The 226,102-nt window shown below is 40.6% G+C and overlaps 2 protein-coding genes across 2 annotated transcripts; one reads left to right on the top strand and one right to left on the bottom strand.

The window, feature by feature from the left end:
* Window positions 1-47,627: 47,627 nt before the first annotated feature.
* On the top strand, window positions 47,628-72,050 carry BFSP1 (beaded filament structural protein 1). The gene is made up of 8 exons (XM_064647602.1): window positions 47,628-49,463; window positions 55,998-56,058; window positions 59,441-59,536; window positions 60,318-60,410; window positions 61,105-61,212; window positions 63,307-63,527; window positions 64,831-64,916; window positions 66,050-72,050. The coding sequence occupies exons 1-8, from the start codon at window positions 49,093-49,095 to the stop codon at window positions 66,994-66,996; spliced, it is 1,983 nt and encodes a 660-aa protein (XP_064503672.1). The 5' UTR covers window positions 47,628-49,092; the 3' UTR covers window positions 66,997-72,050.
* On the bottom strand, window positions 70,197-172,828 carry PCSK2 (proprotein convertase subtilisin/kexin type 2). Its single transcript, XM_064647592.1, is given in 13 exon segments — window positions 70,197-73,343; window positions 76,954-77,181; window positions 79,728-79,828; window positions 81,422-81,637; window positions 92,686-92,861; window positions 97,314-97,389; window positions 97,391-97,403; window positions 103,797-103,873; window positions 120,960-120,997; window positions 122,595-122,703; window positions 124,086-124,199; window positions 152,459-152,563; window positions 172,379-172,828. Coding segments are annotated over 13 exon segments (1,926 nt in total). The 5' UTR covers window positions 172,565-172,828; the 3' UTR covers window positions 70,197-72,856.
* Between the last annotated feature and the right edge of the window lie 53,274 nt (window positions 172,829-226,102).

The raw sequence follows: 226,102 nt of genomic DNA, 5'->3' as shown, positions 1-226,102 counted from the left end.
AGCTGCAGCAATCCCCAGTAATGTGAAACTTCATCTTGCATCAGGAAAATGGGATTTTCCAAAAACACTCAGTGTCTAAACTGCTTCTGTTGAAGTTTTGTTAGTGCCATGTGCTTTGAAAATTTACTTGAGGGTTTTATACTTTGGTCATCTTGTCTGGATATGAAATGGGAAAAGAAAATAATAAGCAATGAGCTGCATTGCCAACTCAAATCACTTCAGCAGAAATCTTTAGTATATTTGTCAGAGCCCTTTCTTTAGCAACCTGTAGCAGAGGTTTTTTATTTAAAGAGGACAGAAGAAACTTTTGGCTCCCAAACCTTATGGGTCAGGGGGAAATTTAATTATTATTTCTAGAATAGTTTGTTATACAATTTTTTTAATTGCTCATTCTTATGGGTTCTGTGAGGAGTTGCCCTCTTGACTTCTCAGAGAAGATAAAGAAGTCAGGTAAGATCACCTATTTTCAATTTTCCTAAGTTTGCCTTTCAAACCTCACCCTGCAGCATTCCACCTCATTTCAGGGATGAAATTTAGTTAGATAGAGACACTTGCATACTGAAAATAAAACTATATTTAATAAAAAAAACCCCAAACCCACCAACCTAGAATAAATGTAATAATTATGTATGATGGCTCTTGGCTAAGGCTGGCTTTTTAATGATAGACTAGGCTTTAAAATATTTGAGTTTCTTTTCTTCAATTGTGTGTGAACAGAAATCACCTCCCATGCCACACATACAGGGAAATTCAGGCCTCACAGAATACGGAGGAGTGCAGGAGCTATGAAATCATGAGTTCGAAGTGCTTCTCTCTATTATCTATTTAAGTAAAATTCACTGCTACAGAATATAAGTAAATCTCTCTGCATGGAAAGTAAATCAGGTTATGAACACTTTTGAGGCTGTTTAGACACAGCTCATCTTGGTGATTGCCCAAGTTAAAGAAGTGTGAAAGGATCAACATTTCTCTAAACAAGAGTTAATGTGCAATTCTAGTACTGGTTGCATTTTTTGTCTCTGGAAAGCAGTGAACATCTGGATGGTTTTACCTCCTAAAGTTCTATGTATGGGTGGACATAAAGTTTATATTTGTGCAAGTGGAGGTTTATTCAAGAATATTCCATATCTTCCAGCTAGCTGTGGGATCAGAGGAGATAGTTTTGGATGAATCTTATGTGTATGTACTTGGCACTCTGCCACAAGCAGTGAATGCTGACTAGTGCAGGCAGCTTGCAGCCTGCTCACCACATAGAGCTAATTATTTTCTAGAGCCATCTCTCTGCTGAGGGCTTATATTCAACCTTTAGGAAAGACTAAATCATGGAGCTGTATTTATGGGGAAAAAAAACGCAGCTTCATCCTCTGAAGCTGTTACTTCAGGTAATTCTTTGCTTTTCTCCCCTCAGGAGTTTGTTGCAGACACCGTATTTCTGGTTTTGCACTTTGATATCACGAGTTAATACGCATCTTAAAGCAACTGTGGTGTTTCTCTCTCTCTCTCTATCTTTCTGGCGGTCACCGATAACAAATGCAGAGTATCATCCTGTGCCATATCACCATGCTTCTGTCACTGATAGCTCTGTTTTGGTTTGATTTCTGGTTTCTGTGGTTACCACCTAGTGAAGAAAAACACAGCAGGAACATGAATAACATACAATGATATTATAAAAGCTGTTAACACTGATAATACAATTTATGCTTTTTGGGGTCCTGAAGGTACCCAAAGCATTAATTACCTCAAATGTCCATACCAAATTTAGATTATTTTTTTAAAATTTATTTATTTCCTAATTTTCTGATTATCTTAATTTGTCATCTTCTTTCTCCTGCATTCTGAAAGAGGACCACAGCTGCCTATACCTTTCCTTATCATCACACTGAGCACCAAATCCTGCTGCAGTGTCCCCACCTATAAAAGGAGGAGAATGACCCCAATATAGGAAGTCACAGGAAAATCATAGGAAAAAAACCAACATGTATGAGCTGAGAGCTCCATTAAGATGATGATAGATGATTCTCAAAAATGGAGAAAAAGAAAAGGAAAGAAAATGAAATAATTGGAGCTTGTCTTGTGGTAGGAGGTTTTTTAGAGTGTCATGAAGTGGGTGGAGGATGTCTGTGTGGTCTGCCTTTATTAATCTTGTGGGCTAAACAGAGCTGACAAAAGAGATTTCCTGACAGATATTTTCCATGATATCAGTGTGGTATAGCTAAGAACAACTGAGCTTTTTTAACAGGACAAATATGAGACATTAAGAAATAAAAATTACCAGAAATTGAGCCCTTTTATTCCAAATAAGGAATAACTCTACAGCGATTGATCTGTTTTATCTAAATTGGGCAAACTGATGTTAATAAGCTTAAGTCACATACGTGTTGTAGTTTCATCTAGTGATTTCATTGTGTACAAACTTTTTTCATGCTCAGTAGGCACAAAAAATGAAACTACCTTTAGTATCCTTTTAGGTGAACCTGCTCTAATTCACCAAAATTTATTTTTCAGTGCCTTGACTATTCATTTGACGTGGAGATCTTTCAGCTTTGCCTGCCTGGCTATTTATCAGAAGTGAGGATAAACGTATTTTTTCGCATAAACGAGTCTTTATTGATTTACTGATTGGCTTCTCATTATTTCTAATAATTTGTTCTAATAAATACTTGGCACTTATGCATAGCAACAAGTGAAGAGTAAACAGCAGACTTAGTGCCAGTGAAACAGCACAAGACCTTGGAAATAGTACACAGCCTGATTTCACATCTGCTTTGTGCATACCGCTTTCTTACATTGCTATTTCACCATGTGAGGATGTGTCCACCATCCCAACTTTGACCATTCAGAGACAAATCAGAGGCTTCATCCAAATTCTGCTGCAAACAATATGAATGTCCATTTACTAATTAGATATCTGCTGTATTTGCTGCAGTAAGTTCTGTTTATCTGTGTACTAGTGAACAACTCCATAGGCTGTATCTGTGTTGATCAGTTGAAATTTCACAGCTATCCCCAGAAGTTTTCAGATTTCCAGAGTGAGGAGCTTGAGAAGTCCAACTGCCTTAAAACATGACTGATGTTGTCACCTTGACTGTACATTGTTGTAGCTTAGAGCAAATCTCAGTCACAGAAGGCCTTGTGTCTGCCTTTCCTTGGAAAACAGAAGTGAGAAAGTCACGGAAAACACAACAGTTGTTTATTTTTCTCCCCAGACCACTGAGATCATTTTTGGTCACTGTAAACGGCAGGTTTTGCCAGTGAATGGCATATTTGTCCTGGCTTCATGTGAGAGACAAAGCTCTTCAGGCTGGGCTCATTAAGTTGCAAGCAGGAGGACACTGGTAGTTTTTGAGTGAGTTCAGTGAGAGGGTCTGCAGAGTCATGGCAGCACAATGTAGTGACAGCACAGGATGCAGGAGGTGTAGCCAACAGAGCCTCAAGCCTGCGCAGGTTATCTGTGTGTCTTAGGAGTAGATGTTTCCTTACCTGAGCAGAATTAATAATATTTGAGCAAACACCTGAAAACTTGATAGATTTATCTGTGAACAAGGGCATCTCTTTATCTGTTCAGGGTCCCAAGCCCGCTGCTGTCACCAGTGTCTTGCAGAGCGTGCTGCATATCATCTCTTGGGAGATGGTACTTCATATTTGCTTGCTCTGACCACCTCCTTCTCCCAAGGCATCTGATTTTGGCTGCTATTGGAGGCAGGGAAGTGAGCCAGATGACCATCCTTTGGTTCCTGAGGCAGCAGTGGAGTGATTGCAAGTACTGTTCAGCTTTTCTTTCCTAGAGGAAAAGACTCAGAAGAAATTCGCTGCGGCTGAAGAGCACAAATAGGATAGGCTCCACAGCTCAGGGGATGTGTGAGAGTGTAATTCCATTGTGTGACAGCCCCTGGAGGTATTGGCCACAAAGCTTGGATTTTCCAAATTACATCAGTCTTTCCAGCACAGAGCAGCCGGGGTTGCATCTTAGCTGGTATAATCCCATGTAAGTAGATTGAAAGATGCTTCTGGGAGATCCCAGTCCATACAAAACCACATGGAGCCACTTTTATTATTCACAACTACGCTCTTTTACGGATATGCTGGGACATGACCCTCTATGGAAGAAGTCTCCAACGTCTTACGTCAGTAACTGCTTGTTTGCATCTCTGTTTGCTGTCTGGAAAAGACATTGGGAAAGGGTGGTAACTCATTTAAGAACCTTTATTTAGCAATCTAAAAATTCATTTAAAAGCTAAACTCTTATGAGCCTGCAAACTATGATTTAGATTTATTTTTTTCAGAAACAGCTTATTTAGCATTGCTCTGCAGCATTTTGAGAGAGGTATCCTTTGTGCATTCTGGCCTTCTGGAAATCAGAACAAATACAAAATTCCTCCAAAAGAAACACTGCAGAACATCTGACCTCTCATGCAATGAAATACTAAACAAATGCATTTCAGAAAGGTTTCAATGCCAGATTCTAGTTCTGCTATGTCAGTCTGAGCTATCCATCACTCTGTAGTTACCTACAGGAGGGAAGGAAAGGGCAAACATCTCTCATGTTCAAGGAGTTTCAAGGTTATGCTTGTCTGAACCTTTTCAGTTCCTCCTGTCCGGAAATCTCAATGAACAATCAAGAAAATGCAGGCACCATGATTCAATCTGATTATTTTATTTTTTGTTAAAACAGGGGTATGAAGCTGAAAAATTAGGATGTAGATGAGCTTATTGTATTGCTGCAGAGGAAGCTTGGAGGAGAAGAGAAACTGTACAAAGGAAATGCAGGAAAATGAACTGCTGTTCATGTTTCTTGTAGTGTCTTGCAGCACAGCCCTCTGCTTGATGGGCTGAGTTTGTACTGTCTTTACTCAGTCTCATGCAATGCTAGAAGGGCACTGTTTTCACCATCTTTACCCACCTCAAGAAGGATTCAGTGTGCATCTATCATTATATTATTTACTTAAGAGTGTTCTCAACACTACTACACGAGGTGGAGGGAACTAGGAGTAACAGTGCCCATTACCAAGCTCTCAGTCCTGCTATCCCAATTTTATTGTGGTCATTTGCATGTAATTAATGTTTATTATGCCTTTTAAAAGATCACATTAATCAGCCAGGAAGATTTATGGTATTTTTCACTATCATTACTCTCAACATATACAAATAGTTATTTTAGATATTTGAGGTAGATTTTTTTTCTTGGCAGATCAGTAAGAGAAAAGGCAACACTTCACTGATTAATAGTTTTCCTCCCTCCCTCTGCTTCGCTACTAGTTTAGGAACCTACAGAAACACTTTGCTGAAGATTGTTGTATTTACTGTGATTTCTTTTCTTTATCTTCCTGGGTTCATCAGAAAATTGTGCTGAAAAATATCAGCCACTTGATCCACAATACTACAGCCAGGTTCCTAACCTAGGCAGATGTCTGCTACTGCTGCTTCTTCATCAAATTATTTTATCTCCAATCTTGCTTTAACTCTCAAGAAATTATTTCCTTTTGTATGTGTAGATTGATAAATTCAGGAAATTACTCTCCATGCACATGTTTTCATTCTTGTATAGTTCTCTGTTTCCCTTTTACTAGCTGCTCCGGTCTCAGTCTTCCTTATTTAACATCTTCAGATATTAAAGAGAGAAGAAAGGGAGCTTCTGGCCCTACTGGAGTGCCACATATGGAACAATCTTCTGGGGGGTTCTTTTGGTCACTGAATATTTCCATACTTAAATCACCATTTTGTCTCGGGGATCTCTCCTACAATGTTTAAATTGTAGGCTGCTCACTGTGTTGAAATCTAATGAGTAACATCACTGTGATGTAAAGAAGTGCTGTAATCATGTTTTACAAATGGTGAAATAAAGCTCACACAGACAAACAGCAACAGCTCCAGACCCAGCTCTGCTCAGGAGAGATAAAACAGAAGCTGTTAAATGCCTTGTGGTATTGAAAACTTTGTAGGAAATGCATCTGCTTTTGCTTGGAGGCTCAGCCCTACCAGTATAATTGCTGGATACTTAAGGGAAAAGACCTTTGTAATTCTGCCAATAAGAAAGTGTGCAGGATTTACCAAGAACTATTAAGCAGTAGCAAACCCTGTACTGAGAGGCAGTGATTTGGAATATTCCAATGATGTCAGAGCTGGAGAGGTGTATCCATATGTAGTCACAGGTGTCTGAGCCACTGTCTTTGCCCTCACACAGGTGCTCAGTCCTGGGTGTGCTGTTGATCCTTTGTTGACCCTTTGTTTCACAAATGTCTGGTTCTGCCATGTGTTTTTAGGGCTGGATTTGAAATTTTATTTTTCAGTACAGGGAGGAAGGACATTTTTTATACGTTTATTGAAAGTGGAATCTCTCCAAATTAGACATGAAAGTCAAGGGGAAAAAATCCTTTCCAAATGACTTCAGACTTCTCGAGGTGGAGTTCTCTGTTCCCTCAGTTTAGCAAAACAAGGGCTCTGTGGGTTCTGCAAAATTTCCTCTGAAATCTGTGTTAACTCCTGAGTTAATTAACTCAGAGTTGATTAACATCCCAAGCAACATGTTAACATGGCTGTACAGTTACTGTGGTGCTACAACAACTTGAGCTTATTTCCAGGATGACACTATGGAACACATCCAGTAAGATTATCATAGTCTTAACTCTCTCTTTTAGTTCCTAAATTGATTCTGTTTCCCCTGTTTCTCATTATAAAGTGTATTCTCTGGAGTCTGGAAACCTTTCTTAATTTCTTTCTGAAACCTTCCCAAGGCTTCAGTGGCATGAATACCACAGCTATTGCCTACACACAGGTAATAACTGCCTACTGCAATCTGACAGTCATCTATATATACAAGGGGATCAACAATAGAAAGGGGTTAATGAGGAGAAAAGGTGGAAAATATTGTCATAATTGCTTTGTGCATTATTGCAAACGTTTAAAAAAGTGAGAAAACACAAGGTTTTATTATTTTTGATCTAAAAATACTATATTTAAGGAAAATGAGTATTACTGTGAAATTTTTGTTTATTTAAAAAGTTTAATTATTCTTGAATGCCTTGATGGTAAGTCTTCAGTCAGCTCTGACTATTGATCAAATGGCTGAAAGCCAGGAGTTATTTACTACTCGAGTGTTACTTAGGCTGTAGCACACAATCAAGAGCATTATCCCAATTATGCAGTGATTATTTTGGAAGAAGAATGTGCCATTTGAATCCATAATTAATGCACTTCACCATCTTAACGTTGTGAAGGGGGGCACTGGTGCTGGGTAACTGCAGACTTCTGAGAAACTGCTTTGGGGAGGTTTTCAAAGGTGCCATCATGGAATGGAGGCAGGCGCCTGGCTCCCGTAAGTCGGATGACAAATGGATATCATTCAAGAGTACCTGGTCCTCATTTTCTTCTGGATTGCTGCTTTTTTGCTGAGGACCACCATTGCCACATGGTCTTTCATGTACAAAAGAGGGACATCTCTTGTGTGTAGATGCTTGGAGCTGCTACACTGAATGGATAAAATGCTGAAAAAATACACCTAATTGTGAAAAATACAAACTTTGCCAATCTGAAGCAGAGCAGTGTTATAGCAATGCACTGAGAGCCCAAAGGGAAATTTTTAGTGTTGTATTCAACTTAAGAACTGAAACGATGCTAAGTAATTTAAGCTCTGTAGTCTATAGGTATTTAGTGAGAAGGATAAAGTATCCAGTAGCAATGGGGTAAGGATAAAGTGCCATGTAAAAATATTTTTTGTAAGACATTGGCAACATAATCTCCCAAATCCAAAGACAGAGAATGTGTAAAAGTCAGAGCTTCATCCCAGTTAAATTTTTAGAGATTTCTTGCATTAGGGACACAACTTATTCCTTATATTCCTAGTTGAAGAGATTGTGTTTAGTAACTTCTTTTGGTCATCAGCTTCTTAGCTCTCATGTAGTCTATTCATTGGCTTGTCCAAAGTAGCATATACAGTATTTCTTGAATGCAAGTATAGGTTGCACATCCTGCTTGGTTTCTCAGACACTATTTTATAGTGAAGTACTAAAAATTCAGTGAAGTTTTGTTACCTGTATTTCTCAATAACTGAATTCACAAAAGAATATCAGATACCTCTACTAGTGACACTGTGTAGGAAGTAAATATTGCACCTATTCTAAGCTCTAGAAACAGTTTGTATGGGTTGCAATTTCTCATCTGTTTTTGTTTTATATGCATAAAACAAACCTTGCCTCTGATGACACCCAGACAAAAAAACAAGAGAAAGTATAGCTTGTGTAGATTAAGATGAGGCTTTTCTGTTTATGGACACTGAGAAAAAATTTCAAATACAAAAGCCCATGTAAGACCTGATTTCCTGACCATCACCAAACTCCAATGACATGAGTGGGAGTAGAGTCAAAACTGCTTTACCAGAGTAAAGACACTTTAATTTTCCGTGTATTCAAAAGTTACAAAGAAGGTTTAGGCATTGTCTGGAAAAACAGGACAAATGCTGTGTTGATTTACCATTCTACACCTGTTCATTGGCAACTCTCTATATATTGCATTTGCAAGGCCGAGTTATTACCTATTTCTAACTAAAATATTCATGGAGCATCTGTGAACAGTTTCAGATGTCATTCATTACAGATTCAGGTCATGGTTTGCAGTCTGCATTCATACTTGGTTTGATGCAGAGCAGCAAAACCTCTGCTTTGCAGCTTAAGAGAGAGTAAACCCAGATGCTGTAAACACAGGGGGAGGCTGAGACTCCATCCCCTGTGGAAAAATCCGACTCTCTCTCTGTTCCTGTGTTCTTCCCTCTATTCCCTGCTAGCTCCTCCTTGTACGGCCAAGTATGAACCTAAGGAATCAATGAAGTCTTCCAGGGCAGCAAAGCACAAAAGGGAAAAGTGAAAAAAACCAAACAAACAAACAAACAACAACAACAACAACAAAACAAAAAAACAAACAAAAAAAAAAAAAAAAAAAAACCAAGGAGAAAAACAACTGATACCAGAGGACAACAAATAACAATAATTAAGAGGATACAGAACAGTCTACATCCATATTCACAATTAGAGGGAGAATAACCTCTGAAGACCTTTGGTTTGACACATTTTACCTACTTTCAAGTTATTACCCCTGAGTCTGGAGGTGGGCAGAATAAAATTATACATTTATGCAAAAATTTGCCCCTTAAGGAAAGTGTCCTACTAACTTCTGGTGGTGAGAGTTTGGTTATGCCTCAAAGTGGGAGAATTTATATTTCTTTCTAAACAAAATACATGATTTCACTGATCACCTCCTCTTTTGTGATTATTGACAAAAAGAATGTTTATTTTAAGTGTACATGAAATAAACAGTGGAGGAGGTAAATGAGAGATATCTCCCTGCCCTCCATCATGAAGGACTGGGCAGGAAGAGGGAGTATAGCCACCCTTTACTGCAGGTAGCCATTCCTGCTTCTCCTTCCTGCAGGGTCACTTGCTTAACCTATCCCAGAACTTTTTCTTTAATGAAAAAAATATCAAAAGCCAACTGCTGTGTGCTGTGGAGCAATTGTTATTCGTGTGCAGCTCTCTGCCTGAGGCCATAATTGACATCAATCGGTTTCAGTCGCACTTTCAAATGGGTTTACCATCTGAAGGGACGGGAGCTTGTTCCACTACCAAAACACACTCCCGACTGCCAATCTGCGGAGGGATGTAGTGTAAAATCATGTTTAAATGCCTGTTTCTGAGAGCTGTGAGTGATGTAACAGGGCAGTTATAGCATATTTCTACCTACACTGGTTACTCTGTGTGTATTCACAGTCTTCTCATCAGCTCAGCTTCCTGAAATCGAGATGCGACACCTAAACACAGCCCTCTTAATACATAACTTTTTCTACACTACTAATATTATCCTCCACTACTCCTCCAAAGACAGGATGCCTCTGCTCTTTGTACTACTGTCATGAGCTTTGTGTGTACTGCATCCCTTTGACAGAAACAAAAACAAGTTGCTGGAAAACAACCTGTGGAAAGAAATTAGGAAAAACATTCTTTGTACACACTGGCCAGTGACAAAGTTATTTTTTTCTCATACTAAAGTAGCTCATAGCAGCATGGTTTTACCCTAAATAAACTAATTCCATAAACAAAACATGAAAACATAATACAATCTGCAAAATAAGTAGCTTTTCTACCCAGCTCCCTATTTGCTTAAGAGATGTGCAAAACTTCTACCCAAATTTGCATGATATTGGGAAGTGAGTTTTTTGGGAAGTAGGTCTGAGTAGGACTCAGAACTGCCTCCCCAGGGAGCACTTTATGGACCAAGCGTTATCCCTACAGATACCTCTGTTTTGGAGAGATGCCAACGAGGGGACAGGACCTCCCATCTGGTCCCAGCGCTGCACCTTCACATTCTCCTTTTTGGTTGCTTGAACTCTGAGGCTTCACCTTTGCTCACAGTTTGAGAAATGAAAGGCTGGGTGAGCCTTAAGATTAATGTTTGTAAAGGTGCTGTCAGAGGAGAAGCTGCTGGGAAACAGGCAGCGTGAGGTTTTCTCAAGTTTCTGTTTTTCCAGGATGTGTTTTGTGCATCTTGTGCCTCAGGGTTGATAATCCTGTACTGTTTGTGAGCCCTGAATTCATGGAAAGACTTTTTAAAGTGTATTTTGCAAGAGGCTTATCAGTTAGAAATCATTAAAGAGAAATGAAGGATGCTTTTTGTGATCCTACACCAAATTTTTCACATTTGCTCTTTGTAGCATCAAGTACACTGCTTATCTGAGCCCACAGATGTTACCATCATCTACCTTTTAAATTGCTCAGTGTATTGACTGAGTCAGTGGATCAGAGAGAACAAGTGAAGGGTGTTTTCTGCCTGACTTGAAGCAGAAGTATTTTGGAGGAATTCTCTGTAAGTTTTCTCAGTTCCCTGGGTTTGCCTGGTACTATGTTTAATTATTTGTTACGTGAATAAATCCAAAAAAATATTTCCCTGTAAGAGTTTGCAAACTGTAGCCATCAACAAAAGCTGGGGTTAAAATGGGCTTTAGATATCTGTTCCTTCAAATGAAAACTAATAATTTTTGACTGCTTACCGTTGGGCACAGGTATTTTCACTTCATAGATAAACAAGAAGCAAATAAACTTTAGCTGAGACATCTGAAACACTAATCTTGTAGACAGGTGATCATTCCTCAGACCTCAGAGCATCTATATTGTAGTTGTCTGTTATTATTTATCTTATAGCAGCAGCTAAAAGCCTCCACTGAGATTGGAAGCAAAATTCTGTGCTACAACTCAGTGAGAGGAAGCTCCTGCCCCAAAAGATTTATTACTTCAGCAGAGATGGGTAAATAACACAGCAAATGTGCACGGAGCCTGTGGGGAACATGGAAATATCTCACATCTATTAGTGTGTGCAGAGCTGAGTGCTCTGTGGGAAGAGATTTGGGCCCTTTGATTTCCAGAAAGAGTCAAGAACAACCATCACCTGTCATGGATGGCTAAGGAGAAATGTGACCCTGACATTTTTCTGTGGAAAACAGGAGTTTGGGTGTTAACTCCATAGACATGTTGTGAAAACTGCAACCTGCTGCTATTACTTCAATTTTTTACTTGTGGTCATACTAATTTAAAACCTATATAAAATGGTTTTTTTCTGCTCAGGGGCTGTAATTAGTTTGTATATGCTAACTCTTGAAAGATTACTGTAATGTTTTTCAGATTCACATGGAATATCAGCTCTGTCACACAGCTGCTGGGAACAAGTAACAATATAGGAGCAGGATATACTCATTTTGATTTTTATCTTACCAGAAAAATCCAAGATTTAGCTAACTGGGAGTGAGAGAAACATCACTGACTAATAGTGACTAAGAAAGGTCCAGCATTTGAATCTCATTTACAGGCTATAAATGCTGAATTGCTTTTACCCTGTGCTTGTGGGCACTTAATGCCTGCAAAAGGTTATAGCTCAAGTAAGAAAAAATAGAGTCTTTTTGTGCTGGGAATACACTATAGAAAGCTGTCAGCAAAGGGATGGAATTACAGTGCACGGGAGAAAACATCTTTGAGTAAAAGGTGACATTTCACAAAGAGTGCAACTCAAAGGGTACGAGAACGTTTTCTACAGAATTTCTAATACTGTGAGCCACCTATTGAGTTGTAGAAGGGTCTTGGAAGGACCTGTGCTTCAATAAGTTTGGAGGTCAGAGTGGCTTCTTACACTGGAGGGACAGATGTACAAACTGCACAGTTACCACACGTGCCTCATCCATCGCTGTCCCGCAGCTTGCACGATGTAAATAAGCATTCATAGCCTGTTTCAATGCAATCCATAACAGAGTAACATAATTTATCACTTAGCCCCGAAGTGGATTATAAGCTCTTATACTGTCACTTACTGTAACTCAGTAGCTTCTTAACTACACAAAGATCTGATTGTATAGAAAGGCTTATCCTGCCTGTAACTCCCACAGTAACCTGTCCAGATGTGCCATAACACCACATATGTTATTCAAGAAGATCTAAAAAGGATACAGTTGGGAAAGGCAGGGAGTCAGGGCATGCAGTATCCACACTGGAACAAGTGCTGGAGTCAGATGTAGCCAATTAGGGACTTTTTTTCCCAGTCCTGGTCTCCAAGCGTAACTTGTGATCCTCTGTTGGTGTGTTAGGTTGCCAGGTGATCATTCCTCAGACCTCAGAGCACCTATATTGTATTACACAAGCTGGTGATTTGATACCATGGCAGCTCCACAGTCAGTGGTACCCTACTGGAAGCTAGGAACCTCATGAGGGTATATGCACCATGTGCCTTCACTGTGAAATTCCTGTTTGTACTGTTCTTGGTGAGGGCAGTTTCTTTGAAAGTCAGTGTTGTGGATTTTAGCAGAAGCTAAAGAAGAAGATATTTTTCCCTTCAAGGATAAGTGTTAACTTTTCAAATGGTAATCACCACTGCAGCTGGGACCAGATGAGAAAATGGTAAAGCTGGAAGGAAAGGCATAAATCTAAAATGCATATGAGGATAATTTTCTTTCTTAATAGAGAAATATGTAGAAACATAAGAAGCCATAGAAATGGTTGAAGCTTTCATGTTGAGTAAGAATTAATGTTATCAGACTGACACTGACCAGATTTGAAATGACTGTGTTTTACTAGAGACTATAAAAGCTTTAAATTTGGTGTTTTTTTAATATTGCTTTCATTAGCAAGAACAGCAAACTACAGGACATTTACCTAAAGTCTGTTTCCATGAGAAAACAAGTTTGTTTATTCAGTTTCAAATTTGATGTAGGATGGAAAAATATTTGTGCTCACCTTGTCAACTGTTGATGTGTGTTGCTGAACTGTCTTTCTCTACATACTGTTCTGTTCTGGATAGAGCTCAGTCCCTGCTGGTCAACATATCCTGTTTTAAATAAATTCTGACTACACATGGCAAACCTCTGCACCTTGTGGATCACTCATTGAACAGCGGGAACAAGAGGTTCATTTGTGTATTTTCAAATCCAAATCTACTAAAATGTCTAAGTGCAAACAGTATAATTCATTATATTAATCCACAGTATAATCCATTATATTAATGACTCTACTTGATGGAAAGTTGTGACCCTCTTAGCATGATGACAGCATGATGATTTTCTGATGTGGCTCTTTGCACAGTTCCTGAAGCCCTGCTTTATCTGCAAGGGTATAAAGCGTGCCCGGGGTTTAGGTTCACATCTCTTGACTTTATCTCTCAAACTCACTTTGGATCCTTTGCTTCAGCAGAATCCAAATAAGATCATCTGGCTTCTTTCTTACATGAAAAACTGTTTGCCTATATGAAGTGATCCATCATTTTGTTACCCCATGGTGACCTGACAAGAGGATTAGAGCCAGACAATCCTCATCCATTTATATTTAATTAGAAATAGCCATTAGCAAGTTGGGGACTTTCAATAATTGTGTATTTCCTGCTTGTATTTATTTTCCCTTACCACTGCTTTCCTGTAACTCTTACATTAACCAATAATGATGCACTAATTGATTGTGAGGTTGTAAATAGGTAGTCAGAACTTGTGAGTGCTTTTGATTGCCTCACAAGAACAGCAAAGCTCCTGATAGCTGAGAAACACTTCATAATACCAGATTTTTATATGTTTACTCATACTGAATTACACACTTTTGTTTAGGTCTTTCAAATGGCCTTGATGCACTTTAATAACTATCTTGGAATAAAATATGCCTCCTGAATGCCAGTTATGCTGTCAGAATCCCAGTCTAAGCAGATTATTCAAGACATTTGCACTTTCTGAAAAGTTCATTAAAACATTGAAGTCAATTCTCATAAATTTTAGAATACTTCATTTTTATTTCAGTAAATGCTAAGCACCACAAAGAGGTAAATTGCTGTTAGCAGTTACTCTAACTCAGATTGTCTTGGATCCCCTTCAAAAACCAATTTGCACTCATTTAAAAACAGCGTGATAATGAATTGCATTAATTGTTAATGTTCACTTTCAGTGTCATTACAGAACTCATCCTAAATCCCTCTCACAGGACAACTAACTGGCAGTATGTGCTGAGGAGAGAAATGCAAGAACCCTGAGCCCAATTATTTGTTTGTAATGGCTCAAGCCCCATTACTTACTTAAGAGAGCGATTTTGTTCAAACTCTTGCAGCTCAGTGGCAGAGGTCCCTGGTGGATTATTGTGAGCTGCTCACTTTGCATCAGCAGGATTTGTACAGACCAAGTAGAAGGGCCAAAATGACTTAAGAAGTATCAGCTACCATGTACTGACACTGTTCAGATTACCCAGCTGCCTTTTTAAAAAACACAGAGTGTTTATCAAAAGGTTATGATATGAAACAAAGCAACAGCTAAAATATACCCCTCAAAACTGCATCCTGTAGGAAGTTTAAATTAGAAGTGGTGTTTATTTTCATTCATGGCTGGTTTTAGACTGCCTAGAGATTATTTTGTGTGTAATGTTTTTATTCTTTCTCCTGTCTCTGCGCTATATTTGGGGGGTCCATAAAGTGTATTGAGTTTGTGAGATGAAAAATAACTTTCAAGCTGTAAAGGACCTTTCTTCTCCTGGTGGTCAAGTGTTCATTGATTATTGATTATTGATTGATTGATTGATTAATTCTTTCACTCATTCATTGCATATTGGCTCTAACCACATCCATGAGGGTTATCATGCACACAGACTAAGCATACAGAGTTGAGGAGCAGAAAAGTGTAATTTGAGTATTAAATCATAGGATCAGGATCCACATTCTTGCAGATATTACTGCACCTTCTTAAGCTTTAATTTTTCACATGAAGAATGACAGTGTGTCAAGAATCTTACATCTGGTGCTTTATGAATACAAACCATGTTGATAACTGTTTCCAGGACCAGAGGAAATAGTCCTTTCCATTATAAATCTTTTTGGAAGTGTTGGAATTCACTAGATCAAAATCAGGAACGTTAAAAATATGTTCTGTTTTCGCTAGGTATGTTCCAAAAATATGCTCTGCTGTTTTGATAAAAATTCTAAGGGGAAAAAAATCTTTAAAGCAGATTATAACTATCAAAATCTTTTGCAGTGCTTCTGCTAAGGGGCTGACTTCACTAGTACCCTGGCTGTTTGAATTTGTGTGGTCATCCAAACAAAAAGCCTGGGGAAACCAGTGTAATGTGAATGTGATTGGTTTCCAAAAGCAACTCTTCCCATGTAACTGCCAGATAAAACTTACAGTTCGTCTCTACAAATCAAAGGTCAGTTACTTGGGAGGACAGATAGGTAAGGGAAAAGGCTGAGTGACATTTGGAAAAGGAAGTTGGAGCAGTGAAACAGAGAGGATGAAGGGTGAAAAGCTAAGCTTCTAAGAGAAAAATGAGGAGTGCTGGAGTAGTACAGAACTATCTAGCCAGCAGGTACCTATAAGGCAAGGATTTAAGCCCTTTTGATTAGATGGCAGGGGACAGCTGTACAAAATAAGTAAATAAGGAGAAAAGCATGCAAAAAGTATTGTAATCTCTTCCTTATGGGGGAAACACAAGGCAAATTCACCTGCTGATGAGTGCCAGCTGCCCTAATAGGAGAGGGCAGACAAATTCAGAAAGCTGCCATAGCACACAGGCTGCTCTGCAGGGTTGGCCATCACATACTCTCTCGTTGAAGCTGGTCCATTTTTCAGAATGGAATCAAATATTTGCAAAGCAGGACCACATAATATTTCTTTCATATGGCTGTGCCTTATAACGTACTGGCTTCTATTAGCGCACAAAACCCCCTCTCTTCCCCTGCCCTGAAACCAGTGGCAGTGAAAGAGCAGGGTAGACATGTCTCACTGTCACTCGTTAACAGATTCCTGCTGGTGCCACTGTTGTCATGGTCTATATGCTTGTTTGCAGGCTGCCTAAACAAGTCACAGACTAGATATCAGCTACCAGGTCCTCAGAGTGTTAAATTCTTGCTGTACATCTGATGGCAGATGCTGGTGTAGGTTGCAGCTTATTAAGGGAGTCTCATCAAAGTAGTCATGTTGGAGAAACAAGATATCTGTTCCAGACAACAGCAGTTCACAGGTAGGTGCATCCCTTCAGTCTTTTGAAGCTGCTTTACACCATGTGAAGACCCTGCATATTCTTGATCTGTATAATTATATGTATTTTTAGGTTAAATTTAGAGTCGGGCATGAATTAGCTGAAAGAAGTGGAGCGTGTTCAATAGACGATGCATCAAAACACTGTGAGTGCATTGAAGTGGCTCATATGTGTTACTCAAAGGCATTTCTGTTTCATTTTGGAAAAAGGATACCTGGGTGACTAATGATGAAAGGAGGCAGACTCAGCAACACACAGTGAACACTCTTGCTCTGATGTGTGCTGTAATCAGATTTCAGGTAGGCTGCAACTAACCAGATACCAGAAAGGCTTTTAGTGAAGCTTTGAGTAACACAGAAGCACAGCACCATCAGCAGCACAGTTACATTAGCAAAGAGACTATAAAAAAAGTTCAAAATCATCATTACTTTCTCAGGAAAGGCTGTAAAGGTTACACTCTGCAGTTCTGGCAAGGGCATCCTGTACTCCTTGCAGCCATATTATATGAAAACAAATAAACCAGAAACAAAAACTCAGCCACAAAACATGTACGATCTGCTGCTCCAAAAATTAAATGAATGGTGAATGCTATCCTCCAAGGTAGGAGAGAGTCCACATTTTCCTTTCCAGGGAAGTCAGAATACATTCATTCAAACTGCCTGGAAAAACCTCCAGGCCTTCAAGGATTGCTAATACTTGTTTTAACATTTTCAACAGTTTTAATTGGTGACATGATACAACCAAGGTGTGACTCAGCCAAAAATTTACTGGAGGTGGCGGGAAGTCTCACAAAATACCTGTTCTCGCTGTTTTCTGCCAGCTCTTGGTCTTTGTAGTGGACACAGTAACAGACTATTGCCCAGTGAGTCCTTTTCTTTACCTAAGTTGCTCTCATGGTCGAAGCACTCACAGCCTGTCTCTCTGGAGAACATCAGTAATGCTTTTTCTGTTGACAGAATCTGAGGACAGGAGTAGAACAAAATATGAAGCACATTCATTAAAGCACAGGACACAGATCAATAATTTGGTCTGTGTAATTCAGAGAGCACTTCCCACAGGAAGCTGGTGCCCCCATTCAAGCTTCAGCTTTGGGATGACTCTATTTGTTTTTACACTGCGTGGCTTTACAAATCTGACCTGTGCCACTGGACGACACAGCTGCCCTCACCTCAGTGTTCGTTCTCCAAAAGAACCTGTGGGAGAGCTCCAGTTTGGCTGACTGGTCCTAATGGCAGTGAGCCTGCAGCCTCACAACGCATGGTAAAAAACTCACTTGGAAATAAGAAATTGCAACTTCATTTCCTTCCTCACCGCGAAAAATTGAATTGCACTTGGCTTTCCTCACTCTCTCTCCTTGGATGGCTGCAGCTACTGAAAATACTCTGCCTTAAAAACAGTATCTTCCAGCAGATCAGATAGTATTGCCAAGCAATTATCAAAGAGCGAGCCCTGGGCATAGATAAAACAGCTTAACTTCCCGACTAGCAAGGCAAGCTCCTATGCCTTCAGGTCTGCCTGATACCACTTGCCACATGTTTTGATCATGCAGCTGTGGATTTATAGCTGAAACAACACAACATGACTCTACGACATTAGACCTGTTCATTTAGCACACAAATCCTTCTAAGCACGATGAACTCCTTGTTGAAATCAATAAGCATTTTGACTTAAAAGGCACTAAAAGAGCCTGTCCTGACAGCTTCTCCTAATTTCCTCTATGTACTTCTCTGTACCTATCTGTACCTCTAAGCCCCTTATAAAAGCAAAACAGAACAAAAAATTACTCCTTTGTATTTCTTATTAGCTGGTGTTTCAACTGACACCTGATTTTTCCACTGTCTTTTTAAAATAGCAAATGCAATCTGCCCATGCTGTACATCTTTACAGAAGCCATTCTAGTGTAAGTTATGATATTTAGCCAGGAGCAGATGGGAAAATACTCCTGCTGACAGCTACCACCTTCTACAAACAACAGACCACATATTCTGATCCTATTTATTTGAAATGGCTGAAAATCGGTCCAGTGTTCACTAAGATAAAGGCAATTTTCAGGGAAAGATGAAGAGAAAGCAAGAGTATTACATTATCCTCTGCCTTTCAGATCCCCAGGTATATACTTAATATCAAAGAAATATCAGTATTGTTGTTTAGCACTTACATTATCAAAATGCTTAATATCTGTGTCCGTGGAATAGGACTCGTTGCACCGAATAAGATGACAGTTCTCCTCACAAGACTTCTACAGAGTAGAGAAAAGGCTAGTGAACATAGATCTTTAGGAAGTACTGGGATAATGAGGGGGGAAAAAGGCATATAACAGACTTCTCACAAGCAAAGCCAGACGTATGGAGCTCCTTTTCAACCACCTTGGAAATTAATTTCCCAAAGCTGTAATTTCAAGCCTTATGACTGTTTCACACATCCTCTGAAACACACAATTTGATATGTCTCAATAAAATGGGAAGTTTTAATTCTTTCTTTTTGCACCTGCTTATTAAAATATGAAAGGCTTGCTCATGTAAGTGCTTTCAAAAGCTGCTGGTGTACCTCATGATGGGGAACCAAGCTGTACCCAGACTGTTTCAAGTGTTACCTTCCAATCATATAAAAATTTCCAGAGGGACTCCTTTTGCAGGGACAGATGTTTGAAGCATGACAGTCACTTTTGTCTGTCCAGGATGGATCTATGAGAGGTGTGTTACATGTACTGAATGGTGATAGTAATTTTGTTGACAACGGGGAAGTGAAAGCTTAAAAAGAAAACATTAGTGACAAATGTGTTAGAAATACAAAATACTAGCTGGCTGGTCCTCCCTGGAGGCAAACCTTTTTTTTTTTTTTTTAAATTAAAATATCTTTTTCTTTAGATAGTCTGTTTATCTGTCGTAATTTGATAGTGTATGAAAATGATATCTAAATTTATTTTCCAGAGGATAATTGCCCTGGTATTTAATCTCTGTGTCATCATCTAAATCCTCCCAACCCTTTGCTGTTCTTCTGTTCTCAGGCAGATTCTACATCTCCTAGATGAAGTAATATTTTCCTTCACACAGACAGTCACTTAGTGGCTGTCACCAACACAAAACAGCTGCTTGCATGGGGTGGTAAGCACAGGAAGGAATAGATGCATCAGACTGGCAACAGGGCTTGCAAAGCATGTTGGAAATTCTCCTCCTGGTACCTGGGGACTCTTTTCAGCACACTTCACACACCAGGTAAAAAAAGTATCATCTTTCTTTGTGGCTTTTTTTGATGTTTGGGGAGGTGTTTCTGTGCAATGAATGTCACAGGATCTGCCACAGAGGTCTCAGAGGGCACTCCTGATGCCAACCCTGGCCTCCAGTCCATTCATCTTCATGTCCTCCCACATTAAACTCGCTGTAAGGGAGCAGAATGATTGCAGGCACAGCTCTGGGACACCCAGCAGCTTTGGGAGGGTGCTCATCACCTGCCAGGGTTTGGATTGTGCCAGTTTCTCTCTAGCTCTCAAGGATTACATGTCCAATCAAGCACTGAAGGGGATTAAGATTGCCCCTAACCACCAAAACATGCAAAACTTGCGAAAGATTATGTATGGCACCGGACACCAAAAAGGTTAATTGTCGTGGCTCTAGATGGTGAGCATAAAAAATTAAAAATTGTCTGCTACTACTCTCAGAGGACAGATATAATTGGTGGTGAATAGTGTCAGTAACTGAAGCTATAAGCACACAGGGTAATGTGCTATCACTGCCCTGTGCAGGATTTGCCTTCCCAAATCTTCGTTCGTGAAGCCCAGCCATGATGATTTTGCCATTCCTAAGTCAACATATTTCTCCTCTCACTGCCCCACCGACCCCCGAGTTTTATCAGAGGGAGATTTTGCTAAGATTGTTTTTGAGCCTTTTGCAGTCAGTAGGAGTCTTTTTTTTTTTTTTTTTTTTTTTTTTTTTTTTGGTAGAAGAGATCCATGGATATTGGATTCTGCATTTTGTTGGAGCCTCCTGGGAAATGGCTGTACGTACTTGTCATGGCAGGATGGAGAGATCTTCAGGTCTCATGGCTATTTCAGTAGATTTACATCATGGATTTTTTTTTGTAGCTAAAAGCAATATGAGCATATTTCATAATGATGGGGTTTTATTTCTCTGCAAATGTGTCCTGACCTCTCTCTGTCACTGGTTTTACAGCTTCTGTGCAACACGTTTAGCTGAGGGCAGTTGTCCACAATGCAGAAGATGATTTAGGTGTGTGAGATGTTTTATTTATGTGATGTGCAGAAGGGATCCAGGGATCTCCACAGCTTGGGCTGACTTTCTGATGTCAGGAAAGACGCGAGGATTGGGAAAGGAAACAAACACAATGGGGATATGGGAAAGGAATTGTACACAATTAATTGGAAGCCACATCTCTCTCTCCCTCTCTCCTATTTCTACTGCTGTGGGAATACTTTTGTCCCGTATGTGATGGAGGATGTGTACTCAGAAACTGTTCATTCTGGTCATAGTTTTTATCCCATTTCATAGCAATTCTACCAGGAGCTGCCCTGCGTGCAAGCAGTGAGCTACTCATTTCCTGCTGTAAAACAAAAAGAGTATAAAAATTAATTTCATATTGAGCAAGCCAGTTACTCATCTCTGAGTGGAGTTTCCCTCCTGACTAGCTTCACTGCAGCCTTTGGCCTCCCTTTGTTGCTTTTTCCCAGCTTGTTCCATAGCCAGAGGTAACTGCTCCCTGTCTGCAATGCTGTAGGGAAGCAAACCCCAGCCCAGGGCAGCAGGATGCCACCCTTTGTATCTTGCCAGGGAGTTTCAGCCCTGAAATAGTGGTTTTCATCAAACTAGAGTCTACTTGGAAAGTTCATCCTTTCAGACAAATTGGGGAGCAGGGGGGGCTGCAGTGGCTTAACTTTCCAGACGTGCTCTGGCTGCCTGGGAAAGTGCATGAGCTTGGAAGCCAATGGCCAGGCAGGTACTTACAGGAGCTTAGCTTATTCCTACAGTTTTCAGAATTGCTTCGCTCCCTACAAAAAGCTCAGAGGCCACAAGGTGGAAAAGGTTTTTCGCCCAGAGGGTAGTTGAGCACTGGAACAGGCTGCCCAGGGGAGTGGTCACAGCACAAAGCCTGTCTGAGTTCACAGAAGCATCTGGACAATGCTCTCAGGCACATGGTGGGATTGTTGGAGTTGTCCTATGCAGGCCCAGGAGCTGGACTCAATGATTCTGATGGGTCCCTCCCAACTCAGCATATTCTATAATTCTATGAAATGTTAAAGTCGACCGCCGAGATCTATTAAAATCAATGCCAAAATTTCTGCTGACTTCCCCTGCTCCAGCCAGGGCCTGCACTGACAATTTCAACTGCAGTCTGTTGCATACATTCACTACAGCTTTCTACTGCTCAGCTTTGGTATTGAGAAAGTGTGTGTCTGCTCATTGCAAAAGATTAACAGTATAAACTACTTAAGAAACTCCAGGATGCTGTTGAAACCTTATTTTACTTTGATAACATTTGGTTGTCTCATTCCATGTGTTTTAAAAATCTGAACTTTGACTAAATTTCCTCAAAAAAATTTGTTTTCAGAAATATATGTAGTTGATTGAACATGAACATGGCTTTCACTGAAAGAGAAACTTTGAAGGCTGAAAAATTAAGTCAAGGCAAATTGAGGTGAAAGTACAGTGGTATGTTCAGAGTGCATGGCTGTGCAAGATGAGAGTTTTTTACCCACCCATTTGGAGGATTTTAGTCTACCAGCAAGATTCTACAGAGGTTCATCACAACATGCTTCCTCTGTAAAATGCTCCCCAAAAAACTCTTCCTCCAAAAGCAAGGGTAGTTATAACACAGATTAAAGTTTGTGGATCAGCTTCTGAGTAAGAAGGATGAGGTGTTCCTAGTGGGAACTCTTCTGCTGGCAGTATTGCTATACTTCTGAAAGTGCCTCTAAGCTCCTGACTATCAAAATACTTTATCTGTCATACTCTGAAATTATTTTTGCTGCAAGGAACAGTGATGCTCTGTTATGGCCAGGATAGCAGTGGGCAGAGTGTGTCTGTTAATGAAAAGGCATACCCCGGCACCAATCCAGCACCTCTGATGCATCATGAGCTTGTTAGTCTGCAGTGAGAGCCTTTTGGATCCTAACATAGCCCTGGGAAAAAGGCTCAGACAGCAGCACCTCAGATCCAGAGACATAGCCCAGCCTGACAGTAGCTGGACTTCTCCCAGGAGGTGGCTCAGAGAAAAAAATCCCTAAAGCATTTTACTCTGCACATTATGGATCAGCTGGAGTAAAAAATGCTCAAGGGTAATTCAGGGGTGGCTCATCTTCTGGGAACACCTGGTTTAACCCAGTAACAGTGGTGACACTGAATGACAGCAGCTTTAATGGGAGGCTAGTTCAATTAACACGGCTGCAAGCAGCCAAATAGCAGACAGCTACTCTGCATGGGGGAGGGGGGCGGAGGGGAGGATCGAATTAGGCTAAAACGATGGTAATTAGCAGCTGTCTGGCAGCGAGGCATTTTGTCTGCCCTGCAGTTGAAAGCTCTTTATTACAGATAACCTCCCACTAGAGCCCGGGCAGGGCAACCTGCCTCTCAGAATGCTGGAAGTGGGGAAGCAAGCTGCTGCTTTGCCTTGATGAATGTGCTGCAGAATTGCTAGGTAAATAATATGTTCATTCTTCCTTTTCGCAAGATATATCCTTAAGAATGCAGTTATGAGAAATTCACCCTGGAGCTCTAACATTGAGTTTAGTAGGAAAACAGTATACTTAGTCCTGGGCTAAAAGCAAAAGAAATATCCTTATGAAACATTTGGGAGAATGGTTTAGCCTTTGGTAAAACGGATAAACCACATGAGTATTAGAACTTTGCTTTCTAAACCAACATTTTGTTTGGGATCTTTTAAAATGTCGCTGAAATTATCTAGGTTTAATTCCATCATATGTGGCATTACAAATAATAAATTGATCAATAGAAGCAAATGTATTGATCCTACCCATTAACATAACAGAGTTGCTTTCCACTCCCTGCTTGGTAAAAAAGGACATCCCATACTGTGGGGGCCTGAGGGTGGGCTGAGGACCGCCATGCAGGTATCTTGGGCAGTACTGGTTAGCCTTGACTGCAGGTAGGAATGGACAAGAGGACCCTAAGCTGGGTTTCCTTCTGGGGAAAACAGAGCAAAATCATACTGGAACCAAGCCCAGAGGAAAGAATGGAAAGCAGAAGCTGAGACTTGAGGAGAGGGGACCATAGGAGCTGGTTTGTCTTTGCTGTAGAATCAGTGCCTCCTGCATTCTCTTTCATCAGCCTCAGTTACAGGGAGGATATTTATGAGGGTCTCATTGGCTCCAAAACCTCCTGCCCCTCTCTGTCCATTGCCAACCTTATCACAGCACTTATGAAACTCCAAATAACAGTCATTTCAATGGAAAAATCCTGTAATTTGACAGTCTTGTTCTGAAAAAAAAAAAATCTGTTTTATTAAGAGCCTCAAAAAATATTCAAGAGACAGAGGAGCTAACTAAAACTTTCATTCAAATAAAAGGAAGAGTTCACTGGACAAACCCCAGTGAGGTCTCTCTCCTTGATAGAAGTTGCAGCCTCTTTTATCCCCTTGCCCGAAACTCAGGTCCCTCCCCGTTTCCCCACTGGCTGAGGTACTCCAGGGTTACAGCCTTCCCAACATGCCCACAATGTGTCCTCCATTCCATGGTAACTCAGGGAAGGGTCCCCAGCATTTTCAAGATAGAGGTTACTGATCCTTTGCTGCTGATAAATCCCTTTGTTTCTGGGCAAACTGCACCTCTCTGTAACTGACAACTGAACAACCAGGAACTTGTCACTTCCCACAGCAAATGTAACCACACTACAAATTTTTCAAGAACACCTATTTATTCCTAATAGTCTCATTCTAAGTTGTTGTGTTTGCTTCCACAAACTCTCTTGCCACTTCCATTGCAAAAAAATACTGGTTGTGCTTTCATCCTTGACTCACTGGTGAGAGAAAGAGTGGTCATGGTGCAAAGCCACTCATCTGAGAGTGTATGGAGAATATGAGTCATTTCTCTCCTTCAACACTATTGGGAGACTCTGACTTTCCTGAAGTCAGTGTTCCTTGTTCATTTAGCACAGCGCTTTGGGATCTTTGCTGAGTTTACAACCTGAACCTACCAAGTATCATACAAACACACAGCAGAAGATGGCTGATTCCCTATTTTTGTTAATGTAACTTTTTAAAGGCAGAAGATATGTGTATTTTTAAATCCATCGTGGTATTAAACTCCTTTTATGCAATATGATGGCATGTATGCTAGAAATGAACACTGCTGGGCACTGCTTCCCTCCTGCCAACTGCAGCCAGGTCATTGGTAGAGCAGGAGCTGCTAACTGAGCAGAAGATAGCCCTGAGGGCATTTACCTTTGTTCTCTTATAGCAGTAACGAGAAATTGCCACGAAAAAAGGCAGCTTGAGTCATTCGGCCTCCATGCCAGGGTCAGTCCCTCTCTGAGACTCGCTGTCTATCATGGTGCACACAGCATGTGTCAGTTCTCAAGTGCTTAAGCACACAGTGCTCCAGGAAAAGTCACAAACACTATGTGATCTTTAGGGTGTTAGGAACACGATATGGGGAGCCGGGGTCGAATACGTGGCAGCATTCAGAGTGAGCTGTTTGATTGAGGGAGACAAAAGACAAGGCTTCTTTAATCAAGGGATCTGCCAGAAAGGAAATGCTACTTTTGTGCTGTTGCCATTCTCCTTATTCAGCTCAAGAGTATTGGCTGTTTGTCAATTGTTTTCCCTTCATCTATTAATGTAAAACTTGGCATTAAGCCCAGAGAAGTTTTCCCTTCGCTCTATTTTTCCACACACACAGGAAGGGACATTTAAAGACAGGTTTATGTAAGACACCCACAGCAAAAAAGCAGTATATTGGAACTATGCACACATTATGGAACATCTTCTCTGCAACCATAACTTCTCTCATAACACCTTGTTCCAGGAACAAGATGGTACACTCACTGAGATAAACGAATCAGTGAGGCTGAGGAACTACCTAATGCTCAGCATCACATAGTTGGAAAGCTCAATGGGAAAGCACTGTAAGAGTCACAGTATTTTGTAAGCTAAATAGGAATCCTGTTTATAAATAAAGCAACTTTGCTTCCCAGCGTATAGAGAACTCCGGGTGTCGGCAAAGAGCCGCCACGTTTAAGCAGAGGCCTCATGTGAGTCTGGAGACTGGCTGGGTCCATGCAGTCACTGATGCCACTTGGAGAGGTATTTTTCTGAATTAGCCAGCCAAACACAAAAAGTCACAACCCTGCATCCCAGGTTCAGAGTTAAACCCAAAAAACTCCTGTCACCAGAGCATAGCGTGCTTTTCCCTAACACCAGGGCCAGCTGACAGCCCTTCACCACTGAGTCTCTGCCACCTGTCTATAATTGTACCTGCTGCCTCAGGCTTCCTGGAGCAGCAGCTGCAGGAGCCAGCCAGGGCCCCAAGCTCACCTGTGGCTTCTTTACCCTGAGCAGCCTCACCTGCCATATCCACAGCCTTATTTAGCTCAGCCAAGGGCACCTAGAGCCTTTTTTGAGCTGAGCTGTGCAGGAACTGTTCCAGTCTTGTCTCCTGGATGGATTACAGGCCAGCTGACACTGTAAGTTATTTTTCTTTTCGTTCTTGGGGGCAGAATTTCTTTTTCTTCTGTTCAAGGTTTCTGCATGTCAACATGAAGGTGATCTTTCTGCCTGGTAGTAACTCACTGGTGAACACAGTAAAGCTTCAGCTTGGTAGTGGGGAAAGAAAGGGGCTTGTTTTTTCTGATAAGTCTTCTGCCTGCCTTGTAAGTATTTAATAATGTGCATCAAAGAGAACTGCATAAATGAATGGCTTGTGATTTGTGAGCTGTTATCTTTTGGTAACATATCTGGATTCCCATGGTGATGCTCATAGTGTGTCATTACCCAGATAACTGCCTTGTGATCCAGCATGTTGGGCAACAAACAGCTCAGCTTCAACAACACGGGATTTTAGCACTGGGTTTACTGATAAGCCCTGTTTAATCTTATTTCATTAAAGGAATCTGCACTAACTTTAATTAAGGGGAAATTGGACAACCTGTATAATTTCCAGAGGTCCTTTTGTGTGGGGGTTGTTGATGAGTTTTGTTTTTAGTGTTTGTGACAGAGCAGAATTTTTTTTCTATGCCGTCTCATTGTACCCGTCTGCAAAACAGAGATCTGGTCCCAACTTACACTTAAAGTGAAGCTTAGGTCATTTGCAATTCACTTTTATAGGTAAATGTGCAGCATATAATTATATCTGAACCACACATGCTCTATTCTTCTAAAGTAATAAATAAAATATATGTGTGGTCTGACAGAACTAAAAGATTCAGAATCTGGGGATCTGCAAGTGCTGATCTGCAATGCTTGGAGAAAAGAACTGGTATGAGGCATCTGCAAATTAAAATTCATGTCTTTTTTACAACCTTGAAAAGACGGGGCATGAGAAACAAAGAACAAGTTCTGTCCTTCAAGAAGGAAAAGTTGTTTGTTGGACTCTTGTGTCCAATTATTTCTTAACACAAAGCCTCCTGTGCTTTTCCTTGATCAGTGTCCTTAATTCTGGAGTAACCTACCTTGTTTTGACCTTTAACTCTGTTCCTTTTCTCTCTGTCAGGGTATGATCTCTGAGTGTGAGAGGATGATGTTTGCTCATACTAGGCTGAGCACAGGTAGAGTGAAGTTGAAATGCTGTAGTTATTTGCTATGGGTTAACCGTACTGCAGGTCTGTTGTTACAAGCTTCTCAGGCAATGGCTACATTCAAGGAAATTAAAGTAGTAATTAGTAATGCAATTCTAATGAGGTGGAGAATCTAATATCACATACTTGCATTGGTCTACCTTCTTTCATCCCCTCCTAGAGCTGATTTAAAGATGAAGCGATTGGTGCAACAATGACTTTCTAGTTTATTTCTTAATGCTGTGGTCTATGACAGCTTTTAGTGTTTTCTGAGCTGCATTTTCATGTCAGTATGAAGACTAAAATGAAGTAGTCTACTTATGTCAACCAAAAAGAGCCATGGAGGCTAATGTGAAAAGCACACCCCAATTTTTCTTTTTTTAGAGAAAATGAAAATTTACCAGTAGAGATGTGCTTTTCTATGGCAGTGGTGCACAGGCTGTGTGTGGCTGCTGTCCTAGGAGGAACAGTGGGCAAACCCACAAAATAAAAGGTAGCACCTGGGGAAGGAAGGTGTCCTTCCATCTGAGGTACTCAACTGTGGATCTTGGTGCAGAACTTAAAAACAAACAAATCTCAAAAAAACTCAAACCCTCAGAAGAACCCCACTTATGGGAGGCTTAGTTAAAGGGATTAATTTCTTTTTTTTTTTTTTTTTTTTTTTTTTTTTTTTTTTTTTCTGCTTCTCTTTACTGAAACAGGAGCCAGGTCTAAAAGAGTTAACTGAAATATCTTGGCCTGCTAAGAAACCCCAATACCTGTTTTGCTAGAAGAACACTTTAGGAAGGCCTTACTATAGAAAGGAGTAGTACACACACAGTAATAAATTAGGTAAACTACACATTTGAATAAGATATAGAAGACCCAGAGCCAGGATTTTGCAAGCTTGAAGAATTCAGGTCACCTAATCGAAGAGGTCAAATTGAGGAAGACGTCCGTGGCGACCACAAGAGGGATGAAGGCTTGAGGAGAAGACCCCCACAGTAGAAGACTGCGCATGTCTGGAAAGACTCCGCCCAGAGACTAGCCTACATATTAATATGTATGTTAAATGATGTAACCAGGTATCTAAAGTGTATAAAATAGCTTGCTTTTGCACTTCAAGTTGAGCAAGTTTGTCCAACACAAGCTGGCTTGCTCCCAACGTTGAACAAACAAATACCTTGCTGCTTAAAGAAAAAAAAAGTCTCTAAGCAGTTCTTCATACTGGATTTTTTGGAATCATTACAAATGACCTTGCAGTCACACTTTATGTAGTGGGCAGCATTCGAGAGATGTCTGAATAGTTCAAGATGGTACTGTAGCAACATTAATGAATGATATGAAAATTGGGTTTAGCTAAAAGCAGAATTAAACGGGATTCTGTGCTCACAAATGCTTGATGCAGAAACAAATGCAGACAAGAACAGACCTCTCTGCAGAAGCCACACAAACTGTAATAGGAGCAGTGCTGTCAGGGGAAAGAAAAAATCACAAAATCTGTCAATCACCTAATACAAAGTGACATCTGTTAAGTGAGGAGCCAGACCCTTTGCTGGTGCCAGCCAGCCATGCAACTGGAGAATTGCCTCTGCCAGCATCTTGTCTTTGCTGTACCAGTGATGGGGCTCATGTCCAGAAGCATGAAAACCGAGGAACACGAATCTGGTCAGACAGCTTTAGTGAAGTCATCATGAAACATCAATAAGGCTGCATTGGTCCAGCACAAACCCAGAAATGCCTCCCTCATTAAGGAGCGTATTTTTTTGCCAGTGCCACTGCTGAGGCAAAGCTTTGTTGCATACCTTAGAGAGGAGTACCAAACACGGGGTACATTAGGCTGTATGTAAAACTTTGTCTACCACACAGTGTTGGCACAGTGAGCAATGCACAGTATTAGCAAGGTGAGAGTCAGAGCAATGACATATTAATGAATGTCACTGACAGACACAGGTCTGAAAGCAGCCTCATATCTGACAGTGGGAATGTGTTATTTTGGACCTGCTGGTCTCCTCTAGGAAGGCATGATGAGCAGGAGTCGGCCTGCTGGACTTAGAGACTTATGTAAGCTGGCCTTGGAGCAGCTGCACTTGAGCTTTGTTTGCTTCAGCGTGGGGTGAGTCACCACACATTTGCCCAGATATTGTTTCTTACTCTATATGTGCATGTCCATGCAATGGGTGACTTATAAGTGTTAATAGTTCACTCTCCACCATGTTCTCTCTAAGGAGCAAATTCACTGCAAGGCTTCCTACTGATTTCTTGGCAGTAGAAGAAACAGGCTGTACACAAGGTGATTTAAAATATTGAGCTTTGGAAACTATTAGTGTTTGTAGTTCCTGTTGTAGCAGCACCTGTAGTTCCCACTCCTGTCCTTGAGAAACACTTAACTATAAATAAGCAAACCTACCCCTGGCTGTTTATCCAAATCCTAAGGCTCTTGACTGTTAATATTGCAATAATAAACACGAAGCAGAAATTAAACAGAGACTTTCCAAAGGAGGATAGGGAGTTGTGAAAGCAAATGCTTCTCACAGCTCTTGTCCCCATCAAATATTTGATGAAACAAAAGGGAGAAAAATATAAATCTCAAAGACATTCTGAATGAAATGCATGAATAATTTTGGATGTCATGAAGGGGCATAGTAACCACATGCTGTGAGTGTGGTGTTTTAGCTGAGCACAGGCTGGTGGTGTTGGAATACGTAAAGCAGCAGTTTGGATGTTCAGCAGCAGATGGACATCTGCTCTTAGGCTTCTGACTCTGTAATTAGCAACTTGAATTTTCGGAAGTATTGAATGTCTGACAGCTCCAGCTGACTTCTGCCATAATTATTAGGAGTTCAGTGTTCAAGTTCAGTGCCTTGGAAATATATTTTGTTTAGCACTGTGTTTAGAAATCTAAGTGTTGGCAGCAGTTGGATAAGCACTACCTGACTGGCAGAACTTGTGGGCTGATCCCAAAAACACAGTATCACTATAAGAGCTGGAGGAGGGGATGGTGTGCTGAGTCATGTGGATGCCTGCATAGAAAATGGGTTTTAGTATGAGGGTTTCCCATGATGCTGTGTCACATGTAATTCAAGAAGGCTGCTCTGAGGGGCTTTACCTACTCCTCTTGATTATCTGCTCCTCACAAGAAGCTTTCAGCTTCTGTGCTCCACCTCTGGCTCCTGCAGTGGAGAGAGACAGATAAGGTTGGTAGACCATAAGACTGGTAGTCAGAGAGGCCATAGTATAAATGTCCAAGGCAAGTATTAAGAAGAAAGAATGAGCTGTTGTTAGTTTGGGACAGATTCTTTTTGAGAGAGTCTCCTTTTGGAGAAAGGTTGGTGTCAAAGATACCTGCCAATGCTTCTGCAGAAGAGAAAGAGTAGCCAGTGGCTGGTTTGTCAGCTTTTGCTCATTTATTGGTCTTTTTATGTTCCTGACAAAAAACTCAAATATGGTAAATATCCAAATGAGAAAGGGAAGGCACTGAAAAGAAAAGCAGAGCTTGAGAACTTATTACAGAATATACTTACTGTAGTTTGACTGATAAGATTCCTGTGTTAGATTTGGGGCTGTACTGTGCAGGGTCAGGAGCTGGACTTGATGATCCTTGTTGGTCCCTTCCAGTTTTATCAAATTGGATATTCTATGAAAGTTGCAAGTATTTTGCAGTATAACACTCTAGTTGGTTTTACTTACGGTTTGGTTGAAGTTTATTAGAATTTGGGGTACAATTTGCAGTGTAGAGCTCTAAAATTTGAGCAAAAAAAAAAAATCTAAGTTGTTTGAAGCCAATATTTTCACTGAACTTTCATTTTTTTTAATTTTTTTTTTAATTTTTTTTTACTTTATATAAAATGAAAAGCATTGAAATTTTACAGGCCTTCTCTAGTTGGGAAGCCCCTATGCTGTGCTGGGATAGCTGAGTCGAAAGCTCATGGAGTCCTTGAGCACTTCAAGATCTATTGATGAAAAACAATGGGTTATTACTGAGACAATCTGAGAAGGTGTCTGTCCAACTTAGCTTTTCCTCTGTGTATAGAATTAAATCTATAATGAATTGTAATGCAATTATGAATGGCTTTTGGGTACCTGGCTTGGGACACTGTTAATCAAATTGGAGGTGCAGAGCACTCAGCTGCAACCCAGAGCAATTTGTTGTGCAAGGCAGAGACTGAAATAGTTATCCTTCTGGTGTCTCTGGTGGTGTTGTCTCATCTTATGCACAGTGATGAATGGAATTCTGTAGTGGGTTGGCTTTTGGATTTTTTAGGCCTTCCGTAGCAACAAGGTCAGAAAACTAAGGAAGGATTCCATATCATCCTTTAGCGTAACACAACATGTAAATAGCGCACGATGAGAGAGTGAGCTCTCTTCTGTCTTCTGGTGGCTGAAGGCGACAGGTCTCTCTGCAGAAGGTCTTTGCTTGTATGAGCTGAGGCCTGCCTGCTTAGACCTGCTGTTGTTTCCAGTCCCTCTGGGAGGCACAGGGAGTTGGTTGGTGCTCCGCACAGTTCTGCTGTCTTGTTCAGGGAAATATTTAATTCAGTTTTTTTATTTTTTTGCTAGCTCTCTACTAGTGGTGTATATTTGGAGGGTATTTGTTTTGTTTGTTTGTTTTTTTAGTCCTATTTCCCACTCCCTTTTCCCTTTTTTTTTTTTTTTTTTTTTCCCCTTGGGAGCTCCCTATTGTGTGTACAATATATTCCAATTGTATATATAATTGTAAATATATGTAAATATATATTTTTGATATAATCCCATTTGGTTCGGGCATCTTTCAGTTTTTCTGTGGTTTGGGTTTTTTTTTTTTCCTCGCTTGAAAGAGCAGGAAGGGGAAGGGGACAGCTTAAACTTGGCAAGAGAGCCAGGCCAAACTGATACAAATTCTTAATGTCAACTCACAGAATTTTGAAACAAAGTCTTGGTTTTCTGCACCTCAATGACAAGATGTGAAGCTACAAATTTATTTCTAAATTCTTACTGATATCAAGCATTCCCTAATATCTCCTTGGCATTGTTGTCCCAATTTGGAGAGTGAAATCAACTTGTTGCCTGCAACCCTTTAGAGAGTTATGTTAAGATACAAGATGTCAGTTATGCTTTTCAGCGTGATGTAGGTACCAGTGATTTGGATCTTGAAACTGCAATTCAGTTCACAATTCTGTTGTTCTAGCCAAGGCACTGTAGGTCTCATTGGTTTTGTATGAATATGATTAAAGGCAGTGGAAGCAATTTATTATGAAATGGTATTGTGGAACACATGCAATTTCAAGTGATTTGCATCTCAGTTATCTGGGCTTCTTGAGAAACCACCATTTTAATTATCAGTGTCAACAGATCTTGTAGGAATAAAAAGTAAATTACAAATAGAAAGCATAAATGTAACTGAACTCAGGAGAAAAGACAAAGTAACAAACAGGAGAATATTCTGGATTACTTTGAGAGGGTTGAGGGGAAAACTGACTGAATCTGAAGGCTGGGAAGGAAGGAGGTGAGGTAGGCAGATACCCGAACCCATATCAAGCAATCAGATCCAGATCTGTTATAGATAGGAGCATCTTTTTTTAGAACCAGTCAGTATTTTCTTTTCTACATGTTAATGTCAAATTACTTACAACTTTGAGTATCCCTCCTACTTGCTTTTCTGTCATTGCAGAAGCTGTTTTGAAAGTGTCTTGAAGATGAAGTTATTTCCAGGAGGAATTCTTGTATGATTTTTCTTCAGCAATTCATCATTCTTTTTTGGTATATTCATTGTCAGGAGGAAGAGGATTTTTTTTTTTTTAATTTTTCATTTTTATATACACTAGCAATTTAAGCTATTCTTTCTCATTTTTCTTTTTGGAGGTTTAGTTACTAACTAGCTCCTACCTACTTATGGTGTTTAACCTTTCTAGAACCTTGATGCTCATTACGTGAGATGCATGTCAGGCCAGGCAATAAGCTGCTTGCATTTCATGTGAGTGCTTGAATGTCCTGCCCCTGTTATGGATATCATCCCCAAAGATGGCACGGAGAACACGTATTTCTTTTCTATACAGAAACCATTTTCACATATGGAAACTGTGTGTGGTTCCCCCTTGCTGCTCGGAACGTCTAATGCTCATGCATCATGTCCCCATCTGATGTTTATCTTTTGGAAAAACTGAAGGATATTGCTCATTCCCTGTCATTATCATCAGTCCATTTCTGTAGAACTGTCAACCAGCTAATTATGCCTCATCTCACACTAGGGTAGATGATTATTGCAAACTAAGTGTAGAATCTTTATTTGCACTTCTTTTTTTTTTTAGTCTATTCCTGTAACTTCTCACAATTCTGAATTTTGTCCTAAATGGGCCTGGAGAAGTACATACAAAATGCACATTCAGAATGAGAACACTGAGGAGATTAATCACTGCAGAACAATCCAGTGGAGTCATTGTTAACAGGAAAAAGAGGGTCCAACAGTGAAGCTAAGAATGTCTCAGCAAACCTAATTAACTTGGAGCATGTTTGATGAAATGACATTTCTAAGTAAATAGAATTAAATTAAATAAATGAAATAAATTAAAACCAAATAATTTTAAAAGCAGTGATAAGAGGACACATCATCACAGAAGAAAAATCAAAGCTGCTGTGGTCATCTGCATTTTTAGATGATGCCAATCATCAGGAAACAGAAATAAAGGCTCAGTTGCTAAAGGAACGTGTACTTGGAATGAATCAAGATAGGCTTGAAAATATTTTGGACAAATAGGATTTCTGAGAAACCTACATCTGTTGGCTTTGTTAATGAAGTTTGGAGTCATGGTAACACTTTTCTGCTTCATAAGACTCTGCTTGCAATGGCTTTTCTAATTGCAGTGTGTTCAGCCTTTTCATCAAACAGACATGAGAGGAAGAATGAAACCCCTTTGATGTCCATTCACTGATGGTGGTAGGGATCTGAACTGTGCTAGTCTAAGAGAAACAAGCTATGTCTTTGTCAAACCTTAGACCAAGTAGTAAAAAGTTTTATTCTGAAAGAACAGGATATGAAGCAAACTCACTGATTTTTACCCCTAAAAATATATGTAGGTGATTTCATTTGTGTCTACTGAACCAGTGGTGTAACTTTACTTCACAAAGTTACTATGTTTGATGCAGTGTCCTTGGTTCTTTAGTTGAAAGAGGAGGGGAGAAAACTTCTGACTTATGAAAGGAATCATTATATGAGGTCCTCACTGATATTTATAAGAGAAAAGGAAGGATTAAGCGAGGTGTTTATTGGCTTGCAATTCTGAATTTATGGGGCCAAAGGCTTTTTATTTTTGGTAGCTATTACTTGTTTTCAGTCACTTGAATTTGTTGTGATTTGGGGTCTGTGCCTGGAAAAGAAAGTCATCATTATAGTAGTCATAGAGATTGGTGAAGGAAAAAAAAAAAAAGAAAAAAAATTATTTGTTTTTATGGAAAGGCTGTGAAACAGTTTCTGTTTCACTGTGAAACAGTGAGGAGGGTTTCACGTGTGCCCTCAAAGACAAGCTCCAGACCTAGCCTCCATAGAAGCTTTTGTTTCTCTTTCTTCCTGTCATGGATTGTGAGAGTATAGATGTGGTTGGCAAACACAGCTCCAAATAAAAATCCTTACCTCCGTTTCACCTGAGGGAGCAAAGCACCAAGAGAAGAGAGTTCTCTGCTGTCAAAAATAGATTTCAATAAAGAGATACTTGTGATATCAGAGAGATGCTGCCAAAAGTGAAGGCTTAAATACTGGTATAGTTTTCACAGAAAGCAATAAAAAGTATTTTCTCAACAGGGAGGGGAACAGAAAAATAAGCTCAAGTAATTTCTGCCTCAAACCTTGAGGGCAACATAGTGGCAACCTAAAATTACTTAAAAGCAAATAAAATCTGGTAGCTTTCAGGGCTGTTTACCACAAGGACCAGGTAGGCTCAAGTGCTTGTTGTCCTGCAAGTGATAAAACTTAAGGACTGAAAAGTAGAAGAGGTTTTTGGGGATGCATGTTTAGCACTGCAAATCCCTCTGACTTTTGAAAAGCTGGTTTTCCTCCTATCTGCTCCGAGGTGCTTTTCCCCCTCCCTTTTCCAATGGTATGTGGAAAGATGTGAGTGCACCTGCTCCATTTATGCTATCTGATGCTGAATATTATAAGTACAAAGGGAATAATAAGCAATAGGGAAAGTGATAAACAAACACAGCAACATAAACCAGACAGGCTAGGGATAAAGGGCACAGTATCTGAGACTAAAATACTTCAGCCATTAGTTGATGGCTACTGAAACTAAAAGGCATAGCCTCAAAGGGGTTCATTCTGGACTTCGTAACTGATAGAAGGGAAAGAAGATTACTAGGAACATTATGGGATACTCAAGGGGAAACTCTGGGACTGTGCAAAAACTTTTAAGGAAATCTCCTTGATTTATATATCTGAGCAAAGAGACCCTGCAGATGCTGATGTCATCAATAACATTATATATCTGTAGGAAATGCTACATATTTGTGGCCAGAGGGACTCAGACCCACCATTTCACTTGCTTGACCTCTGCTTCAGAAGCAGCTGATAAATCAAGGGAAAGGGAAAAGGATCTGCTGGTGTGGGTGTGTTGCTTATTTTGAGTGCATCAGGCTGTGGCCTCTCCGTGGGAGAGCATAAAACCTTGCAATTACCTGAAATGCTGCTGTTTTTTGCATGCTGGAAACAGCAAAGTGAAGGGAGCAGTGAAACCCAGAGATTACTGGAGTGGATGGAATGCTGAACAGTTTTACTTTTAACAAGGACAGGAGATGGTTGGAGGGACGGGTCACTCCCAAGTGACAGCAGGATGGGCTTTACCTCTTTCTGCCTTATACAACCCTCCAACTTTGTATCATTAAGCTTTGGGCATCAGTGACTCCAAAACACACTTTGGTCTTGTGCTGTAAAATATTACTAGGGGTGGCTGTCAGTGCAGCTACCAGATGCATACAGGGATATTTATTAGATATTTTGAACAGGAAAAACATTAAAAATAACATCTCCCAGTGTGCATGAGCCATTTTAGGCTACAGGCTAACAGAAAGGGCACCAGCTCTTCCACAGAGTGCAAGAAAACAGCTGTAAGATATGAAAGATGCCTCATATTGACTTTTTTTTTTTTGCACAGAAAACCATCAGCTAAACCTTGGCATGCCTTGGGATTGACTTGCTTTATGGTGGAGAACAAGAAACTTTGCTCCTAGTAAAGGCAGTGGTGAGTTCTGCATATATTGTGTTTTATTTCTTATTTTTTATTTCCCTTTTCTCAATTTTTTGTTTCAAGGACTGTGCTGAAATTGCTGTTGGTGTTTGTAAAACTGCTTCATTTAGGTAATTCTAACTTATAAAGTGACCTGCAGAGGGTTTCTATGCACTATTTAAAAAAAAATGCAGGACTATAAGCTGCCTATAAGAGCTGACCCAGGCAGGGGTGACCTGGATGGCTGCTTCCCACACTGATGACCCTGAAGCATCATGAAGGGACACAGCTTTGTCCAGTGTTCACATGGATGATTTCCTCCAGGAAACTGGAGATACCAGCGGCAATGCTCTCGCTGCCAAAACATGGACCCTGATCTCTTTCCTTGTATTATCCCTTGCAGGGTAAAACTTTATCACATTCTGCCAAACCCAGAACGGAGACAGCTCATATGAAATCTCTGTGTATGGTTCAGGCACATTTGCCATCCTGGAGCAAAATTAATTTATGTTATCTGACATCACCTTGTAGCAAGCTGAATGTAAATAGGGAATTAAACATAGCTGTGGGCAAGTAGTCTTTTTGTGCACAATTGCAGTAATAATTTAGAGTTATTTCTTTTGATATTTTGTTATGTTTAGGTTTTTAACATTTGTAAGCCATTTAAGATTAAAAGGTATAAAAGGGGAGGTTGTTATAAAAATGCCTCGAGATGCCATTTAGAATGATTGTGATGCTCCAGCTCTGTGCAAACCTTTCACAGGGAGGAGGTAAATAACACTTTACTTAAACAGGAAATGGCCACAGCAAAGGTCAACATTAAATGACTGCAGGAAGCAACATAACAATCACTTCTTTCAAAATTAATTCCTTTTGATGAGCCTCCAACCCTGGCACAATTTTGCCTTAAGCACTGGGTTCTGAACTAAAGGAAGCCATTTAAGGAGAAAAAGTGTGAACTGTCAATTATATATGAAAATCAGAGTTGATCATTTAACAGCTTTTATACTGTAGGGGATGCTTCGAGATCAGGAATTGACTGGGAAATAAGCAGTCTCTGTGTTTATTGGGACTTTCTTCTTTTTTTAAGCAAATACACTGTACTGAAAAACAGTGTCCTGCGAGTGAGTATCTGGCTGTGCTGTATAGTGGGACTTTCTTTTCTTACAGGCTTTGGTTTGGCCCTTCATTTTGTCATTGGAAATGAGAAATTCACTCTCAGAACTGCAACTTTGCATAAGTGAACTATGACTGAAGAACATTTCAGCCACTAATCTTTACTAAGTGTTACAAGCTCATCTAGACAGAAAGCTAAGGGAGAAGATTTATTCCATTTTTGTTTGGTTTGGTTTGGTTTTTGCAAACCTCTTAATAGTGCCAGGAACATGGGAGGTGGGTCACAGAAAATGCCAGTGAAACTCCCGCTATCTATTCTGTGATATTATATGCACATTCTGGAAAATTGGTCTGAAGTTTTTCACATTTCCCCCACTCTGTCTGGAAACTAGGAAAAAAAAAAAAGCTTTTCAGTGACAGAAGGAATAAGATTAATGAAGTTCAGCAGTTCAATTCAATCTGATCCCTGTTAGTTTTTGAACTTTCAGTGAATCCATGAAATAAATTGCATGGGACACTGGAAGGAAAATTGTACATCTTTACCTGACTCCTAATGACTTGTGAGATTTACAGTAAAACAATGCCAGTAAATTGTGTCCTTTCTAAAGATGGTATCCATACTTTTATACAAATTATTTTACAGCAAGAAGTAATTTTTCACATTAAATGGCTTGCACATAAAAACTGATAGTAATCCTGAGAGTAAAAAAGTAGAATTCAGAGAATGGGGTTATAGTTTGTGGGTCAGGTTTGACAAGCTGTGAAGTTCTAGCACTGCAGTGGATGTGAAAATGGCAAAGCTGATTGAAGTAACTGCAGCAAAAATACATGTGGAATTTTGCATACAAAACCAGCAAGCCCAGCCCTGAGCCAGAAGGTTGAATTTGAGAGATCACCAGATAGTGTCAAACTAGAACTTCTGTGGTCTGAAAGCAAAGAGCACATGGATGAGGTAGAGAGGATATGCTAAAAATAAGTGATGATGAAAGGATAAATTGGTCCAGACACCTCAAGACAACTAGGAACATGTAACTTGGGCACAGTCTGTTCTGATGTAAAGCAGGAGCCCTGTGGTATTAGGGAAATGCAGACAACAAGTGATATGAAGTGTTCCCCTCCTCTGCTCCCAAGGACAACATGATACAGCAGTGACAACCAGGACCAGGGTTTAGCAAAAGGAGCATCATGGGCTGCAAATTCCAGCACTGCTGGGCCAGGTCCTTCCTCAGGGAGCTGCAACCAGTGGTAGCCACAGCAAAGGACTACAACAGGGCAAGAGCTGTTCCACATGCCTGAGACCCACCAGGAGATTTAAAGGCAACTTTTCTCTGTTGTCTCCCTCAACTCCATTTTCTCTCCACAAATGAGATTCATATTTACCTGGCAGATCCTTCCTAATTCCTTGACTCAACCTGCCAGGCATCAGAGAGAATTTGTGGCATCATGGAGAAAAGGGGAATTAATCTTGAAATTCGTCTCATTACAGGGTACTTGGTCTCCTTTTTTCCAGCTAGCACTGGGGATCCATATGTCCCTAATGCACCTCCTTCAAATCACACAGTTGACTGCGCAGTAACAAACAGCTTTCTATTTGCATTAGGGAGTCACAAAATAATACCATGTTTGAGGGATCAAGCAGTGACCCCAAATTAATTCTGCATGACCACACTTGGAGAATTCACCTTGAGTGTTTAGGAAATCTTATCTAAAGGCTGATGCAATGAATTCAGAGTAAATTATGACTGGTTTCCTTTTGTCAGGTACTAGACTCCTGTAAATGCTAGCATGGTTCAGGGTGCAGTTATTTCATGTCCTTCAAGAAGTAACCTGAGACCCAAAATTTTAGTCCATGAAAAATACTTGGCTTTCAGGCAGAATCAATACAGGAGGCTATTGGGTAGTTCTGCAGTGGATGCTGAGGGATGCTTTTTGTACTTTCAAAAGCAAAGACCATGGCATTAGGAGCATTGCCTCATGTGATGGCACCTCAAAGTCCGCTTTGCTTCAGGGGTCACAAAGGTGAGGGCAGACAGGACAGTGTGGCCCTTCTGCTTGATGGAGATCTTGGCATTTCTTCTCTCTTCCTCCATTTCAGTCTGTGTCATATATTTAAGCTGTAGGATCTTGACATTTTGGCTTTTTTTTCACTGCCAAATCCCAGAGGACTGAGGATCAGAGACATTGTCTGTGTTAAAATCAATACCAATGTCTTACACATTAATTCAAGAGGCAACTGGTCCCTCACCAGCTGCAAGCACCCTCGGATTTATTTGCATAATGATCTGATCTTTTTTGTGCTGAAAAGTTGGTAGCAGTCTTTTGGGATGATAATGGTCTATGTGAACGTTTCTGTGCACCTTATTAACTTTATAAAGACACCCAACAGATGACGCTCTGCATTTGTAGCCTTAAGCTTGATGGTTTATTATGACACAAGTAAGTTATTTTTTTTAACAAAATTGGGCATTTTTTGTGTTCTGGAAGATTTCTAATTATTAAATATTCACAGAGCAATCTAACTGGGTAAACAAGTAATTATTTGTCTCAGCAGTGGAGCCGTGATTTGAGTATGTTTTCACAATGTGACAGTCACCTTGATAAGCCCAATTAGAGAAATTCTAATTCTAATAATCTAGACTTTTTCACATCTATGATCCTGAAGGGATGCCCTGTTTTTTATTGTTATTTTCTTATAGAAAATAACCTTTGTCATTTCATCTGTATGGGGGATCTCAAAAAGGAAAGAAAACTGTAGTGTTTCTCACTGCTGGGAAGATTTTATTTTTTCTGATTTTGAGTTCATTTCAGAAGCTTTATCCAACTGATAGCCACCTCAGACCACTACCCTGTTTCTTGCTGGTGATATTTAGATGCAATCAAAACTGGAGGCATGATGACAGATAAGGGGACCAGCGAGAAAATCTCCTATGACTCAGGTCACAGCAGCACTGGTATAAGCAGATCAATTAAAAGGCTAATTAGGATCATGTCCTTGAAGAGGTATTTTCCAGCACTGTTCTGGAGCTAGAGACAAGTGCAGGTGTGTGCTTCATGTCACAAGTGCCCCTTCTAAGTTTTCCAACAACCACTTTGCAAAGTACAGGAGCTTTGAAGTGCATTTTAGTCAGAGAGACAGTGAGGTGTTTAACTAGATGATTCATAACAGGCTATACTAAGACCCAAATAAAAAAAACCTGACCATTTATTTCTGAGATGATAATCAGCAGCAATCACTGGGCAGAGTAATGAAGTAACCTTTGGATAAGCTGCTCTTTACTGTCTTGCTTCCAAATACCTGCACAGTTCAGAAGTGAATGCAATAGTAAAATCCAGGAGTGACCCCTTCTCTGCATTGGAGAAGAGTGATGGTAGTTCTGCAGAGCGGCACAGAGCAGCTGAGGGTGGGGGTAGACCATGTTTTGGTCTACTTCTGCTATGCTGCCTTTGTGAAGACCTGTGAACCTACGGGGTGGGTGTTTTCACATCTCTGTGGATGCTTGGAGGTTCCAAAAAAGCTCTATACCAGTGATTCAGCTGCCAGAAAGGCCTTATAAGCTGTTGGGAGGAAGGAGAGGCTGGAAAACCTAAAAAACACTTGGTGTTTCCGGGAGCTTGTTCTTCAAATACCCAGAGACTAATCAAACAAGAATTGTCATTACTCCCCAAAAATCTGAAATGGCCACCCAAGCCCTTCATGGCAATCTGCTCTCAGCAGGAACCAGTCAGAAACAGGCTTGGAATAAACAGGACTCTGATTTTTACTTCAATACCTATGAATGTCAGTGATTAATGGCCAACTTCTCCCTGATGTGGGAAATCAGAGAGATGAACAAGAGACTCTGCAAATGGCTTTGTATTGTGGAAAACTTTGGATTTATAGTGATAGCTAATGTTTTCCCCTATATGTATCAACCTAATTTCTTTCTATATTTGTAGTCTGTGTGTCCTTTACCCAGTCTTACTCCATAGCAACAATATCAAGCTGATTGCTGTACTATTTCAACCAGTGTCGATGGCAGTGAACAGATGTATTGTTTATTCAACAATAGCAAGGGTTTCATTTCTAAAAAATACTGTTTAGGTCTTCTAATCCAATCACAGACATTATCTTTTCGTTTCCTGAACTTTTAGTGAAGGAGTACTAAAAAAGTGCTTTATGTTTCATGTTTAATGGGATTCATGGCAGGCGGAGATGAAAAGCAATACAAACAGAAAGGGAGATAATTTTGTTTTCAGCTCTCCTTTATTCAGAATTTCTTAATTTATCCTTTGCATGTCTTACATGCTGTATCATTTCCACTTTCTGTTTTGGTGAAATTAGGACAAGAGTAGAAGAAAACACTAATTTGTGTGCCTGATGTGATTTTTTTTTTTTTTAAAAAACTCTTCTCTGATTGATCGTTTTTGCTGCAACTGGTGAATTCTGTTTCCTCAAGCCAAAAACCTCTGTGTTGTTTACTTCTCTCTCTCTAGGTTTCAGTTTGTTGCTAGACCTGCCTTTGGCAGCTGTAAGAGCAGAGTGATTTTCCAGAAAGACAGGGCGGGTTTTAAAATTGCTTTTTGAATTAGAACCTATCTGCTTCACTCCTGTGACACTGCACTGGAGATGTGATCCAGGAAAAATCAGTCCTGCTCAGTACCTTTTGTTATATGTCTGCTACTGGAGAGAATTCAAGCATCTTATCTAGTTTTATTAACTTCTGAGAACTTAAGGCAGGATTTTAGCAGTTCTCTGCTAAATATTCAAGGAGGGACAGAGGGGAAGAAAAATAAACAGCATGTGTTTAGAACTTCTTCTCTGTGCAGAGTGTGTGTAAGATTTCATTTCATTTTGGCGTTTTGTATTCAGCTCCAGCATCGTGATGAGGCATTGCTGAGACGTGTCTGACAGTACCTCCCCAAGGCGAGCAAACACCCCCGTGTGGATGCTGTTAGGAAAAACATCATCGTTTGCCAGCTGTGTGGGTTTTGGCTGGATTTCTGGGCAGCAAAAGGCAAGAAGAGCTGTCGGCATCAGAGACAGGGAAGAGGTACTGTGTGCACTCTGGTGCTGCTGGGGAGGAAAGAGACCGGTTTCTGGCTACCTTCTCGCTCCGTTTTTCGGTCTGTGAGGGCAGGAAGGGCTCATCATCTCTGAATGCCAGTTTAACCTGGCTGACTTTGGTAGCTGTGAGGACCAGAGTCAGCTTTTCAGATTTGTATGTGCTGGAGTGTGTGTGGCCTGTGGTTCCACTCCTCTTCCTCCTCGTCCTCCTCTGTGAAGGCAGCTGAAAGCAGTCATCTGTAGTTCCCAAGACACTGAACCACCCCTGGGGCAGAGACAGGAGAGGAGTGGTTGTTCTAGTCATCCTCCTCCTCTCTCCCCAATCTGCTGGAGGCTCCTGGCCCTGTTTGCCATGCTGGACCTCCTACCACCTCCACTGCTGAGATGCCACCAGCTCTTCCTCTGTATCGCCGTTAGTAGCGTTACCCAAACAGCTTGGCATGTGCAGAACAGCTGTTCTATCCCAGCCCAAATTAAAATTTATCCTTTTGACCCCATTTTTAGGCTTTTCTTGTCTCCCTTCCTCAATTCTGTTACTTCATTCCTTTGGGGTGTTTTTATTTCACATCTCCTCTGGCTCCTGTTTTCCTTGTTTTGTTACAGGAATTCAGATTATTGCCTGCAGGGTTCAGGTGGAGTCCAGATTCAGTTCAGCTGTCTTTTCACTTTCTTCCTGCCCCCAGGAAATCAAGCACCCTCTCAGAAAACAAAGCTTCCTGCTCTTTTTTCCTGGGTGTAAGGAAAAACCACGTGGTTTATGAGGCACGCTGTGTCTTTTTTTTCCGCATATTATGAACTCATCAGTGACAAAACTGTCTTTATTTTCTCTCTTTTATGCTGTGAAATATATTATTAGTCCTATAGAATTTTTATATCAATTACAGTGTTTTCCCCCTCAAAAAAACCGGAATTGTCCAAATAAATTTTTTTGTGGTTTGAAGTACCAAGAAAATAGTCACAGTACTTTGAGCTTCTGAATCAAGTTCTTAACAAATGTTATTTCTACAAAGACTAAATAAGTATTTCAGTTTTCAGTGGTTTCAGGGTGACAACATGCAGACATAAGAGAGTATGTCCAAAATGTTCTGTCCTTCCAAATAAGCAATAGTATTAAATAATGAAGTGTATGGATAGGGACCATCCTGTGCCCCAAGTAAAGGGATGTTGAATGCTCAAAGGAGTGTTATCTGCATTTAGCTCAAACTTGCTTCTCACTTTCCTCAGTTCCACCTTTTTCCCAGGAGGTCTGAGGTCTAAACCAACTGTCATCTGTCAGATACCTCATTTATTTTTGATATGTTGTCCCTTGCTGCTTTGTACATTATTCAGAAAGGGAAAGAAAAAAATTCCAGGTGGTTAGACTAAAAAGAAAGTAGAAAATTAAAAAGAAAATCCCGAGGATTTACCGACTTTTCACATCTGATCCTATAACTGAAAGAGCATCTTTCAGAGTGGCATTTCTTCTGGTTCACAGCCAAAATGAAGGGAAAAAAACTCTCAGCTTAACTTGGTAAAGCTTGTCTACCTAATACTGTAATTGGGAAACTTAGTTACTTACTACCACAGACTTGCTAGGACAAAACAGGCACAAATTTACTGCTGTTTGATGTTGTTTATGATCCCTACAGAAAATTAATCATGTTGTTTTCTTTAATCTGATTCCTGAAACCGTGCCTAGCTCTCTAAAGAGCACAGCTGAGCACCAGATCTGTGCAGCAGACTTTCTGCTGGCCTGGTGGGAGCTTAGCAAAGCATCTATCCCAGGGCTGCTGTTACTTTGGGGTGTTTATTTGAGCTGGTGTGGGGGGAGATGTGTCCTGAGCAATGCAGCAGATACACAGATACATTTACATCAGCCTATTCATCACCCTTGGAAGACTGTTGCTCACCCCTTGACTGTTGCGGGGTTTGATCCCCTTGAGCAGAAGCAACAGCTTATTGCAGCACATCCACTATCACAACTAAGACAAAACCCAGCTTGTTTCATACCTCAGAGCAAATTCTCTGCAAGAATCGCTGGTGTTACTTATGTCAGGGACTGGTGCACATGGTGCTGAATCTCCAATCCACAGCCTGTTCCTGCTGTAGGACTACAGCCCTCTGGTGGTACCAAATAATTTATTTTGTTAAAAGCTTTGTAACATTATCACTAAAATTCACCTTTGGACCCTGACTGATGGGGCTAAGAATATCTCTAGGGGAAAAGTCCAAAAAGCAGGGTACAAGTCAGCATACAGCTGTGATGCACAGCATGGATGCCACCCATCAGCTAAAAATTTCTAAGGCGAATAGAGAGACTGAATGCAAGTGTTCTTAGAAAATGGGAGAATATTTATCTCACAGGACTGGGAGAGACCTCAGAAATCATTGTTGGGGCACTAAGAGGCCAGTAAGGTTCCCCCCCCTTAGTGTCCTGATAGTCATCAACTATTCTCCTTCCTAAAGGAGGATTAATCAAATATCCCTTAGTCCTGGGTGATGTTTGCTTAGCCTGATCTTTAAAGTACTTCGGTGACTGAGATTTTGCAATATTTTATTTCCTATGCTTCATTAGAGGAACAATTACACTGTTTTTCTTGTATTTCATTAATATCCTATATTGATCTGTTTAAACTCATTATATCTTCTCCTATTCACTGTCGTCATGGAAAAGAAAAAGAAAAATCAAACCCCTTTATCTGTGTGCTGAACTCTTCCATATTTGAATATATGTCCTTTGAGCCTTCCTTGAATCTACTCCATCTTTCTCATTGATCATTTTCACAAAGAAGTTCTGCTTTGAATGCCTCACAGCAGCTCTTTTTAGCCACGTGATGTGATGTACTTGGACATGGCTCTTGAGCATCAGTTTTCAAGATGAAGAATAACCTCCATTTCTATCCGATGAGATCTTGCCATGAACCGCTGGTGACATATTTCATTAGTATGCCCTGCTCTGAAGTTTTGTTCTGGACTACAGGAAGAGGAGACTTTGGGCTACAGCACTAGGCTCTGAATAAAGCAAAATAACTGGAAAAGACAGCAAAGGTGAACTGAGTGCCTCAGCTGGCTGTACTGGTAGATGTGATCATTTTATATAGTTGTACCAACAAGCTGTCGTGTTATTACTGAGAAAACACTGAGCTTGGAGGATTAATGTGAAAACCCTGAGCAGACTGCCTGAGGGGATGTATTTTGGCTCTTACCCTGTCTCAACCCACTGATGTAGAAAGGGTTTTCCCTGTGAGGAAAGGAGCAGAACTGGAAGTCCCCTGGGTAAGGAGAGTACAGGAGCCCAAGAACTGTCTTGCAGCCATGGCCATCACAATCTGGCTGAATCACAGCTAGGGCTGGACTTGTTTGTACCAGAAAGATAATGTTAATTTGGATTGTGGTTTTTAATTTATAGTTTATAGAGTTTATAGAAATACAAGCAATTAAAGAAGAAACAAACCCTCTTGTACCATGGATTTATTGAGCTGTGCAGCACCAGGTAAACACACATTCTGGGGTGATGGTGATGTATGTGCATTTAAACAGCAAAGAACCAGCCTTCCAATTCTGTTACTGGAAGAATAAGTCACACATATTCTGGGGACAAAAAGGGAAAGATGAAAATTTTCTGTATGTTCCTTCTTGTTTATACTGAAGGCATTAAGATAAAAAGGTTACATTTTTTTGTATAGAAATGTTCTTGTGTACACAATCATTGATTTAAATTTAAAAAGCTTTCAAGCAGTTTGTCAGGCACTTCATTAATGTGTATATAGATAACCTTTCACTGTTTGGTGTTTGAGCCCCCTCTAAATAGGAAACAGTGGGCAGGATCCCTTTATAGGAAATTCACCTTGGTGGTCCATTAGATGAACCAAATAACTCAGTGTGTGACAGGACCAGATTGATTTTTCTGTGGTGTTTTTGATTTTCTCTTTTTTAAAAGAATAGCAGCTGCAATCTGTTCCGAATTGTTTTTTCTTTCAGGCTGTCTCATCCTGTTTTGCTTTATTTGTGTTCAGTTTGGGGCTCCTCACTACAAGAAGGACACTGAGGTGCTGGAGTGTGTCCAGAGAAAGGCAATGAAGATGGTGAAGGGTCTGGATCATGAGTCTGATGAGGAAAGCTGAGGAAGCTGGGGATGTTTATTCTGGAGAAAAGGAGGCTTGGGGAAGACTTTATCACACTCTACAACTTCCTGAGAAGAGGTTGTAGTGAGGTGGGTGTTGGTCTCTTCTCCCAAGGAGAGAAAATGGCCTTAAGTTTTGCCAAGGGAGGTTTAGATTGGATATTAGGAAAAAATTTTTTGCTGAAAGGATTATCAAGCGTTGGAACAGGCTGCCTGGGGAAGTGGTGGTGTCACCATCCCTGGAACTGTTCAAAAATGTGCAGATGTGACACTTGGGGACATGGTTTAGTGGCGAATATGGCAGTGCTGTGTTGATGGTTGAACTGATGATCCTGGAGGTCTTTACCAACCTTAAAAATTCTAAGATTCTATGATTTGAATGGTCAGGAGCTGTCTCCTTGAGCCACCTCCATCTCAAAAAGTCAGTAACATAGAGCCTGGTCCAGGTAAAGCTGTGTGTACAGCAAATCAACAGAGGAAACTGCCAAATGTGAGGTCTTGGAATCAAGATATCCCACCTTAGAGACATGCATGTAATAGCAAAACATGCTATAGCAAACCCAGATTTTCCTAGTACAAAGCGTGGGCTAAATTTTAATAACAAAAATTGGGACTGCAAGTGTTCCCCTGCAGACAGACCACTCTGTTTAGGGACATGGTGGGTCACTGAGAGGCCTGTACAGAAATTTTCCTGTAATTACCTAAGGAGTTAAGGTGCGTGGTCAGCATGGAGTCAGTGCTGCTTCCAGCCTCAGAGAGAGGGATGGAATAGCACTCACACAGGCTATTATTGTACTGAAAGGCTGTTTGAAGCCAAAAAACCTCTTGCCATGAAAATACACTGCCCACAGTCCAGCAGAATCTACCTTCTGATCTCTTCTGGAAGACTAACTTTGTAAAAAGCTCAGCTACATTGTTGGGCTGGGCAGGCTGGTCCAGCCAAAGAACTGCAAATGCTGATGTGTTCGTGCAACATGGAGACTAGAGGTTTCACATCTGATAAAGATCCCAAACATTTCTGAAAGCTCTACCCCTGTTTTGCCATTTATGTAGTTCTGAGGCAGTCTGTGGAGCTGCACAGTATGTGTTTGATGTTTCCCCATTGCACTTCCAGATAATCTGAAGCAGAATAAGAAAGATGAAGAAAACTTTTAATGGATTTTTTTTTCCTTTTGATTTGGATTCAATAACACAGAACCCAAATCATAGACTCACCTGAGCACCAGATTCTTTCTTCACCTCTGCACTTGCCATCAGTGAGGCTGCTCTCTGTTGAGCTTCCAGCATGTGTGATTTAGATAGTCATAAAACATATGTTCATTAAAAAAATGAAAGTGACCTGTAGGAATTATTAACAGAGATCTCAGCATTGGACTGTCTTGATGTTGTGCTTTTTGGCTGGGCGAGTAGATGTGCTTCTGGAAGAACAGGCCCAAGAAACAGGATTTTTCAAAAGGAAAGACTGGAGGAAAAAAAAGTACTAGAGGAGGTATATCCATGATTTCCAGAATCATTAAAGCGTCTCAGGGAATGTCAGCACACAGAACTCAATTATGGTAGGAGTGAAGGAAGGAAGGAAGGATGGTGGGTCCCCATGGGATAATATGGTATGTCCACCAAGTCAGGAGAGGAGATGGCTTCTGTCTAGTCCCAAGGAAACTGGCCTCCTAATGAGGCCTTGTTAAGCCTGTTAAGTATTTAGTGCCACTGCTGCCTTGGTGCCTCTTGTACCAGGTAGAATTAACCTGCAGAAAAGCCTGACATGAAGTGAGAACCAAACGACTAAATCTTGTCCTTGGAGCAGGAGTTATATTAACTTTTATACACCCATCGCATCATCCTAAATGATCACAAAACTGTCAAATAACAAAAAATCAAGCCCTACCATCCACTTGCACCATAATCCTGGCTCAGCAGAAGGCCTCTGCACACAGCCCTGGGGACACCACCATGGGACAAAGCTCTACCCCACAGCACAGCCATGAAAGGCTTTGAGCTCAGCCTCTGAAACTGCAAAGCACTTGTTTTGTTGTCCATGGATAATGCTTTAATCCGCCGGGTGAAAGCTGGACGTTGCTCTCTTTTATTCTGGCCGTATGCAATTGCAACGCTCGAAAAGAAAAGCCCCTCACCCTCCCGTGCCCACTGCTCCTCCGAACTGCTGACGCCTGGATGGGCAGCTCCAAGGCGGAGCCTTTGGGATTTATTTAGTTCACTGCTGCAGACGATGCCTTTAGTGCCACAAACCGCCCTGGAGACAAGCCCTAATCATCTGGGGGGGTGATTATGTTCAGTTCTTCCTCCCCAAACCCCCCAGACACAATTCAGATCCAAACTGGAGAGACAGGCAGGCACACAAGAGGGGAACCCGGCACCGTGCAGCCCCTCTGAAGCCATGTACAGGAGCAGCTTCCTCCGCGAGGTGCGCAAGGAGAAGTATGAGCGGTCGGACGCCTACGATGAGCTGCGAGGCTCCCCTGAATTCGACAGTTTGGCCCAAGCCCGGGGCCTGGAGAACCTGCAGGAGCTCAACGAGCGCTTCGCCAGCTACATCAACCGGGCGCGTGTGCTGGAGCAGCGCAACACCATCCTGCGTAAGCAGCTGGAGACCTTCCAGCGCATGGATGAGCTGGTGGGCCTGGACGAAGCGTTCGCCGGGCAGATCGAGTTCAACCGGCAGCGGATGCGGGAGCTGGCCTCAGACAGAGCCAAGCTGGAGCGGGAGGAGAAGGATGCCCAGCGCATGCTCGATGAGTATCGCAACAAGTAAGGCTTGGGGTGGGTGGAAGGTGGGTGGCGTCATTTCTGTGGCTACTCTTTGTGATAAGGATGGGTTTGGTGTTACTGGGCTGCTGCTTGTGTGTTTGTGATGCCTCTCCATGTGTATCAGGCTTGTAGATAGGGATGTTGTAAGGGTCAAATGCACGCAGGTACCCCTAAAGTACCAGGCAGTGGAAGGATAGAGGAGAATTTATTTCCAAATTCGAGAACACTTAAGATCTCAGCATAAATCTGCACTGGGCCTAAGAAAGAGACACCCGCTTGCTGTTCTCAGGGCTTTTATGATTCCCTGGCCCCCGTGCTGTGGAGCCTTCAGACGTGTCTGCAAGAGCTTCTCTTTTCTCGTACCAGGGAGTCAGCTCCACTGGAATGCAGGAGGAGAAAACATCTACAACTGTCTCTGGGAAAGATGCCTTTTTCCAGGCGGGAAATCTTCCTTAAGTGAAAAACCCTAATCTCCTTGCAGTAACATCTTCCAGAAGGGTCTTTTACACTTACAGATGCCATGGTGAAAAGAAAGGTGTCAAGGAGCTCCAGTTTTGCATTTCATGGTCCGTCTGCTACTAGAGGGACAATTGCCCTCTCCATTCCACGGCGGCAGGTCCTCACTGTGACACACATTGGTTGCTATCGTTCATTAGTTTTAGAAGCATTTTGTTCTTAACTGCAAAGAGGAAATAACCCAGTTGAAAAACAGATGTCTCAAAGCAAGCCTTGTGTGTGAGCAGCACAGCGCTGCATGACCCCAAACACCTCCCGAAATGTGAAGAATCTGTCTGAGAAACTCTTATTTACAGGGGTTGTGAGGCACTGGGCCTGGCTGTGCCAACCACTACAGATGTGAGATGAAAAGAATGTAGACACATTTCTTTTCTTGGTATGTTGAAATTTGCCCTCCTCTTCTTCCTTGCATCCTTCATTGCCACATCATGCCACTAGAGCAATAGCTGTAAGAATAGACTTCCCCCAATTCCACCTTTTTAACCTCAGTGGCACCATAAATCAAAGAGCAGGAGCATCAAGGGCTGGGGCAGATGAAGGACTTCAAACACCTCTAGCCCCTTCCCTTCAGCAACGGGCAGTTTTGGCCAAATACTTGATTAATTATGTGAGAGTTGGTGAGAATTGCTCATAAAAGGGCTGCTTACAGGAGAGAAGGGTCTAATCCTCTTGTTACTTATTGGTCAATGTTTCTTTTTACCCCCAAAATGTCTATCTGGCTAATTCACCCTTGAAAATTTGGCACCCAATTCAGCATGCTGCCATGTGAACTGGTCGTGGGGGCTGTGAGCTACAGCACAGCTATAGAAATGCCAAGTCCTGATCTCACTTTCTCCCTTGACAGCAGAGAATAGCCCATCCATGTGCACTCAGCTTTATTGCTGCCAATGGTCAGATGTCCAAGATGCCTTGACTCAGTGCCAGTGAGTAATAAGCACCTAATTAGGCAGCTTTGTATTCCAATATTTATGAGCAGTGAATTCAGCTATGAGCCAATGCTATAATTTAGCTGTCAACTCTGGTACTTGCTCATATGTTTTTATTATATGGTGTCCATGAGATTTTGACTAAACTTGGTACTTAAGTGTCTAGCTGCATATTAGTTAAAAATCTGTGCAAACTGTGCAGGATTAGTGATGTGACACAAAGATAATTTAGTTTTATTAGAGCTGCTTTATGCAAGCTGTACATAGATGGGGAAGAATACAGGGCATTGAAAGGGTGGGAAACATCCACAGGTGGGAAACACACATGGAAAGGGCTGTGCTTTAAAAAGTAATATTTAAGACCTGCTACAGGGGTAGTTAATGACTTCCTAGAGAAAATGGGAATGTTTTGTCCGTCCCATATCCTGGAATATTCACTCAGCAACTGTAAACAAAATAAAACTTTTAAACATAAAAATGAAACTTTGACCATATCTAAGCCAAAAATTGCAAAGATACATAAGGCCATTACAATGGAAGGGCAGTGGCTGCTTTTTGACCAAATTGCCTTCAGTTTATACTAAGAAGAGAATTTTGGGTTTATTTTTTCCTTTTGGGAGCTGCTGAATTTGACTGGAAGACAGACATGAAAGCTTCTTCAGCATCTGACAAAAATTGATTGGGTTTTGAGTTTCAGGTGTTAAAACAAGACCAGTGCTCTACCATCCTGATGGCTCCGATTTCAGCTACTGACAGTTATAAATAAAGCTCTCTAAACAAAATATGGGAGGAAAAATTCTCTGTGCCAAGTTAGGATCTACCAAAACCAGAAGCATTCCTGTGCTGAAGACCTACCCTCCTCCCTGAGTCTGTGCTCAGTCGTCAACAGGCACTATGGGTTTCTTGCTTCATTTTGAACCATAAAGCACCTACTTTTGGCACACTGGGATTAACAATATCTCTTAGAGTGGAGCACTGTGATTCAATTAATTGACAAATGTCTGTGTCCTTCACTAATGCAAAGAATTTTACCTCTTGCAACCCATTCTTTCACTCACCTTTGCAATCTGGGAAATAGATTTATAGATATAAGTAAACCTCTTAAAGCTACATTTTTATAGATAGACCTTTTAAAGCTGCATTTATATAAATAGGCCTTTTAAAGCTACATTTAAACACAGCAGGACCTGAGACTACTGGGTCTTTACAATTAAATGTGCATGAACCATTAAAAAGTAGACCTTATGTTGAAATTTATTTTTAAATTCTCTGTAGTCACATTCATAGCTTTTCACATTAACGCGAATAATTCAGATTCTGTATTGGGGAGAATTCTTTCTCTTGAAATTGCAAAAAAAAAAAGCATTTCTAGTAATTATTTGGATGCATTTCATAAAGTCTAATTATGCTAATTTTATTGACCATCACTGTTATAGCAACATTGCATCTGGCTGTGGGAAAGTGTATTTCTCTCTCCATGATAGTAGGAAAGATGCTGAAATCCAGATTTTTAGCGGCCTTGACAGAGCAGGATTAATTAACTTCAGAAACTAAAAGTCTTGCTAATCAATTGTTTCATTTAAAAGTTCATTCACTGCTAATCTAGTGGGTTTTGCACATGTAGTATGATTCCCTGGAAGTTGCTAGCCATGGAAATTGGCAGTATGTTCTCCAAGCTGTGCTGCGTGAGGATGCTCTGGTGAGCCTGACACCCTGTTTGGCCAAAGTAGAAACCCAGCACTTGTGACAGAAAACAAAAAAAAAGAAGCAGGAAAACATGATATCTGGGATATGGGGACTCCACTGGCAAAGCTGCCTTCCAGCCCTGTCTGCAAGGATTGTCTCTGCACTGCTGCTACTTCTCTGATGATAGGAAGGACTTTATCCTGCTGCATCTGAAATGAGGAGGTTCTGTCTGCCCTCCGCCCCCTCCTTGGACCACTGCAAGCTTGCCCTGTGGCTGTCAGCCACTCCATAGTGTCTTCTTGATAACACAGGTAGCAACCCGCTCTTAAATCAGCAGAGCACAGCCCTCATGGGGCTCATCTGAGCCTTCAGGGTATGAACCACAAACACTATTGGCCAGTCCCTCATCCTTGTGGGACCAGTGTTTTGTAGTCTGTGCTCTCTTTGGCACTTAAATTGCTGCTGTCTCTGTTCAGAGAAGGTTAGTGAAGTGCTCAGGGCAAGGAAAAAGGAGAGAAATAGTAGCCAAGAGGCTTCATATATTGCTGGAAGAGTTTGGTAGGGTTCAACAGAGAAACACCATATAAAAGGCTCAGTTTTGACACCAAATTGGTTATCTGGCCATTGAGTACTGCTTGGATGGATTGTGACTGTTTTCTCTTTGGAGAGGAGCAAGCCCTTGCACTGCAGCAGAGGCAAGGTCCAAAACCAGAGGTGACAGAAACCTTTAATCCTCTCATTTGCTTGCTTTCAGCTTGGCAGCCCCCTCTACTCCATTTCTTTCTCCTTATGCAAAAAAATTAACATCCCTTTTTTTTTTTAAACAGTCCAAAAAGGTTTGTTACAGACCTAAAGCTACTTGACTAGGCGAGAGGTTTAGTGTTTGTTTGTTTGTCTATTTGTTTTTGTAATGAAGCAAATTGACTTCATTCCTCTTAAGCTCCAGGAAAGTCTGACCAGCAACCATCTAAAAAAAACTCTTTTCAACAAGTCCAACCAATTACTTGAACACTGAAATTAGCTTTGAAGCATAACAGGGTTCTAATTTGTCGGCAATTGCACTTACACAGATATGTTTCAGTAGGCACAGAAGTGTCCTGAGGTCTCTAAAGCATTTCAAAGAGGTCCTTAACCCTTTTGCACTGAGTAGCTTCTGGAGTAGACTGAACATCCCTTAAAAGCGATCCTCCTTCAAAGGATAATCACACAATACTAACTCTTTCAAGACTGCCAGGTGGACTTATGGCTGTGTGGCACAGCAGGTATTTTGGTTATCTGAGAGTGAAGGAAAATGTAGCTGAATACTTTAGTCATTGAAAGAATTTCTGAGTGACGATCTAGCAATGAGGCAGATCTGAGCAGGTTTGAATGACATTAGGGCTGATGTTTAGACCCTGACTCCATCAGATGGTTGTATATTACTGGGAGTGTAAAACCAGCCTTTTTTTGTAGCTGTGTATTTGATTTTCACAAGCTGCCACAATCTGCTTCCTCCTTTCTCGGTTGTCAGAAAGTGTCTAAGTTAGTGAAGTGTTTACTGTCAGTTGCACACAGAAATTTCATGAGATAGATAGAAAACCGGTTGGAGATGAGCTACTTGTCAAACAACAGAAACAAAGGCAGTCTCACTGCATATTCTTGTTGTATCCTGGGAAGTGAACCTGGTGTTAATACTATTTGGCAAAAAAAGACATTGTTTTAGATTTATCAGCAATTTGTAGGAGTGATAATGAAATGAAACCTCAGCATTTTCATGTGTTTCTTTGCTGCTCATGGTAAGAATTGAAAACAGACCAGCGCCCCCCGCTAATATTATGGGATTTCAGAAGAAGGGAAAGTTGGGAAACTAAAGCATCAAGTCTATTTCTTTGTTCTGCCAAGTTCTTCCTTTGTGGTCCTAGTCAGTTCATGAGTGACATCATCCCTTCAGCTTTCCAATACACGTTGAAAGAGATGACGATAACATTGGTTGTTCAACCTTTGGGAGACAAAAAGAACCAAGGTTGACAGCATCATTTAAATTTGATCCTTGCTGTGTTCAGTCCAGGACCTGTCAAGTTCCCTGTTGACACAAGCAAATCCTTTAGATACCAACAGCACATCTGGGCCAAATCAATGATTTCAGAAGAGAGACAAGGGCTTATGTTCAATTCTGAATTTCAGCCATGGGTCACGCTTGTGTTGATGACCGCTGCTTGTACTGCAAATGAGTGAGAGTCACCACCAAAGGTCACTTGTCACCCACCATGAGGGTTTCTGGTAGCAAGTAAGAAAATGACAGCTTTTTATAACTCTGTATCTCCATTGTTTTAGGGAAAGTAAAGGGATAAACAGGAATAGGCTGTATTTCTGTACTTTGTCAGTGGCAGTTGTTGGAGCTTGATGAGACACTTGTTCAGTACTGATGGTAAAGTCTCATTGCCTTGTACTATAAAGACGCTTCTGGGTGATTATATTTTATTTTGTTGTTGTGTTTTTAATGATGTGGGTTTTTTTCGTTTGGTTTGGCCTTTTTTTTTATGGAATCTCATTAAACCACATTTATTACTAAACATTTTATATGCAGATTATTTAGGAAAGGAATAAACAACAATAATCAACAATTAGGAAGATTTGTACTCTGGGACCAAAAGGACTTACTAAAAGATAATTCTATCTAACATACAAAGACAGAACCCTAATTCTTAAGGAGTATGTGCTGTTTCTTCAAACCAAAGATAAACACAATATACATCCAAGGTTCACTCAGCACAGGAACATGCACTTGTGGACATTTTGTAAATGCATAAGAATAGAGGATAAATGCTGTCCTTACTAAGGCTCACATGTGATTTTGACTAAACTAAAATACGAATTGTCATTAAAGAGGACACAAAGCTTGATTCATCAAAGCATCCTAATGCAACATTATTCATACACAGTCAACATATGAAATTGCAACCTCTGCGTTTAATGTGTCTGTCATGAAAATGCTTGTTGAACAACAGCAGGTAGGACAGAAAACCAGAGACAATGTAATGAAATGCTAATGTGCCAGTGTAGCAAATCCTCATGTAGTAACCACTGATGAACGGCTGTCACTGTAGTCCAATGCCAATGGAATATGCTTTTATTGTAAATAATCTGTTCTTGGGAGTTCCAAGTGAAAAAGTGATAGCAAATGTGCGACATTTCATTGTATTCTGTAATGTAAATAGAAAACAAGCAGTTAATCAGTTCTGAAATGAGTCTCAGCATCCAGGACTAAAAACCAATTAATGCTAATGTATAAATAAATCTTCTGGGTCTCTTCAAGGTTCATATCCTCCTTCAGTGAGAAGCATATCTTGTGCATGACAGTGCAGATGAAAATGCAGTTCACAGAAGGATGAACCACTGACTTTTATCTCCTTTTCTCTATTTGCAGGTATAGAAATGAACGTGAATATCAGCAGAGGCTAAAAGAAACCCTTGAGCGCCTTAATAAGGTAAGCCTGAGAAAATGGCAAGGGAAAGGTCTCTATAATTTTTTTCCTTCGGCTGCATTTACTACAGCAAGCTGCTTTCAAGAAGCAGTGGGAAGATAAAATGTCAGAGCAAGACATTTCTTGTCATTATGCCCTGATGAAAAGTTCTCCTTCCCTTTCATCCCCCTCCCCAGGCCTTGTGCAAGTGTCAGAACCTCGATGTGTGTGTAGGCACTGTGTAATCCCTACTTTGCACAGTCCTGCTGATTTTGGTCCTGTAGCATGTGCCGCCCACAGACTCAGCTGTGCTCAGGACTTCATTAATTTTTCAGTGAGACCGAAGACTGGGAGGATCTACTGTTTAACACTCCTTTTAGAGCATCAGCAACTGGCCCTTGCACTCATTTCAGGACCTGTAGCTGACATAAGTGTCACAAATTCACCTTTGCTGAAGATCTGGTATATTTTTAGGTGCCTTTAATAACTCTTCTTAATTCTTTTAACATGCTTTCACTTGGAAAATAATCTCTCTGAATGAACACAGGTAGGAAAAGTCCATTTATTAGTCATACTGTGCAGCCAATACACATATCTGAGAGTCCAAAATGTGACTGGAGAAAATGTGTTTGTTGCTAAAAACCTTTTAAAATTCAGCTGCTGTATTAAAATACTTTTAGTACTGATATCATGGCGTGAAAAATTGCTGATTGAGTCCAGGTTCTGAAATCTGGTGTGTCTCAAAGCTCCTCAGTTCCTTGCAGGATATGATCAGCCCTTCCTTAGACAGATCCTCAGCTTCCCCTTAGGTAAAAGCTGTACTTTCTTGAACTAATACCATGGAAAAGAAATAATACTAATAACAATAACATCATATAATTAAATATAATAATAGTGACGCTCAGAGAAAAGATAAAAGTTGGCTAACTTCTTTTGGAAGTTTCCAGACCAGGTCTGTGAAACTGAGAAAGCCTGATTCATCCTTTCTTGTTGCTAGCTGTCATCTGAGTGAAGAAAGTAGTATTATGTCTTTTCACAGTTCTATTTTTCACAGATTACCTTTCATTTTCTGTATTGGGAAACAATTACAAGTGGATTAAATAGAGATTATTATTTTATTTCCTCACTATAAATGGCAGGAGCTGTTCTGTTTGAGCACTGTCATATCAATGATATGCATGTTTTATATTAAAAAAAGACAAAGTGCATTTTAGCATTTCTATCTACAGTGAGCTCTAGACGTCCTAATGTCCAATAGCATTGGTACTATTTTCCAGTGTACTAACAGGGCTCTTGGAAACCCGGCAAGCCCTTAAAAGTATTTGTGGAGGCAAATCCTTTGTAAAGGGTTGGTGTAGCTGGTAGGTCTTCACAGTTCCTCTCAGCTAATCTGTGGCTGAAGAAAAGTGAATTTAATCAAGTCCCAGGCACAGTTCAAAAAATCTTGAGAGACCAAGGGGGGGGTGGGTTCTATCCTAGGATTTTCCTGGGCTGCCCCTGTTGCAACAACTCCTTGCACTGGAGCACCAAGTGGTGGTGGTTTTCTGTACAGTGCCCAAGATGTAGCCTGAAATATGCATGTGCAGGTGTAAACCTATGCTTTATCCAACAGATGGAGAATCAGGTTGGAAAAATAGCAAACACTCATTCTGGAGAGATCCAAGGGATTTCTCTCCCATGATAAATGAAAATGCTGCTTCAGCACATGGATTCAGTGTTCTGGAATCAACACCTAAAGCAGAATGGTTTTTCAGAAGTTGTGTGAATAGCAAACTGCAAAATTCAGAAGAAAACATGTAGCCGCTGCACTGTTCTGACATGCAGCTTCATCAGTGAAGCTGGGGTCTCTGAAAGTACAGAATAAGAGCAAAAATATTTTTCCCTCTTAAAGTATTTTTCCCATTTGGAAAGTCAAACGCGGCTTTTGTTTATCACATGCAGAAATATTTGCTTATCGGTATCATCTGGGGGCTTTTATTGGCTCCCCCCCAAACCTCCCAGCATGGCCATTGTCCTACTGATCTGCCTCTCAATAGGAAGGCAGAGGAGTGCAGAAAAGCATCGGGCATTCCTGATGGCTGGCTCCGAATGTGCTGGGCTGGATGTGTCTGAATCAGCCGCTGGCTCACAAAGCAGAGCCGGCTGGAGAGTTCTCTGCCCGGGAGGCTCAGCAGCACAATGGGACAGCTAGCATCCACACATTTTTGGAATAGCTCGTGCTGTGCACGTGCAAAAAAGAAAAATCCCCTGCTACCAGTCATATGCTGCACTCAGATCTCAGTGGTTTACTTGCAACCCCTGATCCACTTGTTAAGATATTTTTACAGCTAGTAATGGCACATAGGCAATTTGAAACACAGCTTTAAATTCTTTTTATGTTATTATTATTTTTTCCACTTTGAGTTAAATGCGGAAATCAAGACTTTCTTGAAGCAAATTGCAAACTGGTTGAGGAACTTAAAAGTTTTGTGGAGTTGCAGGGAAGATCCAGCTGACAACTTTTTAAGATACTTCCTCAAAAGTGATATTTTACAATCTTAGCTCATGATAAACCTAACCAAGAATTCATGCATTAAGTAGGAAAATAAAGCTTATTATTCACACTTACATATTTGTAAAATATATTGCCAAGTATCATGGAAATTACTCTGTATTCAAGGATGTGTATTAAATAACATGACAGGAAAAATCTAAATTAGGCCTTTAAACAGAAATGGAGATGTCACTGGGTTTAAATACCAATGCCACTCATCTCTGAGATTGTGATTGGTAGTCATACAGCTTGTGCTCTGAATTAATTAGATATTATGAACTTTTGTCCTTGCAAATCCCAATGTATTAGAAACTTCTGCAGCAAGATGATTCTTTTCTAGACCTGGTCATCTGTCATTTTTATTTCCAGAAATGGCTCCAAATTTGTGCATTTGTGGCATTTGACAACACACCAAACAGAGTGCAAATACTTTGGACCATCATGGGGTTTTATAAGGATTTATTTACCGGGAATATTAAAAAGGCATAAGGATACCTCAGATCTTGCCATAAATACTAGAGGAATCAATGCCTTAGTCTGCTGATGTCGTTTGTTTAACACTCATGCACCATTCCAAGCTTTTAGCATCAAACTGGTATTTCATAGTGTCTACCACTTGGCTTCCAGCATTCATAAAAGCATATGGTAAACATATTTTGACAGTGCCAGCGCCAAACTGTATCATTAATCATATTTGTGCAGAACATTGTGAATAAGATGCCTCTTTGTTGCTGTTTTCATGATACTTCTGTATCTCCCAGTAGGTTTCACTATTCCATACAGGCTGATGGCTTGCATTATGCCTACGTGGCTGCTGTGATTTTGGCACTCCAGCCACATGTGCTGACCATGACACGTGTCTCTGCATTGTAGGAAGCTGATGAAGCACTGCTGTGCAACCTGGAGCTGCAGATAGAGTCCCAGTTCCTGCAGGATGATATTAATGCCACAAAGGACAGATACAAGAAGGTAACTGGCTGAATTTGCCATCTTTCTTTACTCTTCCTTCTAGAGATAGATGTGAAGCCTTGCCTTTCTCTGGGATCAAATGGTGGCAAATTAAAGCAAATCCTAGTTGTGTTTTGGTGGGTACATGTAGAACCTTTTATTTTCAGTGGGCACAACAGCTGGATGGTTGCCAGTATCCAAACAAACTCCCTTAGGGTCCAGTGCCCACAGCTGCAGCAATGTCTTGAATTTGTTGACCTGCTATCATGGTTCAACCCAAAGTGCTGGACAAGCTGTCTTATATTTCACACTAAGAAAGCTGTTGCTTTCATCACCCAATTTTCTAGGCGAAAGCATCCCAGTTAATCAACAGGCATAAGCCTGTGGCTGTATGATTCCAGTGCAGCCTCCTTTTCCTGGGAATGCTGTGAGGCTTGAGATCAGGCCACTGTCCCATCTTTGCTGCTTTTGAAAGAAGAGACTCACTTTTTCAGACCATGTGCAAAGGTATTTGTGGTTCTCATTTTGAAAATCTCCTGTGAAATCAGAACTCATGGAATCTCTAAAAAGACTATGAACTGTATAGTCACTTAGCTAAAATGCCAGTAAAGTATCCTCAGCATGATGAAACTGTTAGCACTCATGCCCTCAAAATCAGGTCTAAAATCACGCTGCAAAATCAGATCTGAACATGAACTGGACCTTTATATGCCGAAAGAAGTAAATATCTAGAAATAATCTCTAGAAGGGGAGCACCTTACTGTGGCATTTTCTGATGAAAATGGTTTTTTCTTCACCACAGAACCTCATGGAAATCCAGACCTACGTCAATGTTTTGCAGCAGATCATCCAGACAACCCCTCGCGTGTCCCCCATAACCACTGGCATATGTGAGGCAAGTATTGCAGTTGGTAAATACTACTCAAAGTAAGAAAGAGATGAAGTTTACTCCTAAAGTGTCCTTTAACTCCCATTCCAAGGTTAAGTGAAAACTGTCACAACTATGTGTAAGTACTGAATATGAGAGAAAAAAATTACCTGTAGCTTTGAAAAACTCTATCGATCAGGAAAGAGAGATTGCATTTGGTCAGGTGCACTCCAGCATATGTATTAGCCCCCAAAAAGTGCAGTTCTAAGGCAGTTGATGTAGTTGTGCTTCCTCTCTGAGGAGGAGCTGCAGGATAAATGAATATTTGAAGAGAAAGTAAATCTTGCCCTGAAGGGGTGAGAGGTGGTGAAAACTTGTAAATCAAATAAATTGATACAGACTAGATGAAAATTTGGTGATTCACACCAATATGACTGGCTATGCCAAGAACACGTATTAGTTGGAAGAAAGTGTGAAGAGCTGTATCTACAGGGTCTAATTTCAACGTAAGCTGTACTGTTACAGCCCTGCCATGTGACATCTTTATTCTTAAAGCCGTGCCACAGAAGTTGACTCGAGGTTCAATACCTATCTTTTTATCTATCTTTTTGTAATTTTCTGTTTGTCTTTACAGTTTATTTCCAGTAGTGGAATTTCTTTTGGCTCTTTTTAAAAGAGTGAAACATACTTTCCTGTACACACGTTATTTTCTTCTAACCAGGAAAAAGTGATAGCAGAGAGGAGGATCCCTGTTCTGCAGAGCCAGCTGGAGGAATACAAGAGCATCCTCTGCCAGCTACAGGCGCAGAAATACAAGCTGCAGACAGAGGTACTGCCATCACTGACTATAAACACAACCATGATGCTCATGAATTGTTCTTTTTATGGTCACATGGTAAAGTCTGAGTGGCCTCTAACAGGGTCTTGTGAACTCGGTTGACCTGGAGGTGTGTTTTCCTTTCAGATTTTCCTTTCAGTTTTCCTTCAGCTGTTTCATTCTCATTCTCTCAGTGGTCCAAATTGTCAAGTTTAAGATGGCCAGGGAGGGCTGTAGGGTAGCATAGGTGCAATGAAGCTGTCTTTGGTTATCAGAGTTGCTGGTGAGAGAATGTTTCTCCAGTGCAAACTAGATTCCTGTAGGACAGAGCCAGCAGGAAGTGTGGATGGAAAAGTCTCAAGGGCTCTAGTGACTCTCTCACTTGCTGAACTCTAGCTGGAAATTGGCTCCATAAATCCATGGGGGATCTTCAAGGCTCTGCCCAATCCTTTCTATCACTGCCCCATCCAATGATAAGCTTGCTGTGAGAGGACTGGACAGATTTGGTAATCAAAACTGAGATAGTTGTTGAGCTACATTTGGCATCCTGCAGTTATCCCTGTCACTCTAAGCACTAAGGAAGGATCTGCACCTCTCCTGTGCTTGGACCATAATCATCTGCTTTTTGCCAGTTCCTGACCTGCAGAAAATATCTGGCCAAGACTTTGACTAGTTGTCCATCCGGGTGAGAGGAGTGAAATACTGGCATAAAACATCTTTTTTTGTGGGATTTTGGACTCCTTTGGACAGCCATAGCAGCAGCTCCTAACTTCCTGAGCATAACTTCTTTCTTTAGAGTTGGTGTGGACAGTGCTACCCCCAGGTCTTTTCCTTGGTCTCTTCCTCATGTCTGATGCTCTGGTGGAAAGGTCACATGTGCTCCGGGAAGGGCAAGAATCAATATAGAGATAAGTGAGATTATAAATCAATATAGAAAAAAACAGGAGAAAATCATCCTTCCAGCACCCTTTGGGGAATTAATCGTCCAGCTTTCAAAATCAAATCATCACATCCTGTTTAGAAAGAGTTTATTAACTGATTCATTCTTGTGCCTTGAGATTAAAAGAGTGGAATACCTTTATGAGTGGAGGTCAGTGACAGGGTTGCTTGTCATGGTGAAGGCTGGATCTGATGACTGAGATGTCGTCAAGGTCCTTTGCTTTCCTCTTTCTGGACCTGAGAGCTGTGGTGCTGAGTGGTTGTGGACCCCACCTCCTGAGCACTGAACAGTAAAGGGTCTTTGTCCACTCGTACTCTGCAATAGAACAATACTAAAGCCAAGGGACCTAGCTCCTAAATTTAGGCTCTTAAAAGGATTTTAAAAACCTTTGCCTGAAACATATAGAAATAAATCTGTTATTAAAGAACCCATTAGTCACTTATTGCCCCATTAGCTTTTTGTGAGTACATCTCTTTAAAAGCGCTTTGAAATGGGGGGGGGGGGGGGCAAAAGTGATAAAAGAAATGTAATAAATAGCTGAAAATAGCAGAAGAAAGTGAGAGCAGAATTTCAACGTGAAATATCCCACCTGTAACTCTTGCTCCTTGATTTTGGAAGGTGCCTATCGCCACCTCCTGGCTGATGTGCTTGTTGATTTTATCGCCAAAATAAAAAAGCTGGGGAACTGAATTCAAAAGGCGAGCTGTTTATTTAAAATAAGACCTTTGGTCTTATTTGGTTGGTCTGCGGACCACAGCGAAGGAAGAACAGGTTTTTCCTTGGAACATCTTCCCGGCTAAGCGCTTTTGCTGTCCCGGTAAGACACTGCCTGCTCTGCCAAGGAAGGGCACGGGGAACTGCAGGTCACACAGTGAGGCATCAGCCAGCCTCGTGTGCATGAGGAGGGAGACATCACACAGCTATTCTCTAGTCCATGCTGATCTCATCATGCTTATTGTGGAACAGAAACCTTGGGACAGAAAAGGAGGTAGCAGGAGGTGGTCTTGTTTTTGAGTCACTGAACAAATGTAGTGAAATTGCTGCTGTGTTTCAGCAGTGCAATATCACATTGTAATAAAACATGACTTGCCTTTAATTACCCTTAAAGTATGGGGATGGTGAATGTTTCAAAGCTGCTTCTTTCACCCACCAATTTTATTCACCAGACAACCATGCTGGAGCAAGCAATTAAAAACACCCAGGAGAGTTATGATGATGAAATTCAGCTTTACAATGAGCAGATTGAAAACCTTAGGAAGGGAATAGAGGAGGCTGAGAGGATCTTGGAGAAGTACACGACCGACTGCCGCCAGCTGGTGATCTACCAGCAGTCCCTGGAGAACGAGCTGGAGCGGTACAAGCGGATCATCGAGAACGAGGACAGCCGGTAAGGCTGGATTTCTGAACACTCCCAAAGGGGCCAGTGATCTCTTTTATCTCTTTTGAAAAGTGTATGTTTAAGGACATGTGATCCACCCAAAGCTATGGCCTTTTCACACCTTTGACTGGTAGATGTCCGGGGACAGAAATCTAAATAGATGCAGAATCTCATCAAGCTTCTTCCAAGGAAATGGTCAGAGACATTTGGAGCTTCTCTTGTCCATTCAGTCTGCTTTCCACATGCTGTCCTGGCATCAGTGCCCAGAGGTCAGGAGCACACAAAAACAATTTGAACACCCTCTACCCAGCCCAAGTGTTGGTGACACTTGCTGGGTGTTACGGGCATGTTGATTCTGGAGGGTGCAGACAGGGCAAATATCCTGTAAAGCAAAGCACCCTTTCACAGCAAAGCCATTCGTCAGGCAAAGGGTAAAAAGGGGAGAATACAAGAAATTGGCTGGGATTTGGGTTGTGTTTAAACCTATGGAGGAACTCTGCCTCCCTCTAACGCCAACCATCAGCTGCACATGAGAAAAGGAGCTGGGTTTTCAGCAGCAGAGCCAGACCCCTGAGCACCCAAACTGCTGCTCCAGGTTGTCCTGAAGATGCAGGGGAGGGACACTGACTAATTTCATCCATTTTCAGGGTCTCATTTTGGACACTGAGTTCTGGATAGAAATATCTCAACAGGGTAATTCTAAGCACCAAAAATCAAAATGGGTATCTCTTGCATATCGACACAGGTGTATATCCTCTGATAGGCCAAAATATCTCAAATTCTGGCACAGCAGACAGAAAAGGCCAAAGATATAGTACCTGGTTTGCAATAGGCCAGTCTCTTTGTTTTAATTTTTTAACCCTTAATACTGCTGACTCCTCAAATGTTTTCCAAGGAAGACTGCTCCATTTTTTGTAAGGGCTACCAAATTTTCCATTTTACCAGCCAGCATGGTAAAAATGAATTTATGTCTGATGTCTGGTACTCTTGGATTGACTGTTTGCCCATCTAAAATCTTCCCATCTTTTCAAAATGCCATGCTAAATTACAAAGCTGTTGCTATAGGTTATAATTACTGTTGTACTTTACCTTATGGAGCATCCCTTTTCTCCTCTGGGTGGCTAGCCTCACTCCTCTGAAGGTGCTATGGCTATGTTGATTTTCCCCTGACAAGAAAGGCTCCTGTCATTCTTTTTGAATCCTTACCATATAGAAATACGTCTTTAACCTCTGTACTTCAATGTGCACAATTTCACTTGCTTTCACTGAAAATTATGGGGAGAGATCTGATCCATGTGTGTCTTCTCCACAGGTTAAATTCTGCTATAGCAGGAACCCCAGTCACACTCTTCACACAGATCTACAGACCTGCCCAGCCCCAAGTTTCGAGGGGAAGAGGTAAACCTGTGATGTCTTCCTGTGTCTGTCACAAGCAGCACCATTGTATTTTAAGTTTGTCCATTTGTCTTCCATATGACCCACCAGCTGTGACAGCCTGACTCCAGGCTTGCTAAATAAATGCAACCATTTCAGCTTACCTCAGCTGGCTTTGGGACAAGCTGTCAAAGGCCAAAACCACAAGCAAAAGTGTTTCTTCGCTAATTTCTGTAATTTACTACTTAGGCCAATCGAGAGAGTAAAGTCAAAAGGCACCTGAAACTATGGAAAGAGCTGCAGGTTTTGTGCTGACTTGCGAACTGTTTGTTTGCACTTTAGTGGCGTGCAAAGAGCACCAAGGCATGTTGAGTGCCACAGGCAGGCAGAGGACCCTTTTTGGAATCTGTTTTCCTTCCATGTTTTATAATGGCTTGTTAGAATTATGATGCTTGTAAACCTGGTGACAAGGAAACGGTCAGGGACTAAACAAGCAAGACTGCTCTTGACAAAGAGAGAACTTGATTTATAGAAAGGTGCAGTAGGCACTAACCTTTGGTATGACTTAAATCCAAGGCTCACTGGGGTGTTACTAATAACACACTGCCTTGAGAATGGAGACAAAACATCAAATGACGGGGTTTTTTTGGAGTGCAGCTGCAATTTTTCTAACCACTGTGTGAACTGTGGCAGTTTTATATGAAATGGGTCCACAATGCCTGAGGCCAAATCCTCAGCAGTTGTAGATAACTACCATCCTGCAAAGTGTTGTTTCATACCTGCTAAGGATTTGGCCTGTTTCTAGCAACACCTCTGCTTCTTCCTTGCGTGGTAAGCAGGGCATTTCATGTGTTTTACTGTACCTGTGACACGGGACAAAACAGCTGCCTTAGGGAAAGCATGTTAATACCTGTCTGTCTCCATGCTACCATAATTCCCAGCTCTGTGCCCACCAGCTGCTGGCTACTCCCTCCTGACATGCCTCTCAGAATCTGCCAATACCCCAAATTGCCATGAGTGGAGGTGTCTGGCTCACTTTTAGCGCCTCTTAGACACAAAGGCTCTCCACCTGCAGCAGTGAGGGTGAGAGGCAGCTCTAGCATTTGCAGCGACCGTCTTTGAGCACTGTTGTTTGCTTTGTTTTGATTTTTCTCTAGATATCACCCAAGCCATGCAAGACATTGCCAGTGTAAAGCCCAGACAAAAAGCACTGACAAAGAAAATTGCCAGGAAAAAGGAGCTGATGTCAAAAGACAAAACTGACAGTCACTCACCTGAAAGAATGTATGAAAGAACTCTGGAAGGTTTTGACCAAGATCAGATGGAGTACAGACACGAAGGCTCAGTCAGGTGTGAACCTGGGCAGGAAGGTTCAGAATTTGATGAAAAAGAAATGGGCCCAGAGGATGTACCTGATGGAGCCCAGATAAGTAAAGCCTTTGATAAATTGTGTAACATTGTGAGAGAGAAAATAAGAGTCCACAAGAAACCAGAGGCTAAGCCTGAAGCCCCTCCCAAAGGGCGTTACGTGCTGGTGACAGGGGAGGAAGGCTATGAAGAACCATGCATCTTGGCCCCCCCTATCCCTGCTCCAGGAGGGATCACAGTTTCCACTGGCAACGGGAAGGTGATGAATGGTGGGGAGGTGGAGCCCATACCGGAGCTGCCAGAACCTGCCGAACCACCAGAAAAAGAGAAAGCAGATATCTGTGAAAGGAGAGAAGGGTTTGAAATCCCAGATAAACAGAGAGAGGAAGAGAGAGAAGAGGTGCTTGAATGGGGCAAAAAAGCAAGAGGAAAAATCGAGCAAATCACAAAGTATCCGGAGATCTCTGAGCCTGAGACAGTTCCTTCCCCTGGTCTGATAAGCCCAACCGAGCCGGGACTCCTTCGAGAGACAGATTATGAGCGAGAAGACAAGCAGGGCCTTTTGTTTAGGGAAGCAGCCTTGCCTGGCTCTATGAGCTACGAGAAGGTGGAGGTGGTGGAGTCCATCGAGAAGTTTTCAGATGACAGAATTCAGACATATGAAGAGACAGCGATGATTGTTGAGACAATGATAGAGAAGACAAGCAAGAAGAAACCAGGAGACAAAGGCTCTTAAGTGACACACACCCCCTTGATAGTCAACTTGTCTGGCATAGTTATTATATGAATGTTTGTTTTTTTTTTCCTGACCGAATGATACAGTAGTGAGATTTTTGCTGTTTGGTATGGAACAGATTGAAACCTTGATGACAATTCTGTCTGATGTAGGCTCACCTTTGGTGCAATGACCATTAGCACGCTCCAGGGTACATCCTATGCAACTGATTTTCATGATTAGGACACACTGAAAGTAACTATTATGACAGAGCTGCCTGGCTTTCCACAGTATCCGGGACAAATTTGCATATTCCTCTACTGCTCCTATAACCACCGTACAATTCCCCATCTCTGAGACAGCTGCAAATGTTAACTTGTGACATCTGGTTCATTTAATAAAAGTTTTGCCTTCTACCGAAGATACCCACTGTGGGTTTGTGTTGCCTTTACCATTGACTGATAGTCCCTACTCGTAAACATCACCTGAGGTGTGCAGGAGTTTTCCAGGAGAAGGGCTGGATACCTGTTAAATAATTGCAATTGCAATAATAATTGCAAATCTCTCCCAGTTACAGTCTCTAAATAGCAATGAGCTTGGCAGACCTTTCATTTTGGATCTAAAGAAGAACTCTCTGTGTTTGAAATAAGCTCTTACTGGAGATCTCAGAATAAAACCTGAAATTCCACTGAAGTGGGAGATCACCCTTATAAAAGCTACTAAAGGCATTATTTGTCCTTCACCAACTCAACTAAGGTATTTGTGGTTGCCAACGAGCTTTTGAGTGGACTGCAGCCAAAGACTGTGTGTTTTGATATTTACTTGTAAAGTATTTCCTTGGACTTGTAAGAGTTCAATACTGCCACAGGATCCTGTCACAACCCAGTCTCTTGCAGTCCCATGGAGTTCCATAGGATTGCTGGAATAAGCAACACTTGCAAGAGACTCTTGCAGCTTCCAGAAACCTTCAACTCAGAAAAAATAACCCCCTAAACTAAAAAACCAAATCAAAACCAGGGAAAGGAAACCCTTCACTTGTGTGTGTGCAAATACTGAGCTCTACTTAATGTGCTCATGCACCATTTAGGCATCAGCTTGACTCCAGGCACACAAACGATCCCACCAATACTTACTGAAGTGCTTCACTACGTTAGGCTCTACACATTCTTTTCCCATCCCAGTTCTCAAAGTTTTTTTTTCAGCTTTCACCATTTTTGTGCCTTTTCCTTCTGGCTGTTAACTCCTAGCAGCTGTGAAGGAAGGGACTAAAAGCCATTTGAGCTGACAAGCCTGAGCTGCAGGATCCTTCTCACAGCACTCAAGACTTTCCTTCAATAGTGTGTCGAGTTTTTTCATCCATAGGTTCCAGCACAAGTGTAGCATCCAATCTGTTGTGACTGTTTTCTGTGGTAAAGTGGCACCTTCTTCTTAGAAACAGGGACAGCTGACCCTCACAGTCACAAAGTTATTCAGGATATTTTGTCGGTGCTGTTTTATTGAAATGCTGTGGGAGTTTATGCCAGACATGTCTTACTAGAGTGTGTTGCTTTTCAGTTTAATTTATTAATAGCGTAAATAACTGCAGAGAAGGAATTTATCAATGCATATACAGGCTGTGCTCTGGTGAGCTGGGAGTAACTGCTCAATAACTGCTGCTGAAAGCAGGGTTTGACTACTGCAAGGGAAACCAAAAAAAAAAAAAAAAAACAAACCACCCAAAACAACCAAAAAACCCCACCTCAACTGCAGCAATAGGCAGTTTGTTTAATCTGTCATAAAACAGGGTATAAACAGATTCAGGGAGTACTTAGACAGAATTGGATATTCTTCCCCCTCTCCCAGTCCATCTGATTGCACTGCAAAACAGTGTACACAATACTCAGAATACAAAAAAAAAAGCCTCAGTCAATGGCAATGAGGCAACAAGTCAGGAGAGTCTGGGCTATGTGTCCAGTGTGTGAATACCCTCACCACCTTCATCTCTTTTGTGTTCTGGTGTCACTGCTCTTTGCTGATGACACAGACCTGGTTTCTGATGCCTGTAACCCTTGCTCAGCAGCTGTGCAATGTAAGAACTGGTCCTAAACTGGGTTTGATGGCACCTGTTGCTGTAGGAGTCACATACTTGCACTGCCTGGCAGCAACCTGAGCTGCAAAACATGAACCAAGATGGTGCTGAGCTGCATCACACACACCAACATCACCAGAGGTCAAGGACCAGGAAGAGCTGAGGGCTAAATTCTGCTACAATCTCTGACCTGCCTTTCACAGACATGGTAGTTGCCCCATAAGGCTGCAGATGATGGGCACCTTTCTGTAGATTTGCATGAAAATTATATGGAAATCCATTAGTAGTTCAGAAGTGAACTCTGGTTCAGAATGACCATGCCGAAGGTATAGAATATATATATACACACACACAATATAGATATACTGTATATATATATATATATGTATGAAATATATATAAAGGTATAGGAAATCTCATGATTTATGGGCTAACCTCTGCATTAAATGCAGATTCTCAATGAAGCATTTAAATGCTAAAGTCTAATGGTGAAATACTTGTGAGCATCTATTCACCAGAGACTGGGATGAAACTCAAATTATTACAGGCACATTCTTGCCTCTGAGGCATCCAGAGCTAGATCAGGAGGTTTCCTGTAATCATCTATTGCTGCAGATATGGTAAGAAATTATAAAATGAAATGCACCTTCTGCCATGGGAACATATGAGCTGAAAAGTACCCAAAAAGTCTGGGTGGGAGACAGAGAGGAAAACAGGGCTTTTAGTGTGCTCTAAACAGCAGAGGAAGAAAAAAAAATCAACTTGCTGTAGCATTTCTTTAGGGCCAGAGTTGCTTATGGACTGCAGTGCAAAACTGTCATTGTTTCTATTCCTGAGCATCCTCTTCCCAAACATGTTCAGCACCTGCACTGCTGCTGCCTCTGCAGAGCTGCCCTTGGAGCTAACAGATTTGAACCACTAACACCCACAGCTCTTCCCAGCCTGCAACCTGAATCTTCCATGTCCTAGATTATCACAGAGTTAACATAAAGCTCCTTACTCTTCACTTGTTGCTATCAACTCTTTTGGAGGATCGTCTTTATATTCTCTGTATTTTTTATCAGTGTAAAAAGCAGAGGAGAAGGAAGTCATCCCACTTAGAGCAGCATTATCTCCCATGTACCTTCAGATAGGCAACGATGATAGGACCTGCCGGTTTACAACAGCTCTTTATTTTACTCATATTATAAAACATCATCACTTTAGTTAAACAGTGTTCACCTATTTCGCAACATGAGCTTTATTTTCTCCTTTATTATAAATACTAACAAATTAACTTTATTTTTCATCAGCAATACCGTAAAAACCCGGTCTAACTGGACATATTTTTCAGTGATCCCTTGAAGCAAAAATCCTAAAGAATTTGAAGTAGATCTTTGTATTGTATATACACATAGTTTTTTATATATACTTATATCAAAACTCACCATTTCTGTATATCTCTCATTATCATGATCTTTCACTTAATAAATTATGTCAGCATTATGAAAATATGAACAACCATCTAGTTATTTTGCTGCTTTATAAGATATTTAATAATTGAACAGAGAACTGCAAAATTACATTAATGCAATGGAAAGTCAGGTACATGTTCATTTAAGAATACCACATGGACTTTTCTTATTCCAAAACTTTTTCCACATTTTAGAAGTCCTTAAAAATCTTTCAGTAACCTCTTTCTTTGATCACATACACACAAAAGGTTGTGATGTGTATATATGTATTATACATTACATACCATATGTAATTCTATATATATTTTTAAGCAAATATATGTAACATACTCTGAATATACATATTGTATGTAATATATATATATACAGAGAGAGAGAGATGCCACAGGTGTGTCATATGCATTTAGTCATACAGGTGTATGCATAAATATATATATTTATATGGTAAATTCTTCCTTTGGGACTGTTGCACACAATGAGGAACCTGTGAGTAGTGCAAGGCTCCTTGGCTTGCCTTTAGAGTGTAATTCACAGAGACTTTTAGTAGGTTGAGCTGTTTATTTTTCATTTGGATTTGTAAAGGAAAGAACAGACCTCTTATGGAAAAATAAAAGATGGATATTCACTCAAATTAACAGCACAGATTATACATTCCTAAGTGGAATGTGTCCACCCAAAAACCTTTGGGTTATGTTTTGTTAGATAAATATTTACTTACTGAATGAGTTTCTATCAGGACAACTCTTATTAAAACATTTTAAATTAATACTCTGCATATTAAAAATACATAATAAAATTCTAAAACCTGTCGCTGCTACAAAGTAGATCTTGGGTCCTGCAAAGATCTGAAATGCCTGCTTAAACTTACCAGTTGAGTAGGTCCACTGGGGGCCTTTATTGTAAGTGCCTAAATATTTGCAGAATCAAGACTCTTTATTATTCAAATACTAAATTTGGGATCTCACACCTGGAAACATGTAGTGGTTGCTACCACGAGTAATTCCCACCAAGGAGGATGTTACGTTTTGCAGTAATACTCTGAGGGCAAGAGAGACTGACTTTAACTCCTGTATAAAAAGTCAAGGTGGGACTCTTCAAACAGGAAAGAGCAACGACTGCCAACAAATCTTCCCAAACACACTATATTTTATCTCCCAAGAAGGCAAACTTTGCATTACGCATTAATAACTTATACAGATATATTTAAAGAGAAAAATATGTCTAACATAAAACCAATAAATATTTTTTAAAAATGAAATTTGAATTAAATATTGCATTGGGACTGAAACTGCATGCTTCACATTTCTCCCACAGCAATTTATTGGCAGCCACATTTCAACCCCAGAAAATAGGGGGTCTGTGGTTGGTAATGCTGACACAGCCTCACCTTATGCTGCTGGAGTACATCTCAGTAGAGAGACCACCACATGCACTTCTGCACACAAGTTGCCAGAAATCCTACAGCTCATCCCTATGTGCTTGTTCTGCTGAAAGATGGTAAATTGATTCAAATTGCCAAAGTTAAAAAAAAACAAAAAAACCAAAAAAACCACACCCACCAAAAAAACCAACCAACCAACCAAATGAAGAACCTCCACCAAAACTGTAACTTGTGCTTCTAGAATGCCCTGACCCAGTTTGCAAAGCATTTTCCCCCCCCATCACCTGGCTTTGGCATCACTTCGCCTTCCTTATGGCATGTTGACCCATCCTGTGGCTGAAGTGTTAGCATGTATATCGTATAAGTGTATTATTAAAGAAAACAAAATAATTGGATTTCTGCAAGTTGGATTGGTGAATTTTCCTCATCTCTGGATTATTTCTTTTTGTAGGGTCTAGTGCTACTTTGGTTGAACCCAATGGGGAAAGTCCCATGGATATCAGTGATGCTGAAGGAGCTGTTAGACATTTAAAGACCTATCCAGACAACCTCTTTGTGATTCCCTCTCTCACAGTAATTTTTAAAAATGTGCCCATTACCACCAACTGCCAGTGTTAAAATTCATTATTTTTTTTTAAATACAAACAACGTTTACCACAAAAATATGAACATAAAAGCCGTCAATTTCTTTGCAGGTTATTACCTATCTGTATGACACAAAAGAAAAAATCATTTACAGTCACAAACTGTACACAGTATCCGTTGGGAGACAGTACATTTGTGGTTTAGAGTAAAAAACTGATTGCTTCAGTGGCAAATAAAGTAGTTATTGACGAGATATAAGACTTTAAAATCAAGAAGGGGTGATAATTTGGCTACAGAGACGATCATTGTAATATGTCTAACACAGAGGTTTGGATAGTAGAAAGGTGAGTAGAGGGGTCTGGGGAAGGAAAGACACCATCATGCAGAACAGCACTAGTTCTTGCTCAGTATACTCTTCAGGCTTCTCTCCACTGCTTCATCCAATTCTTCTTCCAGCTCTTCCTTCTTGGACATGGCCAGTTTGGACTGATAATCTTTTACTATTTGGTCTATGTACGGTGCGCTCTGAGTCCCGTGCAGCATCAGTGTCCACTCCTTCAGCGCACCCCTCTGGGGCTGGCTGCCCACAAACCCGATCTCCAGAGCCCAGGTGCCTCGGGGGTCTTCCCCCCAAGTGTGTGTGGTCATGAAAGGCCATTTGTCAAAACCCACCTTGGAGTCGTCATCCCTGGGCCGCCGGCTCAGCAAGATGGACTTTGTTCCCATGGGCGAGGTCATGTTGATGTTGAGGTCTCCCCGCCGGGTAGAATTCACAGTTATAACTGCCTGGACGTGCTCAAGGTATCTCACAAAGTTTTCCTTCCCCTCACATGCATCAGTTGTCAACGTGAGAACCAGCTTGCCACTTGGTGGTATCTTTCTGTGGGTCAAAAGGACAATTAAGCAAATTAAAAGGACATACACGGCATGAAATGGCTTATGCTAAAATTACTGGCGCCTCAAAGGAAAACCCCATAATACTTTTCTTATTAATACATGGAAAAGTAAGGAAATAATAGTTCCAAACTTAGCCAGAAAGGAAACATTCTCTCTTTAGAAAATGATACCAAAACCTTAATTTGAAAATAAATACAAAATGTACACCTACACAAAGAGAGAAGCAACACAATTGAGAAGGACCTACTGCTCTTTAAGAACTATTAACATATTTAAGGTTAAATAAATGGTTTTACTTAACACTCCTATATTGAGTAATTGCATAACAATGTGTATAGAAGAACCAGGAGCAGTCAGTCATGTCAGACAGTCTCTTAAATGGCTGTCTGGCGCTGAAGGAGCCAGTGGCACAGAATTTCAGTGCAGTCACATTAAAGCCTACATCCTTGTTCTGCTTTGGAAACCAGCACAAACAGGGGATCCCAGCATCAGCTCATTTGAAAAATACTTTTCAATTAAGACTTCCATCTTAGAATGGCTCCTGAACGAGAGCACATACAGCAGGGAAAGTAGTCACATGTGTTTACTGAGTTGACCAAGTGCTGTCTGGCTCAGGAGCTGGGGTGATCAAGTGCCTTCTAAACCCTCTGGGGTCAGGATGCAACTGGCAATTACCCACAACCTCCAGAAACTGGCTGGCAAAATACATAGGAAATGTAAAAATGCTCTGTGTCTTTACCATCAGTGTTTTGTGACCAGTGTGACAATGTTCTCTGTCTAAAGGAAATAACTGAAAGACAAGAATTACTGTAATCATTAAAAGTGAGACTAAGTTACAAAAGACTCTGGTTACCTTGTCATTACCATTGTCTTCCAGAGCCTTTTGGAAGGGTGTTGACCAGTAAAGAACACCCTTCTTTTCAAAAGAAATGAGCACCAGCTTTTTCCCTCTGCTAATAAAATACTGCATTCTTTAGAGACCAGTGAAAGCATTTCATTCAAGCCTTGCTTCCAGGAATTCTTTCTTTCTTGAGATGAACTCCAGTACATCACTAATTGGCTCAGGCCAGTCTCTGTCCCCCTTTCATAGAGAGCCTTCTTGGGAGTACTTGCAGAGTAAAAAGTCATTCAGATTCAAGTCCTCAGGGGATTTAAACACTTACCTAAAACTGAAAAATCTGTGTTGTTCTGACTATTATGGATGCCCTGGAGCAGAAGCTGGTATAACATAAATATTGTACAGCAAAAATATTTGAGCATCTAATTATAACACCCTTGAGGTATTTACTTTGTGTGCCAAAGCACAAGAAAAATGCACTATATGCAGCCAGAGGTGAAGGATCATAATTTCACAGTTGCCATGTGCTTCAAGTTTCTCTGCCTGGGAAGCATCAATCTCAACTCCATCTAAATTCATGTTGTCTCACAGTCTTCTCACACAGTGGACAAAGCTCTGTGAAACACTGCTTCGTTCCCAGAGCTGTGATAAGTTTTATCTCCTCCAGTAAATGAGGAGGAACACCACAGTGTGAGTCTTTTCTACCCATCAACAACAAAACCCAAAGAAAGAAGAGCGGTGTGGTCCCACTCCATCTCTCTGCAATCAGCCTGACAGCCGCAGACAGCTTTTCTCTGCACCTTCTCAAGTGCTGCAGTGCAAAAGTTATCTCAGTTCTCTGAAACACAGGAGAAAAGGCTTGCTCTGTTTCCTCCTTTCCTATTAATTAGGATTCAACACTCTCTGCTTCGCTAGACTAATTACTGTAGTCCAGGTGAATTTTCCCAAAGAAACAAAAAGAACCAGGGGTGGTGGAAAAAGCCTGACACAAAGGAGCGGAAGAGAAGGTGGATTTTCCACAGCCTCACAGTGTGCCCAACTTATAAATATATATATACATAAAATATATTCACTTTTACATGGTGTAGTACCCAGTTAGAGATGTATAGGGGAGCTAACCTCCTTCCAGAACCACAGTTGCATGTGCTCCTGTTCCTCAGCTAATGGACTATGATGTCCTAAATCATCTTTGTGTTTCCCTAAACCAGCCAGATCCCTCATCAGGAAAAGTTCCTATTGCTAACAAGTGTTTTTACTTTATATACTGATTGCTTACAGCACACTGTGTTATTCTAGGCTGTCAATTATTTCCTGGCCTTTTGTCTAATTGACAGTGCTGCTCTAAAACACCTCTGTATCAGCTACTCACCTACATACATCTACACTGAACATGTATTTCGTGTATACAAATATCCATATTTAAATAAACATATAGAGCATATATAGAAAATATTAATCCAGCAAGACCAAACTAAAAAAATAACCCAATTATCCATGGCAGAGGTGCAGTGTAGTTTTCATTTCCAAGGAATTTCCGGAGATGCTGAGATTTACTAGCTTTTTTCACAATGAAATCCTAAAAATGTAAATGTTGTACTTTGTGATGCTTATTATCTCCTGTCAGTGACATTTTCACTAGGGGACATAAATATTACTGCAGTGCTATCAACATATAGATTTCTCAGGCAAGTAGTGGGAGGGAGGGGGCACCCAGACAGCCCACAGAAAGAAATGTTCTCTCCTCCTCTAGGATGATCCCCACTTCAATAAACGGAGCTGCACTAAGATAAATGAGATTATTTGTCTGCATTTAATTATTAATAAACTAGAGATAGCTCAAAATTAGCTCTCTTCCTTTTTTTTTTTTTTTTAACCTGTGAGCATGCATAGGCCAGATAAATTAAAACTCAACTGCAGAATCTTAGATCATGCAAATACAAACCCATCTGGAAAGTTGGGGACAAACTCACTCTTTGCCTGGCTGAGCTATGTGCCAAGGTGGCATACTGGTTTGTTTTCTTTTTCCCAGTAGAATAATGATGCTTTCAAAAACAGCACTGAAAAGTCCAATTTCAAATGGTATAGACATAAACTGGCCATTATTAGGTTAGTATTTCAATTACTTAAACTACAGCTGTTGTAGTCAATTAGCATTAATTCATTCACTTGTTGAATCAGTCACTTTAGCACATGAAGGTAAATCAGAAAATAATCTGACTATCTAGCCTGCAATTAGAGACTTGGAGAGCATAAACTAGGCACAATTAAATGCTGTAGTGTTCAAACTGAAACACTGGTACCTGTAGATGATTGTTTCAGTCTTCTGGACATAAAACTGTCTGCTGGGAAATGTCACAATGAGATATGACCTGGCAGACAGATATTTCATGTGGCAGCAGTTTATGTAATTTACAGTGGCAACCTCCCAGATTTTCACTTGGGGACAGGCTCTTTATTCACAGAAACTTTAGCACAAACATACCTGTGAGCACCCAGGAGAAATGGATGTTGCTATTAACACTACTGGCACTAGCAACAAGGATACAGATGTGCTGTAGAATGTACTGCTAAAGCAAACCAGGAACTGAAAGATCATGTAGTTTTATCAACTACTGTTGATAAAAAAATGTTTTCTCAATCTATTACTGGTAACATTAGGCTTCCTCAGGCTATGTCTTTGCCAATGTAATTGCATACGTGCGGTCTCCTAAATGCCTGGAAGAAGCCAAACACGTACACCAGACTATTCACTTACTCAGGTTCCTGTATTGACCCCCCGACACAATGGAATCTCTCTGGGACAGTCTTCCAGTCTTTTGCCATCTTGACCATTGCTCCTGCATCCAGGACACCATAACCAAACAAATGGTTGAACTCCAGCCCAACGCCGTTCCTACGCCACCGATGAACCTCGTCGTGGAGCTGGTTCCTCTTGGAGGTGAGCACTGTCAGATGCTGCATGTCCCTCCATGTCAGATCCAAGCTGTGGAAGAACATGGAAAACACACAGTACAGTATTTCCAAGCAGATATCAGGGAAAGACTGTGTGTTTGAGTAAGCCACTTCGTAAATTTGCTTCTATGAATAACATTGAAATGGTATCTATACACATATCAATAACAAAGCTGCTGTTGATTTCAGTGGGAACAAGAATAGGTTTTAATTGTATAGTACTTCTCCAAGATATGTTTCCCAAAATTGCAAAATCATTTCTGATTGTCTCACTTCTTAAAAATAACTGGTTTTAACTGTACATTATAGATCCACCATTCGATTTTTAACCTAATAAAATGAGTAGGATTTTATACCAGATTCTGACAGAAACATAAAAAGATGACGAGAAAATTTCACCTAACCTTCCTCTTAAATCTTGCCCTCTTTGTCTTGCTTGCTACTCCTGCTTTTCCCATGGAGCTTCCAAGATTCACCCTGAGGTGACCCAGTCTGATGAAGCTGATAAGCTCTAATGATTCAGGTGCTAGTAGTATCAGGGTTCTGTGAATATAGGTATGTAGGCTGTGGGTGGCTGAAGGTTTGCATTATAAGGGATGGCAGAGGTTTGTCACCCATGATATACTAGCATGGATGGATGCAGTCAAGTAACATTTGCCTATATTCAATGGTCATTTTTCATCAGCAGCTCTTGTCTTCCTGGATGTTCAGTGATTATGATGACAGGAAGGGCACTTATAAGTTATTATTCTGGAAGCTTTAGAACTGACATTCTAATTCTACATAACTAAAGCTATTCCAGTTGGTTTATGATGAACTCTTTCAACATCACAATATGTCTGATTCAAACCATCAACCTAAAAGGATCTGCTTTTCAGCTTTCTGTGCCCCAAGTAATAAGCATGTGTGCGTGCTGAATGTACACCAGAATAGCCAATTACTGTCATTTCCCCAAGGTGACACAAGAGAGCTGAAAAGCAGATATCACTTTCATCATTCTTATTGAAATCTTTTAAGAGCTTGCTACATATCTTAAAGCTGTACTTTCCATTTCAAGGATTGGTCTGGTTTGAGAGACGTGTCAGACGTGTGTCGTGTATGAGCTGACAGACATATTGCAGGCAAGAACAGTTTGCATGGGAGATTGTCAGCCATTCCCAGGAAGGCTAGTGCAGCTCATCCAGGGTAGTTCTGTACAGTACCATTTAATAGAGCCAGACTGGAAGGAGATAGGAGACAATGACGGCTCCTTCTCTCCCCTGCTGCCTTCTCAGCAAACTCTAGTGCCAGCCAAGGGCAGTCTAATTCCTATTCATTATAAGTTGGCAGAGTAATTCCAGTCTTTAGGGATAACTCATATGAAAAGGAATAATAATCATTACTGGGATATTTAGGTTCCAGTCCAGTTTAAACATGCAGAGGTCAGAAAATTCATTAAACCTTTATATTTTTATGGCCATAATTTATTACATAGTGGCTGCCCCACTGAATGAGTTTGATAATAGGAGGAATGATCATCCAAAGTTAAACACTTGACATGTGTTTTATGTGTATAAAATTGAAAAATGAGATTTGGCCCAAGTCATGCTCTAAGCATAACAATCATTGCTCTGTTAATGGTGTAAACTTGGCCTCCTCTGCCAAATCTTCATTATTTTGCTCTGTTGAAGGAAACTATGTACACAGCGCTCACTACATGCCACGGTTACAGCAACTGAAGCTGCGAAACTGAGCAAATGTTGCCTCGCTTCATGAAATAATTTAACACAAAGTAAAAGGATGGCATAAGTTATTGTAAGGAACACTTTTCTTAATCAATGGGGAAGAAGGTAATTATTCTGAAATATATGAGAGGGCTCCAGTTTTGTGAATAGCATGGAGATGGTAAACTGACAATGGATATTTATTCCTTCACATAACAGAGCAATTAGGTAACATAGAAGCAGTGATGAGTTGAGAAAACAAAAAAAACATTCACCACCACTACTGCCAAAAAATATCGTGGAACTGACTGTCACTTGATGACACAGGTGCCAAATACAGACAACTTGGAAAAGAGTTAGGCAAATTTACAGAAGACCAATCTGCCTGTGGCTATTAAACAGGATAGTCTGACTGCTTTCTCTCCAAACCACCAAAGCTCTTGTTGAAAGATCACTCTTAATCCCTGTTGGTTGTCCCCTCCCTAAGAATCTCTCATTGCAGACAGTACCAGATGAACTCCTGTCTGATACTATAGGCTCGTTCTTATGTTTTGTGGGCTGGGCATTTCACACAGGACATGTGGAGAAACGAAATAATCTCCAAACAGTGCAAGAGAAGACAAGTCCCTGGAAGCAGTGGATGACAAGGACACAGAGAGAGAGCCAGCCAGCCAAAATGTATCTGCCATACAGCTTTGGCAAGACTGTTGCTCCATCTGTAAGTCACCACACACATCACTACTGCAACAGGCAGCTCGTGAGCCGCTCATTCCAGCCCCGCGCCACAGCCAGCCAAGTGAAATGATGAACACCATTAAACAAACCACAGGCCCTCTCTTCCCTAGAGCTCCCAAGGAATTTCCCAGCAGCGTACTTTGCCTCCAGGGCCAGGGCGAACACTCCGGCTGCTTCGGGGGCAGCTGCAGATGTGCCCGAGTGGCGCAGGGTGCAGTTGCCATACAAATCCGTCGTGGCCTGCAATGACATTAGATGTAATTAATGAAACCAGCTATTCCACATTCCTTGCAGCTACAGACTCAGAAAAATGCAGAAAGCAGTGTTTGTGCCCTTGCTCTTTAGATCGTGTGTTTGAGCCCACGATCCCTTTTTTTCTTTAGAACAGTGTATCGATTTCAAACCACGGTGAGACATGGTTACAGAGGGTGTGAATGCAAGAGCAAGTCATGAGGTAGTAAACCAATGTTCATTATCACTCATGAATTCACACAGATGGCATTTATTTCTTACAAAACAGATTTTAACCAGAGGCCTTAAATTCCTTTGTGTTGATCAGAAGGATTTGAAACTAGAATTGTTAACAGTATTGAGCTTTCTAACACTTGTGCAACTCCAGAACCAACAGTAGTACCAGGCTGCTGTTTTCTATGCAGATTAGCCACTAGAAGAGACTAGAAGAAAACCTCAGAAATACATTTTAGGCAATAATTAGAAAGGTGACACAGAGCTGATATCAAGACAGAAACCAATAATTCTCTGTCTGCTACCACATATGGGCATTTAGGATTGTATAATATGTCTTTGGGGGTTGAGACAGAGCCATGGAAAATGTATAACAGCATTTGGCAAAAACTAACCTTAAGTTACACCACCTGAATTTTCCACCCTGTGAATTGGACTATGTCTTGGCTAGTCTGAAGGTGCTGAAGAGCACTGATCACTATGGTGGAAGAGAATCCCAAATACACTGGAACAGAAACTGCCTGTCTTCCAGCTATAGGTATGGCCCTGCAGGGGGCACTGCTCAATGGGAGGCTCTGGGTGATCTGAACCCCCATATGTCCTCTAGAATGATTAAATGTCTTTCTGTTCCATGCTGCTTGTACAGCAGAAGTCTGCCAGTACAAGTAAACATGATCTCAGATGTTAACACTTGCAATTTAGATTTTTACAGAGACCTTTTTGTTGTAAGGCAAAAATTGTGTGAACAATTTTCTTTGCATTTCTGTATGTTTCACCTTGGCATGGCTGGGTGCAGATAGTAAAAAATGCTGCGCCACTAATATGGCTGCAGGCCTTGTGCCAAGATGCCAAGGAGGAGTTTTGGCAGGTGAATAAAGTTTTCTCATCTCCTATGACCACCTGTTGTGGTCCAATTAGCAGTGGACAGCAGAGCATGTTTTCCTTATGTAACCAATGTAGTGTGAACAAGAAGTTAAGCGTCATTACCACTATATAATCTGTCTTTCTCCTAATAAATCCGACATTTGCCTGATCATATTGATCCTGGAGTAATCTGTCCATACCCTTCCATCGAAACCTTTTGTCACACTATCCTCTGGGAAGAGGAGAATTGAACTTCTAAATCTGGTTTCGAACAAAGGAAAGCACCGACTTTCCTTTGAAGGTCTAAGAGATGGAAGATCACTGCTGTTCTCAGTATTAATCCCACCTCTCTTCAGCTGACAGTTTTGGCACCATCATATAATGCAGATGAGAAAACATGCATCTCCACAAAGAACCATCTGCTGCTCCAAAGCACACAGAGTTGTAATAGGTCACGGGAGCGCACAGAGACAGCAGCAACGGCACAGTAGTATTGGGACTCACCACACCAGCCTCTGGATTTCTCTTCCTGCCATTACTAAAGGTGGAGGCCAAGGTTGAAGAGCAGCTTTCATCGTACAGAGCTGTCCTTCCATCATTTATGGCAGAGTTGATGGAGATTGTCCACATGCTTGAGGCATAACCATCGCAGTTACAGTCGTCATAGCTGCCCCCATCTCCAGAGGCCCAGACATAGATGCTGCCTTTGCCACCCCGGCCCTGTGAAAGGAGAAAATCGACCCTCTTGAGTCAAACTGCCAAGCTACACTAAACTGCACGTGTCATTGTAAAGCTGTGTGTCTGTAAAGGAGAAAACTGGCCCAATGAAAATATACATCAACCTTAAGCTGAAAATACACGGATTTACGCAGGTTATTAAATCCAGGTAACTGGCAGCCACAGCCAGTTCTGCAGCCTTGTGTACACAGAGTACTTCCATTTATCTCCTGGTTTGCTTCATGCCCTGAAGGCTTCTGTGCCAGGCACTAAGACATTTTATGGATTCATTAGCATTTATGTCAAGGTCTAAGTGCTATGAGGAAAGTGTTTCTTTAAAAGGGATATAGGTCATCTCACAGGCTGGGTTTGTAAGATCCAATTAGGTTCAGGCAATGGCTAAAAAGCTCTACTGGCACCTTTTTCTCTCAGTAGATTTCCCCTCCCCCAAAGCTGTTTTTTCTGACAAACCAGCTTCTAATTTTAAGGAGCAAATAAAGTTACAAGACCATATAAATAATCTAAAGATGGTCCAGCAATTACACTGAGATGGACAGGAGAGACTGAAGCTGAAGGGCAGCTATAAAGGCTTCCCATTAGTTAAAGGAAAGAAATCTGTATCCTCTCCAGAACTTCCAGATAGGCAGCAGGTGGGAAGGGATCAACTCAACTGCCTCTAATCTCATTCTCAGAAAGAGGCAGAAGCTGTCTGGAAGAGTCAGACCTGAGAACCCCAACACATGGGGAAAGATCAGGGCTATTGAACCCAAAGCTCAGATCTCCCACTGATTCCAGCACAGCCACCATTTCTCTCTGTGTTTAGTCCAATATAATCCAACATTTACTTCCAAGAGCACCACAAGGGTGCAAGGCCTGAATTTAACATGCTGTTTATATGCATTGGGCAGAAGATTAAAAAATTTCTTCTGGCCTCCTGATTGCCCAGCATGGAATGGAAGCTAAAGAATATATAAGCTTAGTAACCTGCAACAGTATTTTAATAGGGAACCTTTTCTCTCAGGATTTTAAATCAAATCTGAGTTCCCAGCAGCAGCTTCTATTTTTCATCGCACCCCACTGAACAGAGTAACCTCATTATTTCAAGCACGTTAATGAGTTGCATTATAATCCACTGAATTGCGCAGCAGGTTTGCTGCCACTGGGATATATAACATCTCAGGACATAGATTTTCATAATAAAGATAATGACTATGAAAAAGCTCAATGAAATCCATCTAAGAACTCCCACGAAGACCTGAGATCAGTCATTTGAGCTTCAAGGGAGGATGATACTGTTGCAAAAATATATCCTTTAGGAACAAAATCCTTCCAGCAATTTATTAAAAAAGAAAAAAAATCAGCATAACAAGACCAGTTATGCCTTTTTTTTCCCTTTGACTTTTTCCATATCCCACCTTGTGCTCTGACTGGCATTAACCTACAGGGCCCAAACCCAGCCTTCGAACTGTCTTCAGAGGCTACACCCCAAGCTTGCCACAACCATGCCCATGTACACCACCACACCACTTTGCAATCATCTGCCTGCTTTGGACAGCCTCTGTCCCAAAAAAACAAGCAGCAGTCCAGTGCAGAAGGCAGGTAGCTGCTGGTGGCAGGAGTAAGAATTTGGCATGTATAGATCCATCCTTAAATAACCTTTTCCTTCCACTGCTTTTCTATGGAGCAAACCACTTCAGTTTCATGTGAGAAATTCATCCAAGTTGCTAACAAAAAGTTAACCTCTGCAGTGTCCAGCACAGAGAAACAGACTTAGCTCTGCTCAGCAGGATTGTTCTGTGCTGCCAAGTATTTTACCCCATGGATGGGATTTGTGGTGAAATGGCAGAAAAAGGGTGTAGCAGATTGCCAGTGTGGAACAGGGAGAAGTCACAGAGGAACTGAAACTCTGGGGCAGGTTTTATGCACAAAATTACTGTAACTTCAGAATGGCCTCAAGACATCACTTTCATGAGAGACACATCCACAAGTGCAGCTTAGTGTTAAAACCCATAATTCACTTCTTAATACTCTAATTTCAATCGCCTTTCCTTCCCAGCCAGGACCGGAAAGAGGAGCAAACACTACTAGGATAAACTATTAGCAGCCCAAGTGCCTTATTTGCAGTGATACTGCTTGTATGTCCCACAGCCAGACCTGCAGTAGCCAGACAGTTTGCACAGTGTCCTCAGGCAGAAATATATGGTTTCAGGGGAAGTGAATTTTCAGTTCTCTGGATGGTAGTAGTCTAAACTGATCTAGTCCTGATCTAGAGGGTGGCATCCCTGCTCCCAGACAGGGCAAGGAGTTGGAACTAGATGGCCTTCACGGTCCCTTTCAACCCAAATCATTCTATGCTAAATAAATGAAACCCATTTGGGTCAACTAAGTGTCATATTTAAAGCAAACTGAAAGCTTCTATTTGCATCTCAACCTTATGTGAACCTAAAAAACTTCAGACGTGTCACTCAGGCTGCTGTACATTTGGACCAAAAATAGGACTGGAGAAGACAGTAGTAACATAGACTATAAACACCAGGGGGATCCTGAAGTAAGAGTCATGAAGGAGAGAGAACACCAGCAAGACAGTAAGGTACATTTTAGAGTATCTTTCCGTCAGAATCCTGTGGAAATCTGCTCATTTCCCTCAAAAGTGATGCACAGCCTGGCACTCGCTGTTCTGAGACACCCGAAGGTGTATCTCACTCAGAGCTGAAAATTAATCTCGGTGCATTTAGCCCCAGAGAGGCCCACCTCTCAATTCAGACTAAAGCAGAATTAAATCTTGGGCAGCGTTGCATGCTTAGTAACTCATAGACAGCTCCTGAGAAGCTCTCTTCAAGAAAACAGCAGGTTTTCTATTTCCAGTGTCCCTTGTGGGTTGTTGCGCTACCAGCAAAAAATATCCCTAAGACATCCAGAAAGACTGCTTTACTGAACTACCTTGCAAAAGTGAGCTGGCAGGGGACTACAGTCTATTTCACTTTATGTAACTTGAGGCATATCTGGAACTAATTTTCCCCCCTTATTACTGGTGTTCATTCATCATGCTTGCTGGGCTAGTGCCTGAGCCAGTGTTTCCCGAAGTTTTAACTGCTGGATCACACTTTCCAGAGAAATATGGGTGGTATTTGACAAATAAATCTCCTCCAGCTTCCCTAAACTTTCCCGACAAGGTTGGCAAGCTCCCACGTGAATAACAGCCAGGTCTCTAACATGACATGCCCTCTGCAATGGCTCCTACAGCATGTTTCCTGTGCCCTTTGGCTTTGGCCTAATCCTTCATTCACAGATCATGATTAACAGTTTTCAACCAATAAAATAAAGAACAGACTCCTGCCCTGAAAAGTCAAGTATACCAGGGAAAGACAGAATCAGGACACCAGCAGGCAGGTGGGAGCAGGATAAGAAGGAAAAAGAGCAGCACCTGACTGTGAGGAGGTATTTTTTTAGGTGCAGTGACATTTCAGGATAAGGATGTCCAAATGATTTGCTGATGTTTATGGACTACTTCTATGGAAGCAAATGCAGATGGAGCACATTTGAAAAAAACAAGAAAAATTAAAAAACTGAAAACTGCTTTCTGTAACAAATTCAAAGCACATATTATTTTATAAGCATCTTTCTTTTTGCATGGCATACGATAGCTATTTTGTGATTCTTCCTCCTAAAAAAACAGAAGTGTTTCAGCACCTTCTATGTAATTTAATAGCAATTTATTACCATTTTGCCTGCTATGGTAAGAGATAGGCTGGTTTTCTAGGAAAAGCAAAAAATTCTACAGCTTCTTCATATATTTGTCATGGGTCCTACTGACTTAGGAATAGGACTCAGTTAGTTTCCATCCCCTGTTAATTTTGCTCTGAAAAGAGCATTCCTTTCTCTTCATGACTGAATTATTTGAAAATCCTTACATGTTTTGCAATTAAAAACTGTATCCTTCAGTATAGATTGCTCATTATTGCAGAAAGTGTAGTTTGCAGCCCAGGCAGGCAACACAAATCGCCATCGTGTCCCCAGGCTGGGACACACCAAGACAAAGACAGACTGGAAGAGCTGTGGGACCATTTTCCCGCTGTCATGACCTGATGGGGAGCATTGTATGGGGGTCCCAAGACTTCCAGGAGATGACACAGAGATCTTGCTCTGCCTTGGTCTCCCCACACCTCCTGTGCACCATCAGCCTGACTACTGGAGCCAGCTGGACTCAGCGAGTCCTTGGTATCCCTGAACTGCCGCTCATTTTTTACACTCCCAGTTTTTTCTGGAGCCTGCCTGCATGTTCCTGCATCCCTGACACGAGCCCTCGCTCTCCTGGCTCCTCCAGCTGGTAGGCTGATTTGCCCAGAGCAATTTTGTAGCCTGTGACTTCCTGGATCCCTTTGCTCCTTTCCTATACTGATTTCTTGGGCGCTATCAAAACCTAAAGCAAAATCTGCCCGAGACCAGCCAAGCAATCTCAACTTCACCTCTGTCTACCAGAGTTTTAAGCAGGAAACATATTTGGATAGCCAAAGTTTGCCACCACACAGGTCCAGGGGGACAGCTGAGCTGAATGCCTTAGCACTTCTCCCATATCCAGTCCCTTCTGAAACCCAGAGCTGCTGAACTGTGTCCCCAGAAAAGCCCAGGATGCCTGGTCTGCCTAGCACAGCCACAAGTCATAGAGTTCAGCTCAGAAGAAATAGCAGCTGGGTTATCCTCCTCAAATTCACCACTGCTGAAGGCTGTGTCCCTTCTGGGCTGTCCTGTCTAACCTTCTGGCATTCAGTGGAGGAGGAGAGGTTGTTTTGGCAGGAACAAGAACTCAGCTCAATGCTTGGCTGCTATGCAGAGGATAACTGTCACTTAGAACCATGTTTCAGTCATGCTTCTCCTGTTTTTGTCCCTTTCACATTTTGCTGCCTTCAATAACTGGCTGCAGTTCCTCCTAACGGATTTCTGAAACTATTTGGGTCAAGTAATAATCACCCAAGTCCAAAAGACTGCTGCAAATGAGATTCTCAAAAAGCCTAAGCCTATAATTTGTAAACCCTAACAAAAGGCTTTATGTAACTTATTTTAGACTTCATCACAGAAGAGTACTGAACTCACATCCACCAACCCATAATTAATTGTGTAATTGTCAATACCTCCCTTGGCTAAAAAAAATGCTTGAGCCATTTTCTACATCTAAATTGTTGTTGAAATTGGATGGACTTCTCTTGGCCAAGAGAAATGAATGGAAAATTACACTTTTGGTGAAGAGGAGAAGCATTAGGTTTCAACTGGGTTTCAGACTCGCAGGGAAGTGGGGAGGGAACTTTGAAAATGCTGAGGCAAAGCCTTTTAATTAGCCATTCTTTTTTGTTGGATGCTGGGCTGCATACCACAAGTAATAATGTATTTACTCTAGTCCAACAATTCCACAGGCCTAATTCTGGTATCAATAATATTTGAAAAAAATCCACCTCATCCTCTTAGTATTTCTGAGCTAAACGGTCACTGAGAAGTAGACTAAACACCCAATTTACTTTCTACCAGTGACAAAGCTGGTTCCCCCACCCAAGTGCTCCCAAGTGGTGTGATGAACTCTGTCCTCACAGCTTCACCTGTGCCTCTGCCAGCACTGTACAAAGGTTCCCAAATTATAGAATCAGCCTTGCTGGGAGACTAAAGCATGTCTGCTGAGTTGTGGCACAGAGATTGGGTAAAAAAACCACTCCTGGAGTCAGAGTGAGACAGCAAAATCTACATTTTTGTAGAGGCTACATTATTGTCTTGCCACCTTAGAAAACAGTAGAAAACATGTCAATGAAGAAAATATTTATATTTGGAGCTTACAAATATTGCCACATTGGCCCAACCTATTGATGCAGCAGCATTCTGCTGTTTATGTGACAGTCATTCGAGTTTTTGTGAAGGGCAATATTTAACCCTGTCACAGGCCCATACAAAGCCCAAACCCACAACAGCCAAGGTCCTCAGCTGACCAAGGCATCCCTGAGGAGGCCAGTATCACAGCAGATGTCAGTGGGGGTTGAGATTTGCCCCCAACCTGTCCTAAGAGGCACATATCCATTCCTTGAGCTGTAGCAGGAGAGCAAACTGCTGCAGATTGATCTCCAAACCTGTGTCATGTATTCAGTCATAAGTCACATATCCTGTCACCAGGATGGAAAAGCTGGTCATGCTGTTTTACAAAAGCCTGAAAACATCCTTGTCAGATGAACTGTGTTCAGAATTCAAAGAAGACACAACATACTCATCTGGGGTTTTAATAAGGTTTGATTTTATCTTACATAAATAAGACAAGGCATGGAATTATAATGCATATTTCAGACACAATGGCAGTATAATGGTAAAGGGCTCCCAAGTTATAAAGAAGCTTGTTGGGCTCACTCAGAAATGGAGTAATCAGATGGTTGCCAGATCATAAACTAATTTCCATGTCCTCATTTGGCTGTTGAGCAAATAAAACGATGTTAGAGATATCTAACTGCATGTACTTCATTAACGTGCCATCTTCAGCATATTTTAAAGTACAATAAAGTACAAAATGTCTGTGCCCTTGGAGAGAGGCAAATAAGAAATATTTCCCTTTACTTTTAACAATGTCCTTTCTTCTTTCATTGGTCAGCCCAATTACAAAGCCATGATGAGACTATAAATTTTAAATACTGTTCTCCTGGCAATTTGTACTTGGGCAGCATTTTCTCAGGTAGGATCATATTATGGAAGCAATAATGTTTTCACCAGCACAAGCACGAATGGATCATGTCTTATATATTCTGGCTAAGCCAGTGAAGTCTCAAGGAATTAATTCTGTCCGTGAGCAATCCCTCACAACCTAGTAATATAAAAGCCTACATCATAAAAATTCAATAGATAGAAACCAGCTTAGCTCATTACTTCTTTTTATTGCCCTAAATTCCAATAACTGAAGATGGAAAGAGCTGGACTCGCAAAATGGCAAGTAAGAAATGTTTACTGGACACACTGCATTAAAGACAGGATGTACCATAAAACATGAGTGGAATTACTTCTTGACCTAAGTAGCCTTTTCCTGTTTAAGATGACTGCTGATACAATTCTGGATGCAAAGTACCAACAATCAAAAAGTCTCTATTTAAGAGAGATGTGCTATCACAGGATTTCCATCTACCATCCCTACCTCCCTCTCGAAGCTGTCCTGCCCCAAAGCGGGTAAGCACAGCTCAGACAAGGGATATGTAAACTACACAGTATTGCTTTCTCCAGTCAAACTATACATACAATGAGTGCAAGGCCCCCTCATTAGGTAGGTACTGGGTACTCACAAGTTTCGACCTAGTATTTAAAAGCTACAACTTTAAACATGTTGTATTAGGTATTAGGTCCTTTCCGATTACATCTCAAATACATCTTTTCTAGTAGCTGAAATGAGCATTAGGTAAGGGTGTTCATCTGTATCAGACCAGTGCCAGTAATTGTCAAACTCTTGCGGACGTTTGTGTGTAAGAAGCTCTTTTAATCCCTATTCTCAAGCACCTCAATTCAGCTGTGAGCTCATTTGTCTTTGTAGTGCAACTACCACTACTCAGGGATCCAGTCAAGCTGCTGACTCTTGTCCCTGAACTAAAACCATGAGACAGCACAGTGAAGGAAGACTGCACTCAAAAACTCGATTGTGTCTTATTAACAAAAAGCAGCTTGAGTCCCTTTCCCAAGACCTTCTGATTACATGTGTTATGCTGACACCAAGTTCATGCAAACACCATCCCTTTTGTGTTCAGCCTTAGAAATACAGTTATTAAGAGCCCATAAAGGAGTTGACAGTGTGATGGACAGATTTTGCTCTCCTTAATTATTCTATTTTAGTGCTGCCTCTATTCATGCTATTTACCTTCCACGCAAACAGGGCACCGAAGGGAAGGCATGATTAAGACAGAAGGCAAGGATGAGCTTAACACATGCCAAGAACGGGTAATGGAAGTGGAAAGGCAAGAAAATAGAATCAGATAATAGTTGGGGTTGGTAGAGACCTTAAAGGTCAACTAGTCTAACCCGCCTTGCAATAAGCAGGGACATCTTCAACTAGAAGAAGATAAATCAGATATAAAAGATATCTCAGCCTTAGTACACATAGTTATGGCTGCCTGGCTTCAAGCCACAAAAACAGACTTATTAACAAGAAGTTTCACAGTTTCTGCAGTTTTCATCATCTTGTTGTTATCAGTTGACCAGTTACCCCCACATCTCAGCAGCTCTAGAAGGAGGACACCTAAAGGACATGACAGTGCAATGGAGTTTGGGGGAAGGATTAAACCCTTTTCAGTGAGTTTCACCCAAGCGTGGTGGCAACAAGGTAAATGTTATCTGTGTTTGTCAGCTCAGTTAACTGCATCTTCCCTGTGAGAATTTTGTATCATTCCTACTTACTGATTTTTAGTTTTGCATTAGCAGCAAGGATATTAATCTTGCTCCATGAAAGAGATCTTACATTGCCCTTCTAGGACATTCGGAAGCATTGCTTTTAGTTTAAGAACATATTTTTATTCTCAGCATGTTGCTTCCTCCCTGCCAATATTTCAGCTTCATCATTAATTCGTGAACCATCACTCTGGTGAGAATCAGCTCTAGGCTGATAAGAAGAATTCCTACATTTATTTGTCTCTGTTTATAAAAGATCCTTTTTAATAAACAGGAGGGTTACTTTGAAAAACGATCATAAATTAGATTTACATTTGTACAGTCAATAGAGAATTTGATGCATATATTATAGACCCAAACTAGGTAAAAGGATATTATATCAAAGACTTGTTAGTCTTCATTTGCATGCAGGGAAGTCTATAGTGTGTTTTTCAAAGCACCGCGGAGATTACCCAGCATCCACTGACAGCTTGAGGTGTCTCTAGAAAATCTGGCACTCCACAAAAGGAGATCAGAACAAACCATTCCCAAAAAAATCGCTCTATGACAGGAAATGTAATGAACAAAATAAGGGTAGATAGAGCTATGATCACAATGCAAAGTGAGTTATTTGGGGTGGGGTCATCTCTTCTTTTGTGCAGGTATTGCCAGGAGTTAGCTGGGTTACTGCCACTACAAGATGAAGTGTAATTTTCCCTGGAAAACAGCATTTTTCTTGGGTAGAATCCAGAACCATTCCTCCTAATTCTGCAATGGCTGACAGAACTGCTTTCTTAATGCAGGCTCTCCTGTTGATTTTATGTCTCTGATAAGGTATGAGAGCAAGTTGTGCCAGAGCACAGCTCACTGTCACTGTTCCCTCTCCTTCCCAAGCCTTCAACCCAAGTGACCTTAGGGCCCCTTCTGATATTAATATTGCAAATTATTTCTTGAAGGGAATCACAGACACTCCTGAGGGCAAGGCAATTAAAAAAGTAATATGCCCAGCACTCCAGGTATGGGACTACAACCAGGCAATAAAACAGAAAAGAAAAATCCCTTCTCCAATACGTAACATTCCAAGAGGAACTAAAGCACAAGGTAACACGACAGCAAGTTAATTGAAAGATCTTTTACACACCAAACTATAAAAAACCCCATGACTACAATTTAAAATCTGCTTCTCTTGGAGGGTAAAATAACTCTATTCAGTTCAGTTTGCATTCCTCTGTCAGGATTATTTGTGCCTTTTCTGCTACTTTTAGACAAGTTCTGCATGGGAGGAGATCAACACACAAATTATATGGGAATTTTTTCTATTTTCAGAATTTATGTCTGCTCCAACCAACATTAGACCAAGTAACTAAGACATAAAGGTGTTGCTAAAACTGCCACATACCTAAGAAAGATCCTCCTCAAGACCAAAGTATATAAGGGCATCTTTATAGAAACACTAGATAAACGAAAGAAAGTTACAAGAAGAAACACAGCTTGTGTAAGATGACTTCAGAGGGACTCTGAACTCATCAGAGGTTTGTAGAGTTTATACTATAAAACTGAGCAGACTCAGGAGGAATTTGTGATAAGTCTTCCTGTGTTATTGCAGTATATTGCCAATTTTATGGCAGGAGCATGAGGATAACTATAATCAATCTGTTATAGGCAAAACATTTGGGGTTCAGGATTTGAGAAAGCTTAAGAAGCTTCACTACTTACCACAGCAGTAGATTTAATTATCATGTCACAAAACAGGGTAAACTGAATGTGCTGCTCATAACAAGGTGGTGATGAAGAGTAGGAGAAACTGGCACGAGTAAGAGGACGAAATAATTTGGATGGAAAATTGAGTAATTGTGGAGCTCCCACACAAAACCACCCCAGATGTTCTGGGGAATTTCAGATCTTGTCAATATGGAAAGCCATCTATAATCAACCAAGGGGAGGAGGCTCATTCCCTACATTACCAGGAGCAGCTGTGGTTGATCTGGCTGCATGACACTGAAGAGATACAGACAAAGCCATGCAAGGTTGGTTGGTTTGTTTTGGGCTGATTTGCTTTTTTTTTTGAGTTCTGGCACCCATGTTCCCCAACCTTCTAATAGTGTACAGGCTAAAGAGATTACAGGACAATATTGAATGTCTTTTACAAAGACCACAGACTGCTCCTAGAAGAAGGTGGAAAGGTGGGAATAAACAAGGAGGCTCCTGCTACTGGGAAATGATACTACTCCGTGAACATCTAAACAGCTGCTGTTGAATCAAGATATAATAATGACCTTATATGAGTGACCTGAAAGACATTCTAAATCCAAAACAATAATTAAATTAGTAACACACCAAAACAGACAATGTGGCATCAGCACAGCTGGCATGTTTCAACATGGGGAATATTTACAGGATCAAGTTCTTCCTTGTTGACTGTGTTGGCATATGAAAAGCATATGTAAGCAGACTAGAGATAAACACAGTATACTGAGACTATACAATAAAAGCAATGCCAAAATATTACCAAAATATTGCAGAGAGCAGCATATTGCAATTGCAGCATATTCCAATTAACAATGGAATATGCTGAAGGTTGGAATAATTTACACAACTGCACTGTGTTCCCAAGTCACTGGTTTCAATGTGAGCCCGTACACACCATTCTGCCCCAGTACCCAGATTATTAATAAGACTGTTACCTTGTTCACACCATCTGCCATGGCTTGCAGTGTTAGCTCTCTAGGTCCATCCACAGTCTTCCCATTATCAGTTGGCCCCCAGCTGGCACTATATATATCTATGACTTGAGGCATATGACTGATGGAGGAAGCCTCAATAATGTCTGTCATAAATGGCTGGTCAAGCATTCGAATACCTGTAGATTTAATCAACATAAACATGAATTATGCATTACCCAGCACAGGATAAAATCTCAGCACCTGCAGAAGGTCCCTGGTTATACAAGTATTTTAATTCACTGGCAATTTCAATCACTCAGTAATTCCACACTCGCCATTCCCATTTCACCAGGGTGTGCTTACCCAGCAGGATGTCAGCATTAAACACCCAGCCACAGCAAGGCAGCGTGGCCCAGAAAGAGAAAGTACTTTACTGTTAGCTTTCTCATTACACAGTATTTTCCATCTACTATTGGAGAACACTTAAAAAATACTCGTATTCAGCAGTCTCAGAAATTTGTAGCATTTAAATAATATTAATGGTATGTAAAGTAGTATTTTGTAACAACTAGGGAAAAAGACTAAGGCCACCCTCATCGAATTAATACTCAGTTTTGTGTTGACAGGTCATTAGTTTTTCAAGTAATTTTTCTATTTATTTTGGTGGCTCTCCAGAATTTAATCAGAGGAGAGAAACACACTGCACCGCAATTTCCTGGAAAAATATCATTGTGTCAACATGCAGATGGAATAGCAAAATACGGCCAGTATTTGGAGGAAAAAAAGCAAATTAAAACCTGCTTCCTTTAACCCACACTGCAGTAGGAGTTAAGAGTTTAAATGATACAATCTTAGGACATGTCAACTTCATAAAACCTCAAAGTGTTGGCTATAAGCAAGCCAGAGTGTGACAGACAGCAGTGCAAGCCCTTACATCCATCATGCCCCACACACAGGACAGATTCACTGAGAGCCAACCGGCCGGTGGCCTCTGGGTGAGACCTGAGTAACCAGGGATTCATCCCAACTTTCATTTGTAGCCCTGAGTGGAAGTTCAGTTTTTCCCAATGGTTTAGGACACAGATGGGACAGAAATCAGTAGCACAGAGCCAAACAGAGCGAATGGTTGTGAGGACCCTGATTCAGAAACCAGTGGTTTTACTACATTCAGTATGAACCCCATATGCCAAATATGAGGCTGGAAAAAAGTGGTATAATATTCAAATAGAAACCAGACCAAAGCTGCATATTCCTGATCTACTATTTCAAGCTAGAAATGACGAAGTCAAATTCAATGATTGAGAAATCCCTTCATGTACTTGTAAAATGCAGATCTGCACTGAAACCACAGAATTAATTATTGACCCTGGGGAGATAAGGAAACAACAGGAAAAGCCAAGCCGTCTTCAGAGCAAAAAAGAGGTACAAGAAATAAAGCAAGTGACACTCCAGATCCTTGGCTACCAACTTCCAGTTCCACTTGCAAACATGGACCCTGAACCATGACAGCAGCAGACTCTCAACTTGCATGGACTTCCACATCCCCATGTACCACACGGTGGTGCTGCAGGTGCACACTGTTCTCAGGCAGGGAAGGTTGGCTGGCACTTCCAAAATCCTGTGGGGATTTTGCTACGAAGTGGGGAAGTAGAGAAGATTATTTGTAGGCTGTTGGTCACCAGAAAAAGTCTTCACTTCTTTATTTTTAAGCATCCATCTTGAAGTTGTAGAGTTAGATGAATAACACAGACAAGGTCCAGCCAAAATCCCATGCACCAATTCACGTTCCTCTAACAGTAGCTATTGCCAGAATGCAAATTTTGTGGAATGTCCATCCCTGAAGGGGATGTTACCACTACTGAAGAAAGGAGACATGCATGAGACAGGGCTGGCCAGTTACTAACTCTCAGTGATACTTCTTGGGTAACAGCTCAGCAAACATTGCTTGGTGCCCTTCTACAGTGGAGATTCAGCTTTTGATTCAGACAAAATGTAGCCTTCTCCAGATTCTTCTGACACTGCAGTGAAACAGGGACTGGCCAAGCAGAGCAGAGCTGTCCATGCACACATGTTGTGAACCATCCTCAGGAAGCAACAGCTGCATCCACACTGGTGTCCTGGTGTGGATGCAGCTGTTGCTTCCTGAGGATGGTTCACAACATGTGTGCATGGACAGCTCTGCTCTGCTTGGCCAGTCCCTGTTTCACTGCAGTGTCAGAAGAATCTGGAGAAGGCTACATTTTGTCTGAATCAAAAAGCTGAATCTCCACTGTAGAAGGGCACCAAGCAATGTTTGCTGAGCTGTTACCAAGAAGTATCACTGAGAGTTAGTAACTGGCCAGCCCTGTCTCATGCATATCTCCTTTCTTCAGTAGTGGTAACATCCCCTTCAGGGATGGACATTCCCACAAAAATTTGCATTCTGGCAATAGCTACTGTTAGAGGAACGTGAATTGGTGCATGGGATTTTGGCTGGACCTTGTCTGTGTTATTCATCTAACTCTACAACTTCAAGATGGATGCTTAAAAATAAAGAAGTGAAGACTTTTTCTGGTGACCAACAGCCTACCAAAATAATCTTCTCTACTTCCCCACTTCGTAGCAAAATCCCCAACAGGATTTTGCCCTACGAAGTGGGGAAGTAGAGAAGATTATTTGTAGGCTGTTGGTCACCCAGAAAAAGTCTTCACTTCTTTATTTTTAAGCATCCATCTTGAAGTTGTAGAGTTAGATGAATAACACAGACAAGGTCCAGCCAAAATCCATGCACCAATTCACGTTCCTCTAACAGTAGCTATTGCCAGAATGCAAATTTTGTGGAATGTCCATCCCTGAAGGGGATGTTACCACTACTGAAGAAAGGAGATATGCATGAGACAGGGCTGGCAGTTACTAACTCTCCAAGTGATACTTCTTGGGTAACAGCTCAGCAAACATTGCTTGGTGCCCTTCTACAGTGGAGATTCAGCTTTTGATTCAGACAAAATGTAGCCTTCTCCAGATTCTTCTGACACTGCAGTGAAACAGGGACTGGCCAAGCAGAGCAGAGCTGTCCATGCACACATGTTGTGAACCATCCTCAGGAAGCAACAGCTGCATCCCACACCAGGACACCAGTGTGGATGCAGCTGTTGCTTCCTGAGGATGGTTCACAACATGTGTGCATGGACAGCTCTGCTCTGCTTGGCCAGTCCCTGTTTCACTGCAGTGTCAGAAGAATCTGGAGAAGGCTACATTTTGTCTGAATCAAAAGCTGAATCTCCACTGTAGAAGGGCACCAAGCCAATGTTTGCTGAGCTGTTACCCAAGAAGTATCACTGAGAGTTAGTAACTGGCCAGCCCTGTCTCATGCATGTCCCTCCTTTCTTCAGTAGTGGTAACATCCCCTTCAGGGATGGACATTCCACAAAATTTGCATTCTGGCAATAGCTACTGTTAGAGGAACGTGAATTGGTGCATGGGATTTGGGCTGGACCTTGTCTGTGTTATTCATCTAACTCTACAACTTCAAGATGGATGCTTAAAAATAAAGAAGTGAAGACTTTTTCTGGTGACAACAGCCTACAAATAATCTTCTCTACTTCCCCACTTCGTAGCAAAATCCCCACAGGATTTTGGAACGTGCCAGCCAACCTTCCCTGCCTGAGAACAGTGTGCACCTGCAGCACCACCGTGTGGTACATGGGGATGTGGAGTTACTAACTCTCAGTGATACTTCTTGGGTAACAGCTCAGCAAACATTGCTTGGTGCCCTTCTACAGTGGAGATTCAGCTTTTGATTCAGACAAAATGTAGCCTTCTCAGATTCTTCTGACACTGCAGTGAAACAGGGACTGGCCAAGCAGAGCAGAGCTGTCCATGCACACATGTTGTGAACCATCCTCAGGAAGCAACAGCTGCATCCACACTGGTGTCCTGGTGTGGATCGGGGGAATTTAAGTGAAATTCATAAGCATCTATTTCTGCTTGCTGTGGCTCGTTTCTCAACATGGAACCGTAGGAAAACTGGATTTCTTCAGTTTAAACTAAACCAACACATGGTGTCCAAGAGCCTAACTCACTCCAAGCACTGTGTTCAGTCTATCTGCACAGAAAAGAGCCTGTTAGAAGCAAAAACACCCAAACACATGAAGTGTGAATGCTGGGTACTACCCATTTCATCCTCTGCATCTGCTCCTACCATTTTGCATCACTGTTAAAACAGAGGAAACCAACGACCAAAGAGATTTACAGCTCTGCAGGCCCCTGCCCTGTGAGAGCCTAAAGAGTAAGACAGCATGAGATTTGCCTTTTCAAATAGTTTCTGAGTGCAGCAGGAATTTATACTTTAACTTCTGCAAAATGAGATTTGCCAGAAATGATTCTGCAGCTACGCAGGGAAGAAGCACTGAAAATCAGCGCATGAACAGGAACTGGCATATGAAGGAGCAGAGCTGTTCCTTTGCAAAGTTATTAAAGAGGCTATTAAAGAGGCCTTTGATTGAAAAGGCAAAGCCATGGAGAAATTCCTCTCCTCAGCTTCCGTGAAAAGTAATAAATACATGGCCGGTGCCAACCTGTAGTCCTGTCCTGGGCAATGCTCCTTGGCTCTGCAGGAGAAGTTCTGCCTGAGGCACAGTGACCATCTATCCCTCAAATTGCTACCATACCTGCAACCTTGGAGTTGTAGGCGACTCCCACGCCGCAGATGTTGTGTTGGCAGCAGCAGACACCCTCTCCTGCACACCCTTGTCCCATGGCTGTGAAAGGGAAGACAGAGAGACCCACATGAATCCCCAGCTAATGCATGTGCTGAATTGAGCTGGACCATCAAGAGCTTGTTTTTCCTCAGTCAGCTCTCAGTGCTGCAGAGGAAAAACCATTCCATGGCAAACTGTTGAGTGCTGTACTTGGATACCTGGATGAGCTCATTCCTTCCTGAAGCAGGAGGTATCCAACTTCCCCTCTGCCTACTAACACTGCATTTTGTTGTAAAGTTATTCAGACCATTTCTTTTTAACTCTGTCAGAGAGGTTCTGCCCTCATTACCAAATATTAGTCGTTAGGAAACAGGCCCCTGACAGGACAGTGTAAACATAAGATCAATATTAATTCCTTTATTTTTGTGGCTTGACAGCATGACACTCATTACTTTGAACCCCTGCAGAACAAAGGCTGATTGACTTTTTGCTATTTGAACATGTGCAAGGAGCATATCCCTGCCCCACAAAAGAAATGCTAAGGAAGAGGTGGGTGCAATACCCAAGCTGGAATAGCAGAAGAGAGCCAAAATGGTCACTGCACTTCTCAACAGCAGAGCTGTGCCAGGCTGACCAGGCCCAAAGCTGTCAGACCTGAGAGCACATGCATGCCTCTACCCCAGTGCCTAATTCCCGGAGGAGCTGTCAAGGTGCTCCAGCTGTCAGCTCATGGTGCTACTTCTTTCATGCTCAAATGGGAAATGTCTCTGCTCTGACACAGAGGTCTAGGTTTGGGCTGACATATAGCATTTCAAAAACACCTGGTGTCTCTGAAGTGCTTTGCAGCCCTTAACAGAGACCCTTTAACAGGCAGGGACTCTCAGACAGTCTGCAGGAAGGCAAACTGCATTTTCCTTTCTCCTAATTCATCACAGAAATTAAACTGCAGACAAGATAAACATGGACAACACAACCTAGTTTTAAAAAAATAGCACAGCAGGAAAAACTGTTGAAACCTGTGCTGCTGCCCAGGCATTTTTTTTTAAGTTTAAGATGTTGAATCATATGAATCCATCCTACTGCTCATGCATTCTATTCTGTGCATTAAAATTGGCATTGCTCCTATAGCAAGTTAAGGATTCAAGCAATTAACAGTGCTGTATTGTAAAGGCTATGCTGACTATCAGATGGACCACCCTGGGAGGCAGCAGAATTAAGTTTTAATCATCTTTTTTCTCTCTCTTTCCCTTTAAGCACCTCTAGCAAAGGTGAGAGTAACATTAGTAAAGGGGTGAGAAGCAACAATATTTCCTGCTGTACTTGGAAGAATATATTTTTAAAGGCACTTCCATGAAAGCAAATGACCAGTCTTGAATGTATACAGTGAATGATCACAAAAGACTGAAGATCTCATGTATGTTGCTTTTTCAAAGGGGGCAGTGAGAACAGTGACATACATTTGTTATTCAGCTGCTGCACAAATTTCTTTCAGCAATCAAGCAGGTTTTTCCTCATGCCCTTGTTCAAGGAAGTGTGAAAAAAACACACTGTGCTAGGCATTCATTATCTAGTCACCTGTGGGGTAGTTATAAGCCACAGAGCAGAATAAATGGCTTTGTTAAAAATTGGCTTGACTGATGCTGGGGTGCAAAAAATCAGTGACGCTGGCAGGTGAGCTCTTTCTCTCACAGATAGAAAAATTGTATTAGGACTTCCCTTGTGAAAAGGTTTTACAAAAAGGTCCTCTCCCCCGCCTGGCCTCCCTATCACTGTGGCCCTTATGATGGACACTGCAAGCAGGTCTGTTCCAGCAGCTCAGGGTTTCAATATCATGCTGCTAACTAGAGAAAAAAAATAACCACATATGAGTGAGTGGAAATACATTTGGTTGAATTATTAATGGCAAATAGCAGACTTTTCCAACTTAGCACTATTTGCTGTTCATGTATCATTGATAAACCCATTGTGGTTTCTATGAAGTGATCCATGTCATGAGCACAAATCACACCCTTTCTCTACAGTGTTGACTTCTTCCCTATTACTCTCATGGTTGAAACAAGGGGATAGAAGACAATGAAGAATATTTTTACTTTTGAACAAGTTACTTCAAAAGTAAACCACATATTAGCAAGACGAGCAAGTCATATGTTAGTAAGTGGAGAAAGTTTTCCATAAATGTTACATAAATGAAAACATTTTGCATGAACATTCATGAAAAAATAAGACGGGAGAAGGGGATTCAACTGAAAAACAGTTTTGCCTTCTGCATTTAAGTAAGGTACTTGTGCAAGTCATGAAAATTTCACTCTGTTTTGTCTTTGAAAACTACTTTTGTTTCTAAAACCTACTGCCAATGCTATTGTGTGTGCCCTTCTATCAATGTGTTTCTTGAAAGTGTCAGAGGTGGCACATATTTTCATTGAGGTCCTTTTTTATCTGCTCTGAAATGCTTCTGCAGACAGCAAAGGACAGGACCCATCCATCCTAACTTCAGCTGCAGAGCTGCAGTCTCAAGAGCTGGGACCATCTGAGTATCTTGATCATTTTAGCTGCTTGCACTGGGCAGCAGTTAAATATGCAGGGCTCACAGGGACACTTTTGTGAAGCAAATGACATCCCCTTTTTATTCACATGACATTATCAGCCTCTAAGCATTTGAGTGTTTGCAGAAGGGAAAGTGTTCCTCTACTTCGCTTTGGATCCTTAACTAGTAGATTACATTTTTACCTCTGAAGAATATGGGGCCTCCAAGACAGTGAATATATTTAGCCCTGCTAACTCTTATCTGAGTGAGAGAATATACAAAGGCCACAGGAGTGGAAATAATTATTGGTTATTTGGATCAGTTATTTGTAATCTCAGTGCTCTGAGATGGGGAGCCCAAGCTGTGCCTTCTGCATGCTCACAACAAAAAATCAGAGGGCTGTACAGAAAGGCCAAGCTATCACTGATCCCTACTGGTACCTCCACACTGTACAACGTGGAAAATGCCAAGGTACTGAATGTGGTTCAGGAGGAGAGGGTGTTCAAAATCACAGGTAGTTCCCAAAGTGGTTCCTAAAAATCACTTTGAGTGTTGTGGGGCTGCCTCTGTTTTTGGGAACAGGGCTTGATTCAGGTTTTTTCACCGCTCCTCAGGCTCAAACACAGCTCTGTCCCAGTGTCCCCCTCTCCTGGCTTGGTCCCCAAGCTGTGAGTCTGAACACAGCCAAGCAGTGAGTACAGTAAGCATGGGAATAAATCCCCTGGCTGCCCAGCCACCCATGTGCCTCTGCCTGTAGCAGCAGCTGAACTGCCTGACTGCAATTCCCTGTCTGAGGCACCACACTCTGCCCTTCTAAAATCCCCCTAGCTTGGTTTCATAGGCCACTGGCTGTTAGATGGAAAGGCCAAAGTGCTTCCAGCAGCCTTGAAAAGCACCAAGTGGAAGGGGAATCTGTGCTTACAAGCAGAGCAGCTGTGATTAATGAAATACTCCATGCAAAAACTCCCATTTTTTCTTAAAGTCTAATGACACTTTGCACATGCAGCTGGCACCTCACAAAAGCCCTTGGGTGATCAGTCCTCTGCTTCTTGTTCCACAAATCACTTGAATTGCTCACAGAGAAACGCATTCTTCAAGGAAAAGGGGATATCATGCTATCCTATTTTGAGTCTGATTCTCCTGCATGCATTAAATTCAATGGGAGGTGCATCACTGACTGCAAACAGAGCAAAATGGAGCCTTTATTGCAGGTTGCTCTGAATAGCTTTTCTGTGCAATCACTCCCTATCCAGATGCACCTGTAGAGCTACACATATGGACAGACTGTCAGAGCAGACAGTTGTAACCTACCAGTAACAATAATTCAGAAGTCAGAAGTCATGGTAATAGCTTATATAGGAATACATCAACTCAATTAACTGTATAGCAAAGAAATATGCAGAGAAAAACAGTCACAACTACTCCTGAACAGCTGAATACAGTGTGTTGGTTTGCATCTTAATCTGGAGAAAACAAGAAATCTTTCATCTTAAAGCTTTCTTATATTGTGAAGGCAGGAAATGGATGCTTTACTGCATGTGTTGCTCCCACGATTTACCTTGCAAGGCAGAAAATTCCCTGTCTCATGAAAGAAAACTCAAGGTTCACAGAACCACAGAATGGTTTGGGTTGGAAATGACCTTAAAGATCATCTAGTTCCAATCTCCCTGCCACAAGCAGAGATGCCACCCACTAGATCAGGCTCCTCGGGGTCCCATCCAACCTGGCCTCGAACACTACCAGGGGTAGGGAGTCCCATCATCACAGAGGCTCACTGGCAAAGAATACTATACACTCTAGGTACCAATTTTTTTTTCTCAAAAGAATAGTGAAGTAAATCCACAGAGCAATTTCTCCATTGCTCTCCTCCTCCTGACTTGCTGACTTGAGCTCTCCATTCCCTCCAGAAACAGAAGAAAGTGTTGCAGTTCTATGAGAACCAGAATTACGTTCTTAATTACCACAGATTGGGTCAAAAGTGACCATTTGCTTTTTCACTTAAGTGTCTGAAATTAGCCAGAGGCACCTAGGACCAGAGACCATGACCTCTGCCACATTCAGGATGCCTGAGGTCTGTTTGAAGAGGCTTTAGGAGGTAACTCTCCCTCCAGGGCCACTTTGAAGAACAGGCGAGGACTGCAAACTGGACCCCACTATAAAATACTTGACAGCAGCACAATCAGTGTTAATGGGGCTTGGCAGAACACAGCTGTATGCAGTTCCACACTGAAAACGACAGAAGCCACCAATACCCACTAAAACTAAATTTAATTTTCCTCCTCTCCAGAGCTAAGTGATATCTTTCTCCTATAACGATCCTTTGCATAAATAAAGCCAGAAAGGCAGTAGGCCTTCACAAATTAGAGCCCTAGTTCTTCTCTGACTTTCCTTTCACCAACTGGATTCGTACTACTTTAAAAATGTTAGATACCCTTCCCCAAAATGAAGGAGAAATCTCTTTGGGATCTTGCTTTAGCTGAAAAATGGCAGGACTACAAAGGAGGACATCACAGCTGCTAAATCTGTTTGATCCATTCCAGGAGGCCTCTGTTTGAGGTGGGAGCACAGCTGCTTCTTCGCTGTGGCACTCTGACAGAACTACAATTGACTTCTTTAGAAATAAAAACAAAAAACCCCCTCCAAAACTCAAAGACCAGTCAGTCATCCCAACCACATCAAATAGGCCTGAAATATTTTTTTGATAAGCACTAAGACTGAACCCTGAAACCCTGAAAAGTTTTCAAATCCTCGGCACCACTGTTACATAAATACTGGCAACATCTGCCTAGAAGACATTTGGAAATTTCACTGAAAAAGTCCTGAAACAATTTTTTGAAAATCCAAGCTGGAACCTGCTGAGACCTCAGGGTAGATCCAGAGGTGCTGTATGCTGAGATCACCAGGTTATAATCACACCTTGTGGGAGTACCTTGGACTCTGCACCCTTGACTACACTAATGTCTTGCTAGGAGCTGTCAGAAAGGGCTTTTCCATGGGACAAATGCAGAAACTTGGGATACACATGTTTTGTAAAATCTGTCACATGTTTCTATGCCATGTGGGAAAGAAAAAAAGTTTAGGGAAACCAAAAAAAGTCACACTCTCTAAAATCTGAAGTCTTTTCTTTTGGGCCATTCTTATTTATACCATACCTTGAGGACCAGTCCTTCTCCTGCTGAAAACTGGCTAAGTTCAGAGACAAGTTCAGAACATATTGAAGAAGGAATGGGTCTTGGGCATTCACTATGTATTCAGGAGAATTAACACAACAAGCACAGCTGCACTGTTGATTCCAAGTTTATAAACAAAACAGAGCAGCTTCCCAGTCACTGTCTGTGGACTTGAACTTCTCCAGTAGCTAGAAAAATGTTACTCTTGTACATTGCCCTTAAATCAAGGTGAAAATACATGATTCAGAACTTAAAATCTAATTGTTTTTAAACTGGTTGTTCTGCACCATGCTGCTTTTCTACCTTCTTAGCCTATAATGAGATGAAAAGACTTTTCCCCCCAAAAAAAAATCTTTAGTCTCTCCAGCTTACTTGCCTTTAAAATTAGCTGGCAGTAATACTTCCTCAGACACAGTTGATGGGAAACCAGTTTATACAGTTTGGTTTACTGGAATGTCCTAGGACAGCTGACAAAAAGGTATGTAGCTTTCACCTATTCAAACAATCTAAAAATACACTCTTCTGAAGCAACAACTTCATTTATAAACTACAAAATGGCTGTTTAGTGCTATTTAGAGGTTACCTAAAAAAATGAAGTCATAAGTAACCTCTAATTTTCAAGCAATAGTGAGACTGCAGTGTCTGTTCTGGTGACCGTTGAATTTAGCAAAAAACAGCCATTTCACAAATGTCATCAAATACTCAGAATTTCTTAAGCAAAACCAAAGTGAAGGGCAAGCCTGCCTCAAATCCACTTACCTGTTAAACCAGTCATCTGTGTAGCGGGGGTAGGGGTAGGGATCATTACTGCTGAAGTCGTAGCTGGCTTTGGCATTCTGCAAAACACAAAGAAGTTCAGAAAGTCAGCTGAAAACCAGACACACAGGGCAAAGCGAAACACAAACTGAAGGGGAAGCTGACAATCATCAGCAAACTTCATTCTCTTCATTCTGCAAGACGCATCTGGACAGAAACCAGTCCCTGTTGTGCCATTTCCCATTTCCCACACCAGCAAGCCTGGGAAAAGATGCTTTCTGGAGAGCCAAGCCTCCTGCAGTCCACTGGTATTTCAAAACAGTGTGGCTAATTGTAGAGTGGTGTGAGAGCTCAGGTCACTGCTGAGGTACTTTTCATCAACACTTACAAAAGTATTCAGGTGTTAACCTTGGTGTGGCAAAGCAAAGGTTTAATCGTATTTTCCAGACAGTGTTGGAAGTGACCAGACACATAGGTCTTCTGAAATAGAATTATTTTTTAAAAACTCATTTGTGGTACTACAACAGCCAGATTTCTAAAAGCATTTCAATGCCTAAGAATGTAAATTTCTCAAAATTCAACTGTGAAAGCTGCATTAATGGTCAGCACATACGCCTGAAATCCCCTTGCATATTTTCTTGGTCCTTTAGCTTGTGAACAGCTTCACAAATGTGCCTTTTGGGTGCTTTTCAAAATGTCATCCCATGTCTGTGCTTTCCATGTAAATCTAAATCATTCCTGATTTGCCCTATCAGCAGCTAAGGACACTCAGGAACTTTTTGATGCTATATCTAAGAAGTAAATGGAAAGTTTCAGAAAGTCAAGTGCCATCTTCTTTCTTCTCTCTTAATCAAAAAATAAATAAAGGGTGACTGAAAATTAGGCTTTAAAAATATTTGGCAGCTTCCTCTCAAGTGTATGTTCACTGAGTTTACATTTTAATAATCACCATACTCAAGGAACAGAATTATGTTAATTCTTAATTAATGTGTACTTGTATTCCTTTTAAGATTTGGCTGAGCATGCTGTTGAAGATAATTTGAGACTCGTGTATGAATAGCTTTGCTCCTAAAAACATTCCCCTTCAGCTGATTCTCAGTTCCTGGGGTACAGGAATAGACAGTCCATTGGTAGCACCCAAGTGTTTGGGGTTTAGATTCAAAATCCCTAACCCCCAAAAAGAATGAACAAGGGACAGCATTGTCCTTGATACTTGTAGGGTAAAACTAAGTATCTTTCAAGTTACTGTACAGCTGGGTTTTTTGGATGCTCATTTCAGAAAGCCTGGTTGCTTATATTCAGCACAAATATTTTTCAGCATTTTGATGGAACAGAATGGCTCTCACTTGGCTTGATGCTCTCCTCCAGCTCACAGTTGAATCCCTTTTTGAGATCCTTCTTGATCCCTCCATATCTTTCACTAAGACCTTGATTTTCAGCCTGAAGATGCCTTCCAATCTTGTCAGCTAGAGCCACAAATCTTCAGTCCTTCTATGTGTCCAGGTGTCTGATTAATTTACCTCTTTTAATTATCACAACTGCTTATACAGCACTTTGAATGGCATAGGTTTGCATGAGCTAAGAGTAAACAGAACACGACTTTTCAGCCAGGGAAAAAAGGGGAATTTGACAGTTGTCTATAAATCATTAGAGTACAGAGAAGGTGGACAGGGAGTTATTATTTACTACTCCTCATAATACTAAGGCTAATAGGAATCTATAGAATTTACCAGAGGGGAGACTTAGAAGTAGCACAAAATAAGTAGTTTTCTACAGAACATGTAATGAGTTACAAAATTCACTGCTGCCCAGCAACATAGAGGTTAAAAGCCTGAATGAAATAAAATTTGGTTAGATAAAATAGTGAAAGGTAAATCTGGATGGAGTATTAGGCTGCAATTTCTCCTTCTCCAGGAGTCCATAAACCAGAATGCCGAAAGCTAGGGAGGCACAGCCTCTGACTGGGTGATCATGCTGCTCCCCAAGCATCCACCACTGGCTGCTGCTGGAGGCAGGATCCTGAGCTAGAAGACTTTGGGCCTCACCAGTGTGCCTGGGTGGCACAGGCATCCCATCTTAATGCAACAGAGGAAGTCTGGATTCTACAGCATCCAGGCAGTGAAAAGGACTTGTGCAAGGGGCCAGGCTTCATCCATGGGGGGGGGAGGTTTGTAACCCTGCCTGGGAGGGAAATGGAACTAGGATAGGTCACTTGATGTATATTTTACCAATAAGCTATTCCATATCATGTTACGTCAGCTCAGATATAAAGAGACGAGAAGGAAACAACTTCCTTCTTCTCTTCTGGGACAGTTGCATGGGATAGACGGCTGTTTTCGGAGGAGGAAAACACCTTTCATGGGGAAGTAGTCTTTATTGTTAGTTTTCCCTATGCATATAGTGCTTATAGTTCTCTTTTTTTTTTCTGTGTAAATATAAAACCACCTTTCTCAGCAGCCTCAGTTTTGCGAGTTTTTTTTTCCCTTTCCCTCCTTCCCTCCTCCTTCTCCCTCTGGAGGGGTGGTTGGGCAGAGTCTTGGTGGACACCGGGGGTTCAGCCAAAGTAAACGATAACACCATGGCATTTAAAAGAAATGAGCTTGTCAACAGAAGATCCAGTCTTAGTCTTTATTACTAATACAGTATCTATTCCAGTAGGACAAACTGGAGAACCACATCCTATGGTAAAGTCAAAAGAGAAATGGTGACTCTCTCTAAGTAATTTAATTAGCAGATAAAACCTACTCTGTCATAGAGCCTACCCTGGCAACCTTTGGAGAGAAATGCATTTCAATCACAAATTAAAGAAATTTTCTTGCATTACTGCCTTGGAATAGACAAGGCCTGGAAACTATTCAGACCGCAAATAACAAAGCTTAGTTCCAGTGATTTCTGATCATATCTTTTAGGTATGACCTAACTCAGTACTAAATGTAATTATTTCAATATATTGCCAAATTCATATTCACTCAGAACTGCCTTCATTCTAAAAATACTGTACGAATGAAAATTTAAACTCAGTCACAGGTCAGCTGTGTTTTATTTTCCCATCTGGAAAAAATGCAGTCTTACTTACATAGCCTAAGATCAAAGGGGGTCTGGTGAGGCTGAGTTTTCAGGACACCACCAGACATGTGAGCACCTCGTACTTGCTATCCAACCACTCTCGACTCTGGAATTCCCTTGTGCAAAAATTATGGATGGAAAGCCCTTCTAGCTGTGCCATAGTAGTGACAGACAAAGGGATTCCAGCCTGAATGATTCAGACACCCTACAGCAGATTGCAGCCCTGCTGTATATCCCATGTAACCCAATGCCAGCTTATGGAAAGGTGACTTCAGGCAGGCTATGAACAAAGCTGTGCAGCATCTCCCACATCCTCTCATTCACTTCATTTTGGATTACTGCACTCAAAGGAAAAAGATACCTAATGTTGCAGGAACCATCCACAAAGGGCAAAATTAAGAAGAATTCTTGAAAGAAAACAACTACTGACTGCACAATTTATCTTCATTATGGTCTTTGAGAAAAGACAGTGAGGAATATTCCGCCCACACTATGGAAGCAGGGAAATGGGTAATGAAACATCAGAGACAAGTACAAATGGGCTGCTTTAAGTTCCTAATTTAAAGATCAAATCCACAAATATATGTCTCAGCCTTTGTTAATTTTTTATTTTATTTTTTAACCATAAGTGAGAAATTAAATCAGTTTCAACACTGCACCAAAAAGGAAACTGCTTCGGTGGATAGCTAAAATATTTCATCTTGTGTTTTGGGAAGTGAATTATTAAAATCTGTCATCTGCCATTCTCCTCCACAGGCTGGAGTCCCCAGCAGGCAGCAAGAGAGAATTTATTGCTAACATGGAGAATTAATCAGGGTAGGAACCTGGGAGGTTGCAATCAAAAGCAGTGCAGATGAGAATCTGCAACAACACACTGAAATGAAAACACTTTGCTTTTCCACTCAGGTGATTCAGTGTCCAGTTTTAATGCCAAACTAACCTACTGGCAGTTCCTTCTCTTGGACTTGGAAGTGTCTTTCACTTGGCTTTCAATATCTAAGGTAGTAGCCAGATCTTTTCCTCCAGGGAGGACTCAAGCCACCAATCTTGGACACCGATCACAGACTGGCATCTAGTCTTAGCTTAGTCATTAAGGACTCAGTGTTAGAACAAGATGAGTCCTATCCCTGGTGTTCAATTAAAACCAGCTCATTGTTGCAAAGTGATTTGAACCTGATGTTTATCAGTCACCATATATACACAATTACTTACGAAAAACACCTATTACATAATAAAAAAAGCTATTACAGAGAGGAATGGTATTGCTTTTTAAGGCATATCTCTATTTCTGCTTTCTAGCCTCTATGCCAAATAAAATGCTAACAGAAGAGTACTGGATCACATGATGAGACCCTTTCAATCATTTATTAAGTAACAGCTTGTATACCATGGCACAAATGATTAAACTTTTGCCTGTGTATAAAATTCTGCTTTCCTTAAAAACAAGATTAGACCAGAATTTTCCAAAAACTGCCCTGTACTTTTTAGAATATATGCAGTAAAATCTTCTGTGGAAAACATTCATTATGTAAAATATGACTATAACAGTAAATCAGTTGTCCCATGTGTTGCTCAGCTCTGTAATAAAATTATATACCTTGAATAATGCAGCAAGCCCATAAATTTTTATATGACTTTACAGGCCTCTGTAGCGTAATTCACATATACTTCTCTTTTTCTCTGTAACTCGAGGAATATATCTATGCTCACATGCTACTTAATCCAGGACACAATTAAAGACACACATCCCACTGGTCACAGTCTGATTCTACTCATGACATTAAAGCACTGGTGAATTTAGCCCAGAGATTTGTATATTTTCAAAGAAGAGAAACATTTTTAACAGAGATGGCATCTGGTCTTACCCTCTTAGGTAACTACAGATCTTTAGAGATCTCAGGCAGAAGATACCTTTTGCTTGTTTGATTTCTTTACTGTTCCAAAGAGTGAGCAAACCCCCTGGGCTCAAATTACAACACAGAACATCTCGGAGAAACTGTATTAAAATAACTCCCAATGTCATGTGGTGGAAAAATGAAATTCAGTTTTGTACACACAAGCTTAAGAAAATGGAATATGCTCACCAGGAGGCCAAAAAGGAGTCAACATGATATTTAGCCTAGGAGAGGTGCTATAAGCCTTAAAGGTCATTAATGAAAAACAGAGGCACTGCTGCTCAGTCACCTGTCATACAGTAAGCCCTCTCCTCTCTGCCATGGGAAGCACACTGTTCTGTTTTGGTTTGGTTTGTGGGGGGTTTTAAATGGAAATGAAAAAGAAAAAAATCTGCAATTTCGTAAATTGTGCCTCTACATGAACTAATGGACATGTCCTATATTACTATTCAGTAAATTCAGAGCTGTATTCAAGACCTTGTCAACACAGAGAATATATACAAAGTTGTGTTCGAAAATATTAAACTTCAAGAGCAAATTCACAGTTGGTGAGTTTTGCCATCTCTCTCCAGAAACAAAAATTACAGTTCTTACAGGTACATCATACAAGTAAAAATACTGAGCCAGGCAACACCAGCCAGATCTTGAATAATGAATAAGACAGCAGCACACTTGTCTGCTATTCTCCTTTTCAAAACAGCCATCGAATAATACATCAGAGCATCACTTGAAATGGATGGAATAGTGTGCTTGGCCCAGAATAATACCTGAAGTGCCCATAAGCCCTTCTGGTATTCCAGTTTCAGGTATTCACTAGAGGCTCTGCTTGGCCACAGAAGGAGCAAGTACAGAGCAGACCACAATGGCGATTTCATTTTGTAGTTATCACTGAAAAAGTTCTTCTTTCAATTTCTTCAGCACTCACCAAGCATCTGGGATTAGGCCAAAACTAGCAGAATTACAGACAAAAGACGATAAACTGACTGCAAACAACAAAGAAGTGATGATTACTTATTATTTAGACCAGTAAAAATAGTTGAGATAACAAGCAGTAAGAATTCTAATAATCCAGCTTCTGAATTTATAGGAAGACATGTTGGCTGTCCCATCTCTGATCTAACTTATTTTGCAAGGCTGAAAGTTTTTCACTGCTTAGTTTTAAAAACAAACAAACAAAAAAGGCAGCTGAAAAAAACATGGAGTCTCACATTAACATTTATCTTCATTAAGGTAGCATTTAAAGCTACAGTTAGTTATGAAAAAAAATAGTTTCACTAAGATAATCTCGAATTGTTTTCTTTTCTACATTAAACAGATTTCTTTGTCAAGTAACTGATGATCCTTCTACAATATCACTTCACACTGCAATGCCACAGAATCACTTATTTTACCTTTTCCCCACTAATTTCCTTCCTACTTCCCCTGCAGACAAATTCACAAAACCAACACGAGTTACACTGCTGGCTGGTGCTCTTCAGCATATAAGCATCTTCAAAAAGAAAGGCTGCAGCTAAACACGCTCTTTATTTCACATGGGGATAAAGCAGATGGGCAGTACAGTAGTGCTGTATAGCACACTAAGCACAAACATTTTCCAGCTCCAAAGAACAGAAGAAATTAGCAATTCCATTCTTAGGTACCAGGATTGTTGAATGTTTTTCCAGTGAACAAAATGAGAGTCCAAATGCATCCAGCTAAATGCCATCTAACCCTGTGGCTGTTTGCTAACGCTTGGCTCAGAGGTATATAGTTAAACAGGACCAAAAATAAAAAAGGAATCACAAAGACTCAGAGAAAATTTAGGTTGGGCAGAATTTTTAAGAGGTGGAGAATTTTTTTTCTAATCAATTTTTACAAATAAAACTAGCTTATTGAAAAACCTTTCATTTCCTCTCCCCTGCATCTTTATCTGATGTAGGGAAACAGGTAAGAAACTGAGGCCGGCATGACACTTTATTAAAAAGCAAGCAGCCAAATGAACTTGTGTTTATAATAGAGATACTGCTTCATGATTCACCTCTTGGCATTCTTAGGCTGCTCCACAGTTTTCAGGTTGATGTGGAGAAAACCTGAAGCACATCACCAGTTGTTAATTACTCAGAGCCAAAGCTCTGAAGGCAAGTTAACCTACAGAATGCTGAAACCTATTTCTGCTCAGCCAAACATTCCTTAATTTTCAGAGGAGATGCAGAAGAATCCCTAAGCTGTAACCACAAAATACCAGGAGATATGTTTACAGGGAGTTATTTGGCTAAAACAATAAAATTAGTAAAACACAAATAAATTAAGCAAGTAGTAACTGTTAAAATATTTTCAAGGCAAGCAGTAAGTTTAAAGCTTTAAAGCTTCAGATTATGGAATGAACTCCTTGATTTCTTTAATTAAGGGGGGGAGGGGAAATTGGCATATGAGTTGCTAGAGATTTATGAGCCATTGGATTATTTTACCATTAAGGAAATACAAATTGTGCAATGACTTTCACTGAAAAATACTGTGAACACTAATTTCACCTAGCTTTAGTGTTCTGTTTTATTAAAAACCTGGCCCGCATTCCCTTTCCAATACATGGATTTTTTCTCCCCTTTCAGATACTTTGATTATGTATTGGTGTGACCTACTGAAGTTGAGAGAGTAATAGAGTTATAAAGCTGGCAGCAGAGAAATAAGGTTCAGGTCCATTATTCTTAGTTATGTCCCTATAAGAAATAGCTGACAAGTCTGTCAGTACATCAAATATGTGCTGGGTGCTGAGCTGCAGTAAAGGTTGTCTTTGCAGAGTTTTGATGGCAGCCAGCACTTACAGTCTCTTGGAGCGATGAGTGGGAAGAGAAGGGGAGCTAAAAACTCCTGCTTCTGTCAATGAGCCCAATCTAACATCTACCAATATCTGCCATGGGCTCTCCCACCAAGCACAGCAAGATTCAGATCACAGCATAAAGGTCTCTTAAGTGGCATGTTGGGGATAAGGGAGAATTTTTTTCCATTATTGTAAGAAAATCAATAGCTCAGAGCCTGCAATACAAACTCAGCAGTCATTCAAGCCCAGTCATTTAGCATGACATAGTCTGGGCAAAGAGTAGTCACTTGGGCTGGGAGAGCCAACACTCTGCTGTGGTGTGTGGTTAGCAGGTATTGGCATCACTGAGTCGTTAAAACTGATCAGTTGTCAGCAGTGCTCACAGCAAAGGGCAGGAATGCTGGGCCCGTGGTTGTAATGGCATTCATAAAACAAACCTGGCAGGTTGTTAAGGGTGACCACCTTCAGAGGTAACACCAGTCTTTGTTATGGAACTGACAAACTGTGGCTTTGCAAATCAACGTGGCTTAGGTGGTTTGGGAGTTTAGCTACAACAGAGAGACCTGGTTTGCAGTGGTTATGGAGAGGGGAGGACAGGGAGAACTAATCTGGTGATGCATAGGAACTAGAAGTGAGAACAGATGAGACAGAAAAGTGGTTTGAATGTTTTCCTTCTTGTGAAAGGTTTCTCAGCTAACAAGAGAAGAAACTTAATAATGCACAGCTCATGTTCCACCTAAATTGCATAAATATTGAAGAAGATAAATGGACACAAAAGCGACATTTTAGGTGAATCAAAAGGAGGTGAAAATTTCAGAGAAGAGACTCAAAAACATAATGCAAACTTATTATCTACATTTCTTCTGTCACAGAAACCAAACACAGGTTGATTTATAAGCCTCAGAGTTAAAAGGTCTTGAGGATCTATTCTGCTTTATTCCAGATGCACGCTGACCTCATTAGCATGGTTTGTGAGCATGCCAGGGGAGTATTAATTATGTGAATAATATCTGTTAAGACATGCTGGGCTCTCAGGGATTTTAATGCACCAATTTATATGCCTTTGCATTAATTAAAAAGTTTGCATTGCTTATTCCATGTGGAATCACCCAAACCAATGGACAGCTAAATCCAAAATTATAGGAAGAGAAGGTGGGATCTTCAGAATGTTCTCATGGAAATCCACAGATAGTATATTCTGCAGGTATTTATGCTTTTAAATAGTACATGATCATTCCAGATTTTTCTCCTAAAGATTAGTATATTTAATCACAGTGAATGTTTTTACAATAATTTACTCAATGTGTAAATTCAAGAAATATCCTAGGTATCATCAGCTGACTGACAGAAAAGTTCATAATTACATCAGTCAGACAGGGTATCATGGTTGACTAATTCTGCAACCGAGTTAAGTGCCACTGAATTAAAGTGATTTAGTTTCTCATAAGAAGCAATTCTAAAAAACATGTGCCAGCATTTAAATTATGAAGTCCCTGAACACAGCACAATCTTTGTGCTCTCCTCGGCACATATTCAAAGAGAGATTCACCTCACTTAATAAAATTCAGAACACAACCTGCCTGCAAAACATTTCCAACAATCCCCAATCTACATCAATGCTTACAAGTAAGGAAAACAGAGGGGACATGTGACTGCGGTCTGCGCTACCATATCCATTTAAATTTCACCAAACAGCAGCTACATAGTACTGGAAGTAGCCAAAATTTCATTGCATACAAGCTCCTGTTCTACAGCAAAACATGTTATCCCAGGCAGTCATGTTTCCACAGCTCTTGGTATCATTATTTGCTCTATTGAAGCTGATGCCTCTTACCGTGACGATTAAAAAAAAAAAAAAAAAAAGGAATACACAGCAGAAGAAATATTACAAACCTGTTATTTGTAGGATCTGCCAAATTTCGGATTTCTCTGAACTGTACAGAAAAACTATTAGTGACTTCAGTGTGGCCAAAATTTTATTAGACATTGTGCGCTGCCATTTTGTTCCCTGGTAAGAGATGTTTCTTATGCTTATTGCTTCTGTTGGGAATGCAACAGAAATGAAGAAAATTATATTTAAATCAGAGCAATCCGAAATAGGGTAGGTGTTTAAAAATATCTTAACCACCAACATAGCTACCAAGAAGTAAAGTATTAATATGGAGAAAATAATTACAACTAAAATCAAACAATGCAAAGCAAACAACCATGTCAAGATGAAGTGCCAGGACAGAAAAGATTATATTAATTTCAAATTAACCTAATTAATTTACAAGTTCAGTGAAAGATAGATGTTTAAAGTCTTGCAGATCATCTGCATCTTTATCTACTGTATTTAGGCCATTATGGTTTCGCAAGAGAAAGGGGACTCCTTGAGCCTCCCTGCTCTCCTCTCTTCTTTTGCTTTGCAAGTTTGGCTTATCCAGAGGGCTTGGCCAAAACTCTCCTTGTAAAACCAGTTGCATGCCCACTAATTAACAGTAGGTTTGCAACTCTCCTTGCCTAAATCATCACTGGGCCCAAAAATCTCTCTCTAACACCCATCAGATTTTGATGAAGCTTTGTGAGGGAGTACAATTCCCCACATGCACCAATTTAGACTTCCCTGGTGATATCTCGGTAGCCAAAATGTAACTACAGCATGAATTTTAATTAAGTTCCATTTGAATACTGATGGACATTCATAGATTTCCACATACTATGAGAAGTTAAAATAACTATTCTTAGAAAAACAGAAAATAAAAGCTTTCAAATGGAAAAATTTTCCCATTTTTTTTAGCATTTTCAACCCAAAATGTATTATTTTCACTTTGGGGAAATAAAAGCTCTTTCCTTCAATTCGCTGAACTTGGTTTTAAAATTCCATGGTGTGCATTGCCTCCAGGGGACTGTGTGTCTGACCTTGTTCTCCCAAGTGGACCATGCATCAGAGTGGGATTTTGTTGCTGCTGTTTTATTTCAGCATGTTCTAGAACTCAAACATTTAAAATTAGGTTGAACTGATCCAAAACAAAAATATTTCACTTCGATTTTCCAGTGGACACTTTAATTTTATAAACCACTCATCTTTACTAGCAAAACTGCTGTTCTAATGGAAGATTTCTGGCCAGTTCCAAAAGCTAATTGGTCTGCAGAAAGGCAGACAATTAGAAAAAAAACCCAAACAATCAAAGCAACGTCAGCTCCCTCCACGGCAAACAGTGAAGACCAACATCTTCCCTCTGCTTTTCTTGCCTAAATAAAAGAAGAAAATATTTCCAAAAGACTTACTTGGAGAGACCCTGTAGAGAAGCACAAGCCAATTGCAAAAGCACTAGCCAGAACTGATGTAGAAATATCCACTGCTCTCTTCCATCCCCGTGCATTTCTCATTTCAACAATCTTAATTTACTTTCCACAGATGATGCCTTAAGTGAAAATTAATACCAGTGCTTAATGATTAAAGCAATTAGCCACCTTGCACTTTCTCAGTGTGCAGCTGATTAATTAAGTACATTGATTATAGAGAAAAATAAATGCTGTGGACAATGAGTGGTTGTTAGTTTGCAAAAGGAGTGTCTTTGGAACCATCTCATGTTGTTTACACATCAGGAGTGCATTTAACTTGAAGATTATCCCTTTCAGGTGGTTCTAATATACAATAAAGCTGGAAACTTTTTGCCAGCATTCAGTGCTCTGAAAATAATCTCAGGCAAATACACTTACAATGTGTTAGTATCTTCTTAATCCAAAGGAGCTGTGTTTTGAGGATATTTTACAGCCACTGTAAATCAGTGGATCCTTCTGGAGAGGCCCACATCAGTGGAGCCGTGCCAGCTCCAGCATGGATCGTGCTAAGCACCAAGCCCCAGAACTTGTCAAGCATTCAGAGTCCAGATCTCTCAAAATGGGCTCTAGCAGAGCCATTGCATAACATCTTTCAGCGAGAGAAATCCAGTTTTCAGCTGCAAACACAGCTCTGTGACACAAATCATCTCTCCTTCATTCTGTCTCAGCAATTTCTTCATGAAATTTCTGCCACAATCTGCTTGCAACAGCATCCATCCATCAGTGTTCTTACTGCATTTTTAGTGCTAGCAGGACATATTATGAATTTATCCCAGGTTTTGGCTGATAATTTTTAATTGTTATAAAGTGTCTCTATTTTAGAGACCTGTTAGCAAAAACTCAACTCCAAAGCAACACCAAAAAACACAAATGAAACCAACCAACCCAAAATCTAATTAGTGATGTGCTGAAAAACCTGAAACAAGTTTATTCTGTTCTTCATTTTTTGATAATAAGTGCTATTTCAACATTACAATTAAAACTAGGCACTAGGAACGACGGGCAGCACACAGAGTCTGCCCATAAAATAAATACATTTGATTTATTAGCAGTAAGGGTTTATTGAAATTTAGTGTCTAGTGCATGTGCTCAATAAGCCTTTGAAATGCAGTAGGAAATGGCAGTGTAAGTGTCTCAGGGTCTTTTGAAAATCCTACTGTAGGAATCGGGTCTCATGAAGACAAGTGGAATCATTCCCTGACTCTGCTATGGTTTGGCTCTGCGATCCCTCTGGGTCCCCTGGGTTGACATTTAATGACCACGCAGAGACACTGGGAGCTTTTCAAGGTCTTCAGAGTGTTTCCAACAAATATTAGATTTGGAAGGGTAACATTTTTCTCCCCACCATTTACACGTGAACTCTGTTTGACTCAGGCAATTACATCAGCTGGGATTTTGGGGTGATCATCAGGGTCGAAGCAGCACATGGTTCAACAGATGTCAGTGGAGCTCTGTCAACTCACAAAACCCCACAACTAGGTCCCAGTGATTTTAGTAGAGATATTGATGGTTTGTTCTGGTGAATCACTATGATCAGGCAATGAACAGTTTGCTGGTCCTTTTGGTGGCATGCAGGGAGTCCAAAGCATACTCAGAAATTCATGCTAATGAAGGAAAAACAGATTTTCTAAAAGAAAGAAGATCCTTTATGCTGTCACTATGCTTTGCTGCACATATTGCAGCATATAATTTATTGCCTGTACTATTTCTTATTTCTTTTGTGGCTGAAAAGATTACTCAACGATGTTTTTGTTCCTCTAGCAAACAATGGCAAATGCCGCTCGTAACAGAAGTAGAACATTTCCCTGCTTCACTGCTTATGTGATAATTATTCCAAAAATATGCTCCCACTTGCCTCTCAGCAAGCTAGGGGGAGCTGTTATCGTATTAGCTGGTGACAAGTTACCAAAAGTTGTGAGAGAGAGGCTCAACGAAGTGTATGGAGTGTTTGGAGATGTCAACAAAATGTAAAGAGAAGACAGGTAAGACCATCTGCTGTTCACATCTGAACAAGAAATGGTAGATTACAGAAAACATCAATTAACCCTGGGGTAAATCCAAAAAGTCTTTCCTCATAGGGCCTTTCCCATGTACGGCTTGAATGACAGTTGGCAATGACCTTGGAAGATAAGGTTGCACCGTAATGATCCATGGTACAGAGAAGAAAAGACAGGAAGTTTGGGTAAGGCCAGCAATGAAGAGCTGCTCAGATGACTGCGCACTAGTTTGTGCATGTTACATCTGTGTAATTTCACAGATTTCAAAATCTTCTTTCTTATTTGAGTATCTTCAATTACTATCTATTACTAAGAATTGCTGCATGATTCTCATCCTACATTTGCTGATACTTTGTGAAAACGTTACCTACTCACACGGTTGCCTCTGGTTTTCCTACAGTGTTTGTTCTCTTTCCCTCCCTAGGTTTTTTGAAACAGGCTTTCAGCTTCAGGCAGAGTTCAGACACTGAAACCAGCAATTTTCTACTCCTGGCCCAAGTCTCTTGGTGGGATCCTGATTTTCCTCACTACTGCTAATCAGGGACAAACCCACTTACAGGAGATGATCAGCTCCCTGCTGCTCTAAGTGGGATAATGCTGCTACACTGACCTTCACCAGCAGACAGTGGCTAAGTATAAAATACCACAATACAAACTGATATGAGAGAGAGCTCAGCTTATGTTTCTGTAAACATGAAAAAAATCTCCGTTTGCTGTCTTCGTTTTTTCTTTAAAACAATGTACTGAAATTTGTAATGTCCATCCCCCACGGCTGCTGTTTTCTTCTTTTATCAGACATACCTCATATGCAGCCCTTGTAACTTCACTTTCTTTCTCACTCAGATGCTGTATCTTGGAGAAGTCAGTCCTGAAAATTGCTGGCTTTATATGTACATTCTGAGTTGAAAGAAAACCATAGAGTACATTAGGCTCCAGCTTTCTAATTAACAGTTCATAATGAAGGACTCTCTTTATGGGGAAAAAAATAATTTCCTGAAGGTTGAACCTCTGCAGGGTTTCCAAGGCTTGGAAGAAAATATAGATTGTTTGACGACGAGTCTCTCTGCATTCACAGTGCAGAATGGAAAATTCCAGCTTTGCCATAGCCCCCGTATCCCAGAAAAGCAAGTAGATATACTGCAGCAAGCTGGGAGGTGGTGCTGGAAGAGCAGTGCATCCTGACTGTGAGCAGGCACACTCCTTTCCATATATATAAAAGTGCATTAAAACCAGAAATGGATGATTCAAGCAGTAAAGCTCAAAAACTGCAAAGAAAAATACGGATAGAAGTGCACTCCATATGACAGGTCGAAGTTCAGCAGTTTTAGGAAAAAATACAAATTGGCTTTTTCTTCAGAAAGACCTTTTCCTTCCCTGACACTCCATTTCATCTAAGTGCTAACCCCCATTAAACTATTCATGGAAGAAACACCGAAAGTCAAAATTGTAAAAGCCAAATTAAACTGACTAACCAATGCCAAGTTTTTATACTTGAAAATGCTCAGCTGCCAAAACCACCACTTTTGAGAGACTCTCTAATTGCTCCCGATTTTCCAAGCAAGATGTACAGACATTGCCAGGGTACGCAGGCACTTACACACTTGACAATATAAGTTACAAGCTTTTAATTTCCTAAAAAATAAACAATATAACTTCAGAGAAGGCTGCCCCAAAGTGCAGATGTTGTGAAACAGCAAACATGTGGCACAGGAGTCATACAAAAGTGATTGCAATTGTGCCAGCCCGAAGCGAGGTAACAGCTCGTTCCTTAAGAGACTGGTTTCATTCCATTTTTACATCTAAACTGATGCTTCCTTCAGCTGAATTTAAGTCCTTGCCTTCAGTTCATGCCCAAATTACTGCCTACTGGGAAAAAAGGGCCCTGTGGCCTCTGAGAGACAGCAGATGCTGCCAGAGCAGGATATCCTGGGATTCAAGGAGGCCTGTGCAGCCTCTTGGCGAGAGGCAAAGCACAGGTGAACCAAACCCCACAACTGCTGTGCTGTGCTTGGGTGAGGGAGGGGCTGGCAGGTTTTAGCAGCAGGAGGAGTCAACTTTCAGCCACCTCTCAGACACAGTGCTGAGACAGCCTGGAACCAGAGATTTCATGTGACAGCTCGTATTTTTGTATTTCTGTATTAAAAGCATTGGGGTGTTATCTCCTTTAAGACTGTGATCTTTCATCTGGAGTTTCTGCTGCTCCTTTAATGACTGTCTTATCCTTGTTGCCTAATTCTCCAACTTGTATTGGCCAGACAATCTTCTTGTATCCCTCCACAGACTGATCACTGATCCACTACAGAACCTCTCCTTGCTTGGACAAAGTCAATCCTACACAAACCTTTTCAGATTCTCATCTCAAGGTCAGTCTCCTCACAAGTCTTTCATGACTGCCATTAAAAGTTTGCTGTCCCCATGCCCAGACAGCTTTTCTTCTTCAATTTTCACCCCGATATCTCTTTTCTCAATCCTCAGATTTCTCTCTAGCTCCATTTTTTCATGATTTCTATCATCATGTCTGTGCACAGTCATTCTCTGTGTCATTTTCCATTCATTTCCAGAACACTCACTAATGCCACCCTAAAAACAATACATTTCTGCCAAGCCTGACAAATCGAATCCATCAAAGAGAAAATATTTTTGGAATTTAAAGAGAAAATACTGTATTACAGCGAAATCTATTCTTGGTTTCTGGGCATAATCCTAAATTCACTGTTAACAACAGAACTGTTACATTACATACGTTGTACAGACTTTTTGCTTGTTTATTTGAAATATGATTTTTGGAAAAATAATATTCCCACATTCTCTGTCTATGCCTGCTGCTGAAAAGTGAGTGTAGAGCATGTGCTGTGCCCACATCACATTCTAGAACATATACAGAGCACAATTCTTGCAAAGAAAAAGGTTGTCTTTTACAATCTTCTTTATTTCTATCACTTTATGGGAACATCCTATTTCTCTTGGGAGAGAATTTTGCAGTCGGGGCATAGGGTTTAATTAGCTATCATCAAGTTATTAAGCCAGTTCATAAGGAGTGAAACTGGCTAATCTGCACTCTGTGGTCAGTTGTTTTCCGGAATCCTTGTGCAACACAAACACCTTCTATAGCCATTTATTATCTACCAAATGTGCTTTGCTACTTGCAACAACAAACAGGTTTTCATTCTGTGTATTATTAGTTTCCAATCTGCAAGTATGTAAAAATAACTGCCTTTCTGATTTTGGAGCTGTTCTATCTGAATGGCTCATATTTGTATCAAAATCTCCAGCTGTCTTTGTTCTTTTTTTCATTTAGTTGCAATTGCAAACTAAACTGCATTGCTCAGCTGAAGCAGCCAGGGCTTCCCTCAGGAAGACACTGATTGTAGGAGAAAAGCAAGACCTCAAGCAGAGACACTCCAACTCCCCTGGCAAGGAGCCTCTTGTTGCCCATGGCCCAAGGAATTGGCACAAGCACAGTGCCAGAGCAGCCCATGGGCGCTGGGAGCCCTTGTAGGCACCTGGAGATAGGAGTGGCAGCGTCAACAGGGGGTTGGAGAGAGCCTGGAAGAGTTAAGAAATATGAAAATCTCTAGTCCAAAGGTATGAAATCTGAGGCTTGAGGAACAATCAACTGGCACAGTATGTGCTGAGAACACACAATCTGCCCTGCATGTGCTTTGAAGCACTGGATCAAAACACCTGTTAGTAAGGAATTAAACTGTTCCTGTAGGCTTTTAAAAGCCTTGCCACATCCCACAGCTCCATGGCCCTCCAAGTGACAGCAGCATTCTGCATCTTAATAGTAGGATTTAGAGCCAATTCACAGGTTACTCATTCTGTCCCAAATCCAATATTGCAAGCTGTAGCTTATGCAATGTGATGTAGCACTGTCATTCCTCACAAAGAGCCTTGTCACCTTGCCATTCCTTGCACAGGCAGTCCCATTTTCAGTCTGCTTCTTTCAATGGGAAATTCATCATTGTAAGATCAGAAGTTCAGCTGTACACTGCTGGTCTACTCACTACTTAAAATTTTGTAGCAGAGGGACTATAATAATAAGAAAATCCACATTTTACAGAAAAGGTCAGCGTTTACTTACATAATTTGATGCAAGATCTGGATGCAGATAATCAATTCCTGCAATAAGACAATGACAGAACAGAAACCAACGGTTACAACTTTCAAAAAAAATTTTCAAATGATCACAGGACAAGATTCCCTTGCAACCATAGGAAAATGATCATGGCAAAGACTGTAACAGGGCACTGGTGTGGAATATACTCATTCTAATGGCAAATGTACAAATCCTAGTAGAAGGTGTAACAGAAGCAGCAGATCTACATTCAAATGGGATAACCTGAGCTATTACATATCCAGTTAAAACATACAAAGAAATGGCCAGCAATCCCATATTACATTTTCATTATTACTCTGTTGTGTCTCTCCAACCACAACACCATTATAAGCTCTATTTTATTTGCAATGAGAATGCCATATCATCATGGTTATTCTGATGAGAGATTATCTCCAATTTTGTAGTGTCCTTAGCACTAGATTTCTATGAAGAGACCCTTGTACCTTACTGATCCAAATGGTAAATGGGCAACAAAAGCCTCAGTGAAGAATCCTGTTATTCAGGCCGTCTTTTCTGGAGTTACTGGAAACAAATTATAAGGCAAAGCTTTCTCTAAAAGCTGTATCTGATGGGCATTTGGCTTAATTTGACCTGAAGCTTGCATAGTTTGCCATCATTCCCATCACAGTCATAATCTGAAAGCCAAGTCCTGCCTCTCTGGGATCAATGAAATTGTGACACATTAGAGATCATCTCTCCCACGAGATTGATCTTTGATCAATATACAGACCAGGTTGCTCAAGGCCTTATCCAACCTGGCCTTGAACATTTCCAGGGTTGGGGCACCCACAACCTCCCTGGGCAACCTGTTCCAGTATCTCACCACCCACACAATAAAGAATTTCTTCCTAGTATCCAGTTTACTTTCTTATTTCCACAAAAACCTTGTCTTAGGAGTAAGCAAACGAGGAACAGAAGGAAGTGAGGACAGATCTCAGCTGACCCTAGAAAACATATGTGGATTCAAATATTTTAGTTATTTATTTTTAATATAATTCATTCTTCATAAAAGGAAAATATTCAAAATTTATTCCAAAGAAAAGTGTTGAGAGATTGCACAGAATTCCTGTACTTCAGCAAGGAACTCATAAGTAGAACAACTATAACTTCTACTGTAACTTTTATGTTCATCTTTCCTGAACTTAGCCTCAAATTAGTAATATATTTAGTATGCAGATCTTCATTGACATTCAGCATGAAAGTGTTTAATTATTTCAGCTGTCAAGTATGACTTTGAGAATAATGTAACCCTGAAAACATTTTCTTAAGTATTTTTTGCAGAGCAATTACATCCCCTAGTCAGTGCCTACAGAAGTTAAGGGGAGTTTTTACTTTGGCTCAAGGGCCATTACAGTTTGCCCTGGAAGATATCTGAGTGATAATTGCAAACTACTTTTAATATTTGGATATCCATGCCTCGGTATCCCTAGTGAAGTCTTTGTATATCATATTTTCCCTGAAGATCTCAAAGTCTTTATGGAGGCTAATAGTCTCACCACTATAAGCAATCTAGTATTACTTTTTAATATTTTTTTTGACCTTGACTACATGAAAAAAAGCTACTTAAAAATATTAAATTAGCACTCAGTCTTCACTTACCATCATCCATAATTCCTATGGTTACTCCCTTCCCTGTGTATCCCAGCTCCCATGCTTCAGCTACATTAAGGTCAAGTCCAGGAGTCCCATCTGCTTGACCAGTGTTAATCTAATAACATCAGTGAAAAAGAAAAATAGCTTTTTTTACTTGACTGACATATTCCCACAGCAACGGAATTTTTCTTTATGTCTTTGCATGTACCTTTGGTACGGAAAATATATCCCGTTTGTTTTGGGGTGCACATCTGTACATAATCATATCTACTGCAACAATGCAACTGTAAAAAACCCTAAAAAAACCAATACTGGGTAAATTCAATTTTTTGTGGTTTATAAGATGTGGTTAAACACTGAATCTTTTGGACTCCAAAAAAGACTTTTCTGCTTAAGCATGTCAAGCCAGTGGGTCAATCCAGAAAAAAGTTACACCAATGGATTTTACAGAGAACTTACTTACGAGCAGGAAACCCTTTTCTCTTGAAAGCAAGGATCTACTACATAGCTTCCTAAATTTTTGTTATTTTTTACCACTGCAATATTTTGATGAAGTACCAGAAAAAAAATCCACACTTTATTTTATCAACTCATCAAGGATGAAATCCCATGCATGCTAATGTGCCCCCATTCATCTGAAAACTCTTGCCTTATGAAAAAAACCCACAGCCATACTGGATGGATTCATAAAACGTAAGAAATGGATTAAGAGAAAAGAGAATAAGAAACATTGCTCTTAAGCAAAAAGACCCTTCTAAAGTTAATGAGGCAGTACTGCATTTTTTAAGTATCATAAATAGATTGCAACGTTAAAACTGACCAGAATTACTTTATCAACTTTTTAAATAGAAAAATCATTTTAATACTCATAGAAATTTCTTTACTTTCACATAAAAATATGATTTATCCTCTAAGACTAAAGACTTTTCCCTATAAAATATGACACATAAATAAATGAATGAAATAAAATGAAACAATTTAGAAAAATATTAATTTCTTTTGACATTAGCTTGATGACAAATGATGACAAAATTCATCATTTTTCAGCTGTTCTGAGTCTGACAGAAGAAAATCAGTTAATATTCAAATTTCCATAAGAAAATAAAACCCTAAACTTTTGCTAGCCAAGATACCAGAACCTTTTGTTCTAAGTCTATAACAATATTTTACCTGGCATCAGATCAAAGATATGATTCATATGCAGTTTTAGGGATCACATCAGCACACCAGGAATGCCCACAGGACATCAATACAGTTCTCTTTCAAGCCTTCTAAGGACCTTTCCATTGACTGAAATGAAATTTAGCTCTTGAAACATGCTGGGTCTTCCCAGTATAAAAGGGGTACAATTAAAAACAACACAACAGAGGCTTGGATCCATTCCCAAGTTCTCGTGGTGTAGGTGGAAAGAACTCCTGTAAAACATTGCAGCAGCACAGAATGGCTTCAATGACAATTATTTAGGTATGATCACTGTGATTTTCTTTCAAAACTTACCAGGTACCATTGCTTTGTAAATAAAGGGTCATTCATGTTGATGTCAATGTCATTGATATCTCTATATCCTCTCTTCCTTCTGCTGAAGCCCTCCTGTTGCACAGCTTTCCTCACCTGGAAGAGTTAATTTTTACATCTTTAGCTCACCATTCTTGACCATGAAGCTTTTTTAGTCTTTCTTTCATGAGAGATAAGGGTTATGAAATCACGCTATTTGTGTCTGTGTCATTCCTTTGAAACTTCTAAACTGGCGATTGATTTCAGTCAAAATTCACAAAGAGGTAGAGAACTCCAGGACTACTGCCAGCTATGAGGGAAAGGGACACTCAGAGTGTCTTATCTGAAGGAAAGCTACAACATGAGCATGTTTTAGACACCAAACAATCAGTGTAAGAGCAAGCCCCTATCCAGGCATCATTATCATCATCAATTTTCTTGCCATACTTTTATTTTTCATTGCCACCGAAATAGAACCTAAAATTATTTAACTAATTCCAAATATGCCACAGTTCCAAGCTGCAGACATTTGGTAAAATGAGGATGCAGGTCTCAACCGCATTTTTACTTTTTAAAAATTTTTCTCCACGGCATTATCAAAGCATTAGATAGCCTTTCCTGCCAAAGAGGTTTGCTAGGAGAAAAAAATCTGGTGGTGTGCACTTTCATCATACTCCTGAGGCTCTCAAAAATGTGCCTTGAAAGTGATCTTCTTTCAGGGATTATCCTTGCAATATAAAAGTGATAAATAAACACATTGGCAAGAAAAACTACATGGCAAGAAAGCCACTAAACTGATCAAACTGGCTCTTTTGTAAGATACAAAAATACAGATTATGAAACACGAGTAGCCATAGTTTTTTTTAGAAATCATTTGCTTTATGCACAGCAAATCCACAAAACATTTAAGCAAGCACTGTAGAAAAAAAAAGAAGTCAGACACACAAATATCTTTGGAGACAGGAGCTTCAAATGCCATACTCACCTTACTTGTACCCATGCAAAAGAGCATTTCTAGAGGAGACTACTGAATGGTTGTAATTGGAGTTGTAACATGTACTAACATACAGACCTTGTAAAAGTGCTGTCAAGTTTGGCATACTAATTTTGTACTCTTCAGCCTAACATCTGAAAACAAGGTAGCATGAAGAGTCCCAGCATTTAATTTAAAAAACAAAAAGCAAAAAAAATCTAGCCTTCTTGATCAAAGAGGAGTGCTTAAAACCATAAACTGAGTACACCTTGAGGTGCAGTAAGAAGGCAGTAAGCCCCCTAACATTTCCTTAGGCATGTTCTTGAAAAGAATGCGTGGTTATTAAATAAATCTAATAACTCGGAGAACCTTTTCTACCTTTGTGACTTTGGCATTTCAGATTAAAAATGCGTATCCAGGAGTTACATCACTGTGTCACAGCAACTCATATATACAGTGTCAGTCAAAATCAACAGAGGAGAAATTCATCCAAAGGCTAAATCAGATCTTAGGTCAGTTGAGTCATTCTTGGACGTGTCTTTCTGTCTCCATTAATTAAAGCAGGAGCCTTAAAAGACAGTGCTCAGTGAGGTGTCTAAGGCAGAGATTAAACTGGGATCTAACTGACGGGGGCTGAAAGCTATTTTCCTCAGAGCTGTATTGCTTCATTATAACCCCAAAAACCTAATACCAATTCATAGAGAGCAGGAAGGGGCACAGTGTGCCCTGAAAAGTCAAACGTTTCTAACAATCTACTTGTATGAATTTTAACTTCTTAACTAAAGATAGCAAATGGTAAAATATTGAATTGGTAAGTGCTTTCTTTTATATGTGTGTTCACATATAAAAGTTCATTAAAAGTGTAGCAGATTGAAAGTAAAGAAAAAACCTAACATAAAATAAGTTGGGAAGAGTGACTAAGTGACGAAGCAGGAGCCACACTTTGTGTGCTTAGTGGCGCCAGGTAGCTGTGCAGAGCAAAGAAAGGTATAAACCACAGTGCTTGATACCTCTAAGATAAGGCTCAGTGATGCCATGGAGACAACAGAGCAATCACCTGTCATTATGCCTCCCTCCCTCCCTTCCCACCCCTGCCTCCCTGCTTGCCACTGCAAACCTCGAGCTGTCACCACAGAAGATAACTAGGAACAGAAGCCAACCTTCATTCAGAGGGATGCCAGGGAAAAAGATTTCATGTATTCGTGCTCCCACACGAGTTTGCTGGCTCTGCAGGACCTGCTGCATTAAGGCACTGAATTAGGGTTTAGTACAAAAGGATTTCTACTAATTAAAAAGCAGTGTGGCGGAACCCTGGCTTGTCTTTAAGACAACCTGGAGGAAAGAGGGGGAGCAATTTGCAGAAATAGCATGGGCTGGTTTCCCTCTTCAGGATCATCTCATTTGTCTGATTTGTTCCATCTTCACAATAAAATATAATTTACTTTTCTATTATATTACATTATACTATAAGTTCCTCAGACAAGGAAATGTATCCCTCAAAGAGGTATAACCTTCTCTGAACTGAAACAACTCAGCAGGCTGTTTTCTGAATGTTTCAGTCAGAGAAAGGGCATACAGGATGTTACCATCCACAGATATAACAGCCTCAGAAATTACGGGCCCTCTTTTTCCACTATAGAAACAAGGGGGTTTTCATCACATTTGCAAATGACAAATAAAATCCAAATCATACAATCAAATTCAGAAAAAATTAAGCATTTTTGTCATGAAATAAACTGAAAGGTTTGGGTAAGGTCCTGGTAGCTTCTCACATCAAATTGCCTCATTTAGTTGCCTTGTAGGAAGATCTTGGCCAGCACGAGGTAAGAACTTACATTTCTCCTCATGAAGACGTGTACAGAGAGCATGTAACATCCATACATTCCAGAAAAAAAATCCCCAAAGAACAAACTTGGAAAATAATAATGCAAATCCAATGATCTGAGCGGAAAACTGCTCATTTACTGCTGCAGACAGCTGACTCAGTAAAATCCCAGTCTTCTCACCAACTGGGTATCTATATTAGAAAAGCAGTATTTTTTCCAGAGCTGGGAACTCATGCTTTCATATCTAGTCTAGATCAGGAGAGGGATGCATCTGATTCTGTTTCTATTTCTTGTTTTTCTTCTTAAAGAAACGTAGGCTTCCCCATGACATCAATAACTAAAATGCATTTAAGTACCACATCGGAGGTAAAATGCTTCAGCAACACATACAAGAGACAACACCTCTGCATGTCCAACACTAGAAAAGTATTGGAAAAGATTCACTTCTTGTAACAGTCATAATCCCACCTACTTGTATGGAGTTCAGACCTGGAATCCAGCCCTCAATCCCATGCACCATATAACCTCATGACATCTTTTAAATACTTGTTTCTCTAACTAGAGCAGGAAAAACAGCATTCATAAGACTCAGGCTTCTGATAATAGTCTCTAAATGATTCAAGCCTGTGAAGCATGATACTTATTAGAGCCTAGTGAAGCAACAAGATTTTCTTACTAAAATACCATGAATTTTACCATCTCAAAATTAGGCTTATTTATCTACAGTAACAGCCTTTTGTTTATTTCATTCTTAATTAATTATTCCTTTTTCATTAGGATAGAGGATGAAGTAGAGATCAGAATCCGAGCATCTACTTTATTAGCATAGGACTAAATCATGAAAAAGTTACTAGCCGTGTTGTAAGTAGGTAGCCCATGGATGATAAGATCTTTACAAGAAAAAAAAGGTTCAAGTATTGATTTTTAATATACTTGTACTTATGCATGGTACATGAAGTCACTCAGAGGATAATAAACCAGCAGGATACCGATGCAGTACAAATTAGCAAAATAATCAATTGACTGCAATACTGCTCTGGGAGGGCCAGAAACCACAGCACTGTAACTGTGCTCCCTGCTCCCATGAATGCCAAGATAATCAGCTCCTCATTTTGATGGAACAGGGTTAATTGTACTGGTGAGCTCCTGCAGTTAAATGACTCTGTTATACTGAGCATAAATGACAGATTTACTAAATTATACCAGTGGGTGTACAAAAGTACAAAAGTGGAACAGTGCACACAACCCCAACCTCAGAAATCAAGAACTTCAGAACAGGAGAATTTGGGCCAAATTCCAGAGGAAGAAGGCAGTCCCAACTGTTGACATCTAGTAGGCATGTTTGTCTTCTTAAAAAAAAAACAAACCAAACATATAGCCATGAGTTGATCAAACAAAGGAAGTCACAGTTCTTTATTCTCTAAAATCTCAGGATCAACACAGGTCTGTTCCTGAAAGTGAAGTAAGAAGTTAGAAACTCATGGCCTGTATTTTTGGAGAAGTCAGGCTGGTGGTTAGACTTAGGCCCCAAAAATTGAACTGAAGACCAACATCCCTTGAAGGTGGTTTGAAACAGCGTGTCCAGATGCACAAAGACATCATCAAAGAAACCACCTTCAGGTAGCAGAAACCTGTCCTGACTTTTGGTATCATTAATTTCTGATATCCAAAGAAACATGGTGGCAACAAAAGAGAGAGGCAAAGAAGTTAAAGTGAGCCTGTCATATGCACAGCCAACTCTTTAAAAAGTAATGAGAATGGGATAGCAGGTACATACAACAGCTTTTTGGGGTATTATCCAAAAATGACATCCCCCTGCTTCTAAACCTCATGAAGAGCTAATGAGTGTGTCTTTTTCATCTCTGATTTCTTCCTAAGCAAACAAAAAGGCATTTAATTTTACTATCCACTCCATCCTCAGAAAAGATGTACATATTAGGGAAATACAATGTCAGAGAGTAGCACCTATCTCACATTCTACATTTTTGTTAAAGCCACAAAGTAACTGAGTTTTGTGTGACTCTCCACCACAAAATGAAAGGAATAACATTGAAGCTCCTCACTAGCAAAAATAAAGTACAGATCTACTTGAACTGTAACTAAAGTCAGATAAACCAAGCAAAACTGAAGCACTTTGAAATGGCAAAGGAGACAGCTCACTTCTATAACATGTGGTGACGCTGCTCAACTCCATCCAGCCAATGCAACACAGAAAATTGATGCCTTTTGTTGTGACATGGCTGGATCCATCTACTTGAGTTCAATCTTTCTGAGCCTGTTTCATGGCCTAGAAAGAATGAGCACAGATGTCAGGGGCCTTGTGAGTGTCGCTGACCATCCAATACTTACTAATCAAATGAAAACTGCTCCTCTTAAGCAAGCTAATGACTTTCAAAGGCTCTCATGGATCTCTCCACACCTAGCAATGATTTGCTAAACATAGGTGTTTCTGGAGGATTATTCATAAGAGCTTTCAAGTGCCTCTTCTACCGTACCCATTAATCCCTGGGGACTGTTCTGCACAGGGACTCTTGCCCGAGGATATCTTGCCACTCCTCGGCAGGTGCAGTTAGAGCCACTACAGCAGAGACGTAGCAGCTGTTAAAGCACAAGTCCTTAGAAACTTCAAAGTTTATCAACACAACCTTCCCCACCACTTCTAATCAAAGCGCAGAGGAAGAAATTCTTTTTTTTCAATTTAAAAATCTCTTTCCATAAAATACTTGCATAACTCTTGGTTTATATGCTTTTAAATGGCTATTTTCATAATGACAAGCAGAGACTGTATGAGAATTGCTTTGGTTTCTAGGAAAAGTAATGTCCCCTTAAAATAGATCCCTTTATCATTGTTTTTAGCCATCCCTCTACCTTGCTGTTACTTTTTTGTTTTGTTACTAGTTGCAACAGAGTCACTGGGTATCAAGGACCTGCTGGGGTTTTTTGCTTATTACACTTGGATGTTCTGGACCACTTCTAATTTTTCACTTTCTCTAACCAGCCCCATTTGCCTGCCCAAACACTTCTAAGCTTACACAGACCAGCAGCAGATCCTAAAGTCTCTGGACACTTATGCTGTCTCCAGTCATCCCTCTTGGCATGCCTTCTCATTTTTACTTGACTTCACCTTGTGTTCTTTGAACTATTTTTCTATCTCTCTGGATTTGGTATTGCAAAGTATCACACTTCCAGGTGAACAGAACACGGACAAACAATGCATCATAAACTCTAACAAAAGACTTACTGATTGCATTCCACAGGAAATCCTAGCATAGCTGGGACTGCTCATTAACTTCTCTGCAAAAATTCACGGAAAATCATAAGACCAGAGGTATGGCCATTAAGGAAACAGCCCCAGAAGTTCATCATCAATCAGACAATAGTAAAATATGAAGCTGAACAGCTTAAGCTCAAAGGTTCCACTCAAGCATTAAACTTTCTTGATGGAAACACAATTTAAAGGACTCCGGATTCAACCAAGTTCATATGTTTTTAAAAGAATATGAAAGAACTGACTTGCTTCTGCCTTGTTTTGTGACCTTTTGTTTTCCTCATATTAGTTCAGTGCTTGGTAAATAAGGAGCTTTCAAAAAATAAAAGAAGGGGAAAAGAAATCAATATTTTTGTCCATTTAGCAGGCCTCTCACAGTTCAGTGACATTCAGGAAGCAGTGAGTAAAGAGACAAGGAATCAATGTGTAAGAGGAGGCTGCAGATCATATTCAACCTGCTCAGCTAAGCAATCAATACCTCCTCTAGCTTCTACTTTGAAATGCAAGTGAGCTGTTCAGACTGAAACGTAAAATGAATGCTGAGCACGGATGGGTTGCAGTGGAAAAAATGCCAATTGGATAAAACCAGAAATTTTCACAGGATCATGCCCTCTTTGACAACATTTTTTTGCTTTAGGATAGAATTTATTAAGGGGAAAGACTAAGACAGAGAAAAAGCCCTGGATATCTTGATATGCAGTGCACTGTCTCAAGAACAAGCTTCACACTTCTGTTCTCTCCTCAGTTTGGCATGAGGGACATATCAGGATCTACACTATCACAGGTGCTGGCTATTCTAGGAACTCTGTTTCCAATTTTTTTCACCGCTTAGATGAGCCAACACAAGAGGATGAGCATTTCTGAAATCTTAAGATACTCCCAAAGGAATGAAAACCTGCTTCTTATTCTATATAACGACAGAAGAGACAACATCTTATTGCAAGACAGCAGAAAAAAAGAACAGTTAGTTACAAAATCAACCATCTCTGTAAGAACTAAATTCCCTGGAAATGGGCTATAACCACATCTCTCCAGTAGATCTGGGGAGCCTGCAAACCACAAGGACACTATATCAGCAGCCTGTGGGTAAATTTTGCACTTTGCTGTCTCACCAGTCACATGGGTCACAGAAATGATCAGCCTCTCCAAATCAATCAGAATAACCACCCCTCATTGTGGATATAAACAACAGCATGCCTGGTGACAGAAAATTGGGCCTCATGCATGTAGGGCATTATCAACTGCAGATCCTCCCTTCTTAGCTGCAAAATTAGTTTCTGCAAGTCAGTTTTCCCTTCTCTTACATCCCTCTGCCACATGCTGCAGGCCTTTCCTAAATCACCATAGTAGGAAAAAAACCCTTGCCCTCTTCTTTCTCAATAGTAAGTCTTCTCATGAAGCGATTTTCTCTTATAACAAAGGCCATCATCAACCTTTGAGGTGACAACCAAAGTAGGTCTAAATTACATTCATAGCCTCTCTGTGGTATAGAACGGTTTTAGTTTAAATGAAAATCAGGCCCAGCTCATCTTTAAGACTGCAAACCTTTTGGCTATATCTGTGCACAAAGAAGAAAGGTGCTCACGTGATGCTGAATCTTCTAATTTGATTATTCTCTCTGTAACATTTGTGACTGTTTTTTATACCCCTGGGCAGTTGGCCAGCAAAGGACTTCCCTCCTACTTCACAACAGCTCACTGGTCCTACAAGGAGATATGTACTACATAGGCCATTCTTTATAAAACCTCCTTTTAAAAGATTCCATTAGTACAGTTGCTGCTTCCACACAAGCGATGAATATCTGATACATCCCAAGAGAACAGGAGTGCTCACAGGCTAAAGATTCCTCTAACTCTGTTGATTTTAAGCTAATTTATTTCACGAAGCTAGTCTCCAGATAAGTGAGGACCATGAGAAAATATCACTTGGAGAAAAATCTGCACAGTTTGGTTTCTAAGGGAAGACTCAACTGACAACTAAACTTTTTACTGAAGTGCACCTTGACTCGCTCCAACATGGAAGAGACTTCTTGTAAATGCATGAATATTTGTGCTAATGCTCAAACACATTTGAAGTCATAAAGCATCATTTGTAGCAGCTTTACCTCTAACTTCATATATTCCCTTTCCCAAGATGCCAATTTGCTCTACAGACATTAAGCGTACTCTGTATGGACACACTGGAAGTGCTTCACAAAACACATATGTAGGTCTGCATCATCATTTAGGAAACTGAGTCAGCAGAGGATGAGACTTTAAACTAAGTCTGCAGCATATGCTGAAAATAGACTCCCTGATCTCCAAAGTGATTCTGCACTTAAAAACTGCCTTCTGTCCTGTGCTGTAACTCATCATACTTCCATTTCATTCCCCACAGCCTCCTTCCCACTCAAATGTCACCTAATAGCTCATCACTCGCCTTGAAACATCTGCTTGGAAAAATATAACACGCATTTTCGCTCATGGAATTACTGGCATGGATTATCCCCTTCCTGTGTTACAGTAAATACACCCTAATGTCACACGCATTGAAGAGCTGCCATGTCCTTCATGTAATTTATTTTGCTCTCTACTTTTACTCTTTTTCTAAATACCTTCTGAGTCAAGAAACCAAACATATTTATGGAGCTGCCCCCCAAGCCTAATGACAGCTTTCAGTCATGGTAACCATGGCAGGAGCTGTTTGGGACTCCCCTCATGCTGTGGGACTTAGAATAAAAGTTTATTTCAGCTACCTCTGCTCCTTCTGAGCAGATGGACACCACTGGATCCAGTGGTAGCGAAATATTTTCACACAAAATTGTTGCCAGAATCTCAGCTAAAGAACAGTTTCTCAGAATAAAAATTGTATCATAGGTCTAGGAAGGAAGGTACTCAGACTAATGTCAGTGCTGCTGTCCTACAGGCAGTGCATGAACCAAGCTGAAAATCAATCTAATATAAATTAAGACATTCTGAATTAAAAGAGTTATTTAAAACTGGCTGTGGGTCCTCAAAACCTGGAGTCATGGGGTGACAGTGAAGAAAATGTTGGCTTCATCAGGCAGAATCTAGGCTTTCTCTAAACTGGTTTCAGGAAAGTCATAAGTGCCTTTTGATCTCTTTTTCCTGGCTGCAACGCTGTGAGCGCCCTACAGAACACAAATCTTCTCTTTCGTAACCTCTTCTGCACTGTCATTGCTCAATACAATTTTTCCTTTCCCTGTTTCTTCTGCTCTGCAAGCAAATGGTGCAGTTTGAAACTGGGGAGAACACCTCCCAAAAAGGCATCTGCTTTGGCCAATGTGGAAGGGAGCACCTCTGCCCAAGGAGAGGAGGACACCACAAACAGCCACATACTCTTCCTCCAGCAGCTCCTGCAGTCTGACTCAGATCCCCACTGCACCACGCTGGTAGGTTCCTAGCATGGATTACTGCTCACTGCTGTCAACACCTCCCAGCCAGGTGGTAATGACATCTGCAGAAGGCCCATTTCGCTTTAATAAAAAGCAAAGCCTGCTTTTACAAAGCTGCCTGCCTGGAGTGATATAGCAACAACTGCCAAAAGAATCCAAGCTTATTCTAATATTTCACACCTGTAATACTTAAAAGTTCAATGTTCACATGAGTGGTAGTGATATATTAGCGAGCCTTTCTTGTCCATTTTTAACACCTTCAGAGCTCTGTTGCTATCGCAGTGGAGATGAGAATACAGAATTGCGAGCCACTGACCTTCCTAAAGTGCTGTCTAGTGGGAATTACATGGGCTGTACAATGTCTTCTCTCAGGAAATTTCATAACTAGAAGCCAGACACAAAACAGAAGCCAATCTTATGACAGAGGGAAAACTGCAATTATGCTGCTGCTCACATTCACATACTTGCTCATGCACCCAACAGCAGAGTAGCTGTTTATAGCACAGCTACTTCTTTATTCTATTACCATAAATACACTGAACAGAAAAGACACTGGAGCTTGCTCCCATGGTTGCCTTTCTCAGCCCAGTTGGAAGCAACTGATTATTTATATTGACCAGGCTGTGCAGGTTGCAATTATGCTTTTTCAGTTCTTTGATTCAGATGTTTATGGATCCCCATCACAAAATATGTTAATAAAATCAGCAGAGGGTTATGTGTCACTGCTGTACAGCACTGGGTTACCAGAGTAGAACTGCCAGGGACAGGCCATCTGCCACACAGGAAGCATCAAAACAGAGTCATTTCTAGAAAACAATTTCTGTATTAAAAAAGGGGAATAAGAGATTGGTTTGCAAAAAGGAAAGAAATAGCTGATGTCCTATTATTTTGGCCTTTGTCCAAATCACTTTTTAATTTGATACTTTTAAAGGACTGAGCTTGATCCTTGTCAAGACAATGCTATACATCAGAATCCTTAATTTTAATATTCAAATGTTATCTTCCAATTCCAGCCTTGGAGCCTGCAGAGTGCAGTTGCAGAGCTCATTGGTGCCCAGCACCATGGCAGAGAGCACAGCCAGGGCAGAGATATCCACATCAGGACACTTTCCCCACCTCATCCCAGAATCTGGCTGTTATCATGTGGCAGGAAAGCATCCTTCTGCCCCTGAACTCCTGAGCTGCCCAGCGCTTGGCTTGGGCAACGTACTGAACACACATTCCCCCAGGCAAAGCCTGCAGCTCTTTTCTTGACAACAGGGGCACCAGGTCATGAGCGATTTGGCACAGGAATCACATCTGGTATGAGACTGTAAGCAGGAGACTTAACACAGAGCAGTGGTGGGGTCAACAATGCAGGGAGAGATGCATAGAGCTGGTCCCAGCAAAACAGAGCACATAGAAAAGGAAAAACCCGTGAAACTGAGACAAGTACTAACATGCTCAGTTTATCCTAGATGACACTGTTCTCTGTGACAACACAGAAACATGGCATCCCCCATCCCTGGAAGTGTTCAAGGCCAGGCTGGACGGGACTTTGAGCAACCTGGCCTAGTGGGTGTTGGAACTAGATGATCTTTGAGGTCCCTTTCAACTCAAACCATTCTGTGATTCTAAGGCATGGAAGTGTGGTCTAAGTGTTCTCTATCGGTTTTCTCTGCACCTCCATTAGCAGAGAGGCTTTTTACATCCCTGCCCATGTTTTCCAGCAGCCTGTCCCACTGGTTGCTGGCCAAGCCTCTCTGCAAAGCATGTCTGCACAATTAAAATTCTTTTCAAAAGTCTTAGAAATGAAGGGATTTCTGCCTTGATTTCAAGGGAACAAGTCATCTGAGTGGTTCAGATTTGTCACAAGCCCCTCTATTTATCCACTGCCTAAAGCAATGTAAAGTGGGCCCTGAAGACTACAAAACTCATTATTAATTGCAGCTGCATGTGCACTAGGCAGGGATTTTGGTACCAGAATTTTCCCTAGTTCCCACTGGATCAGAGCACAGGCTGGTTTAAATGCAGTTATAAAATGATCATCCTGTTGCAAATTCTTTGAACTATCACTGCTTTTTTTGGCTAGGAAGGAGGAAGTATCTTTTCAGTTCAGTTATTAGCATAAAATAATTAGACTTTGGGGTATATTTTGCTCCCAGTGCACATACATAACTTGCATTAATATTAATAGGGACTTCTCTATTCACACTCATTGAAAGGAGCCTGTACCCAAGGGGACTGAGAAAAGCAAAAGCATATTTAGGGTTTAGTCTGTCACTGAAGATTTCCATAGATTCCTATATCCTCATCATACACTTCTTTCCCTTTCTAGTTTATTTCCATTGAGACAAATGTTTAGCAAATCATGGAAGGAAATAATTTGCTCAGGATTCTCACAGCAAGCAATCAAAAATTATGCACAAATTACATGAAAATCACTCTTTGTGTCCAAACTTTGAGACCCAATTCATGTTACGGTTTCCACAGAGCAAAAATGTAACAGAAGAGCTTTCCTCATGAAACTGTATTTCTTTGGTTTGAGAAGTGATGAATCTCTGGTTGACTCTAACAGTGCCTGCAGCGTGCACATTTAGGGGCTCTTCATATTTCCAAAAAGCCAGAGTTAACCCATGTTACAGCAAGCTCTGAAGAAGCGCCTTGAGATTACCAGAACTTCCCAGAGTAAAAAAAGGGAGATTTAGGAAAATCTACTACAGCAGAAGGATTGATTTTATGGCGGTTCAAACAGATGCCTAAATTGGGATAGTCTTGCATGTCTCGGGCAAGACTCTTTACTGTGTAGGGCATCTCATCATTCCTCACTTTTCTTCCAGGAAGGTTCAACTCAATTTAAGTTATTCCCTCTTGTTTCATATCGCCACACGCCACTCTGGACTGAATTGCAAATGAAATCAGGGAAATGCTCTAGCTTAGAAAGAAACTTTTTAAAATTCAATCAAATTCCCTATCCTAACACCAGCTATCCCTGCAACAAAAAAAGTGTGAATGGTGTCAGAAGAACAAACAGTAAGAATGGGAGAAGCAGAAATGCTTAACTCAGGAACACCACGGAGAAAAAAATCAGGTGAACCACCACAGTGGAACAACAGTGTATGTTTGGTATTAAGCTTCTTGGCTGAGATTCAGTTTTCCAGAAATGCAAAGACCCAGGTTCTACCTCCTCTGGCCCAGGGGTAAATACAGACTTACTGCATTCATTTCAGTGAAATTACTTCAGATTTTCACTGCTGCAAATTGGAGAAACGTCTGTCTCTTGTGTTTACTACCATCCCTGTGAGGAAAAAACACTGCTAAAAGCCTCCCTCCAGTTGAATTCCAGTTCAAACTTGCTGAACTTGTGAGGACAAATTATTATTCTTTGCTTCAGGGGAGAACACCTGTTTCTGAAGAAGTAAGCAAATCAAAATATACAACCTACTAGGTGAGGAAAAGACACTAAGATATTGAGGGGGAAGGAGTAATCAGGGATGCCCGGAAGAGGTGCATCCTACCAAGACAGAGCAGCATGCAGAGCTTTGAAAATTGGTACATTCAGGCACTTCAAGCAGCAAGGGCACATGGACATGACCTAGAGACCTCCTAGTGCAGAGAGGATGAAAGCATAAGCTCCTCATACCTTACATGAGTGTGTAACTGAGGTCATAGTTTGGTCAATGATGAAGAAAGCAGATGTTTATTTTGTCTTTCTTGAGATCTGTTATGAAAACAAAGTCCTTGAAATGTACTGTGTTGTTCAGAAAAACTTATTTGAGGTTCTTACGGAAAATAGGGCTGAAAAGAAAAAAAAACACTTTTCCTGTTGTTAATCTTCACAAGAAAAAACAAAGGCAGAGCTGAATAAAGTTCTCTCCTATTCCCCCTTCATATGTCCCCTCTCAATTTAACCTAGGACTTGACAAAAAAAACACACATAAATTTCAAGCAAATTATTCATCATGTTTTTCATTAAGATCACTAGCTCCTCTAGTCAGGCTGAGTAGGCAGCTGCTGTTTCAATCAGGCAAAACATATTAAAACAGGTTTGAAATCACCTCACAAAAGGGATAAAAACTGTTTATCATTTTACTTCCCATCTCCATCTGAGTGTAACGCACTCAAAGATAACAAAACCCTGGCCTGGAGGCGTTGCTGCACTTTGGGATCGGAGCTAAGATGCCTTGTCCTTGTGTTCTACTTGATGCTCCTGGCAGCTGGGGCAGGAGAACTGCAAGGAGCTAAATGTCAGACACCCAGGAGAGCTCCAGTTTCCATGAGCAAATATTAAAATAAAAACCTGCAACACCTACACAACCCTAATTGCTAAGAAATCACTGATACACCTCTCTGACAAATAAGAGATGTACCTTCCCCGGCTGATCAACACAAGTTTGGGGTCAGTAGTATGGTCTAAAAAGTTGGTCTAAGGAAGTACAAAGACACACAATTCCTCAACTTCCTGCTTCTTTTCATCTGAAAATACAAAGGCAAGAGGCTGTTGGATTTTACCTTCTGAGAAACACTGCATCTGTGTATTTTAGATACATAAACTGAAACATGTTCAGTCAAATAACTTGTGCAAAGTTTATACAAAAAGTGAGTTGTTCACTGGACAGCAAAGAATGAAACAGTAAAATAAAAAATGTTACTTAGGTTACAGTCTCCTGAGCACAAAGTCTTCTCCCTCAAATCTCTATTAACGCCAGAGAAGTTTTCTCCATCTGCTGCTGCTGTTACCCAGGATGAAGAAGCACCTGGGGAAAGCTGGAATGAGCCATGGGGAAGCAAGGACAGGAGCAAAGGCAGGACCACTAGTACTGGATTATACCCAGGGGCAAATGACTCCATACAATTCTGCTATTATTTTATGCTTAGATAGCCTCTAGCACAGTAATTTCCCCTGAGCCTCCAGATCATGCATGAGGAAACACTAAACGACAACAGTAATTACAGTTTAAGGTTACTGTCCTTTGTCTAAGTCTTCTGGGCTTCAGAGGATCTGTGCTAATCTCTGGGGTTTTATTTTTTCCCCACTGTTCTCATCTCAGTTTTCTTATTGCCCAGGTGTTATAAAGACTACAAATGGCTATAATCCAACCTCTTTTTTTTTTTTCATCCAGACAGTAAATTGGCCATCTCAGATCTACTTCCACTTTTGCTCTGCTTTGCCGTATGACCTTTTGGAAAATTTAAAATCCTCTTCCTCCCTTCATTTCCAGCACTTGTGAAACACACATAATCCATATTTGAAACACGCTTTGAAACCTGTAGTTAAATATTTAATTTATTAAATACTGTAAAAGACCAGACATTATTTCAGATGAACAGACAGATCATTTCAGTGGCAGATCTGCAAGTATGAAGTCACCAAAGCAGTCCCTTTCTCACTGTTTTCTATTTTGTAGGCAGGCAGAAAGTATTTGGGAAGATTTATTTGATTTTCTGGCTCACACTAAATTATTCAGTGTTTGCAAGTCAGGTAGGTAATTCACCTTGCACACACTTCTCAAGTGCAGTGCTAGTAAGGAAACCACGATGAATAGATTTTTCTGACAAACAACATCCTCATGTAAACAGCTGTCCTTACAGAAATACATCCTCTCCTTATGCAAAAATGTTCAGTATTCCACAGTGAATGGCATGACACCAGCAGATGTCAGATTGACTCATTCTCCTAAAAGCAATGTCCTTTTTCATACATACCTGTCCATATGGAATTTGCATTTCTTTCATACATTCCAACTTTCTTCAAAACCTCACTGACACATGAAAGTGAAAACAATTCATCATCAGACTACAAATTCCACTGAGGCTGCATATGGTAACGCTGAAATGAAACAAAAAGCATTTTCTTGCTATGGCAAGTTGCTCACCGCATACAAAGTTTTCATCCTTAAAGATGACTACCCAAATCCAATCATTTCTATTTTTATAACACCTTTTCCAGGTTTTTCTCCAGTTAGTTTACAGGAAGTAATTAAAAAAATACTATTTATATCTTACCTTCTGTATATCTCAAATGAACTACTGGGGTTTTTTTCAGTTTTCAATTAATTATATTCTATGGGCAAACTGCTTCCTCCTTTGGAGGACTCAGCTCCCATCACCTCCTCAGAACGGAGTTCAAGATGTCAAGTCTGCTCTTACAGAGGAAAATCTCAGCCTCCTTTAATGCTTTTAAACAAGGCAGGGTGAGTGGAGCTCCCCTGGATTTGTTTGTGAGAAGCTCTAATCCTCACAGTGGCACTGCTGCCTTTTAAGTTTGTTCTTAGCCATTTAGAATCAATTAAGAAGAGCAGTGAAGTGAGCAGTTAGATACCCATTTCTATGAGCAGGAGAAGGCTGGAGTCCTGGCTGATCATCAGATCCTTGTTTCAGAGGTTGTCTTCCACTAGCTATTTTTCCTTGCAAGAAACATATTTTTCACATTGTGGAAACTGGAGTCAGACCTATGGAGATCCGGAAATAGGATGTTCACTTGGAAAGAAACAATGACACTGAAGAAAACAGTCAAAAATGACCATGAAACAAAATTTATAAGGTTTCAACTGAAAATGCTAAACGCTTTTTTCCTAAATAAAATTATTTGATGCTATAAAATATTTTTTTGTGATTAAGTATTTCAAATATGAAAATGTAGATTCTATTTATTTGTGATTCTATTTATTTGTGATTCATTATCAGAAATATAATGAGTTGAAGTCTTAAAAATATTTTTTCTTTGGGAAAATAGTAATTTTAGTTACTTGTTGTTTGTCCAATGAAAAAATTTTCATTAGCTTTTCTTATAACATGCCCTGCACAACTTGGGGAAGGACCCTTGAGATTTATGGGACATGTATATGGTTAGAACTGGAAACAAGGAAATTAAAGGTTGACATGGGTGATTCCCTTCCTCTTTTCAGGAAATAAACAGTCCAATAGCAATCAAGGGAATTATTCCAAGAAAACCTCATGTTCCAAAACAAATAAAACATATTCCAGTGAATGTTTTCCCAGGAGAGCATCACAGTTGAGAAAGAAAAACAGAGCAAGCACTGTACAATTAGCTCAGTTATATCCTGACCTAAGAGAATTAGCATTTTTGCCCAAACTCTGCCAGAGATCTTTGTTGCCCCATGGTAGCAGACCCAGTAGATGCATGAAGGCTTTACAAGATTCAGCTTGTCTGGAGTTAGAAATAGAGTAGCTATAATGGTACCTATGAGGAATCTCACATTTTTAAGTCACTGTGTAGTCACTGACCAGACTGCTTTTTTTCCAAAGCCCAGAGTAGCTGGAGCTGACAGCTCCTCCAACTCCTTGTTTTGCCAGGAGAAAAATGCCTCCAGACGCAATAGCCCTGACTTTGGTGGAACCACAGGGAGGACAAGAGTGATTCAGAAGCTCTGCAGGGCAAGGCTGGCTGAGTGCCAGGGAAAGCAGCAGCCTAACACAGAAGATGGGCTCAGCATTGAATTTATCACATTTGCTGGATGACAAAGCCAAGTTAGATGGCAACAAATGTAATCGATCTCTCAGACTCCAAGACAAAACACAGGGCATCTCCAAGCCCCAGTGGCTTATTCTATTTTTCAGGTTCTTGATGAGGATACATCCAGTGCATGTGGACTTCCTCCAAAGAAAAGGGATAGGAATGTGAGGAGCTGGCAAGGAAGAAGAGAACCAGGTATTAATGTGGAGCACAGCACTGCAGTGTTACATAACCTAGAGCCCAGTTTAGTGATGCTGCTGTGAGACCAGGAGCATAACAATAATAATTTGATCTGCCAGGTCTGGTTCTTCTGTGAAGACTTCACATCTGCAAGGCTCATGAATCCCTTACATGTACTCCTCTGTATCAAGAAAGATAAAAAGGATGAAGACAGATTATTTACATTTAAGAAATATTAAACCTACACATAATAACAGTGTATATCTTACCAGCACTCAGACAGTGGATGGCTATCAAAATATAACAAAAAGCTGTATCTTCACAGAAATATGGTCATTCAGCTATCACTTCTTATAAACAAAATTGTAATATTGACCACAGTCCATTTATAATAGTATGGGACTTACACTCTACAATTAATTAGGAAAATTATGTACCATGAAGATGTTTAGGTATTTCACAGTGCTTCGTTCTACCCAGTTCTGTTCTCTCCCTCAATATGGAAGTTCAAAAGTCCAAGAAATATTTATTCAACTTCACTAAACCATGACACACGTATTAGCATTTTAATTACCATTGGCTATTCTCAGATATTAAGAGGCACCCATTTGGCTAAAAAGCCATGTTCCAATGCAGCCTCAAACAATTACTGCAGCCAACTCCTCAGAGATAACTTCAATCTAAACCTTTAATTTATTTCCATTGTGTCTCTAAATACTGCAAACAACTTTATAAACGCCTTTTTCTATTCACAGAACACATAAGCATACAAGCAATGATTTCTCAGATGTATTTAAAACTCTTTGTTGACTTCTGGGCTGTTGAGTTGGTGGCAAAAAAACCCCCAACCCTTAATATTATACTTAAGATAATGCATACACACTATGAAGATCTGGAAACACAGAACGCTTGTAGCAACAGTGTTTTGGAAAAGGCTGCAATACACCAATAGACCAAAATGCTGTTCAGAAAAGACTCATCAAATTTTAAACAGTAGAGTATGTTAAATGGATGCAATACATAATATATTTATTGTGTGATATAGTAGCATATGCCGTTGCACCAATTCTTTTAGCTCAAGTCTCTCAGCAAAAAGGTGATGGGGCTTTTAAAGTCACAGCCCTGTAACACAAGCCCTTGCACAGCATGTTCAGATAGCCCAAAAAACTACACTAAAAAATATTCCAGCCTTATGTTGTTATTGATTTAACTGTACCCCCATTTATTTACTGTCAATGTCATATATGATAAAGGGTTCTGGTCATCTCACTGTACACATAAGAAACCCAGTCAACTGTTTTAACAGTTGATTTTCTGAAGACAAGAAAGAAGAGAAATAAACTGTCATAAATTTATTTTGTTTCACTCTAGAGCTACCATCTCACAGTCTAAAATACATGGGCATCATATACTATCAGGTACAATATATTAACTAATTCTATAATCTTCTGTTATATGTCAAACAATGTATTTGCAGTCTTTCAAAAGGGTTTAATGCAAAGGCAGTTTTCCAGTCTCCATATTTTCTGTTAGGCTTTGAGATTTGCCAAAAGAAAACTCAAAAATTTCTTGCATTGTTCCTGAGGAAGCTTTTCTAGCATAAAATTTACTCGTACTGGAAAAAATAAAGTACATCTGAAGACACACATTTTCTAAACTGAAAGTGAATGTAACTTTGAAGATGAAGGAAGGATACTGAGGTCCTGGAGCAGGTCCAGAGGAGGGCAACTAGGCTGGTGAAGGGACTCAAGCACAAGTCCTATGAGGAGAGGCTGAGGGAGCTGGGGCTGTTCAGCCTGGAGAAGAGGAGGCTCATCACTCTCAGCAACTCAACCTCATCACTCTCTACAACTACCTGAAAGGAGGTTGTAGCCAGGTGGGGGTTGGTCTCTTTTCCCAGGCAATGATCAGCAAGACAAGAGGGCATGGTCTCAAGTTGTGCCAGGGGAGGTTTAGGTTAGATATTAGAAAGAATTTCTTTACAGAAAGGGTGATCAGACATTGGAATGGGCTGCCCAGGGAAGTGGTGGATTCTCCATCCCTGGAGATTTTTAAATAGAGACTGGATGTGGCACTGAGTGCCATGGCCTAGTAACCGCAGCGGTAGTGGATCAAGGGTTGGACTTGATGATCTCGGAGGTCCCTTCCAACCCAGCTGATTCTATGATTCTATGAACTTCCACCTGGCAGTCTGAATTCTGTCATAGCTCTAATGTTGTTGACTTGGTCACTTTTGAACCCCCACGTATTTTGCCCTCATCAAGCAGAAGTGCTCCCAGGTCATAACTGACTCTTCCAAGTCAACCCCAGCTGTCCTGAACTAAGCCCTGGCAAAAGAAAGGGAAAGGGCCACCAAGGATCCAGTGACAGCCCAGAGAGGGCTTCCCTTCTTTTCACCAACACAGGCTGCAGCTGGTTCAAGCTTCCCAAGGCAGAAAGGCATGATTATCATCAACACTACTCCTGTGGATTCCTGGATTCAGTGAATGCTGAGACACTCATGACCTCCAGTGACTGTTAGCTCAGCTCATCAAAGTACTGCATTCCTTTTTCAAAACCAAACCAAACTAGTCTCAAACCAAAGTAAACTTCTGCATCACACTGGGTTCCATGTTAATTCAAAGTCACTGGCCTACACTGTCCATTCTTCTCTACCTCCTACTAACAAAAAACCCCAAACCATGTATTCTCTGCACTGTCACTGATTGTAATATAATATTAAACAGACCCCTCTGAAGATCCAAGGCTGGAAACTGCACAGACAAATAACAAAATCAAGGCCTGCTCCACAAAACAGAGACTCTATTCATCAGGCAGGAAACAACAGGGAGACAGGAAAAGGCAGAGGGAGACTGAGGAGATGCTGTAGTCAAAAGAACAGACATCAACAATAAAGCAGAAAACTTAACTAATGCCAATTCACAAATTCACAGGCACCAGAGCAGAGGCTGAATGTGGTCAGCTGTCACAACAGGTTTTTGTAAAAGTACTGAACTTCCACATGGTAACAAGTGGTTTTGAGGGATAAAGCTCATTCTACTGCCTTACCCCACCTTTCCCCAAGCGTCACGTTCAGCAGTACGAAAATGATGCAGAATGTGACAGGAAGCAACTTCAAGAGGTCACCTGAGCCATCCCAAGGTTGCAGGGAGGAATCAGCCACATCCAACTCAGCCATGATCACTGCCTAACCTTGTCTTAAAACCAGTGAATGTGCGGACTCCCCAGCCACCAGTCGCACCAGGACTCCAATGCCATCACTACTTTTGGTTTTGGAAAATTCTGCAAGAATCTGCACAGCACTGCCTTTGCTTATCAGTAGCCAGCAGTACATTCACTTATATTTTTTTCTAATAGAAATAGTTTTACCTTACACTGTAATTTCAGTTATACATTATTTTTATAAAAGGCATTGTATGTTGGAGCTTGGTGCTGTTTTGATAGTCTGTTATTTTATTGTGTGCAGCTAATGGTGCTTTTTGATATAATACAGCTATGAAAGATTTCCAACATTCTTTAACATTGATGTTGATGGCTTGGGGTTTTTTCTTCCTATCTTTCTAGCAACAAATAGAAATAATAGATCAATTAAGCTGAGCTTTTACATTGTGCTGGATATACTTGCATTTGCTCCAGGAGCAAATTATTTGAAATATTTAATGTTCCATACTCAATAGTGTTGTGATATTTTACTTCAGAACTGTATTGTACATCACAAATACAATATACCTGTGCAGTCCAAATACAAGCCAGCAATGCCACACTTAGTATGAGGAATTTAAACTCAGAAACTGTGAAATTCTTCAGCACATGCTTAACACACTCACACTGCAGTGAAGCGGACTACCACGTCAACTTAAGTGACATCTTAAATATCTGAGTAACTCTAGGCCTCATTATTTTTTTATTATCACAAAAAGAGAGTTCTTTTTATTCGTATTACAGAAACTGACTGTTATATAATAATTGTGATATCTCAATTATAAGAGCAGCTAAGTACTTTACAGCTGGAGCCCCTGTTGGTCAATTAAACAAAACACAGCTGGGCAGGCTTTCCATGAGGAGTTAGACTCCATCAACCTTTGCTGGGCAGGTGCAGAGTCTACAAAGGCCAGGGACAACAAGAAATAGGACTCCCTCAGATTCAGTTTTCTAAAAGCAATCACAGGTAATTCAGCAATCACTATCTGCAGTGACAACAGCCATGCTAGGGGTATACTGGAGTCATGAACCAAACTCATTGAATTTCTGACATATTTCTTTCATTATCACAGAAACAAACAATTTCATGACCTAAGGACTAGTTTATCCTCTGCACTCCGGAGGCACAGCAACAGCCCCTTACTTCTGTCTTCAGTGCAAGAAAGGCGAAGTAGTGGGAAAATATTTTTTCCTGACTTACCAGACACCTAAATCTCCTCTTTGCAGCCCTGTTGATTTCTTGTCTGGAATGACACAGTTCATACAACTATGAAGCATGTTTCCTACAATTACTTATCTCTGCCTTTCTGGCAGTAGGACCCTTTCTCTTTCTAGGTCTGAAACGCAGCTTGAATTCCACCGTCCCACGAACTGAACTCTAAGTGACCTTTTATTTAACACTGTGCTGTAATCTCTGCTGCTTCTTTCATCTTATCAGATAATAGTGCTCATGAACTTGCACATTTCAAGAACCACCCACCAGCATCTGCAAAGGGTCTAAATATCATTAAGAAAAAAAATTTAAACATTAAATTCTCTCAGCAATTAGACATACACCAGATCAATTATCAGATGATATATAGCTGTTAGAGTTTCCTCAAGAAAATAATCTTTTTTTTCCTTTCAATGCTTGCCAACTGGCTCCATTATGAATTAGAAACACCAAATCTTCAAAAAGGGTCCAAAGCTGTATGGGAAAGCAAAACAAATACAGTTCAAGATGGTATCAACCTGAAAAAGTTAGTAGTACAACTTTGTACTACTGTGTGAACTGGAAGAGACTCTGTGAACTGGAAGAGACTCTTGGAAACCCTTCCTCAAATACACTGGATAAAGCATAAGACAACCTAAACCAGAAACAATAACCCAGGGATCCATCTGTGGAAGTCACTGTCTGTTTTCTGCACAACATGCTTCATTTTTTCAGGATGACTGATGACAGTTCCTATTTGGTAAACAGGTTGCCAATGCAGCTTCAATGAACAGTGTGTAGGTTTGAGGGTGGTTGGGGTTTTTTTCCAGCATTGCAAAGAAGACATTTCCCCTAATGAGTTTTCCTTGGCTGTTCAATACTTATTACAGGTACTTAAGCAGAGCTTTTATTACCTAATGTTCCATTTCCTACCAAAAGGATAACACCAATGCTCATGTAATGTTGCCCTATAGTCTCATAAAATTGATGGCAGCTCCAAACTTTTCCTGAGCATAATCCTACCAGCATGCCAGCCCATGACAGCAGATATTACAGCAAAATGCTAAATAGACTTCACTGGGAAGTCAGTCACCTCTACCATCTGCAATTTACATAAAAGAGCGGAAAACATGAAGGGCTTTTTGTCCTGCCATTCTCCCCTGTCTCTTTATCCTAAAGAACACATCCATAACTCCCTGCCTGGCAGAGAACTGAAGCCTCCCTGAAGAGCTGAGAGTGGCAAGTCTTGGGCATTACATTCATTTGTGTTTATCTCTACAGTGGTTGGAAGATTTGTATGACTCTGGGGTCACTGCTGTGGTGAACTGCACAGAAACTAAGCCCTCTACTCACAAAGGGAGCCAACAGCATGATTACAACAGGGCACTGGCCCTTTTTTTTCCTGCTGCACCTTTGCTTTCAGGAGCAAACCAGTGTTCTTCTCAGAGGGAGGAAGCACCCTGATACACCTTCCAACCTTTGATCAGAAACTTACCGAGGAATGAAAGTCACCAGCACTGGTCAGGAAGTTGAGAAATCATTACGTGAAGCATGGGAAGGAGTAAAAATGACAAATATTGCCATTTTAATAAAAGTAACTGTAAATAGCTCTTATTGCTATGCTCCAGGGACAGAATGTTGCCTGTCTCCAGTAACAGAAGGCCAGAGAAACAAGTTACACATCCAGAGCAATTACAGAGGTCTGATCAAAGCTGCAAGAAAAGCTCTGACAGCTCCTATCCCTTGTATCCCCAGGTCACTGCACTCTACACTGGCTGAAGAACTGAGGAAAATTCAGTTTTCCTGATCTTATCAGGAAGATTTGCACTTTGGCAAAGGGGAAGATCTATGCTGCATCTAAGGGAGTGAGGCAAAAGTCTCCACCTTTAACCCAGCTCAAGCCTGTCATTAACGCTGCTGAAAAAGGTACTGAAAGTTGATTCACATTGCTCTGCCATCACTGAGGGCTGCTGCTTGTTAAGCAGCTGTGTTCCTTCTTCTCAAGCTGCCATCCATTTCTCTTTCTGTTAAAGGTGACCATGGATGAACTATCAAGCTCTGGCACCACTTGGCTGCCCCTTGCCTGGCATCAGAGGACAGTTCTGCCTTCACAGGTTGCAATGGTCCCATCACAAACAAGCCACCCACGTTAAGGGGGCATGTGAAGGATCTCAGGTGACGAAGGATATGGGAGATTTTGATTTATTCAATTAAAAGCTTAGATCCTCTGCATTTACAGTCCCCTTTTCTTCCTTGTCCTATGAGACAAGCAGTTTATAAGTACTGTTAATCATGGTCACCTACAAACTAGCCCTAGGAAGAAGTCTGTATCCACCTCCCCAGACTCCTGTATCAGCACAGATATCAGCCAAGTCTCTCTTTCTGCAGAGTAACAACTGCCATCACTGGGATGTTTATTTCCAAAGAAGTCATCATCTAAGTGCCAAACTCACTCACTCTCACTGGAAGATTTTCATTTCACCTTCCCTCCTCCACATATGTATTTATTCCCCCAACACCAACACAGATGCACTCACATAAGTAATGGGACTCAGCTCTTCTCTGTATATTAAAGCCTCTTTCTTGAGTAGGATAATCTTGGCAGCTGTCTGACAAGAGAGACTGTGTGGGAAGAAAATGGTTTTATCTAAAACTTGAAAGAAAGCAAAATAATCTTCGAGAGAACAAACTATGTTTCAACTCTTGCTCCTTCAGTGGAAGACTATTTACTAACAGAAAATATCCACCAACAGCAATACAAAAAGTATTACTCTGAAAGGTAACATAACCACCGTGCATTTTTTCTTTCCTTTTACTTATGTGGCCAGTTTTCAAAATGTTTGTTAATAATACAGCTGAGGCCACAGCTGCATTAATAACACAGAAGGCCAGAATGTAAGTCAGTTTTGAAAATCAAAATGTAGCAAATCCTGTGGATTTCTTTTCTTTTAGCTACAGTGGAGCAGGAAGTGTTTCTGCTTCCCATCCTGCCTCTACTGTACGAACAAACAAGACAATATGGAGTGTCTCTGCATTTCTGATTTACTTTTCCATGGCGATCACATGATGAAACATACCACTGTCTTTCGTTATTAAAAACCGAGTTTGCTCTTGCAGAAGCTGTATTTCCCCTTGCTCACAGGGTAGACTCTAAAGATCACTTTGCTCTCAGGTTGTGTTGTGACCTAAACTCAGGAGGCAGCACGTTTGAACGCCCTGTTTCCAGTCCCTCCAGCCCATCCCTGTGCTGCTCCATGTCCCACTCAGTATATAGGCTCCTCCATGCCCAAATAAGTCAACCTTCTCTCTGACTCTGGGCTCTTGTTTCAGCCTGTCCCACTTACTACTCTCCCTTCACCTTCACATTGATGTCTCATCCCATCCTACTCTGGCTCCTCAGGGCTTTATGTCACCCGAAGCCCCTGCCCCTATTGTCACCTCCTCCCAGCTGTCTGTGCCCACAGGTCATGGCAAGGACAAAGTACAGCAGCTCCTTAAGTGAAGTCTCCCAAGGCCAAACAACTCTAACAGCTGACCTTTTGGTCTGAGACATTTCTGCTGAAGCAATTAACAGATAAAGGCAGACAAAAATGCAATTTCACATGGAGGATGTTGGAGATCTTGTTGCTATGTGTTAGCTTATTAAGAACTCCAGCTTAAATATGTAAAAATCTTAAAGGGAACCCTCCCCCCAATTTATCTGGCACCAAAGGTACATAAGCTAAAATGGCAAAATAGAAATGCACCTGGAAATCATGAAACTTTGCAACTGATGCAAAAGAGTCATTCATGAGCAAGTCCTGGAAGGTTCTCTGTATGTCAGAGAACGTAATTCAAATAACTAAACAGTCTCCATTTGAAGCAGTTCAATTCACTGTAGCATTTGCCATCGTGACAGGACAGTACTGACAGAAAAAGCCAAGGTGCTTCACATGCCTGCACTTTTTTCTTGAACAGTTCAGTAGCACAATACACCATGTGGTACCATTACAGGTGCCTTCACCTGCTGCCAGGACTGCTTCAGGCTTCAGCAACACAAATGTATTGAATACTGTGAAAACCATTGTATTTGAGACTGTTCTTCAGAACAAAGATTAGCTCTTGCTGGATCTCTAGGAAGGAATCTTAATGATGTTCCATTTCCACCCCCTTGACAGCAATGATGTTTATCACACAACTTCTGTATGTGTTTAGTGTGTCTCCAAATTATTTTGGTCAAAACATACAGCAAATTTTACACAACAAAGCATTTTTGAGCATTTTAAAAGACATGCAGAGCATGGAAATGATGCAGTAACCTGTTTACACAGTTCTCTGTCATCTATCTCCCCAGACTCTTGAAAAACTGACATGGTTCCTTAAGGGACTTGCTTGATTAAAGAACATTAATTAATTGAGTGAACATCTGTGCTGTTTTTCAGCTAATAATTAAAATTAACTAGGAATTGTAATGTCCTTAAAAGTGAAAAGTATACAGAATAGGTGCAGCCCACTTTCTCACAACATTTGGGTAGGGCCAAGCAACTACAGCATTTACCATAACAGTTCCTGATTTGTACAGCCCTGTGGTGGAAGTTTTCTTCCTAGATAGCCTGACAACAGGAACATTTTATTCTTGGCTTCATGTGTTAACATATTAACCATGACAGTGCTGACATTTGTTGCTAAGTAAAATTGACTGTAAATGGTCTAGAAAGCTGCCATTAAATTTAGAAATTATTTCTGGAGTTTGAAATCAAGGACTGTCAACACAACTCATGTTTCCACTTATACTCAGATACAACAGGAATTTTAATGACTTCTCCAAACTCCACATATAAAAGAAGAAGGGAGATAAGAGTAATGATTTTAATTGCTCTCAAACTGTATTACATAAAGCAACTGGCCTATATGGTATCATAAGAGCTCAAAGACAGGACAGAGTAAGTAGGAGGGCTAGATGAGAAAATGTCATGTTACATGTGGAAAATGAAATGTTGTTTCATCCCCCTTACATCCTCCACAGTAACCCACAAAGTCAGAATACACCAGGGTCATCCTTTTTCTCACAGAGGAGATATTCTCAGTTATTTAAACAGAGGGCTTTATTCCCTGAGATCAAAGGAAGAAGCCAAAGGGAGCTGAGCCATTGGTATGCAGCACCAGGATGAGGTGGAGATTAACAGCAAAAATGAGATTTCACTGCATGTGACAGAAGCCAACCAGGAGTCTAGAGACTGCAAATATCAGATGACTACAAAAGAGAACATCTCTGAACAAGAAGGCAGACTCATTTAAGCTGTTTTTAATAGCAGACACAGTCTAGAGGTAATCATTGCAAGAGCCAGTCTGGAATTAGTACAGGAGTGCTCAGACATGTAATATTAGGCTGCAGACAGAATTGGTGGATTCATACAAATATTACAGGTGTTTATAAAATTTTCAGAGGCTTACAGAACTATTTATTTCAAGTACAGAGTCACCTGCAGAATGACTGTACTCAGCCACTAGTTTGCAATGTACTCAGTTGTGTGCTTTTTCTGAAATGATTTTACAAGATTGGGTGGTTCAAGGAAATTAAATACCTCTCAGGACATTTGCTTTTGTATCTACTAACTGTAGACTTTCCTCAGTGGTTTGCTTTCTGATCTCTGCTTAGTAAATAAAATGACGGAAGCCCAAGAATTTCTATTCAAGGCAGGTTGAATGGGTCCTCAAAACCCCCTCATCTGTACCTGGTACCAGCTTTGGAGAAGAGGGCCAGGAAAAGGTACCCTAGAGAACTGGAAGACCAGCAGCACCCCCTAAGAACCTGCCAGCACTCAGCTATCAGCACCTCAGGACAAAGTGATGGGGCAGACAGCACCTGGAACCTGTGTGCTTCACTCACATGGCCCTCAGCCTCAGGAGAGACCAGACATGGGCATCCCAGCTGGACCTGGGCCCAGAACCACCTGAAATTTCTGCAGAAGTAGGAAGCTGGGAATTCATCAGACCTTGCTTGCTCTGGTGTCACAACAACAATTGTGATCTTATTTAGCTTATTTTCATTCTCTTCCTACTCAAGTTTTTCATTGTCACAGGTGCTCCAAAACCACATAATAACTGGCAGTCAAACTCTGTCTGGAATGAAATTGTTCCCCCTTCTTTTTTGCTCACAGTGCAGAGAGTTTAAATCCTATTGAAGGATTAAAAAATAATCTATTTGCTGTCATCATATCATTCCTCAGGCTTATCCACTTTCTCTGGGCAGTAAATATACTTTTTGTGCTACCTGGCCCAACTCCAGCCCAGTATTAAACTGGTGTAAAAACTCTGGATAAAAGAAAAAAGAATTTGCCAGCTCATAGCCTTCCACAAAAGGGGCCTCTTTCTCCTGTCTGGGGGGTTTATGCTTCTGAAAACTGAGCACATTGTTTGCAGACTGCAATCAAGAGCCTCTTAAGGAGCTACTGAAGTTTGACAGCATACAGTCTTTTAGCAATTGGTGTGCACATTATTCCCTGAGAAAAAGTTCCAGTGTCATTGCAAAGTGCCAACATTTACTCCAAGGGTGGATAATCTATGGATAGCAGGATGTGTGGAGGGGACAACCAGGAGATGTACCCTGGCTGGCTTCTCCACACAGTACAGGGTGCACAGAGTTGTCCTGGGGACTATGAGATCACTGAGTCTTACTGGAGAGGATACAACTCAGAGAATACAGGACTATTTGTAGCAGTGAAATAAAAATAAAAGCTGAGGCTGTTTGGGAGGTGTGTGCATACAGTAGCCATCAAGCTTGAAATGAGCATGGAGAAAAAAATGTAGCCATAAACACAAATTTGATCATCACCCCAATCTCATAAAAAAATGGTCTGTGTCACAAAGAAAACATGATAGCTGCATATAATGAGGAAACACTTACCCTGGAGTCCTTTTCCAGACGAAGCTTGTGTTGAAGACTGCGTTTTCTCCTGGCTTTAGGAATGCCATTGTGATAAAAGAAGTATCCAGATTCTAAAAAAGGGAGCTGAAGAAGAGAGAGAAAAAACAAAAAAAAAACATCATGGAGCTATCTGGCTGTTAGTAAGGATGACAAAAAAACTACCTGTGAAGTGACTCAGGCATCTACAATAAGACTTGCAAAGAGCTATGCCAAAGAGCCCAAATCCTTCTAGGAATGTCACTCCTAAGTTACTGTGAAAAGTGTGCCCAGCAGCACTGAAGTTGTTTGCTACAGGTTTACAATGTGTAACTTCACTTGTCTACACTCAGTATTATTTTCACCTTATGTTTAAGATCAACAGTGCCAATATTGCTGACATGCAAGCCTAATCACAGCAGGATGTATTCCCTATTTTCTGAAAAAAAAAACCAGAATAAAAGAACAAAATGAACTGCAAATGATTTGAAATTACACAGAGCATCCTTTGCTGAGCTGTTATAATGCACCCAAACTGACACTGCAACAAATAAGGCAGAAAGCAAAGAAAAATACGATACTTGGAATTTCTTCTGAATGCCACGAAATGGAACATACAAAGCACACTAAGAAAACAGACAGCTCAGTGTCCAGGTGGGAACAGTCTGGTGCAGCTTTAATGTCCGAGACTTTTGGGCAGCAAGGAAACACCTCCTGAGGGCTTCCCAGCCCCACTGAAGGCAGGTGCTGAGGATGTAAGGTGTATGGCCATCATTAAATTCACCTCTCTCCTCAGAACTGGCAGAGAAAGACTGGAAGGGTAGTAGACATTTAGCTTTGAGAAGGCTAAAAGACATGGTGTTAGGAGAACAGCACCCCACTTCCAGCAGTCAATCAGGAAGCTCAACTTGCATCTCAAATTCTACAGCTCTTTCCCCATTCCAACTCAGTAGGGACATTCTGTTTGAATGTTTAAATTGAAGCAAGTAACTGTGCATTTTTAAGCTAAGTAAAAATGTAAAAATTTTTCTCCTTGTAAAAGTTGAAAAAAAATGGTTGGGAAGGTATGTTATATGTTGATGTTGTGAACATTTCAACTTCAAAGGTTTGACCACCCTGTATTTAAAATAACTACTTAAAAGAGATATTCCAGAACAGCTGTAATAGCCCTGTTTCTCTCCTTTTTATTATCTATACTTCATGATAACGTAAACATCTTAGAAGGAGTTCAAAGTTCTTTATTGAAGTGCTGAGGCTGATGTCTAGACAGAATAATCATTGTGAAAACCTGGGCTGAATAAGGGTAGCAGGATCCTGCTGTCATAAAACAGATTCTGTTCCTGTATACAGGTGCATACACAAATCTAAATTTCCTTCTACAAAATGATCTCCTATTTCAGTCAATGTATCATTATATCTGGTGCAGTTCCGAAAACCTGTGAAGCAGTGTGAAAATGGAAGATAGTGAATTCTGAAAATTTAAAATCTGGTCACATTTCAACCATGAGTATGCGAGTTGGGGGTTTTGTTTTTGTGGGGTTTTTTTCCTAAAAAGTCCTTGTTTATGTTAATTGAAACATCTACTATCACTGAAATCAAAGCATTTCATTTTCACATTTAAAATTCCATTGTGTATGATACATACCACAGCAGTGCAAAGTAACTTTAAAAAAAATAAAATTAATGTATTCTGTTATGATAAAAAGATCTCTTTTTAAGTGTATGTAAAAGGTTAAGAAGATTTCATCAAAATCATTGTGGTTCCTTGGAGCTGATCTGCATAGCCAGCTGGAGATGGAGACCTTTTCTGGGCGAATAATCAGAATATTTTGCATCAGCTGCATACACATGTGAAGAACACAAAAGCTGAGGCAGAAGGAGAAAGGAGGCTATGAAAGCTTACAGCAGTGGCCGCTTCATATACACCCTCAGAGTCACAGCTCTGAATGTGCAAATTCTCTCTGGGTTTAGGTAAGTGTTTTAAAAAGCAGATTTACATTTAAGCTTGTATCTGACATCTTTACTAACTGGGTAATCAGGTATTTCCATAATCCAGAGTTTGGCCCTTCCCCCACATTGGATACATTATGCCTCAAAAACATGCAAGGGAACAAAAAAAACAAAAAAAAAAACCAAAAACAAAAAAAAAAAAAAAAACAAACAAAAAAAAAAAAAAAAAAAAAAAAAAAAAACAACAAAAAAAAACCCACAAACAAACAAACAAAAAAAAAAAAAAAACAAACACGGAAACTCACCATCTAAATAGTCAGATCAGTAACAGCTTGAAATCCATCTTGGCATGCAAACCATTACTATCCATTGCAAGCTGTGGCCCAATTACCCCTCTAATTCTGTCAGTGAAGCCAGACTATTTCCTTTCTTTTTATCCCAGTATCAACCATTCAAATGAAATTCAGTCAAATATTGATCTTGATGTTCTTCCATTAAGGAACAGTCTCAGCAATTTGGAAATATATAACACGTATCTGCTGTTCATCTTCTGTATAAGGTTAGTTTCCAGTGCCTCTCAGAATGAAGCAATATATTACACAGCAAACTTTTAAAGCTAATGTATTCAAGTCTGACTTGCAATTGCACTTAGTACAACGATGACCAGATTTATGGACAAAGTCATGAATAAGTTTGACTATTTCACTCTTTCCACAGTTATCCCAGTAATCTTTGAGGAACTCAGATATTTTACAATTCATGTGGTTTTCATGCTGGATCAATGAAGCTGGTGGGGACACACAGGAAGGCAGCTCAGTGAGGCAATACCTGAAAGATGACACGATCAAACACCATGGATTGTGAATATTTAGTAGGAGAAGCCAAGCAATTTGCAGGAAGAATCTCAACACTGCAGTAAATCCTTAAAATTAATGAATGTACACACGGGGGAAGTCAGACGCCAGCAAAGGGCCTAAAAATGTCACAGGCTTTGATGGGGATTTTGCACTGAGCTCTGTGAATACCGCAAGCAATGACTGAAGCCTCCAGTTCTGATGAACTCCTGCTACCAAGGCAGTAACTCCTCAGCAGCAACCAAACTGCAGGACGCAGGTAGCTCCCAGCAGGGTTTACATTCCCACTATTAGCTTCCCTGGGAGGTCTCCTCTGATTTGGTGCTACAGCAAAAGGGCAAATAGCAAAATGAGCAGTGCATGTAATGAAGTGAAATGAAAGCAGAAGGGCTCCTGTACATGAAGTCTCCAAAGTGTCACCAGCAGTAGCTACTCTGTAATGTTCTCGTTGTAAAGCTAGAATTGCATCTGAGTAAAATTCCTATTCTGGCAGCAGCAGGCTCAGCATGTACCATGGAACAACAATGCACTCAGCCTGGTGGCTCAGATTCTTTCTGTGAGACAGAAACAAGGCTTCCTGCCCTCAGAGAAAAATTAGCAATTAAGTAAGATAACTAATTACTGGAAAGCACTTGAATATTCAAGTGAGGAGGATTATTTAGAATTAGAAAAGGGCCTACTATTGCCTTGATGTACAAACACAGTCCAGTACAAAGCAAGACTCTCAGCATATACAGGCACTTTGTCACTTTCAGTATTTGTATAGAATTACTGTGGAAAAATACACACAAGCAAAACCAGAATCACAAATACAACACAGCAAGTAGAGTAAAACCTTATACATACACCTGATTCCTCCTTTTCTTCAGATCTGCAGCCTCCCTATGGTTATTAATAAGACTTTCTGAAGTAAAGATGAAATCTGTTTAACCTCCTTCCTGAAAGGACGTGGAGCAGAAAATGTGTTTTAAAAATTCAGTGTTCAACTAAATGGAGGAAAGAAAAACTCTTTCAATGCAAGAGGCTTATGTGAAAGAAAAATGGACTTGATAATCTCAAAGGTCTTTTTCAATCTTAACGATTCTATGATTCTATTAAAATGAGAGAAAGAAGCAGGAAACGCTTCATATTGGGCACAGTCTTAGCACCAGTACCTCTGACTGAAGTATTACTTAGCTGTTCTCAGACTACTGCTCCACCACAGTAGTCCAGGTGTAATTATTGTTGAAATAAAAATAAGTAAGTTAAATCCATGGTTCCCAGCCTTTCTGTACTCTTCTCCTTACCTATGACAGTCTTTCCCCAGCAAGGAAAAGGAGCAAGAAACTCCTTTGTGTTTCCCTTGATGCCCTTCCTGGGAAAAGGGCTGTGAACAGGCAGCTACAATTCTCCCCTGCCAGGCTCGGGCAATGCTTCTGGGAGGCCATTCCCTAATACTGACAGGGAGAAGGAAGCGGAACAAAAATTACAGTCCACTGCTGAGCCCTCAATTACTGATCTGATCTGCTCCACAAAGAAAAAATCAGGTATAAGGTAGCCTGTTCCTCACAGGGACCTGATCTAGGATGGGGCAGCACACGCATGGCTCCCATCCCATCTTGTCTACTTGACAGAGAAAATCAAACGGCCCTTCTTTCTTGGTTTTGCCTTGGACAATATACACAGTGGCACCAGACATAGTTTTGCCTGTCACAAAGCAAAGGACAATATCAGCTGCAAAGTGGTGCAGGGATTTAAAGAAAAGATGCCATAGAAAGACTAAATTCAGACACTGTTCTTTATTCTAAAACTGCAGCACTAGGGCCACCTTGGGCAGAGCTAACACTGAAAACAACCATAAAACAATCAGCATCACCTGGCCAGAAAAGCCCATCTATTGCAAAAGTATTGTGAAGCAGCAATAAATGCTTAAAAGGAAAAACTAAGTTGAATAAAGTTGCCAGTGGCATCAGTATTTTACCTGGCTCTCAGTGAGAGGTCCAGCATTCACAGCCTGGCACTAGTTTTAAGAAGTGACAAATACAATATGAAAATAAAGAGGCACCTTGGTTCCCAGGCTTATCTTTAACATTAAATTTTACTGACTCACTTCAGGGCTCTATGTACATACATCTCACAAGCAAATTGTAGTGCCCACAAAAAGCTTAAGAGCAGCTTGGATTGCCCCCTCCTATTTTAATGGGGATGATCTCTGCCTAGTCTTTCCAGGCCTGTTTCACATAATGTAACATCTCTACAGCACAGTGCCAGTTTTTGTGCATCATTTCCAACGATTTCTCCCCAAAAACATAATATTCTAAAACCAGCTTACTTGAACCTTTTATTAAGGTTCCTCTCCCAAGTTACCAATGTCTGTAACGACTTTCTTTTGAAGAAACTCATTTATAAATACAGGCAAAGGGCAACTTATAGCAAGTTACCTCAGAGTCACCTTCTTTGGTCATCAAAATCAGCATAAATGGATCTATCAGTGAATGAGGTTCATGCAAAGCCCTCATCCAGCCAGGCTGACAAAGACATGGATGCGATGGGTCAAACAAACACTGATGCTAAAGAAACTCTTTGTCTGCTCTGAGGAAAAAAAACTCACAATACTCATCCCCAAAATAATTTAAAATAAAAATTTAGTTGTTCTTTTTTAAAAAAGTGTAACGCAAAACATCTCTCCCCCGCAGAGTCCAAGTACTGCCCAAGCATCACTCCTGACTTTAAAAGGAGCCATAAAATCAGCATAGGTGAGCTCTTTCATCCCATTACTGATCAGTAATTACACCAATGGAAAATATGACCTAAACCTCGTACAAGTAAATGTATTTGCAGCTTTCACAGGCCCCACTCCTTCAGTTGCCACTGCAGCACAACAAAGTGCCTTGGAGCTGAAATTAGAAACCTTTTAGAAACCTCTTCATCTGAGTTTTACCAAATGCACTGAGGATGCTTATAAATATTCAATATGAATTTTTAAAGTCTCTTTCTCTCATTTTCCCTCACCCCAATTAGCATTAGAAATCGTTTTACTTTTAAATACACAGATGGGAGCCAAGTCTGAAGTCAAAAGCACTCACTCACTATAGTGACGAAGGCCATGTAAGAGAAGAGCCAGCCTGAAACACAGGCAGCCCCAGGCACCAAAATAACACAGAACAAAGCACAAACAAGAAAGGATTAATTCAAACGTCGGTGGAGAAATGTGAAATAGCACAGAGGACTAAAGCTGTGCCAGAGCTCGCCCAACATGAAATCCAGCCCACCACGTCCCCACAGCCCCAGGCAACGATTTCACACTTTCTCATTAGTGTCCTATAATTACTCCACAAGCTCAGCATAAAGATCTCAGGTGGAGCCAGGGATCTGCACAAGCTCTAAACAGCTGGCACAGTCAGGCCCCGGTCTGAGTGTCACGACATGTCACGGCTCAGTCTCCCTGGCTCATTTCTCATGGTACCCGTGTGTTATTCAGCTGCCTCCACCAAAACCTAAGCTGCTTCTCTTGGCAAATCTGGCAGGTGGATGTGTTAGCCATTACCCAAAATGTACATTTCATATTAAAATATCATCAGATGATCTTTGTGAAATCAACTGATTAAGACACAGTGAAGCATTCTCCTACAAAATAATTCGGAAGTGCCTGACTTAGACACTTAGATATGTTTTCAGCTCTGTTTCATATAAATATCCAACCACCTCATAAAGGAATCAGCAAGAGGTGGTGGTAGTAAAGAAGGGCCATGACCAAGCAGAGAGATCCAGAAGTCATAAAATACAGAAATATGGTAACACACATGATAACAAGGCCACCTGTTACTGTTAATTAGGGTATTGGTTATCCTATAAGAAAACAGTAACCTTGCTTAAAAAGTTCTTTTAAGTCTTTCTCAAAAAAACAGAAGTAGTTTCCAATGGTTTCTGAAAGGTTCCCTCACCCCCATAGCAAAATGTCTTTTCCTCTAGAAACAGAGTAAAGTCAAAAGCGATTTCCAAAGACTTTGCAGAACGTATGCCTTTGGATTTTATTTTATCTAAAAGGATAAAACAAAGCCTTTTGGCTAGTCCCTCTTGCATGCAGCAACCACAAGGTTAAACAGTCTTCCCAACAGCTGGACATGAGAAGTTTAGGAAATACACAGTAGTAAATGGAAGAAACAGAACCGGTTGTGGACTGTTATAATCCTTACATAACCAGTCTGTCCATGTGGAATCCATCTGAATTCATGGCAAAAAAAAAAAAAAAAGTGGCACATTCAAAGCATGATTCATTTGACCTATTTTAGGTGGCCATGTTAAAATACAAGCAGAGCTAAGCCTCCGGAGCAGCTCTTTGACACCAGAGTCTGTAAGAAAGGCACAGCTGTTCACGTTCAGGTAGATCAATTCTGACGTTAAATAGTTAGTTCTCATTTTCTCATCAGTTTCGTTGTTACGTTATCACACCCAGTGCTTCCAAGCAATTACAAAACACCGCTCCATTGGTCTGATTACAAGTTAGGGGTATTTGGAATTTGATCTGCAATTGAATGAATCACACAGGTGTAACATTTGACTGTATTTGTATCACTTAAGTTTGCCACTGAAGAGCTCCATCCTGCAAGCCCATAACAGTCATATAAGTCATCAGTGACAGGACTGTGGATTTGCTGATAGTTTTATCAGTGAACTGGAGAAGCCATTTGAGGCTTTTAAGAGAGTTATTCTAGTTTATGTGAATGGATCTGTGCAGTTCAGAGAGTTTTATCTGTCACTCCCTAGTAACTGTAAGCCCCCTTATCGATCCTACCACATGCACCATGAAAGCAGGGTACTCCCCAGATTTCAAGGAGAATGTTGTTGCTTATACACCAGCACTTACATTGGGCTGCCTGGGTTAATCCAGATTGTCATTACCTGGAGTAGATGATTATTACTGTTTGGCTGGCAGCCTGAAATGAAGGCTAAGCAATCATCATTATGTCCTCTTATATAAATGTTGAGTATCCTGAAAGAAGACCACCTTACTCAAGCCCTGGGCACCAGGAAAAATCCCAGAGTCCAGCAGCCAGAAAAGTCACTGAGCATCTATCAGTTACGTTGTCATTTTTAGCCATAAGGAAAAGGAGACAGCATCCTTCATTCAGCTACATGGCTCCATACCAACCCCACAAACAAACAGACATAGATAAACCACAACCACACAGATAAACATACACATCACTTATAGTAATGAAGTAAATATGATTCCATCAGAAGTTGAATCAATTAAATTTCTTTAAGATAGGTATGTGTAACAGAAAATGAATTTTTTCCACAATTTGGGAGAATTTTGCCATCTGGTTGAAATAAAAACATCACCACAACCACACCCCCCTCCAAAAAAAACCCCAAAAAAGCAAACAAACAAAAAACGGGGGGGGGGGGGGGGAAGACAAAGAGAAATCAGACTACAGACATTCTTCAGAGGCACAGAAAGTCGGTCAGTACTTCATCCAGTTAATTAACTATAATTCATTTAGTCTGTGGCAGCTAATGCTTCAAGAATAAAGGGAGGAAAAAGGATGGTTACCCAAAAGTGGCTTTGCCAGTTCCACATTTTATTACCAAAGGTGAATAAAACTTTTGCTGTAAGTGCCTGTCTCCTGCTTGGTGCAATGGGGCTCCTCAGGGTATCCTGTCACTCTTTTGATGTTCTGCTGTGTTTTCAAAGCATCTCTCAAAGTGATAATATTCTGTAAACGTTTTCATGCCTCAAATAACTTTCTTGCCAAGTTCATTCAATCCAGGATTGTTTTCTTTGCTATTTCCCTCTTGCTGTTGCTTCATATGGTAGCACTCTGTTACAGGACAGAGTCAGGACTAAAACTCACACAACATGAGTTTCAGCATCTTCAGAGATGCTGGGTAACTCCAGTATCTCCTAATATTAGGAGAATCTCAGGCAACTAGGGCTGTAATATTCTTGTTTCAGTCCCATCCTATGTAAAATGGCACACTATAATAAGTACTTGTTTATTTATTCTATTTATTAATAGGATTCATTTAATTTATGTTTGTACAGCACTATAGACTGTGCTCTAAAACTATAACCATAAAACGTCAAGTGCCATTGTAAACATATATTAATGGGTATATCTAGAGATATACCCATTATATATATATATCTGTGCAATCAGGTACTTCTTCAGCATCAAATATTTGGTAAATACTTTAATATATTTAATAAATATATGGTGGAAATCTCTTCTTCCTATCAGTACAGCTGCCTTAAGGAAAACTCATACTATAAGAAACAGCTTGATTCAGTTAAGAGTCTGCAAATTTGAATGACCATGGTATACTTCTAACTGAGCTGGATCAATACTGCTGACAGCAATTAGCACTGCTAACAAGAGCCACTTTGCCTCACGCCTGGTTTACAACCCATCTCTCCTTTTAAACACGTAACCAAACAGGTTGACCACTACTGTCACACAGGAAGCTGGTATCACATGAGCTCCAAAAACACTGAGATAAAAGCTATGCGATAAAGTCTGTTGTTTAAAAAAAAAAAAAAAAAAATTAAGATGCAGTGTGCCCCAGAAACAAATTACTGGTACTCATATCTCACAGATGGAGAAGGGACAGGACATGAATTTCTGCAAGGCACGTCAGCATTATTTTTAAATCTACATCCACATGACAAAGTGTGTAGAATATAAATACGTGTGCAAGTGCCCAGCTCATGTGGCCCCTAAAAGCAAAGTCAGGAACTCAAACTCTAATGAAGTAGTGCTATAAGAGCAGCTCAGACCAGAATTAGTTGTTCACTGACAAGAGCTACTCAAGAAGGCACAGAAAAGGTGAATTACTCTAATGCAAAGATTCAAGCCCTTACCAAGACTCAGAGAAGATTTGAGCTCTCTTGCAACTCAAAACCCTTATCCTTTCCTTTTCTCTCCATGTCTGTTTAATGCTAGGCTGCCAAGCAGTAGCCAATTGACAGAAAGTGCTTCACAGGGAGTTTCTGCCATTACATCACGCTGAACAAGTCTTCCAGTTATCAGAGAAGCAGCCAGTTCCTGGAGGAAAATATGTGCTTTATGGGAAAGAAGCTGATGGGTAACAATTGGAAGCAAAACTGTGACATTAAAGGACAGAAGGGTCACACTGTTTCTCCTGGGCTTTTTTATACAACATAAAATAGTAGGCTTGAGAAGAGCAGGAGAAGGAAGCTTTAAGAAAAACACTTCCAGCAGAGCCAAGAAAAAGAGGACATGTTGGGATGATGCCGTTTTCCTCATTTTTGTGAGGTTTCTTGACTCTGCTAAGAGGAAGTCACAGACATTAATCCCCACTATTACAAGACCAGGTCAGAGGCAAATTCTACCATTACTTACACCAGGTTTTACTCTGAACTATATCTTAACTGTAGGAGAAATTGAATGGTTTTACAGTTAAGAGATGAAAAGTACATTTGCCTGTGAAGTTTGGGGGTTTAAACGGTAATGTAAAAATTAACGGGTGGAAATGCTGCAAAGAGCAAATTTCAGATGGGATCCTGATCCACAGCCATCATTCCACCAATGTTAACCGATTCCTCCAAACCTGCAAATGTGTTCCAGTCCTGATTTTTGACACTTCTTCACCCAAATTCTGAACAGACAGTTCTACTTTACAACCAGTTGGGAGTAACTTCTAAATAGCTAAATTCAGTTGAAAGAGTTCTAAAATTAATTGATACAGGGAAGCATAAGGTCCTTATGGGACTGATGGGAATCCACCAGTCATGGTTATAGCTAATTCACTGTATCTTGGCTGCAGTGAAAAACCTTAAGCAGAAGCTTCTGCTGCAACTTGGTGTTGCACAGTAGGTGACAAAGACAGTGCTCACCCATAGAGCAGATTTCAGAGTCACACTCATTTCACTGGCATCTAATAAAGAATGAGTACGCAGAATGAAGGATCCTCTGTCACTGGGAAAGGGGAGGCTATACTCCACCTCTTTTACTACCCATACAAGGAAGAGATTCACCTGTTTGGCTCTAGTTTGATATCCAACAACCACCTGAAACAGTGTCAGTTTCTCTACTTATAAAAATAAAATTTAAATATTTATTTGTTAGGTTTCAGGTTTTCACAGTTTGGTTCCATAGGAGAAAGCAGCTCTGACATATTCCCATCTTACTCATCAGGTAAGCAAATAATCTAGTTCAGTCAGGAGTATCTGGGACATGCTGACTGGTTTGATGTAAACACTGAGGTCACTATTTCCATTTGCTTTCTGTGGACAAAGTGGTTAAGAATGTAACATACACAGAAGTTTTGTTTGAGAAGGTAGGTAATACATAACAAAGAACATTATGTCCCAGTTCACTCCTTGAGAGGGTAAACTGGAGCTTTGACTACCCAATTTGTTTACAATCCTGGTGTATAAATGGTAAGACTGGGTAAGCTCATAATTTCCTTTTTAGGTCCAAGCTCCTGCTATTTGCTGAACACAGCCAGCGTTCAGCTGAATTACAGTTTTGAGCTCCTATCATAAATCCATGACCAAACCAGATTTCACACTGTATGATAAACTGTCTGTTGTGGCCACGCAGGATTTCACACAGCACACACCGAATTCAGCTCTCTCTGGGACAGTGCTTTCTGTCCCACAGCATAGGCTGAACTGAAATTAAATCTCCATTTCAGTGTCACATGGTTTGTTTTTTCAATAAACTTATGAGAGTTAAATGTAGAGCTCGCCTTGATTTACAAGAGCAACACACCAGACTGTCTTTGACAAATAGTTGAGCACTTCAGCTTCCTCCCACCAGAGGCCAGGGATTGGTGGAAGCTCTGGGCTGCTCACTGCAATATTTATAGCCACCAAGCAGCCAGCATCCTGTAGAGACCTGACCCATTTAATTATCTGAAAAAGTTGAAAGAAAAAAAAAAAGAACAGGGTTTCTGACGCCTGGAATAGCATTGCAGGACAAAGGTAAATTTTACATCCATTAACAACAGCCCTGAATTTGTCACTACAGCTCTCACAGAACTACCCACCCATGCTATGGACTGGAACTACATAGGAGGGTTTCCAGGCTATAATATTTTAATACGAACTGGCAGAATTTATCATTCATTTTAGCACTTTGGCTTGATTTCCAGCTCACAGAATTTTCCATGAGCATGGACGTTTCTCAGAACTTACTAATTGAAACTACCTACCAAATAAATTCTACATAGCTTCAGCAACAACTTTGCAAATACTTTATTACAAGCATTTGAAACTTGAACTCTGTGTATTAATTTTAATTGAATAATTCCACAGATGGATGAGGGAAAGGATCACATGCAAACTTCTACTTAGCTACACTGTAAAGTACTACCAGTATAACTATTCCAGGATGTTTGATGCTCTTTTTTTCTGTTGCTGTTGTTGGATTGGTTTGGGGAGATTTTTTTAAATCAACGAGGTCTTACTGTTAAAAGATCTAGTTGAAATTAAATTTCTGCTAATATTGTTCTGTCTTGGAATGAGTTGAACGTGTCAATACTCCTACACTGATAGTAACAGCACTGCAATCGGGTTTGTTTTCCCATTTTAACTACATCAGTATAGTTACAGCAGTAAAAGTTTTCCGAGGGTGGGTAGGGTGTTACATCTTGTCATCTGTCCTATTTTGTGAGAAGGCTAGAAGGCTATTTTCCACTTCCACACAATAGTTGGATTTTCAAAAAGATAACACAAATTCTAACACCTCTGTCCTTTTCTGAAGAAGCCAAGCTCTAGCAGTGTAGTCAGTCCCTGCGACCATTTGCCTGCTAATAAAAAAATGCCAAGGATACCACAGGATCTCAGATGGAAGCACTTCCAGTTGGGAGTGAACTGACAATTTATTTTGGTCTAGAGCTCTAATCTGGATTTGAACTCCCCAACTAGAAACAAATTGCTCTCCCTCATTCAGCAACCTAAGCCATCTGGGTCTGGTCATTCAGCATGACAATGGGATCTGTATATCTGGCCTGATACCAAAAACCAAGTCTTCAAGGCAGGGTACTATTGCATAAACAGTTATCCTTTTGCCGCACAGCTCTGCAGCCAAAGATCAGGGGGAAAATTCAACTCTGGGTAGGTTAACAGCTACAGATATCCATACTGCCTTTCAGAAATGGCCCTCAAACTGCTTTCAGCACCTGAAAAGCCTACTCAGGGCTTTAAGGAGGACCATACACAGACCCACAGCATATGGGATCCCAAAGTTCAAACATATTCAGGCAATTAATATATCTGCATGTTGTAGAGCCCAGAAATAGCCTGAAAGTCATCTGCAAGAAAGCTATCTGGGCAGAAGGAAGGAGACCCTAGACTTACAGCAGGACCATTCTAATGATCTTTGTTTATTTAGTGGTGATACTGAAGTAACATCTTTGACTATAAATTCCACTGCACAGGTCTGAAATAGCTAAGGAATTGGCTTCACCTGAAGTGAAGCAAAGCCAGAGATTTGTTTGCTATATATGAATCCTGTCTCTCGTGGTGCAAATCCTGAACCTCAATTGCGTGACACAGCAATCTCCACACACCAACATAACTCTTTTACACAGAGGTGCACAAAGGATAGAAACAACCTGGGGAGCTGATGTCACTCCATGCAATACTTTGAAGAGGTTTCACAAAACCAGGGAAAGGAGCATCACCAGGGTTGACACACAGTACAGGGCAACAGGCTGTTTGCTCTCACCAAGTATCAGCAAAGAACTTGCAGCTGCTCTGCTTGGTGGTTCCCCCATCTCACAAGCACCCTCCAGAGCAGGGGCTCTAGCAAAGTACTCAGGGGGCCACTGGCCACTTCCAGTGTCCATGATGCCATATTGTCCTGGAACTGTTGGCCTGGTGGCATGCAGGCAGCCTCTGGTCAGGAGGAGCCTGGATAAGCTGTTTCTGCTCCAGCAGCTTCTGCAAGGTTGGGAAGGCAGGAGATGGCACCCCACAATATCCCCACTTCCAGCACAGATGGAAGCTCAGCTGCTTAAGCCTCTCAGACCTGGAGTTACTTTTTGGAGCAGAAAGGTGTCCCAGGTGCCTTCATAGCACACCACAACAAGTTTTCATCGGGCAGGCACTCAGGGCTGGATGGCAGGAGATGGGATAGTACACACCATATTCAGTTCTGCTGTGCTGGGATCACACATTCTTTGTGTGTTTTCTCCCTGACACTGGCAAAACTAAATATAACGTAAATAAAAACAAATAACTGCACATCCCCAGTTGGTCTGAGCATCAGGAAAAAAAAACAAAAACAAAAAACAAGTGAAAAAAGAATTACTTGTGATGCAGTTCCTGGGTCTCTACCACATGTTCTATTTTGCCAGTGGGTTCAAGCAATATGGAATAAACAAAATTATAAATGCAGGCAGCTCTATAAACAGCTAAAATTTCATATCTTTGTGTTTACTGAGCTGTAGTTCAGGAAACAAAACAAAAATCTAGAAAGGTAAGGTTTAATGTGCATGTTTTGCCAAGAAACAACTACACCACATATTCAAAACAGTAATAGAGCAATTACAGCAGGGATCTCTGGTAGGGGAGTCTGACCTTCTTGTTTTACACTCAAATACTAAATGCTTTGAAAATCTGTCAAGGTAATTATTTTAAAGCTCAAACAGAACACTCACCGCCAACAAACAGTCGGTTTGAGTCTCTGGTAGAGAAGAGCTCTACAGAAACTGGGTTAGGGATGTACTTGAGCCTGTGGTTTACCATCTTCTTCTTCTTGACAGTTACAGCTTTCATATGTTTAAGTGATTACATTTAAGTAACAGGAGTTTTTTTGGTTTTGTTTTTGTTTTTTTGTTTTTTTTTTAATTATTATTTTTTTGTTGTTGTTCTGAGTTAGCCAGTTACAGTGTTTGCTCCTGGGGCTCTTGCTGCATCCAAGGGAGAACGCAAAATAGAATAAAATCAAAAAACTCTAATCGAAAAAAAGCAACATTTTGAAGTAATACAGTATTTCCATATATGAGGCAAACTCACTTCTAGCACAGCAAAACTCTTTTTTAATTCCACTAATATTTGTCTTTGAGTGTAAATACGAGCAAATAGGCCTTTTCAGCCTGTGCCCAGTGACACGTCTGGACTCCACCTGTGAAGAGCTGACAAGGCTCCCTCCAGATGCAGATAGCAGCTCTCTCTGCATTTCTCCAGTTACTTTCTTCTAAGGCTTTTCTGGAAAAGGGAGCTCTACATCACCACTCAGCAGCGTGCCTGCCCACAGCAGGATAAAACTTTTCATGTTACTTAATTGCTTCTTCCCCCTTATTTAAATACATCAGCTCAGACTCTCTCTTGCACGCAAACTGCAGCTTTTGCTGCTATGGTGAGCTGCTATGCCTCTTGAAATCTCAGTGCTGCACAATTAGCATTTGCATGTAATTTACATTTTTTTTTGTCTTAGTAATACAAAATTGCAACTGTGAAATCTAGGAAATTAAAGCTCTTGGGTTCCTCAGAAAATTTACATTGTACCTTCTACGTCTACCAGGTTTTTCTGCTTCTGTAATAAAGAAATGCTTTTGCAAGCAAACATCCTTTCTTCTACACCAGCATAAAACACAAAGCTAATAAATTATTAAACATGTATTAATGCACGGAAACACTGCAGTCTGAGGCTTGATCTTAAGTCCTTGGACTCCAGCCGGCCTCATGTGGGGAGGCCTGAGCAATCTGCCTCCTCTTTGCACGGGATGCTTCATTGCTTCAGCATTCCTGCACCCTCCGTGCTGCCTTCATCTGGCCACAACTAACACCTGCACAAGCACTTAGGACAGCAGCACACGTGAAGGTAACACAGGCATGTTTATCTGTGAAGTATGGACCACCACCTATACGCGCAAGTGGGCTGGTTAGTACCTGTGCACACTGGGTCAGTCAGGAGCTTGGCTAAGAATTCACCTTTCTCTACTCTTCTTTGCTCCAAGCAAGGGTATTTAGGGAAAAGGAACAAGAAACATACATATGTATATAATATACACACATCTGTAAACACAAACAGGCCCACATTCACAGCCAGCATTTTCCACACGCACGGAATCCCATCTGTCTGTCACACTGATTCCTGGGCATGCAGAAGCATAGTCTGGCACCTTAGATAGCCAAGCTAGGCAAGCACTTCCAGATTTACAGGCTGATCTGCACAGGAGGGGATTTTCAAGGCTTTAGTGCATAAATCCCAGGATGAAGTTTTCAGGATCCCTGCAAAGAGCTCCTAAGGCTGCAAAGTCATTATTCTGCCTCTTGGTCTTGCCTTCTATATCACATCGACTCCCACCACACAGGCTCCCAGCCTGGATGCAGAGAAGTGGGCTCTTGCAGCAAGAAATACAGCTTCTTTACCTGTTAAGTTTTGCTTTAAGTAAGTCTGTATTTATGCAATGTAAAAAAAAAAAAAAAAAAAAAAAAAAAAACCACCCCAAAAACTCCCAGTTACTGGTAGGCTCCACAAAGCTGGATCCTCAACCAGCAGCAAAAACTGGAAGCAGAGAAGTCACTGCTGTGAGATATACGTTGAGTTTTCCAAGATTTAGAGGGAGAAGGGATCAGGTTATACATCAAGATAAAAAACAGATCAGCTTTGGGGAACATAAAAATCCCCATGCTTTGAAATCTGCTTTGGTCCTTATTTTAAAATCTGAAGCCGTTGAATCCTAATTGTTTAAAACCCTTCACCTCAATGCTACCAGAAGCAGAACATTTAGCTGTTTAGCTACTGTGGCATTTTGTGGATTGTCTCAGTGCTGCTGATGAAATGGAAAGAGATGCCTAAACTCTGATCTCCAAAATAGGAGCATTTCTAAATGCTTCTTCCAACTCTCCTTGTTAGAAATTAATTAAGAATTGCCAGGCAAGGTCAGAAAGAAGCTTTTTTCAGCCTGCATTAAGAAATGTATTCTGGCGGTAACGATGCCAGGAGGCAGACAAAAAGGGAAAACACACCAAACAAAGCTAAAAAACTTGTTCCTTTTGCAGTTCTCACAATACTAGGGGGGCATCCTCATGACTCCTGAAAGCTCAGAGATAATAAGGCTAAGCATTTTAAGAAAAAAATATGCTTTATCACAGTATTTCACCAGAAATACAAAGAATCAATTTTGGTAGGTACAAACAGATTGACAAATTGCAAACATTAAAAAAAATAAAAATCAAAGAGCACAATCAGAGTTACAAAGAGGTATGAATTCAGGATGCATTCAGGGAAGGTTAAAGAAAAATTAGCTAGTGTTTTTGACACTCTAACTCACATTAGAATCACAGATCTAAACATAAGCACCTGTTTATGTAAAGCACCAAGCCCTTCTTCATCAAGCATTGAATTTAAGGTAGACATTTAGCCCACCTGAAGTTTTGTAGTGGTTTCAGAATGATGGTAGGAAGCATGGCCAAAAAAATCAATTAAAAAGCACATCACATAGTTCATAACAAGAATCTTCAAGGCAATGTTTTCTCATGTATTTCTGCAGAAATCTGCTATTAAGTAAATGTAATATGCACTTGCTCAGAGATTGGTTGTTACTGGGGGAAAAACGTGCACTAAAAATATGTAATTTAAAAATCAGCTCCCATAAAGTCATGTTAAAAGGGGTCTGTGATACATAGCAGGCATAAAAGAAATCCTTCTCATACACATCTTAAATTCACACATAGAAAAAAAGGCTGAATCTGCCCTTGTGCTCCTACTGGGAAAATCCCTGCACTGAAATAAAGGTGATTATTTTCAGACAATGGCTTTTCTCCAGTATGGGTGAAGGTAACTGGATTTGTTTTACATAAAAAAAATCATTATATCATCCAAACAGCATGTGTCATTGAAGTATCAAAAGATCACATCTCCTTGTGGTATAATTTGAGGTTTTTTTCTGGTATTTTTTTGAATATTTCATTAGACAGCATATCTCCATGTGGTACTTTCCCCAGAGAGTTTGCCACTAACAGCTCTGCCTCTCTACACACACATGGCCACATTCAACTTTCTGCACCAACGTTATTGCCATTAAAGCTGAGTCTGCAGACTGTAAGCAGAGATGCCAGACAAGCCTGATGATAGCAAAACAGAGAGGAGGCTCTTCAGTATTGCTGAAGAGCCACTGGAGTAGATGGCACAAGCTTTTATTCCCAGCCAAGTACCGCCACCCAAGCCCCGTTACGGGTTTCCCCTGCAGAGCAGAGATTGCTGTCAGCCTCTCATGAATTATCCTCCAACACAGCCAGCAAAATGTCAAACCCCACCAACTTTTCCTCTTCCCTAAAATTACTACCTTGCAGATAGGAGGGTGCTATTTCCTTTCACATTTGTGTAGGAGGGGGTGGGAGGCTTTTCTAGCTTTTCAGGGACTGGGATGACATAACCCAGAAACCTCTTGGGACAGCATGTGCCGCGTACAGGAGCCACTGCAACCACCTGCTGCCCCACTCCACAGGCACACACACGGCATGCCATGGCTCTGCAGGGCTTCTTTCCTAGAGCCACCCATGTCCACGGGAAACAGCCAACCTCCACCCCCCCAGCGTGTCCTGGAAAGCAGGTACTCTCCTCTCACACACCCAAGGGACTTCCCTCCAGCTCTCTGCTGAGATGAGCTACAAGGCTGATTTCCATGATGAAGCTACATGTCTCCTAATGTGCCCGAGGCATCCTGGGGAGAGGCATGATGGAGGGGAGAGGATTCTGACAGCCCAGAAGCTGCATTTCTCCATCCTACAAAATCCTCTCTCCCCCTGTCTCTTTCCTATGCAGATCACAGGATCATCTGACAGCATCTACCAAAAGTCATAAGAAATTGAACTATGCAGAAAAGTACCGTTCCCTCCTCATAAGGCCTTATCAGTCAGATATCCCCAGGAGGGGGCACAAACAGGGAGGAAATAAAAAGGGAAAACTGTTGACTGAAAAGCTGTATATAAATTTCGTGTAACAAAACCTGCTCCTCACAATGAATCTTTTCCCAAAGGCAACAGCAGCCCAGCTCTGTCACTATCAGGACAAGGCTGTGAGCCCAAAACAAAAGCATCTTATCAGCAGCAGGAGTTGGCTGTGGTCACAGCAACAATGATCTTGTCCTCATTTCTCTAACAAGCTCCCACTGGAGTTGAAACAAGGCAAACCCGAGGGAGGGAGTCTCACTTGATAGGCTTTTTTAATTTTTATTTTTAAATCGAGGTTTTCAGTCATTTCACTCATCCAAGTTCAGGATGCTATTCTCATTCATTTCCTTGGAAGTAGGATCAGGCTCTCATTGCATAACTGCTAGGGAAAGAAAAAAATCTAAACAAGAGCAGCAGGAGGAATGCTCACAGCCCGCTTTCCTTCCTTGCTCCTCCAAACCGAGTCTGCCAGGAATTATATTGACCAGGGCACTCCATCAGCCTCTACCCTTGTCTTCACCCCAGGTCTGACTGTACCCTAGCATACTCGGAGGTCTAATTATTATCTGAATGGGAAAGATTTGTAGCAGAGCTATTTGTAGGAGCCAGGAGAGGACTCCCTGACACTCTGGCTATCTTTGATTTCCTGGGACCTCAGGAGTGAAAACAACCTCCAATGGCACCCGAAGTTTCCCAACTTACATTCAATAGTGAGAAGCACTGATTGCTTATCATGCTTAATACCAAGCAGCTTCTTCAGCCTAAGGTCATCCTATTTCCCGAGGAGAATAATAGGGATATTAAGAAGCCACTAGCCTCGCAAACTTGAGTGTCAACCCCCCTACGAAATCTTCCATTTAAATTGTGTGCAAGCTTCTCCATGGATATCAGGCTTTAATTTTTTTCTCAGGTTCTCCGAACAGTTCCTGCCGCGCTCAGGAAGCCCTGGGCGGCAGCCCCAGCCCCTCAGGATAGGGAGCTCCTCAATGGCAGGATGTTTACATAGTAAGGCAACCATGTGGGGAAACTCCTCTGCTCTCCAGTCCAAGACAGCCACCCTTCTTGCGCCGCCGCCGAGGAGCGCTTGGTACCCACTACTCCTCGAACCCCCTCGGGAAGCGGGGATTAACGCGAGGACAGCCGGACGCGCCCCGCTCCGTCCCTTCCCGCAGGTGAGCAGCGGACAGCACCGTGCCGGCGATGGCCACGAAGAGGACATCCCAACGCGAAGGGCACCGCGCCGCCCCTGCGCGGGGGGCTTACCTTGCGCACCCCGCCGAAGCCATGCTCCGCCGCCACCCGATCGGCCTCCGCCTGGCCCCCGCCGCGCAGCTCCACCAAGAAATGGTTGGTGTACACGGCTCCGCGGGCCGGGGGGGCGCCGAGGAAGAGCAGGAGGACGAGGATGAGGAGGAGGGCAGCCCGCAGCACCGGCGGCCCCGCCGGCATGGCCCCGCGCTGCGCGCCCGCGGAGGGCAGCCCGCCGGGGCGGGCGGGCAAGCGGGGAAGCGCCCAAAAAGGATGGGAGGAGAAAAGGAGGAGGGAAGAAAAAAAAAAATATTAAAATTAAAACAAACGAGAGCGGCGGAAGGCAGGAGGGGAGCGGCGGTGCGATGTGCGAGCGTTGAGAGCCCGGCCCTCCGCGCCCCGCGCTCCGCGGCGGCCGAAGGGCAGCACCAGCCGCGGAAGGATGGGTGGAGGGGGGAACACGCTGCGCTGCCAATCACGAGCGGGGAGGATCGCCCTGTTCCCCCCCTCCCCCCCCGCCCCGCACAGCCCACGGCGCTCGCTACACCCCTTCTTGTCTCCCCGACACCACACCCACACCTCACACCCACCTGCCTCGGTCCTCCCCCGCCAGAGCCGCGCCCCCACAATTACACCCGCACGCCGCGCACCAGCTCCCCCCATAGCTCCCCCTCCCCTCCCCCCCTCCAGCTCCAGCCTAGCCCTGGACCTGCCCCAACCCCTCCAGCTCTTCCCGTGGGGCTGGAGCGAGGAGAGGAGACTGCTGAGTGATGCCAGAACCCCCAGAGAAGGAAATGTTACACAGGTGGCTGTAGGGACAGGAGAATGAAACACTTGCACCAAACCCTCTCCAGCTCAGCGAACACAAAAGTGTCAGTGAGTTCCCCCCTCAACTCCCTCTCTAGCCAGAACCCTACCCCAGCTGCGCACAGGGCCATCAGCAACCGGTCCCCATCCCTCTTTTTGCAAAAGTCAAAGCACAGGGAGGTGATCAAGCAGTCCTAGGACAAAGTCGGGGGAAAGCATCAGGCCCAGGGCTCCCCACTCTGCACTGACCTCCAGCCTGCTCTGCCAGCCTGCACAGGATCACACTGCAGTCCAGGCTCCCCCAGCAATCCCCAAACATGAGTTTGCAGGGGAAGACTGGCAGGAAAGCACCTGGGCATTCCCTGTGTTGAGACAGCCAAGGACTGTGAGTGTTCTGTGCACTGGTGGGATTGCAGAGGTAGCAGCACCTAAAAAGGATGGGAGCTCAGTTCTGTAGATAACCTGCCATCTGCAAAACTCCAAGTGGAAAGGAATGGTACAGGTTATACAAGTTTACTGCAAGGTATAGTTTAGTTTGTTTCTACAGATACATCTGTTAATTTGTCGTGCCAAAGGTTAATCCTTTGATGGATCCCTGAATGATCCCCTGGGAAAGACTCAGGGCACAGAATGCATGGAAAGTTAGTACTGCCTTTAAAGCAAACAAAAAGATAGATTTACTGTAATCTGTCCTGCAAACGCCGAAAGGGAGTACAGACCTTAAATCAGTTGAGGAAGACAAAGGAAAACAGCAGAAATCACAAGTGAGACTCTTCTTCCATTATCCTAAAATGCTTTAGAAAATGACAGAAAAGCTGATCGCATGATTGTGAATCCGAATGAGCATTGGTTTGTCATGCAAATTATTGATTTTCTTCCTCTGGATAAAAGAAAATCCCTATTCAAACAGAAGGGAAATGGTAACTTGGAGCCTGATCCAAAGCCCATTTACATCAACAGAAGGGCTGTAAATGAATGATTGATGTTGGAAAAAAAATCAAACACGAAGGAAAGGTAAAACATGAGAAATAGCACAGTAGAGAAGGAAAACAGCTTTGCAGCCTCATTAAGAGATTATGTCGATAAAAACCAGCTTTTAGATGTGTGTTCTAAGCACAGACAGCTATTAAAAACAACTTTATATGTTATTTCTTTAAGCCAAGCTGTTTGTTTTCATCAATACTCAGCAACACTTCTCCTTACAGTATCCTTCCCATTCTGCTGCATGGTGCATTTCCGGGTAACTTGAGGCCTGTGACACCCTTGGACCAGTAATACCTGATGGCAACTGCTTGACAGCCAATGAAGGCCCTACTGGGTTCCATCTACAGATGTTCCTTGGGATCAGAAACTAAAGGAAAATAAAACAGAATCAGGGAAAGGCTTTTTCTCTACTTTAAATTCTGACCTGTAAATATACATATATATATATATATATTTATGTATGTATGTGTGTGTGTAAGCCTTTCTTCACCCAGAGGTTTTCCCTTGGTTGACACACCTCCTTCCATTTTGTTGCTAGTCCATAGAAAGAGGAACATCAATAACAAAGGCAATGGAGAAACCCAGCAAGGAAAATCCTGCACACATTCAGAAATTGGGACCATATCACAAGCCCGGGTGAGGGGTGTGACTAAGTCATTTGCTGTGCACATTCTGACAGCCCCGACTGCCGTCTGACAGTACTGCTCTGCAAGCTGCTGCCACTAAAGAGACATTGCCAAGGAGATAGCACCAACTGGCTCTAGCTTATAAACCTCACCATGACAAGCTTTGATGGTTCTGTCTATATGATGTTAAAAAAAATAATAAAAAGAAAAAGATTAGGTTAGAAAAGATTGGGTGAAAAAGTCCAATCTGAATAACACTAAGAAGAGAAAACTCCACCCAAAGAGGCCACTTAAAAAAATGGTCGTTTTGTTGATGACTACGGAAGTTTAAGACCAGACAGGACCATTGGGATATCTAACCCAGTGCTTTATGAAAGCTGAAGGGCTTATGTGTATTAGTTCTTGCATCTGGTCTGTAGTCCTTTTTTTTTCCTTAATGTACCAATCTTGAGTTAAAAATCAAGACTGATCTATTACGGCCACTGGGGAAATGTTCCAATGATTGCTTAGAGCCATTTGCAAGAAGCTATAACTCTACCTCTCTCTAGAACACCAGTTGGTCCTGCATTGACTTCTAGGTTTTGTTTTTATTATGAATTTGTTCATGGAACTACTGAACTATTATTATCCCCAGCTGATAGCTTTAATGTTGTGATTATAAAGATATAGATGGCACTCCCTGAGTCTCTTTCTGTGAGGCATATTTTCCGTCCCTTCAACCTTTCCCATTAAATCTTTTTACTCCTTGAATTGTGAACTGTAGCTACATCAGGTATTTTTTCAGCAGAGGTCAGGCCAGTGTTAAATGGATATTACATCACATTTCTATTCTTACTGGGAACCCAGTGTTTCACCAGCCAAGGATTTCATTCAGTCTCCCTGATGTGCAGCAGAGTGTCCATGCTGACTCACACACCTCTCATTGCCTGTGAGCCCTCTTCAGGTTTGCTGCTCTCTAGGACAGGTTATTGTACCCTGCATGGCCAAAGAACTTTGTCCCTAGATATATATTACCGTACTTGACCACAACTCATGTCATTTACATCCATGGAGCTGTCCAAACAATCCAGATCACCCAGCACTCCTCTCTTTTATAGTTTATGGCTTCCTTCTTCAACCTACAAACTTTATCAGTAATGAGTTTACATTGATGTACTGGATTAGCAAGATCTTACAGAGATCATTTTTTGGCCCCAGTCCTTTGGAACTTCTCCAGAATCAAATCAACTCCAGCAATGATTCCCAGTTTTTAATTATACTTAAGGACCTAGCATTCAATCAGTTTTTAGTCTGTGTCATAAAGGCCATTTTGATTTTGTATCCTATTTATTCACTGACATGTCACAGGATATTAAGGGTCTCCCAGACACAAACAATGTCATAAACATGATGGATCAAAAAAACCTGCGTTTTTTTCAACTTCATCAGTCAGCCCAGTAAAAGAGACCAAGGTTACTCCTATAATTTTGGCTTATCTAACAAAAGACAAATAAACAACAATACTAGCTTTATCAGTCAAAAACTACAACAGTGCTTAAATAAATGATATAAAATTAGTTTAACGATTCCAGTTCCCAAATGGATTGCTGGCTACATTTTTAAGCTACCATTAAATTACTACAGTTATTTTACAACAAGTAATTGGTGCTCATTATGAGGTCAATAAAGTACTAACTTTTACAGGAGATGTTTCTTTTTCTGAGGACTACACAGGATGGTACCGTGCCAAGAGACCAGTGTGTCAGAGGAAATTGTAAGAACTCACTTCCTTGCTTTGGAAGTCAATCCCAAGTACAAGATTTACATTGCTTTCATCCCAGCAATTACACGAGCCGTAGCGTTCTGAAGAGCTGGAAACAGAATATTGCAATAATTAAACTTCATGTTGTGAGAGAGCAAAGCACATGAGCATCCTTTGGCACAAGTCTGAGTCTCTCTTAAACCTATCTTTCTGAAGCTGTGAAGTGAGCATGCATGCCTTAAGTGGACTTAGAAGCAGGTTCAAAGACAATACCTACGTTTTGAGCCACAGAAATGGAATTAAAAAGGCGTGAGATTTCAAAAGGTAAGAACTCAATGTGTATTTTAAAAGCCCACAGTTGAAAGAAAGTGAGGCAGTACTGTTTGGGAAACTTGTTTAGAAGGACAGGGAATGACCAGACTTAATTGAATAAAAGCAAGAACAAGAGACTATAGAAGAATAAAGAACTTACATTCTCCACACATCAAGAGCACAGGAGAACATGTGTAGTTGAATGTATAAAATGAAAAGAATAGAGTGAAATGCTATCAGGAACTGTTAGGGAAGTTGAGCCAACCAACTCACTGCTAAGTTGTCCTACTTCAGCTACAGGATCAAAGTCACTTCAGAAGGATTCCAGAAGTACTCTAAAGGTATATCTGTCTGCCAGCCTTGCTGTGGATCATCTTATGACAGTGTATAAGAGCAAGCTTTAAACTGGTTTGTTTTGGTACTGAGCAGCACAGGTATGAGGAAAGAAAAGCTGAAACCACAGTAAATGAGTTCAGAGAGAGCACAGCCACTATTGGTCCACTTTGGGCTGATTTGGCAACCAGCCGTGACAGTCTTAAAGAGGATTTTAATAAAACACACATCTGGACCATTTGAGCACAATGATAAAAAGGTGGATGTATGAGTTACCATAGCTATTTCTCATAGTTATTTCTCTCATAGGGTGAAAGAAAGTTTCTAAACAAGACCTGGAAATACTAGTGTAAAAAAACCCAAAATGAAACCAAAACCCAACAACAGCAGCAGACTTAAGGGAAGAAAGCCAAGGTACAAAGATGTCTGTCGACCATGATTGGGCCAAAGGAAAATGACTGGGTATGTGAAGTTAGGGACAGAGATCCTGCATCAGAGGAAAGACTGGAAAGTAGAACTCAAAAACAAAACATCAAAACATCCAGAAATTTGTGTCTGAGAAATCCACCCACGTGGGTGATGAAAGTTTCCTGAATTACTAACAAATCTAAGTGTTTGCCTCGGGAAGCTCCCAACTGTGTTTCAAATTAATTACAGAAAGGCCGAGGGAAGGTGGGGAAGAGAACCCAGAAATTGCAGTTCATTTAACTTTCTGAGTCCTTGTAACTGTTCATCTCTTTGATACAGAGGAGGGAGTCACTACATACAGGTGGGGGACCACTTGTAGTGAACATTTGGCTGAAACATGGGACAGACAAAAATGCAGTTTATTGCAGTCATAATGCATATGTGGTGTTAACAGTTCCATGACAACTTTTTGGGGTAAAAAACAGGTGTTTGATTTGTAATTAAAAAATGCTGAAAAATCGTGTATTTACTGTTGTCCTTTTCATTTTAGATTTCATATTATGCTCCTCACAGAATGTTTGATATTTTTTTTTATCATAGCAGTTAGAAACCATCAGTTTGAAACAAAGATATGTTCACAGATTTTTTTTTAATTTCTGTGTATTAAAATTTTAGGCTTTCCTTCCAAACAAGAGCAAAACAACTCAGTAGAAAATCCATATTTTTTTTTTTAGCACTTGAGCTTAAAGAAAAACCAAGACATATGATCATAAGAAAATAATTTATAAAGGCAAGACCTAAAATAAAACAAGAAGCTGTTCCTATCTGAGCAGAAAGCTCTCTACAGACAGACATTAGTTTGCTTCCATAAATTAGAGATATGGCACCATATATCCAGATAAATGCAGGTTCCTTTCAAGTTTATCTTTGAAATACCAAGTTTACAAAAGATAAATTAAACTCTTCCACTTCTAACTTTGTTCCCCTTGCTGATAGGAGAATAAATATATCAAGACTTCATTTTATAAATATCCTTTTGGTGGAACCTGCTTACAAAATTTCTGTGTATTCTATTGTAAATTAAAGCCTTGCATCCCATAGAAAAGTGCAGGAAAAGACAAGTAAATGATCTCTGCCATCTCTTCTGGGCTGCTTTGATCACCTTTCTCATAATTCAGCTGCCAAGTATTACCAGAGTTATGGTGCTCGGTTCATGACTGAAGTGAGTTTGTCTGTGCTCTTTCTTGTACCAATTTCACACCCCTACAGTTCACCTCCCACTCTGAAAAAGGCTGCAGACCAGCAACTTTTCCGTCACATAGTCATGAATTAAAAGAAAACCTCAAAAGAGCTTAAAGCATCACACCAGAATATCAGTTTTAAGTTAATAGATATTTACTCCTGTTAAGGGTCATTTCCTTCAGGATCTCTGCATAGCTACCTTTTCAGTTTTGTCATATTTGGCTGTCTCATTCCCAGGCCCTGCCTAAAAACCTTTTCCTTGCTAACAGTGATGTTCTCACACTCCTGGTGGGGAGACACTGGAGCTGGGATGCAGGCATAGGCTGAAAACTGGGGAACAAAGCTCAGAGGATGCTACGGTCAGTCTTCTGCAGATACTGGTTTGGGAAATGGGAGAGCCAGAGAGCCACCTCAACATGACAGGATTAAGATTAGGCTGCCACCACCCGCGAGCTCAACCCTCTGTCACCAGCTGTGCCACAAAAAGATGTTTGGTGGAGGCCACACTCAGCACAGAAGAGACAGGTCAGCAATGGGAAAGGCATAGGGAGAAATGAAAACTTGAATTTTTCCCTTCATCTCACACATACCTCAGATAATGATTACTAAGACTGTTTGCACAAAGAAACCTCATTCTACTTTGAGGTTCAGAAGTGTTTGTGCTGTAAAGGGCAACAATAAACAACTTTTTGTAAAGAAAAATGGAGGATTATCTAAAAGGCAGGCCATACAAAGCCTGCTGAAATTCAGTGGGAGATGGATGACAAAGCCTGTCTTGTCCTTTGTAATTCTCCCCTGGTAGAAATAATTTTTTCTGGATTTTTGGCATGAAAACAAACACATCTATTCCCTCCACCTTCTTTTCTCTAAGTGCTGTCCTTTTCCAAATTATTAAGAAGGGTGTATATGCATATTGTCACACTAAGCAGTATCATGGCTTCCTAAAAAAATCACCAAAAAGTAACTGTACATTCATAATTGCAAAAATCAATTCTGACAATATAAGAAAAAAGGAAAAAAATATGAGCAAATAAATAATTAGGAAAAACATATCACTTGTCCCCTAAACTCCTCTCATATTCTCTTCATAAAGAAATGCATTACTTGTTGCTACTTCTGCTGAGAGATAACTATAATGAACATCACAAAAACATGTGCAGGCTGTGCTCAAGAGCTCATTTCTCAACTACAGCAAAAACCTGATGTTTGACTACATCTTTATGTCACTTGTAGAAAACAAAGAAGCCACTAGGAGCAGATGAGAATTCAGGTTTTCAATAAATATCTTGGTATGGCAAAACTGAAGTCTAGTTTATTTTGGGGGTTAGTTTGGGTCTCATTTTGGTTTTGTTTTGACTTCGGTACACAATTAGATTTTAAGGAGTAAAAACTTATTTTCCATCAGAATTGCCATGCTGGCTTCAAGGTGGGGGGCCTTTCAAGAGACTTCCCCCTATATTTTTAGTTCTTTGCATCCCTTACATCCTGATAGAAGCAGAGTTGCATCAGTGTCCAAACGGAGGACTTGGGATTCAGCAAATTTTCCATTTAAATTTCAGTTCAGAGAAGAAAGTACAATAATACCACAAAAGGAGGCGAGGGTGACACTTCATTTGCAACAGTGTCAAATTTAAGACAAAGGAATTTAGATGGGAAAGGAAAAAAATCTTTAAGACAGGTTTACCTTTGTACATGTATCTTTTCTATTATATATGACACTGGTTTTGGCAGAGCCATGGGCCCCTATTTTAAAAAATCAAAGAGAAAAGGCAACTCAATCCCCAACTGTGCATTGCTGTTTTGCCCAAAGATTTGTTTTGGCAGGTTCTTTTAGTCACATCCTGTTGAGGTTATCTCAGGAGCCATCCCTTTGAAAGGTGTTGATACCTTGCATGAAGAAATTAAGCAGCAGCAGGATCACCAACATCATGAAGGACATCACAAGACAAAAATAATCTCAGTGGGAAATACATCTATTCTGCCTTCTTATGGAAGTATGTAATATAGAACAGTCCAAATAATTTTAACTATTAAAGGGTCACAGTAATGCATTGTAGATACTGAGTAACTGTTTGTATGACCAGAAAATACAAAAATAAAAATAAATATGAAAAAAAAAACCACCACAAAAAAATGAACACTGGAAAAGGAAAAGAAAATCCAGCAATGTTCTATTTGCTTTGCAACAATCATGGATCTTATCAAATCACATCATTGTATCTTTGTATAGACTCCTCTGTGTGATTACTGCTGAAATGTGGGACAAAGTACATTCCTATATTCATCTGATATAGGCTGCACAACACTGAATAAATGATTTTTTTTAAAAAAATATGGAACAGATGGTCACCTTATTTAAGCAGCTGTTGGGGGGGAAAAATGATTCATGATCAAGCACAAAAGGATAAAAATGCACTCCTTCAGATGCACTCCCTCCTGCTAAGTAGTCGTATCAGAATTCAGCCACTACAAGAGAAGTGAGGCGAGAGGGCTCCTCCTGATCAGCCCTTCCCACTACTCTCAGTGGGGTATGAGCCATACCTGTAAATCCAAGCTGGTGGTGAGCAAAATCTCTTAACTATGCCTCAAGGACATTTTTTATGTCCAAGTTTAATGCTAACAAGTGGAATTGCCAAAGAGTAAACAAATAAAGAACTTAAAGCCTACAAAACTAAAACTTATGTGTTTCAGGAGGTTATATTTTATCACTAGGTGGCATTGCTCTAAATCTTTCAGTGCCTCTCTTCTGAGCTCTTTACTGTATGGATAATGCTGTAACAGCTGGTGAAACACGCAGGTTTCACTGAGGTGCCACCAGCCACATTGCTCAAAATGTGCACAACATGTCAGCAAATCTATACAATGCAAGATTTTGTTCTACTTTTGCCTCAGATCTTCTGTTTACTACTATAGAAATAAATGCAGTCCATAAGCAGATGCTCAGTTACTCCAACTGAAAGCCTTAGCCTACTCAGAAGCATTTATAAAACAACACCAGCCCCCTCTGACATCCCTCTCCCTTCCGCGCATCACTCCCACAAATGTTTCCATCAGGGGCAGCACAGTTGGTTATAGCTCATGTTCATGTGTCACACGACAGCTGTAAAGCCAGGGCTTTTTACCAATTCACTGCACCACTGGGCTGACTCACTGGCCTGTGGAATTTGAAAAACATGTTGAAAAGTTATTTTCAATTCTTTTTCTTTACTTGAACTGTCTGTGAAAGCTGATGATAAAAAGTCTAACAGCATGAGAAGAGTAAAAGAGCATGAACATTTGTATTATCTCTAAACCTGAGTAAAGTTTTCAAGAGCATAGAAATGATACAAGTCCTCAAACCTCCATTTTGAAGCAACCTTAGCAAAATATGTCCCCAATTCAATTTGAAAACTTCCATAATCTCGTTCTGACTCCAGTAACCAAATCTTAAGTACTGTGTTTGAGGCTTGTGACCTGATGTGCAGCAGTACCATATGCTAGAGAGGATTTAAACCTTCAAGGAGGTAAAGTTTGACCAAGTCCAGAAATGAAATCCTAAAATCCCCTCCCTGTAATCACCTAAAGCATAGACTGGGCAAAGAGACTGATTATGTACTTCACATTCAGGAGTCACTAGTTAAGAAATATAGCAAGGTCTTGGAAAAGAGACTAGAACCTAGAACTCCTCACTCTCAGCTGAGGACCTCAAGCACCAGATAAATCATGATCTTTACACATTTACAGTTTCAAGACAACTAGTGAGAACATTCAGCCCCTTGAATAAGAACGAGAAATCCCTCCACATTTGCTATCTTAACAGCTACATCCTCAGTTCCATTGCTAGACTTTGTCTGCCTTTCCAAGACAAACCCTTTAATAAAACGTACTCTGAGGCTTGGATGGTACTGTCTGCTTTACTGATATGGCAAGCTGATTTGTATTTGTCTGTTTCCACAAATGAACATCGTTATGTCGGCAGCAATGACCTTCACATTTTCCTGAGTTCAGATCAACATCAAGAGGTCAGAACAGCTCTATGACCAGCAATGCTTCTGTTCAACAGATTTTATCCTAGGAATGAGACGATTGTAGCACTCAGCAACACTGGGTTTGGGGAGAAATACATTCTAATTCCTTTTAAACAGTTTCAGGGCAAAGATAGAGTGCTGTTCAGTAGAGGAAAACAAGTCAGTCAAATGAAAGAGTAGTTATTTTCACTTTCAATACTCCCCGGAATTAATTTCTAAAAGCGCAAGAACTGATATTAAACTACCTTTATTTCCTTTACACTCTCCCTTATATGCTCTCTCAATCCAGTATACATGCACACAATCATCTTCCAGCTCTGAGGATCAAGACAGGGCCTCACAGAAGTGGGTCAAGGAAACTTTCCCCACTCTCTGAGCTCATACAACCTGAGATTCATTCACCAGATTCTCCAACAGTTGCCTCAAGACTTTGTAACTGAGCACATGAAACTGTTCAATCAGATTAATAACACTCACCCTTGCAAAACACTTGAGCTCTAGGGAAGAAAGCAGCTTAGCACTAATGGTAGCTATTGTCTTTAATCTACAAAAGGCCTTGAATACATGCTGGGGAATAAAGAAATAAAAGTTTCAATGGTTTGACTGAATCAGTTTAGATAAAAATCAGTGAACCTCCCTTATGCTGGCTCTCATGAAAGTATCTATAAATCACCTTCTAAACCCCTTAGAGGGAGCAGAAAGAGCTGTGTGCTGTTCTCTCAGCCCAAGGCACATGGCAGTGTTGGTGTGCTGCTCACCTAAGAAACACCGCTGATGTCCTGGTACAACAGTCCTACTTCTCTCCCTTCTTTACTGAAAAAGATTCCCTGATGGGTACAGCTAGAAAACAGCCCCTCCTTCATGATAGGTACAGGGATATTTTTATTTTGGTTTTTTGGGGGTTTTGTCTTCTCTTCCATCCAATCCAGGAAATGCCAGCCACTGCTTAACATCTCATTTCCACTCCTGCTGCCTTGCAAGTATCATTTCTTCCTGAAGTAGCCCACTGCAAATGGACCAGTATCACACATTGAATCACCTGTGGTTAACAGGAGACTATCACAGCTTGACACTGCTGTATAGACACGGGCTGAGTGTACCCATTATAGCCTGGAGGGATAATTAAGTAGTCTGTTAATAACCTGAAAACTGAACATTGGTTGCTATTAATATATTAGTCATCTTAAGAGAAGTACCCACATATCCATGATAGATGATGAGGTTGACAATAAGATTTAAAAACGAAAACCCATGTGGTTTTGGGAACATTTGTATAAATTAGGGATATCTAATTTAATCAGGTACTCAGTATTGAAATGCTTGCATAAAAGATTATGAGGAAATACAAAGGCCCACATTTGCTCCCTCCAGAAGCAACTGACTGGAGTCTACAGGGATTCTGACTTTTTGGCAGAGAAATAAGCTTTTCCTTTTCAAGAGCAGAGCATTCTCATTTATCCCCTGGCCTCTCCAGCTGCCTGTTTAAAGTCTGGCATTTCTCTGCTCAGGAAGCAATTCTATTCGTTTCTGTAGCATCCCTCGTGAGAGTCTCAACGGGGCTGAGCACTGAAAAAAAAGGTCACCAGGAAATCAAAGCAGGAGAGGGATGTGAGCTGGCACTCACAACAGCAGGAGAAGGATGGCTTTGTGGCTACAGACACATGGGTTTATTGCAGCTTTCTTGACCTCTGAGAATTTGGCGTAGATGTCAGATCTGAACGTCTTTTATTGAGAGTACAAAGTAAAGTCAAGCAAATGCAAGGAGGGAGAATGACTTCTGGAAAGAAAGCATAAATATAACATCATAGGAATGACTCACACATATCTGAAGGAACAGTATCTTAAATTGCATCTTAAATTCAGTGTTTGTTGCAAGATTAAGGTGAAAGGGCATCTGAAATTGAAGTATTTATTAGTTATCTTTCTGCTGATAGTCCTTAGTAGTTACTAGTTACCTAACATTTCTGACAAAAAGAGTGTTTCTCTGTAGTCAAGAATTTGATGAGTTGCACTGGGAATATGTGGAATAACATAAGAAGTGTTGTTCACTCAAATTCAAGAAAGATTGAGATTGCTGCAGATATAAAAGGAAAAAAAAACAACAATGAAGACAGTCATGGGAACCACGAGTCAGCCCAAAGTTTACAAAGTCCAGCTGTGTTTTTTCAACTAACCAATCAACAACAGAAGAGAAAGGATGGAGCTACTCTGGAAAAACACAATTACAGAATCACACGTCTAGGAGAAAGCACTGACAAAGAAGGGACATTTAAGACCAGTTGCATTATTGTTATAAGAACAAACAGATATTAATAATCCACATTCAGGCATGACTACACCGAAAGCTAAAAGATTAGGCATTAAAAGAAAAGCATTGAAGGAGTGATGTCTTACAGGAGGGAAATAGGTTTTAAGATGTAGGTTGCTAAAGCTTACGGGAAAAGCTGTGATATGGTGCATTCAGCAAGAAGGGGTTGGAATTGCTAACCTGGTAGAACACTCACAGTTCTTTGTACCCTGGCTTCTTTTAAAATAAAAGAAAATAAAAAGGCAGGGATCATAGACTTCTTTTTTTTCCACAAAGTAACATACACGTGAAATAATTTGCATAAGAGTTTTATTTTCCCTTTTGCATATGTAAAAAATCTGGTAAACTTTGGGGTTCCCAATTACAATTGAAACATCTGCTGTGTGAAGAAAGGCAAAGACTGAGATGAAGCATTTTATCAAAGGGTGACAGATTTCTGAAAAGTCCATCAGCAAGGCTTGGCAGCTAATGGATAAATTACAAGCCCATGATAGATAATAACCAAGTTCTGTGGTTTGAGAAAACACCAGACATGGCAGCTGATCTTTGTCAGACTACAGAAACTCCCCAAAGGCAGGAACAGTTTCCAACACAATGTACAAGCCCTTCATTCTTAAGGTATGTTCTGTAGTACATATGCCTCTGGCAGAATAACACCTGTACCTTTTGTACTAAGCTTTACCAGTTTTGACTACTTAGACCAAGGACGACTAAGGGCAAAAATCCCAAAATACTTGGTATGTCTTGACCTGACCTTCTCTACAAAACAGAACAGGAGACCTGAGTGCTCCTGAGTGAGGCCTTGATCCAAATTTGACAACTCAGGTCCTAGTTATACCTTTAGGGCCCCATTGGGAAAGGATGGAGGTTTCAGTGCCTACCTGAAAAAGAACTGAGCTGCAGCTCCTCTTCTGAACCAGCCTGCACAACACTGCCTGGATCAGTTACCACAGGAGGAAACATGCTGGTTCCTCTCCTTTCTCAGAGCCAAGGGGCTGAAGGATAAAATTGTTTTAAGGTCTCAAGGAGCTTCAGCCCCTTTCACATTTAGATGTGGTCAGAATGATTACACCCTACCAGTTGACCCTTGCATGCTGCCCAGGAAAATGTAGACATAGAAGTAAAAAAAAGGGTGGCAAAAAAAGGGGCCTGAAGAAAGAGTGTATGAGACTGAGGGAAGGGAAAAGCAAGAAGGGAGGGCAATGGGAATGGTGGCAAAAAAAGGGACCTGAAGAAAGAGTGTATGAGACTGAGGGAAGGGAAAAGCAAGAAGGGAGGGCAATGGGAATGCAGAAGAAGGTGGAGGAGATAAAGAAGTGAAAGACTGATAAACCAAAGACAATTTAAAAAAGAAAAATGGTCTGGAAAAAGAAACACAGAGAACAGATGGGGTTAAAATATTTGCAGAGCCCACCATTGCAAGAAACTGCCATGGGAGATTAAAAAGCTGAGCAAATGTGTGAACGAGATGTATACATCTGTCATTGCAAACGCATGGCCTCCTTGTCTGCCTCCATGCAGGCAGCTTCCCTGCAACAGCTGCTCTTTCTGGTACAGCTACCCAGTAGCCTAAAAGCTCATCTCCAAATCTATTGATTCTAATATTTGACATAGCATCTTGCAAAGCTGCTAGATGCTCTAAATAATATCTAGTGCAGTCTCTGCACATCTGGAGAGGCTGGAATGCAGCACCATCACAGCATGCCCTTAAGTCTCTGCAAACAAAAATCCAACTCGTGAACAGTTGTTGATTTATCATGCAGTTCCATGGAGCCACAGTAAGGTTCAATCCACCTGCTGGATTCACCACACAAATTCCTGAGAAGTGACTTGAATTCCATTCAAACTTTGTTGCACTATGAAAATGTTGAGGTGGGGGATGCTCCCATCCCTTAAAATGAACTAAATCACCTAATTCCAGGAAAAGAAAAGGTGCTGCTTCAGCTTCATCAGACATTACAAATTCTGCTGAGGTCAACAGAAATGTCACTGATGTAATGGAGGCAGAAGGGATTGCAATTCTGCACTGTTTTTATTTGGTAGTAAACACCTCTAAAGCAGAATGTGCCCTGGAGTGTGCTTTCACACAGATCTGGTGTTCCCCAGCAGGACTGCTTATGTGAAAAGAATTTGGCACTAGCTGCCTTAGGTATAAAGCTGAAAATTTACTGCTCATAAGCCTGTGTTATTTCTTCAACCCTTATTTGCTCCTGGCTTCCAAAAGTTGCCGTAAAACAGAAAGAAACCACAGCTTTTTTTGTGAAATGACAGAAAAATGGCAGTCCTCCCAGCTGCAGAGCTGTGAAAAGATGATGGCTGTTAGATACATCCTTTCTGACTGTATTTTTACAGGAGGAAATCAGTGCATGTACAATCCAAGGTTGCTTTCTCAAAGATGGTAGTTGAAAGCAGCCTTTTTTTTTTTTTTTTGTGAAAAACACACAAAAGTCCTCAGGAGAACAGAGCTTCTTCTATAAGAGAATCTCTGCCTGTCTCACAAAAACTTTATAAGTTTTATATAAACTCCATTTATAAGTTTTATATAAACTCCATTCAGACCCAATTTTTCCTGGAGTATCTGCAAGTATCCATTTCAAAATACTGTGCCCCTCTTCTAACAGTTATCCCTCCCTCATGCTGTTCCATGGGAAAAGCCAAACACCAAAACTCAGGTGTTTCTTCCTAGGATACCTTTCATCCAGTGTAGCTGTAGACTCTAATCTGTTAATACTTTGTTAATTTGTTACTTAAGATTACAGGGATCCCCAAGCTCTACCTCTGCCCTGATACACTCCCTGCTTTTTGTAGTTGAAGAGCTTCTAGAAGATGTTTCAGAAGCAGCTGTCTGAAACTAAGAAACAGGGCATTTAGGCATATCTGAAGATGCTAATGACACAGTATTCCTTGGCTCTTCCTGGGGCTAAGATAGCATCTGTGATGCTTTTATCCAAGGACATAATGAAAGGAGACTAAAGATGTTTGTAATTTGGCTTGGTATTTGCACAATGGAGCTAACAGAGTTACAAACTAAATTCTGCCGTGTACCTTATAAAACCACAATAAAATTTCTAAAAGTTGTAAAAATTAAATAAAGAGTTTCTGTCTCTCAGTTTGTTTATCTCAATCATGAAAAAAAGCTACAATTTCACATACTTTCTGGAATCAGTGTCCCTAATGCATTGAGGTTCACAAGCAGCTTGTCTTTCCAGAGGACCAAAGATATCAGTGAAAGCAGAAATGCTGTCTACATTCTGAAATAGTTCATGAGAATAATTTTAATTTAGAAACCAGAGCACATACTTCTGCAGAGATGGAACAGATGCAGTGGGCAGGTAAAGTCTTTTAACTTGAGACACACTATTTTCTCATTTCTAAGTGATCTTTCAGTCTTAGTTTCTTCATTTGTCTTTCCCACTCTGGTAGTTCAGAAAAAAAGAGCAGGCTTTAAAAACACTGTGTTGCGATGTTAATCAGCAAGAAAAGCATCTAGGGGGATGGGACAGGATGCTGACCCTCAGTGTTTAAACCTGGGTTTAGGATCCCAAAACAGACTAAATTTACCACTGATTTTGAAACCTTTCTCAGAAGAGGTCCCATGAATAAGGAAGGAAGCTGATTCCAGAGCTCAAGACACAGTCCAAGACATTCCTGGGTGAGAGCTAGGACCACTGATGGCTCTGAGCAATGACCATGTCAGTCACCCCGTAGCCCCTACCACCATTAAGGCACCATGTGAGAATGGTTAATGACATGTGGAATGCTAGAAAAGAAAGTACAAAGCATTGTGCAAAGGAAAAAAAGGCGAACAATTTCAGTAGCCTTTAATGTTTGATGCCACACAATTTGAGTCCTTGCACACAGCAGATTTCTCCAGATCTCTTCAGAGATTTGCACTTGCAAGCATTGATTTAAACTTGAATTTATACCATGACTGCCATTTTTATGAAGGACACAATAAGAGAGATTAGCAAGAAAGTGCCAGGCATGCCATCCTTAATCAGCAGCAAACTGTTTTCATCCTAAACCTGCAGGTATGTCAGTAAAGGTAAAATGCACATAACTAAGTGGGGTAGCAAGGAAAAGGGCATTCAGCACAACAGAATAAAAGTAGCCACTAAGGAAGAGTACCATAAAAGAGCTTTTTTTCTTTTATTTTTATTCTGGAACAGATTCGCAATTCATGCTACCTCTTTTTAAATCTTATTATCTGATTTGGGTTAGAATTAAAGCTCCTTGTTAAGCATTAAGATCTCCCCACACCCCTTACATGACATGGGTTTCACCTGAACATGTCAGAAGGCTGCTAGGCCAACTTCTCATATCCAAGGCCCTTGCTGGATGCAGTCTTAATTAATGTGCATCCCTTTTTTAACACAGGAGTCTTCCTCTGGAAAAATAGATTTAAAACCACAATGTGGAAGGAAAAAACCCACCCAGATCTGTGTGAGACTTGAAGACTGAATATATTATTAAGAAGGATTTTCTTTTGCACAAATACAAGTAAAAGCCTTGCTCCTTTTGATTTTGAGTACAAGTTCAGCACCTACTTTATTCTCAGTGCAATATGCCCATATGCCTTTCAACATGACTTGTCCATCTAATCAATTCTGAAAATCTCATTTTTGCTTAATTGGCAGTTGTGAAAACATATGCTACAGCCAGCAGTATTTTAATTATAAAGGATAAAAAAATTGAAGGTAAAATATGGTACATTTTCTGCTTCTCTTCTAGTTACCCAACCTCTAAATTAAAAGCAGGAAAATGAATGCCTCTTTCACTGCTAAAGTCTGCTTGGAAATTGGCTTCCAGTGCAGCCTGCACCATGAGATTTAAATAATTTTGTTCTAAAGGTTACGAAGCACCAGAGGTTCTTGCTTCTGAATGAAATGGATTAATATTTACAAGAATTATATTTTTCTTGATAAGGTTTAGTCTGCATAGCCCTTTATCAATGGTGCTCTGATAGGATAGAGCTGTTTCTGTTAAGGTTAGTTTCCAGAGACAAGTAGAGCAGGTTTTGTTCACTTTTTGCCTGGATGAGCACAGGTAAAGCTCAATGCTGGCACAATGAAGTACAATTGATCTCCTGGATGCTAGAAAATTTTGATATCTGTTCAGCTGTACCTACAACTAATAAAAATTTCACAAGTGCCTAGTTAAGGAACAAATATTCTGAAGCAGCTCCCTATCACACCTACTGTCTTTTGAGCTCATGTTATTGACTCAAAGATAAATGAAAGTACATCTGCTATGAAAGGAAAGCATATGGAGCCAATGGATCCAAGAAAGTGGGAGAGCTGCCCATGATGTGTAGGGATTATCACGGATTTAGATACATTGTCTCAACTGGGCTTGCTGTATTTTTTTAGTGTCGGAATGGACCCCAAAGCCATTTCTGAGTTTATGTAAGCAGTCAGCTTTGGAACTAGATTTCCTCTCATCATGTGATGAAAGGTTGTAGAGGCCTGGCTGTGCTAGGATATTTCTGTCACAGGAATTGAAGAGCAAGAGAAAAGAGGAAGGGCTGGGAGAGAGACACAGAGCCTTAGAGGGCTGCTTCAGAGAGAATCAATGAGATGAGGTACAGTCACATCTGTCTCCCACACCAAACAGCAATTTTCCATCTGGGAAGAGCAGCAACCAGCTTGACTTCTGTTGTGGCTTAACCCCAGCCAGCAACCAAGTGCCACATAGCTGCTCACTCGCTCCCACACCAGTGGGATGGGGGATTGAATCCAAAGGGTAACAGCTAGAAAACTCGTGGGTTGAGATAGAGTTTAACGGAGAAAGCAAAAGCTGTTCATGCAAGCAAAGCAAAACAATGAATCAATTGACTGCTTCCAGGGTCAGGCAGGTGTTCAGCCATCTCCAGAAGAGCAGGGCCTCATCACACATAATGGTTACTTGGAAAGACAAACACCATCACTCCAAACCTCCCTTTCTCCTTCTTCCCCCAGCTTTATATGCTGAGCATGATGTCATATGGTATGTGATATCCCTTTGGTCAGTTGGATTCAGCTGTCTTGGCTATGTCTCCTCCCAGTTCCCCATGCACCTCCAATCCCCTCACCAGTGTCACAGTACAAGAAGCAGAAAAGGCCTTGGCAGTGTATAAGCTCTGTTCAGCAATAACAAAACCATCTCTATATTATCAACCCTGTGTTCAGCACAAATCCAAAACACAGCCTCACACCAGCCACTGCAAAGAAAATTTACTCTACCCCAGCCAAAATCAGGACAATTTCTCAGGCGTCTGGCCTAAAAATAAGCAGGGGGAAGCCTTTGCTGTTTTTTCTCTTTTCTTCTTTGTTTGTTTGAGTTTTTTTTATCTGCAGCCTACAGTTTCAGAAAATTGTTTTCCTCATCTACACCTGTCCAATGGGAAGCTCTCAAAGGAACAGTGTCAAAATACAGTGCAACACCAAGGCCCAATGGGGCCAGTTTATGATGGCTGAGGATCTGACCCAGACTGCTTCTCTCGTTTCTCTGCCACTTTATCTATATTCAAGATGTTTTGTTATCAGAGGTTTATCTCATGAAATAGTAATACTATCCTGGTTCAGCGCCAAGGCTGGGCTAAGGGATGGCAACATATAAATGCTCCAGGGAATCAGCTCAGCAACCAAACTGTCAGTCACAGCTCTCTGAAACTACCCTGGTAATAATAAATGTTCTCAGATGTGCTCATTGCTGATGCTCATTGCTGGACTGCATTAAAAACAGCATCCAGCGGAAGTGAGACTGATCTCTCTGTGTACACAATGGGTCTAATAAAATTGCAGTGATCCAATCAGGTAGTCTAAAAATAATTTAAGTTCTTGTACAAACATCTATTTCTTATGCAGGGATACACATGCAGCTCAGGGAGAATTCAATAAATGTTTTTAACATTAAATAAAACATAACTCAACATAATTACCAAAGTAGACAATTAAGACTGTTGTTGTCCCCAAAGAAAACAAAAAGCTTCTGGAAGGAGGGGGGGAACTATATTTTATATTTATTCTAGTAGGGCTGTACTTTTAATTAGACCACATTTTAAAATACTAGACTGGGCTTTGAAAATAGTATGATATAGCAAACCAGCCAGACCATATAACCCGTTATAGGTTTAATCTACAGAGAGCTCAAGGTTTCATTTTCTGCATGAAAAGATAGATCAGCTCCAATTCTTATATGAGAGTTGTATAAATCTAGCTTCAGAAGAAGATAATTCATGCATTAGCAAGCACTCCCTGCACCATATTTAATATTTCCTTGAGCTTTTCCTACAACCAAATAATTTCTACAGACTGAGACACAGTGAATTCCATAATGTTTGTTTATAGTAGAGATACAGTAGGCCTTGTGGTGGAGGGAAGATATCTAAACAAAATATAAACCATATAAACAAAAGAAATTGTTCATAGATTTTTTTTTTCCCAGAAATCTAGATCACATAAATAATATTTTGCAAATAATTAATAACATCTTGGTACACCTTCAACAACTGTCTTCCACTTGAAAGATAGTCTCCTTCTATAGGGTTGCTTTCCTTCATTTCGCTTTACAAGTAAACAAACTCACCTGACACCTTATTCATCATCCACTAATGGGGGAGAATGCGAACGTGCTTGCAATCCTTTTTGTCAGACAGTATTAAGAGTCTGAAGGCAGCAGTTTTTCAAGGGCCAAACAGTAGCAAAACTGTCAGCTTTCAGTTATTTACAGTAAGTTGGAAATGGTCCTTGTGTTACCCACTCACATAACAGCTGCCTGACACCTGTGATCAGCTACACCACATTTTAACTCCCTTGACAGCATCATTGATTTAGGATTAAAAATCAAAACAAAACCCCCAAGTCAGGAAAATAGAGTGTCTAATGGGGGAGGAAAGAAGTTGAACTCTAGTTTTGGTTACAGTTGGCCAGATGTAATTAAAAATAAAAAAAAAAAATTCATCACAAAATTGAAAGAGCAAAGAAGTTTGGGGTTGGGGAGGGGGGAAATGTTTCACTTCTATATAACAACATGCATTATTTCTAAAATAAATCATTCCCATGAAGCCCATGAAACAGAAAGGTAAACTGGACAGAATACTGAGGAACCATAGGAAACGCACAGAAGGATCCCAAAAAGAACTGCTCCTTGGGGCTCACGGACTCCCTGCTCTCTAATGGGCAGTTATCAGTACTGATACCAATGAACTCTCCACAACGAGAAAACATTCAAACATTTTGATCCTTGAACTTGGCACAAATCTCTTCCAGAACTGGCAGTTCTTTCCCAAAAATGAGAGACGTTGAAAGAGCTACTTTATCTTGGAGCTGAACATCTAGAAAGCATCTTTTATCTCCTTAGCACCACAGCTACTGAACCATCCCAAGAATGAGAATTCACAGAAGTCAATACTGGGTTCAACCAAATCTTGTCAAACCCTAAATACAGGGTCATATCTCCCTTTACTTGGGAAAGAAATAACACCAATATTTTCCTTGGGCCCTGTTCCTGTCTTAGGGAGGATGCTGAGCAGTACCATTTCTACTGCTTCTTGCAGCATTCCCAATCTCATCTAAAGTGTCCTTAGGTTAGGGTAAGACTACTTGACTTTCCCTTCTTATACACATTCCTCCCAGGAGTAGATGACTGCACTTGAGTGTTTATGTTTCAATTACCAGCCTCCAGCATCAACTCTGCAAGCTCTCTGCTGTTCAAAGAGAATGTGCTTGTTTTCCTGTTGATGTGCACAACAACTTTTAGTTAATACGCCCCCAGACCAGGGAAGCCATCAATGAGATATTAATTTGTTGTGCTGCTTGAGTTACAGTCCCTGGCTGGGCAAACTGAAAGGTCCTCTGTCGCAGGAACAAGTTTGTTACACTTTAATTGCGTGCCTTGCTCTGAGTCATCAAAACATTTGAGGTCTCTGAACAACTTCAAAATACCCAAATCTAGCAGGAAAGGCTAACAAGAAATAAAAAACTGAGTGCTGGCTCACACTGCCCCATATGATTAAAGAGAATTAGAGAATGAGCAGAAAAGCCACAGAGTCAGTGACACTGATATTGGACAGGAAGGAATATCTAGGGAGCTGCTGGAACTATTTGTGCTTGGGGAAGCTTGTGCATTTCTCTCTATGGGAGATGAAGCAAATAACCTCTAGCCTGTGTGCCTTGGCCACCTCAAGAAAGGATGGAGGAGATATGCAGAAAGTTGGTTATACCTGAAATTTATGGCATCTGGGGTATCTCAAGGGAACTAAATCCAGAAGAGCAGGTCTTAAGGCAAAACACAGGCTGGGAATCAGGACAACGGCATTTTACTTTCAGTCCGTGGGGAGAAAAAGACATTTTAACTCCCTGTTTCCTTTCCCATACGTTTGTCTGCTGTATCAACTTAAACAAAAAAGCTTTGTATGCTTGCAAATTGGCACCCTGATCCCAAGCAAGACTAAAAGGTGCAGTATGCTGTAAATAAGCCTTATGTTATCAAAATTATATTTGTGTGAGAGGCCACTTCACACACTGGGTCAGAGAAGACATTCCCACCATGCTTCACAATAAAAGCCATTCCACAGGAACTCTCCCTTCTTGCTGTGTTGGCCAGAGCAGACCTGACTAAGGGCAGGACAGGGGCAATAGGAGTCAAAGCCCACCACACAATTTGGAGTCTTTTTTTATTTAAACAAAAGATCCAATTGCCTATAAAATAGCTCTTTAAAGCACATTCAATCTAAATGGAAGATTCTATTCCTACACAAGCTATCCAATCCAAACATCAGATTTGGTCTATTCCAAACAAAAAGGGTCTCTTTTCAAACAATATTATGAGAAATTTCTCAAGAAGGGCTGGGTAGATCTTCAAGTATGTTTTCCACTTACAAAGTTCTTCCCCAAATAAGGCCTACATAAGAACCAAAAAATCCTCCTGCAAACTAGGATTTTTCATTTCTTTTTCAATATAGGCAGAAATGGCTCAACAAGGTGAAGAAATGAAGAGAAGCAAAGGACTAGCTCCAAATGTTGTCTGTGGAAGCAGGTCCAATGCAGCCAGGCAGCAATTTGCAGTGATCACAAAACGGATTTAGAAATATTTCAGCCCTCTACCGCGGTTCCCCAAGGGGAAATACAGCTCAGAAAGCCCTTTTATTTAATAAAAACCTTTATTCAGGAAATAGAAACAGTGACCAAGCCCACACATAATATTGTCTCCTACTACTGATAAACTAAGATGAAAACATGACTCAGTTTGACTTATGTAGCCATTGGGAATCTCTTAGAATTTGATAAATCATTAAGAAAGACCAGTAAAGATGTATATTAGGTTATTGCATGCATCTGTATTTATATCTGCCTAAAAATATGCACCACTGTTACTTCTTAACAGTTTTTTGAGAATGTCAAGGCAAAGAGAAGGTGGAACATCTCTGTTTAATATGTTAATCATGAGAAGGTATCTGGGTTACACTTTTTAAACACACGTCTTTTAGATCTGGCTCATTTCTTGACATGCCACAAAAGAGTAAGTCAATACATCATAGATGAAATTTTGTACCCACATTATTGCAGTAAATTAATCTATTGAGAAAAATAAGACCTACTAAAAGACATGGGTTGAAAAATATACAAATGTATATTAAACAATTTACCCATTTGCAAGATTGTAAGTCAGTTTTCTATTAACAAATTCAAAATCCATTCTCTCTCTCAACTCTAAGCCTGAGTATATCATGAGAGCAAGCTGTATTAAGTTTACAGCTAACCTGATCTAGGCTTTGCTTTCCCTCTCTAAGGACAAGGAATTCTATGACATTTGGAAATGGCAGCTAGTTACACAGCATGAATTTTTCAGCAAGCATCCATTTCAAAGTGGTATCATTACATGAATAAGCTCTACTCACTACTAGTGGAGAGCTTTGCCTGGTCTGTTTTGTTGTTACTTTTTCTTTACAGATGACTGTATAGCATAAAGCTCTGGCCAGCATACATTTATGAACCTGAGTGTCAGTGTGCTGCTTTTTTCCACAGGAAAACTGACAGTATAAAAAAAATCCAGCACAGAGCCTCATGGCCCTTACCTTCAGAAGACAATTGGTTTCATGGAGCAAACACCAGCAGCTGCATTATCAAATAACCTGAGGACTGTGCTGGACATATAATAAAAAATGGATTTATGTGTGAGATGAAAGAGATGGAAATACATCAATCTTTGCAGCTCCTCTTCTGAACATCAAATAATATATCTGACCAATGAAAATCCCAACTGAAGATCTTATTATAGCTGCACACACAGACAGCATTTGTTTTGTGAGACCACCTAAATGCACTCAAAAGCACTAAAAGAAAAAGCTCAGTTTGTAGTTTCTGAAATCTGGTATTTACCCCAAAAGTCTTTTAAAAGAATACCTAAATTTCATACATTAGACGTAAAGTTTCTTGCAGAGAGAAAAGGAAAACAAATGACTATAAATATACTAAACCCCAATAAAAATGCAGCGTTACCAAATGTATATATTTTTCATAAGCAACACAATCTTTTCAATACATGCTGTAGAAAAACAGGTTTCTGTTCCTTGCCTTTACCATGAGTGTTCAGCCTAAATTGCTGCCCTCTTTGAAAATTTTCAGCTCTGAAAAGCAGAAGAATATTTTAGAAGATGATTAACTGATTATCTTGAGATACCCTGAGATAATACTGTTAAGTGATCTTCCTTCTTTGTTCCACGTGAACTCATCTGTTCTGCCAATGATTCATTTTAGTTCATTGGCAACTTGTTATCCATCAATGCTGCTTAAGTATTTCTAGCTAAAAACAAACAAAATATTGTTTTGAAACTGAACAAATCCATCTAACAAAGTTTCCATTAAATCAAACTTATTTATCCCTTTGTTAACCAAGCCATCAGTGAAGCTTTCTCCATGTACCACATAAGACTTTAGCTATTATTCTAAGCAAATGAATTCAGGACAAAACCAGAAACAGCCATTAAATGATAATGCTCCTGGATAATTCTTATTTCCAGATCTGTCTACATATGTTAATGTAAATTCTTCATGATACTCCAAGGAGAATTAAAATACTTTTTCAGTATAATTTTGTGCTATATAAGTTTGTCCTGCTAAAGATTGAGAAGGGGGAAAAACAACCTTGTGACTGTGAACCAAAATAGAGATGATATTGCTTTTTGAGAGCCAGGTAGACTGTTTGTACTCCCATATACCTAATTTTTACAAAGGAGAGAAAATGGTAATCAAAATTCAATACATATATCTAAAACCTGCAAAGCATAACTTATAAAAATGATAAGGCATCAAGCTAGCCTTACAGAGGTCTCTACTGCCCCAAACACAGCAGCACTGCCCATAGTTCAAGGTGTTAAAGGGGCAGAAAGTGACCCTTCTGTACAATAGCTGCCTAATAGGAGTGTTTTGACAAGAGCACCAAAGGAATTATTTATAATGATCACCTCCGGGAAGATGTTTCTTGTATATTTCTCACTTAACCTCAACCTGGTTACACAGGTTTGCAAAGCACTGCTCTGTACAAACAGCTTTTTCATTTCTTAGTTAAGGGGGCCCGGTAGTTGCTCTGAGGCTCTTTTTCATTCCTTTGTTGGCATAGTGAGGTTACTAAGACTTTGTGAAAGTATCCAGCATGTCAGTTTTCACATTTCTACAGCAAGTCCCAAGTTTATTCAAATAGAATAAGTTCATCAAAGCCACATGTGGTCCATACCAGGAAGGGCTTTGTACATTCTCAGGCATTCCTGAGTGATCACACAGGCTGTAGAGGAAAAGGCATAACCTACTCTGACAGGCAGGATTGTACCGAGCTCCAAAGGCAGTCAAGAATATAATGGATTTGCACAGAACAACTTGCAGCCACGGTATGAGAGAGGGAATTACAAGAGGCTTTCTGTTTCCACGTACAGAACAATTGAGACCCAGCAGAGCTTTCCCTGATCCTCATGACCACAGCAGAGCACACACTCTCTGTGGGAGAAATTTGCTCCTTCAGTCATGAATATATCAAGAAGGAAGGATGGCAAAGTGGCTGGTAGGGCAGTAAACCAGGTCTCTGAGCAAACAGGAACATTTGATCCTCTCTTCTTCTAATCAAGACAAGAGGAACACAACAACATGCTGACTTCTTTCAATTCTCTTGGTACTGTATCTAAAGTGTTTATACCATGTTGCCATTCTGTTCCAGAATTTTCCAGTTCTCTATTTTGAATGTCACAGCTTAGTCAAGAGCCAGTATCAGGAGAATGAATATGCAGTCGTACGCAGTCACCTGTAGAAGAGTTTGCACTAACAGTTCCTCTGTGCTGCTCTCTCATCAAAATCATTTCCCGTCTCACCATTTAGCCCTCAGGGATAACATAGCCTAGGAAACTGTCAGTTTCATAACAAAATATTTTTGAATAAAATTTTCTTCCCAGATTCAACAAACTCCATCAACCCATGATGTAATGGTGACAGATCTAGTAGGTGGTGAGAAACATCCTATTTGTTGAGGACTTCGTTCAGCACAAATCGTTATTCATATCTTAACCTCCTCCTCTTGAGGTAGTTTAAAGTTGTCCCCTTCTTCAAAATCTGTGTTTATACAGAAAAATAAAGGGAAAGAAATGTCTCATCAGAAATGATGTCAGATGAACAGTTTCCGGTTAAACGGTAACCACACTCACTTTCATTTGTTAAGCAGAAAAACAGACACAGCCAGGAACCAAGAGTCAAAGGGTCAAGGGCTATGTCGGTATCAAGCCAATGGCCAAATGAAATATGTGTACACTGATACACAGATGGCTCCAAGTCAGTCTGTCCTTTCCTCTGTTACTCCCAATTTCTCTTGTCTGGGCAAGGAGACACAAACTCTCTGGATTTTGGATAACTATAATTGAAGAGCTCTAGTTCAGCTAGACAGGGAAGTGTGGGTCAGCAAATTGAAAAGAGACATGTGAGGCACTCTCCCACTTCTCCTCCAATGTTTACTAGTTTGTCTGTGCATAGACATCTTAGTTATGACCTTCAAATAACTTCTTACTAGATCTCCTCTGAGAACAACACGGGCTAGAGCAGAACTTAAGAAAAATGCCTAAAATTGAATGGCAGAGAGCTGGGCTTTTCATTCTTTGCACAGTGCTGCTGTGTGGCTCTCAGCCCCTGTGGATCGACCTCTAATAGTTGTCTTTGCCATTGCCACATTTGGTTGCTGCTTCTCTGCCTACAGGGACAGTTGCAACCAGGATTTCATGGCAGAACAAGAAGGAGATGCCCATTTGATCACGCCATCAGCACAGAGGTCTCCTTATTTGCTCTGTGAAGTAGCAGTGTGCCCAGCTTCTAAGCCAAGTGTTTAATCGAGCAGGATTTAATAATCTCGCTTGCTATCAGATACACAAAATCACTAGAAGGCAGGAAAACACTTTATGGAGGTGAGGTTACACCTCTCCATGCTGAACTGTGGGGTAGGTTTAGCACGTTTTGTGGAGCAGCAGTGTTTAAAACAGCCAAAGGTCTGGCCCAATTTTTGTGACTGTTCCTTGGTCTCGGCATAATTCCCCAGAACGACACTGGGCTGGTGATGTCTGAGGCTGTGTGTCTTTTCCATGTGCTGTAAGGAACACCAGGGCATGTCCCCTTGGCCGCACTTCTGATAATGTCACCTGTGATAACAACATGGATTCAACAGGTGCAGCCAGGGTAGTTTCCTGGCAAACTGACTCCTCTTATGAAAGCAAAGCATTTGCTTCAGCAATTATCATCCACAAGGAAATTTATTATTTGCTTCTCACAGGATTTTCAATTTTCTTGACATTTAAAAATAAAAATACCTTTGGCCTTACAAACTCTCCCCCCCCCATTCTTAGTATCTGAGACAGAACTCTGCTGACTGGGCATATGACCTTCTGCTCCTCTGAAATTAAATGAAGGCTCAGAGGTTTTGTTACCAAGGCAACTGCTTATGGTATTTGTGCAAAGTTACAGGCTTTGGAGGGAACCTGCAAAGCTGCCAAAACCCATAGGAAGGACACATGTGGCTCACTTTTAGGCTCGTGTAAAAAGACCAGATCCAACACAGGTTGGATCCTTAGGTTGAAGATCTAACAAAGTTCTGTAACAAGTGTATAAATCTCTCTAAACCAAGAGAAGCTCCATTGCACATCAATAGCAGTAACTTACATATTGCTAGAGAGGATGAGAAATCTTTGCTAAATATTATGCTTTCAAAGATATTCAGCAAAAAAAAGACAACAAAAGCAATATTTCTGCAGCCTAAATGAGAGTACTACCTGCAGAAACAGAGTAGCTTTACGAGAGAGCAATAAAACTGGAGAAAACAAGTATCTCCTGGGTGTGGCTGTACCAGAGGTCCCTGTGGGAGAGGAAGTTTATTGGACATAATTCCAGAAGGTAATGGGCATGTTCGTGAGAACACCTTTTAACTTTCCATGGAGGGAAACCAAGTGAACAAGGGTTTTTATTCAAGTGAACGCGAATAAATTACACCAGAATGACTGTGAGTGCCAAAGCACTCAGGATTTAACAAAGGGAAATTGACTGCCAAAAAAAGAAAATAATCATAACTAAAGCTCACACTGAACAATGCTGAACACTCCGGGGCACGGCAAAGGGAATGAGCCTCTTTGGCAGAGATCAGAAAGCAGCTGCGTCAGACATTGCTGTAGGAAACAGAAGTCATGAAAATGAGAAAAGGATAAGATTACCATTTCTGGTGTTTTAATCCATGCATGGATTCCATGGGCATAATTCATGAAGCCAGAAGGATTCTTTTATCACCATGAAAAGAGATCACTGCAGATTTTTTCTTTAATTGCATTACTGTTATTCTGACAAGGGACTGTATACATATATGTAGTTACTGCAACTACAGTTCATCAACATTTCCCATTATAAGACGCTGTTTTCGTTGTTTCCAACTTTTTCAAACTCAAAATTGCAAAAGCAGTTTTATCAAAATAAAGCTGCATTTCAGAACTTACCCTTTTTTTTTCCCCAGAACTTAGACTTTCAACTTACAGCCTTAATACCCGCATTTTTTTAAGATAGGGCTGAGCTTGTGTTTATCAGGGAACAATGGTGCAGAATGTAAAATCAGCAAACTGGAAATGCAAGGGGAAGGATAAGTTTCTTGTTCATTCCCGTGTTAATTCTCAATTGTATAGCAGGATTTCTGCACAGTTCTGTGTGGGGGAGAGCACCAGGTTTCCATATATTCCCAAAGTGAAATAGGCCAATAATGATTCTTCTTTATCAGCCTTTTGTCTGTCTATATCTAATATTTTGGGCTTCTCCCTTTGTGAAGGTATGAATCCCTACAGCTAATGAGGATGAAAGAGGCAGTGGTTCGAGGAATGCCATGTCAGCCAGAGACATTTCTTTCACAATGAGCACTGAAGCCCTGCTCAAGACAGCAAAAAAGTTGTGATTTTTACAGTCTGACAATGCTGCAACCAGCAAGAGAGTCATGCTCACTGAACTCACTGAAATCTGTTAGTGGGAAGGTCATAAGCTACCAAAACCAGTCTGAGTGCCAGGACTGTTGTTACATCCCCTAATTATGGTAGACATAAAATAGCACAACTCTGACAGGTAACAAACAGTAGAGAGACAGCCCAGAATATACACACCTTGCTGCTGTTTTCTCAGTAACAAGGCACATTGCCCTTCTTTAAATACAGTTACATGACTTTCCTAAATAATCATCACCGTAACTGTTTTCAAACATACAGCTCTGCTCCTGTGCTGAGAAGTACTTTAGTCATACCGAGACCTGCCTGTTTTCTCTAGAAACAAAATAAGTTATTTGAGGAAGACAATGCTCTGAATAAATTCCTGCTTAGCAAATACAACCTAGAATGAAAAATATCTACAAAGAAGGAGATAAACATTGTAAATATCTCTGCGAGCTAATTGTATCAAGAACTGAATTCAGGCAAATATATAAAAATATATGTCTTTATAGAAAATAATATTTTGTTCTTACTAGAACATTCTGACCTCAAGGGTATCTAGAAAAACCAGAACTGAATCATCTCAAGTTGCTAGGAAGTTTTTAATTTGGTTTGGTTTTTTTGCTTTCTTTTTTTCAGTTAGTTGCATACTTGTTCTATTTCTATAGACTCATTTGGGGGTTAGGAAAAAATATCTGCAATTATCAAGTAAATTGTCAAACAAAATTAAACTGAATTGAGCCTATCCATCCTCTGCTGCTGCTAGCAACCTTCAGTCATGCTTTTTTTTTGTTTTAATATCATTTCCTCTCCTTCAAGGAACAAAGCCAGCATCTCTTGCCACCAAGGGAAAATATTCTGTAAATGCAGTAGCCTGCAGCCTAACTAAATCCTGATATAAGTTCACCCCAGCAGTATAAAAAGACCATCATCACCACTCCTGGTGGACTGTTAATTGGGTTCTCTGTCTTATTATACTCTATTACAGGAACAACTGTAATCAAATGGCTGTGCACAAAGAATACATCAGTGACCCACTGCATGCAATTTTTCCTGAGACATGATGGTTTTCCACCGTCAGCCACCACTCCCTCGAGATAAACACACAGAACCATCTATCAGACAGCACTCAAAGGAGATACCTTCTGCCTCCCCAGTCTTTCTTTTTTTTAAGCCAGAGCAGCTATTTCTGAGGAAGGAAGACAAAACTGGCAGAGGAAAAGATGATGCAAAATTAAACATTGACGCTTATATAAGGGATGATGTGACTTGTTAGAAATTCTTAATTACTTTTTACTGTTTGGTGCAAGTATTCTCAGATACACACTTATCGTCCTAAAGATCTCCCTCGAGAACTCCACAACAAAGCACGGGAACCCTCTGTCACCAAAACAAAGCACTCTCCTTTACAAGAATAGGCACATTTACAATGTCAAATAATTAGCAAAAGTAAGTAAAATATTTAAAGCATGGATGCAGGCCCTGGGTTTAAGTATCACTAGTTACTGATACTACTGAACAACCACCAGTCCGGAGTCTTTAATAACTATATGAGTAACTTCAGCATTAAAAAAGTGGCAGGTTCATACCAAATGTGAAATAATTTGAGAGACTTATATTTCTTGTGCTTGTACTCAAAATAACTTGGCAGCCTGCTGAAAACAAACAAGATCCTTTTCTCCCCTATCCAATGCTTAGTTTAATTCCAGAGCTCTCCACAGCAGAATGTTGTGGAAGCCAAATTATAAATAGGTTGAAGAAGAAAGTAAACTCATTCATCACTGGTGGATATTAATCAGGATGACCCATCCATAGTCACACGTTATGGAAAACAATGCTCAGCAGATTATCAAGAGCTAAAAATAAATACACATGGAAAGATATTTTAGGCACACATTGTTTCACATACAGTTTTCCTGAGTTTTTTTCAAGTAGCTACTGGTTGAGATAATTTACTGGGGTGGATCAATTTCTGGACTGGTCTGGAATAGCAAACGTAACGCTTCTAACATAGAAAAAGAACCAAGAACTCTAAAATAATTCCAGTTCTATTTGTTTTCCAAAGTTTGAACAGAGAATGTGAACTGGAATTCAATGAAACTATACTTACTATTGTGATGTTTTTGCACTGAAAACATCTAGACATTTTGAGATGAAATCACAACAAAAATGGTCATCTAAGTTATCCCATCCTTCTTAAAAGTGTTTACTGATCTAATGCAAAACAAGATTAAACATGAAGACAGATAGGGTGAGTAAAGAAAAATATCTATCACAAAGTCATATGCAGTGCAGAAACGCTGCAAGGTTTGCACTGAGGCAGTAAACTCCCAACTTTCACTAGAAAATGGATTAGTTTCTTTCCATTTACCTCTCAGTACAGCTACACACTTGTTTAGTAGTCCTTTGACGTTTGCCTTTTGCCAGCTCTCTTGGACAGGGTTTTAGTTTTTGGATTGGTCTCTGAGAAACCTGGTCTAGTGGATGGCATCCCTGGCCATGGCAGGGGGATTGGAACTTGGCAACCTTTAAGGTCCTTTCCAAACCTAAGCATTCTATGGTTCTATGATCTTAACTGCAATTAAGGAACTACAGTTGTAAGAACAATCTTTCCTTATGACACTGAATTTCTGAAAGCATCATCAAACCCCAAAGAGAAAAATCCCCTTGAACTGCTTTTGAATTAGGTTCTATCCCGCAGCATCACCCACCTCCAGCATTTGACATGAGAGACAGTGAGTTTAATATATCTTGTAACTCTACTTCAATGCCAAATGGTGACAAAACCCCTGAATCTAAATCCTTGTGTCAGGTGGAGGTGTTTTCCCCATTGATATGCAACCATTTCCATCAGTCCAGGATCTGACCCACACTCTTGAAAGGAAGCTTGACTTGGATCCTTGTCCGTGGAAACAGAAACAGGCATCACTGGAAGCACATATCAACAGGTCTGCAGCTGTTAACAATCCGTCCCACACTATAAAACACAATCCCATGCCCTTACTTCAGTAGACTACAAAAAATTTCAAACCTTTCTTGACAGTATGAAGTGCCCTGTCTGTTCACCTACAAACAGTGAGAAAACACTCCCCACAACAATCTTACATGGTAAATACTTTCTTTATGTCCCAGAAGAGCAAAGCTTGTGACATAAAGACTGACAACAACCCATTTTAAAATAACTGAGTTTGTCTTCTTTGGCAGTTGATTTCACAAATTTGAATTTTGTTTGAAAATCAAGAGATTTATTTTTTTTCCCGAAGCACACTTACTTTTGTTACTCTACACAGATCTGCAGCACAGATCTTCTTCTCTACAGTCAGACAGGGTTGTTCCACTTCAGCAAACCAGCAAATAATATACAGACTTAGGGGAAGAACAGCAAGAGCACAGACTTATGAAAAACATTACTAAAAAAGCAGCTTAGCAAATATCAAGAACAGGGAAGGCAACATAAAAATAGTAATGCAAGTAGTGACATTCAAGGCAAATATTGGATGTGTCTAATGGGAGTGGGGTGAATGAGATAAATATTTCAGAAGAGTATGTGGAGACTATCCCATGCCTGTGCATCACAGGGAGGAGGAGGAGAATGACCACCCCTTGGAGATCAAGCTTCTCTGTAACATTTCTCAACATGGCAAGAGAAAAGATGAGAGAAACTTGGTGGCAATGATTCTACCAGCCTCAGCTAGGGCAGGCTTTGACTCAGTGATGTGTTGAAAGAGGTACATTTTCTCCACCACACCTCCTAATCTCTCAACCATTTCACCAAAATTTTGGGCAATTACGATCTATGATGATGTGCACAAAATGCTCAACCTGCCCACAGATTCTTACCAGGGTGACAGGTTTCCAGCCAGCTCATATTGGACAGCTTTGATCTTGAATCAACAATACCCTCCACCACTGGATGCTACATATTAACGGAGTCTTATCATATTCAAAATAATGAGTAAATTATTGCCTGAAGCTTACAGTTCATTTTGTAACAAAGTTTAACTATTAGTCATTGATTTAATACTGATCAGTGACTTAATGAAATCTGGAATTTTATAATTTTTTAATACCATTTTACAAAATGTTCTTAAAACATTTTCTGTGCAAGATGCAAAAACATTCCAAGATGACTGGCAAGCTCAAGCAGAAGTGCAAATCTCAAATGTCAAAACACTGAACTAAGTGTCCATAGTTTGGGCCATTGGAAAAAGGATTGAAAGCTTCCCAAGCCTCGTCTTTTTGGCTTCCTGAACAATTTCTGTGGCACTTATGTCTTCTGGTATCTTTGTCCTGGTCCAAGTAAACTCCAGAAACTCTGGAAGAAAAAGAGGTAAGACTCTACCCAGCTTGATATTAATAGCAAAAGTCTTGGAAGAACTATAGACCAGAAGTAGTAAAAAAAAAAAAAATGTGCAATGTGGTACTCCTGCTTGGGAATAAAAGCAAACTTTTACAAGTTTGCTCACAACTGGCTGTGTTGCAAGAGCAGAAAAACATAATTACTCCACTGCTCAGAGCATTTGTACCAGCGGAGTGCTTCACACACTCTATATTTGTGCTTAAAATAGTAGCTGAGTTTAAAGGAAACTGTCAACAGCACAAACCCCCTTATTGCTCCCCCATTCCCCTGTGATTAGGATCCTGCTGGCAGGTAGGTACTCCCTTGTCCTGAAGGGATGCCACAGCTAGGGAAATAATTAGTCCAAAGACAGAGTTTGGATTTTTTTTTGGCACTTATTTTCTGAATTCATATACTCTTTTGAAGAAGAAAAGCCATTAACTCCTCCTAAAACAGCTGGAGACATTTCCAAAATAATAAGAGAACAGAAAAAACAAGGGCAGCCAAGATACTTGGATAAAACTGGCTTGATAGCAGTTAGAGAGGAAAATGTAAAGCCAACTATAAAAACTCAAGGGAATATATCTAAGTTAGTTGCCTGCCCCACCTTGAGTTCTAGGTTAACTTAGGCATCCCTTCTCAAAAAACATATACAACATTCAGAGACCATCATGAAAAATAATTAGAATCTCACAAAAAGTTTACAAAGACATATGACAGAAGGAAGTGACTTTACCTCTGGGCTGCGAAATGTACATAGAATACAACAAAAATGAAAAAATCAAGTCAACTGCTTCACAGAAAGAAGAAAAAAGTAAAAAAAAAAACCCTTAAGTAGAAACTCATTGTTGAAAAATTAAGACAACACATTTAGAGTTGCTACAAGTAAAGATATATTTATATATGGCTTGATGATACTTCATTTTACAAGTCACTATAAAATTACTCAAAAAATAATTTATATCAGTTGAGGACTAAGAATTCCCATGAATGAGAAGATTTGCATTTAAAATTTCTGGAATAAAAAAGACCAAGTCAACTGTTGCCAGCTTGAGGTTAAAAAGCTACTTATGAATATGCATATTTTACATCAAAACACATCTGAAACCTCTGGTAGAAGCCAGGGACAGGACAAGTGCAACTGAAAAAGTTAGTGTGCATCCCTGCATTCATCATTGATTCTAGTATGGTGACAATAAATCACATTGAATTCAGATTAAAGGTGACTAAAGAATAATTTCTAAGCTCGCCTTTCTCTGTATGAAGGCTTTGCATAAGTGGGCTTGGTGAACATCTTCAGAATGTGTAAATCAGCGTGTAAACCCTCTCCAAAAAGAGAAGGATCTGCAAGTCAGGCTCTTAATGAGCAAGGATGAAGAAAGCAGCAAAGAGAACACTCTAACGATGTCTCAAGAAAGTGACATTAGTAAGTTCCCTGAAAGTGATGGAATACGGGGAAAAAGATAATGAACACTAGATAGGCAAGCATGACCTGTGTTCCTGAATGAAGATCAAGAAGGAACAAAATTATCCACTGTGAGCTGGTTTCCCTTTCTGCAGGAAATACATCAGCATGTTCTTTGTAGCTGTCCAGCTCCTCAGCTATTTCCATCAAACGTAGCTTGACTCAAAAATCATCAGGGAAAAGGACAAACTACAACATATACACACACTTACAACCACTGTATTAGTGCAAGTGCCAAATGCCTTGGGAAGAAAAACAAGACTTCGGAAAATTGCTAAAAACAGCAACCAAAGGCTCTATCTGAACTAGCATACGACAAGAGCAGAGGGAGTCATGAAGGAGGGAGACTTTAATGTTCAAGGCTGATTAGCAAGAAAACGAAAGTGCATTTGTATAAAACAAGAAAAGATGATGAAACTCATCCTAACTCAAAGGTAGGTGGGTCCTCAAGCAAGGACAAAAGAACAAAAAATCCCCAAACAACTGTCCCCAGAGGGGAATCCACTAGGGGAAGAGAAAGATGGGAGGTAGAAGAGTACAGTGATCTACTATGAAGTCTCATTATCCCAAAAATCCTATACATCATGGACAGGCAAAATATTCCAACTGAGAGGGACTGACACCTGACATACAGAACACTGGTCAGTTACAAAAACAGAAATCAGATTCAACTAAAGTAAGAATTAATTTGTTATCATAATGACTTGCATTCCCATCCCTGACACATATGAGGGTCAAGAACTCACCTGGGCAGCAATCTTAGTCCCAAAGATCCAACCTGAAGGGAAAGAAATGAATGAAGGAGGTAAAATCCAAAGCTAAGTTGCAGTAGCAGTTACTGCAAACTCTTTACAGTAAAGCAAGCCCCATATTTGGACTCAGAGTGTGGCAATACAATAGTAACAGGTATCAGACAAAAAAAAAATTCCATGGTAACTGTGAAATACAATTATGTAGGTGGAGTGGGAGGTTGTTCAAAAATCTAGCTCAGGAGAAATCTTGAATAGCTATCCAAGACATCACAAATAATGCATATACAGCTTGCCATCACTTAAAAAAGGATCAATGGAAAGAAACAAGTGTGAGAAATGGTTTTGAAACCACAGATATTTGAACAATCCTAACAACTGAGAAAACAGAGGTAAAGATAAGAATCAGATAAAACCACTGAAATTTAGTGATAGGTGAAGTAAGTGTTGGAAAAATAGGGGTGATTTTATGCAGATCAGAATTAGAAGCTAAGGAGGTCAATTAATAATGAAGGAGCTGATTCCAAAGACACAAAATGTAATACCAGCCTACCTGCTTTGGTTTTGTTTTCTGAACTGTCCTTACCATGAAATAAAATATTTGCACAGGTTTGGTAGACTACACAGTACTTAGTAAACAACCTACTGATAGCTACAGTAGAAGACAATTCTAAGAAAATGTCAGGATAAGGAATGAGTTGTATCACTTGAAATGCCTTCTGGGGAAGCACAGACAGCTAAGTACTGAGGATGATTTTCTATTCCAGTTTCTGTTTCAGAGTATCAAAGCCAAAATTCATACCATCCCCTGCTTAGATCACGTAGCTGGCTCAGAACAAGATGAATTTTCTACTGATACTATGCTTGAGGAAATTGCTCATTGCATGTTCTCTTGGGCTGGATGCTAAAAGGAAATTAAAGATACATTGGCCAACTCAGCGGCTATGCAGGAACAGCATCTGAAAAACAGCTCATATCTTTGCCATGTCAGGGCGACCTCTCTGCAAATGAAAGCTAATAAGATTTGAATTAAAAGGAGTGCTGATAGAGTTTCTAATGGGACAGGTTCTCAGCTGCTGGGGCAGCTTTGAGAGCCAGGATATGGTACTTGCTGAGGACTGGGACCCACAAAACTGCCAGTTTCCTGACTGCTGATTTCAGTTGGGCAAGGGGAGAAAGGGAGTTGAAAAGGAAGTAGGATTTTTTGCTGTTGTTCCATAAATGCAATCCTTCTTAAACAAACAAAAACAACAACAAAAAAACCCACATGCCAAGATACATATGACCGGACAACCTGTACACAACTCTAAACAAAAATGTCACCTTAAACCAGCACAGGGAGCAAACCACTAACAGCTGCACAGAACAAGGACACCTGGCTCTAAGTGATTTCACCTCACTGCATTGCTCTCAGAAGCAAAGCTTTCTCAGTCATACAGATATTCAGGGAGATACCTGTCCTTGGAGATACTGAACACTCTCCCAGTCCTGAAAAACACTCAGTTTTGATGAATGACAGTGACTCATTCCCATCTCACATAGTCTCAGTGATGAAGACAGAGCACACCACAACACCCAGAACTTAGACCATTTTCTGTTGTCTATTATCTACCTCACTCCATCCTTCCCATCACTGCACTACTGGGAGCAACACACTTGTGTTGCTTCCCAATACTCCTGCAAAAAGGAGCAGAGCCTCTCTAGAGAAAGGGGAAGCAGTTCCACACAGATTTGGGCTCCCTTGGACTCAGCTAGACTTTCTTCCACCCCTCACTGCTGCGAAAAATCATATATCACAACAATTCCAATACTCTGCAATTAACATGCAACCTAAAATGAAATACAACTCCTTCTACTGTACATTAGCACAACATTATCACAAACTTAACTCTATATTAAGCACTTACATCACAGCTAAAGCTCTACCCTCTCAACAATGGTACAGTCTGTTATGTCTGAAAACTTCTCTTCGTTATCTCAACAAGTCTCATGATTCTACCTGCAGCCAATCCAAACATCCGAGTCATGGCACCAAAAATGTGGTGATTTGAGCCATCACAAAAACCCAATTTTCAGGCTTCCCCCACCCCTTCCCACAATTTTATCTTAACACCGAAGAGAAACTTTCAGGCAAGAGGCTTCTATAGGGGAAAAGGGAAGTATATACACTTATTTTACACTGTACGAGCTAAAAGCAACTATATATATAATATTACATGCTTCTATCAGTCCCTTTAAGCTTCTCCCTCAATTCAGTCCAGGGAAAGCCCTTCAGGCTGATAGGTAACCAGAAGGCCACAGCAGCAGTCAGACAGACTGATTGCCAACAACTTCCAGCGTTGTGAAGATATGATTTTTCACAGGAGTGAACAAAACGAGCAGTGATTCTCCCCTCCAGGGGAGACTGCCCTGGAATCCAATCACCTCACCTATAGGCCACCCAGCTCCCAGGGGGGTAATTTTCAAACCATGACATTTTCCTCTGAATCTTGCAGTCATTTGAATTTCACCTTTAAATCTCTATTTGGCCTGTGTCCCATGAGCCAGTGTGACTTTCAGCATTAGCCCTCATTGCTTGTGGCATATCCAAAAGACATTTTCAAGGGTCTATTCATTAGAACACAGAAGTCTACCAGGACTACCAGGACCAGTCTACTCAATGGAGCTTAGGAAACTAAGGAGGAGTTGGACATTTAAGTATTGTTATATATATAATAATTCTCTCATCTGGGGATTCATGGACTCTGCGTTCTTTCCCACAATTACATATATAAACAATTACATATATAAAATTGCAAAGAGGGTGTGGGTTTTTATAGATTACTCTCTCCTATTTTAGCCACAATATAAGATGCCATTTCAATGCCCTATCATATAGAGACACTTGTAGTTGGACATGCCATCCGTGGGGAACGCACCACTTACTTGATAGCAGGGTGGGGAAGCATGAGCCCTTCTTTTTACATAAGAGAAGAGAATCCCTTCCAAACTTGCAGGGACAGTCTGGAATTTGTGGCTAAAAAAAAAAAGACTCTTTTGCCTAGTCCAAAAGGAAAGGTCATTTTCAGCATAAGTTAAGACTCCTACAAGCTTTGTAAGGGCTCACTAACAACCACCTCAGTAAGAATGAGAATGGGTCTCAGATGCAAAGGGAGATGTATAGATATTCTCCATGGTTACAGATCTCAAACATAGTCATTTAAAGAGTGAGTGCCTTTGTCCCCATTTAAGTTAATAAGAATATAAGCATCTTCAAAAGCAAGTCACAAATCCAGTTTAAATCACAGGCAAAAATCCTGATTATGCCGTCGATAACAGAACACATTTTGCAGAAAACACAGCTTGGTAATGAGATCAATAAGATATAAATGGGACATAAAGAAGATACATAATTAGCATGGGTGAAAGTTGGGCTAATCTAATATGGCCAGTGGAATAAGTATGCTGTAAGAAAGGCATAGATTAACAGGAAAATGATCAAAAGTCTAGAAGACATGACCAGTGAGAGAATGAAATGAATTTACAGCCTAAGAAGAATCATCTGAAAGAGGACAAGATGGAAAAGCATTCAAAAATACCAAAAACTTTCACAGGGAGAGAAAGAATCAAATGGAGAACTTGGAAGAACAATTCACTGCAAGTTAGTAAGTAGAGAAGGCAAAACAGGCTCAGAAAATCCTGTGTGCCAAAATGGATCTGACCGTGCTTCTGTTAGATGAGAGTATCACATGCCCTTATCCTTTTACTCCTCAGGCCTCTGTGATTGCTGTTGGAGGCAGACTATGGTATCAGACCACAAGAACAGCTCTTCTAATCTAATGTTCTCCAAACCCATGGTAAGTAGAAGATGGGATGATGAGGCTTAAGACTAGATAAAGGAAAATTCAGGTTAGTTATGAAGAAAAGGGGAACCAAAGGTCTCCCTTATCGAAAAGGACCATGGTTCTTCTAACTGAATGGTCAGAGAAAAGGCAGGATTCCCATCAAAGGAAGTTTTTTTCAAAAGAAACTCTTGTCAGGGGTGACACAAATGCCGCCTTTGGAGAGAGGAATGGACTGGATGGCCATCAGGCTTTCTCTTATGATATAAGGATTTAATAATGAAAGGTTGTTAGTCCACCACCCTTCCTGCATTAAAGGTCTCTGGACTGGTTTCAGAGATCTGGGGTAGCTAGAAAACATCTGGTTGTAGCACGTCTATCCTGCTGCAACATTACTTCCTTAAGTGAATAACTAATTAAAAAGAGGTGAGGAAGAGCCTATCTACTGAAACCTGCAGGTGGGACAGTTATTGAGCACTAAGAAAAGTACGTCTGCCAACAGACTCTGTGAACCTTCATTGCATGCTGAAAATATCTTTGCAAACTGGTTGCTAGGTGCTCTGCTCCTTGACATTTACATGCTTGAGCAAAACCACATCTGCTGTTTAGCAAAACGTCATAATAAATGTCATTTTTAAGCATTGTCTGCTGCAGTTCTGATTAGCTTGTAAGGAAAGCACGAGCATCATTTTAGACCTTAGTCGGAAGTCCTGTTATGCAACAGCCAAATACAGGTTGTCCCTTGAAATGCTGGGGGCTGGTGCAGCCACTTGCTTTCAAGTTAAAAAATATGTATTTTGCTGACAGCCATATCTCGATTTAAAATCTCAACCATAATAAATGGTTTTGTAGGGATATTCCTATTAATTCATGACCTCTCAATAATGTAAGGAAGAAAGAATAAGAGCAGGTTGATGCAATCCATTACATAACCTAAAAAGAAAGGAAATAATATCTTTTAGTAGACATTAGCCTGACCTCAAAAAAGAAGAAATCTATGTTTGACTTCCAATTCTGGCGGATGCATAGCATCTGGATTTGTAGGTTTTTCTCCCTGTGTGGATTTTTCAGGTGTTAGAGGAGAACTCTGTTATTTCTGTCTAGTTTAGTTGTTGTGGGGACTGTCTCCTGCCTTTGTAAGTGTTCTGGGAGATAGCTGTGTAAGCAAGAGGCAAGCAGGTGAACAAACACTACTAGATGGCTTGCAGAGATAGAGCCCTATGGTTTTGCTGGACCAACAAAAATCATGACAGAATGATTCAAAATGGTCTCCTCTTGACAGCTCTTTATATCAGCTTCAAATGGTTAAAGACATCACTCGCTGAGCATGTCAGGGACTTGTTGCCATCAGGGCTGGCTGCAGCTGGGGTACTGTGAGGAGAACATTCCCTGCAGCACTACTCCAGGGAGGAGCTGGATGGAGAGCAGGTAGTCCACATCCCACCAACTCCTGCTGAGCCGCAAGAAATGGAATGCGAATGGAAAAGTCCATCCTTATTTCATCCCTGCTGCTGCTATACAAATAAAGCAGAGGCTTTTTACTTTTAAACCCAAGTCAAAGTGACAGGGATGAAAAGCCTTTACTGGGCTGGGTGTTCAGGGACAAGGCACAAGGCAAGGAGTTTGAGCAGCCTGAATTGACTCCCAGGGGTTGCACATCAGCATTGCAAGAGACTGACAGCCTCCCAAGAATGAGTGATGATACATTACAGAAGTTTTGGGTACCTCACACATCCATGGCTTCTGCAATAGGACTGAGAACAGCATGCTTGGGCTTGGCTTACAACCTTCACCCATTACTTCAGGTAGAGAATAAAAGTGACATGATCTGTCTCCTGGGGCAGTGAGGTAACACCAGGCATTCCATTACAGACCAATGTGATAAACTCCCAAAAGCCGTTAAATAACCCATTCCATGCTATTTTGGCTTGACTTCAGTGACTAAAAACCTTCTGCACCACTGAGTGTATTAAACTACCCATTAGCTGATCAGATCCGAGATTAGCAACATAAAAGAAACTGAGCACAAGGGCCAGATTTGTTACAATGCATCAGTTAAGGAAGCTGAAGACTCCCACTACATACATACCAAAATGTATAAATCTACACTGCATAGGGTACAAGGCCAGAAAACTAGCCTTGGATAAAGTATGAACTTGGATTACAAGAGAAGGAGGAAAGATGTATTATATACATTCGGGATTCTAGGAGATAGAGATGGTTACAGTCAACATAAAGCTGATCTAAATATGAAAGGACACATAAAAAAAACTCCTCACTTGCTACTGTAGCCTTTGGGGGGTTCACTGTATGCGATGCAATGCTTGATTTCATATCAAGCTTCCTGAGAGTAGATAGACGGTAAGAATTTCAGAGTCCAAAACATGGACAAACCCTGAGTGGAACCTGAGGGCCCAAACAAAAAGAACCACCTCTAACCTGCAGGACATGCAAAAGAAACCATAAACAAAGGTATGGTGACAGACTGCCAGCGCTCTTAGTGGAGATGCTGCAAATTCCATGGCTCTTGGTACAACGTGTCTGGCTCAGGCTTCTCTAGAAGCAAAGTCATTGTCATTAGTATAACATAGGGAAGCCAGCTTTGCCTGGTCACCAAGGCCAAGCCCCAGGCAGGGAGATTCAAGCATCTTCCATATATCCTTTTGACACCATGCAAGTATCCTATCCACACACTCAAAGACATGCCAGGATGGTCTTTCTCTGAAGTCTTGTGAAATATGTACTTCTGCAAGAGGAAAAGGAATGACAAAGATACAATAAAGACCATCACTCTATATTTTTGGTGGATTGCATCTGTGAAAAAATAATGAATTTACTGACAGATTCTGCATCATCTTGAGACTATAAGCTCCATTCTGGTGTTTGTAAGCTGACACACAATCAGTTATTGCTAAAAGTGATATATTTGTCCTGAAATCTAATGGCTCAGTTAATTGTTACAAATTAAGTCATAATAGTGAAAACTTTCACATCTGTCATAGTATAACATTTATGCCTTTTCATCTACTATGAGAAACAGGTTTATTGATATACGTCTGACAACGTGTATTTATAAACAATACAAATAATAGTAGCAGGCATTCAAATTCCCTAGCTGTGTACATTTATGTTAATTAGAGCTACAAACAGTTAGCAAGGGAGGTCTGTTTCACAGCGTCTGATGTTTATGCACGGTTTGGGGACTATTTAAAAAAAAGCTGAAGGCACAGTAAGGTTATTTCACAAACATTTCAGTGTGCTGTTTCTCAGCAAGCCCGAGTGATTAGTGCTGAGGGTAATTTGTGTGGAGGTGTTTATCACCTTTTCGATAGTATTTTTTTTGCTACAGTTTTGCTATTAATTCAGCAGTTTGATACTCAGCAGCTGACACACTGGGGGTTCATAAAATGAAAAAACAGAGAGAATACTATAAATAAAGACCAGCTCAGAGTGGGGGCACATGACTGACACTGAATCTACTTTCACTCAGAAAGGATGGCTTTTCTGACTACTCTCTGGGAAAATAGCAGCAGACGGATACATTTAAACAAGTTGAGGTAAACACACAAAATAAATTCCTACAAGTTATTCAAGACCATGTATCTAATAACTGAGTCTGCGAGGAATGAAAAAAGAAGATTCAAGATCATTCCTTGTGCCATGTTTTCTTCCTATAGTTTAAAATGCCATGAGTATAGTTTAGCCAATTATATAATAAAAGATTGATAGTTTTGTCTATACAGGTAATAGACTAAAAATCTAGTTCATGTTACATTAATATATGTTATATTAGGGAATGTGCATTACATTTGGAAGGAGAAGAATCCTGTGTAAATTGTTTGCTGGAGTGATCCCCAAAATTTCTTTATTTACAGGGAAAGGAGATAGGGAAATGTTACTAAGTGGTGTGAGATACACAACAGCCTAAAAATTAGCACTCAAACTTGAGGGAATTATGTTAAGCTCTAAATTGTGCAATAGCCTTCCATGAATCAAGCCATGAATCAAGATCCATTTTAAGCACTGCTCAGAGTTAATGGTAACCCTATTAATCAACATGTTTTAATTCACTGTAAAGATGATTACAATAAACCTTTCAGAGTCATGTCAAAACACCCTATTCAGATGAAGCCCTTAAGGAGCTGAACTACATAAGAGAAGTTAACATTTGGATTACACAAAAGAAAAAGCCACACATGCATCACCCCAGTGCAGTTCCCAGAGGCCCTCTGGAAATTAACTCCATCATTTGCAATAAGAGATCCATATATTTTAGAAAGCTGAGCCCCATGAGGTGCTGGTCCAGCTGCCATAACATCAAAACATGACGTTTACAACATTCCTTCACAACCACTCAGTACAAAATCCCATATAAAGTGGACACAGACTTTATTCCACCCACTGTAGTATAAACTGAATTGTTTAACTAATGTTGACATTCCAGCCACATTTCTGGATTATTCTGCAGACTACAAAGTTTTTTAAAAACTGGGAATATGTTGCTTGAGTTTTGGTGTGTATGTAAAGCAAAAGCCCTTCATTCATTCTGAAGGTAATTTATTATATTCTATATATATTCTATATAGAATATGCATATATTTTATATCTATAAAATGCTGGCAAATTCCACTTTTGCATTTGCTGATACAAGAGATCTGGCATCTCTGATTCTGTGTGCAAACAGATCTCTATAAGCATAGAGTTCCTCAGAAATAATTCCAGAGCAGATTAGTAGATTGCATTGCAACTCCCTGACATATGCAGAAGGAATATTATCAAGAAATTTATCACATCAAAATATTTTTTGTTATGTACTTTGTAAAAAATACCCACACCGTGATTGGGAGAGATATTTTTATGACTAAAGAATCAAAAGTAAATGAAAATAAAGACTCCTGAAGCTTTTAATGTAAAAAACATTACATTTAAAAATATTTTAGACGAGCTTGCCTATCTTGAGTAAACAGACATAAGGGTAATTTTTGTTGTTCTAAATAAACATTCCACAAGATATAAGAAAAATATTTTTCTAACATTAAGTGTTCTGCTCTAGTAATTTATTTTTCTACTTCACTAAATTAAAATAAAGAATAGGTCAAATTACCAAAACCTAATTTGTAGTGCCGAGATCACAATGAGTAATCTCACTTAATGAAGCTGTAATCAATGGAGTCTGAGCAACTCCATTATTAGTATCATTACGTTATGTATTTATGTTCTGTATTGATGAACTCTTCACCATAAACAGTCTTCAAAGGCTATATTTGCCTACACTGCTACGTGTATCACTCCAGAGTTTTCCAGACATTGATTTAAGTCAATTTTCAACTTTTAACAATAAAAGCAGCTAAAATGTGTAGAAGATAATCTAGCAGTTGTTAGACTTGAGATAGGAGATCATGCTTGCTAATGGCAATTATGGCAGCTTTCTTCAGGAGCACGTCTGCCTGTACCATTTCATATTGATCACGAGCCCATATGACACAGCCAGGCTATTCTTCTTTTACAAAGGAATCAACTTGTAAGCAGCAGGATCTCTATGGCTGAAACAGTCTCTCTAAAATCTCGATGTGCAAGCAACAGAGGACATTTCAATGCAAGCAGTTAAAACACAGCCAACAATAAAATAAACCCACTAAACAACTGAGGTCTCCACTGCCACCCATCGAAGCAAGCTCTTTCATGTTCACATACCTCCTACAGCACATCAGCAAGAACTTCGTAAGCCACTGGAGGAATTTCTCAGGTGTTAAGTAAGTGGTGTCAGCTCAGTGCATCAAGAAAACCTGTGACTGACATTATTTCACCCAAGGATACCCAGAATGCCTGAAGATCCAAGACTTCCTCAGCCCTAGCAAGAAAATACAAGGATGAAGGATGCAGAAGTTTCTTTGTGCTGAAGCCTTTAGAACACTTCTTCTGAAGCTTGCAATGCTCTAAGAGATCCCCTTTGCCACTTCAGAATAAATATAATAATTTGGTTTATATGTTAAAACAGATGATTTTATTGAAATTAAAAAAAGGAGTAGGTCTCATACGTTTTGTTACCAAGTATGTACAAACCTGGTCAAGGTCTAAAAAAAGACACAGCAGTCCTACAGGACTATGGTAAAGTAATTAAATGTCTTCTTCAATTAACCTCAGGGAGTGCTTATTTCATGAGATTCCGTTTTACCTGGTGATAGAGATGCAAAGCACTGTTTCATAATCTCAAAAAAAATCTAATTATTCCAGCATCAGAACCTATATCCTGTCTAGTGATACAAAAATTAAATCATATCCTAGAGATATGCACTTCTTAATATCACTGGTCTCTGTGTAGATGAATATTAAACAAAGGCTAACAAGATATGGAAAGCTATTAAAAAGCCCAATTCCCCTTATACACCACTGGAATAAATTAGATGTGGCAAAGAAATAAATATACAGACTGAATTTCAATTATGAAGGAGTATCAATAAAAAATATCAACTTTCATTGCTGGCTAGAAGTAACAAAGTGCCTTTACTCTTACAACTCTATGACCACAAAATGCTAACCAGAGATGATGCCTTTATAAATTCACAATATGAAGTCTGCATATCTTCCACCTAAGTTTCCATGTTGCTACAGAGTTCAATCTGCAAGGCGATTATCTGGTTATTCAATCTGTGGCCTATACACAATCAATGTTTATGCACAGGCCACTGAGATGTTCTGACTCCTTCAGACTCAGATGAAAGGAATTAATCATAGATGGAAAATGAAGGCTTTAAAAATAAAGCAGGTCATTTCTGGAACTGGCACTGAAGACCTCAGCTCTGGTGACACAGTTTAGCTGTTTCCAGTGAACCAACCTTCCAAGTCCACATAAAAATGCCAAATCTAAAAGGACAGTAGGACAAGGGGAAGTGGAAATCAGCTCTCCTTTAATTCCAAACAGACTAAAATAAACAAATAAACTTCTTGATCATTTGTGTTAGAAAATTTACACGTGTATTTACTTTGAAATCACTGCTAGTGGCATGTGACATAATCCAATTACAGTGGTGCCAAGTTTATACCTACCACTCTCATTCGCCAGTGTTCTGTGTGGAAAGAAAAACTGAGATGCCAAGGTCTAAGTCTGGACTACGGGAGATCTGCTGGCAAATCCTATTTTCTTTCAGAACAAGCATTAATTGGCATGTCCATCCAGCTGCCATGATGATTGCAAGGGAGTGCTTCATGGTAGAACTTCTTATCAGAAAGAACCATTCCAAGAAAATAGAACATAATTTCTCAACACTTGTCTTAGAAAAAAAATAAAATAGACATTTGATAGACCAGTTTGGTTACCAGAGCTGTTATTTATCTTTCAGAGTCTTCTACTTTATGCAATAGTTAACTCAAAGGAAGACAACTGCAGAGGAAGAAGCATCGAAGTTTATTACAGCTGATGACTGCCACAGAAAAGCAAAAGGCAGAGCCAAAAAAAAACCCCAAAAACCCAAATCAAACCAGAATCCAGCTGTGTAAGGAAAAGCTGTTTCTTTTAAGAGGTGTGGAACTGCTTTGCACCTGCTGCTCCGTAGAAATGGCACTCTCATAAATTGACAGGACTATTATAAAAACTAAGCCTTCTTAATGCAATATTGCTGTATACTTTGTATCTATTGATGTCAGTAACCATAACTAGCCCAAATACATTGCAGTCAGGTGTTAACCTAGTGCAGGGGAAGATTATTTTAAAATCACATTATCATAACAGATGATGTTCAAAACAAATGCAGTGGTGAATAAGCGCCCTCTTAAGGGCACTGGGTATGAATAAATTCCTTCAATGCACTTACATAATTTTAAAGTTCAGTGGTGAACATTTCCCCACACTAAAATGGCAGCTTCTAAAATTTCTCCCTTTCACAATATTCCAAAAGTGCTGTGAAATGTTTGGAAAAGTTACAGCCCCAGTCATTTCTATTTCTAAACAAATGTATCAGTCACTGAATGTACTGAGTTGGCAAAAAGTTGTATAGAAATATTCATTCCAGTGTATATTTCCTGTTAGAGGAATGGAACAGGTGAATAATATCAGGATGTTTTCACTTACCTGGGGTAGGAGGGAAATAAGTAGAAAAATAATAAATACATGGGTTTAGTCTTTGGCTGCAGTAAGCCAAAATAAAAACAAGAAATCTTCCTGATTACTCATATTTCAGACATCTTCCTGATCACATGAATACGCCCCAGCCTAAGAGGAAGAGAAAAATTCAAAGTGCCATTTTACGTTACTAATAAATACAGAAGAAACACATGTCAGGCCTGAAATTGCCTTCAGAAACCATAGTAAGAGACCTACAGGTAAAGACTTACATATCGCTCCAAAAAAGGTTTCGCCATGTCACATGGGATGCTTTGGGAGAATTTCCACAAGTTTAGCATGTTGTGGCAGTGCCCTCACTTTTTTCCCCTGACACACAGTTATTGCGGAACTGGCTGCAGAAAGCAGGTTTACCAGAAGCTGAAGCTTGCTCAGAACAGTCTCTAACACAGTCTTTGCCACTTCAGAGCTCTCACATTATCACAGAGTGGCAATTTCAGGCTCCAATCACAGTGTGGAGAAGTTGAAGAATCTTTACAGGATATCCTAATGGTCATTTTCACATCTTAGAGAAAAGAGCACATCACAATACCTGTCCTTGCTTACAACAATGCTGCTGGGAACATGTATCCAGGAAACTACCAGATTTCATTGTCATATATGTTCGGCTCTAAAACTAACTTAAAAAAAAAAGTAACTAACTTCTTTCAGAGAGTTTTCCTTCTATCAGGCCCCAAAATCCAGGCCAGCTCTATTCTTCAAATCTTTCATCAAGTCAGCTAATGTTACACGGACATCAAGGATTTGCTTAGGCAATGTACTCACACAGCTCAAACAGGGTCAAAAAGAATAGATAAAACCTGCCTGTCTGTTAGGAGACACCTACAAACTGCTGAAATATTTACTTTGGTCTTTTATAGACAAAAGCTTGGTTTTAGAGGGTTCTTTCCGACAACATACAGCAGCAGCCAACGGAGAGAGCAGTCCTAGGGAAAATACATAACCACCTATGGCCAGAAGAGAAATGCCTCTGTGAACCTTTCTTAGCCTGCTTTACAAAAGGATTATTTATAAGTTTTCTTCACTTTTGCACAACGCACAAGAGCAATGGGAGGCATAAGAAGCAACTGAAAGGAGCCGGTCTTAAGGATGACAGTAATGTTCCACCAAGGAATCTTTTGCCTCTAAAACTTTAAACACTGGTTCCATAAGGGAAGTACACATCAGTTGCTGTGTCTGCAGAGCACCATACTTCCAAATCAACACTCCTGGCTCTCCAGAATTCCAGAGGGCCAAGCAGGAGAGTAACTAAAATATTGCTCTCATTTTTCACTGCAGATATCTTTTCAGGAGAGACCTGGCAGTGAGGGAAGGCTGGGGGAAGAGCATAGAATTCCCAAATTACAAACTCAGCCGCACACCATGGCACCAACCCACATCACCTTCCATTGTCAGCTGCCTGCAGCTCTTCAGGCTCTGCAGAATGGACAAGAAATTGCCAAGTGTGTTACACAAACTGCTTTAACTTCTTTGAATAATTATTTTTCTTGGGAGCATACCTCTTTTAGGAGTCCATAGCGATCAGATGAGTAATCACCAACAATGACAGAAATTGATGTTTTACAAATTTAAAACTACTAAGCCATACAGTCACCGTGGAAATACCGAAAGTTATCCTCAAATAGCTCTTGTCATTTTTAACAAGTGTTACTGAAAATAATCTTTGAACAAATGTCCTAATTTAACATAGTCAGTTACCACAGGACATATTCACAATTCAGTATGTAACCAACTAGCCCTGTAATATGATCCTGACATTGCTAGTAACAGCCCATAAGTGCTGTACTGAGTTTTTGGGGCCTCAGGGCCAAGACTTACCAACCTTGCTCTGCCTGAACTTAGCTTGACCTGCCTGCAACTTGGTTTTAGGTTCATTTACCTCCCTGGAACAGGATTTTTTTTTTTCCCTAGTTGACTAGAGGTCTATGGCTAATTAATTTTATTTCTTTATGGTTTTGTATGGTACCACCACAGTTCTATGTCTAACACAATGTGGTACAGAAAAATTCAGCCCAATATGGAGGCCTGGGGAGGCCTGGGGAGGTGCAGTCACAGGATGCAGCACAGGAGTGCAGGCATGGGTTAAGAGATGGGCACAGTTTTGGCACTTGGAACTCCACAGCTATGAACAACACACCAGTGGTCAGTCAAAGAAATGCAGAATGAACATGGAAATATCTTAGTTTGGAAGTAACAAAGGTGTAGCGTGGGTCTTTATATAATAAAGAAATGGAGTCCACTCCCCGATCAGATGGTAACCAAAGAGACCTTATTCAAACTCGGCGCCCCTTCTTATCCCTTAAACCCCTGTGGCCTTGTGACCAATGGGGTTGTCTATTCCGGTGCATGTCCCTTGGGCTTCCCTGCCCTCGGTGCGTCCCCTGCACCCTGGACACACCTCCTACACAAAGGGAACAAAGAAATTGTATCCAAAGTAAGGGAAATGGCCATATACAGCAGATTTGAATGTAACATGGAGCGGCAGAACAGTGAAAAAATGGCAAAGGTGGACAACTGTGTTGCAGACAGATAAAAAGTAATGCGAGTATATCCTAAGGTAATAAGTATAACCTAGTGTAAGGAAGAAATCTATGGTAAGACGTCAAAAGGAAAACCCTATTCTTTCTGGTGAAGGACTCCAGATGCCAATTCACCTCAGTAGCCCTCACCAATATCAGAGTGAAACCACAGAATATAGGACTTCAGGGAATGGTACAGCTGTGTTAGTGTAGTTGGCAGTTTGGTAGTATGCTGGTTTATGTACTTGAGATATTATTACTCTGACATGTAAATATATCAAGACTAAAGCAGGCTAAAGGGATTTCTAAAGAAACACTGAATTGCATTGAGAAAAAATTGCATTTTTTTGGGTTGTTGTAGAAGAGGTGGCCATGTTGTGAGCCACGAGGTAGGGGCTCTGTGCCCCTTGGGGCCTCTGGCCCCCTCCCAGCCCCTGGCTGGGGGGCTGCAGGGACCTGGAACAGCATAAAGCTGGGCTAGGTGCCTGTAGTTATGTCGGGAGATGTTCTCTCCATGGGCGCAGAGCAGCAGCCGACACTGGCCGGAGAAGGTGGCAGACAGCCAGGAGATAAGACCTGAACTGAAGAAGCAGCAGAAACAACATGCAGCACCGGAGAGAAGACTCCTGGAAAGGGAGGAAAAGAAGAGAGCAGCTGAGAGACAGAGTTTGGGGTAAGAGACTGTACCAGATCCCCCAAAACTCCTTTGAGACCTCCTGGAAGGAGGAAGATGATGGACTCTTACTTGAAAGAGCCTTGGAGTGCTACAGCACAGAGAGAGAGGAGCTGAGAAGCTCAAAAGACGTCCTGGAGCTGGACCAGGACGGCCAGATGGAATGCGGGGGGAGTTGACCTTGGTTCTCCCCCCCCTTGCACTGCTGCCGCGGTGGCAGCCTGAGAGACAGAGCACGGAGCTCTGCAAACGGGAATTTGAATCCCCTGAGGAAGGGACTTTCACGAAGATGCCCCTGCATTTTGTGATATGCCTGTGGTGATGCGAGTCTTGTCCCTGCTGGCAGTCCACAGGTGAGGCCTTCGCTTGGACCGAAGGAGAGCCGAGGGGCTTGGAGACCCCCTTGTGTATGTTGAACAGAGATCCAGCTACAACAACCCAGTTACTGCTGCATGGAGGACAGAAGAGGAGCTGCTGCTTAAGGACTGGAAGGGATCTGTCCTTCTTTCCCTCCTGGACTTTTATTTGGAGGGGAGAAGAGATCTGATCATTGTAAATACATATGTCATGGTAGAGATAGTTGTGATCATGTGTATAATGTGATATGGTATTTATTTGTACAGTCATTGTAATATATTCCCTTTCCCCCACTTTGAGTCTGGTGTGTTTTGTCTGGAAAAACCCATCTCACATTAGGTTGAGATGTGGGAGGGGGGATGGAGCCAGGGAATTGGATTTTGGGACTATCTCAAACCATGACATAAACACATATTCAAGCTAATAGAGAACTTCAGATGAGTACTTCATTTAGTCCCACCTTGCATTGTAGCCCTGAGATTTTAAATAATAAAGCAAGAAACTCCTTTAATGGACCATAACTGGTCCATCTTATGTTATTGTGCCAGATACACATCTTGATTCACACCTAAAAGGCAAGTTGCTTTCCAACATTATCCCATTCATACATCAGTTTTACTAACAGTTTTCTCCTTAGACTTGTTTGCAGCTGTTCGTCGTCACATGCAAGGCTTTTTTTCTGGTCAGATTAGGCACTCACATACATGTGGGGCTTGTCTTACTCAGGCTTCCCAAAGACTTGGTGTATTTGAGGAAGTAATGCAGAGAGCTGAGTGGGGGTTGTGTGGCAGGAAGGGAATTCTCTCCATCCCATGGCTGCAATCATAGACACTGGGGCTCGTTAGAACAAGAAAGGACGCTGAAAGCTTTGCACCCTTTCTCCCAGCAGTCTGTCACAGGTCTTAAATCACATTGCCACAGAAATGTTAGTTTTCATTTGCCATTACTACCCCCATTCTCTTAGACCAGAAAGTTCAAGTTCTTTACATGTCTGCTCCAGTTAGACTAACATAAAACATATTACATAATGTAAAATCAATATTAATTGGTGCATCTAGGACTGTACACCCAATTTCTTTTCTTTCCCCAAGAAGAGCTTGAATTGGAAAGGTCTTCAGGAAGATAAAAATCCTCTTTTATAGAGAAGCAGGTAGAGCAATTTTTGAGAACTGAAGTGTGCCTTCACAAGGTAAACCATGAGGTTAGTTAAGCATCTCTTAATAATGATGGATTCATTACTGCAGTTAAGTCCATTTCTCAGATAAGAAGATACACATTTATTGTTTCTTCTTTTGGACTCAGGGGTTAATTCTATTTGAGTGTTGTACTTCTGAACAAGACATTACCAATAGCCTATGTTTAGCCTTTTTACAATTACACACATAAGGAAAAAATGTTTAGGAGATACAAGTGAAGAGATGAAAGGGAGGTGGAAAAGAAATAGGAGTAAGTGACTAATGGACAAGTTTGCTCTGAATATATTTTCTGTGGAAATCTTCTATTCCTGCTGAAATTTGCTCTATGAGATGACATTCTCTCTCACGCCCCCACACGCCCATTTGCATTTCACGCACAAGTCTGACCAACAGTAACTGAGGAAGAGAAATACTATTATAGACAGTAAATGTGCAAACCTGACCTTTTCTCCAATTGGATAATGTCATTCAGAGTCTGATTTCGTTCCCGGTTACATGGATGTAAATAGGGATGAAGTTCTTCAGAGATCAAAAGATTGGTATTCTCAAGGTTTATGCCTTCTGGTGGTCTATTACCCAAAAGCACATATGTTGTTTTGCTGCAGAGAAATGAGACACTTGTCCATCTCTGGCACATTGCCACCAGGATCCAAGATGAACCAGCCTCCTTGATTAAGATACTGGGGAAGATCCAACAGACATTGACAGTAACAATCCATTTGTCCAGTCCCCGAATCACCAGCACCATGACAAGCACCTGAACTGTGGCTTGCTCTTAGGTGACATGACATACCACAATACTCTGTGTAAGAAAAGCTGTTCATGAGGATTTACATTCCTCAGGCCAGCTCTTAAAGGCTGGGTCTTGAAGGCAGTAGAAAAATTAAAGACTTCTGTAAACTGGTGGCAATTAGCCTCCAAGTCGTCTGTACTGCTTAACATGACAGTTTATCTTTCTAATCACCAGCTATAGAAATAAAATCAGCATGATAGAAATCCCACAGTTTTCTTTTGGGAGAAGGCTACCTTCTGGCTAGAAAACTGATGGCCCAGTAATGAGCAACTTGGGAATAGCGTGTAAAAACGTGAAAAATCTCTCTTACCAGAATTCAGAAGTTAACATCATCTTCATCTCAGTTTTAACCTAGGAAAAAAGTGTCATTGTAAGAAATCCACCAAAACAACATTTTCCATCAAACATACTATGAACTCTGATATACAGGGAACCAATGTTCCCTGTTAGCCACAGGAAATGTTGCAGTAGTCACTTTTAATGA

This window comes from Pseudopipra pipra, chromosome 3, assembly GCF_036250125.1.
Source record: "Pseudopipra pipra isolate bDixPip1 chromosome 3, bDixPip1.hap1, whole genome shotgun sequence".
Lineage (NCBI taxonomy): Eukaryota > Metazoa > Chordata > Aves > Passeriformes > Pipridae > Pseudopipra > Pseudopipra pipra.
The sequence above is the reverse complement of the archived record's forward strand: the minus strand, read 5'-3'. Positions and strand labels throughout refer to the sequence as shown.

What these genes read in the sequence shown, in the direction of transcription:
- BFSP1 (XM_064647602.1), top strand. Translation starts at nt 49,093, where the DNA reads ATGTACAGGAGCAGCTTCCTCCGCGAGGTGCGCAAGGAGAAGTATGAG. An exon ending in CTCGATGAGTATCGCAACAA is followed by an intron (nt 49,464 to 55,997) that starts GTAAGGCTTGGG and finishes CTCTATTTGCAG; the next exon opens with GTATAGAAATGAACGTGAAT. An exon ending in CCCTTGAGCGCCTTAATAAG is followed by an intron (nt 56,059 to 59,440) that starts GTAAGCCTGAGA and finishes TCTGCATTGTAG; the next exon opens with GAAGCTGATGAAGCACTGCT.